This window comes from Ochotona curzoniae, unplaced genomic scaffold (genome assembly GCF_017591425.1).
Source record: "Ochotona curzoniae isolate NIBS_2020 unplaced genomic scaffold, NIBS_Ocur_1.0 contig_2699, whole genome shotgun sequence".
Classification (NCBI taxonomy): Eukaryota; Metazoa; Chordata; class Mammalia; order Lagomorpha; family Ochotonidae; genus Ochotona; species Ochotona curzoniae.
In genome coordinates this window covers 6,310,150-6,574,109 of record NW_024465561.1, presented here as the reverse complement: position 1 = coordinate 6,574,109, position 263,960 = coordinate 6,310,150, and the positions used below count along the sequence as shown (strand labels likewise).

The window sequence follows — 263,960 nt, the reverse complement described above, 5'->3', positions numbered from 1 at the left end:
CCAGCTTAAGTCCCGAGGAAGAATCGGATTGGCCTGCTTGGGTCCATCAGCATGGCTGAAGGAATGAAGTCTCATTGGCCAGGTCTGAGTCAAGCCCTACCTCCTTGAAGCTAGGAGAGGAGTCAGCTGCTGCCACTCAAAGACACTGTGTCTGCAAGGATTGGCAAGCAGAGGTCAGAAGACAAAGGTAAGCATCTGTGCAGAAACCCTGGGTGCCACACTTCCTGCGAGGGAGTGCAAGGTGCAAGATACCACTCCCTCCCCAGTCCTGGTTGTACCCCCTCTACCTTTATCCACTTCAGTTGGATAAATGGTGCACCCATCCCGAGCCAGAGGGTAACAGGTGGTTCTTGCCATTCTTTCCTCCACGGCAAAACCCAGCCACCCTGAAATCCAGTTGCAGCTCCACACAGGTCTCAGTCCATTGTGTGCCATTGGCAAAGAATAGAAATTTAGTGACCTGTGGATCTGGTGGCTGGGAAGTGCAGGGTCAAGGAGCTGTACCCGGCTCGGTTGTGCTCCACTGAGCTAGCTCTCTGATCCTTCTTAGCTGCCCAAGTCAGAGCTTACAAGGTACCTCTCGGTCCACACCGCTGGGCCTCAGTCCAACCTCTTGGCTACTCTTCTGCCTTTGTAAGTCTAGGGAAATTCTCGCTGCACAGCGAAAAGCCACATGGATGGGGCAGCTCCTAGACTCACAGTGATTCAGCGGGGGCGGTATTTGGCACAGTGCTTACAGCACCCTAGTGACAGCATATTCCATATCCAAGTGGCTGTTCTCCAATTCCAGCTCTGCTCTCAGTTCCAGCTTCCAGCTCATGTCCATCCTGGGAGATAGTAGGAACACAAGTCCCTGGATCCTGGCCACCTACCAGGGAGTCCAGATTGGGTTCCAGACTTCTGTCCCAAGTGCCAACCTCCCCCACCCCTCCCCATCTCTGAAGTTGTCTTTTGCCTATACTGGCTGCTGGCACTGGGGACACTCTGCCTGTCCATCCTTGCTCCCAGCTCCCTGAGGGCCATGGGTGTGTCCCCAAAGCCATGCTGGACATGCAGTAGGAGCCCAGCACCTACTGGGGGACAGAGCCTGCAGAGGTCAAACTCAATGGCAGGATCATGAGCGTTAGTCTCGGGCATGACTTACAAGCAGCCAGGCCAGCCAGTCAACCCCTGGGCTGGCCGCAGCAGGGCAAGGTTGTGTAAATGACCTCCTCGTTCCCCACCAGGCTCCGGCCAGGTGACCCTGAGGCACGAGCACCTGGAGGGGAGTCAGGGAGTCGGATGCACTCGATTATCACCCCAAGCCCCACCATCACTCATACTCTGCCAGAGACACAGCATAGGCAGGTAATTATGATGTCAGGCCAGGTGGCAAAACGTCGTTTTAAAATAGCCATCAGAGTACTTCCTGGTTAATTCAAATCCATCCTCACACCCTCCGGGGAAAGAAGTGCTTCAGCTTAGGACTGACCAGGCAGAAAGGAGAACGATTGGTCAGCATGGAATGGGAATTTCTGGGCTTAATGTGTCCCTCCGTCAAGTTGTAGAGTAGCGCACCTGTCAGAATCCCTAAATCCATCGGTCCCCATCTGGAGTAAATCATGTAGCCAGTGACGTCCCACTGCACCAGCCTCTATGCTCAGTCCACGTCTCAGAACTCAGAACCCTCCACTGCCTCCTTCCCAGCCCCCACTCAGCTTCGCACAGTGGTATGCCCTACCTCACCCAGAGACCACCACGGTCCAGCTCAAGGCACCTTTCTCTGAGCCTCCTGCACCCCTGGCCTACCCTTGGACCTGTGCTACTTCCTGTCCCTCCCTCCAGAAGCCCAGATGGCGGGGAGTTGTCCTGGCACCAGTCAGAGTCCCCTAACCCTGGAGCTGCCTGCATGCATACATCTGCTACCCAAGGCAGCCCTTTTAGATACACTTAAGCCAGAAGAGGTAGGTTTACCAGAAGGCTGCTGGCCACAGGGCCACCTCTGGGGCCACAGAGAACAGAACAGTCAGCCCACTCTGGGCTGAGCAGACACCAGCAGAGCAGCAGGCTACATTCAGCCACAGCCACTGGGCTCCACCTGACTCTACTGGGCTCTGTAGTGTGGTCAGGTGGTTGCCTACACCTGGACAGGTGCACATCTGTTAGGATATGGCAGGTACTACTTCCCAGTTGCTCAGGCTGAAGTCCTGAGATTAGCTGTAACAGGAATTGCACATCCCGGGGCCAGTTGCTGTAACCCCAGGAGAGCAGAGCTCTGCCTGGCTCAGGTCCTGCATCTGCTGCCGCTCCTACGTAGGGTGCAGCTCTACCTGCAGCATGTGAGCTGAGAAGGTGGGGAGTAGTGACCTCCACGGGGGAAGGCAGGACCCCTGGCAGCGGAAGTTGATGCTGGACCACTCCAAACACACATGTATTTTGCAGGGTAGCTCCTGAATCGCAGAGAGATGAATAGAATCAGGGAGGCCTGAGAGCCCAGGGGCTGGGGTTCCAAGGTCTTCCATGCTCTGAGGCTGGCTGTGAACAGGACTACTGGCTCAACTTGGCCAGGTTGCAGCACAGGCACGACTGCTAGGGAGCTCCGAGAGAGACAGACAGACAGACAGAGAAGAGCGGGCAGAGTACAGGTGTGCAGGTGTGTCTTGCAACTCAGGCACCTGAACTTTGTCCCTTCCAAACATCCAACATTGCACAATGTGCTTTCAGCATTGCGAGTGCATGATGCAACTCTCTGAATTGAACCCTGTCCTTGCAGACTGTCTTTCTCCAACCTGGAGACTGGGCAGAGATAAAGGGCAGATGGGCTGATTCTCCTTTCCTCTTGGTGGAGAGGAATGAACCCATCTGACATTGGGTTGATTGCTAAGTGGGTGAATTAAGATGCCCTGCCTGCAGGCGTAGTGGCTAACTCCCCCAGAACTGTCCTCCATTCCAGTTCTCTTTTCTCTACCCCAGGAACAGCCTTGAACTTCCCCACATCCACCCCTAGGCCCCTCATCTTTCAGATAAAGCTCTTGTCCCAAGCCTCCTTGCTCAACTCCTCACCAACCTCCATCCCTGTGGCCTCTTTTCCCCAGCCCCAAATCCTGTCTGGCTGGGCCTCAGCCCTGGGAGCTGCTCCGTCGCACCTCTGGCTTCTTGCTTGCCTGGCCTGCTCTTGCATCTAGTGCCCTAGCCATCCCACTCTACCCCCTGAGAAGTCCTTCTCCCACCTAGAGCCAAAGTCCACCCCTCCCCCATCCCAATCCCAGGGGTACCCGCATGATGAGCAAACTCTTCTTCCTCATGGTCATCAGGTCTCCGCTGCATCCGCAGTTGCTGCCCTGGGTGGAAAGATAATGGGTGGTTCAGTCAACATGTGCCGAAGGAAGGGTCGCATGACACCCCTTGGAGGGGGGACCCAGGCAACGGATTTCTGCCTGCGGCTCAGAGTCCTTCAAGATGGGCACTCAGAGGATCTGAGAACAGGAGTATCTCCTGCATGAGCTCTGGAGACAAGGGGGCTGCAGGCCTGGGGAGAGCCTCTGTAGCAGGAGTCTTGGCCAGTTCTTGGGGTCCAACTCTGTGACCTGAGAAGCTGTAGGTCACTCCTGTATCCCACAAGGGGCTGAGGGCACCACAGGGAGACGAGACAGAAATACAGTCTAAGGTCAGAAAGTCGGGGACAGTATTATTGTTCTTGGCAGATAAGGTGTTCCTATTTTCCTAGAAAATCTAAGAGAATTTATCTCAAAACAAGCAGCACCACTCAGAACCCCTGCAAAGGTGGCCCGGCAGATGACAAAGAAAGATCCATTGTGGATCTGCTGGTGGGAAAGCTGAGCCGAAAGTGACATTTGAAAAGGCCTCCTTCAAAGCGTACATGCTAGCAACTTAACACAAAACAGGAGGATTCTGGTTGTAGTTTTTTTTTTTTTTTTGCAATTCTAATTTATGTTTTCTAAATTCCCAAAGCATTTTCATTGGAGTTGGACAGAAAAGTACTGGCATTCATCAGAGAGCAAGTGTGCTGGGCTGAGGAGTACACCCGTGGTCACCCACTGTGGTGTGCCTGCTACAACCTGCAGCTGTGGAGAAGCCCGTGCTCTTTGCAGGGTCCAAGATCATCACCATGGGCACAGGAACCATGAGGTGCCCGGTGCTGTGCCAGCAATGGGACACACGGGGCGTGGCGCTATGCTCCTGGTGAGTAGCCTAGGGTGCAGTCCACAGCCATGTACGCCCACATTGGCCATTGGGGGAAGAGTGACTCCACCCATGGCACCAGGTAGCCATGGACCAGGGTTGGGACCTGTTCATGTGTTGCGGCAACTAACAAAATCCTATAAACTGGGTGGTTCACCAACAACAGAAATGTATTGCTGACACTTTTGGAAGCTGGGTTTCAGGAGAAAAGGAGAGGAGAGGGCAGGGTGGGAGGACTGGCAGTGGCTGACCTGTTGGACACTAAGTAGCTGCTGTCCCCCCATCCTGACACTCTCCCATGGTCCCCCAATACCCTCTGGTGTGACCTAAATTATGCTTCCCCCTAATGCCTCAGTTGCTCCTTTTGCAACCAGGGATTTGGACTGGATTCAGGGCTCTCCAACTGGAGCTGCTTTTCTTGGCAGTTGGAAAACACTGCCTTATTCAGGGAAACCTGGATGTCCAGCTGGCTGCAAGGACTGGATTGGCCAGACCTTAAAGGCTCCAAGTCCAGGAGAGCCTCAGAGAGAGAGAGAGAGACAGAATCTAGTGTAGAGTAGGACTCCATCCAAGCCCTGGGGTGTCAACTCCCCAACCACCACCGCGACAGAGGGACAGAGAAACAAACAGGTGATGTGGCATGGGGCTCTGGACTCTCATACATCCCACCTGTAGGCCTGGAAACCTCCCCACTCCCGACAGGCCTGGGCCCAGCTGCTATAACCCAGGCTTTGCAGCAGCAGCTCAGGGAGCTCCCGTTCTCACTCCTCCCAGCCGCCACCTCTGCAAGCTGCTTTGGGGACCGTTGTGCAGCAGGATTCACGGCTAGGCCTGGAGGGAGCTGCAGGCTTTTCCGCCTCAGAGCTGAGGTTACTCTCAGATTCATGGGAGCCATCAACCCGTGCCCTATTTCTGCTCTAATTGAGGCTATTTGTATTGTGACTAAAATAATCAGAGACAATTTTATTGGTATAGTTCCAAAAATAATTACATCCCATATATTTAACTTAGGCAACTGCAGAGGCAATTTCACTGGGCTCCCTGGGGCTCCAGCTCAAAAGGCCTGTGCCCAGGGATCCCCTGTCCTGACCTCTAGCAACCTGTATCTCCCAAAAATCTCAAGTGGAAGTCCTGTTGACTGATGTAGCCTTCCCCAAGATCTGGGACCCACACAGGAGTCTAAGTGATGCACTGGAGATGTAGGGGAGGGGGACAACCAGGCAAATCCAGGGATGTCAGAACACTGTAAGGAAGTGCAGGAAGGGCTCTGGGGGGGCCTGGAGCTGGCCCAAACCCTGGGTCTGCTTTGGCCTTGGAAACACATATCTGTGCTTTGCTACCAACAAGGACTCATCCACTTTCCTATCATCGCATTCTTCTTCTGGCTTGGGATGGTCCACTCCAAGCAGCACATTCCCCAGCCATGATGTTTGGTTTAAGGTTAAGCATGGGACCAGTGAAATAACTCCTGCCCTTCCCACTGGATTGATTCCTGGGCCAACAAGGGCCTGAAGCCACTGGTTGCCATGTTGCCTGCACACAGAGCTGGAGAATGGTGCCAACATGGAGAAGGGCTTAGCTGAGCCCCAGGGAAGAAAGAAGGTTCTAGTGGTTATTCTTGGAGCTCAGAACACCCCTGGAATTTTTTTGACGTGTGAGCCAATGTGTGAGCCTAAGTCTGGACTTGGCATACCATAACCAAGAGTCCTGTCAAGACGATGCCTGCCAGCCTCTGTTTCCTTGCCTGTGGAGGGTTGGGGAGGAGACGCCATGGGCTGGTCTGCTCAAGGCACAGAGAGCACTTGTACAGTATAGAGAAGCCACTCAAGCAGCAGGGCCGTTACTATGGTTAGGGGTATCGGGGAGCACTGGTTGCTTGTCAGGAGTCCTGGGTGTGGGAGGAAGAGACGGAGAGGCACTACGGGGAGATCTTGCAGCCCAGGAGGACACACTGCCCCACATGATCCTAGGGTTTGGCAGTACCCCTTTGCCTGCTCAACAGGGCCCCTCTTGTGTGGGCCTAACTCAATTGATCGTGCTCCACCAGGGCCCCTGATGCACCCACATCAATGCTATATTGATCCTACAGCGCACAGGAGTGGGGGAGCTGGGAGAAGGTGGGCCATGCACCTGCCAAGAGGGGAACAAGGAGACCAGCAGCCATACTTCTGCCACATTTGGATCCTTGTATCCCCACCCCTGCCAGAGTCACTGGTCCCAGGTGGGAGGTGCCCAGCATGGTTCCTGTGCCTTCTTCCTCTTTAGCCATTCTCTCCAGCTCTCTGTGAATTTCAAATGGAATACCTGCTCGTTTTGTTAACATATTTCAAAGAGCACAGAATGATACAAGGCGGAAGCTGGAAGAATCCTCCACCTCCCGGCAAGCCTGCCTCCTCTGGGAACCATGTGCATATGAACAACCCCCTCTGGAGTCCTTCTCCTGCCTATGTCACATGTGCCCTTCTCTCTGCAAAATCCAGGAGGGGGATCTGGGATGCATGAGCAGGGGACAGCAGGGAGATCCCATAGCTATACCAGTCCCTGCCCGCACTAGCCCCCTCCAGTGAGCCTCCCGTCCATGCCAGCCCCCTACTCCTGAGCCATGGATAGAGACTCATTATTCCATCTAGGCTGCCTGGGATGCTGCAGAGTGACAGCTGTTCCTTGTTTAATTACTGATGGGCCGAGGCTATGCCAACCCATGAATAAAATTACAGTTGTTCTGCAATGCAAATACTGTAGGTCTACGGCGGAGGGTTGGTAAGGGGTGCAATTTGATTGGCTGGCTCCTTTAATGAGAAAAGTTGTATTACATTTCCAAGAACATTAGTAATGATGAAATTTGCACACCTTAAGATTTATAGAGCACCGCAAGTAAGTAGCAGGGAGAAAGGGCATTATTTATATGTTCCAATATACTCCCGCAGTCTGACGGTCTGATTTGGGGAAGTAGAGCATTGTTCACTGATAATTGCTTTAATGATAAACCTGGGAAGTAAGAACCGAGATATTAGAAGTGTCTTGGAAAGGCAAAAGCTGAGATGGGAATGAGTGGACCTTGGTGGGGTTTGAGAAGTTTGGTCTTAATAAGGCATGGCGCATAAGCACTAATGACGGACATGGGATGCAATTTCCCACCTGCAGTGGTCGCTGGGCACAGGTTCAGCTTGTGGAAATAAATAGGAGATGCAACATCCTTCTATCAGATTCGCTGCTGTGGGAATGTTCCCCTCCCATTGTCACCAGGCCTTCCACTCCAGTGTGACGTTCCCAAGCTCTGTGTGGCTCGGCATCTCATCTCAGCCACAGCTGGATGATAACACAGAGTTTCCAAGCAATGATCTGAAACCCACATAGATTTGAATGCAGGACATCTGATGTGATGTTCCCCTTACACTCCTCGAGTGATACTTCCCTAGGAGGGTGGGTATTTCCTGATTAATGGAGCGAGAAGCTGGCATTTCCAGGTCTGAGCTTCCTCTGCAGAATGTTTCCTCCAGGGACACAGCTAAAGCCAAGAGCAGCAGAGCCAAGAGACAGCTTTGTCCAGCAGGCCCTGCTGCCCCAGCTCCAGGCAGCACAAAGCTGACTTCAGCTTGTCCCTTTGTCCCCACCAATGGACACTCACTGAGGAGGGCTCAGTATAAACCAAGCTCCCGATACATCCAGGTGAAGGGAATGTGGTCTGTACCCTTCAGGAGGGATCGGACTGGCAAAGCAAGAGGCAACAGAGCCTGTGTCTGATAGTGTGACGAGGACAGGCACAGAGGCTTGGCTGCCTAGCTCAGGGGCAGCAGGGGGGAGACCCCAGCTAGTTCCTGGAGTGGGGAGATCAGAGAAGGGACCATGCTAGCCAGCCTTGAGGGAAGCATGGGAGTTGGAGGAGGCATGCACTTGCTGAGGCAGAGGAGTAACTGTCAAAAGCACCCACTCCCTCCCCCACCCCAGGGCTGTGGGAGGGAGAGGAACTTGAGGTGCCCAGAACATAGAATGGTGTCTGTTGGGGAGAGGGGTTGGAACCGATCACCTGGTGGACAATGGGGGCAGAGAGGGGAGTCTGAAGGCAGATCAGTGCCTGCTGTCCCATTCTTGGTCAGCCTGGCCCTCAGCACAGTACCCATCCCAGAACAAGGCTGCAGATGACGAGCCACTTCGGTTCATGTGTGTGTGTGTCCCTGTGCATGTATATATGATGGATGTGCTGTCATGCACACACGCTTGTGCACATGCATGCATGAGATTGTGCATGTGAAAATGCGTGTGTTCATATCTGTGTGAACAAGGACACCCATGTCCACATTGGGCGCATCGCTCAGTGTGAGTGTGAGTGCGTGTAGGAATGTATACTCACGTGAGGATCAAGCATGTAAGAGGGGCTGCCATTGTGGTGCAGTGGGTAAAGTGCACAGCGAATGCAAATTATATTCATATATATATATACATATTTACACAAACTGCACGCATTTCAGCAGTTTTGCACAAGAAAAAACATCCGTTCATTCCTTTTCCTGCACACTTTTTTGAAGTCCCATTGTGCTCTGTGTCTACATGTGATGTGCATTTCCTGATGTGAGCATGGCTGTTCTTAACCCAGAAGATGACACTGGGGACAGAGAGCCGAGCAGACATGCATTCCTGTCCTTCCGCGTGCTGGGCTCAGAGCAGGCGGCACCAGTGCCTGTGGAGAGCAGCCCGTGCTAACGGCTGTGGAGAGTGCCTGGTGGGCCCAGGATGTCCATCAGGACATGCTGTGCAGCCTTGCTGGGACAGGGATTCATGATGGGCCCCAGAGGCCTGTCGCTTTCTTAATGGCTCAACATGGGATTTCCCTGATGGCAGGGCCTGCAGGGACAGGGCCATTATTGGGCTTCCAGAGTCTGCTGACTCGGCTGAACTGGGCTTCCTATTTCTTTGTGATGTGTGGCAGGGGTAGAGGAGGGGAGGCTGAGGGGTTTAGTGATTGAGTGGGTGGAGCCTGCCAGCTGTAGTGTGAATAGCTAGCTATCGAGGTGTGACTGCAAGGACCCAGGGGTGACCAGGAATGCAGACCTGAGAGCTGACCGTCCAGCCCATGGCATAGCTGGGCCAGAGAGGCAATCAGGCAGGTGGCCTTGCGGGTGAGGAGGCAGTCAACAGAGCTGATCTGTCTGCAGGGCACCTTTCTTCTCTCCAGAAATCTCTTTCATTCTGAAATCATGTTGTGAACCCATTTCTCAGGCCAAGAAACCAAAACACAGAGGCTGTGTGGTCACCCGTGTGATGAGAGCTGCAGGCTGCATTGACGTTGCTGTGGGAAGCTAAGGGTCACAGTGGCCCCTGCTCCCTAAAGTCTTCATCGCCTCTCCCTCAGCTCTGGAGCAGGGTCACCACACCACTTAGTAGGGTCAGACCTTGGTCCATGCCCACGTTGGGCAGAGGCCCACACTGCTCTTTGCACAGAGACCTATTTGCAGAGCTGGCATGGTTTGCTCACAGCTCTTGGGGAGGGGGACCCTTAAACTGACTTTTAGCAAAAGTGGAGCTCTGGGCTGTAAGGTGCATCCCCCAGTTCAGAGGTTCCAGACGGAAAAGTGGGTCCCACAGATGAATCTTGAATTTCATTGAGCATGTTTGGGCTGCCGACTTAGGTACGTCAGCCCCCCTGCACCTTGTGTGTGTGTGGCACTGTCTCGGGACATTTATCATCATGTGCTCTTTGGGGTCAGGAAACTGTAAGAACTGTATCGTTAAGAAACTTTTGTCACCTCTGTGGACACCGAGAGCACCTGGGGGGGTAGGGTGCATGGGTCAGGCACTCCATTCACTCAAAGCAAACCTGGAACTGAGGCTGCTATTCCCTAGATCTGGGAGCAGGTGCATACTCTCAAGTCATAGTAAACATCAAGTAAAGAAGTTAGCCAGCAAATAGTTGCATACGATCTGGGGTCACGTACTATGTTTGGACGTGGTTGTCTGGGCTGTCCTCGTACACACTGCAGCCCAGAGGATGTGTTCACCCAGGCCAGCACGATAAGCACCAGTGTGCTGATAATGTCCCCAGGGGACAGGGACTTCTCAGTTCCCTTATACATTCTTTTAAAAAAACAGTATTTATTTGAAAAAGCAGCACAAAGTAGGAGACAAGAAAGACAGACATATGGAGAGACAGAGGAGAATCTTTCTTCTGCTGCTTCACCCTCAGCTGGCCACAAAAGCGAGGTCTGTACTCAGCTGAAGACAATAGCCAGGAACTCCAGCCTGCTCTCCCACATGAGTGCAGGGGTTCAAGCATGTGGGCCAGCTTCCACTGCTTCCCAGGCATATTAGCAGGGTGCAGGATCAGAAGTGGAGCAGCCAGGTCTCAAGCCAGCGTTCTGACATGGGATGCTGGTGTTGAAGGCAACATCTTAACCTGCAATGCATAAATACTACTTCTACACCGCCACCCCCACTGCCAGTTGCCTGACAATTTTATGGGACGGCCATTGTGTAAGTGCAGTCCATGACTGACAGCAAGGTCCTGCTGTGACACATGACTCCATATACATCACCCACACAGGCATCTGTATTTTCTGTAATAGTCCTACAAGCATTTGAGAGCAAGACTAGCTTTACAGGATAAACCCAAATAGCTCAGCGGTCTGTTTCACCTCCAAAGAGCGTATCCTCCCATGTTCTTGGGTAACAGTTCCCAGGGCCTTGGATGGGAAGAGGCTAATACCAACCTTAGGCCATCTGTGTATTGGACACTTGCTGTGTCTATCCCTGTAAATATAACAGAGGGTGACTTAGCCATAGCACAGCAACTTACCTTGAAGGAAAGGAAATTAGCAGCTTGAAGTTGAATAGAACCGCACTGTGCTGAGGCCTTCACAGGAACTGGTTGTCTCAACGGATTCAAGCCACTGAACCTGGGGTGAATGTGACTGTCTTGCTACCTCCAGGGAGGAGGCTGAACTGCTTCTCCATCTCCAAATTCCCTGGAGATGTGTCATCCACCTGATCTCATGCACAAATTATATTTGTCCCTTATTCAGGTTTCATGTGAAAAACAATCCATCTGGGCCTCGCAGTAGTCTAGTGCCTAAAGTCCTCACCTTGCATGCACCAGGATTCCATATGGGCACCAGTGCATATTTGGGCTGCTCTATTTCCCTTCCACCTCTCTCCATGTGGCCTGGAAAACCAGTAGAGGATGCCCCAAGGTCTTGGGACTTTGCACCTGTGTGGAAGACCTGGAAGAAGCTCCTGGCTTCGAATTGGCTCAGCTCCAGCCATTGTGGCTACTTGGGGAGTGAACCAGGGGATGGAAGATCTTTCCTCTCTGTCTCTCCTTCTCTCTGTAAATCTCTTTCCAATAAAAAGTAAAAAATAAATAAATAAAAGAAAAACAATCCATTCAATTCTTTGGCAATAGCTGTGTGTATAAAAGGTATTCAAGGCAGGGCCAATGTTGTGGTGCAGTGCGTTAAGCTGCTGTCTGTGATGGCAGAGCCCAGACGAGAGTTGGTTTGAGTCCCAGATGCCCCACATCCAATATAGCTCCCTGCAAATTCTCCTGGGAAAAGCAGCAGAGAATGGACCATGCACTTGGGAGACCCAGATGGAGTTCCTGGTCCTGGCTTTGATATGGCCCAGCCCTAGTAATTGCAACCATCTGGTGGGTGAATCAGTTGATGGAAAAGTCCCTTTTTATCTCTGTCATTCTGCCTTTCAAAGGGTACTCAGGATCATCATTGACAATGGTGTGTAATAATAGGCACAAGATGTGTAAATGAAAAGTGCGGTGAAAAACCAAGGCCTTATGTTGACAAGTCCTACTGCTGTGATCTGAATATGATCTGACTCCTAAATGTATGCTAGGGTGTGGATCCCAAACTCATGAGTTGAATGAGATGAAATTCCAGCCTATCATAGTGTTGAGGAGACGGGTCCAGGAGGCAGTTCCGAGGTGGAGGGATGGAGGTGGTTGCAGAAGGCTGTTCTTGCCACAGAGTTGTTGCCAAAGCTTGAGCTGGACACACTCTCTTTTTCCTGGATCTCCAAGTGACTCTTCCCCCACCCCCACTCTGCTGCCCTCCCCAGGTTAGCGGTTAGCTAAGTAAGCCTCTTGTCTTCACGGAGTTAGTTGCCTCAGGTGTCCTGCTGCAGTGGTAAAAAGCCGAGTAGCACAGTAACTAGACCCCAAGGGAGGTGCCAACTGCCCTTTACAACCACGCAGAGCTGAGCAGGGAAAGTGGTTGTTCTGTGCTGAGCTGCAACCCTCATTCCTGGGGACACGGTGTGTTATAGGGGCAAAGGCTGGAAGAACAGCACATCTGTGGTCTTCTCTCCATGCCAGGCATATTGGGGGTACAATGAAGGAGCAGACTACTTCCCTCCTTGCCTAAAGCCTCCAGAGGCCCCAACCCCAAGCTCAGGAGCACAGTCTTGTCTGCTCTGAGAAACAGTCCTGGGTGCCTCGTGTTGTGGAAGACGTCCTTCTCGTGTCTCACTGCAGAACAGGGATTGACATCGGTGCTGGCCATGCACCGGCTGTTGGCTTGGGAGCACCCAGAGTTCACCATACACACAATTCTGCAGCCAGGGCTCTTTAACTTCAGCACCGTGTGCTCAGTCTGCCCTTAGGGACACCTGGCCTGCATAGGAGCTGCACCTGCCTCCCACGATGGGATGAAGCAGGTCCTCAGCTAGATGGATAGAAACCTGCAAACAGCTCTGCTGTGCAGAGCCTGAAGACATGATGGTGGGGGCACAAAACCACATTGTGGTGCACTGAGCTCTCCTTGGCTGCAGGTTCAGCACCCAAGGAGTTGGCTGATGAACTATCGAAAAGTTACATTTGTACTGAATGTGCACAGATAATTTTCTCATAATTATCCCCTGAACAACGCAACCTAATAGCTATCTAGGTTGTAGTAGGTATTAGAAGTAAGAAGAGATGATTTAAAGCTTACAGGAGGCCGTGTGCAGGTTCTATGCCAATACTATGCTGCTTCATATAAGGGGATGCTGGAGCTGGTCTCCTGTGGATACCAGGAGACAACTGTATTATGAAAGAAAAGGAAAAACAGAATTCTAAAAATATTGACTCTGAGAAACAGCCGTAGGGCTTGTTCAAAAGAAAAAATATTGACTCAGAGTGGGTGTTTGATCAAGTGGTTAAGATGCCAGTTAAGATGTCCTTGTCCCACATTCAAGTTCCTGGGTTCAATTTCTAGCTCCAGTGCCTGGCTTCAGCTTCCCGCTAATGTACCCCCTGAGAAGGCAGCGGTGATGGCTTACGTAACTGGATTCCTGCTGCCCAAGTGAGAGACCTAGATTACCCTCTCAGCTTCAGTCCTGCCCAAAGTGAACTGTTGTGATTTCAGGGAAATGAGCCAGGAGATGGGAGCTACAACTGTTTGTCTCTGTTGCTTTCTCTGTCTCTGCCTCTGAGAAAACTAAGTTTTTCAAAAATGACTCTGCAAACCAGAAGATGAAGAGAACATGGCAACGAAGCCTGACACAACAAAACCAGAAGTTGAGCAAATCATCTAAGAACACAAAGGCCTCGTGGCAGACTTTCCAAAGGCATGCATGATGGCAAGAATCAGGAAACCTTGGGATCACTGACCCAGAGGTACCGGGAATGAGTCAGAGAGGCTTTTCTAGAATGCAGCCAAAAAGCAACATGAGAAGCTGGAAGTAGAAGTTATTGGAAAGCCAAAAAATGCAAGGATTGTTACATTAAAAACCACTTTTGCTAAACAAAAGACAGATCCCAGTCTACAGGTGGAAGGAATCCCCATCTACTTGGAAGAACCAATATGACTGCGTGGTTTGCACGCATTCTCCAAAAGTTAATATATTGCCAACCCAATCCCCAAACTCGTGTTAATTGCACTCACAAACGGATCTTTTGGGAGGAGCTGGGGCTAGATGAGATCATGAGGTTATGAGAATGAGACTCCCAGGGTGGCATGAGTGACCTTATAAGAACAGGAAGTGAGACTTGCACTCACACACACTCATTCTGACATGCCATGGGATGTCCTTGCCACAGGGTCATGCATTAGGAAGGACTTGCCCAGAGAAGGCATGTGGCATGGAGGACTTAAGCTGCCGCTTGTGATATGTCATGTTGAAGTCCAAGTTCTGATCCAGCTCCCTGGGTTCTGATCCAGCTCCCTGGGTTCTGACCCAGCTCCCTGTTAATGCATGCTGGGAGACAGCAGGTCATGGCTTAAGCACTCAAGCACTCAATTCATGTAAGAGATCTGAATGGAATTCCTGGTCCCTAGCTTCACCCTGGCCAAGCCTGACATTTGGAGAGTGGACCAGCAGATAGAAGATATCCCCCTTTCTCTCTCCATCCCTCAAGGAGATGAAAATAAAACATTAAAAAGATATCAACATTCTATCTTAAAAAATGATACAGCGCATTTACCCAATCCCAGCCCCTGCATTCTTGAGCTTCCCAGCCTCCAGAAACTTCTAGCCTTTATAAATTCTCAGGCCTCAGGTATTCTGCTGTAATACTCAAATAAATAAATACACACCAAGACACACATCAAAAAACAGATGTTGAAATGATCTCCCAGATCTCTCAGGACGAATGAGTGCAAAGAAACAAATACCAGGCTGCCCTTGGCGTCTCTCTCTGCAACCCCTTCCGTCTTCTCTGGATTAGAGGCTCACCCTACCCTCGAAGCATCTCTTTCTTTGCCCTCTGGACCACTCCTCTGTCTGGTTGCTGAGCCCATCATCAGGTGACCCAGGTGACATGTGCTTTTCCATCTAGTGCTCCTACACCAGGCTATTCGGCCACCCCTGTAGGAAGTGTCTGGTCCTCAGGCACCAGAGGCTGGCAACGCCCACAGGCTGAGCCTCATCTTTAGAGCATTTCCAAGAAGGGTGCCCCTGCCTGCAGGTGGGAGTTGGATAGACTGGGGAGTAGGGTCAGTCCTCCAACAAATCCAGCTACACAACTGCTAAGCCACGTTTAAGACCACCCAAATGAAGCGCTCTCCTCTGAGCCACTGCGTCTCCTGGGAGCTCCCCTAGGCTAAAGCAGGTGCCACCCGGTTTGCTCATCCCTAGCCACCTGTCCCCTGAATGACCCAGGGAGGGAAGTGGCCGGCAGACAGTCTTGCCCGCAGCAACTGTGGTCTGAAAACACAGGAAACGTAATTAAAATCTCAGGCACCTTTTCCCAAGGGTCATTGCAGTTGGAGCGACTAAATATCATGAGGGGATGAATGCGCTGCATTTATTATTTTCACCATGGAGACACCCAAGAAAACTGACCTTTTCAGCTTCAATAAAAATGGATTTTCCTGTAGGTCCTCTGACAGCAGCTGTGATCATGAGCTGGGCTGAAACCCAATATTAACCACTGAAGAACAAAAAAAAGAGATGCCTTCCCTTGGCCTGGTGGAGTTATCAAAGGGCTCGTGCACTCCTTCTGCACCCAGAGGGAGCAGGCACCCTCCTAGCTCGTCAAAAGCACCTGTGATTCAGATATTCAGTCCGAGGTGAATGAGACACAAAACAAAGCTGCCATAGCATGCTGTTCCACCATGGTACAGAGCCCCAGGCAGCCTACCCTGACCCGTCTGCCCCTACACACAACCCTGAGCTGAACTTCATGCCCTCCCATGGCCACAATGGTTGGTCAACACCTTGCAAACTTCTGCTCCACTGCCTTCTTCTCTACTAAGCATGTAAGCCAATGCAGAGAGGAGCACAATGACAGCCCATTGTAACAGGGCTGCCTTGCACTGAAATGAGGCAGGGGAAAGGAGCCAAGCCTGAAGTTTCTGTTAAAACCTGGGGGTGTGGGAAACAGGCATTTAGTCCAGTGATGAGGTACCCATGAGTCACATCTGAGGGCCCAGGGTTCTGTTCCCACCTCCAGCTCCTACCTCCAGCGTTCTGATATTGAAGATTGCCACGAGCAGCAGGGCATGTCCCAGTAATCGGATCCCTACTGCTGCGGTGGGAGATCTGAATTGTGATCCCGGCTCCCAGCCCTGGCCATTGTGGGGGCATCTGAGGATATGAGTGTGTGGTCAACAAATAAAAACAAAGACTCCATCTCAAGCACTTTTTTCCCCCTTCCCATTCCAAATCTTGCCATTGTAAAAGGGAAACAATGCTTCAAAATGGTAGAAGCCAGTTAAGGACAAAGATCAACAAAGAGGTTAACAGGTGGCAAGAGCCTTCGGGGAGTTTTGGAAAGCAGACAGAAGTGGGAGGAGTCCACTGGACCGGGGAAAACGGAGAGACACCTGAGAGGCTTTGGAGGGGTCTAAAGTGTTAGCCCACCCTACGCTGTAACAGAAGGGCTGGCTTCTACAAGCTGGGGCTGGGACTGGGGCTTAGGAATACTAAGACATGGTGATTGGGAGACATCACAGAAGATGGCAACATTGGAAGCCACGGGCGCTTGTCCTGCCTAGATGGCTAGTGAGCTTCTGGAGCTGTCCTGAATCAGCTGTGTCAGAACTCTACAACCTCACCGAACACTTGCAGCGTCCAGGGGAAAGGCTGAGGTTTGCCTCGTGGCAGCCGCTGCCTACCCACCAGCTTCTCGGCAGACAGCTTGAAGGGACCTGTGTTTATCTTGCTGGTGCCAAGGTGGAATGAAGACCTTGACCTCCCAAATCAGTGCTGTGTGTTTTGATTGCACATCACTGCTTTTGATCACTGAGAAGCTGGCCTGGAGGCTGGCTGCTGGTTTAGGTCCCAGGGGGTAAAGCAAATTTTCCTCCGTGAAGGGCTTTAAAGAGACAGCGCTTCCCCCCCCTCTGTTCCTTCAACTCTCCCTTCCCCCAACTTTCAGGAGACAAATATTTAAGGGAATCTCAAAAATAAATGATCACATGCAACAAGGCATCCATACCTTGCAGAATGATCTGAAAAATTCATAAAAACTTCCCAAATCAGAAGAAGGCATGAAATAAACATCCAAGAAGTCCAACAAATCCCAAGCGGAATAAACTCGGAGACCCACACTGAGACACGTGAAAAGTCTTCAAAAAGCCCCTGGAAGCCACACTGTGAAAAACTAGGAGTGGATTTGAGAATATCTTTGCACCAAAGCAAGCTTATTCTTGAATTCCATTTTCCATGAACTTGCATAATATGTAATTTTTAAAAACCCGAAAGTTGAAGGATTTTGAAATAAGCATGAAAGGAGTGAAACAATGTACATAAAATATCCCCAGTAAAATTAACACCTAATTTCTCGTCAAAACTGCGAAGCTCAAAAAGTATTGGGCTAGCATATCAAAGCCTCAAAAGAGAGAGAGACAGAGAGAGAGACAAAGTTCAACTAGAAATTTTGCATCTAGGAAAACTATCTTTCAATAATGAAGGAGAATTTAAGACATTTTTGAGATAAACAGAAGTTAATGAGATTGCTACTACAAGGCCTTCCCTCGACATGCTACAAGGAATTCTTTAGATTGAAATAAAAGTACACTGGGCAGTAAGCTAAAGTCACAGTAGGAAGCAAATCTGGTAAAGATAACCACATAGGTAGGCAGCAGGTAAATATAAAAGTGAGTATTATATTGCCTTGGTTATAACTTCTTTCGATTTAATCTGTACCCTCTCCTTTGTTCCTATATGTTAATGGACACCTACGTGCAAATGTGAAATCCACAATAATAATGTAGAGAGACAGAGCTACAAAAGCAGAATGTTTGTATTTGATTGAAATATAATTTGATTACTGTTATTCATATTTTGTTGCTATAAATTTTAAATGTTAATTAAAAATCCAAAAGGTTACTGCTAAGAATGAAAAAGACATACAAAAAAAGGAAAGGTAAGCAAAATGATACACTACAGAGACAATTGGTAGGTTGATAAAGGATAAGTACATAGATATTGGCCTTTAGAAGTTTTACTGATTGCTTAAAAGGTTCAGTGTAGCGAGATGTTTAACAGTTATGAACACATAGGCACCTAACAACAGAAATCCAAGATATTTGAAGCAAAAGTTGACAGAATCAAAGGGAAAAATAATTCTATACCACAAATTTAAGGCGTCAGTAACCCGCTTCAATGATGAAAGAATAACAAATCAGAGGATGACGAGGGAAACGAGATCTTGAGCAATACTCCAAAGCAATCAGGCTTACCAGCCATTTACAGAGCACTTCACTCAATGCCGGCATAACACACATCCTTCTCAAGCACACAGAGCTCATTCCCCAGCACAGACCACACAAAGGGCGCAAAGTAAGACAATCAATTGCAAAAGATGGCAATCATACCAAGTGCCTTTCTGATCCCTGTAATTTGAAACTAGAAAGCATCAACAGAAAAGCCCCAAATACGTGAAAATGGAACCATATAATATCATGCAACTAATGGATCAAAGGATAAATCATAAGAGAAACTAGGAAATACCTTGAGACTAATGAAAATGAAAATCCAACACACAAACGCTTACGGGATGCAGTGGAAGCAGTACAACAGGGAAATCTGCAGAAGCAAACACGTACATTAAAAAGGAAAAAATATCCCAAGCCAACAGCTAAACTGCAAACAACAAGAAACCTTGAAAACAAAGAAGAGTAAACTAAACCCAACACAAATAGGAGGAAAGTAGGTTTTTAAAGAATTATTTATTTTGATTGGAAAAGCAGATTTACAGTGAGAAGAGATCTTTCACTTACTAGTTCACTCCCCAAAAGGCTGCAATAGCCAGAGCTTAGCCCACCCAAAGCCAGGAGTCAGGAGCTTCTTCCAGGCCTTGCACAAGGTTACAGGGGCCTAAGAACTTGGGCTATTCTCTGCTGCTTTCTTAGTTCATAAGTAGGCAGATGGATTGGATAGCAGAATAGTTGGGACTTGAACTGGTGCTCACATTGGATGCTGACACTGCAAGCGGGACGATTAGCCTGTTGAGCCACTGCACCAGCCCCAAAGGCGTAAAATAATAAAGACTAGAGGGAACCAGAACAGCAACCAGTAGAGAAAGAGTTAATGAGATCAGAAGTTGGTTCTTTACAAAGATTAGCGAAGCTAACTAAATAGACTAAGAAAGAGAGAAGAATCGAAGTACTGAAATGAGAAACAAAAGTGGGCATGTCACTGTAGCTTTGACAGAAGTAAAAATATTGGTAAGAGAATACCGTGTTTGACCATTACGGACTGACTGATTTCCTCTAAAACTCACGCATTGAGAGCCTGAGCCCCATGTGAGCTATCTGAAGAGGGGCCGTTAGGAAGTTTTGAGGCTACGGGGAAGAGGGTCTGCTGAGTGGGATTAGGAAAGAGAGTGTCCTCCTGTCGGTCCCCCCACCATGTGGGGGCAGAGAGTCCTTGCTGGAACTAGGAAGTGAGCCCTGACCAGATGCCAAATCGGCTACAGTCTTGATGTTGGACTTTCCAGAATGCAGAATCGTAAGTATTTGTGTTTAATCCACCTGGTCTACAGCATTTTAGTTACAACAGCCTGAAGGAAGACCATAGCTGTGTGCCAGTTAGAAAGCCTGAAAAACATAAGCAAATTCCTGGGAGCATACAATCTAACCAAGTGGACTCAAAAAGAAAAGAGAAATCTCAATAGACTCATAAGAAGACAGAATCTCTCCAGGACCAAGCATTTTGCCCCATATTGCCATACACAAATTCAATCCCTGACACTACTGGCTCCTGACTGCAGCTTCCCTCTTACGCAGACACTGTCTCCCTTGGGAGACAGTGGTCATGGCTCAGATAATTGGGTTCCCGCCACCCACATGGAAATGACACTACAAGAAAACTGCAGACCAATGTCCCTTACAAATATAGAGCTTGAGGCAGGCATTATGGTATAGCAGGTAAAACCATCCCCTGCCACTCTTGCATCCCATGTGGGCACTGATTCACGCCTCACCTTCTTTACTTCCAATCCAGCTCCCTGTTAATGGCCTGGGAAAGGCAGCAGAAGATGGCCCAAGTGTTAGAGCTCTTATCCATGTGGGAGACTCAGATGATGCTCCCAACTCGTGGCTTGGACCTAGTCTTTCTCTGGCCATTGTGGCCATCTAGAAAATGAAGATCTCTCTCTCGGTCTTTTGCTGTGTATCTATGAATTTTAGGATTAATTTTAAAAAAATTTTTGTTGGAAAGGCAGATTTATAGAGATGAGAGACAGAAAAAGATCTTATGTCCACTGGTTCACTCCCCAAATGGTCACAACAACTGGAGCTGAGCTGATTTGAAGCCAGGAACCAGAAGCTTCTTCCAGGTCTCCCACATGGGTGTGGGGTCCCAAGGCTTTGGGCCGTCCTCTACTGCTTTCCCAGGCCACAAGCAGGGATATGGATGGGAAGTAGAGCTATTGGGACACGAACTGGCGCCTGTATGGAATCCAGGCACATGCAAGGTGAGGATTTGGCTACTGAGCCATCATGCTGGGCCTGTAACTAGGACTGCTAAATAAAATATAAATAAATCAAAATTTTTAAAGAATCTCAAAAGACCTAAGCACCAAAAAAAAAAAAAAAATTAGCAAACAGGAAACAGAGTTAGAAGGTTCACACCTCTTGATAACATAATTAACATCTTGCTTGGATAAAACAGTATATACACCAATAGAATGGAATACAGAGATCAGAAACAAGCTTTCAGAACACCCTCAGTCAATTTTCAACAGTAGTAGCATTATAACTCAGTGGGGAAGGGAAGTCTTTTCAACATGTGGTTCTGGGAAAATTGGATATCCACATGCAAGGAAATGATTCAGGACTCATTCAGGACTTACTTTGCACTATAAAGTTAAAATGGATCAAATAACTAAATTTAGGATTTGAATTAACATTTCTTCTAAGATGTTATACAAGTGGCCAGTAAGCCGTGAAAAGATAACTCAACTTCATTAGTCACCAAGGAAATGCCGATCAGGACTACAGTGAGCTATCATCTCACCCCTATTAGAATGGCTGTTATTTCTGTTTGAGAGGTAGAGAGGCAAAGAAAGACAGAAAGATGGAATTCTTATCTGCTGATCCACTCCTTAAATGCCTGCAACAGTCCAGGTTGGGCCAGGCCAAAGCTGGGGGAGAGGAACTTGCTCCAAGTCTCCCATGTGTATAGCAGAGTCCCATCTCCTTGGACCATCATGGCTGCTCTCAGGGTCAGTGTTGGCAAGAACCTGGAATACAAAGTGGACCTGAGAATCAGGCCAAGGAACTGTGTGATACGGAATATGGGAACATCAACTGTTGCCTTAACAGCTAAGCTGGTTGTCTGCCCCGTAACTATTTTTAAATGAGAAATAACCAACATCGATGGAAACGTGTGTATGGTTGATGGGAATGTAGACTGGTAAAGGCCACATGGATACCAGTTCAGCCATTCCTCCAAAAGTTGAACCTAGAATTACTGCGTGATCTGGCCAACACACACCTGGGTGTATACCTCCAAATCTCTGAACACAGGGACCAGATACATGCTCACCAATATTCACGGTCTCATTTTTCACAATTGCCAAAGAGCTGAAAATGACCCAAGCGTCCATCAAGAGATGCATGGAAAACAATAGGTGGCACATCTATTCAGTGAATGCCTCTGAGCCATAAAATGGACTAAAATCTTGATACATGGACAAACCTTGAAAACCTTATGCAAGTAAAATGGGTAAATAATGCCTGATCCATTTCTATGAGATATTTAGAACAGGCTTAGGCATAGAAAGAATTATTGGATTAAATCTTCTCTGAGACTGGGGGCAGTAAACTGCTCTGAGATGTTGATGCTTATTGGGTACAGGGTTTTAATTTGGAGTGAATAATTTCTGAACAAATAGTGGTGATGGTCTCCCAACATCAGGAATGCTCATCGTGTTTGACACTTTAAATGTTAGACTGACACATTTGATGTTATACGATTTTCGCTTTTTTTCTAATAAAATGAAGAATTGCTTTAAAAAAAAAAAGCTGTAAATAGGGCCCAGTGCAATCGCTTAACAGGCTAATACTCTTCCTTCAAGAGCTGAGGTCCTGGGCCTGGTGTGGTGGCCTAGTGGCTAAAGTCCTCGCCTTGAATGCACCGGGATTCTATATGGTCTCCAGTTCTAATCCCGGCTGCCCCACTTCCCATTCAGCTTCCTGCCTGTGGCCTGGGAAAGCAGTAGAGAAAAGCCCAAACCCTTGGGACCCTGCACCTGTGTGGAAGATCCAGAAGAAGCTCCTAGCTCCTGGCTTTGGATGGGCTCAGTTCCAGCCATTGTGGTCACGTGGGGAGTGAACCAACAGATGGAAGATCTTTCTCTGTCTTCTCTGTGTAGATCTGCCTTTTCAATAAAAATAAATAGATCTCTTTTTTTTAAGATGTATTTTGATTTTTATTGGAAAGGTGGATATACAGAGAGGAGAGACAGAGAGGAAGCGCTTCCGTCCGATGATTCACTCCCCAAGTGAGCGCAACGACCGATGCTATGCCAGTCCGAAGCCAAGAGCCTCTTCTGGGTCTCCCACGCGGGTGCAGGGTCCCAAAGCTTTGGGCTGTCCTCGACTGCTTTCCCGGGCCACAAGCAGGGAGCTGGATGGGAAGTGGGGCTGCCGGGATTAGAACCGGCGCCCATATGGGATCCCGGGCGTGCAAGGCGAGGACCTTAACCACTGTGCCACCGCTCCGGGTCCTAAATAGATCTTTTAAAAAGTGAAAAACTGTAGGGGTCAGAGCAGTAGCCTAGTGGCTAAAACTCTCACCTTTTATGTGCTGAGATCCCATATGGGGACCAGTTCTTGTCCTGGCTGCTCTGCTTCCCATCCAGCTCCCTGTTTGCAGCCTGGGAAAACAGTGAAGGATGGCCCTGCGTGTGCATGGGAGACACAGAAGAAGCTTCTGGCTTCGGTTTGGCTCAGCTTTGGCCATTGCAGTCACAAGGGGAGTGAGCCAGCAGATGGAAGATTTTTCTCTGTCTCTCCTCTCTGTAAATCTGCCTTTTCAATAAAATAAATATTTTTTAAATAATAAAAGAATCTATAAATAGATCTTTCCGATTCTTTGCCGCTGTCACTCCAGCATTAGCCTCTAGCTCACAGAACTCTAACCGCACGAGAAAGGGAGCAGGAAAGGAGGTGTCAGAATATTTGGGTTCTTCACAAGTCGCGTTGGCCCCCAGTTAAGCATCCAGGATGTAACTGGCCACTAAGGCTGCCCACAAGAGCATGCCCTCTGCTGGATGGGTAACAAAATCTCATCCTTCACCATCCTTCTTGTGGCACTTGCTAAAATTACCCATCACTGGAAGTCCTAGCCCCCTCGCAGCATCTGATGAGGGAAACGGCTTGGGACTTCAAAGCAGATCCGTGATTCTAGAGCACAGCTTTCTGAGCTTGCTGTCTGCTCTGTGGCCTCTTTGAAGCCACCAACCTATGTGTGATCCATGCCAAACGATATCCTGCTGGCAGCAGGCTGCGTGGGAGACGTGCTTAAAAACACTGCAGAAGCCAGGGTTTACAGAATCTTGTAAAATTTCCCTGCGGAAAAAAGAAAGGGTCCAATATGATTAGAAATGTTGTTTACCTTTGGGCCCGGCAGCGTGGCCTAGCAGCTAAAGTCCTCGCCCTGAATGCGCCGGGATCCCATATGGGCACCAGTTCTAATCCCGGCAGCTCCACTTCCCATCCAGCTCTCTGCTTGTGGCCTGGGAAAGCAGTAGAGGACGGCCCAAAGCCTTGGGACCCTGCACCCATGTGGGAGACCAGGAAGAAGTTCCTGGATCCTGGCTTCGGATTGGCACAGCACTGGCCATTGCGCTCACTTGGGGAGTGAATCATCGGACGGAAGATCTTCCTCTCTGTCTCTTCTCCTCTCTGTATATCTGACTTTCCAATGAAAATAAATAAATCTTAAAAATAGAAATGTTGGGCCCGGCGCGGTGGCGCAGTGGTTAAGGTCCTCGCCTTGCACGCCCGGGATCCCATATGGATGGCGGTTCTAATCCCAGCAGCCCCGCTTCCCATCCAGCTCCCTGCCTGTGGCCCGGGAAGGCAGTCGAGGACGGCCCAAAGCTTTGGGACCCTGCACCCGCGTGGGAGACCCAGGAGAGCTCTTGGCTTCGGACTGGCATAGCATCGGCTGTTGCGCTCACTTGGTGAGTGAATCATCGGACGGAAGATCTTCCTCTCTGTCTCTCCTCTCTGTATATGTGCCTTTCCAATAAAAAGTAATAAAATTAAATCTTTTTTAAAAAATAGAAATGTTTACCTTTTAAATATTTATTTATTTTGATTAGAAAGGCAGAGTAAGAGAGAAGTAGAGATATATAGAGAAAGATCTTCCATCCACTGGTTCATTCCTCAAATGGCCACAACAGCCCATCCAAAGCCAGGAACCTGGAGCTCTTCCGGATCTCCCACGTGGGTGCAGGGTCCCAAGGCTTTGGGCCGTCCTCGACTGCTTTCCCAGGCCACAAGCAGGGAGCTGGATGGAAAGTGAAGTTCATATGGGATCTTGCTGCTTGCATGCAGAGGATTAACCTGTTGAGCCATTGCATCAGTCCAAAATGTTTACCCCCACTCTTTTTTTTTTTTCTCCTTTAAAGCCTATTCTTTCTGTTATTGGTAGTCTTGAGTATTAGGTATTTTTTCCCCATGGGTCAAAGGGTGCATGGTGTATGCTTTGGAGCAGACCAGGAGGGGATGGAAATGGATATTGGCAGCTTTTCCATTTTCATTTGTGTGTTAATTTTTCATATAAATGCAGGTAGGTAACCCAATCATGCAAACCAAAATGTTTCAGTGAGCAAGTCTCAGCCACTCAACTTGGTGACAGTTATAAATAAACCTGCTCAGTCTTTTCTTGTCAATGTCATCATCTGAATTATTTTTTTTTAAAGACAATTTCTTATTGACAGCAATCAGTGGTGCACACGATAGGTGCCGTTCTTTCCCACACTTTTCTGAAATGTCCCACAGGCGGTCATGGCTTTTAGTGATGGTTCTCTTCTATGCTTCCTTTTTTAAGTCTGTGACTATAATACATGAAGCTATGCAAAACAAGGAGAGCTAAGCATGGAGATGTTTGGGGCTCAGGGCCCCTCCCCTGGCTGCACGGCCAGGAGGTGAGAGGCTGGGGGTCATCTTGCTGGGAAACCAAGCCAAGGAGTTGATGGTTAGGGCTGCAGACAGCGCAGAGCCTGGGGGAGCAGCTTCTCCTTGCTTTGCTGGGGATGGAATGTCCCCCACTACACCCTGGTCCCCAAGGTGTACAGGCACACACACCACACGCACAAAATACATATGCACTTGTCACAATATACCACGCTCCCATCCTTCCTGGGGATGACGGGGCTGTCCCTGAAAGACAAGCCTTGGGCATTGCAGAAAGGGGTGCCCAGGGGAAAGGAGCTCAGCTGGCCTGGCCCACATGAGTCCAAATAGGCATTGTCTCTGGGAGTGAGCCTGAGCTGCTGATCCACGTCTTTGGGTGATATCTGATTTGGGGAACCACGTCCAGCCCTGGCTTTGATATCAGCATTTAAACACAGCCTATCGAAGCCCCACATCTTGACAGCTCACCAGACATTTCACAGCACTAAGCCTAACAGTGGTCAATGGGCTCCGCCTTGGTGATGCATATGGCTCAGTCGCAGCTGCTGTGTGACGCTTCTTCTCTGCACTGCGTCTGGCCTCCGTGGTTTGCTTGCCATAGGCACTTTCCAGGCCTCTTCAGGGTAACCAAGGAGCCAGCCTCTGCAGGGGCTGCTCTGTGGGCACCCCTGTCCTCTGCAGCAGGCCTAGGTGCCCAGCTGCCATCCAGGTCCTCTCTTTGCTGCCTGATCCAGACACACACACCCTTGGCAATGCCCACTTTCACTCCCACAGGTGACTCCAGGTTCTGATGAAATAACCATGATGGTTATCTCACATGTCCTCACACTGTTGCACACATAAACACATACACCACACAACTCTTACACATACTCATTCATACATGCACTTATATGCATGTACATATGAACACACTAACATACACACAGACAGGCAAACATGGCAGGTTCAGGAGGGACAGAGAGGACAGCAGATTCCTGGCAAGAACAGCAAAGCACCTCAAGGTGCCTTTCATCCCTCCCTCTGTTCTGTTCACCCAGAAAATAGTGGAGATTTTTGTTTTAAGAGATTTATTTGAAGCAGTGGGCGGGTTCTGGAGCCCCCAACCTTGTGGCTGTGTCTGGGAGAACCCATTCCAGGCCAGGCTTCCTGCTGGGGGTCCTGGCTACCCATCCACCATTGCTGGAAGAGGGGAAGGTCCTGGGCTTGTCTAAGCACTAGGTCCAAGAATTTTCTCCATCCACAGCTGGGAACGGATCTCAGATGGCACTGGGCATGCTCAGGACCATGGCTCTGCCCATCGCCGCCATGTTGATGGGCAGAGTCCAGGTAAGTCTGAGCAGTGACGCGGAGGTCTGGATCCCTCAGCCACATAGGACTGGGACTTGAACCAATACTCATATGGCAGTGTAGACAGTGGCTTAGCTTGACCTGTTACACAATAACACTGGCTCCAGAGTGGTGGCTTCAGGAGTCCTTTTCCCTCGTGACCCATTCCCTCTGAGCACAGGAATGATGGTAGCCTGTCCCCATGACTGCCACCCAGCAGTCCAAGGACGTGGCCACAGCAAAGCTCTTTGCAGCTGACCAGTCACCTGCGTCTGTGTACTGAGCTACGCCATGTTGCAGCCACTGTGCGCCTTAGGAGAACCGAGTGAGAGGTGTTAAAATCACTGGTCCCAGTCTGGGGATGTTGCTGAGCCAAGCCAGTGGGCCAGGACTTGAGGTATAAACTGTGTTTCTCTCAGGACAGCTGAGCCAGGTAGAGCTTTGGGTCCCTTGGCAACCACTGCTTAGGGTCCGCTGCTCCAGCTGGCCAAGGTTTGCCGAAACTTGTCCTGTACCTGTTCTAAACTCAGAGGGGGCAGCACTTTTGTGGTCTTGGTTTAGTTCTGGCACGACACTTCCTGAGGCCTGTGAGATGACATTGTCTACACAGGTGTTCCTGGGAGGGCACCCCCTTCATCCTTGGACTGCTTGGGTATGCAGATGTGGCCTTGGGTCATGCCTTTTGTATGGGTGGAGCTGGTGGGGCTGCCATCAGGTACTCCCAGCCAGCCTGTCACCCTTGGGCTGCACATGGAAGCACCTCATGTGACCCTCTCGATTCTGTCTTGGGGGCTGCACAGAGAAAGTTGGGTGGCAGGAGGTGCTAGGAAGTGCCCACAACCTCCACCATCAGAACACACCTTGAGGGTTGGCCATGCCAAGGCCATTCTGGGCCCGGCCCTGCCGGATGCTATTCCTGATGACGACTAATGACCACTGCTTTCAACACTCTTACCCCAGCGTGGGCATAAGTCCCTTCTCTCAGGACTCCAATGCACACAACTGGCCCAATAAAAGTGAAGAGGACAGAACACCCTGGACCGCAGAGGGTGCTTTTCCTGGGTCGGGGCTAGAGGACCTGCCCTCCAGCTTCTGCCCCACCCCCTCCATGGGCTTCATCAGGTCGGGGCCTCCTTTTACTGGGGATTCTAGTCCTTCTGCCCAGACAATGGCATCCCTCTGCACCTGTTTCAGGTCTTGTGTGAGGCCCTGAAGGGGACTGCAAACACGGGAAGACTTCTCCCATGTCCCCCACCAAACAGCACTCTATCACATTTCATCAAGACCCTCTGCTAAGGGGCCTGGCATGATAGCATAGTGGTTAAAGTCCTTGTCTTGAACGCTCCGGGATCCCATACAGGTGCCGGTTCTAATCCTGGTGGCCCTGCTTCCCAAGCAACTCCCTGTTTGTGGCCTGGGAAAACAGTCGAGGACAGCCAAAGCCTTGGGCCCTGCACCTGCATGGGAAACCCAGAAGAGCTCCTGTTCCTGGCTTCGGATTGGCCCAGCTCCAACCATTGCGGCCACTTGGGGTGTGAACCATCGGATGGAAGATCTTCCTCTCTGTCTCTCCTCCTTTCTGTATATCTGCCTTTCCAATAAAAATAAGTAAATCTTTAAAATAAAAAAGACCCTCTGCTAAAAGACACTGTTGCCACAGGTTGTGTGGAGCTACGCTGGGCATGGTTGGGATGGGACGCCAGAATTTCCTACTCCTGATTGGGCCTGCCGTTCTGTGTCCTGGCATAGGCCAGGGTTGCAGTCATGGGCAGAGACCAGGGGCTCACGGCTAGTGCCCACCTGCCTGGTAGCAGGATCATACCCTATGTCCCCAGGACAACTCACTCATGCTCTTCTGAGCTGCCTAAACAGGTCGTTCTCTCCCACACCTAGGAAAACCCTTCCAGCAACTCCCAAGTCCTTCAGTTCTTGAACTCCAATTGCATTGAGGGGGAGGGGTTCTGTGCGCTTTGGGGTGCCAGTGGTGTGTGCTAATCAGGAGACTGCCACCTGCCCTGAGCCCCTGTGGTTCTTACAGCCTCTGAGCCCCTACAAGGCCAGAATCGATACTGTGTAAACAGAACTCCATGCACAGTTGTTGGCTGTCCCTCCCGCTCTGGGGAGTAATCCATAATGTGGGCTTTTGGTACCTGGCTTTCCAGCTGCTCCAAGGAGGACTGGGGAAAGGGGTGTCTAGTCAGGATGGGGACACAGCATCCTGAGGGGGCAGTGTAGATGAACGGTGGGGTTCTGCCGATCCAGGGCATGCACAGCACCCCCCAGCTCCCTCGCAGCGCCAGGTGCCTGGACCCTCCCCAGCTCTCCCGCAGTTGAGCTGCCCACACGTCCCTGTCTGTCGAGCCTGCCGAGGACAATTTGTTAAGAACCGTCTGCTCAGCCCATAATGAGACTTGGCCCTTCCGCTCCGGCTCTAGTCGGGGGTGTTTCAGAGAAACGGGTTTTCCAAGGATGCTTCAGCATGGCCGTGCCGTATCCTGGCAACCAGACCCAAAGCAAGTCCTCCCAAGTTCCTCACTCTGACCCAGCCCTGGCCAGAGACGGCAGTGGCCGTGGCTCAGGGCTGTCCTGAGTGCTACCTACTTCAGCTACATCTGTCCTACTGCATCTGGGCCGTAGAAGAGGTTACGCCCCTCCCTGAGCAGCCACACCCTGTCCTGCAATGGTGTGCAGGGCATGCAAGGGTGCTATTTTTCTCCACTGCCTCTTTGGGTTCCCAGGACATCTTTGGTCTCAGTCAACTCATCTGCAGAATGGGACCAGTGGTGGAGGAGTACTGTGTCTCCAGTTGCCTCCCAGGGACCCAGGAGTCCCTAGTGGTTCACTCATCTCTCTGGGTGATTTGGTCCAAAGCAGCAGCAGCACCAGAAGTGACATGGACAGGGCTGTGGGGCCCTGCAGGCCTCTAGGGACCACGTTCCCTGCTTTTGGACACTTCCTCCTTTTGCAGTCCACCTAGGCTGGCCCAGTCATCTCTGGCCAGGAACTGGCAGAAGACTCAGGCATCCTGGCTCCTGCTGTGGTGCAATGAATTAAGGTGCAACGTGTATCTCCAGCATTCCATGTCAGAGCAGTAGTCTGAGTCCCAGCTGCTCCGCTTCGAACCCAGCTCCCTGTTAATAATGCATCTGAGGAAGTAGCAGAGGATGATCCAAGTCCTTAGGCCTCTGCCACCCACATGGGAAAGCCAGATGGAGCTCTGGGCTTCTGCCGGGCCCCAGCCCAGTCATTGGAGCCATTGCAGTCATCTGGGGAATGAATCAGTAGGTGAAAGAGATCTTTCTGTGTGTCACTCTGCCTTTCAAATAAATTAAAACTAAATCTTAAAAAAAAAAAAAAAGACACAGACATGCTCCCAGCCACCCTCTTCATTTAGAAGGGAAAGCTGGCCATGGCGTGCTCAGCCCAGAGGGCAGGCCATCCACTGAAGCCCACCATCTCAGCTGTGGGGGGAGCTGAGCCTGGGTTGGAGAGCCCTCTGACCTTTGACCTTTAGTGCCGCCCTGCCAGATTTGGGGGCAATCTCTTTCTTTTGCTGTCTCTCCCACAGGCAGCTCTGCCAGGGACAGACCCCAGAGGGTGCCCCCATTCCACCATGGGCATTTTCCTAATGTCTGAGCCTATTCTGTGGCCTCAGAGCTAAAGTTTCTGGTGCTGACTCCCAGCCCCTCTCTTTGGACAAGATGCTGCAGCTAGGGCCCCGCCCCCCAGGCAAGGAGACGCTCCAGTCCCCTCTTGTGGGGAGCCCCATGGTGCTCCACTCTGGGAGTGCATTGGCATTCAGGGAAGCACCACTCCCAGAGATGTGCCCTGGTGGCTGGTGGATGTCGGGTGCAAAGCCCCAACCCTGGCCTCCACGTGGAGGCAATTCTGAAGGGTGTCCCTGCTGCAGAAACCCTCAGCTGTAGCTGAGCTGCGGGTCGGCCTCCCTCTGCTCACTCCTGCCTCCTTCCCTACAGGAGTCTCTAGGCAGTGCCAGCATCCACCTTCTGCCCCTGTTGCCTGTACTGCAGCCAGCCTGCTTCCTGGGGAGTTCTAGATGCTCTGAGGCCCTACAGACTATTGGCTGGGCCCTGCAGCCTGGGGGCTGACCTTGTAACCTGGGACTGGGCCATGCAGCCACGGGGGCTGGACCCTGCAGCCTGGTAGCTGGAACCCTACAGCTTGGTGGCTCCTGGGCCCTGCATCCTGGGACTGAGCTCTGTAACCTGGGGGCTGGACCCTGTAACCTGGGGGTGGGACCCTATAACCTGGGGGTGGGACCCTGTAACCTGGGGGCTGGGCTCTGTAACCTGGGGGTGGGACCCTGTAACCTGGGGGCTGGACCCTGTAACCTGGGGGCTGGGCTCTATAACCTGGGGGCTGGGCTCTATAACCTAGGGGTGGGACCCTGTAACCTGGGGGCTGGGCTCTATAACCTGGGGGCTGGGCTCTGTAACCTGAGGTGGAACCCTGCAAACCAGGCTTGCATCCTCTGGGAACATTTATTTCTAACTTCTCTCCACCTTGGTCTTCTTGAGGTCTGACCTCCTGAGGTCTTCCCTAGCTCAACACCTCTGTGGCTTTTACTCCCCCTATCATGGACATCATGGCTCCTGCCCCCATAGCCTGTGCTTTATGAGCTGCACCTGCAGCTCCTTAGAGACCCACCTGAGTTAGGGAGTTATTCCACAGACACAGAGGGGCGAGTGCTACACATCCGTGTCCCCCTGGGCAGTCCTACATCAGTAACCCACAGGAGCCCAGCTCCCCAGTCCCTGAGGAGAGGACAGCTGGAACTCATCCTGAGATCCAAGCTGGTGGATTTTTTTCTTCCCTGTCCTGGTAACCCAACGCCTTGTTGCTCATTTCCTTTGTAAATCTCTGGCCTGTGGATGCTCCTCCTAGGCTCTGCTTTGGGGAACCCCACCTATAACACTTCTCTCTTTTTAAAGATCTATTTGTGTGTCTGGCGCCGTAGCCTAGTGGCTAAAGTCCTCACCTTGAATGTGCCGGGATCCCATATGGGTGCTGGTTCTAAACCTGGCAGCTCCACATCCCATCCAGCTCCGTGCTTGTAGCCTGGGAAAGCAATCGAGGATGACCCAAAACCTTGGGACCCTGCACCCGCATGGGAGACCCAGAGAAAGCCCCTGGCTTCTGGCTTAGGATTGGCTTAGCTCCAGTTATTGCGGTCATTTGGGGAGTGAATCATCAGACAGGAGATCTTCCTCTCTGTCTCTCCTCCTCTCATCAAAGCAGGGAGCTGGATGGAAAGTGGAGCAGCTGGAACACAAACCCACGTGGGATCCTGGCACTTGCATGGGGAGTGTTTAGCCAACTGAGCCACTGTGCCAGTTCCATGACATTTCTCTTAACAGAAGAAAAAGACAGGAAACAGGGGGTACCAAGTAGCTTCCACATGTATGCCAGCTCCCCTCACTCATTCACTTTGTCTTCGATAATTTGAGAGCTTTATTTGTTATGAAAAAAAAAATCAGTCCATTACTTGGGATTTATAAGGGTGCGTAGTATAGGGAAGGGAACCAATGTCATGTTTTTCCTACAGTTAACTAATGATCACAACACCCTTTATTTATGGTTGTGGCTCTCAAATTAAAAATGAATTAGTACATAAAACCATCTCCAAGATATTAGTAAGTCAAAAGCAAAAAGCACAGAACAGTGTGCATAATAAGCTCCTATTTGTTACAAACATGTACAAGGCCTCCACACGTGGCTGCCTTCGGGCAGGCTCTTACGGCAGCGGCTCCCGGCAGGGCCTGTGGGCTGAGGGACCAGGCCTGGGAGCGAGATCTACTTTTCCTTGAGGAGCTTCTGCCTTATTTGAATTTTCTATCATTTTCGGTTCTTATTACTGAATTATTATTACTTTAATTATTAATTAAAAATTCAAGACTCTGTAATTTGCAACTGAAGCAAGTGTAAGCATAAAGGCACACACACTTCAAAACATTTTAATGAACTAGTTGATCTCTTTGGAAGGCAGAGTGGTAGACGGGCAGAGAGAAAGAAATCTTCCATCCATCTTTGCACTCCCTGACATGGCTGTAAAAGTGAGGACTAACTCGGCATATAGCCAGGTCTCCCAAGCAGAGGGCAGGGTCCCAAGCTCCTGGGCCTTCCTCTGCTGCCTTCCCACATGCGTTGACAGGACCAGAAGTAGAGCTGCCAGGACTTTAAGCTGGTGTGCTGATGTGAGATGTCAGCTGTACAAGTGAGGGCTTAACCCACTGCACCACAACACCAGCCCCAAAACAATACTTGGAGGGATGCAGTGGTCACTGCCGGAGCTTAAGACCAGATGGGAGGCTGGTGATGAGCTGCTTGCAAGTAGAGATACGATGCACAGCTAACAAGACACATCTTCTTGCCTGTCTGATTGGCCCCATCCCATATTACAGCCTACCTTCCCTAATGGTAAATGTCTAAAAACTGCCTGCTCTTGACCTCGCCCACCAGAAAAGAAGGAGGCTCCTCCTCTCGGGACACGCCCTCTTGCCTATCCCTGCCCACCCCCACCAGGCAATGGGAAGGCTCCTCCAGAGAGGAGCAGGTTTTTCCCCTGTTTCAGAGGGAGCAGACCACTCTTCCAATGGCACCAGGTCCCCTGGTGCCAACTGTGGGCTGAATGGCAACAAACACACTCAGTGACAGTAGTGAAATTTCCTTTGGCTGGGGGGATTTATTAAGAACCTTCCAGGGTGCAGTGTGGTTGCCTAGCAGCTGAAGTCCTCATCTTGCAAGCACTGAGATCCCATACGGATGCCAGTTCTAATCCCGGTGGCCCCGCTTCCCATCCAGCTCCCTGCTAGTGGCCTGGGAAAGCAGTCGAGGATGGCCCAAAGCCTTGGGACCCTGCACCCGCGTGGGAGACCTGGAGCTCTGGCTGATGCGGTCACATGGGGAGTGAATCAACAGAGGGTCTTTCTCTGTGTCTCTCCTCCTCTCTGTATATCTGACTTTCCAATAAAAATGAATCTTTTTTTTTTTTTTAAAAAAAGAACCTTCTAGAACAGAAGAAAATAGGCAATAAGAGACAGGACCCATGGGTTACTTCGTCCACAGTTGTTTGGTGGCCTTCTTTGGTCAGCAGCCCTATCAGGCTCCGCTGGACATGGAGTGTCCTGTGGGACAGCCCAGACAGAGCACTGTGTCGTGCTGCCGCAGTGCCCTCCTCCCAGCCAGAGCCAAATCTCATAACTAGAGATTTTCTGAGTGACCGGGAACCACGAGCTCCTAGGGTGAGACTTTGTTGCCTGCCTCTGTGGAGACCCGAGCCATCTGACTGAGGGGCATTCTAGAGCCAGAAGCCAGCAGGCATCACCAAGGCACAATCATCCCCACTCAGCCAGTTTACCATCCTTCTATCTGTAATCCTACTTCTGGGGCCAGAGTTGCTACAGGTTCACGTGCTTCTGATCCTATCATCCAACTGGACCATGCATAAGCAAAAGTCAAGCTTCTTAAGGCTCATCGAGTCTAAAGACAAGAAACTAGCTGGGCCTCAGCAAGTCCGTTCCCCAGAACCCCGGGCTCTCATGGTCACACAGTCATCCATGACCCCTCTCCGGATGGTTCAGGCTCTTGCTGGAGTCACGGAGGGAAGAGTGACGTGCTCAACCTGGCTTCCACTTCCTGGCCAGGGAGTCTTAGTTCATCTTTGTCTTGAGTATCCATTCCTGGTTCCAACTGGCTCAGGCCAGCGTGGAGGAGGGCCTGGGGTTCAGGGAGGGAGCCGGTAGGATCACACGTCACAGGATGCCAGCCGGAAGCCCAACACTGTGGTCAAAACAAAGGTTAGTGCTGGAGGTTAAGTTGAAGCGACGAGATTTCGTTCATCCTAAAAGTAAACAAAAACCTAACCCTGTGTGAGAGTTGCTTTCTCCTCCAAGAGAAACACATGCAAGTATCAGAAAAGAGTCCTGATTCCTGTTCAATTAGCTCAGTTAGCTAACACCTTGCTTAACTCTCCTGTCCCCCGCCCTACACTGGCATTGAGTGTGCCGTTCATGTTGTTTACCCCTGTATTAATTTTTTCAAAAGATTTATTTATTTTACTCGAAAGTCTGTATTACAGGAAGAAGGGAGGGAGGGATTGAGGTGGAGAGAGAGAGAGATTGATTCTAACTGCTTGTTCACTCCCCAACTGGTCACAACAGCCAGAACTGGGCCAGTCCAAAGCCAGGTGCCAGGGGGGTCTTCTTTCAGGTGTCTCACTTGTGTGCAGGGGCCCAAGGACTTGGAGCTTCCTCTGCTGCCTTCCCAGACCATTAGCAAGGAGCTGAATTGGAAGTAGACCAGCCGGGGCATGAACCAGCACCCCTATAAGATGGTGGTGTCACAGGTGGGGGATTAGCCTGATGCGCCTCTGCACTGGCTTCACCCCCATATATATAATAAACATTACACATATGAGAGTACTTCAGAAAAATTCATTGAAAACAATGAAATAAAAATACCACGTGTTTTCCACATTTGTTCTGAAGATGCCCTGCACATGACAGCAGGATGCGACTTCTGTCTGTATCGTGAGAAACTCCATCGCCTTCGGTCTTTCCTCCCCTTTCAGTTGTGTTAGAGAGACAGAATGCAAATGCCCACCCCCTCCTCCAGGCAGGTTTGCACGTAAGGGGTCCTCCCTGCCCTTGAGGCGGGAGAGGGTAGCTAGGTTTTGGGGTGTTAATGATAGGTTGGATGGCTCATCCAATCAGGCCTATTGTAGAAGAGCAAGAGAAAATGAGGGGTTTGCTGGCACGCAAGGTGTGCGACAAACAATACCTTATTCTCTCTGCTGAGTGTCAAGCCATTTGAAAAATAAAATACCGTGATCAGGCTGGTGGAGATAGAATCGTGGAGCCCTCCGAGTCCCGGCTGCCCTGTGAGTCCCCCCTCACCTGCAGGGACTGTGCCCGGCACACATCCACACAGAGGGATCCCAGCACATTCATTTTGCTCTGACACCTTCATCCTTGACCAGTACCGTTCACGTTATCAATCTCCATTCACTGGCAACTTAATGATATTGACAAGGAGTGATAATAATGAATGCATGATTAACCTGCTGATTTCTAGATTTTTAAACCTGCTTGATAATTTCCCTCTCCCAGGAACCAGCTAGTGGATGGCACCCCCAGGTTGCCTCATCGGCCCGCAGCATTGGCCAGACAGAATACCAACGTGCCCGTTTGCCCACCTGCTCTTGTACACTCTTTGCAACTAGCACAGACCAGAAATATATGGATTTAACATACATTTCTGATCACCCCTGACACATTTCATGCCACTGCATTTCCTTGGGATGGGTCATATTTGTCTTTTCATCTTTTCCTTATTGATTATTACACACTCTTCACATCTTGGAAAATGTGATACCGATATGAATGCTGCGACTGGTTCCTGACATGTGTGTTTCTGGTCAAATTTTGATTTTTGGTTTGTTGATGGTATAGGGGAGTCACTTTGAAAAACTTCAGTGTGTGCGTGCTGGTTGCATTCATAAAGTGTTTGCCAGGCACTGCCCCAATTGCTTCATGAACGTTAATATATGTAAGCCCATAGAGTGAGCGGGAGTTTGACATCATGGTTAAGACACCTGCATCCCCAAGTCTCATTCCTGGCTCTAGCTCCTGGTGCCAGCTGCCTCCTCATGCAGCCCCGAAGAGGCAGCAATGATGGCTCAACCCACACAGCATATCCAGATGGAATTCCCAGCTCCTGGTTTGGCTTGGTCCAGCCCTGACCATCACAGGTATCTGCAGGGGGACTGATGAGAACTCTCTCTCAGCCTTTCAAATAAATAAATGTTCAAAAATTTAAAAATACGTATCTAGAGATTGACACTGTGGCATAGTATTCTAATCCACTGCCTGCCATCCTGGACTGGTTCTGGTCCCAATTGCTTCACTTCCAAAGCAGCTCTCTGATAATGCACCTGGGAAAGCAGTAGAACATGACCCAAGTCCTTGGGCCCCCGCATCCATGTGAGAGACCTAAAGGCTTCAGGCTCCTGGCTTCATTCCTTTGCTTTCATTCATTGCAGTCATTTGGGGAATGAATTAACAGATGGAAGATCCTTCTATTTCTGTCTTTCCTTGTCTCTGTAAAATCTGCCTTTCCAATAAAAATAAATATATTTTTAAAATGCATCTAATCCTTACAATAACAGCTGTATGAGGTAAATACTATTACGGTACCAGTTTTCATAGATGCAGGCCCGGGCAAGGAGAGATTAAGTAACCTGACCAAAGTGTGTGGCCAGTGCATGGAGCAAGAGTCCATTGCCTGGCAACAGAGTCCTTGCCTCAATCACTAGCTAATGCCACGTTCACCTGTTCCTAACACTAGGGAGTCTGAACTGCCTCCATGGGGTAGCAGGTGCCTACCGGAGAAGCCCCCCAGGCAGTGCTGGCATACTCCACAGAGGAGTACCAAGCAAGTAATAGTTTATTTGAACCTCACAGATCCCATATGGGATCCAGTTTGTGTCCTGGCTGCCCCACTTCCCATCCAGCTCCCTGCTTGTGGCCTGCTAAAGCAATGGAGGATGGCTTAAAGCCTTGGAACCCTGCACCTGCATGGGCAACCTGGAAGAAGCTCCTGGCTTAGGATCAGCTCGGCTCCAGCAACTGGCTCAGTTACAGCCACTCAGGGAGTGAACCAGAGGACAGAAGACGTTTCTCTCAGTCTCTTCTCTCTCTGTAAATCTGACTTTCCAATAAAAATAAATTAACTTAAAAAAATTTTTTTATGTAGTCCTATTTGTCCCATTTCTGTAATTTTTCTCCCTTCAGCCTTCCTCTGCCCCAGTGAATCAGTTATGTATTGCTATGTGACAACCTGCTCTTGAAAGCGTAACGGCTTAACACGGCACCATAAGCTTGCTTTTTCTCAAACGTTCCAGAGGGCATTTGGATGGCGCTCCACCTGCTGGCTATTTGGCTGGTCTCACTAGGATCTATCGCTCATACAGAGCTCAACCTGGCAGCTGGCTGTGACTTTTGGTTGGGGCCTCTCAGCTCTCCACCCTTCAGCCTTCCATCTTCCCAGAGCCTAGTCCAGGGCACCCCTGTGGGGGTCCTAGATTTCCTGAAAGCAAAGCTCAAGTCACAGTGTCCTTGAAGACAGATGCTCCCTAACCGTAACAGCATTGGCCTGAGCCAGCCAGGCAGCCAGACCAGACTCTCCCAGCTTCAACAGCAAAATCACATTGCCAAAGGATACAGGTCTAGAGGAGGAGAAAGTCATTGGTTGCCTTTATTGTCACACTCTTCCCAAGATGTTGAGATCTTTTCAACAGAGTCCTCGCATGTTGTTAAGAGGAACACTAACCACTCCAATGCGTACATTGTGTGGTATCCAGTCCCATTAGTAACATCGCTCTGGTTCCAAGACATTTTCATTACAGCACAAGAGAAACCCACAGCCGCAGAGGAATCACTCTCCATTCTTCCCTGCTCTCTCAGCCCTTGGCAACCACCAGTCTCTTGTGTTTTCTTTACCTAGATTGACTTATTCTAGAGGTTTTCTACAAGTGCACCTAGGCAATATGTGTTCTTTGCAGTCTGGCTTCTTAGGTTCAGCATCAGGGTTTCAACATTCATCTATGCTGCAGTAAGTATCAGGGCTCCATTCTTTTTCATGGGCATGCTGCGTTTGGTTAGCTATTCATTCAACCATGGCTGGTTCTTTGGGCTGCTTCCATCTTTTGCTAACTGTGATTAGTGCTGCTACGACTCTCTAGTTCTGTCTTGATTCTTCATGCCTTGAGCTCTTCCCCACACCTGAAATTCAGTTTTGTAACTGTCTGAGGTGGAAAAGCTGACTTCATTTCTTCCATTGATCCCAATGATACATAATTTGTACAGGGTTCTTCTTACACTGAGTTTATCCTTGGGCAAGTTATCTAACTGCTTTGTGCCTTGATTTTCCCATATGTAAACCCTTACAGGGTGGTCATCAGGATTAAGTGACTTTATACACACAGCGTTTGGAACTTGGCCTGGCAAAGCCCTTAGTAAATATCCATCATTAGGCCCAGTGCAATGGTTCAGTGGTTAAATCCTCCGGCCTCCCCCGCACCACAAACTCTGGGATCCCATAGGGGTACCAGTTTGTGCTCCACTTCCCATCCAGCTCCCTACTTGTCACCTGGGAAAGCAGTCAAGGACAGGCCAAAGCCTTGGGATCCTGTACCCACATGGGAGACCAGAATGGCTCTGGCTTTAGATCAGCTCAACTTTGGCCATTGCAATCATTTGGAGAGTGAACCAGCAGATGGAAGATCCTTCTTTCTGTTTCTCCTTCTCTCCATAGATCTGAACTACTTTTCCAATAAAAATGAATCTTTTTTAAAACTTAGTATCCATCCTTACTGTAAATGAAACGACTTTTCTACACATACAAGGGTCTGTTTAAAGGTCCTTTTCTGTCCTGTTGTCTTTGTGGTTTATTTCTGCCTTGAATGTGTGTCCCTTTATATTCTGTTTTAAAATCCAGTTAAGCAAATCTACCTTCATTCTCTTTCATAAAACCATTTCTCAGTTCATCCTGATTGTTTGGAATTCTTCCAATTGAATTTTATCAGGTTCTTCTCCTTAAATCCTGCTGGGATTTTTATTGGAGCTACATTTATAGATTAATTTAGGGGAGATTAAAATATCTTTATTGCCAAGTCTTCCTATGCCATACTATGTCTCTTCGTTTATTAAGCTCTTATTTTATATACCAAAAGACAATTTTATAGATTTTTTTTTCACACAGATATTACAAATTGTCTTTGGTTTAACTCTGGATATTTTATATTTTTGTTTATACAGTGAATTGGATCTTTATTTCTACAGTGTATCTGACAAGTTACTATTTGCATATGGATAATTTATTATTAATATTTTAATGGTTTTTTCATTTGCTTTTATTTATTTTCATTTATCAAAAGGAAGAGAGAGAGGGAATTAGCTATCTTCCATCTGCTGGTTCATTCCCCAAATGCCCACCACATCCAGGAGCCCAGAACTCTATCCAGATTGCCCATGCGTGTCAAGGACCCAATTATTATTGCCTCTCAATTGTTGTACATTAGCTGGATCAGAAGCAGAGGCAGGACTCGAACCCAGGCACTTGGATATGGGTTATGTTCCTTCCAACTAGCAGCTTAACTTGCTGTACCACAACACTTGTCTCTGTTTGTGTTGTTGTTATTTTAATATAGTATCATCTTCAAATAATTATCCTCTTTTCTTCCATATATTTTTCTCTTGACTTATTGCACAGGCTAAGATATTCAGAACAATATTGGTAGCCTGCAATGACAGGGTTGGTGGATTGGTGGTCTGTGGGGACCTGTAAGAAGGGGAGATTGTGAGACAGGAAGCAACATCTGAATCCACTATGAGGAGAGGGCGTTAGGAAGGCTGTTGGTGACTGCTGAGCTATGGCCTGGTGAACTCAGGCTGTTTTTCAGAAGCACAGCTCAGGTCGCACTGAAAGACAGACCACGGGAAAGGGTGATGAAGACAGAACCTGTGTGTGGGGTGCCAAAGGGGACCCCAGGGTTTCTGCTGAGCTCAGCCTCTGATCCTGCTGCAGCCTCGATATCAGGTTAGATGTCAAATGTCCCATGAAGATCCATGGTCCTCAATGTGGAGCTTCTAGAAAGTGGTGGAACCTTCAGGAGTTCCTGAAGCCTGGGGGTGAGCCCTGGGTTCGTGTCTGACTTCTGGCCACTTAAACATTAAGTGGTTCTCAGAAAGGCGCAGCTGGACTCTCTGCAGTTTGATCCATCATGCGCACCCACCACCAGCACCAGCTCCAAACCCATGGGGCTGCCCCATCCTGGACTTGAACCTGCCACCTTGGAAGGCACACAGAATTTCCTCTTCATAAGAAGACCGTTGCCTCAGAGCTGGAATGTGTATGAGGCTGATGCAAGTTTGCTCCACACCCAAGACGATCACAGCCTAATGGCGATCGGGAGAAGAAAGCAACATAGGGAATCTATCAGAGGAGGCAATATCGGGAGTTTATAAAGTCGGTGCATTTTCTTGTGGCTTCACAGGGATGGCTTTTAAACTGGCTGTCATCAAGGAATGACTTACATCCTCCACCTGGGAGGACAGGGTGGGGACAAGGGGAAGCCAGCAAGAAAAAGCCCCATGAACGGGGCCTTGAGTGCACCTCAGCCCATCATTCTTCCTTACGCTGCCAACGGGAGCGGCTGCCACAGCCAAAGAGAGATGTGACCCTTGCGATGTGCATAGAACAAAAAATTAAAAAATAAATGTAAAAGCCCTGGGGGCAGGGGAGGAAAGAGCAGAGCGGAGAAATAAACAACAAAGCAGGATGCTATTTACATACAGAGGCGGGCCTGGGAGCCTGCGCTTGGGGACCTAAGATGCCAGTAATAACTTGGAGATGAAATAGACTCAGCAGCAGCCCGAGCTGCCCAAGATGCTATCAGCCCGGGCTGCCTTTGTCTCCAGGTTTGGTGGGGAGGCAGGCTTGGCCAATGGAGCCGGGAGGTGGGGCTGCGGCTGGTGGTCCCCAGGAAGACTCAATTATGTCGGCTGCGAAGAGATTAATTAGAATCGAACCTTCTGTTGATGTCAAGCCTCCTTTTGCACCTGCCTCTGGCTGGCATCCTGGTTAGCAATTTTCCATTATGGAGGATTATATGGCGCCATGAACTAAAGTTTATGTTTCCTGGGGGACACTCAGTACATGGGTTTACTGTACTTAAACCAGTGCAGAAAAGGGATCCCTGTCACATGTTATTGAATCTTCCCCCTTTCTTCTTCTTGAACAGCAGCCCTCTCTGCCCTTACAGGCCTTGCACCTGCTGGCCTGTCTGTAAGCTCCAGGAGGGTCTCTCCTCTGCACCTGATATGATGGATTTGAGTGAACCACAGACCCCTGCAACTGGTACATCTCAGGGCTCAGTTTCAGGGAACAAATCCCAAAGATCTGAGCATGGAGACAGTGTCCTAGCGATTTCTGGGCCTTTGGGAAGGAAGACGATGTGTGTGAAGAGGTGTGGGCATTATCTGTGGCCCTGGCAGGGGACTGGGCAGCCAACTCCAGGTGAGAGAAAGCTGCCTCCTCTCCCTTGCTCCACTGGCTCCTGTCCCATAAGATCCACCTGCTCCTTCTGGCCAGAGTCAAGCTGGAGAGGTCAGGACACACCACCTCTGTTCAGAAAGAGCTCAGTAAGCTTTAAGTGAGAAATAGAAGCTGTTGCCCCCTCCCAAAGGGATAATGATGGACAAGTTTGGTCTCTGCTGTCCCAAGCTGTTAAATGGGTATGAATCAGGATAAGAGAGGTATGGGGAGCCATTCATTACCTCTTCAATAATTTTAGTGATCTATGTGAAAAAGGCATATATATATATGTATATATATATATATATGCATCTATATACATCGAGAGAGAGAGAAAGAAAGAGAGAGAGAGAGAGAGAGAGAGAGAGAGAATCATCTGCCCACTAGTTCACTCCCCAAATACTAACAAATTCAGCATCAGGCCAAGCCAAAGTCTGGAGCATAGAACTCCATCTGAGTCTCTCACATGGGGTCCCAAGTGTTTGGGGCATCTTCCACTGCTTTCCCAGGTGTGTTAGCAGGGAGGTGGATCTCAAACCAATACCCACACGGAATACTAACTTCACAAGTAGCAGTTTAACTTGTTGTGCCACTCTGCAAGTCCTAGAAATTAATTTTCAGCAATTTGGTCCAGTCCAGCTGACCTTAGAGAATACTGTGTTCCAAGCATGACCGTCAATCTAAATAGAAGCCAATAACAATGAGCAGTCAGAAGGGGAGAGACTCTCTAAAGAATATTGATATTTAGTAGGGAACTCCTGCGTGTGAGAACAGGACCATGGATGCCATGGCAAACTCTGGACCAGTTTAAGGAGATTAAGGTAAGGAAACATTTTCAAAATACATGAATAAAGATTATACTGGATTTTTTTTTAAAAAATAATTGTTGGCCACCATGGTGTATGGCCAGGTGAGGACTGACATTGTGGTAAAGCCATGGCCTGCAATGCCAGCATCCCATATGGGCATTGATTCAGATCCCAGTGGCTCCACTTCCAATCCAGCTCCCTGCTAATGCGCCTGGGAAAGCAGCAGAAGATGGCCCTGGTGCTTGGGTTCCTGCACCCACGTGGAAGACCAGGATGAAATTCCTGGTTTCTGCTTGGCCCTGCCGTGGCCATTGTGGAAGATTTCTTGCTTGCTTGCTTGCTTGCTTGCTTGCTTGCTCACTGACGTTTCAAATACACGAAGAAATGTTCAAAAGAAAGCTGATCAGATGATGTTAGCCCAAAGGCACACACACAGGTGCTGGGGCAAGCGTTGTTGGGGAGTTCTTGCTGTGTAAGATGCAGTGGCCTCTGTGTGGTTCTGTCAGTCTTTTCTGATTGTTGCTTCTGAGCAATTCCGCCTGAGAACCCTTGCTACACAATCTCCCAGATCTACTTGTTTATTGATGTTGCAATTGACAAACTGATTCCTTTTTTTCTTCTTTTTAAAAAAATTTACTTATTTATTTTACAGATACAGTGACCAAGACAGAGAGAAAGTGATCTTCCACATGTTGGTTTACTCCCTAAACACCTGTGAAGGCAAGCTGGGCCGGGCAGGAGCCAGGAGCCCAGAGCCCCCATCCATCAAGTATGAGTGATAGAGTCTCAAGCATTTGGGCCATGTGCTATTTTTTCAGGAATATCAACAGGGAGCCATAATGAAAACAGAGCACTTGGGACTCAAACCTGTGCTGAAACAGGATAGCATCTCCCTTGTTATCAGTATTCTTTTTTAGAGATTTTTTTTTTATGAAAGACTAAGCAGGATTAAAGAGAGAGGGAAAGATTGTTCTTCCATCTTATGTTCACTCCTTAAATAGCCACAATAGCCAGGTGTGGGTCAGGCCGAAGCCGGAAGCTAGGCACTTCACTTTGATTTTCCCTGTGAGTGGCAAGGGTCCAAGCACTTGGGCTGCATGGGAAATGCAGCAAGCAAGAGTCAAGCAGTCTCTGACATGGGACACCAGAATCACCAGCTGCAGCTTCTCCTGCGGTGCCTGCATGCACAGGGGAGCTGCACCAGACGCACTCATCCTTTAGGCTCCCAACTCCAGTTCCCTTCAAGGTTCCTTCAGGAACCTTCAAGACCACAGATACGAGGCACAGCCTTTGCCCTTGGAGATCCAAGTTAGGTGCATGAAAGGAGTCAAAATGGGATTATCCCACTTTCTGGATTCCACTAAGGGGTACTTCTGGTGTAGCTCCCCTGGGAGCCTAAAGGGAAAGCAGAAGTGGGAGAGAGCCCTACACACCATCCTTCCCCATTTTCCCCCCAGGGGGAACCTACTGTAAGCACCAGGGTTACTACCATGGAAATGGGGCTGAGCATCACCTAGCTTCTCTGAAGTCACCTTTGAGTTATGGATCACTATGAGAGTGAAGGATGACCCATCCCCTGCACTCCTGCCTGGCCAGTCCCTCTCAGGTCTTCCTTTAGAAGCAAGAAGCTCTCCTTGGCAGATGGACGGCTAGACCATCTAGCTCCTCTATCCAGATTGTGGGAGAGACTGATGGGTTGGGAAATGACCATGGATATGCAAAGATGCCTGTCTCAGCATTAGGGAGATGCGGGCCACGGTGGTGGGGTTGGAGTTTCTTTCATTGGCAGATGCTATGCATTCCTTCCAATACTGTGGATCCAGGACCAATTCCTCTCGCATGCTGTGTTCAACAAGCACCTGTCAGGTGCAGCTGCACATATGAAGGTCCTTCCAAATGTCTATGGAAAAATGAAATCAAAAGGTAAATTTGGGGTAGATGTTGAGGTGGCATGGGCAAAGCTGCCTCCTGTGGTTCCGACATCTCATTTGGGCACCGAGTCATGTCCCAGCTGCTCCACTTTCCATCTAATACCCTGCTAATGTACCTGGGGAAACAGTGGAAGACGACCTAAGTGCTTGGGCTCCTCCTACCCGTGAGGGAGACTTGGATGAAGTTCCAGGCACCTTGCTTCAGCCTGGCCCAGCCTCTATGGGGAGTGAGCCAGTGGACAGAAGAACTCTCTTCTCTCTCTCTCCCCACCACCTTGTGTGTGTGTGTGTGTGTGTGTGTGTGTGTGTGTGCGTGCGTTTCCCTGTCTGTCATTCTGCTCTGGCTGCTCCGCTTCCCATCTAGTTCCCTACTTACGACCTGGGGAAAAGCAGTCAAGGACGGCCCAAGCCTTGGGACCCTGCACTCCCTGGGGAGACCTGGAAGAAGCTCCTGGCTCCTCATTTCAGTTTGGCTCAGCTCCGGCCGTTGCAGCCATTTGGGGAATGAACCAGTGGACAGAAGATTTTTCTCTTCGTCTCTCCTTTTCTCCTGGTCTTCCTCCTGACTGGTCTTTCCAATACAAAATATATAATTCTTTAAAAACTTTGAGAAAAGGAATTTTTTTTATTATAAAACTGAAGAAATGGACAGAAAGAAGCTGACAAAATGCGTAGGTTCAGGAATTCTTATGACCACCACCACTCAGATCCAGGAATTGAATTTCTGCAGCATCTCCTGTCTGCCGGCTAGGCAGTGGTACAGGATGTGTAGCAGAGGCAAGGCCAGTGTTTGTCTCTTTCCCCTTGTTTACCAGATGTTGAACGTATGCACAGGTTCCTCAGCCTCTGAGGGTGACTTTGTTTTAAATAGCTTAGAAATCAAAGGTTGAAGGTTTGGTGCGAAGGCTCAATGGCTAATCCTTCTCCCTGCAAGTGCCGGGATCACATATAGGTGCCTGTTCGTGTCCTGGCTGTTCCATTCCTCCTGTCCCTGCTTATGGACTGGTTAAGCAGTGGAGGATGGCCTTGAGACCCTGCACCCATGTGGGAGACTCAGAGGGAGATTCTGGCTCCTGGCTTTGGATTGTCTCAGTTCCAGCTGTCAAAACCATTTGAAGAATGAACCAACAGATGAAACATCTTTCTCTCGGTAAATCTGCATTTCCAATAAAAATACATTTTTTTTAAAAAAAAGAAAGGTTGAAACAGTTGGGTGGGTTATAATCTATCACAGTCTCATCTTTACTGATGCCCCAATAGGTTTGTATTTGGCCTATGGGATCTCTTTATCCATCTACCCACATATCTATCCTTCTAGCTAACTACCTACTGACCTGTCTTCAAAAAAAAAAAGAAAGATCAAAGACTGTGAAAACACATTATGAATACATATCTGACCAAGAACTGCTTTCCAAAATACATGAAGAAATAAAAACACAGGAGCAATGAGGCCATGAAAAGACATGGAAGAATCTTAAATGCACATTGTTAACTGAAGGAAGCCAATCCTAAAAGGTACAGACTGCAAGATTCCAACTCTAGGCCATTTTGGGAAAAGCAGTGAAATGGGGCCCGGCGGCATGGCCTAGCAGCTAAAGTCCTCGCCTTGAATGCGCTGGGATCCCATATGGGCCCCGGTTCTAATCCCGGCAGCCCCGCTTGGGAAAGCAGTAGAGGATGGCCCAAGGCTTGGGGACCCTGCACCTGTGTGGGAGACCAGGAAGAAGTTCCTGGATCCTGGCATCGGATCGGCATAGCATCGGCCGTTGCGCTCACTTGGGAAGTGAATCATCAGATGGAAGATCTTCCTCTCTGTCTCTCCTCCTCTCTGTATATCTGACTTTCCAATAAATAAATAAATCTTAAAAGAAAAAAAGAAAGAAAAGCAGTGAAATAATCAGTGTTTGGCAAGGGCTTATGGGGAAGGGGGGATGAGCAGATGGCCATAGAGAATTTTGAGGCCAGGAAAGCTCTTCGGTAGGCGGCTGTCATGGTGGAAATCCACACTGCTGTTTGCCCCAATCTATAGAATATGCAGTACCAACCATGAGCCATCATGGACACCTTGGCTGCAGGTGGACTCTGGCACAGCAATGGAACAATTGCACCACACTGAAGTGGGAGGGTGAAGAGAACAGGTGAGGCTGTGTGTGCGTGCAGGACGGGCACGGGTAGGAACTCGCTGAAGAGTCCAAAACTTCTCTAAAAGATAAACTCTATGGATATTTTAAAAACATAAAATGAGTCTATATTTATTGGATTCATCTGTATTGCTTTCTCCAACTTTGATTCACATTTATTGGATGTTTATTTCAATTCCTTTTGCTCATCCGAGAGTCTTAGCCCTCAAGGACACAGAAGAGGATAGAATCAGAATATCCAACAACTACCCCCTTTATCCCGCATTGCACACATGATAGGCACAGCGTAAGCACTAACACTGCCTCAGTGCACATCATTATTGAAAACAGCTGTATTTTCTCATATTCATTCCTTATACTCTTATCCATCAATTTATAGCTATATTCACACTGTTTGAGCTTTATTCTTTCCTTTTTAAACCTATTTTTAAACAGATTTATTTATCTATTTATTTGAAAGGGAAAGTGAGTGTGTGTGTGTGTGAGAGAGAGAGAGAGAGATAGAGAGAGAGAGAGAGAGAGATGTGTTGCAGAGGGACCTTCCATCTGCTGATTAACTCCCCTACATAACTAGGGGTCAGGGCCAGTCCAGGTTGAAGCTAGGAGCCTGCAGCTCCATCTGGGTCTTCTATATGGATGATAGGGTTTGGATCTTCTACGTAGACAATAGGGTCCAAGCACTTGGGTCATCCTTCACTGCCTTGTAGGTGCATTAGCAGGGACCAGCATGGGAAGAGGAGCAGCTGGGACTCAAGCTAGCACACTGAAACGGGAAGCTGATGTTGTATCATAACTCGTGTGCCACATCACCTCCAATCTTTATTTATTTTTAACCTTATAGCCATACGTTTAATAGTCACTGTGTGATACTGATATCTCTCTCTGAGGTTCACTCTCCAGTAAATTTTTTTGGGAAGGACACAGGGGAGCAGGATTTTCTAGATTCTTCCTTGTCAGAAATATTCTTCCTTACCCTTATGGTTCAAAGTGAAGTCTCCCAGGATAGAAGATCCATGACTCATGTTTTATTTTCTAGAATTTCTTGACTATGTTACTCGATTTTCTTCTGGCACAAATGTTGCATTCAGAAAGTTGATAACAATCCAATTTTCAATCCTTTGCAAATCATCGCTGTTTCTGCTTAGATGCTCAAAAGATCTTTTCTTTTTCTTGATGGTGCCTTCATTTTTACTAAAATTACACCTTCATGCTGGTCATTTGGGGTCAGTAGGCTCAGGAACTTGATATGGTCATTCAATATGTAGCTTCAGAACTTTTGTTTCTGCAAGATTTTCTTGCACTCGGGATTTATTGCTTGTTCTGTCCCTTCATTGGTCTATTTTCTGGGAGTCTCTATGACCTCAGTGCTAGATTCTCTTCATCTGTTTTCAAGATTGGTCACTTCCTCTTGAATCTTTTTATCTATTTATTTTCTAATTTGAAAGGCAGAATGAAAGAGAGAGAGAGAGATTTTCCATTCGTTGGTTCAATCCCAAAATGGCTAAAACAGCTGAGGCTGGGCCAGGCTAAAGCTAGGGGTCAAGAATTTCTTTCAGGTCTCACACTTGGATAAAGGGGCCCAACCGCTTGGACCATCTTCTGCTACTTTCTCAGGAGCATTAATAGAAAGCTGGTTCAGAAGTGGAGCAGCTGGGACTAGAACCAGCTGCCATAGAGGATGCCAGTGATGCAAGCAGTGGCTTAACCTGCGACATCACAGTGTGAAATTTTTATCAGAGGTATCTCTTTGAGTTTTAAAAATTTCCATTTTTTATCTGCTATTTCCTATAAGACAATTCTTATATTTGTTCCCTCATAAATTCTAATTTCATCTTCATTTCTGTTAAATCTATGCTTTCCTGAGTTTGCCACTTTATGTCTGAATTTTTTCTGTCTATGTGGCGTGTTATACCTAACATCATTTTCTTAGTTTTGTTAGCTTGTTTTGAAACAGTAGTTTGGGTTAAGCTACCACCTGCCATAACAGCATCGCGTAAGAGCATCGGTTTGAGTCCCGACTTCCTCACTTTCAATCCAGCTTGCTGTTTTCCTTGGGAAATAAGAAGTTCGACTTTGGTGGCTCAGGTGACAGCAGCCCTCCACAGTGGTGACGACCCGCTTGCAGAGAGTACCCGGGCCAGGTTGGACCCAATCCTCAGGACTCAACCATGAGCACCCTCGCCACGCAGTGACCAAGTTCTGGCTGCTGGCTGCCAGGCTGCCCGGCGGTGAGCTCTAGGGTTAGGGTATAAAATTGCTGCTTAGGGACACCCATGAATAAGGCTAGTGAGAATGTAGGTGAGGGATGAAAATTCTTTTTTTTTTTTTTTAGGTTCCCGGGTTTTTAGTTTGTTTGTTTGTTTGTTTTTTTATTGATTACCTTGCATTATGTGACACAGTTTTATAGGCACTGGGATTCCCCCCTCCCCTCCCCAGTACCCATCCCCCCATGGTGGATTCTTCCATCTTGTTGCATTACCACAGTTCAAATTCAGTTGAGATTCTTTTGTTGCAAGCATCTACAAAGCATAGAGTCCAGCATCTTATTGTCCAGATAAGTTCAATGGTTTCTTGGGGAGACCATCTCTGGTCTGAAGGTAGAGCCGGCAGAGTATCATCCCAATCAATTAAAAGCCCCGACATTACATCAGTAACAATTTACAACATAATGGAATTAGTTGATATGGTATTGTGTAACCAGCATGTTAAAAGAGAGAGAGACAGAGAAAAAGAGTGCAAATTCTGAACCACATCCTATGACTTCTACATTGACATTACAATTATTAGTTTATATACAACTGGGTTCTATACACCTTAAAATGGCTATATATTACTATTCAGCTGTCTCATGTCTATTTTAATTTTAGTATTTAGCAATTTATAGCATTGATGCATGGTTTTGCAGAACCTGGCTGTTTTCTGGGTAGTCTAACTCTATAACTCTAACAAGACATATGTCAACAGTTTAGGTGAACAGTTTTAGGAGGGATGTGCAGAGAAATCTTCAATACCCTAGAGAGGAGTAACTAATCTTTGTGTCCCCACCCCCCAGTGAGTTATAAGTGCAGAGGGATGAATTCTGTGTGATTCCTAGCAATCACAGAACTTGCTTGCAAGCCCAGGGACTGAGATCTGAGGGTTTGGAGGGGAAATTCCTTAAGTTCTATTTGGCCCAGACTGATTCACCAACCCACATGGGAATCCTGAGATGGGCTATTAGTGTAGAGCATCACTGACTGCCACACATCAGTCCACACAAGAGCTATGGCTGGGGGCCTATCTGGCAGGGCTAGGTACCAGTACCTGACCGAGTGGCAGAACAGGGGATCGGTCACACTTGGCAAAACACTAGCCTACATGTGACAGAACCAGATCCGGGGGTAAATTCTCAGGGGGAAGTGTGGGCCCAACCCTGTGGAAATGCAAGTCCCGCTGGTTTGCTCATGAGTTGGGGTGGTGACGAGTTAAGCTAGGTGTGACCATGGAATCTGCCATCACTTACAGGTAAAGGAACCGACAACAGTCTGGGCAGGCCAAGGCAGCAGCATCTGAATGTGCATCCTAAAACAGGATGTGGGGTGTGCCGGACTACGACTGGAAGGGGGTGGATCAGGCAGAGCTGAGCAAACCTTAACTCACAAGGAAGAACAGAAATCAAGATGGAGCACAGGCTATGCCAAGCTAGGCTCTTACACCTACTGATCTGCCATGAGTCAGGGATACTAGGAACGAAGGCAAAGGCCAAAACAGGTGAGGGGCTATGCCAAGCTAGGTCAGAGCAACCACTGGCATGTGCGCGATCTATGGTTGGGAACAGGCCCGACTGGGGAGCTAAGAAGACACCCTAACTGGGTTGGGTTACCCACTGGTGAGTGCAGGTGCTGGAGTGGGGGCTGTGTTCTGGACTGGACATGGTTGCAGTCTCCCTTGACATAAGTGTGGACTGGGACTGAATGCACTGGGCCAAGCTAGACTTCGGCACCATCTGGTGCTCTGGAGGACCAGAGTAGATGTAAGATGGACTAGGCTAGGTCTCTGCCCCTACTGAGCCATGTGTGAGCCATGTCTGGGTATGGACGAGTCTTGGCTGGGCTGAAACATCCAACAGTAGAAACCAGAATGGGTTGAAGGCCAGTCAGGAAAGGCCACTCTTCTTTCTAGGACAAGATGTGGACTAAGTAGGGCTGTCCCATGAACCCACCGGTATGTGTAAGATCTGGCAATAGGGGCCCGGCGCGGTGGCGCAGTGGTTAAGGTCCTCGCCTTGCACGCCCGGGATCCCATATGGGCGCCGGTTCTATCCCGGCAGCCCTGCTTCCCTTCCAGCTCCCTGCCTGTGGCCCAGGAAAGCAGTCGAGGACGGCCCAAAGCTTTGGGACCCTGCACCCGCGTGGGAGATCCACAAGAGGCTCCTGGCTTCAGATCGGCATAGCATTGGCCGTTGCGCTCACTTGGGGAGTGAATCATCGGATGGAAGATCTTCCTCTCTCTCTCTCCTCTCTGTATATCTGCCTTTCCAATAAAAAAATAATAAAAAATAAATCTTAAAAAAAAAAAAAAAACAGTTTCTCATTAAAAAAAAAAAAAAGATCTGGCAATGGGAGAGGTTCTGATGGAGGAGCCTGGGCAACTCCATTGGCAGGACACAGCCCCTGTAGGTGAGTACAAGAACCACAATAGGGAGCAGCCCAGAACAGGCCAGAGGGAGATACCCACCATCATACATATGGCATAGGTGGGGGCAGACCTGGCTGAACCAGTTCACATCACCCGCTGGTGAATCTGAGCATCAGAACAGAGTGTGGATAGGGCCAGGTTTGGTTGCAACACATACCAGTGTACATTACAGGTGGGATTAGATGCCTGCTGGGCTGGACTAGACTATAACCCTCACCAGCATCAGCTGGAATTGGGGGTGGGCCGGGACCAGCCAGGCTACAACACCCATTGGCAAATGCCAAGGTGAGGTAGGCCATACCAGACTGGGTCACAGTGCCCAACCAGCCCATGTGAGAACCAGGGAGGGAGGGGGCAAAGCTGGCAGGGGGAACGTAGAGGGCTTCCCTGCTAGACAGCTACTCCCACTGGAGAGTGTGAGCTAGGATTGGGGCAGACAAGACCAGGCAAGGCTACAACATCTGAGGGCCTCATGTGAGCTGGATCAGGGAAAAGCCAGGCTGGGCTGATTGTTCCTACTGGAGTAAGCATAAATTAGAGTGGGTGAGGGTTGGTTGGACTTAGCCACAGCATCAGCTGGCAGAGGCTGGCACTGGGGGCTAATTTTGTCAAGTTAAACTCCAGAACCATCTAGAGAGTGCATAATCAGGGAGTAGGAGTGGGCTAGGAGGGAAATCGTGGGCACCTCCCTCTTGGGTTACCACTTCCACTGGAGAGCACGAAAACCAGGACAGGGGCAAGGGGTGGTTAGACAGAAAGGCACCTGCCAGTATATATATGGGCTGGATAGTAGAGTTGGTTGGGTTGCACTAGGCCTCAATGCCCATTGACATGTACGAGAGCTAAATGGGATGTGGGACAGACTGAACAGGTTTGCTGTACCTACTAGCATGTATGGGAACCAGGGTAGCGGGTAGGCCTGGTGGGGGCTATGGGAAGTCGCCCCAACTAGGCTGCAACTCCCACTGGTTTGCGTGAGGGCTGAGTATGAAGTGGGCAGGATCAGGCTGGACTGCAACATACATTGGTTCGCATGGAAGACAGGGCTGGAAATAGAACTGACCCAGCAATTGCAACCACCAGCATGTGCATAAGCTGATTGGGGTGACAGACTGTGCCAGACCTTGTACTGGCAAGCACATACAAGAATCAGGTCTGGGATCACCTCAAATGAAGTTTCTCTGGGGATCCCTCCAACTGAACTGCTGATCCCAGAACCCCAACCATGAAGAGACTATGTCAGCCAGTGGATTCTGAATAGATTTCATCGTGCTTGGAATGGCGAGATTGGTAGCAATTCAGAACTGTTGAACTATCAAAACTGCATGAGCAGGACCCTGGGATCATACCCCACATCGGGGACCTGAATGGGTGGGAGGCTGGGTGGGGCTTTCCCCTTTATCTCTTCCCTTACCCCAGATACAGGGGAAAAAAAATAATATTAATGTGGAAACAATGGTCTTATCCACTTTCCTGTAGTCCTTGACCCTTTGTGCCCTAAAGATTACCAAAATAAAATAATTTTTAAAAAATGGAAGATGGTCCTGTGCATGGGTCCCTACCACCCATGCGAGAAACCCAAATGGTGTTCCAGTGTCCTGGCTTCAGCTTAGTCCAGCCAAGACCATTACGCCAATGTGGGGATGGAAGATTTCTGTTTCTGCTTCTGTCAGCTAACTCTGCCTTTCAAATAAATAAATAAATATTTTTTTTTTTTTAAAGAAAAGAAGCGGTAGGCTATCACTCTTTGTGTTGTAGGTATATCTTTCTGGTGTGTTCCCATTGTGTAAAGAGATGTCGTTTGGTTCTTTATTCTCCTTTTTCTTAAAATAACTTTCTGTGGCTGTGACCTTGAGCCCTCCCTTCCTGTTGCTCACTTTTGCAAAGGGGAAACGAATTTTCCTGGGCTTTGAGAGGCAAACTGATTCCAAGATAGCTTTTCTAACTTCCTGAAGCTCCCTTTCTCTTGGTTTTATGCAATATTAAACACGTGATGGTTTGTTGCCTGAGATTCCTGACTCCTTTACAACTTTCCTCCCTTCTCTTTGGACCTTCTGCTCCCCTCGCCAGGAAGGCTCCACTTCCTATAGCTGCTCCTCCAATTGGGGCCATGCCCTGGAAGGAACACCTGGCAGGTCAGTTTCAGGGGTTCCCATAGGTCACACCTCTTCTTTGGATCCTTCCGCTCAAGACTCTTTCATTTTCCTGGAGTGGACACGGCCTTGTTGTGTCACCTCCTGCTGTCCTTCCAAGGGAGTACCCACTCTCACCCTGGTCCCAGGAAACAGCTGCTGCCTATTTGGGGCTGCTTTGTTCTCAGATGTGATGAACACGCTGACCCTTCTCTCTGCTTCCTTTAGCACGGATGCTGAGTCCACGCAGGCTTGGAATTCAGGATGGCGTGCTACTACCTGCTAGTAATTTGGTATTTGATGGAATGCTTTGTCCACCCCCTCTTTTCCATTTTAAAGATGTAATTATTTGAAAGACAGTTACAGAGTGGCACAGAGAAAGAGAGAGAGATCATCCATCCATTGGTTCACTCCCCAAATAGCCACAACAACCAGGAGATGAACCAGGTCAAAGCCAGGAGCCTGGAACCTGGAACTTCAGCTGAGTCACCCACACTCTTGCAGGGGCCCAAATCCTGGGATCATCTTCTGCTTTCCTAGGCACTCTAGAAGGAGCTGAATGGGAAGAGGAGTAGCTGAGACTTGAACCAGGGTCCATGTAGCTGGTGACACAGCCTTTGCACCACGATACTGGTCCCTGCCCTCTAGCATTACAGTGAGTGTTGGCCAGTTGTCTGCTGTATCTGTTCTTATTAGTGGCGCATTTGTTTCACTCCCACAACACCCTCTTCTCTAAGGAAGCAGAGGGAGGAATGTGGACAGCTAGCAAGCTTCACCAGCAAGGATGATTTCCAACAACCGCACTAGAGGAGGGAAGGCAGGATCCAGAGCAGTTTGTGCAGGGGGTCTTGTGCTGACCTGAGAGTCATGGCAGCAGACCTGACTGAGGTCCCCACCCCACCCAAGGTTAAGCCCAGGAGACACTTTCAACCTTAAGTTCCTGCATCTCTTCTCTTCCCAGGGTTTTCCTGCTGCCACGAAAGCTGGCTGGCCTGTGTGCTCAGGTGGGTAGCTTGACCCCCCCCCCCCAGGGCACATGTCAGCTTCTCTTGGGTGGAACAGGACTCAAGACAAGCGCCAAGCTGGGTTCCACAAGTCTGGCTTGTTGCAGGCAGCCTCACGTAGTGTGAATTGCTTGTGATTTTCACAGGCAGGATAATGTTCCCTTAATATTCCTAATGGCCTTGACGGAGAAATCTGTTGAGTCTGCACCGATGAACTCCTTACCTCTCTTTGTCTATGCTCCCTTGCTTCTCTCTCAAGGCCCTGGGAAATGAGTGGCCTCCCCCAGCTACTATCTCTTCCTGATGCTAAGCTTGTTCTGCAGAACCCAGCCAACCTACCTGCTAATTGTAGCTCCTGGTTTTTCTCTGAGCCTGAACGTGCAGGTCTGTTCTCTGCCGGTGCCAGGGCATCCTTTGTACTTGGCAAAATGTATCTTGATTATTATCTCCTTGATTCTTTGTGACTGTGCCACCTGTGACAAGTGGGGCCAGGTCAGGTGAAATGCCATCTTCAGGGCCTTCACTCCCGGAGCAGACCATGAGGCTGGCACTATCATGGCTCTGTCTTCATCTGCTTGGGACTCTGTCTGCTTAACCCTTTGTGTCCTGACATCAGCAAGGGCATGGCAGTCTTTGCCTCAGGGCAGACAGTCCAGACACCTGTACGAGGGGCGGGGCTTTAAAAAAAATTCTGCCTGGGTCTCATCTCAGGATACCTGCAACTAGGCCAAAGCTAAGCCCACGCTCTGAATCTTGGGATAAAAGATCAAGGCCGAAGCTGGGCTCACCTGAGTCCCAAGCATTACTGCTAATAGGAGCGGACAGAGAGGAAGCTCTGAGGACAGGCATGGGACTGGAGTGTGACAAGCTCCATACTGGGTGCTTTGTGCCTGCCTTTGTGCCACTGAGTCCAGCAGGTGATGTTGAGAGACAAGATTTGAGTTGTCTTGTTTCTTTAAAGCTAACTTTAAACACGGCTGACAGCAAGATGTCTCCCACAGGAAGGTGGCTGTCTCTCCGTTTCCATAGCGACAGACAAGACGCCACTGGGCAGTGCTCTCAACTCCAGGGCATCCCAGGTTCTGCCTGCAGGATGTGGTTTCTTGGGCCCTGGGAGAACTCGGCCAAGCAAGGTTCTGTGATGGCCCCAACAGCCTGCCGTGTCCCGTGGCAGGGTCTGATCTCCCTGTCTCTCCCTAAGTAACCCCCTTCCTAGGTATCTGGGGCTGTGGGGAAAGTGGAGCTGCCCCATGAGGTGCTCCCAAAGCCTGCTGGCTTTTCTCCAAGTATGTGGGGAGGGACTTTCTCCTGGCTCTCAGCCTCTTGCTCCACATGGGGCACAGGAGAGGCTGATGGTGAGACATATGCAGGGGAAGTGTTTGGATGTGCCTCCTCCAAAGCTAAAGCAAGCCTTTCTTGTGGAGAAATCCTGTCCCCAGGAGAACTGTGGGGCAGGGGTCCCAGTTGGGTGCTGACCATGAGAGAGCCTTCCTGGGCTGCCTGGCTGCTGCTCCAGCCCTTCCCTTTGCTGATCTCCTTGGAGGCATCATTGCCAAGGTTTGCTCTCAGTCCCGGTGGAGGGATTCGCAGTGGCAGGCGCTGTGTGGGCTCCCAGTGCGTTACCACCGCCTGGGGAAGGAGAGCAGTACCTGCCAGCGCCGCTCCATCTTCACGGTGGCCGCCCACGAGGTTCCTGGCATCGCTTGCCTGTGCTAAAAGGGTCTGAGCAAACCAGGAGACTCAGCGGCTGTGCGTGTGGGAGACTTTGTGAGCAGTGCTCACTGCTGAGCTGAGTGACAACTTTGCTGTCCTGTTCGGAGCCAAATGGTGGTCCTGTCGACCCAGCTCTGTCATGGCCATGCTGTCCTCTAACTCAGTGTCACATTTTTAAGTCCATCTGGTCATGAAAATCCCCAGACAATGGAGTCTTCCCTTACCCCATTGCATATCCTGGTGGCATCTGATAGAAGTTTCCAGAAGGTTCTTGCAGAAATGTTTTTGTTCAAAGCAATTCTTTCTTTCTTTCTCAGATCTTCAGATCGAATTCTTAATACCAAGCATTAAATATAGACTAGCAGTCAAGTTTACATGTCAAAAACAAATGCTTTTAGCTGTCTCAGGCATTTGGAAGATGCTTAAGTCCCATTCTTCTACGGTAATGGGTAATGGAAAGGCCCTAAGGAGAACGGGGGAGCTTTGAAAACACATTGTAGGTTGATGATTTTCGGAGGCGGGGATCCCACCCTAGAGGCCCCACAATTCCCCTCTCAGATCACAGAGCTGGAAGAAGCTGAGCTGTGGTCATTGTGGCTTGGGACACCACCAGCAGGTACATTAAGGGGGCTGAGTCCAACCACTGTAGACTAAGTCAGAGGGATTCTTAGAGAACAAGTGAGTTTTCCCAAATGGGGAGCACTTAAAACTAAGTGCATTTATTTTATTCATTTGAAAGGCAGGGTAGGGTGGGGGAGAGAAAAAGAGAGGCAGAAAGAGACCTTCCATCTGCTAGTTTATTCCTCCAGTTGTCCGTAACAGCCAAGGTTGGAGCTAACCGGATTGAGAGCCAGAATGCATTTTGAGTTTTCCCCAGCAGTGGCAAGCACCCAAGTACTTAAACTATCAATTGCAGCTACCCAGCGCAGGCACTGGCAGAAAAGCTGGACCTCACAGCAGAAGGGGGACCCGCACACAGGTACTGCACAATGGAAAGTCAGCATGCCAAGTGGTGTCTTCGCCACTGCACTCAACAGCAGCTCACCCCAAAGAGTCATTTATGTACACCACTTGCTTCAGTAGTCACCCCAGTTAATGACTAACCTATAGGCAAAGAAGAGCGACAGCCACACCAGCTTGATTGAGTGGAGAGAACTATTTATAATGAGCTCATTCATATCTGGATGCAGATGGATGCTCAGAAATACTCCAGTGTTCAGAGACGTCAAAATCCATTTACTACACAAGGTAGGGGAGATATTCCCCCAGAAAGCCTGTTCTCACTGCCTTTGACTGACAGTGAAGAAGTAAACTCCATCCTAACACTACTACGTGATAGGAATGCCGGATGCATCTGGCCCGTGTTAAATAGCATTAACAAAATTGTGACATCTAAATATTGAAGAATTCTAAACTGTGCACCTCAAGGCTAGAAGGAAAATCTTGAGCACTTTCATTCAGGTCATGAAACCCCTCATGCAGTTAGCCGGCCCCTCAGACAGCACCTTCTCCCACCACCACCACCACCTTAGCACCGCCAGCAGTCCTTAACAAGGCTCCCTGCCAGGCCACCAGAGCATCCAGGCTTCAGGAGAATGGGGGAATGATTGGACACAGACAGTCCACTGGTGGTTTTCTCCTTCTTTCTTTTTAATTAAGAAGCATCACAATGTACTGAAGCTTGGCAAGATCTCAGCAGAGAAGCCTCAGGCTGGCTCTAAGCCCAGCTTTCACGATAGACTTGGCCTTGGCCATGACCCTGTCCTGGCCCTGAAATCAGTGAAGCCCCTCTGCTCACCTCAGGCCGGGAGGAGGGGCGGAGGAGTTGCCAAGGCCACCATGGCTGTAGTCCGACAGCTACAAGGGGGCTTCTCCTCCTGCAGGCCCAGAGGCTGCCCTCCGCCCCAGTTCCTGGTTTCCTCCCTGTGCCCGCTGGGAGAATCTGCAGATTCTGCCTTGGTCTTTCAAGAACTCCCTTCCTTGCTGCCCAGGTTAATCACAGCCAATTCTATTACAGACTACCCCTTCCATGGCCACCACCTACAAGCCCCTACTTGTTCTGCAAGTCTTATCTGCAGGACTGTCCCTGCGGCCACCTTAGCCTGCTATTCAAGAGGCACTTATTCCTATGCCCAGAGAAACTACAGCAGGTGTTGAGGGGGTGGGGTGTCCAGAACCCCCAGTAGAGTTATTAACACGTGGGGCTTTCACGTGGGCACCCTGCCAATCAGAAAATTCCTGGTGACCCCACAGAGCAAGAAGCAAAGTGACTCCAGCTCCTGGGAATCCCAGGAAAGGTGAAAGATGACAGGGAGTGGAGAAGGACTGGGATGGAGACTCCATCCCATAAGGTAGCTGAGGAATGCGCTCCTGGTGAGAAACCTCTGCAGTGAGGGGTCCACCTGGAAGAGGGGTCTCAGGTTCCTGGGCCCCAATCTCCACGCTGCTACCGAGGTGGGGGAAGACCAGGCTCATGAAGCTCAATTTATGACCATGAGCCCACCCCCGGGCCCCCACAGAGGCAGCTGGGGAAAGCAGCCATATTTTCAGGGGAGAACGCAGATAGGGGCAGGGGGTGGTATGTGCTGGGGATGAGGACAGAGACAAGGAGACACACTGAACACACCTTCACTGGCTCCTGAGAGACTTCCCCTGGACCATTCCTTTTTCTCCCACTGGAACCAAAGTGCCTGAGCTGTCCTGGATGGCCCCTGCCCCGCTCCAAGGAGAGAGCTTTGAGTCTTCTCATGGGAGGAGGAGACACACGGGCGAGTCTGTTTCCAACACGCCCAGACCTCCCCACTGTCTTCCACCTGCAGCCCAAAGGTGGGTAGGAATGGCAGTGGGAAGCGGGGAGGGGACTTCAGAGCTGGTGGAGGGAGGGGTTGGCCTCCACCCAGAGCTGAGCTCAACTTCTCATCTTTTGCACCCCCACAGCTACAAACACCCCCCAATCTCTGTAGTGCCTCGATTGCCCTGGGACTCTCGAGGAGGCTGTTGAGGAAAACATCTTTTTTTTTTTTTTTTACCTTATTTGGGATGCAAAGGGACAAATTCGTGGCTAATCTTTGGGTGTAGACACACAGATCAAGGACCGCGCAGGCTTCCTGCCGGGATTTGCAGCGTTCCCTCCTCCTCCCTCACTGCAGAGGCTGAGCCTGACTTTCAAAAAAGGGCACAGCAGCCCTTGGCAAATCTCGGGAGGGAAACTCGCTGCCCAGGCAGGTGCCAGGGGCCTCGGGCCCCCCTCCAGGGGCTTCCTGGAGGCTCTCTCAAGACCAGAAGGAAGTGCGAATGAGAAATAGAAAACACGAAGCCTGTCAAAGGAATGCAGCCTTGTTGATTCCTCACGGTGTCGGCCTGGATATTAGATGCAAATAAGTGCTAATAAGTACAGTTGGAAAAGCTAATGGAAAAACCATCCTTCCCAAGAGGATCCCCACACACAGCGTGTGGGTGGGGCGGGGGCATTGACTGGGCATTGACTGGACATGGAAACTGAGTCTGTGTAGACTCGTTGCATGGAAGAGACTCGCTACCCGGGGTCACTCAGCTTTGAGGCTGGCCCCTGTGGATGGGAGCTCCTATTTCCCTGGAAGGCCCTCTGTGTGTGTGCATGCATGTGCTACTGTGCACATTTGCCCTCCAGACCATGCCTGTGTCAGAGATCTCTTGACTGCAGGGCCTCTGCAGCCAAAGCTGTTGCTCCAGGCCCAACCACACACAAGGACCTCCTCACGGCTGCCCTGCCCGGCTATGGCCATGTGCCCAGCTAGGGAGAATGGGCTGAAGGTGCGACGACAGCAAAGGGGCCACAGGTTCAAGGACAAGCTCAGGACACTCTGGGTGGGCTGTGCACACAGCCTTCCGCTCATTGTACCCTCCGCTTCTGTTTCTATCTCCTTTCCTCCCACTTGGCTCCTGTTCTTCCCGATGCTTCTGTCCTGCTCCCTGGCAGTCAGCTCGTCCAGTCTGCACCCAATTGAGCTGGAGCAGGGAGAGTGCAGCCACACACACACACACACACACACACACACACGCGCTTCTCCACATGCACACCTCTGTCTGTGAAATGGGAACCTAACTCCTCTGTTGGTGTTGTTAGAACGAAAGGAAGATTTGGGGAGTGTTAGTGTGTTTCGGCTCAGCTTCTCAGCTCAGATGGAACTTCTCAGATTCCCCAAAAATGTCCCCAGGAGTGGCTCTGTTTCCTGCCAGCCGAGGTAGGCCCCCACTCTTCTCTGGCTACTCAAGGGCTCCAAGACCTCCCCAAGCCCCATGCTATCTCAATCTGGAGGTAAGTGACCCAACCAGCAGACATAGCCAGAGCAGGAAGGCGAATATCTGTCCAACGACTTTACCGCAGGCTGTTCTGCAGACCTTGAAGGTCCAGGATACGCCCGCACCCCAGAACCTGACAGGTGACTACACCATCTGCTACAGTGCTTGCCTACAGGCCTCTTCCTCCCACGCCAGCTTACCCCCTGCAGGTCGGGGCTGACTCAGAGATCAAGGCTAGCCCACTCCTCCCTAGGAGCGACTGGGAGGTCAAGGGGGTGCCCCAGGGTCATGGGGGCGCAGGCCCAGAGTCCCTGGAATATGGAGATGGTGCAGGCACCCGGGACTGAGGCTGCCCAAGGACTTGATTTAATTCCATGTGAGCCTCTAGCTCAGGGACGGCCGGGATCTTCCTGGGATCAATCCCCCGCCTTCCTCCAGCCCCATGGGCCTGTAGTGTAGACCCCCTTGGCGGGCACCCCTGCGCAACTCGAGGTCCCGGCCCGTGAACGCGCCACTTTGTCATTTGCAGGGTGAGCACGGGGCGCGAACCTGGCCACGGTCTGGCGCCAAGCGGCCGGCAGGAGTCCAGTTCTCCCGAACAGGGAAGCTTGGCGCAGCCCGCAGCACGACCACCCCCACAGCCATCCAACCGCGCCCCGCAGAGGCTCTTTCCGAGCGCGCGGCCAGTGGGGCCGCACAAACCGCAGAGTGCGCGTGGGCGCGGTGGTCTGTGGGCTCCCAGGAGGGACGAGCGATCCCCAGGAGTGATCCCCTCCTGGCACGGCCACGGCCGTCCTCGCCACCACCGCGGGGCGGGGCCCGGACCGGAGGCGGGGCGCCGGGCGGGCGCGGCGCTATTTCCAGCCTCGCCGGAGGCTTCGCTCTCACTTCGCTGGGAGCTTTCCCGGCTCGCAAGCCGGATCAGGCCGTGCTGCGGGGAGGAGACGAGGACTCGGCAGTGGCAGCGGAGGCAGGGACCGACCCGACCCTGGGGCAGAGGAAAAAGGCGCCGCCGCTCCCTCTTCGTCTCCCTCTCCTGTGCGCGCCAACCCCGGCCGCTCGCCCACCCAGGGCACCGGGTTGGGTTCCGCGCGCCAGGGCGGCACCGGGCCCGAGCTGGGGAGGAGGTGCTGCCAGCCGCCCGGCGCCCCGAGCCGAGGCTTCGCTGTGGAGAACCGCGCCCGGACTAAAGGCGCTCGCGGCCTCGAGAGCATCGGCAGCGCCAGGTAAGTGGCGGTGCCGCCGCCCCACCCCTGTGTTCCGTCCTAGGAACGCTCCCCGCCCCGAGGGACTCCCCCCAAGGTTCCCGGGCTGGTCCGGGACCGCAGCGCGCGCCCATCCCGCGGCTCCACGCCGATATGAATCCGAAGCCTCGGGCGGAGGTAGGGCTCACGGGGCTCCAGTCTGGCGGTACTTTGGGGACCGATTTCAATAGCGGGAACTTTAATTGGACTTTTCGTTCGTCGGATTTTACTTGCTGCCGCCTGGCTTTGAGCTGTCACCCCAAGGGTTCGCCGGGTTCCGGCAGACTCCAGCTCCTCTTCCCGGCTCTTGGGTGCCGAGTGCGCCGGGCAGGAGCGCCACGGGCACCTGGGCTTTCCCGCGCGCTGGGAATTGAGATCGGGAGCAGGAAGCGGCAGGCAGGGGCGAGGGGCCAAGTTAGAGGCGGCTCAGCGCCGCACCCCGAGACCGGAGTTACCCCGCGCCGCCCCGTGCGCTTTCCCATCCCTCGACTCACCAGGGCACCGGCCTGTTGTGTGCACCCGGCGAGCGTGTGTGCGTCAGGGATCTTGCGAAGGTGTCTGTGTGTCTGTGTCCCGGAGTGCGGCTCTGATGGGCTGAAAAGGGCACATCGCTTTGTAGCGGGACCGAGCCGAGCTCTGGCGGCAGTGGTGGCGGCGGCGGCTGCTTCTGGGTGTCGGCCCGGCCTCCCTGGAGGCCCTGAGGGGCTTTTTGGCTGTGCAAGCCTTGCCTGTGGGGTCTGTAGGTGACCTTTGAACCTTCTCTGGAGCGGGACTAATCTCCGCCCCTAACTTTGACCGGGTATCCTGTCTCCAGGCTCCGCGACGCCCCCCCCCCCCGGGACCTGGCGCAGCTGCGGCACAGCGCCCTGGACTGTGGGCACTAGCACCCGCTGCCGGATCTCACGGAGAAATCAGACCCCAAGCTGAGCCTCTCGGTCCCGCAGACATCTCGGCCGTCAGTGGATCCCGCGTCCCTGAGCCGTGATCCGCCCTGCACTGGGGAACGGGCATCTCGGGCCCCCTCTCCCTGTCAGGGCATGATCTGACTGGGCATGACCACACGTAGGGGAGGCGGATGACTGCGGAGAGATGCGGCAAGAGTCCAGAGAAGAAGGGTAAGGGGGCCCATTGCTTCTTCTCCATGCTGTAGAGCAATCACAAGATGCACTACCAATCCACTTTCTGGATAACCTCACTTCCGCATGGGTGATGAAGACTTTCTCAAGTCCTTCCTTAGGCTGGAGCAAAGTCTGGAGCCGAAGTAGCAGAACTCTCTTTAAAACTTCTCAAGTTGTCACACCTGTCTTCTGCCAGCCAGGCAGCAGGAAGGAGTGACACTGGTCCTGGTGGGAGATACTCTTCCCCCCATCTATGGTGGGACAGGGCCTGGGGGTCCCTGGAGAGCCATGGAAGTGACCCAGGGAGGAATAAAATCAGACCCCGAAGAGACTCCATAGGGCCGTCAATAATCCGATAAACATTTGAGCCCAGAGAAACCTCCTGTCTGACCCCATGCTGGCCCGGTTGCTCCAGGATGCAGGATTGGGCTGACTTGTTTATTTATTTTCTGCCATCAGACTCTGCAAGAGTGAATTATGTTCCCCGGGTATTGATTTTTTTTTTTTTAAAAAAAGACCCCAAATTAAAAAGTCAGGGCTTTCTCAAAGCAAGGTCAAGGATTAATTATTTATAGACATCCATCAGCCAGTGGGCAGGGGAGGTGCTCATTTGTAAATTGCTTGAGACTGCAAAACAACCTCTCCTGGCGCCCCCTCCGGCTCTGGCTGGCGGGAAGGGCGACCTGAACTCACCCTCCCGGCTAGGTGAAGGATGCAGGACTGGGGTCGGAGGAAGTTGCCTGGGAACGCAGCCTGCTGCTCCCCGAGATGCCTTGCCCCTCTTGTCACCAGCACATCACTTGGGAAATTTCATGTGCATTTGCTGTGTTTCCATACTGAACCTTTACTGATTAGAGAGTATCAGGGGGATTTCATTTTTAAGGCCTTTATTCAAATCTCTGTTTATGTAAGCTAATAAGTCTCGGAAAGTTCGGCTGCTACTTTTCTTTTTTGTGCTGTGTGGTGGTGGAGGAAAATGTGCCTGGAGGGCTCATCTCTGATTTTGCCTTCAACGCGTTTAGAAGGAGGAAAGTCAGATTCTCCTCATTGCAGACGTCACGCAGGCTGCTTCCTTGCGTTTCGCTGGGAGTTGGTGCCAGCGGCTGCTGATCGGCTTTTTGTGGTTTCAGGGATGGAAGAGAGGAAGGTGGTTGCTTGGGGTTTTTATCCTTCTTGACAGGTGCGGCTGATGGGAGAAACCTGCAGTAGGCGCTGTGGTGCTGGTGGACAGGGATGGGGAGATGCGGGCCCTGGCTGACCCCCTGATGTGTGGCCTGGAGTCTGAAATCCTTGTCTTAGCGGCATCCATTGCTTTTGGCTTGGAAAAATCTTATTTCCCTGCCTGACCTGTGCGTGGCAACCACGTAGCAGAAACATGACTGAAGGAGGACCTGCTGGCAGGAAAGTAAAGGGAGATTTATGGCGCCCCAGTTAGAGTCAGAAAACTCCGCGTGGCACCAGTGACCAGCCTCTGCACTCATGGAAGGTAGCGAGTTATGTAAAAGGAGATGGAGATGGTGTCGGCCTGAGGACAGCCAGGTGACCCTGCCATGGCCCAGCCACAAATAGAGCAAATCAAAAGCTGACGGTGACGTTCGGCTGGGTGAGAGATTTTGGTTCATGTTAAACGCATGTCATGACAGAGCTGTGCGTTTGCTTGCTCCCGTGTCAGTTCGTCTCTCCGCTTTCTCCATGTGTTTTTGGAAGCTCTCTCTCCATCGAGTCCTCAGTGTTCCAGAGCCTCGCTCAGGACGCTTGCTGCCCGCGGGCAGTCTGTGTGGTGACAGGAGGCCGCTCTGGTGCTGTTTTTGGAGTCACTGCCAGGACTCATCTGACTTCAGAGCAGCTGTGTTCCCTCCCTCCTGGGAAGAGGTTGCCCAAAAGACACGGCAAACTGCCCGGGCTCAGGCCACCAGGCGACTGCGGCTTCATTCCTCACCGGCGGAGGGATGTTGTCATGACCCTTCCATCATAAGTCACTGTGGGAGAAGAGGAGACTTACAAAATTGGCCGTGAAAAAAGAAAAAAAAAAAAGGTGACTTTTTACCCTGGGCAGAATAACCTGTCATTTGTGATCCGGTGCTTTTGCTCTGCACCTGCTAGACTTGTTCAAAATGTGGAAATGCTACTCTAGGCCACCGACAGACAGGGTGAGGCTGTGTCCCAATGGACTGAGACTAGGAAATAGCCCCAAGTCCTCCTCGGCTCCAGGGTCAAATTTGGGGAGGTCAGAGGGAAAGCAGAGGCTAGGGGCTGAGGACAGCAAACACAGCTGCCTACCTAGGCTGGTGGTCTGGGTCTCAGATTCCCACTGCCCACCTGGAAGGCCATGGATGGCTGGGGAATGCATACTTCTTGGCGCTGGTGACCGAGGGCAAGATGTCCTTTCTTTGCCAAGCCACAGCCAGAGCTGGCTCCAATGAGTGACATTTATTTGAATGAAAGTGGAATCTTCAGCATCGAAACTTGGAGCCAAATGAGTCTCCGTGCTACACTCCCGATGCCAGCCCCGCTGTTGCTGTCTTTTCTATCAACATTGAGTGTTTACGGGCCATATCTGGGAGTCTGTCACTGTATCAGGCCTGGCGCATGGGGGTCTCTGTCCTGGTGGGTTTTGTTATCCCAGGATGGAGATTTCTCCATCATTCATTCCTCACTCACTGACTGATTCTCCACTTGACAAAGAGAGTGAGCCTAGGGGTCACCCGTGAAGGGAATGCATGAGGCGTGGGGAACATCGCCTGGGAGCCGTGGAATGCCATTGGAAGGGATGCGCTGTGGCCAGACGGGAAGGTGGAGCCCTGGCCGCCTGGTTCCTTCAAGGACTTTATTCTACAAACTGTGGATTGGGAGTAGCAGGTGACCTTGGTCTTTAAGAGGAGTAGAAGGCAACAGGTGCATCCCACAGGGACTGGTGCAGGAGCAGGTGCGGGAGGAGACGCTGGGAGTGGCAAGTACCCTGATGGCAGAGCACTGGTGAGAACTCTGGAGATCTAAGATCCTGCCCATTGAGGCAGGCTGCTGTCCCCTGAGGTCTCTGTGGGGCTCTGCCTCTGCACCTGTTCGCTTTGTACCCCTTCTGGCTCTGGGCTGGGCTCCCACCCTTTCTTTGTGTGGAGTCACTACTCGTCCAATTCCAGCATTGTAGTGGGCGCTCCGAAAGCAATGTTGTATGCTTTGGTGGCAAGGAACTCTGGACGCTCAGAGCCATGGCCCTGTCTCTGCTTTGGTGTCTCCCTCCCAGTTGGGCCAGACCCTTTGGGGACCGGCCAAAGCCGCTGTCCCCTGCTTCTGACATCCCAGACCCTGCCGCTCCTGTGGGCTGAACACTGGCTGTGACTCTAGCGCCTGCTTCCCCGTCAGCCCCAGATCTCCTGACCCAGCCTGTTTTAACCCTTTAGCTTCCTGGTCCCCTCATATTGGAAGGTAGAGGTAAAAGATCCGTTTAAAGTAGAACAAAAACAATTTGTTAAAGATTTACCTATTTTTATGTATTGCAAAATCAGATATACAGAGAGGAAGATCTTCCATCCACTGATTCATGCCCCAAGTGGCTGCAACAGTTGGAGTGGAGCCAAACTTGAGCCAGAAGCCAAGAGCCTCCTCTGGGTCTCCCACATGGGTGCAGGGTCCTAAGGCTTTGGGCCGTCCTCGACTGCTTTCCCAGGCCACAAGCAGGGAGCTGGATGGGAAGCGGTGCTGTCAGGACACAAATCGGTGCCCATATGGATTCCTGGTGCATGCATGGCAAAAACTTTAGCAACTAGGCTACTGCATAGGGCCCAAAAATATATCTTTTAAATTCATGCATTTAAGGGTCTTCCAAAAATTCACGAAAAACACTGTGCACCTGCTTTCCATCCGCTTGATCTAACTGGATGGGCGAGTGGTAGCTAGTTTGCAAAGACTCCTATTTCGTACCTTCTCTCATTTTCAACCCTCCCGGGTTTTGTTCCTCTGGATGGGAGTGAGTCTGTACCTGTTCCCTATACCCCCTGAAGTCGGGAAGTTTCCTGTGCTGTCCTGGCCTCCCTGCAGCCAACAGCCATGCTCCTCTCCTCACTCCTGACCTCGACCCCAGCAGGCTTTCTTCCAGAGCTGGGCAGAGGGTGTAGTCCTGTGTATCACCCCATTTCCTTCTGTGCCCAGGCTGCTGGCAGCAGGCCCTGAGCCCAGCGGCTGCCGAGCTGCAGGCAACAGCCCAGGTCGCTGTCACCTTGTCCTCCCTCTGTCTGCGCCTGAGCCAGCTCTTCCCTTGCTGGGCCAGACTCTGGGATGGGAGATTTGAGGCAGGGAGTGGATGCTGCAAGGTTCAGATCTACTTCCCTGTGAGTTGATTTCTGCCAGCTCCTGGCCTGGAGCGGGGGAGCCTGGAGACAGATGGACTTACACTTGGCAGACAAGTCATCCCCGTCTTTGAGGCTATCTCTGCTGCAGGCTGCCTCAGGCCTCTGCCCAAGCCTCAGGGGCCCAGCCTAGTGAACCCCGAGACCCTCTCCTGGTCTGGCGACACAGGGGCTATTCCTCAAGAGAGCAAGACCTGAAGGGAAAATTGGGCCATCCAGCTAAAACTACTGCCCGTGTCCTTTCTCAGGCAGAATCTTGGACCTGACCCCGGGGGGGGGGGCGGGGGCGTGTGCTGCCTGGTGCAGGAGCGTCCCTCTCTGGCTGTGCTGGCCTTGAGGAGTTTGGCGTGGGGAAGCTTCTCTGACTGCTGGTTGGCAGGCAGTAAGCTAAGCTACTCAGTGTGCCTACACTGGCACAGAGCATGGTGCGGGCAGTCTGTCTATACTGGCTGAACCAGTAGATGATGCAGCCAGCCTCTGGCTTGCTGAAACCAGTCTCCTAGCTTGCATCTAGGACCTTTACTTTTTGAGTCTGGTTCTGTCATATTTTTAAAGTAAAATATTTAAGTATTTGAAAGAGTTATATGGAAAGGCAGAGAGAGAGAGAGAGAGATTTTTCATCTTCTGATTCATTTCCTAGATGGACACAGTGGTTAGAGTCGTACCAGGCTGAATCGAGGGGCCAGGAGATTTTTTTTCCTTTCTTTTTTTTTTTTTTAGTTTATTTATTTTTGTTGGAAATGTAGATTTACAAAGAGAAGCATGCGTGTACAAACACACACACACACACACACAGATCTTTCATTCATTGGTTCACTCCCCAAATGGCCACAATGGTTAGAGCTGAACTGATCCAAAGCCAGAAGTTAGCAGCTTCTCTTGGGTGTCTCAAGAAGTCCCAAGGCTTTAAGCCATTCTTCACTCTTTTCCCAGGTCATCAGCAGGGAGCTGGATGGGGGAACAGCCAGGACTAGAACAAATGTCTACATGGGATGCCGGTTCTGCAAGGCAGAGGATTAACCTGTTGAGCCACAGTCCTGTCCCTCTTTCCCCCATTTTTGTTTATTCTTTTTAAAGATATACTTAACAGGGCCTGATGCGATGGCCCAGTGTTTAATCCTTGCCTTGTGCATGCCAGGATCCCATATAGGTACCAATTTGTAGTCTCAGCTATTCCACTTCCCATCCAGCTCCCTGCTTGTGGCCTAGGAAAACAGTCAAGGACGGCCCGAAGCCGTGGGATTCTGCAACCACGTGGGAGACTGAAGCTCTGGGCTGCCGGCTTCAGATCAGCTCAGCTCTGGTCATTGCAGTCACTTGGGGAATGACTCATCGGACAGAGGATCTTCCTCTCTGTTTCTCCTCCTCTCTGCATATCTGACTTTCCAATAAAAACAAATAAATTTGGGCCCGGCGGCATGGCCTAGAGGCTAAAGTCCTCACCCTGAACGTGCTGGGATCCCATATGGGCGCCGGTTCTAATCCCGGCAGCTCCACTTCCCGTCCAGCTCCCTGCTTGTGCCTGGGAAAGCAGTCGAGGACGGCCCAAAGCCTTGCACTCATGTGGGAGACCTGGAGGAGCTTCCTTCCTAGCTCCTGGCTTCAGATCGGCACAGCACTGGCCATTGTGATCACTTGGGGAGTAAATCATCGGATGGAAGACCTTCCTCTCTGTCTCTACTCCTGCATGTATATCTGACTTTCCAATAAAAATAAATAAATCTTCAAGAAATAAATAAATTTTAAAAATAAAGTGGAGTAGCCAGGACTCACACCAGCACTCATATGCGATGCTAGCACAGCATCCCCACTGTACCACCATCCAGATCCTATTCCATCTTCTGGGATTATTCTTCCCCACCCTTCCCCTAGATGCCTGAATCTGCCTGGAGCTTCCCCAAGTCTATCTGAATTGCATCTGCAGGTGCTGCCGCTGAGCTGGGAGTGATGCATCCCTGTGCTTTACATGGATATCTGACCCCCGCATCATTGTAGGGGGCACAGAGGCCCCCTCTGCTGCTGGCCATCAGCATGGCCTTCTTGCCACCCCTCCTGACCACTCCGCTCACACATCCTCACCAAACTCTTTCAGCACGTGTGTCTCCTGGTTGAGTCCATCTTGTTCTTTCTTGCTGTGATTTGGGGCCTCATGAGGTTTGGGCTCATCTGCAAATTTAATTTCCGGACCATTCATCCCTATGAAAGTGCAATCTAGGCCTATTCTTGAACTCTCCTCAGATTCCCTCTGCCGTGAATGGAGGTGTTGATGGGCAGCCATGGCAACCCCCTCCATCCCTCCCCTGCCCCTCCGGGTCAGGACTGAGCTGCACCTGGAGTCAGACTGCCCTGGATGGAATCCCAGCTTGATCACGCGGCTGCTATGGGGGCTGTGGGCTCCGTTCCGTGGGCACAAAATAGGGATACCCACAGAACTCACCGTGAGGGCCAAGTGCCTCCATTAGCATTGCACCTGCCGTGTTAGTCGTTATCCTCTGTGCTTGGTGTCTCAGCCCAGGCTCCATCCGCTCCATTGTGGGTTCTGGACAGTTTGTCGGTTGAGGATCTAGCTAGGTGGGGTGACAAAGGCTTCTTGGGCATGTGGCTGCACTGACCAGTGTCCCCTCCTCCCCCCAAGTCCCGGTATTTCTAAGCAGCTTTCCCATCGTCATGCCATTTCCCTGACCTGCATTCACCCTGCTGTTGTTGAGTCATTTGCTTTTGTTCATCCTTGTTCAGCTGTAGAATTTCATTGTGTGAATGTGCCCTGTTTTTTCATCCTGTTGATGGACGTTGGTGTGTTTTGAGTGTTTTAGCCGCTCTGAGGACACTTTCTTGTCTCTCAGGCATACGTGCCCATTTCAGACACTTAGATCACTGGGTTGCAGGGCGTGCATCATTTTTTTTAAAACAAGATTTATTTGTATAAAAGAGTTACAGAGAGAGAGGGACACAGAGAGATCTTCTATCCCGCTTGATCACCCCCAAAGGCCATGGTGGCCAGGGCTGATAGGAGCTTCTTCCAGGTCTCACATGCAGGTGTCGGGCCCAGGTACATAGGCCATCATCCTCCGCTGCTTTTCCAGGCACTTAAGCAGGGGGCTGGATCAGAAGTGGAGCACCCAGGACTCAAACCAGTGCTCCTCTGGAATACTGGCATCTTTACCCACTATGCTATAATGCTGGCCTCTCTCCCTCTCTTTCTCTTTTACTTATTTATTTGAAAAGGGAGATAGAGAGAGATCTCATTTGCTAAATTGTTGCCTCAATGGCTGAAATGGCTGAAGCTGCTCCAGGCTGAAGCCAGGAGCCAAAAACGTCTCCCAGATCTCCCACATGGATGGGACAGGGACCAGGTACTTGGGTCATCCTGTGCTGCCTTCCCAGACTCCCTAGCAGGAAGCCCTGTTTCCCACTCTGGCTCTAGGCACTGCCACTTAAGAGCATCCCTTAGGCACCCCCATCCCTGCGGGGTGAACCTTCAGTTGGGTCCTTCACCCACCCTAGAAACATCCCTTTCATCCCTAGGTGCCCTGAGCCTCGCTAGCTTTCCCGGGGGATGGCAGGCTCTCCAGGGGCCCTGGCTGTGGCCGCCAGCATCTGATGAGGACCGGTGTCATGTCCCCACTGCGACGTGTGTTTCTGGAAAGTGACTCAGGGGAGAGGGTAGCAAGTTCTGGGTCAGGCCCTGCGGGTTGGTGTGTTTCTGAGGCCCCCACTACTGCCCCGGGAAGAGAGACAGCATCACCCCCCAACTCTGATGGAACGTCTGGGGAGGAGCTGGGTGATTGACATCTCAGAGGTCAAGGAGGGAGGCAGGGATTGTGGACCAGACACGGCTGGGAGCAGGGGATGGGGACGGGGAAACCCGTATGGAGGAGGGAGGGCTGGGCTGGCCCTCAAAGATGGGGGGCAGCACTTTGTGGACCACTTGGTGTGAACTCCACCTTGAGGGTCAGTTTGTGAAGTGCACAGGATAGGACATTCACTGAGCCCTCCCCTCCGCCCCCCAAGAATTGGTGGTCTGGTTGACCCTGACACACACAGGCACAACATAACGGTCAGGGTTCCTTGGAGAGCTTGGGAAGACTTCCTGGAGGAGGCACGCTGGGGACCATGTGTCTGCAAGGCCAGGGTTGAGCACTTCATCCTGATGCCATCTCCAAGCTCGGGGTTCACAGGGCACGGACAAACACCATCTCTGGAAAATAGGGCAACAAATGAATCTGTGACACACACATTGTTTATGTGATGTGTGGGCGGCTATGTGAGGATGGGAGAGCTAAAAGAAGCAGTTGGGAAAAATAACACCTTTTCTTGTGGGAAGACGGGTTAGGTTTATACTCTTCTGTGATAACTAATATGAGAGGTTTATCAAAGTAAAAACACACACATACGCACACACCCTTGACATGTTTTGCAAAATTGACTGGAGGACTTGGCAGATTTGAGGGATCATTCAGTAACGGTTTCCGGGTCGATGCTAATTTGATGCAGCAGACCCGAGCCTCGCGCCAATTTACTGCCAAGCTGACGCATGGCTCGGACCTTACGAGCCATCTTTATGGGCTGACGGCTTGTAAAGATGCAAGCGCGACAAGTACTCCGCCTTGCCCTGGGTGTGCGTGGCAAAGTGTTTATCAAAAAGCACCTACATCGCCCTGGCCATTAACTTGGAGACAATCTGGGGCTCTCGGGCCCAGATTCCAGGCAGCATTTCATGCCATGAGGCTCTTGGCTGGTGGTTGGTGTGGAGGGCGGGGAGGTCATCTCTGGGAGCCACAGCCAAAGAGCCCTTCCAGTCTCCCGTGTGGCTGAATGATGGTAAGCCCCAGCTCTGGGAACAATGGCCTCTCTATTCTCCTCCAGGAGGGCTCCTAGGGCCTCATCTCTTCTGCAACTTAATTTCCAAGGGAGAGAGAGAGAGAACCAAGTAGAACCAAGTCTGTGCTTGAACAAGGTCCCCAGCCCCACGAATGTCCGAGAATGTCCGTTTCTCGCTTTCATTTTTGCTTCTCGGGCTCTGCATGACATCAGATCGACTTATCAGATCCCAGCTGTAGTTCCCGCTCCGCCCAAACACACTGCCAGCCTCGTCAGTGTAAGGATGGTGCCTGACGTATGCTTTGCCAGTCAGGAACGGCTGAACAGTAAAAATCGTCACAATCCCTGTCTTCCCCCGTTAATGTGTTCCACAGAGGAGACGTGGACTTGGGCAGTGTCATTCCACTCTCTGTCACTGTGGTCCCCGACCACCTCCTCTCCTGGGCATCCATGAGGCCAGAGGGCAGGGGGAGTTGGGGGCTGATGGGGTGTGCGCAGCTCAGTTGCCAGCGGCAGTCCAAAGCCTCGTGGGTTTTCACCAAGGGAAATTTGATCTTGGGCAAATGTCAAGGCGTTTTTGAAATCTGTGTTATGATAGCAGCTCATTGCCGGCACAGGGCTTCATCTGGATTTCATAAATATTGTATGGGGTTCCCTCATTGGTGGCCACCTCGGCCTACTGGAGACATTACCACCCCCACCTCCCCGGGGGGTGGGGCACATGCATACCCACAGGCTCACAGCCAGACACCCTGACTGTCCATCACAATTGCCATCTAGTGCTGAGACATTACCACCCCCACCTCCCCGGGGGGTGGGGCACATGCATACACACAGGCTCACAGCCAGACACCCTGACTGTCCATCACAATTGCCATCTAGTGCTGAGTTGTCATGAAAAGCCAAATGGTGATATTTCCATCACGGGGTTCTTGTAACGAATTCCATTCAAATTCCATTGGAAAGGAGCTAGGCTTCCTCTTGCCGCTGGGAGAATGAGATGCTAAATGGAGCTTCCTGGGGCCCTGGCAGCTGTCCAAGACTTTGTAATGGATCGTTCTCCTTTCTGATTCTCCCAGTGACCTTGGAACCCCCCACGCTGGTGGATGTCTTCAGATCGCACTTGCTCTTTCTTTCCCCAGATGGGCGCTGCTTAGAGACCAGACACCCGGGAGCACCTGGCAGGTGATGGGAAGATCGCTTGTTGCTTCTGACCTTTTTCCAAATTGATGTCCGCCCCGACACAGTCAAATATTGTGTTTAAAGGTGGCTGGCAGGAGACAGGAGCCTCTCTGTGTAGCCCCAGTGCACAGCAGGTGATCCTGCAGAGGGACCAGGGATCTGTGTTGGGGGGTGGGAGGGGGGAGGCAATTTCATTCATCAGCTCTTTTTGGTCTAGGAATAAACCAAATGGTCCGAACTGCTGCTGTTACAGATTCTAACAGGGGAGTGGCGTGTAAGGAAAGATTAATGTACAATTAAAGCCCGTGTACGAGTAAATTACAGGGTGACAGCTATCTAATGCAAACACCGCCGACGTGTAATTAACAGGAGTTACTGGCTTTCCAGGATGGAAATGCTGCAGGAGGGGGCTGGGAGCGGTGCGGTGGCGCCCAGGGCCGGGCAGTGGTTACAGACGCAGTCTACTCTTGTAGGTGGGTTGGTGGCCTGGGCGGTCCCAGGAGCCGTGCTCCCCAAGGTGGCTTGGGCTGCCAGGAACAGGTGCCTCTTTCTCTCCATTCTTGTTCCAGCTCCTTCTGGAGCCACCCTGATCCCTGTCACCCCCAAATCCCTTCCCTTCCCCCAAAGTCCCCTTTCTGGCTTTGTGGTAGTTGTTAGTTATTTAAAAGAATGTAAGAGTTCTAGTGCTAGGTTATACGATATTAAGATACTTTACGCCGCAGCTAATTCTCGCAACCTGGTTCTTTACCGTGAGCTGAAAACACCAGACGCAACGACATTATCCTAGGAAGTTTATTCCAGCGGGGCAGGAAAAGGGGAAGGGGAAGGAGGGGGAAGGGAGGTAAGAAGGAGGAGAGGGAGAGCAGGGGAGAGGAACCAAGGAGAGAGCAAGAGCAAGAGCAAGAGCAAGAGAGAGAGCAAGAGAGAGCAAGAGAGAGAGAGAGAACCAAGTGGGGCAGGAACAGGGGAAGGGGAGGGAAGGGAGGAAGAGCAGGGGAGAGGAACCAAGGGGAGGAAGAGAGAGAGCAAAAAAGGGGCGAACTGCACCTGGGGGCCTTTTTTGTCTGCCAGGTGTGGGAGGGCGGGGATTGGGAGGGATTGAGGGCAAGGCCTCAGGGGATTGGTGCCTGCAGGTGAATGCCTGGGGATGATTGGCAAGTGGGCGGGTTTGGGGAAGGGGCTGGGAGATTGGGGGTGGGATTCTCAGGTGGAATGCCAGGTTACATCCGATTGGTGGATGGCTGCACTGGCGCGAATCCCGTGAACAGTGAGGAAGAAGAAATGGCGCAGGGTCCAGGGTGGGATATTGGAATAAATCCTTATATTCCTCCCTTTTGTTATATATAAAGGAAGAGGGGCATTGTTCTCTATGGCTTCTAGGAGCTGTTTTCTCTTGGCAGTGGTTGCAGCCTGGTGGAATAGGAGATGGAGGGATGCTTCTAGTCCTGCAAAAGAAACTTGTTAATGGTTTGATTAGAATAGAATTTTACATTTCAGTGGATGGGAATGGAGGGAAGGGTTATTAAGAGTCCCTTGGAAAAGCTGGCTTGAGTTCATTTTCTGTTAGCCAGGCCTTGTTATACTGGATTCTTCATTACTCCTGAACGGTCAATGCAGACAAAGTAGCTTCACCAGGAACCAGAGACCCTGACTGCCTATCATACTATCTAACTCCTCACATTGCCAAACAGGAGTGAACAGGGATAACGGGACGACGACCGCTCTAGCTTCTTCGAGCTGAAAGGGGGCGTTGAGCAACTGTAGCAGTAGGGGGGTTCTAGAGGTTCCTGGTAGAAGGTAGAAGTCATCCGATGTCTGAAGTACTACTGCCTGGCACTTGAAGGCTTCTCTTTCTTGGTCTAGATAACAAAACATATTAGAATTATAATCTTTCCCAACTTAGCAGGTCATGAGTTCAGTTAGAAACCCAGTTGGAATACTTGGGCTTTCAAGCTTAGATATAAAATAATTGTCCGGTTTCAACCTTTGTCAGAGGAAACATTGCATTAGATTAAAACAATGGACTAGATCTATATTAGGTTTAACTTAACTATTTCACATCCCAAATTTTGAAACATACCCAATGAATGCAATGGAACACATGAAACCTTTTCGGTTATATAAAATTGTTATCTGAAACAATGAAAGGATTAGTATGTGCATCAGAACATAACATCACAGGACAGGTAAATGCAAGCCAACTTCTGTTTGGAAATGCTATAGTAGTTTTGCATCTAGTTAGGGAATGGGCAAGTGTTTGATTTTTCTAAACAATTATACTTTACCAATCGTTGTAAGCCCTAAGAGTTTCAAGAAGACATCTAGCCTAGAACATAAAGCACAGCACTTAAAACATTCCGGTACAAGATCTACTGGTCACATTGTAGATGGCACAAGATGTTAACTATTTAGTATTCCAACAAGATTTTACAGAACTTTACACACTTTAAGGCAGAGGCAAGCAATCTACTAACTTACAGGCTAACAAGCATGTACTAGCAATTTAGGAACATAAGAATCTTAAGTAGATGAGCTGAGAAATCCGAAATGACTCGGCAAATAAGGAGGACATGAAGTCTACCTTATGACAGTTCAGGGGTTCTACCTCAGTGAAGTCTAGTAAAACTGAAGGGCGAGATGGCAAACATGTCTATCAGCAGCCTGGTCATTGATGCAGGCTGAGCAGTTACAGGTGAACTAACCTTTCCCTAGAAATGGCTTCTTTTCTGAGCTTCTAGATTACTCTGTCACCTAAGCTAATTTGGGGCTCCTGAGAGACCCTGATGGTCACTGTAAGAGAGGGAAGAAGCCAAAGCTAGCTAGGACAGAGAAGGCAGTGTCCATATGGAAACTTACAGTTTTCCCTTCCACTGTGAGAACCACCCGGGGCTCTTGGGTGCTGTTCCGTGGTGTCACCGATGTCCGTGGATGGCCTTGAGCCTGTGCAGGTTCCAGGGCTGCTTCCGTCCCATGTGGGAGATCCAATGGGAAGTGACTGACCTGAAGTACTTGGCCTTCAGGGGCAGTCACATCTCCAGTGATCTCCTTGGTAGCTGGGACATAGCCCTGGGTGTCCTTTCTGATGATTCTTCACGAAGTGTCCATTGCTTCTGCAACGAAGAGCACTTGGGAGGCCTCCGGGGGTCTCACTGGAACCAGGAGCACACACCTCTCTCATCCTGCTCTGCCATGGGATCCCCTCCTGGTCTTTAAGGTAAAAGACCATTGTGACCCCTTTAAGAGGATATCAGGGTACATTCAGGTCCCATTTGTAAGTTTCTAAAGTTCTGTCCTAACGTCCAGGGTAGTTAAGAATCTAGCATCTATACAGCACCTATTCTTTTCTGTATAGGATCTAATGGAATGTACTCAGTCATTCCTCAAGCATTCTAAGAAGTTGGAGGATTTCTCTGTGGCCCTAATCTCAAGGAATTATTTACAAAATGAAGAGATTTAACTTAGCAATTTTCATCTATGAACACTTTCATCTATGTTAATTAAATAGACTACATAGCTTGCCACATAAACATGTACATGCATATCAGTTAACACAGATTATAAAACAAAACAGCTTTCGTAACAGCCTTTGAAAAACAAGTTTAAAGTTTCAAAATGCTTTAAAGTTACCAGCTTAAAGTTACCAGTTATTTAGAATTATATCTTGCTCTCAGAAACCCAAATTAAAGATGCTTTCAGTTGGAACCTGTAGCTTACTGTATAACTCTAGCTCTATCTGCAATGGATGCAATAGTATCTATTGGAACCTAGAAACAAATGTAAGCATGTATTAAAGTTTCAAAATGCTTTAAAGTTATCAGTTTAAAGTTACCAGTTATTTAGAATTATATCTTGCTTTTAGTAACCCAAATTAAAGATGCTTTCAGTTGGAACCTGTAGCTTACTGTTTAACTTTAGCTCTATCTGCAATGGATGCAATAGTATCTATTGGAACCTAGAAACAAATGTAAGCATGTATTAAAGTTTCAAAATGCTTTAAAGTTATCAGTTTAAAGTTACCAGTTATTTAGAATTATATCTTGCTTTTAGTAACCCAAATTAAAGATGCTTTCAGTTGGAACCTGTAGCTTACTGTTTAACTCTAGCTCTATCTGCAATGGATGCAATAGTATCTATTGGAACCTAGAAACAAATGTAAGCATCTATTTACTTCACATTACATTAAGTTACAGAACAAGTTGCATTTTTTCTTTTCCCTTTTTTTTTTTTTTTTTAAAGAAAGGCTAAATCACTTATCTCTTACTCCACCCCTCTCAGCTAAGGGGTGGGAGGGAAAGCTACAGAAATGTAGGCCCTTAGGGTGTTTCGATGTGGTCAAGACAAAAGAAACTGGGAGAGCAAGTTAGGCTAAGGGCTAAAACAGAAAAGTTCTAAACAGGAAATCTTTGCTTCCCAGTGGGGAGCAAATGGAGACCTTCAAACAGTGGGGGATGGCAGGGAGAGAAAAGGCAAGATGGCGGACAGAGAGGGGGGGGTCGACTGCACATGGAGGATAAGATGGCGGTTGCACGTGGCACCAGGGCCCTGGAAGAGGGCACTGGGGTTTCCTACTTCATAGCTAGAAAACTACGGAAAAGACAGACAGAAAGCCGAGAGTGAAGAGGGAATGAGACTTCCCCTGATTTTTCCGAATGCATGCAGCAATGAGCTAGGTTCCGAAAGATGTCCGGATCCGAAATGCCATTAACTGGCCACTTGAAGGAGTTAGCTAGGGAATAGTGGGGCCAATCCACAACACAGAGGCGTATTAAAGTATTAGGTAACAAGCCAATTCAAGGGTGTCTAAATTTGCTAGAAGGCAGCCCAAAGGGGAGTTGGGAGGAACTGGCAATGAAAAAATAGCTCCCATTATTACAACTCAGGACTGATTACCATGGTGGACCCAGTGGTCCGTAAAAGCGACCCAGTGGTCAGGAAAAGACGGCTCTCGTAGAAGGTCGTCACCCCCTACGTAAGGGACGAGCCAGGTCCCCAAACACCGCCTGTATCCGAAGTCGTAAACAGCCCAGTGGCCCGACTCGGAGGTACAGGGGGGCCCCCAGAGTGACCCAGTGGTCGGGGGACTTCCGCCCAGTGGCTAAGAGACACGGCACCCGGCTGGGGTTTACCAAGGTGGACCCAGTGGTCCGTAAAAACGACCCAGTGGTCAGGAAAAGACGGCTCTCGTAGAAGGTCGTCACCCCCTACGTAAGGGACGAGCCAGGTCCCAAAACACCGCCTGTATCCGAAGTCGTTAACAGCCCAGTGGCCCGACTCGGAGGGACAGGGGGGCCCCCACAGTGACCCAGTGGTCGGGGGACTTTCGCCCAGTGGCTAAGAGACACGGCACCCGGCCGGGGTTTACAGAACCGGTCTCCCCAAAACTCCCAGAAGTGGAAAATCAGACCTATTCAGAGGAGCGCAAATATGCCAAGCCAAACCCAAAACTCCAAGGGCTGGGGGAGGGAACCCTACCTACAACAGTGTATGCATGCAACAACGTGGCATTCGGAAAGATGGGGAATACCTCGTGTGCTCCGCGTGGAGATGGAGTACCGGGGAGCACGCGTCTGGGCAATGGCGCTGCTGGATGGATGCAGATGCCAGCACGGTCAGTTAGATGCTCAGGAACGGCCACGTGGAGGTAGAGAATTCTGGAACCGGCAGGCGAAATCAGGAAGAGGCCGAAGAAGGCAAAATCAGGAACAGGCCGTTGGAGACGAATTCACGAACCAGCGGGCGGATGGAGACGGATTCTGATGGCTGCTGACGAGTCTCAGTGGCGCAGATGAAGACAGTTAACACAGATCACAGTTCTCACGGTTCGGGTCCCGGTAGTGGCCAAAGGCCCGAAGGCCACGTGGCCAAGTGCCGGGGGAAACCGACCGGTCACGGCACCAAATGTTAGTTATTTAAAAGAATGAAGAGTTCTAGTGCTAGGTTATACGATATTAAGATACTTTACGCCGCAGCTAATTCTCGCAACCTGGTTCTTTACCGTGAGCTGAAAACACCAGACGCAACGACATTATCCTAGGAAGTTTATTCCAGCGGGGCAGGAAAAGGGGAAGGGGAAGGAGGGGGAAGGGAGGTAAGAAGGAGGAGAGGGAGAGCAGGGGAGAGGAACCAAGGAGAGAGCAAGAGCAAGAGCAAGAGCAAGAGAGAGAGCAAGAGAGAGCAAGAGAGAGAGAGAGAACCAAGTGGGGCAGGAACAGGGGAAGGGGAGGGAAGGGAGGAAGAGCAGGGGAGAGGAACCAAGGAGAGGAAGACAGAGAGCAAAAAGGGGCGAACCGCACCTGGGGGCCTTTTTTGTCTGCCAGGTGTGGGAGGGCGGGGATTGGGAGGGATTGAGGGCAAGGCCTCAGGGGATTGGTGCCTGCAGGTGAATGCCTGGGGATGATTGGCAAGTGGGCGGGTTTGGGGAAGGGGCTGGGAGATTGGGGGTGGGATTCTCAGGTGGAATGCCAGGTTACATCCGATTGGTGGATGGCTGCACTGGCGCGAATCCCGTGAACAGTGAGGAAGAAGAAATGGCGCAGGGTCCAGGGTGGGATATTGGAATAAATCCTTATAGTAGTGAGAGCCCTCGGCTATCTCTCTTCTTTTGTAATGTTTTTAATTTCTCCTGCTTTGTCAGCTTTTTAAGGAATATGTTACATTATGTGGAAATTGGATGCTAACAAGATTTGTATGAATAAATTAGACTCTTAACTTTTTATGTTATTACAGAATTGAAATGGACTCTAATGACAATCAGAATTAATGTGGTGTTGCAAAGAAATGCTGGGAAGGTGGCAGGGTGCTCAGCACACTGCCCGCCTGCATCCCTGGCCGGTCCATGGGGGCACCCTTCTCCTCCCAGGGCTGGCCCCTGTGGCACGGGGCCTGGCACTGTTCTCCCCACCCCCCAGCTCCCGGGAGGTTCCCTGATGACTCTGAGGTGTTGGATACTGGGCAACTATGCCCAAGACCCTCTTTAGGCCAAAGGCCCCATGGGGGGCTGCTGATGTCCCCAAGACCACCCATTCCCCACCCCCCAAACACCATCATTCCAAGCCCCCAATGAGAATTGCCCTTAGCTTCAGGGAGCTCCTTGCCCAGGGCTACATACCAACCCACAACCTTGGGACTGGCTGATGTGGGGAGTCGAAGACCTGACTCTATGCTTGAACTTGTCTGTAGAGGTTCAGAAGTTGACTTTTCTCCAGGCCTTTTTTCCCCCATGAGGCACTGTCCGAGGAGCCTCTCTCACACCCATCTACCTGTCGTCACCTTCATCTTGCTTTCCAGGGTTCCCGGATCTCAGGGACTTCTCTTCCCCTAGACAGGTCTGTCCTGTTCAGCCAAGATCAGGGCTTTCCCCCCTCCCTCCTCCCTTACTTCCTCCTTACTTTCCTCTTAATGAAGTAAGGAAAGGAGCATTAGGCTGGAAGGGACCAGGGAAGCCTGGGGTGGAAAAGGTGGGTCCAGGCTGCAGAGAAAGTTTTGTGATCTGGGGTGCCAGAGGATGCCTGTCCTATGGGAGGAGGGGCAGTGAGTCTGGGGGAGGTTGGCCCAGGATGGCCAGTGGTTCTAGTATCAGCAGTAAGTAGTCTCAGAGTCATGGTCCTGCGCCAACCCAGCCATATGATCATGGACTGAGTTTGGCTTGGGGGCTTGAGGAACTCAGAGGCCAGAGTTTTCCTGGCAAGGTGGCCCCTTCTCCAGGGAAGCTGGGCCCCCCATGCTCTGTGTATCGCTAGTGTCCGTGGGGAAGGATGGGCCATGGCTGCAGAGCTACTGGGCTCCATGTCGACTGACCATGGCATCGACCTTGGGATATCCGCATCTGCCTGGAAGAGACTGGAAGTTCTCACGATGGGGGCTGCGGGCCCACAGGCTGCTGATTGGGCCCCGAGTGCCTCTGATACTGCCCCGACCCACTCTTCCAGCGGGACCACCTCCACCCTGAGGCTTTGTGGTTGAGTAGGGAGTAAAGAGGCCTGCAAAGACCCCTGCTCCACCTCTGAGGGACCCCTCAGCTCAACATTCCTGCCTCCACCTTCATACTCTTAGAAATTATCAGGAGACCAGCATTGTGGAACAGAAGGCTAAATCTCTGCCTGCAGTGCCAGGCTCCCATGTGGGTGCTGGTTCATGTCCCGGCTGCTCCACTTCCTATCCAGCTCCGTGCTAATGTGCCTGGAAAAGCAGTGGAAGATGATGGAAGTCCTTGGGTCCCTGAACCTACATGGGAAACTTGGATGAGGCTCCTGGCTCCTGGATTCAGATTGGCTTAGCTCTGGCTATTGCTGCCATATGGGGAGTGAACCAGTGGATAGAAGATCTCTGTGTGTGTGTGTTCTTCTCTCTGTAACTCTGCCCTTTCAACTAAAACCAAATAAATAATAAACAAATTTCCAGGAAAAGCACCCACCAAGAACACAAGAAGAAAGGAAAGCCTAGTGCCTGGCATGGTAGCCTAGTGGCTAAATGCTCACCTTGTGTGTGCTGAGAGCTCTTATGGGCTCCAGTTCTAATCCTGGTAGCCCCACTTCCCATCCAGCTTCCTGCTCGTGGCCTGGGAAAGCAGTGCAGGAAGGCCCAAAGCACTGGGACACTGCACCCACTTGGGAGACCCAGAAGAAGCTCCTGGCTTTGGATTGGCTCAGCACCGGCTATTGCAGGTGCTTGGGAAGTGAATCAATGGAAAGAGGATCTTCCTCTCTGTCTCTCCTCCTCTCTGTATATCTGACTTTCCAATAAAAATAAATAAATCTTACCAAAAAAAAAAAAAAAAAGAAAAGAAAGAAAGAAAGAAAGCCTTCTTCCCTGGACATCCTTCTGGAGGGATCTGGGTTTCTGTCCCTTGTCCCAGAGAGGTGGGGGTCTCTTATGTTGATGTCACTTCCTATACAGAAGCCGTAAGTCATATTCAAGGCATAAAAACGCAATCATCTCCACGCCCAGTGCACATAATGTGTTTAATCACTTTGTACGTGAGCAACGCCCCTCCGCAGCTATGGATCTGTTTCCACGCTGCTTTTGACATCTGTGTGGCGTTCCTCTGCTGGAATCTATCATTACTTCCCGTCCTGGGTCCCTGTTGGACATTTTGCTAGTTTTCATTTTTGTTTTTCAATTTGAATGTGCTGGTGCCTCTTGATGCTGTATGCCTTTGCGTCGTCTCAGGATGAATTCCTGGACGGGCTGCCCCCAAGGTTTAAAGACTTTTAATGCTTCCTGACAAATAACCTTCCAGGAGGACTCAGTGGTGCGTGGGCCTCCCTTTTTTCCCTTCCTAATCACAGCAGCAAAGGGAATCTCCGTTTTGTAAAACTTTGTCAATGTGATGGGCTAAAGAGGGCCATGAGTATGGCTTGCTCGCTGGTTTTTTTAACACAACGCTTTTATACACGTGGCTCAGAAAGCCATGGATCATAGCAGAGGGCAAGCCCAGCAGGCCTCTGACCCCATCCCCACCCCCAACCATCTGCCCCGGAGGCAGCTGCCATGGTTTCTGAACTGCTCCCTGGGTCTGTACTTATGTTTCCAGGTCTCTAAATATCATATACACTGCAGCTGTGACACGGCCAGCCACTTGTTCTGTCATCATTCCTTGAACATTCACTCTAAGCTTACTGATTGCTGAAAGCTGTGGGATTTATTTAATTCATTTTAAAAAAAGATTTATTTATTTTTATTGCAAAGTCATATATAGAGAGAGGAGGAGAGACAGAGAGGAAGATCTTCCGTCCGACAGTTCACTCCCCAAGTGACCACAACGGCCAGAGCTGTGCTGATCCAAAGCCAGGAGCCAGGAGCTCTTCTGGGTCTCCCATGTGGATGCAGGGTCCCAAAGCTTTGGGCTGTCCTCGACTGCTTTCCCAGGCCACAAGCAGGGAGCTGGATGGGAAGTGGAGCTGCTGGAATTAGAACTGGCACCCATATGGGATCCCGGGCGCGTGCAAGATGAGGACTTTAGCTGCAAGGCCACGGCACTGGGCTCTGGAATTTGTTTAATTCTTAAATTTAACTCAGACTGCTTCTGGATGGTTCTATTCTAGATCTGCTATTTTTTTTCCCAATATTTTATTTTGTTTATTTGAAAGGGAGAGCTGGAGAGAGAGAGAAAGAGAAAGAGAGAGAGAGAATCTTCCAACTGCTGGTTTACTTCCCCAACGACTGCAATGACTGGGGCTGGGCCGGGGTAAAGCCAGGAGCCGAGAACCAGGAGCTTGTTCTGGGTCTGCCAGGCACATCAGCGGGGAGTTTGATGGAAAGTGGAGCAGCCGAGACTTGAACTGGTGTCCATATGGGTGGGATGCCAGCATTGCAGACGGCAGCATAACCAGCTGTACCATACTGCCCCTGCACTATTTTAATTATTGCAGTCTATGAAAATGATTTTACTCTCGGAGGGTTTCTGCTCACATTAATGACTCTGGCATGACTTTCACATTTTTGTTATTTTTGGTGTTTGGGTATACAAGCCAATAAGAGCTTTGTTTGGGGGCTGCTTGATTTGCAGCTAAATATAGGGTAGATTCACAAATGAATGGGATTCTGTGCTCTGTGTGGTGTGCTGTACCATTGTGAATCTTCCGGTCTGATCCTTGATCTCAACAAGGATTCCTTGTCCCATGCTAGCAGGGCAAGCATACACGTGACCAGCGCATTGTGCAGTGCTAGGGCATGCTTTAATAAACCGGGTAGGGCAAGGGGGCTGAGAAGTGTGGCATGGGGAGGAGGGTATGGGTTGTGTGGGGTGCTGTGGTCAGCATGTGGTGTGGCATGGACCTGCCGAAAGCTTGGTCCTCAGTGTGGCCATGATGGCAGTAGTGAGACTGCCAGGATGGGAGCTCCATGGAAGGTGGTCAGGTCTCTGGGGTGCTACCCTCAGAATGCAGTGCTCTGATGGGTCTGTACAAGATGAGGTTGTGATAAAAGGTGTGAGCCTTGTCCCTGAGTCACTCTGGCTTCCTGCCCTGTCTCGTGGCTGTTGAATCCCCTCCCAGGTGCACCTGTATGACGTTGTCCATCATGCAGTGGTATAGCTTGGAGCGCCCTCGCCAAAGGCTCAAGAGGCTGCTTGATCTTGGACTTTCAACCTTAAACCTGTGAGCAAAATCATCTCTCCTCCAACCTCTGGTCCCCAGCAGCAGGTGTGCGGTTATAGAACAGAAAGCAAACCAGTGCAGGTGGTCTGGGTGGACCCCGCTGAGAGGTGGGACTTGGGATGTGCAAGGTACCAGATGATCTAGGCCAGTGGCTCTCACTTGGGGTGGCTGCTTTTCCATGACCTTCTACCTCCCCTCTGCCCAGGGGAATTTGGCAACATCTGGAGACTCTTTTTTTTTTTTTGAAGATTTATTTTATTTTTTCATTGGAAAGGCAGATATACAGAGCGAAGGAGAAACAGAAAAGATCTTCTATATGTTGTTTCACTCCCCAAGTGGCCGCAATAGCCAGAGCTGAACTGACCCGAAACCAGGAGCCAGGAACTTCTTCTGGGTCTCCCACATGGATGCAGGATCCTAAGGCTTTGGCCCATCCTCGACTGCTTTCCCGGGCCACAGGCAGGGAGCTGGATGGGAAGCAGGGCTGCTTCGACACAAACTGGCACCCATATGGGACCCTGGGCAGATGTAAGGCGAAGATTTAGTCACTGGGCTATTGTGCCTTGCCCTGGAGACAGTTTTGATCATTATGATTGGAGGGGCATTTGATGTGTAAAGACTAGAGGTGCTGTTAAGCCTAGCTCATGCCCAGGGCAGCCTTTTACATCCTGGGACTGTGCAGCCTGCAGTGCTGAGAGTGCTGTGAGGATGTGAAAGGCAGGCAGGTGCAAGCAAAGATGCCTCCTGGTGGAGGGTCGAGTCCTCAGGTGGGACTGAGGAACGGCATGTACACGGAGTGCAAAGGTGAGCGAGCTGGAGCAAGGGCGCCCTGGGGGAGGAGGAGAGGCCACAGATATGGACCTCGAAGGGCACGTCAGGCATCTGGCCCCGAGTGGGGTGAGGAGGAACCATAAGATGCCTTGAACAGGATATGCCAGGATGTGAGACTTTGCTAGGAACCTGGCTTGAGCTGCCCAGAAAGATTCAGTGATTCTGGACCAACCTGGTGACCTGGAAGGTGAGAAAATGGGCTGGGCTGAATTCCAGGCCTATTGGAAGGCAGAGCCAAGCAGACTTCCTGATAGACCATGTGGGCGCAAGTAAGGAAAGTGTAGGACTCGAGTAATAAGCAAAGAAAGTCAGCAGGGAGCATCTATCGCGCAGGCTCAGGCCAGGAGTTCAGGTAAGGACACAGCCGAGTGCAGGTGTAGAAGATGAGCTTGGAGTTAGAAGGGATGGAGCTCAGAGGGGGCTTTAATAGGTCATGAAAGAAGAGAGTGTGGGTAGAGAAGAAAAGAAGACCCAAGAGTGAGATCTAGAAGGTTTCAACATGAAGAACTCACGGAATAAGGAAGAGCCAAAAAATGACCTGCAAGATGGGAAGAAACCAGGAAAGTGTGTTCTGGAAGCCAAGGTGTGGTCACCAGGACCAGGGACTACCAGGTGCCAATGGCAGGTCAGATAAGGTGAAGACCAAGGTTTGAGCAATGGACCCAGCCACGTGTTATAAGGGTAACCAAGTTCTGATTTAAGGGAATCTGGAAGTTAGAGCTTGTGAATATGGGCACCTCAAGGTGTTTTGCTGTAAAGGAGAACAAAGACATGGGGAGGGAATGATGAATTAAAAGGGTTTGCTTCTTCGCAGGGTGGTGGAAATCACAGCATATTTGTTTGTTTTGAAACTGATGGAGAAACGGAGGCAGAGGTCTAGCGTTGTGGTAAAATGTGTTAGAAAACCACTGTTAACTTCAGGCAGTAGTGCTGGTTCAAGTCCCAGCAACTCCACTTGTCATCCAGCTCCCTGCTAATGGTACCCTGGAAGGCAGAAGATGATGGTCAAAATATGGGTGGACCCTGGCCATCCATTGGGGAGGCCCGACTGTAGTCCCAGGCTCCCTGTGTCTCCCTTTGCTGCACTGCATTTCAAATGGAGGAAGGGAATGGGACAGGAAAGGGAAGAGTTGCCACAGCAGGTTAGAAGGCATTGGAGCCATTAGACATGGATTGTTGGTGCTGTAAATTGGTTTGTCCCGTGCATTCCCTATAAATTCAGTGTGTGATCTCTCTCTTAAACTTAGCGTAGTGATTTCAAGACTTATTCCTGTTGTAATATTTTAATTTTATTTATGGTTGTATGGATCCACCGCATTTATTATTTTGACCATTCATCTGTTGATAGCTATTTGTTGGGTTGTTTATGCCTTCTGGCTGTTATTAATACATATGCATGTCCACAGTTTAGGGGGAACGTAGATTCTCATTTCCCTCGGAGGGTATCTGAATCCTTCGAGGCGTGATCGATGCATCACAGATTAACCGCACCTTTTTTTTTTCCTGGGGCAGCCAGGTGGTTTCCAAAGCGGCCGTGCTGTTTTGGCACGCTCATCAGCAGCGTGTGTGGGTTTGGAGTCCTTTACTTCCTTGCTAGTACTTGCTGTGGTCTGTCCTTTACATGGTAGGCATCTTAGTGGATGTGAGCTTGATTTGCATTTTCCTAATGCCTATTCATGTTGAGCATCTTTGCATGTATTTATTGGCCAAGGGAATATCATTGGAGAATCTCTAGTCATATCCTTTGCTGTAAATTAACTGGGTTGTTTCATTTGTTTATTATCAAGTTGTAAGTTTGCTTTCTGCTTTCTGGATGCAAGTTCCTTGTGAGATATATGGTTTGCAAAATTTCCCCCCCAGTAGGGAATTCCTTATCATTTCCTTGATGGTATCACTTATAGCATAAACATTTTTAATTTTCATGAGGTCCAGTTGATCTGATTTTTTGTTTGTTTGCTTGTGTTTTTTTGTATAAGGCCTTGCCTAGGCAGAGATCTTGAAGGTTTACTCTTTGCTGCTTTTTATTTATTTATGCTTCTAATTTAATTTTCATTTCTAAATTGAATTGGTAAATGTTCCCAGGGTAATATTAAAGGATAGTGGGGTTTCTTTGTTTTATTCCTGACTTTAATATTTTACCATTAATCATGATGCTATCTATGGGTTAAGATATTTTTTTTGAATTAAAAAAAAATCCTCTGTTACCAGCATTTATAAATAATTGAGGACTTCTGCCCATACTAAATGTATTTAATTTGTCTATGGAAATTAAATGTAGTTTTTTCTCTTTTGATCTATTGATGCAATAAATTATATTAATAGATATTCCAGTATCAAACCTTTCTGCAATGCATTTCTGACTTACATCTTCATTTGTTGGGATACGTAATTCTTTTATTGTATCAATTGTTCAACAAGCATACATGGTTGTTTTTCTTTAAACACATGTATTTGAAGGCCAGGGAGACAGGGAGGAAGTGAGAGGGAGATCTGCTGTCTTGTTTGTTCATTTCCCTAACGCCCTTGACAGCCAGCACTAGGCCAGACCAAACCGGGAACCGGGAACGCGGTGTGGGTCTCTCCTGTGGGTAGCAGGGTCTACAGCATTGGGACCATCCTCCACTGTTCGCCGGGCGCATCCGTAAGAAGCTGGGTCTGAGTGAGTAGTTGGGACTGTAACAATGTGGGGTGTGGGCATCCCAGGTGGGCGTCCAAACTGCTGTGCTACCACAACAGCCCGGAAACCTGATTCTCTGACCTGCGAATTATTGAAGCTCAAATGTTCCTAGGGAATTTTTTTCTGCTTTTGAAAGCATTAATTTCCAGTTTTATTGCATTGTGGTAGATTTGGTAGGTTGCCGGCTGTTGTTTATTTTAGTTGAGGATGGCTTTGTGTCCTGATGAGTATATGGCTGTGTTTTGTTCCACCATGTTTGAGATAATACCTATCTCCTAATAGGCATATGGATATATCTGTGTCTACATTGGCTCAGTCTTATTGATTATAATGTTTATTTCTTCAGTGTTCTTTATTTGTTTTTCTGTGGCTTAATTAGTCAACATCAGAATGAGCTATATTAAGATCTCCCAATGTGGCTATGAATTTTTCCATGTTTTCTTTTAAATCAATTTTGTTTTAAAATTTTTATAAAATAGGTGCATGCAAATTCAAGCATGTTATATGTTGGTGATTTTTTTCCTTTGTGTAATGACTTTTGCAACTCTTGCCATTGCATTTTTTCTTAACTTCTGTTTTGCTTTATAGTAAAAGCAGCTTTGTCTCAGTTATCTAGCTAGCGTCTATTTTTAGCATGGCTTCACTTTCAACATTTCTACATTATGATGTTTCAGAAAATCTATCCTAGCAAGTATAATGTTTCATTTTTGGATGATTCTTGGTGTATTTTGCCTTCTTTACTTTTAAAAAATATATATATTTATTTATTTTTATTGGAAAGGCAGATTTACAGAGAGAAGGAGAGACAAAGATCTTGCATCTGCTGGTTCATTCCCCAAGTGGCCATGACAGCTAGAGCTGAGCTGATCTGAAACCAGGAGCCAGGAGCTTCTTCCAGGTCTCTCACATGGGTGCAGGGTCCCAAGGCCTTGGACCGTCCTTGAATGCTTTCCCAGGCCACAAGCAGGGAGATGGAAGGGAAATGGAGCATCCGGGACATGAACCGGCAGCCATCTGGGATGCTGGTGCTTGCAAGGCAAGGATTTAGCTGTTAGGCCACCGCACTGGGCCACGCCTTCTTTACTTTGAATGGTTTGTTTCTGTTTTCCACTGCCTTTGTTTTCTCCTCATTCCTTTTTAAGAAATCAATCCTGTTTTTCTGAATTTCCCGTTTTCTGTTTTAATTATTGATTTGGAAGTTATGCACTGCATTTTTTTGTTCTTCCAGCTGTTTACTTTTATCCTATTCGTATACACCTTTGATTTAAGCAAAACGCCTTCTCCCGAAACAACACAGCCATCTTGGTATGTTTAATTTTGATCATACTCAATCTCATGTTTTTTTTGTTGTCTGATGTTTAGCACCAGACTATTCACAAACTCCTTTTTTATTCTTTTTATTTTTGTTATTTTTATTATTATTGATTACGTTGGTTTACAGGTTCCTTGCTTATTTCATCCTACTCTTTCTGGGCCCTGTTCCTAACCGTCTCCCTTAACTTCGATAGCCTCTGTGAGCTCTCATTGAAATCATTTCTTTAAATATTTGCACTTGATAGTTGAGCTGGGTGCAGAATCCTGGGGTGAAAGCTACTTTCCTTTAGCCTTTTAAAGCCCTTTTCTGTTGTTTTCAGTCCTCACTGCTCCTTAGAGAAGATGGGAGTCTGTGTCAGTCCTTTTTGAAAATGCCTTTCTCTCCAATTGTTTCGGTGATTTTTCTCTTGGTAGGTAACTTTTCTTCCCCTCTCATTCAGAAGTTGCCACGCTCATTCACTCATTTCTCTTTTCTATGAATGCCTTCTGGGCGATAGTGTCAGATCCATCTGGGTCACAGAAGTTTACTCTGAATCTTTTTTGAAGCCCTAGTGCTGGGTTTCACATTTTCATCCAACTTGTCTTTCTCGTTGCCCCTTCTTTCGTTATGTCTTTTTCCTTTAAAGCATAAATGGTGACATAATAAATAAATAAATCAAATAATTGAGTGATTTGGCTTTATTTGCTGTTTAAGTTAGCCCTGTGCTTCCTGCATGCTTCAGAACATTTCAAAGTTTATGTCTGTCCCAGTCGGGGCCAGTTTTCCCCCATTCTTTCTTTACAAGGGAACTTTCAAACATTCATGGAAAATGGTATTGTGAAAAAAACTACATTTGGGTTTCAACTTCTTTTTCTTTTCTTTTTTTTTTTTTGCACCAAAATAAACATACCTGTTCATTTAATCTCTCTGTGCACTTTTAGAAGTTCCCTGGTTCCTGGGAACTCCAGCATGACACACCTGTGGTGGGCGCAGATTGAGGCTAGCTCAAGCTCCTTTCTGTCTGGGACGCGTCTGCCACTCACCAGGCACTGTCTCCATTCACACATCCATGGGCTGATTCTAGATTCTGTGACACTGAGACACAGGGCATGATTTCTGTGGCTTCTCATTGCTGGACAAGACCTGATCTGGGTGGCCTGGGGGCGGGAGGTTGGGAGTGGGGGGAAGTTGGGAGTGGGGGGAGGTTGGGAGTGGTGGTGTAGGAACCGTGTACACAAAACCATCTTCTGAGGATCCGAGTCTTGGCCACTCCCAACGGTGCCAGGAAACAACCACCTTAAAGACATGTCGTGACAAACCGGTATAGTTTCTTTCTTTCTTTCTTTTTCTAAGAGTAGAATCGTTGGGGTTCCTCAGATGAAGGCGGAGGTTGCTGGGCTTCTAGGTCATTGAGGGGTGAGCCCCTCATTTTGGGATGCCAGAGCTCAGCTCCCATGCCTCACCTTTCCAGGACTCAGGCTGCATTGCAGGCCCTATAGACACCCAGGCCCTAGACTGTGGCCCCTGGGGTCTGCACCTGCCCCGCAGGACACCCAGTGTGCAGACGGCTGATTGCTCCAGTTCTCGTATGCCTTCATTGCTTGTTTTTGCACCTTAGGCTTTCCCTGTACCTCCTTCCAGATCAGCGGTGTGTTTAGTTAACCGTGTGTTCTATTTTATCCAACAACTGGAGCTGGGGCTGGCGAGGCGAGGGCTGTGCATGTTTGTCGTGGTTTTTTATTTCAGATTTTTTTTTTTTTTGCATCTGTAGTGACAAACCAGATTAGTTTGTGATTTTATTTTTGTTTCATCCTTGGCAGGTTTTTGTTCCAGGGTTATGTGTTATTCATACAATTAATTAGGAAGTTTTTCTCCTTTCTTTAGCCTCTGGAACATTTTAAATAGCGTAGAGCATTTCTATTCCTTGAAGACTTGGAACTGTCTGGGACCAGTGCCTCTCACAGTGAGGTGCTTGTTTTGCTCAGGTGTTTTCTGTTCAGCTTTTCTGATGCTCAAGTCGCTTTGTGCCATTTTTGCTTCCCTAGATTATCCTACACTTAAACTAGATTTTTAAATTTTACTAGCGTAGGCCTCAATGTGGTATTCTTTGCCTTGGACCACTTCTTGCATTTCTGTTGATATCTTTCTTGTGGATGTCATTTTCCTCTTTCATTTCTTCTTTAGGCTTTGGCGGAGACTTGTCTGTTTTATTTATTGGCCTTTGCTAAGAAGCAGCTGTTGAATTTATTCATTCATCCCGATGTGGAATTGATAAAACCAGGACTTCCTCTTGTTATTTCAATCCATTGTTAAGACTTGCTCTCTGTCTACATTTTGAGTTGGATGTCTGTCATTTTTCCCTTTAAAAATAAAGCAGTTACCTGATAAAGTTTTCTTTGTATACAGTTCTGGTTACATTACATAAGCCGTGGTATGTGTAAATTGTCATAGTTATGTGGCCTAAAGTTACTCTTCTTATTTCCTCTTTGATGCAAATGAGTAAAGCTTCCTAGCTAGCAATGTTTTCTGTACGTATTTAAAAAGATTTTTTAATGTGCCTGGCACGATGGCTCAGTTGGCTAAATCCTCAGCTTGCATGCGCCAGGATCCCATATGGGCGCCAGTTTGTATCCTGGATGCTTCACTTCCCATCCAGCTCCTTGATTGTGATCTGGGAAAACAGTAGATGATGTCCCAAAGCTTTGGGCTCTTGCACCTGTGTGGGAGACCCAGAAGAAGCTCCCAACTCCTGGCTTTGGATCGGCTCAGCACCAGCTGTTGTGACCACTTGGGTGAACCAGTGGGTGGAAGATGGATGTTTCTCTCTGTATCTCTCCTGTAAATATGTCTTTCAGATAAAAATACATCGATATCTAAACAAAAGAGCCTAGAACTCCATCTGAGTTCCACATGAGTGACAGGGGCCCAGGTACTTGGCCATCCTCTGCTGCTTTCCCAGGCACATTAGCAGGGAGTTGGATGGGAAGTGGAACAGACAAGACTTGAGCTTAGCACTCACAGGATGCTGGTGTCAGAGGCAACAGCTTAACTCACTTTTCCATAATGCTGGCCTCTGTGTCCTTCCATTAAAAAAAAGAAGAAGAAGAAAGAAAACACTGCTCCCTTTTTATAAACTCTGAAATGTTGCTGATTGTAATGCATACCACTTTATATGAACCACAAAGATAAATACATTTCTGTTTAAACTCTAAATCCCATCAATTCTAACAGGCTTACGGGTTTCAGAAATGATATAACAAAATAGAATTCATCTTTGAATGTATGAAATATGGAGTTTGTTCATCCATAAATGTAAGTGTCTTGTGGCCAAAGACTGATGTGCTAGTTTTTTTGGTAATATATTATAACACAGTATGTGATATGTGGTTAGTTTGTAATAAATGTTTTTCATGTGCTGGAACATAATGCATCTTCTCTACTTTTTTGGTTGTAGAACTATATTTTTGTATACTCCGTATGTATATAATTCATATGTGGGCAAACAGAAAATCAACCATTGAAATGATGCTTTTCACATCTTTGGTAGCCTTGCTAATTTTTTGTTGTTGTTGCTTGATTGTTTGCTTTTTGAGTGTGGGACCTATTAAAATCTCCATTCCGCAGGTGGGTTTATGCATGTCCTGTGACATCATGGTACACAGATACAAAGAGATTTTTGTCTACAGTTGCTGGCGCACAGCTTCCTCTCCTCAAATCAGGGCACAGAAATTAGAATTTTTCTTCCTCAAGACAGGCGAGATACCCCACTCCCCTTTCTGTCTTGGAGCTGGCCATCAACAAAGCCTTCGCCCTGCCTTGCCTGCTGCTTCGGAGGGGTCCTGCCCCATCAGCACAAGGAAGGAATGCTGCACGGGGAGGCCAAGAGAATCCCTGCCGGCACAGCCTGCTGGGTGTCCTCTCGCTGCATTAGTGCCCCCTGTGCCTTTTGTGGGGGTCCATTCACCTTCCAACATGGCTGTCCTTGCTTCCATCACACCTGTGAAGTTGGTCAAAGCCTGGATGGAAGGACAGCTGATGTTCCCAGACGTCCCCAGAGAGGAAGGACATGGGCGCTCTGCACCCAGTCCCCGCTGCCTTGCTGGCCCTGTGCAGCCCAGCCTTGGGGCCTTTGTGACAGCCAGGAGGGAGTTGAGGGACTCTGTCAGCTACTCAGTCAGCACAACAGGGGCTTGCAGTTGGCATCCTGAGTGTGCGTGTGAGACGGTGGGAAGGGTGGTTGGACTTACGGGAGCCAACGCTGTGTCTGGGTGGGTCGTGTCAGATGCGAATTGAGTTGGAGGTCAGGTAGCTGTTTTCCCTCCTACAGAACCAATTTCTTGCTCACTGGTCGGGGGCAATGCCACACCTTGTGTAGTTGTGGAAGGATTGGGTGTTGTGGGAACCTGAGTCTGAGTTTGGCTTGCTCCTCTGTGTTCTCCTGTTGCCACCTTTTGCTTTATGTACTTTCAGGCTCCTGCAAGTTCCTGATTGTTGCACTTTTTGTTTGTTTGTTTGAAGATTGTTGTGCCACTTCTTACCCCTGCTATGCTTCTTGCCTTGAATTTCGTTTTATCTGATGGCAGTAGCACAATGTCAGCTTGCCTTTAGTTCTTCCTAGCATTTCAGTTTCCATCTGCGTTGTTCTCTTACGGCTCTTCCTCTCAGATGTGTGGCCTTTGTCTCTTGGTGAAGAGCAGAAGGCTCCCGGACGATTTCTGAAGGTGGCAGAGAGCCCGGGGAAGGCCAGGGACTAAGGGTCCAGGGAGTGGGGTCTGCATCCTGGCTGTGCTCCCTGCCAGCGGCATGCCTTAACCTCCTGGAGCCTCAGTTATCCCAGCTGTAAGATGTGATGATCCTGCGTTGAGTAAGCCAAAACTTGTAAAATGCTTTACAGCGCATCAGCATAGAATGAGCCATCAGTCACTGCTTAGATGAGCTTCATCCTTTAATGCTGCCATCATCACCCTCTTTGTAACTTCTGCTTATCACTCTCTTTAATTGCTGCTAAACCTTCACATAGTCATGATCATCCTCAAGATGTATTTGTTTTGAAGGCAGAGTCACAGAAACGGGGAGATCTTCCATCTGCTGGTTTGCTCCCCAGATGGCTGCAATAGCCAAGGGTGGACCAGATTGAAACCAGGATCCAGGAACTTCCCCCGGTGTCCTCCATGGGAGGCAGGGGCTGAAGCACTGGGGCCATCTTCCACTGCCCTCCCAGGGCATCGGGGGACGGAGGGCGCCAGATCGAAGCAGAGCCCTCGGGCTTGGTCCTGCATGCAGCACTGCTCGCCGAGGGTCTCACTGCAACACCAGCCCCACCCTCTCCTTTCTTGTACTCAGTCCAGTTGACACCATTTTTTTTCTCCTTTTCTCTGCTGATTTGAAACCATGTTTCTTCTACCCTCATATTTATATCTTTAAAATATTTACATATTTAACTATTTTTTAAAGCAAATGTGAAGTTGTTCTCTGCACCATCCTCTAAGACAAGCGAACGCCTCGGCACACAGCACGCTGCACTTTCTCCTTTCTTGGGATTCCTGGGAATTTTCCACCTTCCCTAGGAATTACAGCCAGCAGTCAATGGGCTTCACTAATAGATTATACCCTTGTTTTTTTTTTTTCTTTTAAATGAGTCACATTCTTCCCTGAGTTCATTTTTCCTCTTGCCGAAGTGAATTCTTCAGTGATTTTTTCCATTTGAGTGATAAGTCCTCTTCGTTTTGAAAATGCCTCTTTTTTTTCTCATTGCTAAATAATTGAATAGCATGACCTTTACTTTCTTGTAGCCCTTTAAAATATATATGACACTATTGTTCTGTCTCCTGGGCATCTTTTGGTGCTAAAATAGCTTCTAGCTGTCTGTTGGTAGGCAGCTCTTTCTTTTCGAGACACTAAAATTCCACCGCCCCCTTTTGTTGTTGTTGTTTGGTATTGTGGACTTTTGTCAAGATGAGTGAATTTATTTAGCACTTGTGTATACTTTCAGAGTAAGAAATTTCACATTTCTTCAGTTCTGGAACATTCCAGCCATTATCTTCTTCTCAGTGGCTTGCCTTCTTTTTTTTTTTTTAAGGTTTATTTAATTTTTATTGAAAAGTCAGATATACAGAGAGGAGGAAAGACAGAGAGGAAGATCTTCCATCTGTTGGTTCACTCCCCAAACAGCTGCATCAGCCAGAGCTGAGCTGATCTGAAGCCAGGAGCCCAGAGCCTCTAATGGGTTTCCCATACGGGTACAGAGTCCCAAGGCTTTGGGCCATGCTTGACTGCTTTCCCAGGCCACATGCAGGGAGCCGGATGGGAAGTGAGGCTGCTGGGATTAGAACTGGAGCCCATATGGAATCCCAACATGTTCAAGGCAAGGACTCTAGCTGCTAGGCTACTGTACTGGGCCTCTCAGTGGATTGTTTTTTAAACAGAGTTCCATTCTGTTCTTCCTGAACTATGATTTAGATGAATGGGGTGATTCTTATCTAACAGTTGCATCAGATTCCAGAGTTTGGGTTTATTCATAGGCACATTTATTCAGTAATTTATTTAAACATTCTTCTACTAATTGGTATTTTTCTGCTCTTTTTTTTTTTTTTTTACTGGTAAGAATAATGCAGCCAATATTAAAAAAAAAACACCCTTTCTCATTAGAGTTGTTAGATTGGATTTTCACTGCATCATAATTAGGGAATGACATTTTTTTTCCCCTTAAAAATTTACTTTTGTTCCTTTGAAAGGCAAAGCCAGAGGGAAAGGCAGCAAGAAAGAACTCTTCCATCCGCCGGTTTACTCCTCAAATGACTCTAACAGCCAGGGCTAGGGCAGGCCTGCACCAGGAGCCTAGAACTCCATCTGGGTCTCTGATGTGGGTGCAAGGACCCAAGCACCCGGGCCATCCTCTGTTGCTTTCCCAGGCACTTTAATAGGGAGCTGGGTTGGGGTGGAGCAGCTGGGACTGGCACTGGGGCTCATACGGGCTGCTGGGGACCACAGGTGGAAGCTTAGTCTGCCATGCCTCAGTGCTGGTCCCAGGTGGTAACTACTATCGAGCATTGTTTATTTTATAGTCTAGTATAAGCTCATTTTTCCTAAGTATGAGTGATTGAGAAAATTGTCTTCCATTTTCTGAACCCAAGATGTGACACGGGGCGCCACATTTGATTTGTCCAATCCTGGGTCCTCTCCCTAAATGTGTCCTTGGTTCTCTTAGAAAGCATGAAAGCAGAAACAAAAACAAAAACAAAAAAAGCATGAACGCCCGTCTCTATCGGGGCACTGCCAGGTCTCTTTCCACGACTCCAGCTGTTGGCTTGGTGGCCCGGAAGCCCTGCTTCAGTGTGTACTGTACCTGTCCCGGGCAGGGCACTCACCCCACGGAGCCTTGGCATCCTGCTGGTACCTCCTCCACTGTCAAGTTAGACCACTCGGCTCTGTGCTCCCCCTCCTAACCCTGCATCCCCTACCCCTGGTTCCATCTGGTCCGAGCTGTGCAGGGGCTCCTCCTGCCTGTGTCTATTTGCAGCTCTGCCCACACCAACCAGCTGTCTGTCATCATTGCAGCCCCAGCCTGCACCCCCAGTTTATGTTTATTTGATCCGTTCCGTGGGAATTCGCTTTTTCTGTCATGAAAGTTTTTTGCCCACTGACCAAGCTCTACTGTTGTAGCCTCTACCCGCCTACTTCCTTTCGATCCTGGGGCACAGAGCTGTTTGCTGCTGGCAGGCTGGCCTCTGTGTGTTTTGTTAGCCTGGGGACTCCTGACATAGTGCCCAAACCCTATTTGTACTGCAAAGGGTCTTCAAAAAAATTTGTGAAGGCATAGGAAAAAACATGAGTTTCTTTTGAAACAAAGTTACTTATTTAAAAAGAATATATTTATTTTTATCGCAAAGTCAGATATTCAGAGAGGAGGAGAGACAGAGAGAAAGCTCTTCTGTCCACTGACTCACTCCCCAAGTGACCCCAACAGCCGGAGCTGCGCCAATCCAAAGCCAGGATCCAGGAACTTCCTCTAGGTCTCCCACACGTGTGCAGGGTCCCAAGGCTTTGGGTCATCCTCGACTGCTTTCGCAGGCCACAAGCAGGGAGCTGGATGGGAAGTGGAGCTGCCAGGATTAGAACTGGCGCCCATATGGGATCCCAGCGCATTCTAGGCAAGGATTTTAGCTGTAAGGCCATCGTGCCAGGCCCCAAAGTTGCTTCTTACAATACCTATAAAATATGTATATGAAAAGCTGTACAGGCATTCAAACAAATTTTGCACTGAAAGAAACTCACCCTTTATATATAGGCAGAGTGACAAAGAGAGAAAGATCTGCTGTTTCACTCTGCAAATGGCTGTAATGGGTGGGGTGAGGCCAGGCTGAAGCCAGGAAGCTGGAACTGGGTTCCTACATGGGTGCAGGGGCCCAAGGACTTGAGCCATCTGCCGCTGCTTCCTAAGCACATGAGCAGGGAGCTGTATCGAGAGCAGAGCTGCTGGGATTGATCCTGCCGTCTGGAAAGAGATGCTTGTGACACGGTGGTGCTCAGGCACTGCACCACAGAGCTGGCCCCACACGGTCGTTTTGGAAGGAAAATATCACTCGTCGCTATGCTGTTTATATCCTGCCGCTCGCTCTTGGCCTGGGAGCGCTGGCTCCTCTCTCCCCCACTCATCTTGTCTCTCTAGTCTCATCTTGCATGTCCTAGCACTGGGGTCTTCCACCACGCAGGCCAAGGCAGTGTGCTGTGGCACTTGCTCAGGGGCTGTTGCAGAAAGCTCTGCCAGGGCAGGTCTGGGCTCCCAGCACGTAGGAGGTGTGTGGCGCCAAGGGCAGAGGTGCTGTGGAGGCGCAGGAGCGAGGGAGGGGACAGGCAGGAGAGGAAGAGGAGGCGAAGCAAGGGGGTGGGGGAGCTGCGTGAGAGCCCAGTTCCGCTCCGCCTGTTCCGAACGCCCGCTTTTGCTGCAGTGTTCCCAGCGGGTGCCAACTTTGAATGCCTGTTTAAGTCACTCCACGAAGCTCAGCTCCTCAATCTGGTTTTTTTTTTTTTTTCATTTGCAAGGGCCAGATCCATCTTCCCTTTTAAAAAATCAGGCTTCTGTCATTTATATTTGTAGCAATTCTTTCCAATAGATTCTTTGAATGGGATATTTGATGATGTGGAGAGACTGAGGGTCACACAGCAACTCCTTGACCTTGCCCATGGTGTGGATGATGACCCCGCGTCTTCCACGCCTGCAGCTGGGGGTGGGGGGCGGGCAAGGGGAGCAGGGCAGATGCCTTCCAGCAGACCGGCTGGGTGGCAGGGGCTAGCATGGCATTCACAGCAAGGTCGACTTCCTGGAGACCTGTGGGCAGCGGATACCTTTTCTGGGAGGAAGAAGGGCCGATCTGCCAGACTCGGGAGTCACAGCAAATGTTTGTGTGTATCAGAGTAGAGTTTGCAACACCCACAGCTCAGAATATTCTAGACAGCTAAAAAAGCAGGCAGTCGTAGCCTGGGCAAGATTCCTAAAGGTGTGAAATGGAGAAAGCCAATTGGAGGACAACCTTTGAGGACAAACTCAGGGAAAGCCCCGGTGTGGTCCTCTGCTCTAGAGCTTGCATTGTACTTGTGGTGGCAGCGGGCTGCAGGGGAGCGGTGTCCGCGGGAACCGTCACTCTAATTGCGTTATTTGAAGTTGGCTTCTGTGAGAAGGGAGTCCTGTGTGCCGGTGTCATCTAAAGAGATGTATGGATCGAGAATTGGAAATCCATACCGTGCCTCGCAAGCTTCTGGGATTTCCATGATCTCTTGGAACGATTGTGTCCGGAGCTTATTGGGCAGCCCTAAAGGTTATTTGGCGGATGGTTTAGAAGTAAATTGTATTTGTAGCTTAGGCCAGAGGTCAGCAGACTTTTTCTTAAAGGATTAGGTAGTGTGTCTTCTGCTGAAATGACTCCACTGCCGTTGTCACATGAAAGCAGCTGTAGGCCAAAAATATGCCAATAAAACTTTATAGACGGAAGCAGGTGGCCGACAGGTTTGGCCTGTGGGCTGTGATTTGCTAGTCCCTGGTTTTGTTGATTGTGAGACAGGTGGGCAAGACGATAGAAGAAAGGGGCAAACAGAGCACATTCAGACCTTGGATCGGAAGTACTGTGTGGGCAGGACAGTTTGAGGTGCTATGATGTGAAACCAAGAAGTGCTTTCCTGGCACCGTGTCCTGCTCCTCTCAGAGTGACACCAGGCTGAGGCCCACGAGGCAACAGGCTCTCTGGGAGGTACCCTTGTGGGTCCCTGGTTCCACTGTGAGTCGTAGGGACTTGAGCTGGCTTCCAATTAGTCCTCAGTGGGCATTCAGCAAAGTGAGCCGAATTTCAGGCAGCCTGGGTAGACACTTGATGTCCCCAGTCCAGGGCAGGGACCACTGGGTACTCTGGCCTTCTGGATGGGGAGTCAGGCACCGCCGTGCCTCTCCCTGTTCTCACAATGACTCACCTTTGAGCAGGTGGAACAGACAGGGCTGTAAGACAGAAAGTGGCTATATAGGCTGTGTTCATCAACCACATGGCCAGACCTGAGGCCCTCATGACTGGGATTTAGCAATTTATGCCCACATGACAGGGGGAGTCAAGGGGTGCCACCGGGAAGCTGCATTACCACCCCCACTCCAGCGCAGCAACTCCTTCCCTGCTGTGCGGGGACGCCAGTGTGTGCCCCTGCTGGTGGCCATGACAGGGAGAATGCTAACAGGGCAGGCTCCCGAGTCAGCTCCGTCCAGCCTCACGGGGACAGCTCTGTCCACCTGCCACTTCCGGAATGCACGTGATGATGAGGCAGAAGGCAAGTCCCGCTGGTCAGGGGGCACAGGGCTCCCTAGAGAAGAGCAGCAGAGAAAGAGGGACCTGGGGGAGGCAGAGGAGAGAGGAGAGGTGCATGGAGGCCAAGGTGTCTGCCGAGGTGGCAAGTGTGACCTGGGGTGTCTCTTCTGTCTGAACTTAGATTTGAACATGCTGTATTTAGAGGTTGATTGCTATGTGGTGTTTTCCTGGAAGAGACCTTGGACATGCCAAAGTCAGTGTGGTGGGCTGGGAGTTGCTGGTCAGAGATTACAGGTATATGATCAGAGAGGTGTGTGATCCCAGGAGCTGATCGCAAGCGTGTAGTCACAGGTGTGTCCGCCCACTGAGGCAGGCAGGGTGGGTGCAGCCAGCATCCCGCTCACCTGGAGTTAGCTGGCTTGCAGACCGCACCCCATTTGCCTGGGGCGTGGCCCACCGCCATCCAGCACAGGTGGACCTCCCCCAGGGACCCTTCTCCCCATCCTCCTCACCCCCCGCACCCCCACTTGCACTTCCGGGCCTGGTTTGGCAGGCAAAACTGCAGAGGAGAAAGGCTTGGCACAGCCCCCAGACGGAACTTCCTGCCCTGCCTCAAGTCAGCTCCAATTCACACCCTGGCGGGCTCTGTTTGATAACATCCCAGCCAACGGCCACCTTGTCTATTTTAGTTCTTGCCAGTGCTGCCGCTTTCTGCACCTTGCAGGAAGTGTTCTTCCCTTCTGGAAGGCGAGGGTGCCAAGCTCCCCCAGCTCCTTCCATTTTGGTAAATTAGGGAACAAATAGTGCCAAATTGTGCTTGTCTCTTTCGCAAGATGATTCGTAACCGGCTTATTTTCTTATTTTCTTCCTCTCCATTGAATGAACGTGTTAACACTAAAATTAAATCATTACGCACAGCACAGATGACAATCCCCTTCATAATTACATCCTCCTAATTGGCATCGGAGGGCCCCGCTCGCTTTAATGCTCCCTGGAAGATGTCTCCAGCACATTGATTCATTTTTTTCCCTCTAGGTTTAAAGGTCAACTAGAATATCTTACCTTAATTTGACAAGTGTGCAGGAAATAATGTGAGACTCGTTTATGCTCAGGTAATGCACAAAGAAATCTATAAATCAAGCTGGGGGAATATTAGATGATGCCGTATCAGAAACCATCTGCCTTCGTTCTCTAAAAAATCAATACTGCAAAGAAAGCACCGAAGATGTAGTGATTAATGTCTTGGTACCGAGGGAGCAATGCTTCCGGCCGTTCTGAGTCGCTTCGGATCATCCTAACACAACGGAGCCTGCAGGCAGGAGTGGGAGAGGGTACCACTTTGCACATGGCAGAGGGCAGATCTCACGCCTGGTTTTCCACGGCCTTTGTGTGATGGGACATGACCCCGGGGTCCTTCATTCCCTGGACTCTGCGTCTTGCGCTCTCACAGGCGGTAGTGGGCGGAGCGTGCGGGCGTGTTGAGGTGGCGCAGAGGAGAAACCTGAATTGTATCCCAGTGACTGTTGCCAGGAGGTGGAGGCTTAACGCTCAGGGGACCCTGGGTTTTGCAAGCTGTGCTTGCTGTTTACAACACTCTGCTTGCCTTCTGAGAGCATTGGGTGGGCTGGGAGAAATCGCACCCTCCACCATGGTGGGTGTGGGGTGGTGTTGTTGGCCTGTGGTTATCTGGAAAGAGATGTCGCGGTCCGGTGACAAGGAAAGGGTGACCTCAGGTAGTTAGCACAGACCACCAGGAGCGTCCCAGCACCTCCCCCAAAGGCCATGGGGAGGCGATTCGGAGGGAATTAGGGAAGGAGGAGGCGCGGGTCACATGACCCTTGGGCAGGTGCCTCAGACTCTCTGGGGAGGAAGAGGAGAAACTATAAGGTTGAGGATGGAACATTTACTCATTGAAAAGTTTTTTCTGTTCAGGGTTAAAAATATAAAATTTTATTTTTAGCATCAAGTATGGAAAGCAAGGCTTCCCTCGGGGGCTGTAGGGCCCGCGCAGCAGAACTGCAAGTCAGAGATTCGGGAATCTTGATATTTGGCTTTATGAGGCGCCTGTTGGAGCCATCACTGCGCGCCGACGTGTGTGGTTTATGCCGTGCTTCCCACTAGGGGTCGTAAACACAAGCGTTTTTCTGTTTGAAGATGAGAAAGTGCTATGGGGAGAGAGTTTTCCATGGCAGAGTAGCACGGAGTTTGGCACAGTAGCTGAGACTCTGCCTTCGACACCCGTGTGTCCTAGCAGAGGCCCTCGGTTTGAGTCTTGGCTCAGGAGCTCAGGATTGCAACTTCCCGCTGTTGCAGACCCCAGGAGGTAGTGGAGTCCCTGCCTGCACGTGGGAGACTTGGATTGGGTCCCACGCTCCTGGCCCTGACTCGGCCCAGCCACTGGCCCCTTGGTGTGAACCAGCAGGTGGGAGATCTATGTCTTCCATCTCTTTTAAACAGCTCAATAAAAAAGCATCCTCAACATCAACCTTTTTTTCTTTTTTTAGATTTTGTTTATTTTTATTGGAAAGTCAGATTTACAGAGAGAAGGCGAGACAGAGAGGCAAGATCTTGCATCTGCTGAGTTACTCATCAAGTAGCCACAACAGTTGATGCTGAGCCGATCTGAAACCAGGAGCCCAGAGCTGCTTTTGGGTCTCCCACACAGGTGCAGGGTCCCAAGGCTTTGGGCTGTACTCAACTGCTTTCCCAGGCCACAAGCAGGGAGTTGGATGGGAAATGGGGCAACTGGAATGTGAACTGGAACCCATATGGGATCCTGGCACATGCAAGGCGAGGACTTTAGCCACTAGGCTACTGCACCGTGCTCCAACATCAATCTTTCTGAGAAATGAGGCTGGACTAGCCCTACAAGCTAGAAAGCAAGAAACTTGCACAATAGCATCCTTACTCCCAGCCAGAGGCACCAACCTTTGGTCTCACAAGCTAAACGAAATTGCGAGCACACAGACCCCCCCTCCCTTCTTGCTGCTTGAGGTCCAGGTGTGGACAGGTGCCTGGCCAGTGGGTGCTGCCCACTGTGCCACCTGCAAACCACACTGGAGCCTCGATACTCCTGGTTTTGCTTCGTTTCTGTTGGGATCCTTGAGCATGGTGCCTGGGACCCTTCCAGGCACATGGGAGGGACCCTGAGGACGTTCAGGTTCCTTGCTTTTGCAGCCTTTGGGGGAATGAATCAATGGATAGCAGATTCTCTTTCTTTGTGTCTCCCTCTTTCCCTCTGTGACTCTTGCTTTCAAATAAACAAATGTATTTTTTTTTCCCCTCAAAGATGCTGTCATTGAGAAAATGCTGTGTTTGTAAGCCTCCAAGGCTGCCAGTGGGATTAAGGTTTCCAAACCAGAGTCAAATTTCTGCGAAGTAAATGAGCTAAATTGGAAAATAATATTGTACTTCCATTATTGTACTTCGACTCTGAATTTGAGACAAGATTTGTGTGTGTGTGTGTGTGTGTGTGTGTGTGTGTGTGTGTGTGTGTGAATACAGAGGAGAACTGTGCAAATATTTTCAGAATACACTCCATCATTTCATGCCAAGCCTCAGATTCTAGCATTTTGCCAATTTTTTTTAGGAGACTTCAACCTTGCTAGCAAAATAATTATGTAAAAAGAAAAGAAAAAAAAAAAACATAGAACGCCAGGCTGTTTTCCTGATTCAGTGAAACAAGGGCACTTCAAAATAGAATTAAAAGATAAGTTTATTTTGATGCAAAAAAAAAAATAATAAAATAAAAATCCAAGGCCTATGGGGAGTCCTCAGAAAGATTCTGGAAGCTGCAAATTGTACAAAAAAAATAATTTCTTGTAGTTCAAAAAGGTGTTTTTGCACAGAACTAAGCATCTTTTAAAAGGTATTTTTATTTATGCAAAAGGGACAGAGAGAGAGAGAGGGAGAGAGAGAGAGAGAGAGAGAGAGAGAGAGAGAGATCTTCCATCTCCTGGTTTACTCTCCAAATAACCACAGTAACCAGGGTGGGGCTGGGCCACGGCTGGAGCCCTCCATTCTGCTCTCCCACGTGCATGGCAGGGACCCAGACACGTGAACTTTCCCTGATGTGTTAGCAGGGGGCTGGATCAGAAACGGTGCAGCCAGGACGTGACACCCATACGGGATGCTGGCATCGCCCACTGCACCATCACGCTGCCTTCTACTTGTTAATTTCATTGTCCACAAACTTTCTGAAGCACCCTCGGAATCCTTTGGATCTGAAGTTGACCAAAGGTGCTTGGTAAAGGTTATAAGGTTTTTGTCTTTTGGTTTGGTTTGGTTTGGTTTGGTTTCAGTCCCCACAGAAATGACCACCGGCGGCACACTCTCCAAATGGTATTTCACAACATCAGCAGACTCAGTGGAGATAGTTTTGCAATCACAGAACTTAAAAATTAATACCAACCCCGTTGCCTGTAGAGGTAGTCCAAGGCCAGCAGGTGCTTCCCTGTCTCAGTGCGATGCTCGGGGGCCACCTTCCTGGAAGCCCTGTCCAGCAGTGGCGTGTTTGTGGCACTGCCTGCAGCCTGAGCTCGTGAGGTGCTTCCTGAAGACCTCCGCTGGCAGCTCATGCAGCTCTCACTCCTTATAGGCACTCAGGCCTTGCCAACTCCAGGTTGATGGAGCTGCCCATGAGAGAAACACTTGGGAGAGTGCCATTCATCTTCCCCAAGCAGTCGCCAACGTGACTGCACACTCTACTCCAGGTGCAGCTCCAAGAGCCTCATCCTTATTGATCACCTGAGTCCTTATTTAAAAAACCTGGCGAAGGCGGGGGGTTGAAGGGGAGGGTGGCGCTGTGGTATAGAGAGTTAAGCCACTGATTACAGTGCTGGCATCTGATATGGGCACCAGTTTGAGTCCCAGATACTCTACTTCCACTCTAACTCCCTGCTAATGTGCCTGAGAAATCAGTGGAGGATGACCCAAGTACTTGGGCCCCTGGACCCACATGGAAACCCAGCTGAAGCTCCTGACTCCTGATTTCAAACTGGCTCAGCCCTGGCCTTGCTGCTCTAGGAAGTTAACCAGCAGATTGGAGATCGTTTTCTTTCTCTCCCTCTCTTTGTCTCTCCTTGATCTCTGTGTTTCTGCTTTTCAAAAAATAAAATAAGTCTTACAAAAATCAAGGGCCAGTGTGTGGCCCAGCAGATGAAGCACCCCCAGTAACACTAGCATCTCATATAGGCACCTATTCATGTCCTGGCTGCTCCACTTCTAACCCAGCTCCCTGCTAATGTGTTTGAAAAGACACAGAGGATGGTACAAGTATCCGGGCTCCTGCCTCCCTTATTTAAACACCAGGGTGGTGTTCCTGGACCCTGCCTATGGCCATCTGGGGAGTGAAATGGTGAATGGAAGACCTCTCTCTTTCATGTTGACTTTAAAAATAAATAAATGTATCTTTAAAAAGCAAATTGGGACCGGTGCAATGGCTCAATGACTATTCCTCATTTTAAAGTGTGGGGATCCCATATGGCTGCTGGTTCGTATCCCGGCTACTCCATTTCTCTTCCAGCTTGTGGCCTGGGAAAGCAGTCAAGGGACCCTTGGGACCCTGCACCCACGTGGAAGACCTGGAAGAAGCTCCTGGCCTCTGGCTTTGGATAGATCCAGCTCCAGCCATTGTGGCTATTAGGGAGTGAACCAGCAGATGAAAAATCTTTCTGTTTCTCTCCTTCCCATAAATCTGATCTGCCTTTACATTAAAATAAATCTTTAGAGCCCAGCACAGTAGCCTAGTGGCTGAAGTCCTCACTTGGCATGCGCTGGGATACCATATGGGCATTGGTTCTAATCCCGGAGGTGCTGCTACCTGTCCATTTCCCTGCCTGTGGCCTGGAGAAGCAGTTGAGGACAGCCCAAAGCCTTGGGACCCTGAACCCACATGGGAGACCCAGAAGCAGCTCTGGGCTCCTGGATCTGGATCGGCTCATCTCCAGCTGTTGTGGCCACTTAGGGAGTGAATCAACGGATGAAGGATCTTCCTCCTGGTCTCTCCTCCTCTCTTTATCTCTGATTTTCTGACAAAAGTAAATCTTTACAAAATAAAATTAAAACAATTCAATGAGGGAGGAAGTTTGGTGCAACAGCTTGCTGCTGGGATGCCAATGCCTGTGGCAGAATGCCTGAGGCCCTGCTCCACTCTCCTGTCTGGGTTCCTGTTCATGTGCAACCTGGGAGGCAGTGGGTGATGGCTCCGGTACTTGGGTCTTGACCACCCACGTGGAAGACCTGGTTTGGGTTCCTGGCTTTGGCCTGGCCCAAACCTGGACATTGGTGGGCATTTAGGGAGGTAACTGCTGGAGGGGAAGTGTTTCTCCTGCACTCTGATTTCAAATAAATACAAACAAGTAAAAATCTTGAAAAAAAATCTTGTAAGAACACCTCGTGTCACATCTGTGTGACTGTCAGTGCTGGATAGTACAAGTTTGGGTCACAGGCAGCAATAGAAGGCAGGGCTGGGGCTCTGAGGGCTGGCGGGGGGCGTGGCTTTCATAAGTGGACAGCAAAGGACTATCAAAAGTGGAGAAAAAGGAGAAAGGAAACAGATAGCAGCAGGATCCACCTGCTGCTTCCAGGGTGCGGGGGCACAGAAGGGCCTGGGTCTGCATTCCCTCTGTGTAGCAGTGGAGACGGAGAATGAGCTGCCAGGAAGGGGAGACCTGAACTGGAGAGGGCTGGGTTCAGGGACGCTGGCAGAATCAAGACAGAAGAGAAGACCCTCACCCCACGTCCAGGGGAGCCACTGTCAGGGGCACAGGATAGGTGGGCATCTCACTGTGGGAGTGCGAGGACCCGACCCTGGCGATCCGTGCCCCTGGGAGCACTGTGCCTTCCAAGGTCAGACAAGGGACCATGATCAGACAAGTGAATATTCATTTGGAAATGTCAATGAGCGGTGTGGCTCATGTCTGTGCTGGCTCATCTAACGGGATCGATGCTGGGGACGTGATGTGAGTTGGACGGACATCTGTGGGGGCACTGAGGGTGCCTAGGGTAGGGCAGGAAGAGGGGGACCTCAGTGAAGTCACATGTGTTCCCTGCTTTCCTCCCACCCTCCTCCAAGTTCTGGGGCTGTCACTGAAGCTGTTGCTGAGAGCCTCTTTTTGGGGCACAGGGGTGATTAAGGAGGCTTCTGCCCAGGGCTTTTGTCTTGAGTGGGGTCATCCCATGCGGGGACCTGGGGAACATCTGCTTTCAGAGGGTCAGAGGGCCTCAGGAAAAAGAAGGAATTTCCCAAGCCTGCCCCCTCCCATCCTGGGTACACTGCTGGAGGGGGCTGTGGTGGCTGCCTCAGATCTCCCTCCCCACTTCTGCCAGAGCATCTCCACTGTGCCCAGTCCAGGGCTGCAAGTCTGGGGAAGCTGTGAGACTTGAGCCCAGGGCCCTGGACTGTATGTGCCCCCCCCACTTTATCCTGGGATGAGTTCACCCACATTGCTTAGGGAGTATGCTCCTTGGCTACGGGTGTCCCGGCTGGAGGTGAGAGGTCTCCACTGCTTGCCTGGGAGTCGATGAACCCTGCCAGCTTCTTGTCAGGTGCACTGGGACCTGGGTGTGGCCCTGCCGCTACCCGCAGCCCAATTAGCCATCTGTGGGAACTGCCACCAGCATGGGGGAGGGGCACAGTCCCGCTTCTCTGTGCAAAACTGCTCAGCTAATGAGGGGGTTTGTGAAATTTTTAATTATGGCTTCCATGCCTTGCTTAATTATTTGCATATGGCTTCTGCAAGGGAGAGGAGGACGTCTGCACGCAGCGCCGCGCCTCAGTCCCACGTTTGACTTTAATTAAAGGCAGAACCTGAGGTCTTCCCATCACTAATGATCGTGGAAAATTAGCTTCCAATTCCCCAGGGGTCGCCAGAGTGACGCACCCTGGGGTGGAGAGGCGATGGAGGGGGTGTGCAGCGGGTGCGCAGATGGCAGCTGGTCCTGCTGAGCCGCCACTGTGCAGCCCCCTTCCCGCTATCCCTGGCTCAGGACCCCTTCCCCCACCTCCCTTCAGCCTGAGTGCCTGCTCTTTCCTCTGTCATGAGGCAGGCTTGATCTTGGGCAGCCCCTAGGAGGAAGCACTGCTGAGCTAGAGCAACAGCTGCTCGGGACTGGACGGGGGGGTGTGGGGTGGGGGTGGGAATTCAACTGCTGGGTACCAGAGCAGGACATAGCCTGCCTGGGACCCCTGGTGGGGGAAAGGGATGTTCTGGAACATGTGTGTGTATACCCATGCATCCACTTGGCACCTGATCCCCACATACACAGAACACACAGAACAAAGCCAGAGATGTGTATGCGTGCGCACACACACATATGCAGTCATGGCCTGTCAGGTCTTCCTCCATCTCTCTATCCCTTAAGCTACCACTGAGGCCACTGTCCAGTTGAAAGCTGTGAGCCAGTGCCTCAGGAGTCTGTGGCTCAGTGGTGTTCTGGGATGTGGGCTGAATGTACAGTGTATGCTGAGGGCTCCATGGCAGTGGCTTTGACCACAGACAGACTCAAGATGGGACCACATTCTTAGCCGGTGACAAGCCTGGCTGGTTCTGAACTCGGCAGGGGGAGTGGCATGATATGCAGAATCAGACTTGAGTTTCAGTCCTGGCCCCACTGCCAAGGTCACTGAGCCCTTCTGAGCCTACATCCCTTTCTCGGGGCTGAGCGGGATAGTGGCTCCCTCAGCTGTTGAATAGAGCAAAGGGAAGGATGTGTCATGGGCTCAACGGCCAACTCCACAGCCTGTCTCCTCTGACCCCACCCCGGCTCCAGAGAGAACAGTTGCATGCCCCTGGATCTAGTCACCCAGGCTTGCCCCCGCCTCGGGGCATTCCCAGTCTCATAACAGCATCTTCCATCACCTCGGGGGCCGGGGATTTTGTTCCCAGATTGAGGACAGGGCTTCCTGCTTCCCGCTGAACATAACAAGGATCCCTATAGCCTGGACTCCGGCTGTGCCCACTGAGGATAAAATCTGCCCCCAGGAGACAGGAGCAGAGCCACAGGACGGACCTGGATCCCACTGCCAAGGGTTCTCTGCCACCCACCTGCAAATGCATCCTGGTTGGTGTGTGTGTGTTAAACGTTTAGCCTGACACTGCCATCTGCAAGCACAGCTCATGGCAACTGTGGTACTGGCTGAGAGCTGGTTTCCTGGCAACTTCGCATCCCACCGAGGAGGCTGCCCTGGAGGTCAAGGCCAAGCATTCCTGCTGTGGGGCCTGAATGAGTCAGCTTGGGCTGAAGCAACAAAATACCGCAGGCTGGGAGGCTTCAATAGCAGAAATTGATTGTCTCACAGCTGGGCGGGTTGGGAGTCTAAAAATCAAGGTGTCGGCAAGGTTGATTCCTTCTGAGAGATGTAAGGGAAGGATCGGCTGTTGCAAATTGTTGGCATTCATTCCTTGACTTGGAGATCTCTGCCTGGTGTGGCTGTATCCTGAGCTCCCCTTCTCCAAGGATGCATCATGTTACATTAGGGGTTCCTTCGCTGCTCTTAATGATCGCACAGTGGCCCTTTCCCCAAGCAAGTTCACAGTTTGCGGTACCGAATGTCAGAACTTTAGTGTAACAATCTTGGGGAGGCAGGCACACCCATTCAGCAGGTGCATGTGCATGACTGTGTGTGTGTGTGCTGAGAAGGGCGCTTCCCACCTCCTGGGCCTCACCCCACTGACCACCCTCCAGGCAGTGCCGTTGCCATGCATCACAGACTGCCTGGAGGGTGTTCTGTGGGGTGAGTGGTGGTCAATGGTGTCTCTGCTTTGGTGTCATTGTCAAGTTTGAGAGTTCTGAGGACTGGCTTCTGACCCACAAGGCTGCCCTGGCAGCTGGCTTACTGACTTGCTGCCACTCAGCTGAGTTAGCACAAAACTCCCGGAACCCGTAGATGCAGGAGTCCTGGATGCAGTCTGAACCATGTTTGCTACTGCAAGGATGGCACTGGGTGGGTTGCAGTTCAGGACTTGATTGGCTAAGGTAAGTATTTAAAATGTGCCCTGCTAGACATGAGGTTGGCACTGTGGTACAGCAGGTGAAAACACAGCCTGTGACGCTGGCGTCCCATATTGCAGTGACAGTTCAAGTTTTGACTTTTCTGTTTCTGATCCAGCTCCCTGTTGATGGACCTGGGAAAGTAGTGGAGGATGGCTTGAGTTTTGACTCCTTGCCTCCCACTTGGGAAAGCTGGATTGAGTTTCAGGCTCTTGGCTTCAGCCTGGCCCAGCTCTAGCCAGTGCAACTATTTGGAAAGTGAGCCAGCAGCTCTCTCTCTCTCTCTGCCTTCCAAGTAAATAAATGAATATTTTTAAAAGTTGTATTTATTTGAAAGGCAGAGTTTTACACACACACAGATATCTTCTATCACCTGGTTCACTTCAGTGGTCACAACTGGGCCCATCCAAAGCCAGGAGCCAGCACCTCCTCCAGTTCTCCCATGTGGGTGCAGGGGTCCAGGCACTTGAGCTATCCATCACTGCTTTCCTAGCTACAGTAGTAGGGAGCTGAATTGGAAATGGAGCAGCTGAGACTTGAACCAGCACCCTTATGGGATGCTGGTGCTGCAGGCTATGGCTTAACACTGTGCCACGGCACTAGCCCCAATGAATAAATATCTTAAAATATAAATATGTGTGTATTTGTCAGGAAATTTTAAGTTAGAGGTTCAGGTTTCCAAATTAGAAGCTCTGAATCTACTACTGAAAATCTTGGGGTAGGTCATTTTAAAAAAATAATAATTTCCATCATTGAAGTGTCAGCTTACTGTTACGATGGGGGAGAGGGGCTGCTTCAGAGTCAGGTGCTCCCTGAAGGCCAGTGATCAGCTGCTTTGGGCCCATCCTAAACGAGTGTTTCCGTCTGTGTCATCCTTCTATTCAGCAACCCTGAAAGACGCCAGGGCTCCAGGGACCCGTCATGTGGTCCGTCAACAGGTGGTCCCCAACACAGGCATGGAGCCCATGGGGATGCATTCTGCTTGAAGATACTCCCTGTTGGCTGGGGGTTGCTCGTCTGCAAGCCTGAGCCCCTTGCTGCAGCCTGGCAGACAGATGTTACAGGGCACCATGGCTGACAGAGCTTCTGTCTGTGTCCTTGAGACTGAAGGATAGGATCCAGCAAGACTCGGGAAAGTAGGAACAAAGGGACAAGTTCAGGAGGGAAGGATCCAGAGCTGCTGGATGAGATTCACCATAAGCATTTTGGAGGGAGGCATGCCTGGCTGCAGAGGGGCAGACACCCTGCAGAGAGTGAGTGGCCCGGGACCCTTAGCCCACAGGCTTGCATGGAGCTCAGCCTTAACAGACAGCCCTGCAGTGTCAGCACAGCAAACACCTGCTTACCACTCAGGAAGCCAAAGCTCAGACACCTAGCTAAGGATACCCAGGGTCCTCCACTGAGATGGAGTGCTGAGAAGCAGGCAGGCAGGCAAGCAGAGTGCCATACTTTCTTCCTTATACTGTATGTACGTGTGAGGGAGAGTCTTGGGGTCCTGGACCACAGCAGAGGGTGCCTCACCTAGCCTGGGCCTTTGGAAGGTTTTAAGCAGGGCGGTGCTTGCCAATGCCACCTAGGCCCCTTGCAGAAGACGGGAGCTGTCCAGGCCATTGGTGCTGAATCTGAACTGCACCACTGGTCTGGCATCTGCCAGGAGGCTGAGTCTGCAGTTGGATGGGGGTGGGGTGAGTAGACATAAAGATTGAGGGTGAGCCAAAATTCCTCAGCATCCTGTGAGGACAGTGAAGGTATTTCAGGGGGCCAATGGCATGGGGAGACTTAGGAACAAGGATATCAGCTGGAGGAGACATAGGGAGAGTTTCATAAAGGAAGCAGATTTTTGTCTCATTAGCACTCTAGGTCACTTCAAACACTGTTCCCAGACTGTGTCCAGAGAGAAATACATTTCTCCACAGAGCATCCAAGATAGGTCCAGGAGAGTTGATGTTTCTGCCCTGTGCTTGGTGGTGGAGCCTTGAAGAGACCTGTGTGTTCAGAGAAGTGTTCTAGGAAAACTGAAAAAAAGTGGGATGATCTCCTCTGGAGGCAGGCATGGCCATGTCCATCTTCTGTATAGTCCCATGGAGGCACCTGCTGGACTTTACAGCATTGCAACAAAAACACCTTCCTGGCCCCGAGGTGCCAGTCTGCCCCCTGCCCTTTGCTGCCTTCTTACTAGTTCTGTCTTTGCTCACCACTGTTCATCTGAGCACAGAGCCAGGGCACTGTTAACACACAAAGGCAAGTCCTCAGGGGCCTCCTTGTGCCAGCCACAGGGAGAGGGATTCCCTGGAAGGAAGCCAACCTGCCTTCGCCTTGTCTCCTCCTCGGGAGTCTCTGGATTGCTGATTGCAGCTTGGAGGCAGCCACCCCCTGCCAGGGGCCAGGGCATGCAGGGTTTACTCACACACTCCTTCTGTCCATATTATACCCCAACTTTCAATTTTGAGGAGTAAATATGCAATTTCTTCTTCCCTGTAATTTTCCCTGCTGTGGCTATGGATGTCAGAGCAGCTGGAAAATGTGAATAGCTCAGTGCTTTCTAAAAGTAAAAGCAGGCTGGCCCTGCAGCTTTCATGCCTCCCTGGCTGCTCTTAGCAGGGTCCAGAGGCTCTGCTGGGCGGAGCTGCTCTCCAGGCTGTACTTTCAGGGGAACCCTTAACCCAAATAATCCGTGTCGTCCGCCCCCCCCCCCCGCCTTCTATCGGCAATGAGATAATGGTCCAGGAGTGCGTGTGTGCCGGTGTGTGAGTGTATGCACGTGTACCTACGCATGCGTGCGTGTTGCAGGAACGGGCCAGGAGGAGCGGGAGCTCAGTGCATTTGCTTACACAGCCAAACTTGGCATGTTTCTCTGGAGACTTCCACACCTCCGCATCTCGGTAACTGAAGGTCAGGACGGTCTGATCTAAGCTTTTGTTTAGAAGAGCACTGATGGGGGCGGAGAGGCAGAGCTTGAGTTGCTGGGATCTGAGAGGGCTGTTGTTTGCTGCATCACCTTGGCTGTGTCTCATCTTCCCAGGTCTTCGACCATCTCTGCTGGGGCCTGGGCCTTCTCAGCAAGGGCATGAGGTCAGCAGCCAGCTCCAGCTCTCAGATCCTCTGCTGCACGCCACTGCCTCTTCTGAGATCATTCCCTTCCCTGGGCAGCCGACTTTCAGCCATGCAGTGCAGTAAGAAGGCGAGGCCCAGCCCCCTCTGCCTGCTGCGGGACCTGATTGGCCCCCTCCCACTCCTAGAACACCTCCACAAGTCCTGTGTCACTACTGGACTTCCCTCTCCTGCCCACTTTGGCTTCCTCCCTTTTCCCTCTTACAGGTGTGGGTGCTTCGTAAATGGCTTCCACTCCTACCCCAGACTCGGTCTCAGCCTCTTCTTCAGAGAACCAAACCCGTGACAAGTCAGAATAATAATTTTCACTTCAAGAGACTGTTGTGTGAAAGCTAAATGGGACGTTTCTATTGTATCTCATGTAGCCTTGAGCAGGAACAGAGCAGAAGAAATCTCTCTTCCTTCCTCGAGGAACTGTGACTCGAAATCCCATTTCAGGCCAGGAACGGGTGTTCCTAGCCGGCGTTCTGTCATAGGGATTTGGAAATAACCCAGCAAGGGAAAGCTGTCCTGGCAGTCCCTGCCACAGCGAACTCCGCTCCTGGCCAAGAACTCTAGAGGCAGCTCTGTCCCCAGGAAGTTCATGATCCATGGATCCCGTCAACCCCATTCAAGGTTCCTCACTGAAAAGAAATTGGGCGTGCAAATACTCTTCTATCATAATCACCACGTATCCACAGGGTAATTCATAAAAAAGCAGGGAAGATACTGCAACTCAATATTGTTTTAGTCCAAATCAATATTAATAATTGTTTGCATTTTTAAAGTGCAATTTGCAATTGAACAATGCACAGGGATCAACCATTAGTTGCTAGCATATCAAATTTCCTTTTTAAAGGCATAGTCCCTTAACTTTAAAACGTTTCTTAGATAACAGGGGATGGCATTAATCCATGAAAATGGTTATCTATTATTTACAGACACCACATTAAAATGTGCTTCTATTAGGTGAGAGTAGAAAAACCTGTACATTCTAAGTTCTTGATTTCTTTTTTAATGAAACTTTTTGTTTTGAGACCGTCCTGTGCATGCACAAAGGGTCATATGAAGCAAAGCAGAGAGATCTCATGTGTGTTTTAGGTTGTTCCACTAACAGTCATGGCAGACAAAGCTGTCACCCAGGCTCCCAGCTGGGACCCTGACATGGATGTGGACGAGAAAGAGGAGCATATGTTGCTTGCCATAGGATCCCCCTGGTTCCCTGCTCAGGGCAGACGGCCGTGGCTATAGTGGAGACAGTTGGGCCCAGTGTAGTTCACATACAGAGGAACTGGTCCCCTATGTGGGAAGCAGCCCCCAGTGGCATGCATTAGGGTCAGGTCTCATGCACCTGACTGTATGTGTCAGAAAGAACCTCAGAGCTGAACTGGACACATGCACCAGGGCCTTTGATCCCTCCAGGCCTGGACAGTCCTGGAAGGAATTAGATGCGAGGACCGTCTGGCCCAAGGGGAACGCGGAAACCCACAGGAACCCCTGGATACCCATTTCACTCTCAGCACTCTGGGGGCAGAATTCCAGGGCAGGAGCAGCCCCTGGCACATAGCATGACATGACCCAAATTCATGTGGAAGGACTCCTTTGTCATAGCACCACATGCCCTGCAGGTGATACCTTCTGTTTTCAGGCCATCTTTCTCAATACTGGAGCTGCAAGGGAGCTGGGAACTCAGCTACAGCGCATATACTGAATGAGAGTGGATGCTGAGATCTAGAAAACTGGGGACCGGACCGAGAATCAGGCCAGGGACCCAGCATGAATCCTGCAATGCTTTGTTCAGGCAGCCTTCATTGACTTGCTTTACTGTGGTTAAATAAAATCCACGTTAAAGTTGCCAGTTGAACCATGTTTAGGCATCCAGTCCAATGGCCAAGCCAAAGATGAGGAAATCCTTCAAAGGTCCGTTGGCTGACATTGTCCACCTCAGAGTTTCCATTCGCCTAAATATTTGCTGTCAATGCTTGACTAGGGTAGTTAAACAGTTTGTTCTGCTCCCCTTCTTCTGCTATGGTACCAGATGTCCCCTTCAAGTTCCAGTTGACTGCCATATCCTCCACTTGTATCTGGGCATGCCGTCCACTGCTCCATCTAAACCACTGAGGGGGCCCAGTTCTGATACATGCACTCCATGGTCAGACCACAGATCCTGCGATTCTCCCCATTGTTGGAGTTCTGAATCTAGGGATTCAGTTGGGGGATCCCCAAAGAAACCTCCTCTGAGATGATCACAGACCTAACTCTTGTGTGTGCTTGCCAGTGCACGGTCTGGCTCAGTCTGTCACCCACATCAGCCCACACACATACACTAGTAGTTGCAAATGCTGGATCAGTTCTCTTTTCAGCCCATCTCGTATGTGAACCAATGGATGCTGGACTGCCCACCACACACTCTGCCCTCATGTACACCAGCAGGAACTACAGCCCAGTCAGAGAAACCCCCAGTTTTCCTCACAGAGCCCACTCCCAGCCCTGGTCCCTGTGCTTGCCAATATGTGCAGCAAACTGGTCCAGTCAGTTCCACATCCCATTAAGTTCGCATATACATCAATGGACATTGAAGCTTATCTCGATCCAACTGACTTCACTATCTAGCCCACACTCATCCCAGCAAGTGCCATCACCTGTCCCCAGCCCAGGTTTTCATGCTCACCAGTGGGAGTCGTAGTCCATCTGAAAGGTGGCCGCAGTTTTTCTGCTGGCACAGTGAATGCTGGAATCTAGCTCAGCCTGGCACACCCAGACCCAGGCCACATCCATGCCATGGGACACTGCAGTCATGTCCATCCCAGATTGCTGCCCCCATTCTGGCACTCGCACTCACCAATGGGAACCACAATCCAGCTGTGGCATCTCCTTAACTCCCCCAAGCAGGCCTATTTCCAGCCACAGATCTTGCGCATGCCAGTGGTTGCTGTGATCCAGCTTGGCATAGCCCATTCCCCAACCTGGCATTTGCCATCAAGTGCTGCAGCCTGTCCTGTCCTGGCCCACCCCCAGTCCCAATTCTCACCGGTAGGTGCCGCAGCCTGGCCCTACCCAGGCTGCTCCCATCCCTGGTTCATGCAAACCAGTATGTGTGATAGTGTGACCCAGCATGCCTTGCACTCCAGCCTGGCTCCTGCACATGCCAGTGAGTTAAGGTTTGACGCAACCCTGCCCAGTCCACCCTTATCCAGAACCAACCCAGATACTTGCTGAGGGATGGAACTATCTTGCCTGTTCTGACCAACATCCAGGTCTGAATCACATGCTCACCGGCAGGAGCAATAGCCCACCAGGGCAGTTTCCCAAGTTCCCCCACCAGGTCCATTCCCAGATCCAGATCTCATATGTGCCAGTGGGTGCTAGCCCCTTACCCAGCATAGTCTTCCCCCTATCTTGGCCTTTGTGTGAGCTAGTGGATGTTGTGTCCTGGCCCACGCATACCCTCTTCTTGGGTGCACCTGTGGGTGCTACAACCTGGACCATCCCTTCCTGTTCCCAGTTCCAGCACCTATGAGTGTCAGAGGGTTCCGTGGTCATGCCTAGCTCAGCCCTTCAGTACCCTCAGCTCTTGAGCAAACCAACAGAAATTGCAGTTCCACCAGGGTGGGCCCACATATCCCCCACAGAATCTGGCTCCAGACCCGGTTCTCTCACGTGATGGTTAATGTCATGACCCTACCTAACATTACCTGTCCTTTGTTCCAACTCTCACTGATGGGTACTATGATCTAGCCCTGCCAGGTAAGCCCCCAGCCCTAGCTTTAATGTGTGCTGGTGAGTGGTGGATGATGGTGAACCCTACTAACTAGCCCAGCTCAGGTCCCCAACGTGGGTTGGTGCATCTGTCTGACCCATAAAGGTCTTCCAGCTTCCTCCCTCCAAACTGCCTCATCTCAGCACCCACCCCCCCCCACACACACACACACTTACTTGCAAGTACAGTGGAAGTACTTTTTGATGAAAGTAGCTCAAAAGTCATTCCTCATCTGCGACATACTCCCTCAGCGGCCCTCCCTCTCACACATCCTCCTGCCCCTTTCCTTGATCCATCCACAGTTCCTTCTCCTGGAAACACATGGATTCCCCAGCCCAGCCTTCTGGATCTCAGACTTCTGGAGCACAGTCTTCCGGTGGAGTAGCTGGCCTGGAGCTCTGCCTGCCCACTAGGGTCCTGAGTTCCTGGCTAGTGTGCTGGCCTGGAGCTCTGCCTGCCCACTAGGGTCCCAAGTTCCTGGCTAGTGTGCTGGCCTGGGACCTTACCCTTCAACACACCCAAGATCCAGACTCATTCAGAGTTCTCCAAGCACACCATGCCAGCGTGCTAACCTAGGGCTTTTCCCACCCCTCTTCCCACCCCATCAGGGACCAAGCACATGGGGAAATCCCCAGGCTTGCTCCACCTGCCTGAACATAACCCCCAAGTCCCTGCAGGCTCCAATCTCTCAGCCCCCTGCAACCTCACCACACAGAGAAGCGACAGGCACAGAAAGACCTTTAAGGTTTTTTTTAAAGATTTATTTTTATTATTTTTTTATTGGAAAGGCGGATATACAGAGAGGAGAGACAGAGAGGAAGATCTTCCGTCCGGTGATTCACTCCCTAAGTAAGCGCAGTCCGAAGCCAGGAGACTCTTCCAGGTCTCCCGCGTGGGTGCAGGGTCCCAAGGCTTTGGGACGTCCTCGACTGCCTTCCCTGGCCACAGGCAGGGAGCTGAAAGGGAAGCGGGCTGCCGGGATTAGAACCAGCCCCCATATGGGATCCCAGGCGTGCAAGGCGAGGACCTTAACCACTTGCGCCACCGTGCCGGGCCCGACCTTTAAGTTTTGCATATGTCAATGGGCACCCAGAGTTAGAATGCACATTTGTCTTTTTAAGATTTATTTATTTATTTTAATTTGAAAGGCAGATTTACAGAGGGAAGGAGATACAGAGAAGATTCTCCATCCACTGATTCACTCCTCAAGCAGCCACAACAGCCAGAGCTGAGCCGATCCAGAGCCAGGAGCCAGGAGCTCCCTCTGGCTCTCCCACACGGGTGCAGGGTTCAAAGGCCTTGGACCATCTTTACCACTTTCCTAGGCCACAAACAGGGAGCTGGATGGGAAGTGAAGGAGCTGGGACATGAACCGGCGTCCATATGGGATCCCGGTGCATGCAAGGCGAGGGCTTTAGTCACTGAACCATTGTGCCAGGCCCTGCATATTTAACTTGAAGGGAGTGTTAGTCTTCCAGCCTGTGACTTGGGCTCTGTTGTGTCCTCATGGAGAGTGTGGTTTGGGTGTCTCCGTACCAGGTTTGATCAAGCCTCCAACTGGGGATGTCACTTCCGTACCTCTTCTGCTCTCAGGGGGTCGTGTTGCTCTGGGAGCCTGGTTCTCACCTCGATTTGATCAAAACAGACATGCGACTCCCTGAGACATCAATGACCTTTTTAAAATTCCGTGTCCATGGAGTGCCTCCTTCCAGACGGCTCCGTTCTCGTCCATCTATTAGCCCACACTCGGTCCACAGGCAGCAGTAGTTATCGACCCACCTCGATTGTGCCAGGCTTCGTGCTGAGGGCCGGGCATGCAGAGAGGCAGTGAGGCTCACACACTGCTCTGCTCAGGGCTCCGAGTCTGCACACTCTGGGGGAGACGCCCATCCGTGCTCAGGGACCCCGAGGGATGAGTTGGCCCTCCAGACTCCTCCACAGCAAGGGGAGGGAGAGAGAGAATGGCTTTTGCCCTTACTCTGCCGCGCTGGAGTAAAATGCCCTTGATACTAAGATGTTCTGGGAAGAGATGACAGTTCTAGTTCTAGCCGTAAAGGGCCCATGGCGCTTGGTCGAGGCTCTCGGGACCGTCTGCTCACCACCACGCACTAACAGGTACCCTTGGCCTCCTGCGATGGTGGAGGCTGGGCCGCCTGGAGGCCACAGGAGCCCAGTGTACACCTTGACTTCCACCTTCAACTCCTTTCTTCTTCCTGCAGTCAGCCAAGGAAGATGGGAGGGAGCCCCACCTTGTAACGAGGGAGTGAGTGGTGGGTGAGCTGTCTCCCACTCCTCCCACTCCAACCCTGGGAAGTGGGTGCAGTTGCAGTGGCCTGGAACTATTAGGAACCAGGTCAGCACCTGCACTCCCCCGACCCTGCCCTATCTTCCCTACCCCCAGTGCCAGACCCATCAGTTGGGGTGGGACAGGAGCAGATCTGAGCTGGCAGCCCCCTCCACCAAATCTGAGCCTTTGCAGCCATCCATCACCCTCACAGAACAGCACAACTTTATGCCTGTGCATAAAAGCTGGAGGGACTCGTCCTGGAGTTTGTCGCCGCTGCCGTAAGAGCAGTTTTAATTAGCTGCAGGATTTTAATGAGCTGAAATCAAGAAAAGCCCAACTCCGAAGTAAGTGGGAACAGCACACAGGCAAGAAGTAGTCTGACAAAACAGATGGAGGCGGTGCTCTCAGGGGACTGGGCCATGCGCTCCGCCCAGCAAGGAGCAGATGACAGGGGCAGCTGAGGGGGTCAGCCACCAATGCCCGGCGCCTGCAGCAATGGGGACAGAGCCGACCGCCAGGTCCCCTCTGCACCACAGCAGAAGGTGCGATCTCGGGTTCAAGGTGATGGCAGTGCCTGGCTCCATTCTCCTCAAGTTGCCATAGCAGCCTGTCTCCTGGCTGCTTCTGCTGGAGTCTCCACCAGCAGGGAGGTCATTGCTCACTCCTGCCCATGTGAAGAGGAGACAGACACACAGAGAACTTTCTCAGGCCCTGGGCCCCTGACCACATGGGTGCTCCCAGGTCACTGCCTGGAGTGGAATGCAGACAGGGTTCCCCTGGGTGCCTGGGAGATGTCCAGGCCTTGGAGCAGCCGCAGCCCAGCGTGTCCTTGGAACCATCCGGGTGTCTGCTTGCCCGCCAGCCAGTCCGTCGACACAGGAGGTGCGTGTTTTGGCTGAATTCCCAAGTCCTTGCTTGTGCCTTGAAATCAATTTCCCCAAAGAGACACAATTTTAAGTCAAATAAATAAGGAAATGGGAGGAATCGTTGGCCTTGCCCTGAGCCCCTGAAAGTGTTTACAAGATTAATTTGTGGATCTGTTGGTGGTTTTTTTCTTTCTTTTCTCTCTCTTAAAGTAAAAACTGGTGATGCCATTGAGACCTTGGTGAGAGAGCTCCCCACGGGGACTGTGAATGACCGGGAGGCCAAGAGCTCCTGGGAGCGGAAACAGGCTGCTTATTTTTCTTGCATGAGCCCCACTCCCAGCTGTGTGAATTTCTTGGAACAGAGGGAAGGAGGGAGCCATGGACACCATGCGTAATGAAGGCGGGCCTGTCCCTGTGGAAGCTCAAGCTTATGAATCTATTTACAGTCCCACCGCACACCCTCCCTCTGCCCCTACCCCAGCCAGGGACAGGTTACAGCATCCACTTCCAGGGAGCTATTCAGCTCCCCTGAACAATAGCACAGACTTTGAAGACAAAAACCCTCTTGGAACTAGGGGCGGGGAGGGGGGCAGCAGAAATGTGGGTGCTGTGGAACATTCTGTGAGCTGATGCTGACTTCCCACCAAGCCCTGTGTTGTGGGTGGGAGCTTCCCACAAATCCAGGGGACCCAGCCACACTGGCCAGGAGGACAGGCCGGCCCACCTCTGATACCCATTTATCTCTGGAGCAGAGTCAGCTGGTCAGATGGTCCCCAGAGAGACAGAGCCAGGGCTGGGGGGAGGCATGCAGAGCGCCAACACCAGCCTCGCTCGGCGGTGGGTGGGACTCAATTGCTCTCTTGGGAGCCGGCAAAGAGGACAGTTTTGGAAAAAGACAATTGCACACAGCAGATGCTCCTGCTGCTTTGCTGGGGCAAGGTCAGCCTGAGTTCTCTTCTCCGCCAGCCTGGGGCAGCCGGGGGCAGATTTCATTCCCCACCCCCAGGCAGATGGACAGCCAGAGCACCAGCTACTGAACAGAACTGGAGCGATGATCCCACGTGCTTGATGGGGAAGCCCTTCCTCAGCCAATTCAGCGGGTGCCTGAGTGCACCAACCATGAACTTCTCCTGTATTCTCTCCCTTGCTCCCTTACTGTTTTGACGTTGAAAGTCACCACTAGTCCTTGTTCAGGTTAGCCTCCTGGGGTCTGACTCAGGAGGCCGCAATGGCTGCAGGAAGTGAGCCTCCGCTGTGGCTGGCATGGTCATAGGGTGGTGACAGCCTCTTTGCAGCGGGTGGCCATCAGCTCCGTGTGTATGTGTGTGAGTTGATTGCCAGAGTGAATACAGACATGTGTGTCCATGCATGCACCAATGGAGGGGTGCTGCATGGGGATCCGCGCAGGTGTCAGATGGGGTGCCTGTGTGAGTGTGCCCAGCAGCAGCTGCCACTCCAGAGAGGCCTTGAACTACCTCCCTGCTCCCCCGCCAGGAGTTCGGTCCTCACTATACCTGCGCATCATGTCCTTTCCACTTTTCTAACTCCTGTCTGAGACAGCTGGGCATCCCGCGGGGTTCAGCCCGCTGCTGTGAGAGCTGGGAGAAGGTCAGGGAGACCAGATGGCTCTGCTCGTCCTTCCCTCGTCCTACGGCATGGCTGCTGGCAGCTGATGGAGCAGACCCTGCGTGCAAGGCCCGTGGTTGCTGGGGAGGGGCTCAGGATACTTGGACAGCAGGTCCGTCCTTTGGTGAGGCCTGGAGGCTGTACTGCCAGCCCCCCAGAACAGTCCCTTGAGGGAAGGGCCCTGAGGTTTTAAGGTCGCGTGGCTAGGCCTGCCAGCAGGGAGGACAGGGTTGTCCCTGGTTGGTGGTGGGAGACAGCTGCCTTTCTTGGTAGCAGGGGCCACCAGAAAGCTGGGAGCCAGCTCCAGAGGCACAAAGAAGCCAGCTGGATGCTGCCTCCTGTGCATAAAAGCCAGGGAGGTCGTGGGAACCACCTGTGCGTCGCAGTCCAGGGAGCTGAGCGCCCAGCGCGGAGAGGCCCGAGGCAGGTTAATTAAAGTTAACTGAGTGAAAAAATAATTACAGAGACTGCAGAGAGAAGAAACCCAAACCTGCAATTTATACTCAGCAGCTCTGGAGCTTTGCTGAGAAGCCAGAGCCAGAGCTGGGTGGGGGAGGGGTGGCCATCAGGCTGGACCAGCCACTGCTGTGGCCACCACGTCAAGGATGCCTGATCAGAAAATTATCCTGCAGCCGCACAGCACGGCTGGCCAGGCCTGCCACCACCCACCTGCCTGAGGTCTCAGAGCTGCTGCTGGCCTCACTGTGCCAGGGTAGGGAAGTTGCCTTCAGGCTCCTTGGGAGAAAGGATGGAGGGAGGCGTGTCCCGTAGCCTGGGCCACATGTTGGCGAGAGGAGGTGCCTGCACAGACTCCGTCCTCAACACCTGCCTCTTCCAGTCACACTCACTCCCAACTCCCTCCTACAGTTCATGACCTTGGAGTGCTTCTGGCTTGAGCCGCAGCCCTGCCCAGGATTATCAGGCATTCTTCCTCTGCCTTACAGGAGGAACTACAGTGAGGACAAGCCACATAGACACACCCTGAGTGTCCATCAACAGGGGTGGGAGCGAGGTCGGCGCCCAGCCCCTGAGCCGCCAAACCTGGTGTCAGCCTGTCCCATCTCTGCTCTCCCAGCCAACGATTTGGAAAGTGGGGACAGCCATGATCTAGCCAGAACTTCAGTGGTAGATTCCATGGGGCCTTAGTCCCTACCAGCCCATGTAGTCCGCCAGGGAGAACAGCTCTGCCTGGTGCTGGGCTGCCCAGGCTGGGCCTGGCAGCTTAATTTCATAGCCTCCCACTCCATGGAAACCACATCCCCAGCACATTGCAGAGAGGCGTTAGAACGGTGTTGAGCCAAGGGGGTCCTTGTCTTTCCAGCCAGTTGCTGGGGATGTGGAAACTGGATCCTGGCCTCGAGCTAAGGCCATGCCTGGGGAGCCACATGTTCGTCTGGAGGTTCAGGGAGGCTGGAGTTCAGATCCCACTGGGGGTCTCGGGCTCCCACCTGGACACCCTCAGCGGCCACGACCAGAGCCTGTGTTTGCATGTGGTTTCTGGTTCTGCCAGGGTGTAGGAGGACCTGAGGGAGAAGCTGGGTTCATGACCACAGGCTGCAGGGGATTTCCTTAGGCCTCCCTAAACAGATGCCTAGGTAAGCTCCAAAGGGACCCCACAATTGTTGGGGTTACCCGCTGGGATGCCCTAACTCTCACCCTCTGCCCTGCAGACCTCGGCCTGATGGATGCCTGGTGTGGATGATGAAGGAAGAAGGGGCCTCCCGAGCCCCAGAGGTGACCCCATCGTGTGCCCTGGAAGACCCAGCAAGCCAGCACCATGCGGCTGGCCTGCATGTTCTCATCCGTGCTGCTGTTTGGTGCCGCCGGCCTCCTGCTCTTCATCAGCCTGCAGGACCCCACGGAGTTTGCGCCCCAACAGGTGCCAGGTGAGGCCTCGCCCTGAGCAACGCCCCCCACCCCGACCCCTCCAAGGCACAGACCTCCACAGCTGCCTTGGCAAGCCGTGGATTGGGGCACCAGAGGAAGTACCCTGGCTTCTCCCTGCTGAGTTGATATGGAAAGGCTGTGTCTGGTGTCAGACCACCAGTGACAAGGCTCTGATCTCTGACCTCTGACCTGCAGCTCGCACATAGCAATGAGTATGCCTCTTAAGGGTGATGACCACACTGCCCATCTTTCTAGCCAGTGGTGGCCTTCAGTGAAACTCAGATTTAAGGAGAGTTCTGCCATCTGTAGAGACTTCTTTGTCATGGGACATGAGAGGGGGAGTAATTTTTTTCAAGTATATATCCATCAGGTTATGTTCAATCTTGCTACCCGGTTCTGGGGACCCTTATGGGTTGGGATATATCCTGCCCCCTATCAGTACCCACTACTTACCTGGAGAGGAAAGAAAATTAGGGTCTCCAGGTTCCTACAATATCAGCAATGGGTCCTGGCAGGGAGGTGCTATGAATCCTCTCGCAAGATCTGAACACACGGACCCATGCATTCACCCTCCCGGGCTTGCTCAGTGTTGTGAACTCAAGGCAGGATGGAGGGGCAGTGGCAGACAGAGGAGGAGTCAGGTGGTGTGGCTTCTTGTGCCACCCCTGCCTGCAGCTGCTAGCAAGGGAGCTGGGCACACAGCCTCAGGGTGCCAAGCAGAGGGAGGGGTTCCTCAGGCTGCACCCTCCTGCCCAGCCACACCGCAGCTCTCTCCGGCTCATACCCTTAGCAGAGCTGCACCTGCTCCCTGCAGATCCTCCCCTCATGTTTCCCTTCTGCAGAGGGGCCTAAGCCCACACGAAGGGCCTGGGCACCAGGGGTAAGGCAGAAAGAAGGAGCGCAAGGAGGCCAGAGCCCAGGCCAGGCGTGGCAGCCCCTGCTATCGGCCCTGCGTAGGACAGGCCAAAGGAGAAGTTGTTTCTTTCATCACACAATGTGAGAGAGAGACAGCCCGGGGCCCTCGGGAGGTGACAGACGCATCGTCAGTGCTGACGCACGCCTGGCCAGACCCCCACAGCCAGCGGCTGGCGGAAGCAGGTCTGGCTGTTCCTGTTCTGAAGCAGGCTGCTCTGCAGGGACCTTGCAGCCGCTTATGAGCCTAGAATAGCCGATGACAACGCAGCGGCAGAACAAGGATCCAGTAGCGTCATCATTGCTCCCCATGTTACCTGTGCGGAGGCCAGCTTGGGCCACAGGATGCCTAAACCCTGCCTGTTGGGACTAGTACTGCCCATCCTTAGTGCACACCATGTTGGGGGGTTTGGGATGGGCTCAGGGGCACACACCAGAGCAGGGAATATAGGTGCCCCGTGTCCACTTCTCTGTGGGATGAGCATGAGTGTGATCTGCCATTTGCTTGGCATGTTGGTCCTAAGTCATCAGCAGCATCCTCCAGGGCCAAGCAGTTGTGTTCCCGGGATTGCTAATGTGGGAGCAAAGAGCTCCTTTCTGCGGGTAGAAACGGGCACTGCCCTGCACAGCTGTCCAGGTGCACTGGGTGGGGGTCCCAGGTGGGGTGGGGGCCCACAGGATTTTAGGGGGATGGGGGAGCTGGGAGTTTCAGCCTGGCAGGGTGGATAGCATGATGTAAAGCTGAAGATAGAATCCCCCTTCATCTGGGAAATCAGGGGCATTGCCAGGGACTCACTCAAGCCCTGATCTTGCTTCGGTGCCAGCAGCAGGACCACCCTCGCCACATGCCAGGTGGTAGACACCCTTGCCGTTCTATACCTCCGTCATCAAATACAGTTATAAAACTTTAAGTAATGCTTTTGTTACTTTCCCTGAACAAAGTGCTCCTGACACAAGCTGTTTGTGTTGATTTGTTACTATTCATTTATTCTTTCCCAGTGCTTCTCACAGCCGCCTAATTGTGATTCGGTACCAAGAAAGCAATATCAAAGTAATTTTCCACAACATTAGTTACAATTTTCTTCTGATCTTTGGAGTGAAACAATCCCATCCTGTTGGCTTCTCTGAGCATATAAACCTTGATTACATTTATCTGTTGGAAACTGGTGCTTACAAAGTGTCTGTGTCCAGTTTCACGGCTGAGTGGTCCCAGGGGCACCCCCAACACGCTGCTGCCTCTCCCCACCCATGGAGTTCTGTCCACGAGAAATGTGGACATGGGATCTGACCAGGCCATGCTGGGGTCTCATAGACAAAAGAAACTCCACAGGATGGTGTAAACTTTTGGGGGACATAGAGTTCTTTGGGATCTGCTGTGAGGAGGCAGGCAGAGAAGGGGCAGGTGGAAAAGCAGGAACCAAGGTGCAGGAGCCCCTTTGAGCTGCTTGGGGACTCCCCAGGGGCTGGTGTCTTTCACATCTGTCGCTTGTAGCTACAAGATATCAACAGCACCTGAGCATCTCTCGGAGCCAGTAGCCAGCTTCGCCTGCCCGTACATCACGGGCAATTTGTGGGGTTGGCAGATTTTGTAAAATGATCCTATTTTTGAAAAGATTTATTTAAAGGAGAGAGAGATCCTCCATCTTCTGGTTCACTCCACAACTAGCCACAATGGTTGGAACTGAGCCAAACTGAAGCCCGGAGGGTACAGAGTGCCCAAGGACTTGAGTCATCCTCTTAGCTTTCTCAGACCATAAGCAGAGAACTGGATCAGAAGTAAAGCAGCCAGTACCTGAACCGCCACCCATATGGGATGTTGGTGCCACAGGCAGCTCAACCCATCATGCCATAATGCTGAGCCCAAATGATCATATTTGGTAAAAACTCTTGCAAAGTGGGTGTTTGGCACAATGATCTAGTTGCTGCTTGGGCCATCCAGGTCCCGTGTCTGAGTGCCTGGGTTGAGTCCTGGTTGCATCTTGCTGTATGCTTCCCATTTGGCTCCTGCCTCCTGCGTACCTTGGGAAACAGCTCAAGTGTTTGGGTCCCTGCCTTCCATGGAGTTCCCAGGCCCTTGAGTGGAGGAAATCAGCAGTTGGAAGATTCTCTCTGTCTCTCTGTCTCTCTCTCTTTTGTTCTGCCTCTCTGCCTTTCAAATAAAATAAAAATGAATAATCTTATCTCTTTTTAAAAATGTTTTTGCTATCTTTGAAGCCATACCTGTGCTAAGTTCAGATGCTCCTGTGTTACCAGAGAAATTGCTTACCCAGTCACAATCATTCTCCCATCTCCAGTAGCATCATAGTCTGAGCCAGGACACCTGCCCGCAAGAAACTCACTTCTTTTCCAAGCAGATGCATCTCTCTCTTCTCCTAGTGGACTCAGAGTCCCAACTAGAGCTGGAAAACACTGCCCAAACTTTGCCTCTAAACAACCAGGGTAGGTGAGAGCGACACAGCCACGCCCCCTGGCCCCCTGCCATGCATCCCACTACCCCCATCCCCACTCACAGCCTCATTTTTTTGCCTCGTTCTCTCTGATTCTGGAATCAGCCTTGCCTATCTAATTGCTTCAACCATTTCAATGCATTTCTCAGGTAAAACATTTCCACTAAGTCAATGTGTTGATATCAACTATCCAGTCAGGGTTCAAATTTCTTTCTTTTATTTTTAAGATTTATTTATTTGTTGGAAAGGCAGAGTAACAGAGGAAGAGAGAGAGAGAGAGAAATCTCCACTCCCCAGATGGCTGCAACAACCAGGACTAGACAAGGCTGCAGCAGGAGCTTCTCCTGAGTCTCCCACATGGGTGGCAGAGCCCCCAAACACTTGGGCCGTGTTCCGCTGCTTTCCCAGGTGCATTAGCAGGGAAATGATGCAGCCCAGGCTTGAGACGGTACTGTCAGGGTTAACAGTGGCGGCTCAACGTGCTGTGCCACAGTGCTGGCTCCAGTATTCACACTGCTAATCATCTCACCACTCTACTGTGTTCTCCGGTATCCAGGGAAAGCCCACACATGGCAGTAGGTTGGTGAGTCTTTTAAGTCTCTTTCCACCTGTGAGTCTCCCTTTCCTGTCTCAATTTTCTCTGGCTTGTTGAAGGAACCAGAGCTGTGGGTCCTTTAGGAAGGTCCACGGTGGGGATCTTGCTGGGTGTTCTCACTGGGGAAGGCTGTCGCGTCGCTCTGTGTTCTGTGTGCTCCTGGGCCATCAGGCCAGCCCTGCAGCTTGAGCAGATACAGATCTGAAGTTTCCCGTTTCCTTTGCTGGCAGGCATCCATGCCTGAGTCTGTGTCTCACCCCCCGGGGGACCTCGTGTCTGCCCAGATGTCTCGTGATGTCCTTTAACTGCCACCAATGCACATACCTGCATCCGCCTGTCCCTGCGGGGTTACACAATGGCCATGCCCTCATTTTCCCTTTCCATCTTCCTTCCTTGAAGTGCAATGGATTTGTTTTAATGGGACCAGGTGACTCGTGGGTGGTGACCCATGAAGCCCAAGCCAAGGTGGATTGATTGGTTCATTCAAGGATATATATATATGTGTGTGTAATAAAAATCATACAGTACAGATTCTATAGCTAGCACCCTACCAATTGTTGCCCTTTAAGGGAGCCAGAAATATTTATTTTTTTTCACAAGTGGATTTTCTTAAAGCACTCCGACTCACACGTTTCAGAGCTCTGTGCTCTATTCTAAAGATGGGGCAATTGCCATGTATACAGCTAAGATCCCTTTTTGGGACTCTTCATACAAAGGAACTGGCTGCCTCTGTGGGTTTCATGGTCTGTGGGCCACCCTGGGGTTCTCCTTGCAGGGCACAAGGCATCCAAAGATGATGATGATGATAATGATGATGGGAAAATAGTATTAATACTAATAACAAACACTATTCAGTCACTCTGTGCTAAGCCTGTACCAGCCTGGAACATGCTTTAAGGTGGGTCATTCCTCTTTTATTCCCCCTCCAAAGTGAGTTGTTTGGGCCCAGTGCAATGGATCAGTGGCTAAATCCTCTTTTCTACAAGCTCCAGAATCCCATATCGACACTGATTCATGTCCCAGCGGCTCCACCTTCCATCCATCTCCTTGCATATGGTCTGGGCAAGCATTAGAGGATGGTTTAAAGCCTTGGGACCCTGCAGCCACACGGGAGACCCAGAAGAAGCTCCTGGCTCCTGCTTCAGGTCAGCACTTGCAGCCACTTAGGGAGTAAACCAGCAGATGGAACATCTTTCTCTCTATCTCTCTGTAACTCTGCCTTAGCATTAAAAGTAAATTTTAAAAAATGAGTTATTTATTTGAAAGGTAGAGTGTGTGTGTGTGTGAGAGAGAGAGAGAGAGACAGAGAGAGAGAGAGAGAGAGAGAGAGAGAGAGAGAGAATGCATTGAGAATCCATCCATTGGTTCACTCCCAAATGGCCACAACAGCCAGGGTTGAGCCATGCTGAAGCCTGGAACTTCATCCAGGTCTTCCATGAGGGTGCAGGAACCCAAGCATTTGGGCCATTTTCTGCTGCTCTCCCAGGAGCATTTACATGGAGCTGGTTTGAAGGGGCGTAGCCAATGCTCCAGTGGCACAATCGGTTAGCGCGCGGTACTTATACAGCAGTATATGTGCAGGTGATGCCGAGGCCGTGAAGGGGCGTAGCCAGGACGTGTTGGCACTCTGATGAGTGATGTAGCTGCCACAAGTAGCGGCATAACTTGCTGTGCTGTGACACTGGCCCTTGTATCATTCTTAGGCACAGAAACACCAATAGCAGCATTCCAGCAAACCCTCAGCACCAAGCACTGTCACGAGCACCTGCCGTCCTCAAACCTTCAAACCCCACAAGTTCACTGTCATTGTGCCATTTCACAGATGTGACCACTGAGGTCCGAATGGCTAACCCATACCCAAAGCCTCAGCTCCTGGGCTCCTGAGCTGTGATGTGCCCTGTGGCAGCTTCCCGGGACTGTGCCATCCTGTGTACCTGGCATTCATGGCCTGTAGCAGATCCTGGTTTGGGAGGACACACGTGAATCAAGGTTGGGAGGCAGGTGCAACATGTGGAGAACTGGATTGCGACCCACAGATCTGAACTCCTAGCCAAGGACACAGACAGGCCAAGTCTCAGCGGTCTCTGGAACCTGGCCGAGGAGCCACCCTGTGCCTGCGGTGGCAAGCATGAAGCAGAAAACTGTCTGGTGGCCACATGCCATGCAGCTGTGCCCAGGAAGTGGGTGGGGAGACACACACAGGGGGACAAGTGCAAAAGACATGCCCAGAACTAGGGCAGATGGGAGACAGGTGGACTCGGGCCACCAAAGAGACGAATGCTGAGTTGGTGACCTCGTGGTGGGGGGAGAGTGAGGACGGTGACAAGGACAGAGCTTATGGCTTGGCGGTGGTGGGTGGGGGGCAGGTAAATGTTCCAGGCTCTTCTAGGTAGGGAGGGGTCTAAGCAGGGGCAGGAGGCCGGGCCGCCCATGCTGCGCTGCTGGTGCCTAAGAAGGATGTGTAGGGCTGCCCTGGAGCCCCTCCTCTACCTGCAGACCTGGGGACCAGACCAGAGAAGCAGCTACCCACCCCACTTCTCTGCACCTGTTTCTGTTCCTTGGCACTCCTGTACCTGGGACAGAAAGCTGTAACTGTGATGGGGTGGGGAGGGCCATTGGAGAACCCTGTCCTGTCCTGCGGGGACTGGTGTCTCTGTGGGCCCACATCTGCTTATGCTACCAGGGCAGGCCACCAGAGCCCATGCTACAAGCTAGCTGTACATATGCTGGGGTTGAGAAGCTTCTATCTAGAGTGGCTGCACTTGTCCTGCGTGAAGCCGCCATGCCTGGGCAGCAAGGCTTGTGCACAAAGGGAAATGAGACCTGTGTGTGGGGAGACCCTGGGGAGACCGCCAGGCTGTCCTGGGTGGGGAGGCAGCAGGGCATGTGGAAGGGGAGCAGGGACAGGGGGCTGGGCTCAGTCTGTGAGGGACAGGAAGGAGGTTGCTTGGACCCTTTCTGTCACAGCTCTTGTCTGGGTCAGTGAGAGGGGAGGGAGGAGACTCTATCCTGCTTCTGAAGAGTCTAGGGAGAAAGTTTCCTCCTGGGAACACTCAGGGCCAGGCAAGATGTGAGCTGTGCAGCCTGAGAAGTGAGAGCTGGAGGAGTCGGGAGGGCTTCCCAGAGGAGGCGTTTCTGCTTTGTCTGCTGGAGGCTGAGCTGGGTGGGTGCTCCTTACCAGAAACATACAACCTGGTGTGTTCCAGTGCCAAGGGCTTCCCTGCTGTGTCGGGGGATTTGTGCGCTTCCTATGGCAATTGCCTGTGTCCCCAGAAGCCCTGTGGAGCAGGGGTCTGCTCTCAGGGAGCCAGAGTAAACACAGGTGCGGTGGCTGCTGTGGTGGGCCGTCCCCAGGTGCCAGGCCCTCCCCAGGTGCTGGGTCCTCCCCAAGGTGCTGGGCCCTCCACAGGTGCTGGGCCCTCCCCAGGTGCTGGGCCCTCCCAGGGTGTTGGGCCCTCCCCAGGTGCTGGACCCTCCCCAAGGTGCCGGGGCCCTCCCCAAGGTGCTGGGGCCAGCCTAGTCCTGGAGGGGAGGGGGCCGGGAACCTTCTCGGAAGTGAGCCCACCCTCCTGGAGCCTTGGTGTCCCAGCCCACACTCCTTCCCTGGGTTGGGAGGGGAAGCCGCCCTGTCGGTTGCCATGGAGTCAGCTGCTCTGCACAGGCAGGTGGGTTTTATAGGAATCCTCTAGCGTTGGCTTGCTGAAAGCAGTTCCTACCAGCGTCGTGAACATCGTACATATTTCCAGCCAACCTTGCAGGGCTGACACATCCTTGTTGTGACTGTGACTATCAGAAGTGACATGTAATTGCAGTGATCCATCCTGTTAAGTAGCTGGCAATATATCATCGCAGAATCAGCGGGGCTGCGACTCCCAGAACCCAGTGTTTCTAAACAATGCACCTGCTGCGTCTTCAAACTTCCCTGTGGCTCAAGTCCCGTCGTTTCTGGGGCTGCCTCCACCCTGCCTTTTCTGGGTTGCTGCTCTGGGGACAGCTGCCCCCTGAGGTTCCCCACTCTCCTCCTCTCCTCCGGGAGTGCCCCCTCCTCAGCATGGCACAGCCCACAATTGGCTCCCTCCAAGTCTGGGCCCGTGCTCCCTGTCTTTTTCTTGCAAACTCCAGAGCAGTTTTGTGCAGGTTCTTTTGGGGCCAGCAGAGGGAAAGCAGTGTGTGTGTGTGTGTGTGTGTGTGTGTGTGTGTGTTGGGGGGTGTGGGGGTTGCTTAGCATGCATGGTTAGAAGGTTGCAAGCAACCAAGGGATCAGGAGGTGGCAGGAGCCTGGCGCACAGATGGTCCTTGGCTCACGGCAGGGGTGCTGCACTCACACTGGGCTCCCTGCTCATTCTGGGTTATTGCTAACTTAGACTTGAGCTTGTCCTCTGGGAAAGCAGATGTGGAGTTCCCACGTGACAGCAGCCGACGAGAGCCGGAAGGAGGCAGGAAATCTGGGCATCCCAAACTTGGCGGGGGGGTGGTCCTAGTGGCCCTAGCTCAGGTTGGGATGTACAGGGAGGAGTTGAAGGATGCCATCTTGCTGCTGGGGTCACTGACCTCAGAGCTGGGCCTTGGGTCTGCAGTGGGCATCCATATGAATGCCCCCGACCTTCCTCCTCTGTCTCCTGGTCCAGCAGCTCGGACCATGGCTCCCTCTGTGTGTGTGGCCCCTGTTTTCTGGGGTTTTCCCGCTACTAGCAGGTGGATGGAACATTTGTTTCCTCCTGGCAGAAAGACACCTTGGGGGTCTCCAGCCAGAGCCTCGTTTTCCTTTGGTGCATTAAAATCTGCAAAATGAAAAATAATGAGCATGTAGGAACTAATAACAGGAATCACCTAATTAAATTAGGAAACAGACATCATATTGCTGTAATCTGAAAATTGATATTAATAGAAAACGCTCCCAGAATTGTTTCTGCTAAAGGTTCCTAGGGGTGGGGAGATTAGAGAGGAGAGCAGAAGAGAAAATTGGGACAATCACATCCAACAAGAGTGAGATTTATGTGTTCATGGAACTCCAGCAAGATGCTAAAAATAGAAGCAGGATGGTCGCGTGGGTCTGGGAGGTAACAATCAACAGGGCAGCCCAGAGCTGCACGCACGCACGTCTGATGGGAGTTTGTAAAATGAGACAGGGTAAATGGGTTTTGGTGAATATGCAATGCGAGCATTATTTACTGTACTCCGTCTGCCTCTGCCTCCTGAGGTCATTACCCTCCGCTTGGCCCCAAGCCCTGAAGCTGGGGTGGCTGAGCAGCCTGAACTTGAACCCGCTTCTGCAGAAAGCTGCTCCCGAGCTTGGCCCTCTCTGCCTTGTCCCCTCTTGTCTTGACTGCTGGTCAACCTTCCTGTATTTTTCTGATGCGATTCTGCCTGTTCACTTAGCACTTGTTGGCCATGGTCCACTTCCCCACAGCTGGGCCCCAAGGCTTCTTCTCTGCTCCGGGTAGTAAACTGCTCAACAAAGACACTTTCTGAAATTACAGTGCAGCCAGGGAAATTGGGTCTCCCATTGTGTAGGAGCAGGGGCGGGGCTTGAGAGGGTCTGGCCGGTTCCGCTGTGGGCTGTGTCCCCAGGCAGCCCCTGGGTTTCAGGTTGTTGCTGTGTCTCCAGCAGCCATTGTTCCCACTGCACCCTCCTCCATGGCGGGGGGGAGGGGGGGGGGCGGGTGAATCAGGCTCTGTCCACCTGTGCCCTGAGTCACGGCTGGTTGCGCCCAGAGCGGGTCTTGGGTGGGGGTTGACCTCTTTCCCATTCTGTCTGGCATGGAATGAATTGAGGAACTGGGAAGGGCAAGGAGGTGAGGGGTATGAGATTTCCCAGAAGGATTTCTGGTCTGGAGTGTGCCAGGGCTACACCTGGGCAGGGCCTAGAGCCCGCTGGGACCAGTGTTAGGACTGAGTGGGGTTGGACTTCTGTCCCTGCACCTGCGCCTCCATGCCCTGCCCTGCCACCGCCTCTGTCCCCTTTCACTGATGAACATGTTCTTGAGGGTCACCTGGCCTCAGAGCTGAGCCTCCTGCTCAACCCAGGAGACCTGGCTGGCATGCTGACAGGGCAAGGCTTCAGTGCCCAAGTGGCCCCTTCTGCCTTCCCAGGTCTCAAGGCCAGGGGAACGGTCTTGGGACACAGGAAGAGTTGCCAGCCTGCTGCCAGCCCGGGGCCAGGATGCCATGGGTTCTGATCCTACTGACCTTCCTGATCCTTGTCCTCTGGTTCCTGCTTTTTGAAAAACCCTGTAAAAACCACGGCCACTGCAGTCATTCTGTTAACAGACGCCCAGGATGGGGCTGATGCTAGTAGCCGATGTATTTCCACGTGGGGCAGGTAGGTGGCCACAGCCCTTCGGCCGTGTCACCCTGGCCTTCCTGACCCACCTCCCTCCTGTTTGTGCGCCTGTGGGGTCAGCCCATATCATCTTCTTTGCCAGCATTTTCGGGAAATTGAGTCACCAGGCAGATCCCATTTATGCTTGAGCCCTCACCATTTGTGCACCTGCTGATGTTTTCATTACAAAGCTTATTTTCTGGGATTTGTGGCTCTACTGTTCTAACTCGAATCATAGTGGAACTCAGCGGAAGATTCTCTCTTTTGAAAATTTTATTTAGATGGGGAGCAGAGCTGGATTTCCATTGATTTGGCTGCTGGGAATCCCCCCTGGAGGACAGATGGCTCCTGGCTGAGGGGGGTGCATCTGGGGGCGGGGACAGGAGGGCTTGGGGTGCAATGGGGGTATGGGAGGCTGCCTCTGCTCTGACCTCATGCCTTATGGAGGGATTTCTCGGGACACTCCAGAGGGTCCAAAGACCACTGACAGCATGGGCTGGTTCCTGTCTGGGTCCTATACCTAGGTCTGCCTGGTTGTCCCCACTCAACGCCCTGAGGAGCTCTCACCCTCCTTGCTGTATTGAGTCCTGTGAAGTCATGATGACCCATCCCCACTAGCACCACCACTCCAGGGCAGAAGGAGAGTGTTTGACCCTGCCTCTGGATCTGACATCTGTGAGTACTGTGTGGGGTCCCCAAAGCCCATCAGAGGGTGTGTCGAGGCAGAAGAGCAAAGAGAACCCTTGGGATGTGGAGAGGATGAGAACAGGGAAGCAAACAAATGTCCAGGCATCCCCAGCTCCCCTTGTTTCTGCATGAAAAACAGCTCCAGAGTGGCCCGGCCTCCATTTGTTGCCCACATCTGTTCACCATCCAGATCGGGCCCAGGAAGTGACTGATTAGTAGAGACATGGGGGAAGCAGGGGCCACCAGGGCTGGGGGCTTGGTGAGGTGCCATCATTACAACCTCTTTCACAAAACACAGTAGCTCAAATGCAAGCTGCTCCCATCTACTGGTAACCATACTGAACTATGCAAAAGGGAGGATTGAAAAGGCAGATTTACAGAGGGAAGAAAAGACAGAAAGAGAAGAATTTTCCCTCTGCTGGTTTACTCCCCAGGTGGCCACAATGGCTTGAGCTGAGCTGATCCGAAGCAGGAGCCAGGTCTCCCACATGGGTACAGGATCCCACAAACTGAAGCCATCCTTTACTGCTTTCCTGGGCCATAAGCAGAGAGCCGGATCAGAAGTGTGGCAGCCGGGACACAAACCAGTGCCCAAATGTGATGCTGGCACTTGTAGGTGTAGGATTAGCCTATTGATCCATGGCTCTAGCCCAGAGAATCTTTTTAATAATTTGAAAGCCAGACAGCAGGGGTGGAGGGATGGCCTTCCACCTGCTGGTTTACTAAAAGGCTGGGCCAGGTTAAAGCCAGGGGCGTGGATCGCAATCTGGGTCTCCCACAAGAGTGACAGGAACCCCAGTATTTGGGCTGTCATCTGCTGTCGGTCAGGAAGCTTATGGGTGTGACAAGATTGTCAGCACGAGTGGGTCTCCAGGATAGGGAGTGGGGTGGCAGGTGCCCTGTGGGCTGGGCTTGTTGTTCAATGCAAGAGGATTTCTAACTCGGCTGCCTGCTTCCTACCACGGAGGCAACGCAGGACACCCATCCCAGCCACTCACGCTCAGCAAGGATCCCACTGCAGAGGGATTAAGCGCAGCTAAGCAGGAACATTTTGTAGATTTCGCCTGTTGTCACAGTGTTGAAGCAAGGTCACCAGAGCAGGAAGCGGCCCTGGGGTGATGAGAGGGTTAGGAGTGAGAGTCCTGGCAGCCTGCATGGGTGCAGCTCCTGGGAATGTGAGCAGTGACAAGGAGGGAGCAGTTCCACCTGCTGTGTCCCAGGCGCGGCCCTGAATGTGCTCCAGGGCCTCTGGTTCAGCAATGGGGAAAATGAAGCAGAGTGGTGAGTTCACCCGTGCAAGATCCCGCAGCCAGGAAGTGGCAGGGCTTGAACAAGAACTTCTTGGTCTTATTATTGGGGACTCTGATAGCCACTCCAGGGCTGGACACACAGATCCTGCAGCGGCTGATGTCCGGGAACTGGCCTGGAGAGGGGCTCCTTCCCATCACCATCCTGCTGATATTTGGGATACACTTTATTCCTACACTTTGCAGGTGTGTTCTGGTCCTGTAAACATGTGTGTGTGCTGGGGAAGGGTCAGTTCTCCTGTTACTCTGTGCTTATGTGCGCACGCACTTTCTGGATATGCATTGTGTCATGCATCTGTGTGCACGTTTGTACGTGTGTATGCTCACAACCGCAAGGTATGAGTGCCTCAGGTCTGCGGCTCACGTGGGAAGCACCTCCCACTTAGGTCTGGGGCTGGGTACCCTGAGCGGACCCTGGCGTCTTCATCTGCCGTGTGCCAGGCTGAGAATACAAAGTCACAGTGCACGCAGGGCCAGGTGACTCGGACACTCCAGGGTGACTTGCGTACGGGTGGTCGACCTGGGGGAATTAGTGAAGAATCGCCATTCCAGGAGGAACTCAGCAAAACCAGTACCTGCCCACACCCTAGATGGCCCAAATAGAGAAGTTTCATTCATGCTATTTCAGGTCGAGTGATCATTGCATGAATTAGCTGCTGCCCAGGAGTGGCGGTAATTGAGACTTCGCTGGGCTTGACTTAAGTCTGCCCACAGAGTGTGTGAAGTATACAGGACTTGCTGTGTGTGGGCGGGTGGGGGTGGGGCACCCCGTCTCTGGGGAGTGCAGAAAAGGCCACAGGCAAAGCAAGGGTGGGCTCTGCCTGCTGGCGAAGTCTCTCCTGTGTTTCTGAGACTGGGACCTGGAAGTCCCTGTTCTAACAGCGGTCACAGTGAGCAAGGTGACAGGCAGTTCCTGGTGTTCAGTGGCTCCTCTCGAGCGGGCATTCAGCAGTGGCCCGGGTGGGCTGTTGTCTGGCACTGTCCTTCCTTCTACTTGGGGATCTGGGGCAGAGCCTGTGTTAGGATTTTCTATGGAGCAGAGAAGAAAGGAGGGGGCCATGTGTGCATGGCTCCTGCCTCTGTCTGTCTTGTGTTGCTGACACAACGTACCAGCAGCAGATAATTCCCAAAGAAGAGAAGGTTCTCTGGCTCGTGGTTGTGCAGCTGGGAAAGTACAAGAACAGGACACTGACAACTGATTGTACCTGGCGAAGGCCTTGCTGCATCATGAGCTGGGGCAGGCAGGTGCGTCCACTCTGATCTCATCCTCTCCTTATGAAGCCAGCCGTCCCATACTGGAGGCCCCACCCTCCCAACCTGTCACCTGCTGGAGACCCATCAGCAGATGAATTTGGAATGTTTCTAACGCGTCATTTGATGGGTGTATCCAAACCACAGCAGCCCCCATCTGCCCAGTACTGCCTGCTGGAAAGAAACCAAGGGCACCAGTTTCTGCATATCACAGGGGTGCAGCTGGAGCTTCACGCCCAGGCCAGACCCAGGGAGCTCCCCTAGGCTTCAGCAGAAAACGCCAGGATCTCATGGAAGGTGGTAGTGGCAACATGGCCAGTGGCAGCACTGTAGCAGACCAGGTGAAAAGGTGTTCCTCTAGGTAACAGAGAATCTGAGGCTTGTTTAAAACTCAAGGAGAGGAACATCTTGGGGGCCAGAAATCAAACGACAAGCAATGAGCTCATGGGGCCTGGGTTGGGGTATGAATTTGGCACAGTAGCCCTTAGGAGGCCGGTTGGGAAGACTACGTCCCACAATAGAGGGCTTGGCTTTGTTGCATCCACTCAACCACAAAAACAAAATGTTACACTCACCACAAATTTTATTACAATGAGAGGTAAGGTAACCGACTGGAACCAACACCCCTTAATGGAGCGCGGCCCCAAACTGCACATTCACAGGGTTTTTATAGGGGTAGTTTACAAAAGCTTTTTGTGGTTGGACAGCCTGTGCCTCGCTCTTCTCCAGTCTAGTAGTCAAGATAACTAGACTTGGGCCTTGAAGCCACCTGTGAGAAAACCAGACTCAGACCTTGATTCCTGGCACCTAAGAACTATCCGTGTTGAAGGTCGTGTAGATGGCTCGGCCTGTGAGCTCACACAGTCACACATAGTTTCATAGCCAAGCACGCAAAGCAGAAGCCACAAAAGCAGAGAGTGGTGCAGTTGGCAATGAGCCGTGTTTACTCCATCTTGTTTTTAACTCTACAGATTTCACTGCCCACACCTGGCACGTGAGTCCTGCTTCCTCCCAGAGCCGACCCTGGGAGGCAACGAGTGATGGCTAGCAGGGCGCTCCCTCTTCTGGCTCTGGCTTGGCTCAGCCCCAACTAGTTATGAACATTTGGGGAGTGAACCAATGGATGGGAGTATTCTCTCTTTTTCTTTCCCTCCCTCCCTGCTCCCTGTGTGGGAGATCTGGATGGAGTTCCCGCTCCTGGCTTCAGCCTGGCCCAGCTGTAGCCATTACAACCATTTGGGGAGTTGAACCAGTAGATGGATGACCTCTTTGTCTGTCTGTCCCTCTCTTTGTGCCACTCTTTTCAAATAAATGATATTAAAAATATCAATGTCATACAAATGTTATCACCAATAATTGTTCTATGGTATTGTTAAGGGAATAATAAAAAAGTCCATATTCTATACAGAATTTTTTGTACACATTTTTTTCTCCCAATCATTTGAATTCATAGCTGACTGTACAATTTACGTATCACAAGTCCACTCAAATGTACATTTGGATAAAGTGTAGTAAATTTGTCTGAATCTGTAGATGCAGAACCCCTGGATAGGAGGACTGACTGTATGTTCTACACAGCATAAAGCTCACCTGTGTGACGTGTACCCTTCAGGTGGTTCTTAGTAAACTCACAGAGCTATTCAGTCCTCCCACCATGACCCAGTGCTAGGATGTTTCCATTGTTCCCCTCTCCCTTCCCCAAAGCTCTTTTGTTCTTCTTCAGTCACTTGTCGATGCCACTCCCAGCCTGGGTAACCCTGATTCTATATCCTATCTCAGTAGACTTGCCTTTTCCGGTGTTAGCAGGTGTCGTGTGCTCTTTGGCATTTGACATCTCCCGTTTTAGCATCGTGTTCTTGAGATTCATCACTGTGCAGCTCCACTCCCTGGGGTGCTTTCATTGGCAAGCAGCGCATATTCCATGACCAGGGATTTTGGTTTTGCCATGCACCACTTGATGGCTATTTGGCTTGTGTATTCTTTGTGGGCAGGATGAATCATTGCCACCCTAAATGTTCACATGCAAGTCGTTGTGTGAGCATATGGTTTTCTTGCTCTTGGGTAAATAGGAGCAGAACTGTGAGGTTGTATAGCACACTTGCGTTAGACTTTAAAGAAACTGCCAAACTGCTGGCTAAAATAGCTGCGTCATTTTGCAGTCCCACTAGCAATGTGTGAGAGTTCCCATTTCTCCTCATTCTCATCAACACTTGTTATTGTCTGCCTTTTTAATTATACCCATTCTAGTGGGTGTGAAGTGATGTCTCATTTCAGCTTTAATTTGCATTTCTCTAATGACTAATGATACTGAGCACATTTTCTCCTGCTTATTAGCCCTCATCCTCTTTAGTAAACTATCTATTCAGTCTCTTGCCCATTTCAAAAATTGGGCTCTTTGTCTTTTTATTGGGTTGTAATTCTTTATTTGCCGCATACAAGTATTATCAGACTTGCACATGATTGCTGCTGCTATCTGTCCTTTCATTTTCTGAATGACATCTTTAGACGTTTTCGTATTTGAAGAAATAAAATTTGTTCATGTTTTTCTTTTACGGACCATGTTAAAAAATATTTACATAGCCCAAGACTTTGTCTTAGGTTTTCTTCTGCAAGTTTTATGCCTTCTCTCTGACATCTGTGCTGGTGAGCTACAGTGAGTCCATCTTGGTGCGTCCTGTGAAAGGATGATCTAACGTCATCTCTCTGTGTGTAAATGTGTGCTTGTCCCACTTGTTAAGACTCATTTCCCTCATCGAATTGCCTTGGTAACTTGGTTGAAGGCAAATTGATCCTAGATGTATAAGTTTGTTTCTAGAATTTAAGTCTATTCGGTTGATCTGTATTCTATCGAGATGCTAATAATACAATCGTACCATAGTGTAATATCTGTAGATTCATACTAAGTGGTGAAATGAGGAGACAGTGTTGTGGTTACTGTTGCCACCAGCAGGTCAGGCCACCTTGTCACATGGACATCACACCTAGGTTTCTTTGTGCCTCAGATCAAGTTTTTTGCCAATGCTTTCCCAGGGAAAGCAGTAGGGATTGGCCCAAGTGTTGAGCACAAATGTTGAGAAGAGGAGGACGGAGTTCCTGGCTCCAGCCTTCCACCTGGCTCAGCCCAGGCTTTTTCAACCATTTGTTGGGGGCGAACCAGGGGATGATTAACCCTCTGAGTCACTCTGCTGTTCAAATAAATAAATCTTAAGGAAAAATACATTTTGAAATTAGGAAATATGAGTCCTGTGACTTAATTTTTTTTTTCATGATTGTTTTGGCTGAGTCATTGGCCTTTTTATGTAAATCTTAGGAACAACTTATCAATTTTTGCCAACAAAAATCCTGCTAGGCATTGAAATGAACCTGTAATAATAAACTTGGGGACTCTCAGCTCCCCTAGCAATACTGAGTCATCCAAATCAGGATGACGGAATGTCTCCTTCATTGCTGTTAGCAGTATACTGTAGCTTTCCGTTTGTAATCATCGCCCTTCTTATTTTAAATTTATCCCTAAGTATTTTTTATTTTTGATGCTATAGTGAGTGGAATCGTTTTTCTTAGTTTCATTCACGAATCTCCACTGCTAGTAAATATGCAGTTGATTTTTAGGTATCGAATCTTAACATTTTGCACCAGATCAATTAATACAAGTGATTCTTTTGATGGATTCTCTGGGGTTTTCTGCACACAGAATCCTGTTGTCCGCCAGGAGAGCTTTACTTCTTCCCTTTCTGTTATGTTTCATTTCTTTTTCTTGCTTGATGGAACTGACTGCCGTCTTTATCAAAGCGTGAATTGGAAGTTGTGAGAATCGACTTCCGTGTCTTTTTCCCTGGAAGGGAAGGCCTTCACTCTTTCACTGTTAGATCTGATGGGAGCTGCAGGGGTTTGTGGATGTCCTGTATGAGACTGACAGAGATCCTTCGTATTCTTCATTTGTTGGGAATTTAATCACAAATGGGCATTGGATTTTGCCGAATGCTTGCTTGACATCAATTTTTTAAAATTTTTAAAAAATATTTGATTATTTATTTGAAATGCAGAGTTACAAAACTGGGTTGGGTGAGGATGAAGGACAGAGCAAATCAATCAACAGCCCCAGTCACGTGTTGGCAGTGAAAATCTGGGCAGAGATTCTAACGTGGACTATGTCACCCAGTGGATTCTGCAGCGATTTATTTTATTTTTATTGGAAAGTCAGATATACAGAGAGGAGGAGAGTCCACAGAGAGGAAGATCTTCTGTCTGTTGATTCACTCCCCCAAGGGGCTGCAATGGCCAAAGCTGAGCTGATCCAAAGCCAGGAATACAGGCTCTCAAGGTTTTCAATGCCACTGGTTCAGAATGGGGTTTCTCAGACTGACACAGCTGTGAAGGCCTTGGAGGCTGTTCTGATGCAGACCAGATCAAGCAACAGAGGCTGGGCAGGGAGGACAGTCAGAGAAAGAGATCTCATATCTGCTGATTCACTCACCAAAGGGCTACAGTGGCCAGAGCTGGGCCAGGCCAAAGCTAGGAGCCTGGGGGCTGGCACTGGGGGATGGCAAGTGAAGCTGCCACCTGCAACACCTACACCCCATGCAAGTACCAATTTGAGTCCTAGCTGCTCCACTTTCACTCCAACTCCCTGCTAATGTGCATAGAAGCAGAAGATGGTCCAAGTGCTTGGGCCCCTGCCACCCATATGGCTGCTGACTCTTAACTTCACCCTGGCCCAACCCTGGCTATCGCGGTCATTTATGGAGTGAACCAACAAATAGAAGTTGTGTGTGTATATGTGTGTGTGTGTGTGTGTGTGTGTGTGTGTGTGTGTGTGTGTGTGTGTATGTTCTCTCTGTAACTTTTTCAGATAGGCAGATTTACAGAAGGAAGGAGAGACCGAAAGAAAAAGACTGAAATGGCTGGAACTGAGTTCATCTGAAGCCAGGAACTTCCTCTGGGTCTCCCATGCAGGTTCAGGGTTCCAGGGACTTGAACCATTCTCCACTGCATTTCCAGACTATCATGAGGATCAGAAGTGGAGCAGCCGGGACAGGAATCAGTGCCCATATAAAATGCTGATGCTTGCATTTATGGGATTCACCTATTGAGCCACTACACTTGCCCCAGTAAATAACTCTTTAAATTAAATTAGAAACAAACAAACAAACAAACAAGGTAGGAACCTGGAACCCCACCCACTCTCCCATGGGTAGCAGGAGTCCAAGCAGTTGGCCCACCCTTCCTTACTTTCCCAGGCTGTTAGCAGGGAGCTGGATCAGAAGTGGAGCAGCTGGGCTGCAAACCAGTATGCCCATAGGGGATGTCAGCGGCTTAACCCACTGTGCCACGACACCAGCCCCAGGGAGGATCCTGGATATTTCTAACAGGAAAGTGTGTTCAGTATCAACTATATAGGCAGAGAAAATCGGCAGCACTTGAGGCCTCTTTAAAAACACACTCAGGGGCCTGACCCTAGACCTGGAGTCTACATTGTAGCAAGAAATTCCCAGTGGTCTGGATGCACTTTGAAGTTTGAGGAGCACTGGTTGCAGGTGGACTTGGGTGCCCCAGCCAACCGGGGAGACAGTGGGCGCTTTGGGGCCCAACGGGGCTGCAGGTGAATGAACGTCTCCTCCTTAGCTGATGATAAAGTCAAGGCTGGGTCCTTGCAGCTCCTTCCTCCTCTTGCTCTGCTCTGGGAAGAGACCCTGTACCTCTCTCAAACTCTGTGCTGGAGCCCCCTCTTCGTATTCCCCATCTGTATTTGTATTCCCCTTTTCACATTCCCCAGCTGTCCTCTGACTTTGGTGCTGGATTCACACAGAACAGCCTGGTCCCTGAGGGAAGATGCACCTGCTGGTCCCCAAGCACAGCATCCTCACTCCTGTCCACGCTGACAGAGCCAGCCCCTGTGCCAAGGCCACTTCACGTCCCCTCCACGTGGCTCACCCAGGATGCTCGCCTTGCCCACCCCTTCTGAGCTGAACGTCCTCCCCAGCCACCAAGGAACTCTGGCTCTGCCTTGGCACAGGTCCCTTCTTCCCCTGTGCTCTGGGCCTGTCTGTCTCCATTCATCTGGTGCTGGTGTTTGGGCAAGGCCAGGAAGGTGTGGGGGTGACCTGCAGCTCCCCAGCCACCCTCTGGCTGTGGCGTCATCTGCCCAGTCCTGCTTCCTCCGTTGTGATCTCTGTCCCACATCTGCCCAGGCTGTGGCACTTTCCCCTGGCAGCTGGGGCCAGGAAGGGAAAGCGCTGATATGCAGGGTTCATTTCTGAGTGCTGGGATCTGAGCCTGAGGAAGAACGGATGGACTATGATGTAGGGGGTGGGAGAGGGCCACACTTCTTGGGACTGTCAGTCTACTTCCCAGCATGCTGCCGGTTACCTTGGCAACTCAACAGGTTAAGATTCTTTTCTGGGCATCCGTGTCTGTTCAGGTGGAAGGTGATTGGACCCCTGGAGGTGTACAGATCTTTAGCAGTCAAACAGCTCGGCACCCAAGATGACCTTCTGGCTGTGGCGTGGTTATGTGATCACGTCCAACCAGCCATCCATCATCCATTCATCCAGTGAGTAATTCTTGACCGTGTGCTGTGAGCGTGGCCTCATGCTAGCTTCTTCAGGCAAGCATTGAGCTCTAATGGAAACACGAGTGATTTTATCGGTCCAGAGGCTCCTGTGCAAGCTTGGAGGTGAGGAAGTCCACACAGATTTTGTATGGGCCCAATTAGAACACATTCTTAGCAAATTCACATTGTGAGCCTGCCAGCCACCTTTTGCCAGACCCTTGTTCTACACATGGCATTTACAGATGCTGTTGTCTGTTCTCTTTCGTTTAAGGGTACAGGATGCATCTCGTTCCATGTACAGGTGGATTTTTGTGGCTGTTTCAGCAGCTTTATGGCTTACGTACTAAAGATGTCCCACTGTTGTGTTTAGCTAGTTCTTTGGTTTCTAGGGTTTTGGCTATTCCATAAATTATTTCTGTTTTCTCAGAGGTCATTTTTGTTTATTTGCTTGTTTTGATTGCTCTTATGTTGAGAGCTATACATTGGCTGATAGATTTTAGTTACTCATTTGGAGTTAAGAGTGGGACACTAAACACCTGAACATTTTGGATTTTTTGGTTTTTTGTTGTTGTTGTTTCTTTTTCTTCTTCTTCTTCTTTTTTTTTTTTTTTTGGAAAGACAGATAGACAGAGAGGAGGAGAGACAGAGAGGAAGATCTCCCATCTGATGATTCACTCCGCAAGTGGCTGCAATGGCCTGAGCCAATCCAAAGCCAGGAACCAGGAGCTTCTTCCGGGTCTCCCACGTGGGTGCAGGATCCCAAGGCTTTGGACCGTCCTTGACTGCTTTCCCAGGCCACAAGCAGGGAGCTGGATGGGAAGTGGTACCTCTGGGATTAGAATCAATGCCCATATGGGATCCCTATGTGTGCCAGGCAAGGACTTCAGCCGCTAGGCTACCATGCCAGGCCCTTGAATGTTTGATGTAAAGGAGCAAAGCATTGGGCTAGAAGTCAGCCATCTTGCTGGATGCTTCCAGGAGAGAATACTCTTGTCTTTTGGGGACCACACACTGGTGGCTTCAATGCTTGTTTTTTAGAGTCCTGGAGGCTACTATCCCAAGGTGAAGGTGTCAGCAGGGTTGGTTGCACTGAGGTTTCTCGCGGTCTTGTAAATAGCTCTCTTCTCCCTGTGCCTTCCCACAGTCTGCTACTCATCTCTTCTTTTTGGGACAAAAACTCATTCCATGCAGATGACCTCATTTGAACTTAGTCACCTCTTTAAAGACACCCCACCCCCATCTCCAAATACATCACATCCCAAGGTGCTCGAAATGACAGGGGCTTCGCAGGTGAGCTTGAAGGGAAGGAGGGATTGGGCTCTCCAGCCTGTGGGCGACCCCTGTTGTGTGCACCCTGGGCTCTGACCACTCCATCCCTAATTTCAGTGTGTCCCTGCTCCTCCTCCATACCCGATGTCTCCAGGCTCCCCAAGGTTGCAACAGAGAGTGACTCTCCTGTCACCTGCCAGGGTGGGATAGGTAGAGTCCTCCAGGCTGTGGGCGCCCAAGTCCACATTACCCCCCATGCTTGCCTTGGCACTTGCAGCCATGCTCCCTGTATAGTCTGCAGGAGCTCAGCAGTAGGTGCAAAAGAATCCCCTACACCTGCCAACCGCCATCTGCCTTCCTGAGGTGTGCTGGAGTCTGTGCCTCACCCTTGTCCCCTCCAGTTTGCCTTGTGACTAAGGGCGTCTGTCTTGATCCCTTGCTGTTCTTGTCCTGGGCTCTTAGGGATAGCTGTGAGTGTTTGGTTAGAAGTTTATGGCCAAGAAGAGTCAGAAGCTGTAGCCTGCAGAGTTAGGGCACTGCAGCAGTCCAGGCCAGGCTGGCCACAAGCTCTGCGTCCCACAGGGCCTCTGGGCAGGTACACACCTGCGCAGGGAGCAGGGTGGGGGGACCAGGTTCTTACTCTGCGTTTTACAGCCTCTGACTTTGGACAAATGTCTATTTGTCTACTCCATTGCTTCTGCCCCAGCCTTGGGTTCCCCCAGGGTCTGGGACCCACCCATCCTCCTCTGCAGCATCTTCTGCCAATGACGTCACAGGTGTGAGACCACAGCCAGAGAGCAGGCAGGCTTCTGCCGCCTCCAAAAGAAAGAGTGTTTTCCAAACTGTTGCCAAAGCTGCTAAAATGTTTTCTAAAAAGCACTTACACTTCTCTTGATAAGAAGCAAATGCCTTCTGTCGGCTGGGGGGTGGGTCGGTGCTGGGGGGAAAGGAGGTGGGCACGGGGCAGAGTTGGAGGAGCCCTGAGGCTGGAGAAGCCACATTCCCATTCCTTAGTTCTTCCCCAGACAAAAGCAGGGCGGGGCGGGGGAGTGGCGATTCGGCTCTGGCTGGACCTGAGTCTTGCCCCGCTCAGGCTTCATGTCGTCAAGGGGCTGGGGGTGGGGGGAGCTACAAGCAGATGAGATGTGCTTAGTTTCCGCTGAACTTCTCCCGAGACCTTTCCATGACCTTGTTTGTGAAGGTGGGATCTGCGTCTTAGGATATTCCCCACCCTGCTCCTTTCAAGCTTCTATTCTCAAAAGCCTAACTTCACCAAGGAATTGCTTAGGCACAAGGGAAAGAGGGAACTGTCTGATGAGCCTGATAGATGCCAAGTCCAAGCCGAGAGGACAGGAGTGTGCCCAAGGCATGGACAGCACAAGTGTCCTTTGGGTAGTGAGTGGCAGGCCCAGCAGGTGGCCTGAGGGACAGGGAAGCTGGGAACTCCCAGGGAGATCAGACCATGGCCCTGGGGCTGGACTTTGTCTCTACAGTGGCCAGAGAGAGGTTGGACCTCCCGCCTTGGGGAGTCTCACAGGGTCTTGGAAGGGAGGGGACCTCTTGCCCCACCTGGCTAAGGCCCTGGAATGATTAAGCTACAGGAAGCACAGAGACATGTGGCATGGGAGCCAGATCCTTCCCAGCGAGGCTAGGTGACATTACCTGCAAGTGGCTCTCCTGTGGGACACCCGTCTCGCCGACTTGTCACATGCTCGTCGAAGGCCACGTGCTGGTGGCAAGGCCTTGGCCAAACACCCCATGCCTGGGCTGCAGTTGCCCCGCTTGGGGGCTTCAGTTACTTGTTGTAAAAGTGATAATGTGGTCCTGCTGCCCCAGGCTGGAAGCAAGGGCCGGGTCTTGACCCCTCTGAGCCCTAAAACTCCATGGCCCTAACTTCTTGGCTAGAGGACCTGCCCACCCTGAGGAAGAATGACACAGATGAGTCCTGATACCCAGGGGAGGGACAGGAGGGACAGTCCCATAGATACATTCACACACCCCCTGCACATATTCTGCTCTCACACAACACATGTGCTCCAGCCCTTGGCTGCCATTCACCAGCCAAAGCACTGCCAAGCCAGTGGTATCTGCCAAAGCTGGCACTTGTTTGTTCTAGTGGGGTAACCTGCTCGCCTCCCCAAGACCTCTCACAGTACCCTCAGCAAAGAACCCCAGTGAGAGCTGAGGAACTTCTCCACCCTACAGCCAAGAGGATGCCTGAAGCAGGAGGCTGGGCAGGCAGAGGTGTGTAGGGTCAGGCTCCTGCTTTCCTAGTATAAATGCCACATGTCTGCTCCCTTCTGCCTGGGGTATTCACCCTAGTGTGGGAGCTGGTTCCGGGTGTAGAGAGGCCTCCTGTTTCTGCTGAGAGCATGGAGCCTGCCTGGACACAGAGAACGATGGTGCTCACACCTGGCCGGAGCCCAGGAGCTGCAGCAAGGTCTGGTCAGAGATGTTCTTGGCTTACCCATGACCATTCCCAGGTTGAATGAAGGCCTTCATTCCAGCTCTTACTGGTCTATGGAAACAAGAAGCCCAGAGTACACAAATACACAAAGGAAACCTCAATGGAAGATGACAGGGTCCAACAGGGAGCCTGGCAGTCTCTTGGGACTCTTGGTGTCTGGAGATCAGGCCTGGAAGCCCTGTTTATTACAAGGTCCCTGGAGCCCCCGTTGGCTCCAAAGTGTGTGTTTATATGGATACCAGCAGAGGGCGCCCTGAGCCAACTCACGAGGTTCACCCCTCAGCCCTCCATTCTCAGTGCTCCAAGGTTAGGCTTTCCCCAGGATAAAGCCTGGAGCTCTTCCTGTCTATGTTCACCCTCAGCTGCCTGTCCTCCTCCCATTACGTGTCAGTTTCATGGATGCAAGGATAGTGGGTGGGTGAATGTCTGAGTGGGTAAATAAGTGGATGCTGAATTGATGAATGGGAGTGTATGGATGGAAGGATATATGAATAAATGGGTAGGTGGGTGAATGAATGGATATATGAGTGGGTAGATGACTGGGTGAAATTTTGAGTAGATGAATGATTAGATGGGGAATGGATGGATGGGTGAGTGGGTATACGGGTAGATGGATGGATGGATATATATGGATGAATGGGTAGATGAGTGAATGAATGAGTGAGTTGATGGAGGAACAGATGAATGGATTAATAGATGGATGGAAGGATGGGTGGATGGACAAGTGAATAGTTGGGTGAACAAGTAGGTAAATAAATACAAGACAAAAAGTAAGTGAGGGGAGGGAGGCTCAGTGAAGGTGCCGTGACCTTGGCTGTGAACTCATTCTGCCAGGACACAGGGGGAAAGCTTGACATTTCCAGCAAGCTGCACGTGCCCACATCTCTCACCCCAGTGCTCCGGCGATCTTGGCATCAGGTATCCCCCTATCCCTGGCTTCTTCCTGCTGGCTCCTGGCCCTTCCCGCCTCTCCTCCCTGGGGCTGGGTGTTTGCCATGGGTGACCCAAGCCCAGAGGGGCCGCGACTGCAGCAAAACAGCAAGACTACCTCCCCCCAGTGTCACTCCATGGAGCCTCGACCCCAGCAGAACTCTGCCCTCCCCGGCATCCGTGTTCCTCAGCCAGCCCCGGCTCAGCCTCTGCTGCAGATAGGACTACGCTAAGTGGATCGATAACGTGTCAGCCCTTTGCCAAGAGCAAGCGGGGGAGGGGGCCTGCATCTATCAAGCGCTGAGTGACAGATAATCGTTTCTCACCTGGCGTTCACCCTGTCGAAGAGAAGCGGGGCTCTGCTCCCCACCTGCCGGAAACAAGCAGGCACCCGTGGCGGAAACTCTGCCCCACTCCCTTGCCGAGCCCAGGGCTGGCCATGCTCAGGCTTCCACTGCCTGCGCGTGATCATGCGTGGAGGGACAGCTGCAGGCCCTGGGCTCGTGATCACACACAAGCCTTTGAATGAGAGTGGACCTGTGTGTGCGTGAACGCCTGGAGGCTGGAATGCGTGGCTTCCAGGGCACGCCTGGGCAGGGGCATACAGATTCGAGGCTTTGCTGGAGGTGTGTGTGTTTGTGTGTGTGTGTGTGTACACATGCATACCCCAACATGTCTCATGTCTCCATGTGAGGGTGTGTGCCCAAGCAGACAGGAACACATGCGTGGTACCAGGCCCAGGTTTACCGATGGTGAGTCTTCTCATGAAGTGGATGCCCTACAGACAACCCTGCCCCAACCATCTCACCATCCTTGCCCTCACCAGCTGCTGCCTGAATGGAAAGATGAATGGGGGGAACAGTGTGCTTGCCTGCTGTCCCCCTAATTGCCGAGGCAAGCCGGTGTCTGTGGGCGGAGGACAGTCTGATGGGGGCCTTGTCCTTGCGGGTGATGGCATCAGGCGTCTCTGGTCCCCACCTCAGTGGTTCCTGTTATGGACTCTGGTTTCAGGAAACGTTTGCCCAAGGGGAGTGGTCCTGGCATCTCCCGCCTCTGTTGTCACCCCTGTTGTTACCTGACCACTCTTGACACCCTAATAAGCTGGCTGGTTTGGCTGGAATGTGGCCCCACCCCCACCCCACCAAGGCGCATGTGAGATCAACTCATCCAAGTCCCAGCGGCTGCGGTGGGATGGTGAACACAAGTGCAGAGTGGACAGGAGTGGGCAGGCCCCACAGGAGCATAGGCTGAGATCCCACAGCCCAGGCACCATTGGGCTCCTCCTGCAGGCCCCCTGCACAGCTGTCCTGGCCTCTGGCCTTGGATGACTCTGGCCTCCAGCCTACAGCCTCCTGCTCAGACCTGCTGCTTCCCAGGCCTGGTGCAACGTGTCCACTGATGCCCATCCCCCTTCCAGACAGTCCCCACCCCCCGCCCCAGGCAGAGGCCATGCCTTTGGGTGTCAGACTCTCAGCAAGGGAAGGCAGTGTTGGGAGAGGGGTCGTGCGGCTGCCTGCAGATTAGTTTCAACACGGCAGTTGACTAGGCAGTAGAGCGGGGTGCAGGGCTGCTCCAGGCAGGCAGGCAGCTCTTCCAAGGCGCCATGAATAATTGAAGACTCCTGAAGATGTGCGTCTGCAGCCTAGCGATGGCCCCTCCCTGGCTGTGTGTGGCAGCAGCCGGAATCATCAACCGGAGGGTGGCCCTGGAGAAGCCTTACTCTGCCCCCACTTCCCCTGTTCTCCCCACCCCAAAGCCCCCGGTGCAGGGAAAGGGCCACATCGCCCAGCAGCCCCTCCTCTCAGAGTTGTTCCCCAAACACTGGCAGGGATGGGGACCTGCTTCTGCTAGGGGCTAGGCTACAGGTAGGGAAAGCAGATCCCTGGAGGAGGAGGTTGAGGATGATGGACAGCTGGGAGGCAGAGCCTGAGTCCAGCTCCAGGGGGCCACCTGCTAGTGGTGGCTGCGCAACCTGCAGGAGACCAGCGCAGGGGTGTGTGTGTGCAGGCGTTCTGTAATGCTGGATGCCCATGGGTGAGGGTGCTGGACTAGGCTCTGTGTGTCTCCGAGAGCCTCAGCCTGGACTAAGGGGTTGCAGACCGGCAGGGGCATCTCCCCTGGGTTCAAGGCTGAGTTCCCTTAATCCGCACCCCGGGGCCCTCCTGAGCATGGTGAGTTCTTCCACCTGCTGTTGTGGGGGTAAGCTCCGCTCAGCCTTCCTGGCTGAAAGTGGAGCCCAGAGGCTTAATTTGCCAAGCCTGGAAATCCTGGTAATGGAATTTGTGAAAAGTGAAAATGAAAAACCAAGCACTACTCTTTTTGGGTCACTGTGGTGGCCCTGAACCCCGCTGGTCCCTGCGTGGGGTACAGAGGCAGCAGTGCCACGCACTTCTCTCTCTCCTTCCCCTGGTGCTCTCCAGTCTGAGCCTTGTGGGCTCTCAGCCTGGTGAGCGTGGGTTGTAAGAACAAGCAAGGCTGGGGCCCCTTGCCTCTGACCCTGCATTTGCTTCCCCAGGGTCCTCTTGTCTGGTCATGTTGTCAGTGTACAGCGGGTGGGGAGGTGTACAGTTTACATATGGGCGGGGCAGGTGCTCGGCTCCAATACATGCAAGAATTTGCAGACTGGAGGTAGGTAAAGATGGGTAGAGGGCCAACTGGAATGAGGGTGCGTTTCAGTGTGAGCTACAATCCATGAGGAAGGTTCTGGGTTGTTCTCTTTGTGAGATCTGGAGGCATAGGGAGTAGTGCCTGGGGTTATTTGAATATTTATAGGAGGTGGGGTTTGGGTACCATCCACTTTATTGGCCTTGTTTGGAAGTCTCCAAAGCATCATGATGTCAGGTGCATGATGGGAGTGGATGTGTCAGCCTCGGTCATTTCGCCATGTCCCTGGGTCGTGATTAGGGACGCAGTTGACCACCATGTTGGATCCTTTGGACCAGGTGTGGCTCTGGGATGCAGCTTTGCTACAAAGATGGCTTTGAGTTGCTGTCAGACAGGGGAGGAGTTGCAGAAGCTTCCTTAGCAGGGAGGGGTGCTGCCAGCTTTCTACCCTCTTGCTCTGTAAGCCCTGCCCCCTCACCTTCCTCACTGGCACAGACGGGGGCAGCGCTCAGGTCCCAGTAGCCTGAGCCATGGACTGGGTGGCTGACATCTAGGACGGATCTGGACTTGCTGACCAGAGAGACAGAGAATGGAGCTGCTCAGGGTGTGGCCCTGTCCCCTCCAGCCCAAACAGAAGCAGCATCCTCAAGGATCACACAAGTATCTGCTCGTGCAGTAGGCGGTGTCTTGCAGTTTCTCTCTCCTTCCTGGGGAGCGAGAAGCCACTAAGATCTGCATTGGTCCGCATTTGCTCTGAACACCCTGACCTGCCACCTGAACAGAGAGCCTCAGGCCACTACCTATAACATAACTGTGCTTGGTGGCCATGACAGAAGAAGGTGTGGCCATGGCAGGGGGCAGAGCCACTCACAAGGGCCTGACTGCCTTAGAATGCAGCAGGATCCCTTTCCCAGGACAGAGAACGGCAACCAACCAAGGCTACCACCCTTGACAGTGGCGCTGCCCCCAGCTGTAGCAAGGACTGGGTGTGGCTGTCCATCTCCACTGCCACGAACAAGGTCATTCCTTGGGGCCAGGGAGAAGCTAACAAATATTGGAGCACAGTAGGGCGAAGGCGGAAAGTGGGCACTGTTGAGCAGTTCCCGTCCCTACCCAATATGCTGCACCTGCCCTCCACGCTTGTCCAGGCACATCCCTTCATTGCCCCTGTGTGTTTTCTCCTTACTGTCTTTGCCCAAAATTCATTCCATCTGGGGTCACATCAAAGCCCTGCCCTGGGCTGACCTTGCATTCTGGCCCAGAGAACCTTGGGGAGCTTGAGCACTTCCTTCCTGAAGTCCATCTTGCACAGGGCGTTGGACAGATAGCCAGGGACAGATACCACTTGTGCCAGCCCAGAGGATCCAAGAAGTCACTGCCCAGGCAGGCTGGAAGCTGCAGGTGTGTGTATGTCAGACCCCTGCAAGGCTGTGGGCATGCCCGTCCATGCCCACAAGTGACAATCCCAGCAGGAGCCCTGGGGGAGCTGGGCCCGGCTCACTGGGAAGGCCCACCTCTGGATTCAGCGGCATCTTTGTCACCCTGTTCTGTGACCAGACATGGAGCTCGCATTGTGAATCCTGCTCTTGCTCCCTCTGGGCCCCCCGGGGAGGAAGAGCACATGTTAAATGTTTGCAGTTTTGCTGCGTTAGGTTTTAAAGTTCAGCGGTAATTACCGTGACCAGGTGCCAAATGGATGCGTTCCCCGGGGAGGCCTCCTGCGGGAGAGCGAGCGCTGGGAGCTGTCTTCCAGCCTCCGTGTGCTGGTTGCAGAAACCTAGGAGCCTCCTTCCTCATGGCCCTCCTTCCTGTACCCCACTGCCTGGACGGGGCTGTCCCCTCCATGGATGGGCACAGTGTGTCACCATTGCATGGTCCTCTGGCCCAGCCAGCAGGCCCCGCGCGCAGGCTGCCAGCAGTCAGCAGGCAGCAGCCAGCCTGAGCAGCACCTGGGGCGATTGTGAGTCTAGCTGGGAGGCCACAGTTAGCACCTAGGCATCCTGGGCACCTGTGCCAGCCCACACAGCGCCTGGCATGGCAGGCAGAATGTTCTTGACTTCCAAAATAGATTTTCATTTTTCAGCCTTGTCCCCACCCTAGCTGTGTCATGTCAGCATTTTTGGAAAATTTGTTTCTTATTTGAAAGGCAGATTTTACAGAGAGGAAAAAAAGACACAGAGAGTCGTTCTTCCATCTGCTGGTTCATTCTTCAAATGGCTATAACAGCCAGAGCTGAGCTGAGCTGAAGCTGGGAGTCAGGAGCTTCTTCTGAATCTCCCATGTAGGTGCAGGGGCCCAAAACCTTGGGCCATACTCTGCTGCTTTCCCAGGCCACAAGCAGGAAGCTGGTTTAGGAGTAGAGCAACCGGGACATGAACCTGCACTCATATGAAATCTCGGCACTGCAAAGCGAAGGGTTAGCCCATTGAGCCACTGTGCTGGTCCTGGCAGAACTTTTAAGCTAGTCATTGGAGTACAGTCAGTGCGACCTGAGATTTTGTGGACAAATTCGAGCAGCCTCTTCTAGTTCAAGTCTGCAAGTTCTTTCCACCCTGGCCATGTGTGGGGGTGACTCCGCTGGCCGGGCTGGGACCCTTTGGCCTCTTGAATGGAAGCTACCTCCCAAAACGTCTGCCCCAGCATGGCCCAGGTCCACGGGCACTGTGGTTTAAATGTTTGGAAGCTTAATCCCTCGTGGGGGAGGTGATGAGGAGTGTGGCCTCGTGGGGGAGGTGCTTACACCACTAAGGGCCTTCATTGGTTCAGGGAGTGAATGGTTACAAGGGTCAGCTTGGCGCCGCCCACTCTCTGGTTTCCCATCGGCCTATGCTGCCTCCCAGGTGCCATGGCATAGGGAGGTTGGCACCACCACTGCCTGGCAGTGGGGACTGCTGGAGGTGTGATGGAGACGCTGTCACAGGGGAACGACCATGGCAGAGAGGGGCCACTGGCCGCTCCCTGGGGAACGCCACCGGGTGGGGACAAGGGGGAAGTGGGGAGACCATGTAGAAGACATCGAACTTCACCCAGAGTTTGCCTGTCTGTCAAGTGGCTGGAAGCCAGACCCTCCTCGCTGAGGGCAGAGCCCTGCACCAGAATGAGGGTGCTGGAGATATCGCCTGCCAGCGCGGCCTCTCACCCAGCTTGTGCTGCTCCCACACGAGCCACAGGATCAGGGGTTGTCACAAGCCTCTCTCTGCAGCATTGGTCGCGAAGACTCGCATGATTTCACAAAGGGCTGTCCTCACCATCCCTTTAGATTTCTGAGACAGGACCCGGCACGATAGCCTAGCGGTTAAGATCCTTGCCTTGAATGTGCCGGGATCCCATATGGGCACCGGTTCTAATCTCGGTGGCCCAGCTTCCCATCCAGCTCCCTGCTTGTGGCCTGGGAAAGCAACGGAGGACGGCCCAAAGCCTTGGGACCCTGCACCCACGTGGGAGACCTGGAAGAAGCTCCTGGCTCCTGGCTTCGGATTGGCTCAGCTCCAACTGTTGCAGTCGCTTGGGGAGTGAACCATTGGACAGAAGATCTTCCTCTCTATCTCTCCTCCTCTCTGTATATTTGCAATAAAAATAAATAAATCTAAAAAAAAAAAAAAGATTTCTGAGAGAGAGTGCTCTCCTCTGCCAGTTCATTCTCCAGATGCACACAGTGACCAGGCTGGCAGACAGCAGAAGCTGGGAGCCGAGAGCTCATTCCAGGTCTCCCACATGGGTAGCAGAAACCCAATCACCTGAGCCATTGCCACTGCCAGCCAGGGTCTGCTTTAGCATGGCCTGAGTGTTCATCACCCTCCTGGCCTAGTAGCTGCTGCCCTGGGCCTGGGAAAAGACAAAACCAGGAAATCAGAAACGATCCAAGTCTCCCACATGATGCAGGACCCTCAGTCCCTGGCCCATCCTCTACTGCTTTCCCAGGCACATCAACAGGAAGCTGGATCGGAAGTGGAGCAGGCAGGATTGAAATTGGTACTTCGATATGGAATGCCAGCATCAGAAGTGTCGGCTTACCCACCGTACCACAGCACCAGTCTCTCTTTTTGAATGCCTGAACCTTCTCAGTGTCCATCACTGCTGGTTCCCAGGTCTAACCAAGCAGCTGCAGCATCTTCCATGGGTCACACCTGAGGCTGGAAACCTGGCCGGTTCTCAGCGCCTACAACCAATCACAGATGGAGCCCCTGCACTTTGCCCACTGCTCTTCTGCATGCTGCAAGGCAAGGCTGTGGATGGAGGTAGGCACTGCCCGGAGTGCCACTCCTTGGACAGGAGACATGAATGGAATGGGTGGTCATTAGCCAGGCCAGGAACAGCCTCTCAGATCCCAAAACACCTGCCTCTTGCTACACCACGTGACTCTTGAGGGCAAACGAGGACTCTATCAGGGTGGGGCCTTCCAGGTCTTGCATGGCCTAGATGAGGCTGGAGGCGGTAGCGGACACCAGGTTGGGAAGCCCCTAGCCCCCGGAGCGAAGGAGGCATCCTTGGGAAGCTATGTGTGCCTTGGCAGGCAGCAGTGCCAGGCCTGGCTTGGGATCAGAAAATCTCAGTTATTGGCAGAGAGCAAGGCAGTCCCTGAAAACGGCTTGCCTTGGGAGAGATGGAAGCAAGAGGGGCATGGGGTGCTGCAGGCCCCTCCTCCCCTGCCTCTCCACACACCATCCCCATCCCCCAGGCCCGGCCTCGCCCCTTAGCAAGTAGTGGATACCTACAGGCGCAGAAAGAGACCAAGTTCTGGGAGAGGACACACACAGATGGACATGGCAGTGAAGGCATCATGTCCAGTGTGGGGACGTGTGTGACAGCGGGAAGCTGTTTGCCTCCAGCCAGACTGCCTCTGCCTGTCTCCTCCTGGCTGCCCAATGGGTCTCAGGCTCAGCCTCTCTCTCTCTGTCTGTCTGTCTGTCTCTCTCTCTCTCTCTCTCTCTCTCTCTCACACACACACACACACACACTCACTTCCATCTGTACAGCAGCCACAGGCTGCCATGCACCCCACTCTCCCACAGAAGTCTCCCTCATCCCTGTGGATGGGGCTGGGCACGCTTCCCTGGGTCTCCAGTCAGGGGCCTGTGTTTTCCAAGGCATCCCACCATCTCACCTGGCAGTGTCCTGATCAAGAAGGTAGTCCCCACCAAGGGACCACAGATGCCTGACAAAGCTGGGACAACACTGCTGTGACAGACACCAGGGACTGGGCTGGAAGGGCCTCCTGTCATGGACCGTCTGCCTAGGGACAGTCCTTACCAGAACCCCTCTGTCCACAGAAACCCTCTTGAGTGTCAGCAGCCTCTGGAATTTCTGCTTGGGTCCATGGTGCCCTGAGGTTGGGTGGGGAGTGGGGACTGTTCCCAGCAGCTCTGCAAACTCTACTCTGAGTTTGGAGTGTTGCAAGCTAAGGAGGTGGGAGGTGTGGCTACAGGATCCAGCCACGTGTGGGCATCAGTAGTGGCAAATGGCTGTCAAGATACACAGAGGAACTGCCAGGGCAGAAAGGACTTGCTTTGAGATCTTAGGTATTGCCAGACAAAGACAAGTGCTCAGACAGCTCAGAAGTGGGGTCTGTGGGCTTGTAGGAAGCAGCCCGCAGTCGTGTCCTCAACAGACACGAAAGAATGGGTGGTGTCCTAGTTGCTCTGCAGCCAGCACGGGGCGCCCTGGGACACTCATTCTGAACAGTGGCATGTGGTACAATTTGGCTGACCTGGGTATTCGCATTGACACTGAGAGGGGAAGAAACAAATGAAGATGACACCCAAGGGGAGCAGCTAGCTGCGGGGTTGGGGGTGGGGGAGGGCTGCCAGGACTTTCCGTCCTCCTCCTAGCAGGTGTCCCAGTCCATCACCATGCCCTTGCACTCCCTCCCTCCCCCTGCATCTTCTCCAACTTGCCTAGTGCCTGCTTATGAGTCCCTACCCAAACCCGGGGGTTTCTCTCTCCTGATCTTCTGATCTCTTTAGCCCTGGCGTCTGCATGGGACAGTCACTCACCTGTCCCTGAGGATGTGAGAGTATCAGCTGTAGCCACAAGTGGTTGCAGTTTTCATTATCCTAAACACACACACACACACACACACACACACACACACAGATGTAGCTGCGAGAAGAGATCTGTGCCTTCCACCCCACCCTGGGAACATCTTGACATTTAAATCCAATTACCCTTTCCCGTTCTTGATGAGGATATGACATGCAGCTAGAACATTCTGCCAGATAAATACATCATATCCCCTGACTGCTCAAAAATTTGCCAGGGCTGCTCTGGGGATGCTGGGACCCTCAGTCAATGTCAGCTTCTGTGAGAGGACGGGGTCAGGGACAGGCCAAGTTCAAAGGCTCTGAAAATGTTTGCCTGGGAAATTTCAGCAGTGTTTGATCTCTGCCCTTCGCTGAGCGGTTAATTGGGAGAAACAGAACAGGCGCAGGAGCAGGAGGATTCTCTTGCCCTTTGTGAATATCTGCTGTCCTTTGCTGTCCCCTCCCCCATGCTACAAACCAGGTGGCCCTAAGGTAGAGCAAGATTAATTAGACACATTTCTGCCCCTTTCTCCCCATTATTTCAAAGCGCAGTCCTGCAGAAGCCAAGAGTAATTGACTGTAAATGAAGCAGGAAGCCAGGAAGGGCCCCAGTGCTATTATGCGGATGTAAATGTTAGTTCTCTTCTGACATCTGGGGAGATGAGGCGCACGTTCTTAGCAAGCGCACACACTCTTCCCTGGCTAAAGAGGGACGTGGCAAGAAGAAAAGAGGTGGCCAGGATTCCTGAAAGTGGTGAGGACCCTCCCCAGCCTCCCGGAAGCGCTCCGGGACAAGGGCTGTGTCCATGGCGACTGGGCTGAACGGTTGCACCTTCAGAAACCCGTTTATCACATAATAAAGCTGCAGGAGTTGTCTTGCCTCTCCTCAATCCTTTTCCACCTGGAGAGGGAGAGTGATGCAAATTCTCAGAGTCTCATTGTGACTATTAATTTCAACCACCTCAACTCTTCCTGTCCTACTCCCAGCCAGGGTTCCTAAACAGCCTGAGTTAATCTTCTTCCTACTCCAGCCCAGACAGGATGCTAACGGCAGGGAGGGTGCCGGTGATACAACCACAGGTTAAGCCACTGCTTGCAACACCCACATCCCGATCAGAAGACAAGCAGTTTGAAACCCAACCACTCCACTGCTTACGCTCTTGCCATCCACATGGGAGATCTGGATAGAGTACCTGGCCCGTAACTTCAGCCTGACCCCGCCCCGACTGTTGCAAGAATTTGAGACGTGAACCAATAGGTGAAAGTTTCTTTCTCGCCCTAACTCCCTCTCTTTATCACTCTGTGTGTATAACCATGCCTTTCAAATAAATAAAAAACACATTTTTTTTTTAAAAAGCAAGGAAATGTTAACTCCAGCCCTCCACCCCCAACTTCACCCAGAAGTTCTAGAAACAGGAGCCCCTCATTCTGTCCCCCATCACCTGTCAAGGGTGACCACTCATCTTCCTGAGGAGCTGTTCTAGGGATGCTCCGGTGTTTGCTGCTGCCCATCCCAAATGCCACTGCTGTTTACCCTGTGCGTTCAGAGCTGCTTAGTAAGGAGACGTGCAGGCCTTCATTGACTGCATTTCAAGTCACAGCTCATGGCTGACAAAGCAAGATCCGTCAGAGAACATGACAACAGAGCCACGCGGGAGTCTGCTAGTCTGCGGGTTAGTAGAAGTGATGGGGACCCTGGCGCTTTCCACGCTCCTTTCCAGTGTGTATTTTAAAACGTTTCCTAAACTAATTTGTCTCAACTGCCTGCAGCTGGTCCTGAGGTGTGACTCAGTGCTGGCCATGTCCAACACACTGTGGGAGCCCCAAGGAGAGAAATTCAGTCTTGAATTCATGCCTTTCCCTCTGAGAGCACTCATGGCTTGTGGGGGTTCCAGGGTGGAAGTTCCCGATCCTTGAGAGGGTGAGGACTGTTCTCCAGTGACCCCTTACACCCCAGGGACCCTTCTCAGCCCTGTGGGTGGATACTGCTTATGGCTCTGTCTGCAAACCATGAGCCTACTGAGTTTGATGTGTACACCTGCACAGCTGAGGACACCTGTAGGATTTCCTGTGACCACTCACCATGGTCAGATGGGTCCAGGACCAAGACTCCCTGCTTGGCCAGGTCACTCCAGGGAAGGTGTAGTAACAGCTTCCCCAGGGAGAGAAGAATCTTTCCAAGACAGAAGCAGACTGGCAGAGGAGTGGATTTTCATAGTTTCTCTCTCATATGCTTACCCTCTTGGCTCATGCTTCAGGTCCTTGTAGGTTCACCTGCCTGTCTTTCCTGCCAGAAAGAGGGCTTCCCTAGAGATAAGTCAGCCCCTCAGCTGGCCTCCGCTGGGATACTGCCGACAGTGCACCTGCAACTCTCCAGGAACTGTCCATTCTACCAAGACCCCGTTGAGGTCATTGCCATCAGTCACGCCAATGGCCAGGACCTCAAGTGGATTACCCGTGACATTGACAGACTTCACATCTTACATTCCCAAGGGCTCATAGCCCAGAGGGCACACTTAGGACCAAACTCTGGTTGAGTTGGGAATGAACATGAAGTGCTGTTTGCGGTCCTGAAAATGGTCTTCCTTCACTTAATGTCCAATGAACCTGCTTCCCAGTCCAGCTGAAACTCCAACCAGATTGGATTTTTGTTGTCCATGAGGCGCCAGTTCCCTCTATAATCCTGCCCGAATCCCCTGGACCAGCACTGGCCCTCTGGCTGCAAACCCGCATTCCACGGCAGCCCCTCAGGACATGCTGCATTTCCCAGAAGAGCAGAGCCAGAGGCAGGGATGTGTGTGTAGAAACGTCATTGAGAGACGAGGCTGAAGTAGGTTGAGAGCAACATACGAATGTCCACTGTCCACTCCAAGTCAAGGTGAACCATTTCTGATGTTACACTCTGACAGTGATGGAAAAGAAGCTGTCTGTCAGGTCCACAGCCACACATCGCCACCTATGGCTACCTACATCTTCTCGAGCAAAGATCCCACCCAACACTGTGTTGCGATCAGAGCTGAAATGTGGTGGACTCAGGTGTCTGTTGCTGGGACCAGACTGGTGAATTACACAGATGTGATGATGCTGACTCTCCCCATGTCCCTTAGGTCTCTGAAAGTAGCAGTTCCCACTCACCCCAAGAAATAATCATGCCTTTGAGTGCCTCTGCCCTTGGGGAAAAGGGATGCTTCAAAAGCTTCCAATGGTATCCCCTATGATTACTTGAGCCCACAAGTCATGACAGGGGTTCTGAGGACTAGCATTGATGCAGCAGGTTAAGCCGCCAGCTGTGTTGCCAGCATTCCATATCAGAGCATATCAGGTTCAAGTCCTAGCTTTTTTATCAAGCTCCCTACTAATGTGCCTGGGAAAGCAGAGGGTGATGCCCCTGCCACACATGTGGTAGACCAGATGGAGTTCTTGACTTTCAAATGGGTTCAACTGGGCCTATTTCTAGTTCCTTTTGCCAACTGAGGTGTGAACCAGCAGCTGGAAGATTCATATTCTCTCTCTCTCTCTCTCTCTCTCTCTCTCTCTTGCTTTTCACACACACACACACACACACACACACACACACACACAAAGCAGGATTCTGCTAGCTATATATACATTTATTCTGAGTCCACAACCAGGAATTAGAGAGAGACATGGTCATCAGGCAGGAATCTGTGACCCCTGCTTGGTCCAGGCTTGGGCCATGTATTACCCTGTCTCCCATATGTGCTTGCTCTACCAGCAGTCCTGTATCAGGTTGCCAGACATAGATGCCAACTTGAACAAAAGTCTAGAAATGTTTGAATGTTTCTTTTCCTCAAGTGTCTACCCAAATGAGTGGCTATCAGTTGCTTTGGGGAAGGGTGGGGAGATGCCGCTGTGTGCACCTGCTGCGATGTGAGGGGTGTTGTCTTAGGAGTTCTCTGTCATTGAGTTCTGGATCTGACACCTGGGCTGGGAGCCGTGCCTGTGCATTGGGTCAGCACCCTGCCTGCTGGCCCAGCTGCCTCATCTCAGAGGTGCCCGCTTCTGCTGACCATCTCCATAGCTCTTTGCACGTCAGCCCATCAAGGAGGTGTGAGCACATAGCTTATGATTGCTGAGCACTAGCGCGTGCTTTCATTGTTTTCATATAGTTTTCAGTTTTGATTGACCCAAGATGACGGTACTGATTTGTGGGGAACCACATAGCATCTGAGTCCATGCACCAAATACAGCAAAGTTCCCATTGTCTCAGGACCGTGTCATCCCTCACACACGTCAGGGAGCCCAGCTCCAGCACTCAGCTCTGACCAGTGGAGGAGGCTGCTGGGCTTCTCACGCACATTGGAGCACCCTCACAATGCATTCGAATTACTTGAGAAGAAGCAGTGCTCCCCGAGCCCTTTCCAGCCACTGGTAGTGTATCCGCTCTATCATGTCCATTCTGAGTCTCTTCATTGCTCCTTGCCCTCCGCCGTCCACCTCAGTGACCCTCTAGTGTCCACTTCCTGCATTGCTCCTCCAGTCATTCTAGCCAGTGTATCCCATCATCCTCATTTTCCTACACCCAGTCCCTGGAGAGCGTGTGCTTGTCAGCCAAGTTCACCTCCTCATTCCATTTCATCTCTGGCTCTCCCATCATTGCTGCTGAGCACCCTCTGAGTCAAGGTCATTTTTATAAATTCACTTGAAAGGCAGAACGACAGACACAGAAGGAGCTACCATCCTCTGGTTCATTCCCCAAATGGCCACAACATCCTCTTACCACCCCCCGCCACCTCCGCCGCCACCAACCAAACACAGGAACCAGCAACTCCATCTGGGTCCTCCACATAGGTGGTAGGGACCCCAACACTTGAGCCATTGTCATCACAGATGGAATAGACAGGAACTGGGTCAGAGGCAGAGCATCTTGGACTCTGGGATACAGCAGCTTAACTGGCTGCACCACCGCTGTGCCAACCCCCAGAATGCAATTCCATGTGTAGTCTTCTGGGTCCTGCCTCTCTCTCAGGGCATCTCCCCTCTCCTCCCTTGGCAAGCCCAGCACTTGCTCATCTGGGTTAGGTTATGATTTCACAGTGGTTGGTGAGCTAGTAGGGGAGAGGTGGGGCCTGGTCCCAGCAGGCAGCATGTCCTGTAGATGTCTGCAGGGCCTTGAATGAGAGGACTGTCTGCCTGTGTCGCAGCGGGCCTGATGCTTCTGCAGCCCAGGTGGCCGGGTAGGCGTGGGAATCTGAGGCTCCCACCTGCACCCATCCCAATGATCCCATCTCATTCCCCAGATCTCCGTCCCTTCTTGGTCAAGTACCTGACATTGCCAAGAGTTCATCTTCTGAAGCACTGCTGCTTCTGTCATTAAATCTCAGGACCCATGTCTTGCTGTAGAGATAAGACTCTCTCTATTGCCAGTAATTCCACCATCCTTGTATTTCTCACCCTTCAGATACATGTTTGTATCCTGCAGAGCCTTCCCTTGCCCTGGATGCCAGCCAAGTTCACCATCAGTAAGCATTCTGAATGATTGCATTCTTGTCGCTTGCCAAGGGCCGTCTGTGATCCAGTTCTGGGGTCCTCCTTGCTGGCTGCTCAGCAGGTAGACAACTGACAGTGGGCTCGGAGCAAGGACAGGAAGAGGGGGACTTGCTCTTGAGTGGACACCTGCTGGAGAAGGAAGGAGGCAGGAACAATATCTGGGAAAGTCAGGTTGTGACTTGGCCAACCACTCCCACCCAGAGAACTGCAGCTGGAATGGCTCTGCCTGGTTGTCTTGTGAATTGCTGCAAGAGGACTTGACCCCCACACTCCTCTGTCACAGGATGAATGCACTCACCAGGAGGGACAGAGGACCCTGGCTGTGCTGGCTTCCTGCAGCTGAGAACAAGCAGCTGTGCTTGTCCAGTCTTCCCTGGTCCCAGCCCTCATTTCCGGCTCTCAACTCTCCCCATGGTCCCCTGCCTACCCCGCACCCCACATGGGGCAGGAAGCTTTCTGTTTGGGGGTGAGAGGAAGGAACAGATTCTCCAGATTTTTTTTGTGTGTGTGCATCTTCCAGGGTTGTTGAGAAGTAACTGTAGTTGATGTTACTGAATTCACTTCCTTTTACAGTTTCATAAATGCCTTTTGCTTCCAAGAGTTGACATTTCTGAGATACAAGCAAAGATCCCTGCAAGAACTAAAACAGCATTTTTTTAACATAGCACTTTAGAGTTCTAAAATATGTTCACACTATCTCCTATCAGTTTAATTGAGGTATAACTTATAAATAAGAAAACACATTCCCTTGTCACTGCGTTCTGACAAATGTATACACAGCACTTGCTTCCCTCGTTCCAGAATATTCCCTCATGCCCCTTCCCGTGCAAACCCCTCACCACCAACACCCCAAGCCGTCCCTGGTCTGATTCCATCACTAGCTGTTAGTGTCACCGCTTCTAGAATTGTATAGACATGAAATCCTGCCGTCTGCTCTCTTATGGCTTGTTTCACTCAGTGAAATGAATCGGTCTTGTCATATGTATCAGTAACTTGCTTGGGCAGGGAGTATTCCACCATATGGAGAGGCCGTCATTCCTGTGGCCATTCACCTGGTGGATGTGTTCATTGAGCCGAACGTCACAGTGTACCTGGACACGAGCAATGCCATGTTTTAGTGTAGGCAGGAGGCATGACCCGTGCATAGCCGAGGCAGCCAAGAATTCTGTGAACCAGGAATGCCAGCTTCACACCAGCATCGCTTAGCAAAAGCTCCTAGCAAACAGTGACCCGGCCAAACAGCTAATGCATCTTGTTATTCCTTCCAAGGTGTTTATTTTCCCATAAGATGCTCTAAGCATTTTCTTTGGCGGCTACTTGAGTGAGCATCCTGCCAAGCAGTGTTAATTCATGGTAACAGTAATTGAAGGGCAGGCCCTTGGAGCAGTCCGTTTTGGCACATGCATGTCAGACGGACTATATATCATGACATCAGACATTTGGAGAAAATTGCTTTTCCTCCCTGAATGCCAAGTCATAAATAATTTCAGGTTGGGCAGAGCTCCGGGAAACATGTGTTTGGCTCCGGAGAATGGTCTGTAAATACTGTGAACCGCAGTATCACAAACGTGTGGGTACATTTTTTGAGGGGGTTGGGGTCTGGTTCTGTTGTAAGTCTGTAGAAGCTTTAGGTGCCCACCTCCATCCAGGATCCACTGAGGCAGGTGGATGCACCCACTCTTCCTCCCCTCAACCCCCAGGGAGTTGTACAGGACTAACAGCTCACAGCTTGCCTTCCATCAGGGCTCTGACCTCAGCTGACAGCAGCCTTCTCTCCCGGGTGGCGATGTCATCATTGCTCCGGGGGTGGCTTGTAGCCAATTGCTTGCTGAGAAACCTGTTCTCCCGGGGAGATAAAAACAAAAATCCTTGATTGAGAGCATTTGCCAATTCCCATGGTGTAAATACTGCAACTGCAGCTAATTCCATGCTACCCTCCAGAAAATAAACAGAGGAGTACCCTGGGGTAGAAGAAAAAAGCAAGAGCAGGTGCTTGGCCTAGCAGTTCAGGGGTCCATGACCCACATTGCAGTACAGGGTACCTGCGTTAGATACCAGGCTCTGGACTCCAAAGTCCTGCCAGCTTCAGACCCTGCCACCCACGTGGGAGACCTGCCTGGTGCTTGTAAGTGTTCAGGGAGTGAACTAGCACATGGGAGCTTTCTCTCTCCTCTCCCTCTCCTCCCCCCCCACCCCCTTTTTGTTAAATATGAGAAGGGCAGGGAATGCTAACCACAGGTTCCTGGGACTGGTGCCCTGGCAGGGCAGAGAACAGGTGTCTGCGGGGAGCGGATTATAGAGGCAGCCGCACAGATGCAGGTAGCATTCTGTGTCTTACACCCGGTGTTGGGAATGGGGGAGGTGACTACTGTTTATTATGCAGCATTGGGGTTTATAGAATGAAATGTTTCATGATAAAAGCAATTCTAGGGAAGCCTTTTAAGCTCAGAGATGGTTTTCCTGCCACATACAGGTCATGGCATTCTGCAGAGGCCCTAGCGGTAGATGCAAGGCAGGGCTTTTGCTCACGTTGTTTGCCTGGAGTTCCTACCCTAACGATTTCCAGCAAAGCAGGAAGTGGCTGGGGGATGGAGCCTTCTATCCCCCTCACACATGGTGGTGTCCAGAAAGGGGGGTGTTTCAACCCTGCTGCCCCTCACCCCACCACCAGGCTAGTTCTCCTGACCTACAAGGTCAGACCATTGCCACTGTCATCACCTCAACAGGCTGGGCCCTCAGATTTCTTCCCTGTGGAGACCCCTGCCGTGCCTGTCCCTAGCTCCATCTTCCACACGAGCAGGTCCAGAGTCTGAGGGCTCAGCACCGGCCCAAGGCCCCACAGCTGGTAGGAAGTGGAGCCACAGCTTCTATGCCAGGACGGCTCGGCCTGCAGCCCACCACGCAGCACTGCCTCTTGCACATAATTGACAGAAGGACCCAGACACTCAGAGAAGACCAGGGTGTTTAGGCCTCCCAGAACCTGCAGGGAAGGAAGAGGGTCTCTGCCTTCGAGGAGAAAAGGCAAGGAAGAGTGGCACCTGAGAGAGAAGAGTGACTTGAGTGGGTAACAGCAGGGAGCCCAGGGGTCACTGAGGCCGATGGTGGCCGACATGGATCAGGGAGATGTCCTTGGGCAGGCCCTGTCGCTTGTTCAGGCAGGTTCCTGGCCAAGCTTAGTGTCTCGAGATGTTCAACCCTGGATGTCCTTGGTCAGGGTTCTGCTCATCCCCGAGGCAAGGTCATCACAGGTTCCTGGCATTGTCGAGGTGGCCCTTAGGATCCCAGGGCTGTCCACGAGGGAGAGGAAGCCTCCAGAGTGAGCGCCCCCTCCTCCATGTCCTGGGCAACCTCCCACCCATCCCCCCCCCCAGCTTTCCCAAAGGAGGACAAGTAGGCAAAGCGAAAAAGGAAGCACCCCTTTCAGTTTTTCACAAGTGTGAGGACCAGAGCCTCGTGCATCTCCCATGAGATTCCTCTCCACCCCTTCCCAGCATCGGTGACCTATCCCCAAGGGAGGGGAGCAGTAGAGGGGTTGGGATACTGGCTGCAGCCCCTTAACTGAGAAGGCCAACACCTCTCGGAGTGAGCCTGTCCTGCGGGCAGTACCTGTGTCCCTTGGCAGCAGGCAGGTGCGCCTCTGCCCATCTGCAGGCACCTGTGTCTCAGAGTTGTACCCAGTGTAAGCAATGATGGGAATTCTAAACTCTGCTTCTACTAAGGAGCCCATCTCATACGGCTGGGTTTCCTGCCATAGCTTCTGTGGAACAAAATGGACAAGGTAAAAAAGCAAATGATGGCTTTGGGCCCAAAGCTTGGAGTTGTGGGCAGGGCCCTGCTCATGGCCCTCCCAGCCTGGCAGCAGCTACTGCTGCTAGCAGACCCCAGATTCCTGCCTGCCTGCCTGCCTGCCTGCCTGCCTGCCTGCCTCACGGCCCAGCCCTGTAATAGAACAGCAGGGCCACCCCCCTGCTGTTCAGTAACTGTTGACCATTTTTCTCCAATTAATCTGAAATTGAAGGATCCTTCGTCTTAGGCTTCCAAGTAAAATAATTAGTACTTAAAATGTTAATTGCACTCTGATGTGCATTTGCCAGTGAAGGCAGCAGGGCAGCCTGGATGTGTGAAGGTGATTTTCTTCCAGCACCCCACAGGCTGGCCTCTACAGGGGCACCAGAATGGGTCACCCCAGGCCAGGACCCTGGGTCCACTTTCAAGCATCCTGGTGTACAAGGAGGGGGAGGCCTGCTGTGAACCCCCCTCCACCTAGCCAGCCCTCTGTTGTGCCCACCCCTTCACCCACTGATAACAGTGCTAACTTATGCCAAGAGTAAGGGCATGGAGTCGGTCCTGATCTAGACCCCAGCTCCACCCAGCACCTGGCCAGCTGGGTGAAGTAAGATGAGGTCTTAGCCCCTGATGGGTCTCAGTACCCAGGCAGGGATCCAAAACCATAGCCTGCCTGTTCGAAGCCCACAGGGGTAGAATTCTTGCTTGGATAAAAGCTGGTCCCATATGAAGCTCTTCCAAGCCAGTGTCACAGGCGTGGGGTCCTCTGTTCGTGGGCAGTGAGAGGTGCCTGCCTGGCCATTCTGTGTCTTTCTGCTCTGTCTCCTGCTGGCTCATGGCATGGTGTGAGGTTTTCGTTTTATTTTTCTTTATTTAAAAAAAAATAGATGTGTTGATTTGAAAGGCAGAGTTACACAGAGAGAATGAGAGATAGAGATCTCCTAACTGCAGGTTCATTCGCCACGTGGCCACAATGGCCAGGACTAGAGCAGCCCAAAGCCAGAAGTCAGGGGTTTCACCTAGGTCTCCCACGAGGGTATAGGGATCCAAGGATTTGGTCCATCTTCTGCTGCTTTCCCAGGCACATTAGCAGGGAGCTGCATGGAAAATGGAGCAACCAGGACTCCAACCGGCACGCATATGGGATGCCAGTGCTGCAGGCAGCAGCTTTACCTGCTACGCCCAGCAGTGAGCTTTGCTGCAGTGTCCATCTGAGCCTTGAGAGGAAAAGCTGTGGAGACTCCTTGTGCCAGCCCCACCTTACCCCTTTGCAAGGAGGAATTCACTTCCCTGTCCCAACCCCAGGCTCCGCTCTCAGCTGGCGTGGGGGCCCAAGCTTCGTTCTCTACAGAGCTGACACGTCTAAGAGGCTTAGTGCTGTTTATGCTGTGTGTCCCGAGGAAATCCACTTAGCTGTTCCGTGTTCCCTGATCCACCACATCCTAAGATTCCTTTATCTCTTGTTGTCCTGAGAAGTGTATATTAGCTGATGAATATTAATGTGCTGGCTGATGAATAGTAATATCTGAGCAGATTTCCTCCTCTCGCGGAGTGGAGGCAGAGGAGAGCTGCTCCCGGCAGCTGTCTGGTGTCGGTGGCTACAGAGCAGAAGGAGCTGCGAGTCTGACCCTTCCCGCCGCCCCTTGTCACTGACACCCTGTCATTAGCAGCATCTTGTCAGGGCTGCTGTGCGAGTGTGTTTGGACTCTGATTGTGGCAATTAAAATCCCTGCCATCTAAGACGATACATTGTATCATTCAAATAGCATTTTACATTCTGCTGTATTTTTTTTTTCCAGTAACATTGTTAAATTAGGTGATAAAAGGTTATTTTTGCTCCTGAATGCTTCACTGTTATCTCTTATCTGCCTGGAATTACAAACATTGCAGAATTATGTGTTCTAAAGGTCTCATTGTCAAAATTTGCCAGGCTGTAGGGAAACAAACAATGGGGTCTCTTGCCCTCGTGTTTAATCAGAGACGGACACAAGCTTTGTCTTTGGGTGTCAGTGACTGCTTGGTGAGCCAAGGTGCTCCTGGGAACTTGGGGGACTTTTGCTTTCCTTTGGTTTGGAGCCACCAAGGTCGCTGTCATGTGTGCTGTCTCCATGAGCGTGACAGCAGCCAAACACAGGGAGACAGCTGAGTTTCCTCTTGTGCCGGCCCTCTGGAGCCTGCCTGCAGCCACACAGTGACCCCGTCTCTGCCGGCTGATCCCCTCCATCAGTTCTCACCTGTCCAGCTCCAAGCCTTGTTGAATTCTGTCCAATAGTTGCTCAGGACTTTATCCACCAATGGCACATACCATGCTACACAACATCCACACACCATTCACTTCCCATCCCCCATACCCTCCACATAGCATCCATACACCAGCCGCACACATCCTCCTGTTATCCACCTGCCAGCCACATGCTGTGCACCCTCTCCACGTGCCATCTGCTGCCAACATACCCCAGCTTACACTCACCCCTCATCCATGCCCATGATACCTGAAACTGCTTCACCAGTGCAGCACAAGAGCCCTCCTACCCAGAGCCCATCCCCCAAACACTTCCCTGACAAATGTGCCAGAATCAGGCTCCAGACCACATGTCTGACACATACCGCTCCCTCGTCCTGCAGTATCCAGCATCCCAAGCCAGCCTGGGCTATGAACTTTTTTTTTAGAATTATTTATTTTTATTGGGAAGTCAGATTTGCAGAGAGAAGGGACAGAGAGAAAGATCTACCAACCACTGGTTCACTCCCCAAGCAGCCAGAGTTGAACCTACCCGAAGCCAGGAGCCAGGAGCTTCTTCTGGGTCCCAAGGCTTCAGGCCATACTCTACTGCTTTCCCAGGCCACAAGCAGGGAGCTGGATGGGAAGTGGAGCAGCCGCAGTGCGAACTGGCACCCACTTGGGATCTCGGTGCATGCAAGGCAAGGACTTTAGCCGCTGGGCCCTGGGCTGTGACCTCTCATGGGTAAACTACCTCAGCCAGGGCCTCTGCTAGGAACACAGCCATCTCTCACATCCAACAGATGTATGTAAGGCAGGAGGCCCCTCCCCACGTCCTCCCTACACACACCTGGGTGAGGAGACCTTGCCGCTTTGTGACCTTTCTCCTTGTTTGGTGCCAGGGTTGGGGTTCATTCCAGCAGAGAGGAGGCTCTGATTCACAGGCCTGGGACCACTGACCTGGCTGGTGGGAACAGTTGTGCCTCATGGCATCCCCTGGAGCAGCAGCACCTGCCCTTCATGCCATCTTGGGCCTCTGCCTTGTCTCTCGGAGTCAGCTGTTCCCAGGCTCACAGCATCGGGGCGATGGGGTTTGTAACCGAATACACAGCTGGAAAAGCAGGGCCTCTGGTTTCTACCTAAGGCCCAGGCTGGGGTCTGTCCAGATCCACTGTGAGCCCTGAGGTTGAGTCTAGCTCCTCTGAGCCCTGGTTCTGCAGGGCACGATCTAGGTGGGAAGGGATGCCAGCCCAAGCACACCTGTGTGCAGGCTGGTCCTGTCTTCATGCTTGCCATGCCCTCGGCCCTGCACAACTGCCCTGACCTGACCTTCCTTGCCTCCCTCCAGTCTTTGCATCTCTGGCTCAGGGGGACAACAGAACAGAGTGGCTGAGAGCTGGGGAGAACATTCGGAGGGCACCACCACCCCAGTGTCCAGGAAGGTGTCCTGTGGATTTTCTCCTCCTCTGAGATTCTAGATGCCATGTGAATCACTGGCCATAGAACTGTGCCCACGCCTCAGCCACCCACAAGTGCCATTACCCAGCAGCCCCCCACCCCCTCCCCACCCAAGTCAACATCCAGACAGGCAGACAACACGCCCGTGGCTGCGGCAAGCGTCTCGGGTGTGATGTATCGCTGTCGTCGCAATATTTTGCTTGCAACTGTAAACCTCGGGGCATAAATCAAATCATTAGAAGGAGTGACGTTTAATCCTGCGGAAGATGCCACGGTGGGCTGAGCAGTTTGCATGCAGCGAGCGAATCATTAATTCCAGAGAAGATGCCCCTCCCTGCTGCCCCCATCATCCCCCCTCAGTATGGCTGCTCAGCGCTGCCACACACAGATGCGGAAGGCCAAAGACACACACCAAGTGGCTTTCATTTCCTGGAATAGCACATCCCGTGACCACAGAGAGATGCCCCGAACACACGCTGCAGAGCCAGGCTGGACCCGTTGGAGCTGCGGGCAGCTGGGAGGAGGGGCCGCCTCTGTGCCGGTGCCAGCCATGCTGGTGGGACTTCAAAGGAAATAGAGAAACCATTCAGCACATCTTCCTTAGCTCTCCTGGCCCGGCGACCCCAGCCAGCCTGCACAGCATTGCACGAGCCGCAGCTTCCATTTACAAAACCTACCACGCCTGATGCTCTTGCAGAAATGAGGGGGGGAAAAAACCTGCCAAGCGATGGAAGGAGAAGCCGGCAACCTCAGACAGTGTCTTCTGGGCACCCAGCTGCGCTGTCCCCCACCCGGGGGTGTGTAACTTGGAGCTGATGGACCCCCACATGCTGTGCCATGTCCTGCTGTGAGCGCACCTGCCTACAGACCTTACTCAAGTCTCTGTCCCCATGGGCAGCACGGCTGGGGTCAGACTTCTCTCCTCACCTGTCCACCTGTCCACCCTCAGCCCCCGTCACCGTGGAGGGTCCTGACAGGGTGTTAGCAGAGGAGGAGTGGTATATAAATCCCTCCCCTCCCCCACATACCCCTGACTCACCACCCACCAGCTGTTCTGCCTCCTCTCCTGTCCTGCTCCCCACCTAATTGCAAGCCTGCCACCTGCCAATGCCTTAGCCACATCACCAGGTCCCAGTTCTAACACTTTCTGTGGACTCAGCATTCCCAGGTGGTGTCTCCAAAAAGATATCCTGAACAGGCAACCCTTGGGGCTCCTGCACCCTGTGCACCCTGTGCACCCAGTGCCCCAGGACTAGGCACCTCTTGTGGGCCGGGTACTGCAGGTGTAGGAGGAGAGTGTGTGTGTGTGTGTGTGTGTGTGTGTGTGTGTGTGTGCGGGCAATGAGGGTGTGGGCCCAGCCCTGGCATGGCCACAGTGGGTGGAGGGGACGATGGGGCCCATGGGGTCTGCTGCTGGCCTGGCCAGAGGCACCCTGCTGCCCCACCATGCACCCCTGGACTCGGGCTGAGCAAGGACTGACCATTCAGAAGGCAATGCAATGGGGCCAAGGGAAGATAATATCTGTACAGTCGGCCTCTGCCAAGTCCCAGATGGGCATCCACACCCAGGAGTTCTGCCCACCCCTGGAGGGGAAGAGCCATCTCCCTCACTCCAGCGCCTGAGGCTGGGTGTGTCCTCAAGAAAAAAGGTTTATTTCAACTGCTTTCAAGGCTGGAAATGTTCAGACAGTGGCATGCAGGCTGCATCGCATCATTGTGGACAGAAGGAAGGCTCCCAGAGGAATACAGGTCCCTCTCACTAGCAGGATCTTGGGGTCCCAAGAGACAATGCTTCCCGCAGCCTGACAAACTCCCAAGACCCCTGCCTCCCTCAACATCGCCACTCTGAGGACCAAGCATCCAACACTGGGGCTCTTGTGACACACTGGGACTCTATGCAAATTCTCATGCAAATCCTGGGGCCAGAGGCTCCCTGAGGTCCCAAGCTCCAGGCCTTGGCTGGATCAAGCTGCAAGTTCAAGGCCCTGGGGAATGCCATCTCCTTCCCTGTACAGCCTGCAGGTAGCCATCCTGACCCTTGGCAGACAACGGTGGGCCTGCCTGCTGGGGTCTCCCTACCTGGGGCTCCAGGTGCCCTTCTGGCCCGACCCTTGCAATCATTGAGCTGTTCCCCAACAATAAACAAATAAACAAATAAATAAATAAATAAACCAGCTGCCCATGCGCATACACCAAGATATTGGTGAGCAAGAAGGGCCTGGAGTTGCAGCTGCCTTCCTCGTGCTTGGGTCAGAGCTGGGGAAGCAGGGGCTTCCACCAAGTGCCCGGATGTCTGTAGATCCTGCCATGGTCAGGGCAGCCACCCCTGTTCAGCTGTGCCTGCAGGGGCCCCTGTCTTCCCCAGGGGGTCTGAAGTGCCTTCCCAGGACAGAGCGGTGTGCGGCAGGGACCACTTCAAAGAAGCATCGGCTAAGACGGATTTGCTTCTGTGGCTCTTCAGGGTATCACAGGCGGCAGTTGTGACAGCTCTGACAACCACAGGCCAGCTCAGTAATTGACGCTGCATCCGAAACCACACATCCCGAGGCCGGCTGCAGCTGGGCTGATCATTATCTTGCATTCCGGGCCACCTCGGTAATGAGGCTGTCTCACTGGCTGCCTCACTGGCCTGACTCCAATCCCCTGGAAAAGGGGTCCCCCCAGCCTGTGGCTGGCTCCACAGTGCCTAGGCCAGGCCTGGGTCCCTGGGTGTTGCTGCTGCTGCAGCCCCACCCTCATGTTTATTTCCCAATGACCCCAGAGCAAGGAAATGCACCATTTTTAAGGTCCAACTGGACCCTTGCTTGCAAGCCTGGCTGGAATGTGACCCCCAGGGGACACTGTCCCCTACATGGTCATCTCGGACCCAGTAGACATGAGCGTGCCCTGAGGTTGTGGCTGAACACAGCGGAAGAGGTGACTCCTTCGGAGCCCCCACTAGAAAAACAGCATCCTGCCTTCCCCAGCCTGCAGTTCCTCGGAGAAGCATGGGTACTGTGGGCCTTCCCAAGCCTGTGTTTTGAGTGGACATCTCTCTCTCTCTCTCTCCTCATGCACACACACACACACGCATGTGCACACAGCTTCCCATCCCGTCCTCCAGCTACCCTTTGCTCAACCACACATGGAGACCCGGAGGCATCCCACAGTTCACGGCATGGCTCTGCACCCACCTTGCTGGAAATAGCATCAGTGTCCACGGCCAGCCAGTCCCCGTGTCCCGCTAAGGCCATGGAGAGATGGTTTCTAGCCCCTCCCCACCTCCCTAACAAGGGTCCCACTCCATGTTCACAGCGGTAGCTTCAAATCTGCCCCCTCACTTGTTAGTGGACTGTGAGCGAGGCCTCCAACTGCCTCGTCCACCGCGAGGTCCCTGTCCCTCGTGCCTCGGGCATGACTTGCAGCTGCTGCCTCTCTTTCCAGACTCAGGCATGTGGCTGCACACACTCTGAGACCACACAGGGACATGAAAGTGCCACTCCCCATCCAGCCCACTTCCCACACATGGCAGGAAGAGATGCATGTGCTGTACTGCGGCTGTTGCATGCGGCTTATGACATGCACAGTCTGATCAGACGCCTGGGTGGGGTGCAGGGTATGGGAGGTGTAGGAGTCACCTACAGGCTGTGACCCAAGCCAGCGTGGGACCCCTCCTGTGAGGATAAGTGGAATGCTGAGGTTGGGGGGTAGGGCAGGGAGGGTGCACAGCAGGGCTCCCCATCTCCCCCTCCACCACCACATAGTGGGCTGGGTAGCTGCGGGACCAGGGAACCGGCCGGCTGGCTGGCTGGTTGATGGACAGGCAGCTCCGGAGCTGGGCTGCTTGACAGCTCTGAGGGAATTGGCAGCCCAGGCTGTGCTGACAGCTCGTCGTCACGGAGGCGAAACGCTGAAATCACAAAGCAAAACGAGGAGCTGTCAGAGCCGTCGGTGCCCGGCCCCAGCTACTCCCCTCCCCTGAAGGTGAGCCCCAGAGACGGCTTGGCCGCCATGGTGAGGACCCGGGTCCAGGCATCTGGCAGGATCACGTCACCCACCTGTTGCAAGGTGCACATTTGAATCCCATTTTACAGATGAGGAAACCGGCTCAGTGAGGCCAAGGATCTTGTCTCAGGATGCACGGTCAGGCCCTGATTCATCTCCTTTCTCCTGTCTTGACCTCTCAATTAAAAGCAATGGATTTGGGCCCAGTGAGATAGTGTAGTGGTTAAAGTCCTCGCCTTGCATGAGCCGGGATCCCATATGGGCACAGGTTCTAATCCCGGCAGCCCCACATCTCATCCAGCTCCCTGCTTGTGGCCTGGGAGGGCAGTCAAGGATGGTCCAAAGCCTTGGGACCCTGCACCCACGTGGGAGACCCGGAAGAAGCTCCTAGCTCCTAGCTGATACCTGCTACCCAACCCATGGCGCTTGCCAGGCTGTTGGGGCTGGGCTGGAGAAGTCCGCCTGGGAGTCAGTGGGTGCCTGCCAGACTGGTCTGAGACCAGCTTTCAGGCTGGGCAGCATCGGCCTTGCCTCGAGCATTTATTGAGCTCCTGCTGTGTGCAGGATTTCTGTCAAAATGACACAGATGGACAAGGCCAAGTGTCTCCCCACCCCAAGGACAGCCAGAGCTAACAAGCTCCTTCATTGCCCATCAGGGCGGATAAACTGTCTCGTCCCCTCCTCCAGATTGTTCCTTCCTGATTTAAGAACTCTCCAGCAGCAACTCACACCCCCTTCCCGGCCTGCCCAAAATCATATCACCCCTGTTCTGGGTTAGTTCTGCTCCCTTGCAAAATGATGCTCAAATCCTGACTCCGGGTACCATGACTCACAGGGAAGAGGCAGCCATGAGGATGGACTTCCGTTCCCATATGACTGCTGTCCTTTTGAAACGTATTTATTGCAAATACATTTCAAAATACAGACAAGAGAGAGGAGACACAGATCTTCTATCCGCTGGCTCACTCCTCCAACTAACCAGGGAAAGCTGAGCCAAGCTGAAGCCAGGAGCGTGGGACCCACTCTTGCGAGTCTCGCACCTGGGTAGCAGGGACCTGAGCCATGAGCGATGCCCTGCTGCTCCAACTGTGTCTCTGCTGGAAGAGGAGGGAGGACAGAGCTGGTGACAGGAACCGGACTGGGTGCCACAGGCTCAGCTGTTGTCACAGGGGCCATCAGCTTCAGGACCTGAGCCAATCACGCCCCCAGCACATGGTGGGTGTCGCCCAGCCCCAGAGGAGGCCTTGGAGTGGAGACTGAGTACTCTCAGCAGGAATGAGCGCTGCCTCCAGGCTGCCTTGAGACCTGAGCCCCCACTTGCTCCCAGCCCTGGCCCCCAGCTGGCTGGCTCGCCCTGCACAGCTCAGATGGCCCACGACCATAGAAGCTGATCCCTTAAGTTTCTGCTTTGCCTCCCCACTCCTTTCTCTCCCTCCACCCTTCTTGCACAAGGTCATGGGCGCAGAGTCTGGGTCTGCTGCGGCTGGGCCAGCCTGAGCTGTGGAGAGCAGGCGGGACCCTGGAGGTCTCCTGGCCTGGTGAGCTGCATCAGTGGCCACATGCATGGATGAAGAGGGGTGGGCAGCCTGACCCCAAGACTGAGCTACCAGACAGCTGTCTCGGGGCGCAGGGATATTACCAAGGAAAGAGCCCCTTCAGGCTAGAAGATCCTGGAAACATGGGGAAATTGCTGCAGAGACAGGGACTTGGGGCTGTGCCCTTGCCCAAAGAAGTGGACATTGCCGCCCGTCCCGGCTGGGGGCTGGGACTAGGGTCACGTGACTCACCTTGGTGCTGGGGTCATCTGGGCATTGGGTTTTGTTTCTCCACCTGTGTTTGTGTTGTCTGCCAACATGGCCTGATGGACAGGCTGACCTCCACAGCCACCCCCAGTGGGTCCTGGGCACCTCGTGTAATCTCTCCTGCAGGTCTTCCACCAACAGCCCACATGATGGTGAAACCCCTTCCCCAGCTCTGCCCCAGACCCAGACCACCCTACCTGATTACTAAGAACCGGGCCTTATTCTTGCTCATCAGCCACCACCACTCCTCAGCAGACAACCAGGAAGCTTCTCAACTAAGCTCTGGGACATGGAAGTTCGATCAAGGCCAAGTTCACGGCATGGCAGGTGTTCAGTAGCCCCATTGGTCGTGGGGACTCACTCTGACCGCACGGCGTGTGTTTCAGACAGTCCACAGATGTCATCTGTTAGAAAGTGGGCATTTATGTTTTCCTATGCAAGGCGGGGAAACTCCTCTACAGGCTTTTGGTGTTCTGGGGAAACTGGAAGAGGGCAGACAGAGACATGGCTTGTGTCACTCCACAAGCCCAGTTTGTCCCTAGGTTGTGCACTTGTAAAGGGCTTGGAGGTCAAGGTCACACACCTGGTGCTGGTCTTCCGGGTTGCAACAGAGGCAGGGCCCTGAACCCGGCCTCCCTGGATGGACTGTGGAGCTGTCCCGGGTCCTGAAATGCATCCAGCAGACCAGTGTCCTGACCAGAGACCTCCCTAGAAGTGGGAATCAGTGGGGTGCAAAGCCTTTAGCATCTTCTTCATTTTTTGCCTTTATCCACAAGCAACCTTGTGGGGGCACTACTCAGCTCTGACTCACAAACCACCAAGGGTTAGGACTAGGCAGTGTCCACGTACAATCTGTCACTGGCTCTCTCGAGACCCACAAGACCATATTTCCTTCCAAAAACAGCTACTGCTGTTAGGTTGGTTGTGTGGGGAAATGCGGCCAAGAAGAGGTTAAGAAATTCACCCCATCCTGGGGATTGGCCAAGCAGGAGTTTGGCTTCCAGCCTGCACCCAAGGCTCTAGAGCAGCTGACCTTGGAGAGGGCCAGGCTTGGAACCTCCTTTAGGCTCAGAGTCTGGAGAGCAAGGAGCTAGCTCCCCTCTTCTCTCCAGTGTGAATGGTGGGTGAGCTGGGACAGGACCCAGAGCCCATCTCTGGGTGCTGGTAAGAAGTCAGGGACTTGAGGATGGTGGCATGGATCAGAACATCCTTGCCAACCTGGCCAGCTGGCAGGGTGCCTTCTGCAAGTGTCTCCCTGGACCCTCTTGGCTGGATCTGGCATGACTCACTGGCTCCATGGACAGAATATGAATAAGCGTCGACACACCTTGACAAGCTGACAGCGGTGACAAGCAGAGTAAATTCCCGTGTCGGAGACTCCGAAGAGGAGAGGTGATTTAGCAGAGCCAGCTGCCATCACCAGAAGAAAATAATTAAGGCACCCCAGCAGTGCCGAGGAGAGCTGAGCGGGTGCCACTGCCGCAGGGGTCCTCTCGGGGTGGTGGAGAGGAGGGACCTGTCATCCTTGCTGAAACCAGGGAACCAACCCCCCTGCCACACACACACACATACACATACACACACAGAGGAGACACAAACTCAGGAAGCCAGCATGCGGCAGTGAGGGACACAGGTGAGGAGCTTCATTCCAGATGACTCCTCATCTGTTGGACTGGGCCCCTTCTGCTGGCCCTCACCCCAGCAGGTCAGCCAGTCCTACACGGGGCTCCCTTCACCTCTGTGGACGGGTGGGGGAGGACATGTCTCCAGGCTCCTCACATGCGCAGAGGCACACAGGTGCAACCTGGAGCTGTCCAGCAGGACACACCTCCTATTTCCAGTCTAAAGGGATCAGCAGAAGAGGCAACGATTTCAGTTGTCGCTTTCTTAAGACGTGGGGGCTGTTCCAACCTTCAGGTGAGCTGTGTGTCCCTCCTGACTTGCTGCCAAGTGCAAAGCATACGGGACACTGCCCCCAGGGACACTGGCTGAATCAGGAACGTTAGACCCAGCAGGGAGGATCTAGGATCTTTAGGACCAAGACGACCCAGCTGTCCACTGGCCAGCTGAGTTCACCAAAACATCAGGGCACGTGCTGAGCCCCCAGAGCATCCCCCAGCTTCAGGCAGCTGCTAGACCAGGGGAACAGGTATGGTCAAGCACAGAGCCCCCTCCATGCCAGCCGGCTCTGTGCTCTAAGAGGTGGCCAGTTGGCGATCAAAACTTTTGGTCATCCATGCCGCCATCCCCAGGTCCCTGACTTCCTACCAGCAGCCCAGGAAGCTGCTTCATTGGAGCCAAATGAAGCTGATGGCCACACCACTGAGTAACTTTCTCCAAAGGCCATCTCCTGTCTTTCTGGAACCTTCCCCAATGCAGACCAAGCAGGGCACAAGGGAGAAGCACCTCTCCCATCCCAAGTTCCCACCACCAGAGTTCATTAACAGGAGTGACCAGGTGAGAGGCCTCCCTGGTGGGCAAAGGGCACGTTCTGGAGTGTGACGTCCGTGTCTGTCCATATTCCCCAGCCCTCACTCCCTTTGCCTGGGCTCTGCTCAGCCCTCAAAGTAGACCGGGATGAGCCAGACGGCTTGTCCAGAGTCCCAGGGCCAGCTGAGGCAGTGCCCAGGAGAGCGGCTTCCTAGGGCAAGCAGGGAAGGCATGTGCTCTGCTTCCTGCTTGGCATGTGCAAAGCTGGGTGAGAGCATTGTGTTCCCAGTATGAACTCACTTGCACCAGAACCAGGGCCTGGCTGGCTCCTGCACAGCTTCCAGAAGGGTCCTTTCCTTGAGGTGGGCTGAGGCGGGGTTGACTGGAAGAGCCCTGGCTGACTGCAAGCCAGCAGTGTGGGTGCAGTGGGATCAAATGTGTGCACCTGGGCAAGGTGTGTGTGTGTGTGTGTGTGTGTGCGCGCGCACCTCGGCAGGGTATGTGTGTGTGTGTGTGTGTGTGCGCGCGCGTGCACCTAGGCAGGGGGCGTGCATACCTGGGCAGGGCACCTTTCCAAGTCTCTCTCGCTGTGGGAGGTGACTCGCAGAGAAGGGAGCCTCAGCTGGGAGAGCCAGTGAGACCTGTATGAGTCGGGATGGAGGGAGCCCAGTCCTCTCCTCTGCTCCCAGACACGCCCCCATCCAGGACCCTCCAGGCTGCGTCGGGGGTCAAGAACTCACACGTGCTACTTCGGCTACTGATCCCCTCTCCCCTTTGCTTCTCAGGAGTCCAGTTCAGCATGAGGCCCCAACGGCCCCACAAGGTAAATCCGGAGTCAGGTGGGTCCCAGGGCGGGGAGCAGGGCAGGGCTGGGATGACAGTTGGGAGCTCTCATTGAGCCCATTCTTGGGAAGACAGAAGTGGCCAGTCCTTCCCAGGGGCCCTGGCAGCCAAGCCCAGGAAGGATCTGGATCCCTTGAATTCCCCTTCTGCGTTGTAGGGCGCCCGCGCGCCCCTCGGCCAACCCGAGATTCGTGGGAGCAGCGCGCCATCTCGTGGCCAAATTGGCCCCTGCGTCCAGCGTCCCCTTGATAGCAAGATCCGTGCGCGCGTCTGGCAAGGGGGAACCTTTGGGTACTTAGCTGGACCTTGATATCTGCCGGACGAGCCCGTCTCCTGCTCCTTCACCCCAGGAAAACCTGGGACACCTCTCGGGGCGGGCCTGGTACCCCTTCCTGTGCACCCAGGGTGACCTTTCCTCTCTCCGCTCCAGGACCTCCCACGACTGGGTGGCGGTTTCCCGAATGGCAACTCGAGGATCCCCACCGAGAAGGTTCCCCTAGATTTGTCCAGCCGTGCCCCCAAAGGTCTCCACGTGCCAGTGCCTGATCAGTCTCCACCGCACCTGAAGCCGGGTGCCCGGCCGCGTCTCCCGCAGCGCCGCCGGCGGCTGCTCATCAAAAAGATGCCCGCGGCCACCAACACCAACAGCTCGGCGGGAACCGCCGCTGGGGTCCGGCCTGAACCAGGCGCCCCGGACGGCCGCTGGGCGGACCTGCAGCGTGCGCAGCAGGAGCGCAAGCGGCTGATGCGAGAAGCCTGCGCCAAGTACCGCGCGAGCAGCAGCCGTAGCAGGGCCATCACGCCGCGCCACGTGTCGCGCATCTTCGTGGAGGACCGGCACCGCGTGCTCTACTGCGAGGTGCCCAAGGCCGGCTGTTCCAACTGGAAGCGCGTGCTCATGGTGCTGGCGGGGCTGGCCTCGTCCGCCGCCGGCATCCAGCACGACACGGTGCACTACGGAGGCGCGCTCAGGCGGCTGGATACCTTCGACCGCCAGGGCATCCTGCATCGGCTCAGCACCTACACCAAGATGCTCTTCGTGCGCGAGCCCTTCGAGAGGCTGGTGTCCGCCTTCCGTGACAAGTTTGAGCACCCAAACAGCTACTACCACCCTGTCTTCGGCAAGGCCATCCTGGCGCGCTACCGGGCCAACGCCTCGCGCGAAGCGCTGCGGACCGGCTCGGGCGTGCGCTTCCCTGAATTCGTGCAGTACCTGCTGGACGTCCACCGGCCAGTGGGCATGGACATCCATTGGGACCACGTCGGCCGACTCTGCAGCCCCTGCCTCATCGATTACGATTTCGTGGGCAAGTTCGAGAGCATGGAGGACGATGCCAACTTCTTCCTGAGCCTCGTGCGCGCGCCGCGCAATCTCACCTTCCCACGCTTCAAGGATCGCCACTCGCAGGAGGCGCGCACCACGGCCAGGATCGCGCGCCAGTACTTTGCACAACTCTCGGCCCCGCAGCGGCAGCGCGCCTACGACTTCTATTACATGGACTATCTGATGTTCAACTACTCCAAGCCCTTCGCCGACCTGTACTGACGGCCGCGCAGTGTAGGGTAGGGGTGGGGGTGGCGGCAGAGATGGCTGTGTGCAGGTGCGTGCACCATTCTCCGAGCACCATGCTCCGAGCATCCTCACCCGGGGAACTGGGATGATCCCAGAGCGACAGGGTCCCTGAGAACACGCGAGGGCTGGGGGCAGGGATGCAGCAGGCTCCATGTCCTGGGTGGGGCTCCTAACCCTAGTCCCCTACCTGCTTTTTCTCACTCCTGGGCCAAAGGAGCTCTGGGAGGCTACCGAGGGGTGTGCTAGTTCAGCGAGGAGTTGCCATGGCTGAGGAAGTATGAAGTCCAGAGGACAGGGTCCCCCAGGCTCCAAGGAATTCTCCCACAGGCCCTTCGCCAATGCCTTGACCCAAACCACGTGCGGTTTGCAGCTTTTCTACAAAAAGGGAAGGGGCGGGGTGCAGATTCCAAATAAAGCACATGGTTGATTTTCAGAGCAGCAGTGTCTACACTGCGTGGTGTCGTGGAGACTAGCGGGCCCCTCTGTATATCGCATGGAGACTAGCAGGCTCCTGTCTACACCGTCTACACTGTCTACACTACACCTACAGAACCCTGACCCCGTGCTCCCCAGCCCCACGCACCTGCCGGGACTGCACGCCCCACAGGTGAGCCAGCCCTGGGGCGGGGGAGGGAGGGGTGCCTGTGAAGTCGTGGACCAGGGACCTCCAGACAGGCCCTAAGGGGGACGCTTAATGGCAGGGGTGCCAAGGGAGTGCCGGCCCCCTGTGTACCTGCCTGAGGCCCCCACCTGTCCTGAGTCTTTCTGAGCCCCCCACACCATGCTGTGCCCCAGGACACTGCTGGGAGCAATGGGGGAAGGGCTGCCACATCCCCCTTGGCCAACACTGCTGCCATCCAACCCAGCTCAGACAGGAGGGTCACTTGCTCCTTTCCCCCACCATTCAGGGCTTGGAACTTTGTGCATAGTAGAGTGGGGGGTGCTAGTGGAGAGCAGTGAGGACCCCCAGTTCCTCCTCCATGTGCCTAGGTCAGAGAAGATGCTGCAGGCCAGGCCTGCAGGAGGCAGGAAGCCTGCAAAGCTGACCTGCCCCAGACCAGGCCCCGGGAGAGTGTGAGAGCCAGTGGGCTGGCTCATGGGGCCCAGGACTCACAACCTAAGAAGCGCCCCCAGTCAGGGCTCCATCTGCGGCAGCCCCAGATGGCATCACGTGTGCCCTGCTCAGCTGCAAAGCCCAGCTGGGGCAGCCTGTGGGCAACTTTGCTACTGCAGCATGGATGGTGGGGAGTGCCAGGGACAAGCCCCATGTGGACATATGGGCGACTCTGTGTGGGATAAGCATGTGAGTGTGTGATTGCCTATGTACTCATGTGTGGTACTTGAGCATGAATGTGAACCCGTGTGTATGTGGACATGTGTGTGAGCACGTGTGCGCTTTAATCTACGTGTGTCAGGATGTGGGTGACGTGTGTGCATGTTGAGCCTTGCGTCAGCACCCATGATGCGCACCCGTGTGAGATGGGGTCAGCATGCAGGATCAGCACCCGCTCTGTGTGCGGGCACGCGTGTGTCTCTGCACATGTACGCACAAGCATGAGCCTGACTGTGCATATGGCAGTGTGTCTCTGTGAATCTCCGTGTACATGAGCGTGCTGGAGACAGGAAAGACATCGTCCCTCGTGTCTTAGAGACACCAGGTCGAGCTGGAGAGACGACACACCCAGTGCCACTGTGGAAGAGGGTTTATCTCTCCGGACGTCCATGACCAAACTCATCCCAACACCTCCAACATGGCCTCCAAGGAGAGTAACAAACCCGGCCTGGGATCCCATCCTGAGCTCACAGGGGCTGGCTGCCAGCTCCAGCCCTGGCCCAGCACACGGGGCTTGGGGAAGGTGGCCCCAACCCCAGTGTAGGAAAGTGGGTGAGTGTGAACACAAGGGTCTGGGTGTGCATGTGTGGTCAGGAGGGTGTGTGTGTGAGAGCAGAAGGGAATGTTGTGTGTCTGTTTGCATGTGCACATGTGTGTGGGAGGATCCAGCTCAAGCCTGACATTCAACAGGGCATACCTCCTGACCACACTGCACACCCTCCTGACCACACTGCACACCCTCCTGCTTACACTGCACACCCTCCTGCTTACACTGCACACCCTCCTGCTCACACACACACCCTCCTGCTTACACTGCACACCCTCCTGCTTACACTGCACACCCTCCTGCTTACACACACACCCTCCTGCTTACACACACACCCTCCTGCTCACACACACACACCCTCCTCTTGGTCTGCCCCACTCAGCCCTGAGTCGTCCAGAGGAGCGATGGGATCAGGGAGCCAAGCAGGGGCCACAGGCAACTCCAGGATGCAGTGTCCTTCCTGGCTGTGTCCCACCCCTAGGTGGGGTCTCTCCAGGAGAGCCAGGACAGCCCCCAGAAACCCCACTGAGAGGTGGCACGTCCCCCCCCCCAACCCAGGACCTAGAGCCTCCTGGAGAGATGGGATGAGGACTGGAAAGGCAGGTGTGAGGAGACCGAGGCAATGTGACCGCTGTAGGCCCCTCATCCCTTCCATGTGGTCACCTGTGGATGGGGCTTCTCTCAGGAGCCCAGGATGGAGTCAGGCCTGGGTGGTGGGCACCCTCCACCATCAGACAGGGCCTCTTTGCTGATGTGATCCTTGGAGTGAGCCATCCACAGAGGACAGGAGCCTGGGGTGACCTCCTTGACACCTCGCAGCTGTCCTGGCCCTTGCAGGGCATAGCGGTTCAAAGGAACCTACCCTGGCCATCTGTCCCTCTCAGCCACAGGTGCAGCCAGTCCCACAGGGTGCAAGGATGGTCCAGGAAGAACTCCAACACTGAGCCAGCCATTCCCCACACCCCTCCCAGGCTGTGGGAGTGAGGCTCCAGCTCTCACATTGCCCACAGGATGCTCGGCCCAGGAACTAAAGCCTGCTGCCCCGGATTCTCCTTGGCTGCTGGGTCCTATGCCAAAGAGCAGAGATTTGGCCACAGGGCTATTCATCCTCACTGGGTCCCCGCCCTGGGAATGTGGGATCCAGTGGGAAGGGGCAGAAAACCACAAGCGCATAGACCATTCCTGACCACCGGGTGGCGCTAGGCCCCCGCGCCTTCGCAGCGGCTCTCGTGTCACCTCCTGGACCACCAGGTGGCAGCATCGCTCCAACCTGCGCCTCCGCAGCCGGGCAGCAGGCCACGGTCGGCCACCTGACAAGGGGTTAGGGGCTGGTTCCTCTAGCGGCCCCTGACCCATCGCTGAGGCCCGTCGGAGCCGGGGGCACCCCCGTCCTCCTTCCAAGGTCCCATACACCCAGCACCCTTCACCCTAGGCGTGAACCAACCACAAGGGACTCAAAGCTGGCCATAAATATCCCTTGGGCATGAGATTGTCCGGCCACACAGGTGCGCGCACACACACACACACACACACACACACACACACACACTCATGTACATACGTGCAGATATGGAGGTTGTCACCTAGGCACTGGAGTGGCCTCGCAACAGGGTGACCCTGTCAGCCCTGATGCCTGCTCCCCTCTGCTCCTGTCTGAAGTCCCCGCAGGGTCACCACTCTGCCTTGGTCCCAGCCCTGTGTACCTCTCCTGACCCCTGCTCCTCGCATCCACTCCCTCTGCCAGCCCCTGATGGCTACACCCCGGGAACGGGGCCAGCACCAACCCTGAAGGTCTCCAGCCCTCACCCCCTCCTGGCCTTGGCTGCCACTCCCCCTGGCACCACCATGGTGACCTTCCTGGCCCAGCAGCCACACACAGGGTCATGAGGCAACTTCAGGGACACTCCCTGCAGCTGACCTTTCAGATCCCTAGCCTGGCCCCCTTACTCTCACCTCCAGGGCCTTATGCCCAGCCATCCAGCCCATACCCAGCTCAGGCCAGCCCGTGCCTCTGGAGGCTGAGCCAGGAGTGCCTTGGCCATACCTGCCCCACCTAGCCTGCCGGCACCTCTGCCTCCCGAGGGCTGCCTGTACCCTCCCTCCAGGGCCGTCCCCTAGCGGCCTGCCTTCCAGCCCTGGGGTGTGTGCTGGCCTGCTGTGTGCCTTCGTGCATGCCTGCAAGCGATGCCGTTATTAATCTTGCTTTGGGACAGAGACTCAGAGAGGCCAAGAAAATTCACCCAAGGCCACACAGCTGCCACAGGCCCCTTCCCAGGATTCCGAGCCTAGACATTTGACCTGCTCCTTCGTCACCCATGCTGTCGGCCCAATGGGCAGCAGCTGCTAGGGCTGTCATTGGGCTCCTGCCTGGGGGAGCCTGCAGGAGAAATCGGTGGGTGAATGAGGGCAGCATTGACTGGAGATGGGCCCAGGGCTGCAGGTGCCTGGGGCACACCCTCCACCATGCCCAGGACGGGAGACCCCTGTGGGGCGGGACAGGCTGGTGGGTGGGGGGTGAGGACAGACCTGGGGGGAGGGAAGGACGCGAATTTCTCCCCCCCCCCCCAGGTACTGAATCCTACCTCTTCTTGTATTTATTTCTTCTTCTTAAATCCTGCTTCTCTGCCCGAGGCATCTAATCTATTATTTAACATTGGATTGTGCGACTGAAACTCCCAGGCAAATTGAAAATTATTTGTGTTGGAGGTTTCGGGCATGAAGCCGAGGTTGTGATTGTGGGGCCATCCTGGGAACCTGAGACAAGAGCAGAGAACCCCTAACTCTGAAGGGGCCCAGTGGGAGCTGGGCGTGGAAGGGGGAACCGAGGGGGGTCCACAAGCCAGGCTGCGTTGGGGGATGGGGGTACCCAGCTGCACACACCGCTCGGGGGTCATCAATCTCCATGCGGCATTTCACCAGGGAAAGGCTGTCGACACCTCCCACTGGCCAAAGTCCCCAAGAGCGCAAGCAGGTGCAATCCGTCACCTTGGCCCGTGCCCCCTGGGGGAAAGGCCACGGTCTCTCCCGAGAATTAATGACCCAGGCGCCAGGGCCCAGCCTCATTTTTTAGGAGTTAGGCATTCCCGGCTTGCACTGCGGTGCCGGGTGGTGATGGAGGTGCAGGGTCTGGGCCCTGGACCCTCAGGACCCCAATTGGCTCCCCAAGGCTGACAGGGCACATGAGCTCACAGCACTGGCTCCCAGGACATGATGCAGGGCCACCCTGTGGTGCAGCTGGGGGATTTGTGCTCAAACGCCGTCAGGGCACTGAGGTGTTTGGCCCTGGCGTTTAGACACCTGCACCCCATGGCAGGGTGCTGGGTTTCCTCGCTCGCCCCTAGCTCCATCTGGGTTTCCTCGCCTGCCCCTAGCTCCTAACTGCAGCTTCTCGCCAATGTGGGTCTTGGAAGGAAGCAGGTTCTTACCACTCACGGGAGAGACTCAGATGAAGTTCTTTGGTCCTGAGCTATCATCCTCGCAGGGCCAAAGCATGGAGGGCGAATGCCAGGCTCAACATGCCCTTGAGGTCCAGATTTTCTGTTGAAAACGGCCAGCAGCCCCTGGGTGGCCAACACCACCTAGTTTCTGTATCCAGGAGGAGCAAAGCGAGCTGTGCCCACCCCCTTGGGCACGCTAACCAAACAGCACAGGCCAGGCAACCTGAACAGCACAATGTGGCTCCCTACAGCTCCAGCAGCCAAGGCTGCCCCAGGCACTGCCAGACTCGGTGCCAGCCAGCAGAGGCCTTGTGCTCGCAGGCCACGGAGGGCCAGATAGCACAGAGACGCATCCTGGCAGGACCCTCGTGACCCTGCTGAGGGCTCGACCCTCATGACTCATTTGCCTGTCCAGCTAGGGCTGAGGGTCTCCACACCTGACACTGTATCTATCCCACACCATGACCACGGAGCTTGCCTGTGTGCGAGCACCAAAACCCATGACCATGGCATCCACGTGTTCCAGGCCCAGAGCCAGGGCTCAGCACCCAGGACCACAGTGAGGCAGGGGCTTCCCCACATAACCCTCTACCACCCAACAGTGCACCCTAGAATGCCTTTGGGCCCTGGCAGCTGCACGTACCCCCTTCCCCCCCGTGCTGTTCCCTGTCCCCGTGCCCCAGGTCTCCTGCACCTAGGGCTAGGCTGTGGCTCTTCCTGCCGTGCCCACCGACCTCCTGGCCCCAGGACTGAGCCCACGGGGACGCTGTGTCCTTCACCCTATGCAGTGTGCACAAAGCTATCACCCCCACACTGACTATTGCCACTGCAAACCGAGTCACACCCAGCAAAGGTGCCCAACAACGTCCCCCAAGACCAGGAACGTCCTCCAGGTCTCCCACGCGGGTGCAGGGTCCCAAGGCTCTGGGCCGTCCTCGACTGCTTTCCCAGGCCACAAGCAGGGAGCTGGATGGGAAGTGAAACTGCCGGGATTAGAACTGGCGCCTATACGGGATCCTGGCGTGTTCAAGGCAAGGACTTTAGCTGCTAGGCCACCGCGCCAGGTGCAGTACCCTCACCTTTTGGCTGGCCCAGCTGGGTCCACAGGACTTGGACTCCTGAGCCCCACACTCCCAGAGAAAGTACTGCATCCTCTGGGAGACGAGCTGCCCACACTCGCAGCGCCAGCATCCCAGGAAAACTTTGTCCATCCCTATGGCTTCCAACTGACTACCACTTCCCGTGCTCTCTCGGATCAGCCCCCTTCAGAGTTGGGTCCACAGAGGCTGCAGCTCCTACATAATTAAACCCCACACTTCCCTGGCCCAGACTGGTGACATCACGGCCAGATAGGCTGTGGGGACAGGGTCTGTGCTGGGAAGCTACAAACCCAGCTATGTAGTTTTTAAAAAGCACAGCTGCTGGGCCCCAGGAAATGTGCTTGCCCACCTCGGCCACTGATCTATTATTACCCCTCCCTGGCAGAGGGCAGTCTACACTCAGTCATCACGGATATAAGCATGTCCTTCCATGCTTGGTCCCAAATACCTCAGCTCTCCAGTGCTGTGTCAGTTCCACTCCAGAAAGCCCTGGGCTGGCCGGACATCCTGCCGAGCCCCAAGCTGATCGGCCACATGTCCGTCTGTCCGTGCACATGCTCATGAGATGTGAGCCCAAAGCGGTTGGGCAAATCCCGGGCTTTGGGAAGATCCAGATCCACGCACTGCAGGGGAGTGGGGCTGTCAGAGTCAGCAGCTCCAGGGTGCAGGAGACACCAGGATGTCCCAAGAACGGGCCACAATACTGCGGCATCCCACACCTCCTGGGCCGTGCCACTGCAGTGTCCCTCACCTCCTGGGCCATGCCACTGCAGTGTCCCTCACCTCCTGGGCCACGTCATGCTGGTGTCCCTCACCTCCTGGGCCATGCCACTGCAGTGTTCCTCACCTCCTGGGCCATGCCACTGCAGTGTCCCTCACCTCCTGCCTCACAAGATAAAGTCCAGTTTGCGCAGGTCTCTTTAGGTTCTGAAGGCATTGCCCACACTGGGATTCCAGACCCCAGATCAAGACAGAATTGTAGCTCACGTGGGTCAGCCACATTACTTCTCTTTGGAGGGTAACAGGTGATAGCCATTGGACCGATGCTATGGTATAGACGGTAAAGGTGTACCCCATATGGGCTGGTTCATAGCCTGGCTGCTCCACTTTTGATCTAGCTCCCTGCTAATGTATTTGAAATGCAGCAGAGGTTGGTCACAGTGCTTGGGGCCCCTGAGCCCATGTGGGAGCCATTGGCTCCTGGCTTCAGATTGGCCTAGCTGCTGGAAGATCTCTCTCCCTCTCTCTCTTTCTCTCCCTCTAAACTGCATCTTTCAAATAAGTTGTTTTTTTTTTTAATCTGAAAAAAAAAAAGCGGAAAAAGAAAGATGGTTGTGGAGGAAAGTTATTCCACTGGCTACCAGTTGTGGAAAGGCAGTGGTCTACACCAGCTTACGCATGCTCTTGTGGGCAGCAGCTCATGGCGTGGCTAGGTGGCCAGGGCCCTGAAACAGAAAGACGAGAAGATAGGAGCTGAGGGGAAGTCACGTGAAAGGGGCTTGGCATGCAGGGTGACGATGTCTCTCTGGTTAGCATCTGCTCACCTCAGGAGAGAGGTGCGTGCCAGCCAAGTGGTAACATCTGCCAGCTGCTGTGTTCAGCCTCCTCATCACTGTTGGTGCAGAGAGCACAGGGCAGGGGCACGTGCTGGCAGGGTGAAGCTGAGAATGGAGCTGATGGCAGGGTACTGTGCTGTAGTGGCATGTGCTGGCAGGGGCAGGGCTGAGAATGGAGCTGATGGCAGGACACTGTGCTGTAGGGGCACTGTGCTGGCAGGGGCAGGGCTGAGAATGGAGGTGACGGCCTGGGTTTTCCTCTCCTGGGCTATTCCAGCTATTGCTGCTGAATATCACAGAGGTCAAGGCTAGGACCCACACGCTTTGCTGTTCCATGGGGAACCAAATGGTCACTTCAGGTGAGTTGGCCTCCTGCTGTAACAAATGGCCTAAACAGCCTAAACAGGGTAACTTATAAAGACAGTTCCAATGGCCAGTGGGTCCAATGACATGGTGCCAGGCTCCGACGAGGGCCTTTCACTGCATCACCCCATGGCAGGGGGCAGGTGGAGGAATAGGGGTAAACTCAAGTCTGCTCCCGGGGCAGCCAGCCCACTTCTGCGGATGGCAGCGTTAGTCTATTCCCCGAGAGGACCTGACTGCCTCTTAAAGTGCCCACCGCTCCATGCAGTGGCCCTGGCAGGGGGTGGAGTGGTCCTGGGACTTGAGACAGGAAGGCCGGGAGGGGGTAGAAGACAGGAAAGGGGCTAGAAGGAGATTTCAGAAAAGGTGGAAGATTCCTTTTAAGCAGCAGAGAATTTGAATGTGTGTGAGGCCAAGGTCAGGGCTGGCATTGTGGCTCTGCAGGTTAAGCTGCCACTTGTCACAATGGCATCCCATGTGAGTCCCAGTTCATGGGACTGCTGCACTTCCGATCTAATAGGAGAAGATGGTTTAAATGTCTGGGCCCCTGCCACCCGGGGTGGGGGGGTGGGGGAGGCAGATGAAGCTCCTGACTCTGGCAGCCTGGCCCAGCAGCGACCATTGTGCTCATCTAGGGAGGGAACCAGTGGGTGGAAAATGTCTGTATCTCCTCTCTTTGTAAAATCTGTCTTCCAAATAAAAAATTAATAAATCTTATAAGAGAGAGAGGAAGGAAGGCAGGAGGAAGGAGGGAAGGAAGGAAGGAAGGAAAAGGAAAGAAGGAGGAAGGAGGAAGGAAGGAAGGAAGGAGGAAGGAAGGAAGGAAGGAAGGAAGGAAGGAAGGAAGGAAGGAAGGAAGGAAGGAAGGAAGGAAGAAAGGAAGGAAGGAAGGAAAGGGGGAAAAAAGCAAGACCAGCTGTGCAGGAACAGAAAGATAGTTGAAGGGCAAGAAGACAGAGGCCCTGTAAAACTGCTGGGCCTGGGATGGCCTCAGGCTACCAGGCCTGCTGGGTCCTCTCCTTTATGACTATATCGACCAGAGCACTCACAGTGGCCGGCACTGGCTGTCTGGACAGAGCTGGCATGCACACACACACACACACACACCTGAGAAGGCAGTGCCAGGTGTGGAGTCAGGGGCGGGGTCAGCCAGGGCCAGCTCTTCCCAAAGTGCCACATGCGAGGACCCTTCCCAGGGACTCAAGATTCTGAACTCCACGCATATTCCACATTTTATGTGAACTTTTCCAAAACTCCTGATAAAGAGGGGGAAGAGATGGTGTGATTTAGCAAGCAGCTGTCTGCTGGTGGATACCTTTTAAATGTTTCCATTGGTGGTGTGTGGGCTTCTGTGTGCCTCCTGGGTCTGGCCCTGAGAGAGATCTCACACACACGTAATTCTAAGTCATAGGATAAAATGCGTACTGTCCCAATCAAATGTATGCACGTGCGCGCGCGCACACACACACACACACACACACACACACACACACACACACACAGAACCAGCTACTTACTGCCGTGAGACAAACAGCCACATTGTCAGGGGCTTACAATAAGCATTTCTTTCTCCTGTGCCCGAGGCAGGCTCTTATCTCCTTCTGGACCCAGCCTAGGCGTCCCCAGGCGCAGCCTGGGGCAATTGCTTCTTCGGGGGCAGAATGCCAAGAGCTGTACTCAGCCAGAGAAGCTACTAGAAGCTTGTGCTCCACCAAGCTCTGATCACTTCCCTTCGGTGAGACCCCTGGCAGGCTGCGGGGTGCTTTCCGCCAACGCAGAGCTGCATCGCCGGTATCCCTGTGTCCAGGTACAGTGGGGCAGAGGTGGGGAGGAGTGGGTCAATGATTTTTAACTTGTCGCAGGTACCAAACTGCAGTTCCTGAAGGAAATGGGATGGCCGGACTGTGGGCACGTTCATTTGTAACTCCTTATAATTATGAAAAGAATCAATATTCCTAGGAGCTGCTATTGAAATGTAGCAAGATGCCTTTTCCTTTTGTGCTTCCTTGGGCCAGCTTCCAGCTTTTCAGACAGCCCTGCCTGTCTAGAGGTGAAAGGAGACCGGGAAAGAAAAGGTTGGAGGGGAAGGGAGACAGAGATGGGTGGAGGGGAGAGAAAGGACCAGGAGAGAATGCTAAGGGATGGGACTTGGGCCTCCTTTCCCACTGAAGAGGAGACAGGGAGGGACTCGGGATGCCTGGCGATGTGAGCAAAGCCAGAGGGGATGCAGGCAGGTGCACACTCCCTCACCACGCGTGTCCGAGAGGAGTCCCCATGCAGCTGCTTCTGGGTCTCCAGGTGTCCTGGGCAGTAAGTCCGGCTGGGGACGAAGGGACGGTCTCTAAGGGACCGTGGCCTCTGGTTTCCCTTAAACGAGGGAGTTGAAGGAAATGGCTAAAATGGCCGTGATCTGATCTGTCTGGATTTCTCTTGTTTTGAGATACAGCAATGAGGTGGAAAGATAAACTGAATGAGGGAAGAGTTTGAGTCGGTACTTTAAAATCCATGAGCACCTGTGTGTGAGCTCAGCCCTGTGTCTTGGTGCCGCTCCCCGCCCCACCCCCCTTACATCCTGGTGCATCTGTGCGTGTAACATGCAGGCGTGAGTCTCCTTTTGTGTAACTTAGGTGGGTGTGCAGCCGTATAAGGCCATCTTAGAAAAGTCCATGGGGAAAATGTGCACTAAAAAAAAAAAAAAAGAAAACACTTGCCAGGATTTCTATTTTTTTGCACCAAAAATATCTTAATTTTGATTTTCCGTGAACTTTCTGCAGTAGGGGGAGAGGGCTGTTTCTCTCAGTGTGTGAACCTTAGATCATACCACTGCGTCTGCGTTTGTTTCTATGTGTGTGTCAGTGCCTTGTGTGTCTGTGTGAATAAGTAAGAATGGATAGGCAATCACAAACCCACACAAATCCCACTGCTGTCTCCCCACCCCTTTAGCAACTCAGAAAAGGAAAAGTCTTCCCAGCAACACCTGTGCCCTCAGGGGTTGCTCCCTGAAGCTGCTGGACCCCCAGGACGCCTCCTGGCTCCACCCCAAGGGCCCAGCCGAAAGCAAACAGGACCTTTCCCTGAAGTCTTGAATTTTATCTTTTAAATGGGAGGCAAAATGCGCATTCTCCCCCTTCAGGCATATAGGCTTATCTTAATGATACAATTGGCCAGGTCTTAAGCCCCAGTTCTAGGACTCCAGGGGTCTCTATCCTTTCACCTTCCCCAGGGCCTCTTGCAGGTGGCAGCTTGAGCTCAACATTTTCAGTGTACCCACCCTAGGCACTTCCCCACTGGGGGTCAGGCTAAGTTCTTCCTCTGGTTCACTCCCCCCCACTCCAAGTGGCTAGAGCTGAACTGATCTGAAACCAAAGGAGCCAGGACCTTGCCCTGGGTCTTCCACACGGGTGCTGGGTTCCAAGGCTTTGGGCCTTCCTTTATTGTTTTCCCAGGCTACAGGCAGGGAGCTGGATGGGAAGTGGAACAGCCAGGATGCAAACTGGTACCCTTACGAGATCCTAGTGCATGCAAGGCAAGGACTTTAGCCACTAGCCTACTGCGCCTGGCCTCAGGCTAAGTTGTTGGTACTTTTCTATTTATTCTCCCCGCAGCTCCCCCAACTGGTCCCTGCAGGCGTGCCCACCTTATGCGGGAGGGCCCTGAGCCCAGCAATGGGGATGCCCTCCCTAGTCAACGTCTTGCACAGACTCTCATTGGGGCAGGTCCACAGAGAAGAAATCGCCTGTGAGGGCAATCTGAACTCCTTTCATGGGCACTCTGAGTGTAACCTTGTGGGTGTCCTGGAGTGGCAAGGGCTCGGAGTCCTTGGACTTACCCCTGCTGCAAATCCACCGCCCATACCCTGCTGAAGCTCCCCATCCTTCATTGCCCTAAGGGCACAGCAGAGCAGCTTGCAGAGTGGAATGCGCCCCCAGGGAATTCAGAGGGGACACCCTGGGGCAGGAACCTGGCTGGGTTGCCTAGAAATGGCTAAAGATCTGCCAGACTCCACCTAGAGCCTCCAGTCTCCTGGGTCAAAGATCAGCGAGGCCAACTGGGCCCTAAACTTCCCTGCAGATGCCCCAGGGTTCTGGTAATGACTCTCAGGTTTTGGGGTCCCCAGCCCTTTCCCCAGGTGTAGCCTGACTTTAGCCATTATCCCCTCTTCCTAACACCCACACACAAGATTCCAGGGAATACTCCCCCACCCCCCAGCTCCAGGCCAGAGGAGAAATCTGATTGGCCAAGGGCAATCTCCTTCCCAGATGGATTTGCAAGTTGACCTATGACCCAGGTCCAGCCAATAGGGTGAGACAAGAAAGGCTGTCCCCAGGGGTGTCCAGGTGGGCTTGAAGCTTTGAGCTCTACGGAGGCGGAGACCTCAGGTCTGTCCACGAGCTGAGTATGGCAGAGGAGAATGGAGGGGCCTGAGTCCCTGCACCACCAAATCCACAACAGGCTGTATGTGCCCCCCAGAATCCCATTCAGTGGACAATCAACCTTCCCCACCAGGATGCCATCCTGATTTTGGGAGCCTTTGCCCTTGTTGCCAGATTCACAAAGATTTAGACTTTTTTGAAAACACCTGACAGTCTCCTGGGAAAGTGGCTCAGGGCACAAACGTATTCCTGGGGCCACCACTTTGAGATTCCCACTCAGAAGGAGGCCTTGGGCCAACCCCCAGCGTTAGTTCTAGGGAGAAGCAGCCAACCCCCACCACATCTACGCCCACACCCACACCCCATGCCTGGCAGAGGGTGGGACAGAAGGGAACCTATAGCTCCTGGAGACAGTCCCATCTTCCTGCCGCCCACCGAAAGCCATGGTGACAACACAGCATGCTGGCTGGGTGTGGAGCTCAGTAGATGTTGGTTGGGTGAGCTGGTACAGGATGGGAGGCCCTAACAGTCGTACATTTCAAGGGTCCCTAGAGTCTCTATGTTCTCTGAGGTTCCTCACCAGGAGAGGACAGTTTGGGGTGGAGAGAATTCTTGAGGCAAAGCTGAGGCAGAGGAGCTAACATTGTGGAGCTGTGGGTTAAGCCACCACTTGGGAGGCTGGCCTCCCATATGCCAGCGCTAGTTGCTCTCCTTCTGATCCAGTCCCCTGCTAGTGCACCTGACAAAGCAGCAGATGCTGGCCCAAGTTCTTGGGGACCCTGCCACCCTTGTGGGAGACTAAGATGCAGTTCCCGGTTTCTGCCTTCACCCTGGCCCACCCCCGGCCATTGTGGCTATTTGGGGAGTGTACCAGAAGATGGATGATTCTCTGTGTGTGTGTTGCTCTGGAGTTTCCCATATAGGTGTCAAGGACCCAGCCACTAGAGCCATCTCCTGCTGCCTCCCACTGGGTACACAGCAGAAGTCTGGGGTCAGGAACTCAAACCCAGACCCTGAATATAGCATGCAGGTGCCCCAAGTGCAGTCTTCACTGCGCCCAGTCCTCATTCTTTGTCCTTAGTTTTGCATCCCGCAAATGACCTGTCTAGTGCCTTATGGCACGACACGAGCTATCTCGAAGCAAACATTGGCTGGACTCTGCTGCTTAAACTGTGGACTGCGCTGGTTTAAGCGCTAGTCAAATCATAACGATGAGGCTCGCATTTCATTGCATCTCTTGGTCGGCCGTAAGGACGCAAAGTGGATTCCACGAGATGCTGCAATCTGCTTTCCATCCTAACGACACGTCTCCAATTAAAAGCGCATTGCCATTGCATTGTCTGCCTCACACGTCAGGAAATGCCTGTCACTGACCAAAGCGACAGCTCTCAACGTGAGAAATGGCTGACATTTAGCCAGGAACTTTTAAAATGCTCCTGAATAAATTATGACCCTAACTCAGTCTTCTTAACAGCGCATATGAAGTTCAGTTCTTTCATAAAAAAGGACTTGGGAAGATAAAAACAAAGTCCCCAGCACAGTATCCAGGAAATAAAGGTCGTGTAAAATGGTCAGTTCTTGTATGAATTAGATGGTGCATTTTTAATATATTGGTATAAAGTGAAACTCAGTGAAAAAAAAAAAGGTAGGAATTTAAAGTGGAGTGGAACACCCCTTCCGCAGGGTCACCAGTAACACAGTGAGAGTTGTCTCTTAGACAATGACACCGAGTAACTCTGTAGCTCCCCGAATACTTTTGAAGTGTCATATTAAAACCAATCTCCTGGCCTTGAGGCAAAGAGAAGCAATTAGTCTTAGAGTTGTGAATAAATAAAAATCCATTTATACACCCGTCCTTGACATGTACCTTGCAAATCTTAGAAACTTCATCTAGTGGGAAAAGAAACGTTAAAACATGAATACCAATACCAACCACACTGCCAAGTGGGTTCCGGAAAGGGCTCGTGTGGGTATCGATCTTTTAAGTGTTCATTGATATGTATGTATGCATTTGTATAGGACGCAAAACAAAGGCGCTGTAACAGGCACCCAGGGAAGAGGCGAGACACCAGGAGAATTCACTGGGTGCCTGCGCCTGCCACCCTCCCTCCCAGGCCTTGGAGAGAAGGAAGGTTCTGTCGGTCTCTGGTCACATCCAGGCCACTCTATATCCCTGACTCCAGCCGGCGTGTGCGTCAGCTCACAGTATCTGGCTGCCTGATGCGGTGATGTAGGCTCTGTTCCTCGGAGGCCAGGTGGGGGGGACCTCGGCGTTCCTCCCACCAGCCTTAAAAGAGGTGTGCCCAGCCATCTCGGAGCTGAGCAAACTGCCCTGCCAGGCCTGGGCTGGCCAGGGGAGGGAATGGGGTCCCCAGCGAAGCGCGGTTCTGCCTGGTGCGAGCTGTGGGCCAGAAGCCCTGGGCGCCAAGGCGTGGAGAGCAGAGTGGACAGCCAGTGGGAGCCACGCCGCAGCCACTGCATTACAGATCCCTGACCTACTTCCTGGGTTCCTTTCTGTTCTAGGAACAGCTATAAAAACCCATAAATTAAGGAAATTAACTGATGGGGCCTGCGGCATCTTTGTAAGCTATTTAAATCTATAAATTTACAACATCTTCTGCATACATCAAGTAATTGAACTAACTGCAGGGAGGTAACTTTAATGAGAAAATTTCCCCCTTCTCCCGTAGTTCCGAGCTCCAAATAAATAAATAAATAAACAGCCTTCCCTTAGGAGGAAAGTTTCTGTGGACTCCCGCGTGCACAAGTTAAGCTTTTTCCGCGCGCCAGGGTCCTCAGTCGCTGGGAGGCGGCGACCGCCTCGCCCCGCCCCAGTGGCTGTTCGCTCCCCGCGCTCCCCCTGGTAGGGAGGCCGCTAGAGGGAGCCCAGGCCCGGCCCGAGTCCAGCCCCGGGCCCCGGTGCAGCTCGCGGCCCGTGCGCGCTCGCCCTCCAGCCGGAGCCTGGCTCTGGCCCGCGCGTCCCAGGAGCCAGGCGAGGGCGCAGTGCAGGCCGGGCGCGCTGGAGGCTCCGCGCTCCGTTTCCTAGCAGCCGGGAAATGGACGAGAAGGAGGAGGAGGAGCAGGCGGGCGGGGCGCGAGGGAAAGAGAAGGAAGAGGAAGGGAAGGCAGGCGAAGAGGGAGAGGAGAGAGGAGCGGTGGGTGCGGAGACCCAGGGGGCCGTTCCCGGGGCGCAGGCCTCCGAGGGGGCGCAGAGGGAGCCCTGGGCCTCCATCGCTCCGCGCGCGGCAAGGAAATGGCGCGTCTGGCCCGGGGCCACTGGCCCGGCGCCCCCCGCGCGCCCCTCCCCCGCGGTGGCGACCGCGTGTCCGCAAACGTCACGGACAGGGCAGGGACCCGGGCGGCGAGCCGGCGAGGGGCAGCGGCGTGGGGGGCTGGGGAAGGGGCGGCCCCGAGCCCCCGGCTCCGCTCCAGCCTCGGCCGCCTCGCAGCCCAGTTTCTTCCCAAGTCCCGCCCCCCCAGCCCCGGGGCGCCGCGGCGGCAAGCAGCTCTCTCCTCTTTGTAACCGAGGAGTCAAGAAATGTGAGAAACGTGCCCTGTGTTACTTATTTGGGAGCCGAAAATTTATGCCCAGCTGAAAGCGCCCGGGGAAATATTACATCAGATGAAATGACAATGATTAAAATCAGCTTCTCCCCCTGCCCCCCTCCCCGAGCCCCGAGGAGGCCCGGGCGCCCGCGTGGCCGGCCGGCGGGGGGCTGGGTCTCCGGAGCGCGCCGAGCCAGGGCGCACCGCTGCCGGCGGGGATCTGCCGGCGGGGAGGCGCGGGCTCCGGCACGGGCGGGTTGGGGGGGGGGATCGCCGGGTGCGAGGAAGGGGACGCGGCGCATTTCTGTCGCCGAGCGCGGCAGGCGCGGGCGCGCTGAGCTAATTGCGACTCTAATCCTCTGCCCCGCGGCGCCGCCGAGCCCCGAGCCAGGAGTCGCCGCGCGCGCCCGCTCGCGCTCGCCGCGTTGGGTCATTTGGAACCGGATCGCTGCCCTTTTTGCGTCCGGCCCGGGCCGCGGCGAGACGCGGGGCTACGGGCTGGGGGGTTCGCGGGGGAGGGTGGCTGTCTCTCTTCGCCAGCAATCGGGGGGAGGCCGCTGGAGAGAGAGAGGAGGGAGGAGAGGAGGCGGGAGCGGCAGGAGGGCAGCCGGAGAGCCGCGCGAAGAGGAGGAGGAGGAGGAGGCAGCGGCGGCGGCGGCCGCGAGGAGGGGAGGAGGCGAGGGGAGGGCGGAGAGGGGAGGCCCCGGCGCGCCGAGCCGCGAGGGGCCGCGCGAAGCAGGGGCCGGGGCGGGAGGGGTGGGTGGGGGGAGGGTTGGGGGCGAGAGAGAAAGTAACTCCAGGACGAGACCGGAGCGACCCGCGCGGCGAGCACAGGCTGAGCCCGGCGCCCGAGACCGGCGGCTGCGGGGGGCGGGGGCTGCGCCCTAGCCCGATCCGCCGCTCCGGCTGCGAGGTAAGCCCGGCGCGGGTGATCAGCGCTGCCGCGGCCGCGCCTCTCCCTCCCCCCGTCCCCAAAGTGTCCGTGAGAGCGAGAAAGTGGCCCGGCTTGGGGTCCCGACCTGGGCGGGGGCGGCTGCTTTGTCCCTCTGCTGGGCGGCGGGGGCGCCCGGCACAAAGGCCTTGGCGCGAGGCGGGGGTGGGATGGGGGGGAATTGCCCACGTGGGCTAGTCCTGGACGCGGGAGGTGGACCTTCCCCACGCAGGCTGGCCGCAAGCTTCCTGTCGCGCGGGGTGTGCGTGTGCGCGGGTCCTCGCACTCTGGCCCGGGTACAGGGCCCGAGCGCCCTGCGGAGCCTGCGGAGTTTCCGGGGTCAGAAACCGGCTGGCACAGCCGGGGCTTCGAGGCGCACCCCCCACTCCCCAACCCTCGACGCTTGGCGCCCAAATCTGAGAAAGGTAAAAGTCTCTAACGGGACGCATGTGAGTCCTCCGAAGCCCACCCCGGGAGTCCGAAACCGGACGCGAGGGGCTCTAACGCTGGTGGTGGTCCCTGGCGCGAGGCTTGGGTGCAGGGAGCCGGTAGCCCGGAGACCCAAGTGCTGCCTCCAGTGCCGTGCACCCCGGAACTGGACGCGCGCAGTGGGCACACACTTATGGGCACCCTCACGCCCCGTGGGCGTTGCGCCTCTGTGTCCTGCCTGAGACCCCAACTGCGGAAGGAGAAACGCTTTCAAGTTTTCCCTGCGCGTCTTCAACGTGCATGAAGGAATTTAACTGCACAAGTGAATAACAGCATTAGTTTCAATTAATTTTTTTTTAAATCCCGGCAACAATAAACTTTGAGAACAAAAGCGCTTTTACGTCCTTAATTAGGCGAGCTTCCCATCTGTGGTCTCCGAGTGTCTGCCTCCTGATTTAACTTCGTCCCCGCCCCCGTCGCACGCCCCTCCTGGTCCAGCCGGGCGTCTGGTGGGCGCACGCACCCCCCACCCCCAGCAACCCTGGCCTGGCCCGAAGTTCCCAGAGGCGGGTGGCGGGGGCGCCAGAGTGGGAGGAGGGGTGTGGGGCAGCACGCACCAGGTGGCCCGCCTGCCGGCTTCCCCCGCCACCCCCGGCTTTGCCTGGAGACGAATCTGCAGGCCCCTGGCACTCTGGCCCGGGGCCCTAGCCCGGAGAAGGGAGCTCGCTCAGCGCCTGCTGTTTACCTTTTATGGTGAAAATAACAGCTTAGCCAAGAAGCGACTTGGTGAAGAAGCGATTTACTGAAAATCGTCTCAAGCTGCCGCAGCTCAGCCAGTTTAATCACCCCCAGAGAGCTGAACAACTGCGAGCACAATGGGACACAAAATCATTTTGTGTGTAAATGAGCGTGGCATTCTGCTGGCTTCCCTCTGCTCGGGCGGGCGGGTGGCGGCGGCGTGCGGGTGCGGGACCTTGGGCTCCCACCGCAGATCCCGGAACCTGGGCCATACCAGGTCACTTTGGAGATCCTTGGGTCCTGCTGCAACAGGCGGCTGGGCTGGGCGGTGTGGCTTGGTGCCGGTGTTGCTGGAGCGAACCTGTGGCTCTTACTGTGCCCATTTTTCTTCTCACCCCAGCAGTGGTGCGGAGGACAGGGTCGTGGGCCAGTCCCGATGCCTTTGGCTGAGGAAGTGTTGCAGATTCGGGGCAAGGCGCACTGCCTGGGGCTTCCGATGGTGAGTGTCTGGGTGACTGTACACATCATCCAGTTGTGCTGGTGACCGGTACTTGGGGCGGGCCGGGGATGTCACATCGGATGGGTGTCCCGGTGGCCCCAGGTCGTGCAGTGCCCCCGATAGAATGCTGGGGGACTTCCTTCCAACTGGCCTTCCCCTGGGTGTCTTCCCTTTCACTTCCATCCTCAGCAGCCTTCTAGGGCTGGGCAGTCCTTTCCTGAGGTCTGTTTTGGTTTCTTGAAACTTCCTGGAGATAAGTGACCTGGCTCCCCGCCCCCTATATTTTTTGAACGCTTTCTGGAACTCAGGAATGTCCACAGCACAGGTCCCAGTGAGGGTATAAATTAAACTCCATCGTCAGCTAATAGCACTCCTCGGGGTCCCAAACAGTGTCAGGTCAAGGGGGTGGCCCAGGCACACACAGCCCTCAGAACCTTCCTTCAGTTTATCGGCTGCCTTTTTCCTGGGGTCTGGGGTTGTTGTCTACAAAGTGCCCTGTGGAATTTCAAGGCACACGGCCAGAGGCCATCCCTCGGGGTCCCCAGGATTTCACTGCATTGCTGTTACTGGGGTGAAACCTGTAGGAGAGGAGTCGAGGTTAGGTTTGTGGGGTGTGTGTGTGTGTGTGTGTGTGTGTGTGTGTGTGCACGCGCACGCGTGCCCAAGCCTAGCGGTCTGCACTGTGCACAGCTCCCTTCCTGCCCCCCTTTAGACAGCCCCTAGCAATGGCAAAGGCTGCAGAAAGCCTCCTCCTCCAGACTCAGGGACACTCTTATTTCAGGTGGCTGTGGCACTGAGGCAAGTCTCCAAGGGTGGCTCTGGGGAGGAGGAAGAGAAAGGGGCCATTTGCTGCTCCGTCTGGCCAGCTTTCCAGTGCCTCAGGGCCATGTGACCCCTGAGGGGGTCTGGAATACATTAGGCCCAGACTACAGCATTCTGGGGGAGAATCTGGGAGGAGGTGCAAACTGCACAAAGGCAGGTTTTCTGTTCTGCTGCTGGGAGCCCCACACAGGGGAGAGAGGTGGCTTCCCCAAGGGGTAGTCTCTCCTCCCTGTGCCCTGACCGCTGCTAGAAGAGGCTTCTCCCTGGGTGTGGCCAGTGGCAAGCTGCATGCCAAGGACAGCCCTGGGCTCTTGCCCAGCCTACCGAGGGTGGTGGTAGTGGGGGTGGGGGGAATCCCTCCCAAGCCAGCAAAGGTCTTCTGCACAGCTCTATACTGTTACAAGAGGAGACACGCTTGGTAGTGTGGCTCTGGACCAAAATACCAGGGAAATCAGATTTGTTCTGAAATATTTCGGGCCAATAATGGTGAGCATATGTTTCAGTGCCTTCAGGAGGCAAGTTAGCAGACCTAGAGGTACCCAGCAAATACGTATATGTGTGTGCATGCGTGTGGCTGTGTGACCCGGAGGACTGCTCTGAGGGCTGGAGACAGAACAGCAGGAGGATGTGAGATGCTTGTGGGGTCCCCGGGAGCCGTCGGAAAGCGGTTTGCCTGCTTGGGAGGTGGGGTGGTAGGCCTGCTGAGGAGTCAGCCGGGCTCGGTTCTCGGTGCTCCCTGCAGATACTCTGGGCCCCATGGAAGCCTAGATGCAAGGAGCGGCCCAGCGGGTCCTCTCTTCACAGGCTGTGCAGCACCAGCCCGGCGGTGAGCCTGCAGGGGTGCGGCCGCTGTCCCCTCTTCCCGGGGTGTCCCTTGCTCCCCGAGGGATGGCTGTTGACTGGCTGTATGATTATGGATCTCTAGAAACAAAGATGCTCTTAATTTGACGTGAAATTTACTACATGCATAAAACTCACTGCCTTAGGTGCCGAGGAAGTCACTAATTTAGAGGTGTCTCGTTACTGAGACAAACTTGCAAAAAACCCCTGAATCCCAATTCACAAATTGGTGATTCGTTTGTCAGGGGATATTTCACATCTAACACATAAGCCCGCGACCTTTAATTAGAATTTTGCAGTTTGTTTTATGCCCCTGGAGGCTGACACCTTGAAACAATTTTTTTCCCCTTGATTTCTTATTGCTAATAAGCATCTTTTCTCCTCCCACCTTCTCCTCCCCCACCTCTGGGACTTTGAAGAAAACGATGCAAATATACTTAATTACAGTGGTGGCCGTAATTTGTCAGCTGAATATGTGATCAGGCAGCGGCCAAAGTGATCTGATGAGATCTGTGATCGCGCTTGCCGTCAAGGGAGTGCCCAGCCCCAGCGAGGAAAGAAAACCAATGTCTTCCACCTTGTTTCTAGGAGGCAGGAAACATGTCCAGGCTGTCTCTCACCCGGTCGCCCGTGTCTCCCCTGGCTGCCCAGGGCATCCCTCTGCCTGCCCAGCTCACCAAATCCAACGCGCCTGTACATATCGACGTAGGTGGCCACATGTACACCAGCAGCCTGGCCACGCTCACCAAGTACCCCGACTCCAGGTAAGAGGCCCCACCCATGCCCGGAGCCCACTGCCCTCTAATACAGACCCTGGAGCTAGAGTCCCCCAAAAGGGGCTGGTAGCACTGGTCCCGGGGAGAAAGTGGAGCCCTTGACCCGCTGGCCAAAGGCTTCCCAACCTGGCCGCCTGGCTGGCAGGTGCACCTGCCAGTTGCTCTGTGGTGCAAGGTCTCTGCAGGGGGTTATTTGTTCCTGAGCCCTGGGAAATGAGTCTTTGGGTTGTGGGTGTGGCTGCATAATCTCCTGTGTTAACCCTTGGGAAAATGCAAAAGGAGCAGGGGGAGGAGCTGCGATTTGCCCTCTGTTTGGCTGGCTACCCAACCCTAGGCTGGGGACCAGCAGCAAGCTTCCCTGGGACAGTCTGTGTTACTCTGACTTGCTGGGAATTTCTGGGTTGGGTGGGGTGGGACTGGAGGGAGCTGAAGCAATAATGCCTCCTACTCCCATCACCCCCATCCGTGGCTGAAGCATCTCTAGTTGCAGGCTCCTCCCAGGAGGGAGCCGCCCCACTCACCCTTCACCTTTGACTCTACTGGATGCCCAGGCTGTGCCCTGCCAGGTGCTGGCCTAGGTGTCTGTGAGCATCTGCTGAAGGTGACAAGCAATGCTGGGCACCGGGCCCCTCGAGGTGGCAGTCCCTGCTCTCTGCGACTGCCCCAGGGCTAAGCAATAGCTTGAGCTGTGGAGCGTCACCCTTCTTTGACACATTTCTAGCAAGAAGGGTGGACTGTGGGTGGGGGCACATGTGCTAGGCTCTTCCTGTCTGACGTGACTGCTCGGGGCACGGAAGGTTCTAGGAGGGGGAATAGCTGTGCTCCGAGCTGGGTGAGGCTCCTCACAGCAGAGCTGCTTGGAGAAGATGCAGTGGTAGATGCAACCTAGCGGGAGCCTCAGAAATGTGAGAGAGTGTGGGGCCCAGCAGGTGTTTGGGTCTTCGCCCCCTTTGGCCCTGCGGAGATGAGGGTGGAATGGGACCTGTGTAAACTTGGGGTTTTGGGAGCTGGGAGAGTGTGTCAGCAGCAGCGCCTTGCGAGCTCGCTGGCGGAACCCTGTCTGAGCCGGGAGATGGATTCTGCTTATTTAATTTCAATTTTGCCTTCTGCGGCATTCCGGAGTTGTTCGAGATAGATCATTGCTTAATCGGGTGACGACTGTGAGTGCGATCCATAGAGTCTTTGGGCACAGCCTGCCCCAGACTGGTTCCCTAAACCTACTGCTTACCACCCCCTCTCTATAATCACAGCCCCAGCCTGGGGGCAGAGACCGGGAACCTCCTGGTTCTCAGATCCAGGCTCGGGGGGAGGGACGTCATGGTCCCTGGCCCCTGCTTCGGGGTGGGATGTGAGCTCTCACTGCAGCTCTGTGCCTGCCTGGGATGTGAGCCTCTCAGGGTGTACCCAGGGAGACTGCGGTCTGGGGCTTGGGAGGAGGAGGCTCATATTGTGCCCTGCTGGTTACTTCTAGAGTTGCCCTGCCCTGCCCCCCGCCCCAGGCTGGTTGTGGAGGCCAGAGGGTGGTATGGGTGAGAGGACAGTTGGGGCACAGCAGGCCTAGGAGTGCAGGGCAATGGGTTGGGCGTCGGTGCCGACAAAGAGCTTTCCAGGTCTCTCGGAGAATGAATTATTACAATTTGAAAACATTTTTTTCCCCAGTTATGGGGAGAAAGGACCCATTGTCACCCAGTGGCACAATGGAGCTGCTCACTGCAGGTGGATAAGGAGGCGTGCCGCGCTTGATGTCTGCAGTGTCCTCTGGGCAGTGTCTTCGGGCCCGGGCTCTGGGTTCTCAACTGTTTGGCGTGACCTGGGACCAGTCGCCTTCTGCAGTCTACTTGGCGGCAGCAGCCACTGGGCCTCACACAGCTGCCCAGGGCTGGAAGTGAAGCCTTGGTTGTACACCTGCCTCATGTCCCATGGATGTCACTTGACAGCTGCTGTCACAGCTCCGACTCTGGCATCCACCCTGGTGGCAGGAGATCACTAAGGAAGATGGCTAGAAACCCTTGCACGGAAACATCCAGAACTGGAATGCCAAAAGCTGCACAGTGCCTCCTGTGCTAGCACATTGTCGGAATGCGTCCTGCAGAGCTGGCCTGGGGTCAGGTGTCTCCTGCAGACACAGAGCCAGGGACAGGAGCCAGAGGGGTTCCTGCATAGATTGTCTGAACTTTTCCTGGACCTGCTCACATCCTTGGAGCTGCTGCCCTGCTATGCCTGTTGGTCCTGGAACAGAACTAGACTGTGGCAAGATCAAGAACCAGCCTACCCTACAAGAAGGCGGGTAGAAAATTAGCTCACGTTGGAACCACCTAGACCCCAGCCAGCACTGGCGTGTCGGGGGCTGGGAGGCCCCAGCCAGAGCCTCAGCCTGCCTCAGTGCCCCTGTACGCAGTGGGGTCAGTCCCAGTGAGACAGAGCCATCTGGATTTGCTGACTCAACTTGTGGATGCCACCCTGCTGCTACCGCCTGAGAGGACCCTCAGCCACTGGCCTGGAAGCCTTGCACAGTCAGTTATCTCCGTCTCAAAGGATGCTCAGACGCCCCAGACCTGGGGACTGGCAAGGCTTGGTGGCCTTTGGAGGCCAGAGGTGCACTTCTCACCTGTGGGCTCCGACCCACGAGGCAGCCTTGCCCTTCATGCTGGAGTGAGGCCTGGGCCCCCACCCTACAGGGAGGACAGTTATTGTGTGGCTGCCACAGGCCAACAGAGCAGAGGGTCAGGGGACTCTCGGCTTCTGCACAAGCACACAAAGGCACACATGAGGGCAGCACGTTGGGGGTGGCGTGTCTAGATGGGAGCTGAGGGGAAGAGCTGGCCCAGGCAGAGAGTGAAGGGGCCCAGGCCTGCCTCACACAGTCAGGACTGCCCTTCCCCCTGGCTGTGCAGGGTCTGGGCCTGAGCAGATGCCAACTCTCCTCTACCCCTGCCCATCTGCAGGGCAGTCAGGGCAATGAATCGGATGGAGCCTGATGCCCTGGGTGCTGTGGCAACACCAGCCCTGGCCTAGGGAAGCCGTAGTGATGTGCTGGAGACCCTATTAGCACCACTGCCCTCAGCAGCATTAGCACCTGACAGTTCTCCCAGTCACCACCCCACCCCCCGGCTCCATGTGCACCCACATTGCCCTGGGATGTGTGTGTGTGTGTGTGTGTGTGTGTGTGTGTGTACACCTACACTGGCACATGTCTGCATGTGTGCAGTGGCCAGGACACATGGTTCATGTGCCATGACTGCCTGCCATTTGCCCCTCCTTCCCTAGGACTCTGTGTGGGGCTGTTAGGTGATTTGTGGCTCCAAGAAGTTGTTGTGTGTGTTTTACCAGGCTATGTCTGAGTCTGAGTAGGCCTGAGAATTGTGCCTCTCTGGGAGGCAGGGGACCATGTGGCCCCATGCCTCTGTCATGTCGGACGCTCGCCCATCCTCAGGGGCTGGGTGAAGAGGATGCATGTTCTCATCAACGCTGTCGCATGGCTTACAGATGTCCGCCGGGTTTGTTGCATTTTGGCCCAGGGTATCCGCTGTCGGTGTGCTTTTTCTGGATGGTTCTATCTGGCCAAAGGGTGTGCTCAGGACTGTGGCTGTGCCAGTGGGCACAGCTGGATCTGGCACTGTGAGGGTGGGTAGGGGGATCTGTACTCATTGCCCCCATCAGACTGTGGCCTGCCCACCCTGGATGCATGCTCGTGCCCATCGCAGCCCCTCAGCCAGCAGGAGTTGGAGCAGGGCAGTTGAACCAGGCCCTCCCTCTGACCTCGCCTGTCCCCTCCAGGATAAGCCGCCTCTTCAACGGCACCGAGCCCATCGTGCTGGACAGCCTGAAGCAGCATTATTTCATCGACCGGGATGGGGAGATATTCCGTTACATCCTGAGCTTCCTACGCACCTCAAAGCTGCTACTCCCCGAGGACTTCAAGGTAAGGCCACAGCCACCACCCACGTGATGGCATGACTCTGGGGACATTGGGACTTAATAAATGGACGCACGGTTGTCATGGCAACCATAAAAAAGTTAAATGATGAAGCCAAGGGCTACCCTCAGCTTTTCGTAAACTAATTTTGCATTCCCACGTTTTTAGGTTATTTATCAGGGGTGTAACACTGATGCTCCCCTCAGTATCACGCCCCCCCAGTGTTTCGGGGCTGGTTGCAGGAGGCAGGAATGCACAGATGCAATCCTTGTTGACGGGCTGCAGCAGGGAGAACTGTGGTTGTTCCAGACTGACCCCAGCTCTCGGGGTGGCTCATCTGGGTCCCTGGGTCCTACCTCACAGCTGCGCCTGGCCAGCACACAGACGATCCCAGGAGGAAGGAAGGTTGGGCTGGGGCTGCCCTGGCTCTTGTGAGCCAACATCTGTCCTTCTTGCCTTCCTTTCCTTCCTGTCTGCCACTGTCCGGAGAACAAGTAGCCTGGGGCTCTTTTGTGTTCCATCCAACTCGGTTGCTGCATGCCAGCAGCTGAGCTTGGGCTGAAAACACAGTGACGCGCAAGCAGCTGCCGGCCTCGTCCCGTGACGCCTACGATCTAATGGGAAGGCAGATGCTGACCTTGAACTCCGCCAGGGCAGCTGCTTAAGAGAAGTAGCGTGCCCTAAGCAAAAACCATGGGGCAGCTGGCCCTGATGGGTTTGGAAGAAGCTGTGTTTATCTGGGTGATGAAGGCAGAATAGGTACAGGGAGAGGCTTGGGGGTACCAGGTGCTGGAGTCTGGGCATTCAGCAGACCTTGGTAGCCAACTCTACATTTGGTCTTGCGTAGTGGAGGGGACAATCAGATTTGCAAACAGGGACATCCTCGCCGGCTGCTGTGTTAGAGGGGTGGGGGTGAGTGCAGGAGGCCTCTTGGGCAGGCCAAAGGAGAGAAAGCTGCTGGCTGGAGGCCTTGGGGAAGGGTGGGGGAGATAGAAGTGAACGAGGTGATAGAAAAGACCTTAGGAGGAGGCCACAGATGGGGTGGGTATGGTTTAAAGTTCCTGAGGATATAGCATGAGTGGAAGAGTGGCTACCTGGGCATGGGCATTGCTCTCACATGGAGATTCTCTGGGCTAGGAGCAAACGTGGTGGAGGTTGGCACACAGCTCTTCTGTGAGCAGATGTCCAGGCTGAGGCCTGTGGCTCTCCTGCCAGGCATTAGCTACAGAAGCCCAGTCCAGCAAGTGGAACCTGGGAGCCCCAATAGGAAGAACCCTGCTTTGGGGGTTCGACTTCCTGAGAAGGACCAGCCAGACTTGCCCACTGAGCCCCAAGCAACATGCATCAGGGCCAGGGCTAGGGCAGTGTGAACCAGGGTGTATTTGACCACGGTGCTTGGTGTCACTATCAGGGCCCTCCCAGCCACAGAGTGGCTGTGTGGTGGGGTTTGCCAGGTACCTCATCATCCCTGGGCCACCATGGCCAAGGCCAGGGCCTGGAACCTGGAAGATCTCATGTCCTCAAAGACCTCGTGTGTGTGTTGGCTTTTTGGCTTAGGATGCAGGTCCAGGGGCTTGGAGATGACAGAGGATAAAGGTGAAAGCCCATTCCAGGCAGGTGTGACTGGGGTGAACTCAAATAGGCTCGTCCTTTGGTGGGTTCTGAGGAGACAGCAGGTCTCCTTGCAGCTTCCTCTTTCCTGGCAGTCTTGTCTCTACTCCGATGCTGAAGGCCGAGTGGAGCGCTGCTGGGGCACATCACCCTGTGTCAAGGTGTCTTAGGCTCACACACACTCACCTGAGCCTCCTGCCGTCCTCCTGTCTGTGGGTGTCCCCGTGGATGAGCATCCCAGTACAGACTGTGCTTGGGCTCGGTTCCTGCAGAGCCACAAGTGGACGGGATGGGTGTGGCCTCCTTGCTACCCCACACCTATGTGTGCGGCTTGCCTACAGGACTTCAACCTGCTGTACGAGGAGGCACGGTACTACCAGCTACAGCCCATGGTACGCGAGCTGGAGCGCTGGCAGCAGGAGCAGGAGCAGCGGCGCCGCAGCCGACCCTGTGACTGCCTGGTTGTGCGTGTCACGCCAGACCTGGGCGAGCGCATTGCACTCAGCGGCGAAAAAGCCCTCATCGAGGAAGTCTTCCCCGAGACGGGCGACGTCATGTGCAACTCGGTCAACGCGGGCTGGAACCAGGACCCCACGCACGTCATTCGCTTCCCGCTCAACGGCTACTGTCGGCTCAACTCCGTGCAGGTGAGGGGATGGAGTGGGGAGGGGCCCATCCTCTGCCAGCAGCGGGGGCCCTCACGCCATCCTACAGAAGCAGCAACAATGTGTCGATGCATAATTTATGTCCCGCTCATAATTAAATGATGGCGCCTGGGGGACGGACTTAAAAAAAATTGATCGGTACTTTTTTTTTTATCCAAAAGGATGTTCTATAAAAATGGCCCAGAGTATGTTTCGTTCTCCTAGAATCTGCTTTTGGATTCACATTAAGCCTTAGCACCAGGAGAGGCAGCGCAGAGACTGAGAGCAGAGGTGGAGCCTCTCTGGCCCCTCAGCCCCCACTGCTGATCTAGGGGTGCAAGTGCCCAAACCCCATCGGGAACCCCACTTCCGAGCTACTTTTGCCAGAAGCAAGAGCAGGCTTATGTTTTAAAGTTAGGGTGCACTGTGGGCTTCAGGTGCCCCCTCCCTAGCCTGTCAGTCCTAAAGTGCTGGTGCAAGACAGTGTCCAGACCCTGTCCACACGGAGGCACAAACTCACTTGGAGATCAAGGACCCCACCCCTTCCCATACACCCAGTGCTCCCTCGAGACCTAAAAACATCTGAGCCCCAAGCTCAGAGCAGCAGGGGACTGCATTGCTGGGGTAGTTGGGCTGCACCTGTTCCTCTTGCAGCAGCAGCAACAGCACTAGCTGGTGGTACAGTGCATCTGTCCCTGTGCTAGGCAGGGCAGGACCCAAGGGGACAGGCTGTGACTGGTGCCCACCTGCCATATAAATAAGCCACTCCAGGGCGAGACACTTGGAGCCAGGCACTGCTGACCCGTTTCCTCCCCGGCAGGTCCTGGAGAGGCTGTTCCAGAGGGGATTCAGCGTGGCCGCCTCCTGCGGGGGCGGCGTGGACTCATCCCAGTTCAGCGAGTATGTGCTATGCCGAGAGGAGCGGCGGCCGCAACCCACCCCCACAGCAGTCCGGATAAAACAGGAACCCCTGGACTAGGCCTCAGCTCCGTGCCCACCTGAGGCTCCTTTGCCCCGGCCTACACCCAAGCGATCTGGACACATTGCTGGAGAGTTCTGCCTGCTAATGCCAGGCCGTGGCTGTGAGACTGAAGGTGGGACCACCCGCTGACCCAGGGAGCAGCAGGTTCCCAGGTATCCTGGCCACAGCATTTGGAGTGCTGCTTGCAGGCATGCCCATGCAAGGACCCAAAGAAGCCACAGTGGGCAGCCTGCTGCCAGCTGTCCCAGCCAACTGAGACTTGACATAGGTGTCCCCGGCTGCCGCGTGTGTGTGGCAGGCCCTGCTGGGTCTCCTTGCGTCCGGTGGGGTGGGAGGTGGGTGCTGACTTTTCTACAGTATTGAAAGTGGAAGTGAGCAACTCCACCAACAATCGGTGTTGTTTTTATCTGGTGCTCAGTTCTCAGTGGGACCTGCGCCCAGGTGCCCGCAGGCACAGCTGGGGCTCTGGGGACACAGGCAGGGAGCACAGGTGCTATAGGGGATGGAGCAGGGTCCCCTGGGGTTGGGGGTTGTGCAGGGCAGCTGGGAGGAGGGCAGTGGGGACCAGGTAGTTCTGGGACCGAGCCCCTCGCCTCTGTAAGTCTCCTGCCCTGCTAAGGCCCTGGGGACTCTGCCTGCATGGAGTCTCACATGAGCACCCGGGGGGGGGGGGGCGGATCTGCCTCTTCCCCTGGTGGGCCAACCCCCGGGGCCACCCCTTACCTCAGGAATGGGCCTTGCCACTAAGGGGCCCATCAGTCAGCAGCAGCATCCTGGGTCCTCAGCTCAGGGAGCCACCCCCAACTCCGGATTCTTCTCTCCGATCTGGGCCTGGCATGATGGCTCAGTGGCTAAAGAATCCACTTCAATCTGCACACTGAGTTTAATTCACTAGCCTGCCCCCCGAGACCCCAACATGGGCTCTCTACCAAGGATGCTGGCAAGGACTGCTTCCCTCCTCCCCGAGCTCTTCCCCGCACCCACAGAGATCCTCCCAGACAATAGACCCAGAAGGCGGACAGGCCCAGCTTGTCATGCTGCCTCCCCGTGCTGGCTTGTCCCAGGTCTAAAAACTGCAGAGGACTGGAGGGTGGGGAAGGGGGTGGTGCCGGTCAGCACCGCCCTGTGTATAGTGCTGTAGACGTTCTGTGACTCCTTTCCTGTTGTGAAGATGCCCATGTACCCTCGTCGTGTGTTGGTGTAAACACATTCCCTTCCTAGTTCATGCCGTAAGTAATGACGATACAGTGAGAGCCCGAGGTCCCGCCGGGGCTGTGACGCATGGAGGTTTGGGGGAGTGAGTATTCCCCTAACCCTTTTCTGTAGCTGCAGCACAAATGCAGATGGAGCTGGCAGCAGCTGGGGGTGGGCCACTAGCTGCGTACCCTGCAGGGAGTTATTTATTGCATTTGGGTGTCCCTTGCCTGTGGCTGCCTGGCCCCTGTGGCAGCACAGACGCCAACTTCCCCTAACCAGGTGCAAACCAGGGGAAAGGCAGGCAGCAGGCAACCACCGGTGGCACCTTGAGCCCAATCTTAAATTGTTGGGGGATTTTTTTTTTTTGTCTTGATTTGAGTCACAGCGTTGAGAGAGGGTGGTGGGCTGGGGCTGACGCCATCTGGTGTGGGGTGGGGAGGGAGAGCCAGCTGGAGGGCTGCAGGTCACTTAGGGCAACACAGGGAAACATGAACTTGCAAAGGCTGCAGTGGTCGAGGGGCTTTTGGTGTTTGCCCTGCAAGCTCCTGTTCCATCCCCTGAGGACCCCTTTCCCGTGGCCTCGGGGTGCTATCACAGCTCACCCTGAGCTCCCCGGGCCAGGAGCATGGGGCAGCTGTCTCCTGTCTGAGGCGCTGGGGCAGACACCACCCTGACAAGGCTTCTCCACTTAGCAACACACCCGCAGTTGGCACTGCTGCGTCTTGAAATCTGTGGCTCCCATCAGAGAGAAGGAAAAAGTGCCATGCCCCCGTGGAAGGAAGTCTTGGGAAAATGCTCTATGTATGTGTGTGTGTGTGTGCGTGAGCGCGGGATAGGATTGCGTGGCCCTCACAGGCTAAGGTTCTAAGGTTCTCCAGCACTCCAGCATTCCCAGGCAAGCTTTTTTTTTTTTTTTTTTTTGGCAAAATTGTTGTACTAAGAAAATAAGAGGAGGGACTTTTCCTTAAATACTGCTCTCTAATTTATTTATTTCTTGCCTCATTAAGTAAATTCCGGAAGTATGCTTTCACCCCGGCTGGAGGCTGAGTTGGTAGAGTACTGTGCTGTCACAGTTAGCGCCGATATTCCGTAGTCTCCGTCAACCAACAGTCGGTTCCTGCAAAGCAGCCCCTGTGCTTTGTTTTTTATTTTTATGTTATCTTATTTTTTAATACTTCCTGGAGTGAACAATGACGTCATCTCTTGATCAGACACGGCAGTTTTGACATTATTCCTGCTCTCCGTTTATCGTCTTCCTGATGGCCAGGCCACTGCCCAGAGAGCCAGGTCACCACCAACCCCGATGCCCACCACACCTCCGCCAGCGCAGGGAAGGCATGTGAAGGCGGCTCCTGCCACCATCCCACTCAACTAGGCCTGAAGCCAGGCCACGACACTAATAATACCTTTTAAAAAGTGTGGGTTTTTTTTTTTTTAAGCTACTACCTGACTGTGTTCCTTAGAATAAATAAAGGATATTTTATAAATTACAGTTCAAGTGCTTTGATTCTTATCCACTGTGGAAGCCACAGGACTGGGATGGGACTTAAGTGTTCACTTGGGACACGACCATCCGAGTGTCCCCGAAGCCCACTGAGCTAAGCATCACACTCTCCACCCTTTGCCATGTGACCATGTGATTCCTGGGCACCCACCTGGTACACCCCCTGCTGTCCCACATGGGACTGTGGCCATGGCCTTCTCCGTGACCTGCAGTCTCCACTCAGCATTCTGCCAGCAGCCTTTTGTATATTATGGAATTTGCAGCTGGATGTGTGTGGGCCAAACACATGCAGATCTACTTGAAACGAGAGTGCACAGATGTGGCAGTGGGAGACAGTCTCCATTCTGCCCTTGCCCCCAGAGCAGAGCTGGCTGAGCGTGGTGGGCTGACAGCTGCCACAGACCCGGCCTGACGAGCTCAACCACCCTGGCTGACTCCAGCTGCATTACCAAGGCCTGGCGGATCCTCCGAGATGCACAAGGCTGGAGGGAGACAAGGCGGGACAGAAATGGAAGCTGCCAGGCAGGGCATTTTCATCTGCAGGCAGGATGCTTGGCTCGAGACAGCAGGAAGGAGGGGTGTGCACGGAGCTGCAGTGGTTTGAGCTGCCACTGGAGGCTCCTGCATCCCATAGCCAAACACCAGTTCGAGTCCCAGCTGTTCCACTTTGCATCCAGCTTATCCAGGGCTCATGGCCTGGGAAAGCAGCAAAGGACAGCTCAAGTCCTTGGGCACCTGTACTGCTGTAGGAGACCCAGATGCAGTTGTTGGCTTCTGGCCTAGCCCTGGTCATTGTTGTCATTTGGAGAATAAACTGGTAGGTGAAAAATCTGTCCCTGTTTCTTTTTGCTGTTTCAAATGAAGTAAACAGATTTTTTTTTTTTTTAGAAATGCTTAAAATGTTTAGATTTATTTAAAAGGCAGTTAGAGACAGGTCTTCTATCTATTGGTTCACTAAATGGCAGGAGTTGGGCTGGTCTAAAGATAGGAACCAGGGGGCCCGGCACAATAGTGTAGTGGTTAAAGTCCTCTCCTTGCATGCGCCCGGATCCCATACGTGCTCTGGTTCTAATCCCGGCAGCCCCGCTTCCCATCTGGCTCCCTGCTTGTGGCCTGGGAAAGCAGGAAAGGATGACCCAAAGCCTTGGGACCCTGCACCTGTGTGGGAAACCCAGAAGAGCTCCTGGCTCCTGACTTCAGATTGGCTTGGCTCCAGCCATTGTGGCTGCTTGGGGAATGAACCATCGGATGGAAGATCTTCCTCTCTGTCTCTCCTCCTGTGTATATCCGCCTTTCAGTAAAAATAAATCTTAAAAAAAAAAAAAAAAAGATGGGAGCCAGGGGTTTCATCCAGGCCTCCCATCTGGGTGCAGGACCCCAAGTGCTTGGGGGTCTTCCTCTATGGCCTTCCGAGACACATTAGCTGGGAGCTAGATTGGAAGTGAAGTAAAAGCTGTTTAGTGCCTTATGGAATGCAGGTGGCAGCTTTACTTACTATGCCACATGCCAGCCCCAAATCTTTTTTTTTTTTCAAAGGACAATAGGGATCTCTGGATATCTGGTGGCCAGAGAAGTCCCCTGCTGGCTTTGAGTCTGACATCTGGACTGACATGGGCTGTTACAGGAAGTGTGACAGCAGTGAACAGCTGATGGGAAGGTGAGTGGTTCAAAGTGTCCACCGCAGAGCTCAGGATGGCCACATCACTCTGGCCTTGTGTGTGTGACGAGGATAGGCCAGCCCTCCTGACTTCCTCAGCCCTGTCTGAAGCAGGTGGCTGCCTGGAGATGGCACCCCTGGCAGCCGCCTCATCTTTGGTAGGGGCTGTGATTCAAGGGTGCCTACCCCATAGAGACTGGCTCGCTTGCTCCTTTAGTGTCCAAGTCCACAGTGGTAATTGCCACAAGTTTTCAAATGCTTTACAAACAGGGGTCTTAACGGAGGATCTTCCTCTCAGTCTTTCCTCCTCTCTGTATATCTGACTTTCCAATAAAAACAAAATACATCTTTTTCAAAAGGAACTGCAAAAACAGAAGAATGATTTTTAGTGCCTATTCTTCAGAAGCAGCTCCGGCCTTCATTGAGGGATTGCTCATTAGCTCAAGCAAGGTTTGTTGTCAGTATCCATGACAACTGGCAACAGGGTTACAAAAAGAAGGTTCTAACATCAGACATGAAGTCACAGACAGCTTGCTTGCTTAATTTCATCATCCTGTCCCCTCTGAGGAAGATGCCCACAGCACCTGCTGGGAGTAACAGAATTAAGAGAAACTGGCTGCAGTCGCCAGTTGGGGTGGATAGGTGGAGAGAAACGTCCCCTCCACCAATGACCTTGTCCCTGGTGTCCCTGGTGATGCATTCTAGACAAGAGGAAGTAACCGAAGCTGGTGATAGCCAAGGGCACTTTGGACCCCAGTGGAACGCAGGCCCAGTGAGGGGCGAGGGGTAGGAAATGGGGAGGCTGACCAGCAGAGGTGCCTCTAATCTGACCTTTACTGCCGCTGCAAGTCCGGGACATTTTGCATTATGAGCCTTCCATGGCAGGAGGACCCCCAGCCTTCCCATCCAAGGTTTATCTCAGGAACTGGTCAGAGAGCCCCAAAATTGGGCACACAGATGACCCTACCTGATCCACAATTTTGAGCTCTCAAAACTAAGGAGGTACCACTGCTCACGGAGGGATATTGGTCCCCCCGACATAGAGCTGGCTCATGCTCAGGGCTGCTGAAGCATCGGCCAGAGTTTAGGTTACAACTACCCCTTGGAGAGTGCACTGGCATCACTGCTGGGACTTTGGGCACCTGGTGTCAAAAGGGTGCCTGTTTCTCTGCACAAACCCTTTCTATCCCCCTGCGCCTGAACAGCACCAAGGACAGGAAGCCAGCCAGCCCCTGTCAGGTGCTGCCCAGGTGCAGATGGCCAGATGGCCGATGGAGCAAAGAGAACTTGACCGCTGATCTACCGGAAGTGCTTGCACAGGAAGTGCAAAGCTCCAGTCTGATGGGACACCCATCGCAGATCATCCCACAATGAGAGCCAACAATCCTCCCAGGCCTCATGGTGCAACTTCTCTGAAATTCTGAGGAGATCCTCATAGAGGGAGTGGGAGGCAGGGACAGGTGGTCCACTGCACCGGGAGCTCTACACACGACAGCTGGTCTTGACAGTCACGCTTAGTTCCCAGGCCACGAGGACAAAGCTCTGCTGTGATCCAGAACCAGGGTCCAGAAATGACAGCTGAGTCATCATTCCCCCCCCCAAGACACCCCCTACACTGACATTGCCAGCCAGGACCACATCTTAAGGAGCAGAGGCTGGCCGGGGAGGGCAAGGATGCCCAAGCCACACTATGGCTTTGGTTGTGGAGGCAAAGGTCCTTGGCTGGACAGATGGAAAGTGTACCACCAGCTTGGAAGGCGTGGACTGATAATGTTACCTCCTCCAAGTCCTGGACCCGGTCCATAGCTCCTGATGAAGCTGCTGTGGTTTGGGGCAAGCAGACAGCCCGGGCGGGGCTGGAAGGCTGCTCCCCCGCCTTGGACGCGGGCCCACGCCCTCTTGGACGCGAACACACCCCCATTTCCCGAGGCCCACAGGGACACGCCTGGCCCTGCAGCCAAACACCAGGAAGGCAGATTTGTACGAGTATGCGCAAGGGCCTGGAATTCTCACCCAGTTGCTACACAGGGTACAGAACGTAATTGGGGGAGGTTGTGCAACGCCTCAAGAAACAGGGGCGTGCCGTGAGGGCTCCCCAAGTTCCCATCACAGGCATCCAGGGAAGCTTGCTGACAAAGCCGGCCCCTGCTGTGGGGTGGCCTTGATCTTGCCAGGGAAGCAGGGTGCCCCTGTCCAGAGCTGGGAGCCCAAGGCTCTACTGGGCCAGTGGGAGTGCCCTGCAGCCACAGTGCCGGGGTGGTGGCCCAGCACTGCCTGGGCATTGAGCTGTCCCCAAGATCCCTTGGGCTGGATGCATGCCAGGTCCTGGGGCTGGGTGGGGCTATCCTTCCCTCCTGGAGGCTGTGGGCGCCTGCCTGGGCACTGGGCTGCAGCAAGCCCCAGTCCTCCAGAGCCCCTCTGGGTGGGTCTAGCCCGCAGGCCTGGTGAGTCACTTCCCCAGCCCCTGGGTGCCTCCTCTCCAGCAAAGCATCCTTTGTTCTCCTGCTGGCTCCACTTCACAACCAACTCCCTCGGAGGTAGGGGGGTGCAGTTAGGGGCACCCGCAGGGGCAGGGTGGTAGGGGGAGAGGCGGGAGCTTGCAGGTGAGCAAAGGCGTAGCTCCTGGAGGGTGTGGCCTGGCACTATGGAAGCCCAGGCTTTCTGACTCACTGGACCCTGCCCACTTAGGGCCCAGGGCTTCCCCCCTACACACTTATCTTCCTCAGTCACCTGGGGAAGCCCCTCTCCTCTCCCCTGCCACTTCCCACCACAACGGTTGTAGGTATACAGCCCTGCATGGGAGTGTGGTTTGAATGCATTCTCCCGGGCCAGGCACCAGCTACTCAACCGGCCTCAGCAGCTACCTTTTGCCAGGGAGACACTCTGGCAGCCCGTGCTCACAAACCTGGCTCACCTTTCTGTGGACTCCCCCAGATCCCATGCCCGTGGTGCTGGAAGCCACCGGAAGTCCCGGCCCAGGATGGGAATCTATTAAAACACCTTTACGAAGAAACTCTGGTTTGTTGCATCTCCACACCCCCTCCCAGACCCCACCTGGCTGGCCACATATCGGGGACTCCAGAGCAGGGCAGGGCCCAGGTGCTGGGCAGGGACAGCTGTGCCGAGCATGTCTGGTAAGTACTGCGGCTCCTAGGCTTGAATTTTTCAGATTCAAATTATTTCTTCAAGAGGCACAGAGAGAAAGCAAGAGAACAGAGTGCTCCAAATGGGGGGTAGTTTGTACCCCCAATGTCTAGGACAGGGGCAGAACTGAAGCTGGGGAGCCCAAGAGGGGGCGGGGACTCAACTGCTGCCCTTCACAGCTGGAACTGGCGATCAAATCCAGGCAACTCAGATGAGATGTGGGCATCTCAACCAGCATCTGAACTGCTAGGCTGAACACTCCCAAAGGACTCTTGTTTTGAGGAAGTTGAAAGCTAATTTCAGGGGCTGGCACCATGGCATGGTAAGCTAATCCTTTGCCTGTATTGCTGGCATCCCATATGGGCACCGGTTCGTGTCCCTGCTGCTCCACTTCCAGCTCCCTGCTTGTAGCCTGGTAACACAACAGAGGATGGCCCAAAGCCTTAGGACCCTAAAACCATGTGGGAGACCCAGAAGAAGCTCCTGGCTTCAAATCAGTTCAGCTCTAGATGTTGTGGTTACTGTTGGCGGGAGTGAACCAGCAGCTGAGAGATCTCTCCCACTCTTTCTGTCTCTCCTTTCTGTAACTCAATAAATAAAAAAAAAAAGTCAAGTAAAGATATTATTGTTGTTGTTTTAAATCTGACTTCACACAAACAACCTGTATACCCCACGAGATTCTCAAATTTTATTGAAAATAGCCACCCACACTCACTCCCCTCCCCAGTTGGACAGAAGTTCAGTTGTGCAGTTTCAGGAAAGATTCCACCCACTCAGGGATGTGATGAGATGACATGTTTGTGTTCTGCCACGTGTATTTGCTGTGGGCCCACAATCTCCCAGGCACCTGTCACGCTGCAGAGCTACTGAGGCCAGGCCTGAGATGTGCCCGCTGCACACCACCATCGGCTCAAGGAATCCTCACAGTGCCTATCCAATCTCATGAGAATTGACAGACGTGCCCTCTGTGGGCAAGAGCAGAGACGGAGCCCCGGCTCCTGCCACTAGAAGCAAAGGCTGCAGTCCACGTGTGCCCACTGCCATGCGTGTAGAAGCTTAAAACACTACTACCTATGACATCCCCTGGGTTAGAAGTCTGCAGTGACTCTCAAGGTGCCAACAGATCTGCATTTCCTTCAAGAGGATCTGGGCCAAGCAGCTGCTTCCATGATTGGCCCCACAGTCCCTGGAACAGGTGGCCTACATCCCTCCGTCTGTGGCCCCTCGTCCGTCTTCACAGCCTACCAGGCAGCACCCACGAGCCTCTGGCTCTTCTGTTATGACAACACGGGGTCCACCTTGACCATCTAAGGTAATCGCTCTGCTGTAAGTCAACTGGTTGGTCTTTATCTTAGTTGCAAACCTTTATTCTCTTTTTGCCATTCAGCCCGACAGAGTCACCGAGTCTTGGGGAGAGGTGGAGAGGGAGGGGAGGTTGGGAACCTTTGTTCTGCCAGCTGCAGTTAGGAGACTGCTGGATCTACTCAAATCCACCGTGTTTCAGGCACTAGTCTAAATGCTGCTAGGAATGTAGTGGTGAATGAAGACAAAAATGCTGACCTTGGGGCAGGGGAAGGTCAAACTCTCCCTTGCCATGCCAGCAATCCATATTTTGTGCCTGTGTTCAAGTCCTGGATCTGCCCCTGATTTCAGCTTCATGCTAGTAACATACTCCGAGAGGCAAACAGGGTGAGTCTCTGCCACCTAGGTGGGAGAACTGAGTCCCAGGTTCCCAGCTTTAGCCTGGCCCAGCCCTGGCTGTTGTAGGCATTTGGGGAGCCAATCAGTGGATTGGATGAGAATTCTCTCTCCTCCTCCATTTCTCTAATTTGCAAATAAATCTAAATAAAATTTTAAAAACCTCTGACCCTGTGAATTTTATACACTAGTGGAGAGAGAATGACAATGGTCAAAGAAAAAAAAAAAAAAAGAAAGAAAGAAAGAAAAAGAAGTGAGGCCAAGTGCCTTGGCTCAACTGGCTAATTTTCCACCTCCAAGCGCTGGGATCCCATATGAGTCCTGGCTGCTCCACTTCCCATACAGACCCCTACTGTGGTCTGGGAAAGCAGTGGAGGATGGCTCAAGTCCTTGGGAGCCCACATGGGAAACCCAGAAGAAGCCACTGGCTCCTGGCTTCAGATCAGCTTAGCTCCACCCATGGTGGCCATTAGGGAGTAAACTAGCAGGTGGAAGATCTTTCTCTGTTTCTCCTCTCTGTAAATCTGCCTTTCTAATAAAAATAAATAAATCTTTAAAAATTAATTGAAAAGAAAGAGGCAAAAAGTTTCATAGGGTTAAATGGTACCAAGTGCTAAAGGGAAAAATAAAGTAGGACAAGGCAGGAGGAGAACTCTGTGTTATCATTTCGGACAGTGTTCTGCTCATCTACGGCTTTCTGTGGTTCCCTGTGCTGTGCCTGGAAGGTGACACAATGAGCAGAATGAAGGGTCCCTTATGCTCTGGGCATGGCCGGTGGGAAGCCCCTGAGGGAAGATGAGGTCAGCATCCTTCATCCCTCCCCTAAAGCTCCCCCACCCGGCAGGCCTAGGGAGGTGGCTATGGCTGCTCTAACAGTCCTCAGGGTAGCTCATTGTCTCTCCTGGTTTTCTTGCATCCTGGCCACATCTTTGCTTTTTTACTTTTTCATGTTATTGTTTATTTATGTATTTATTTGAAAGGCAGGTTTACAGAGATAAGAAGAAACAGAGAGAGATCCTCCATCCTCTTGGTTCACTCCCCAAATGGCTGCAACGGCCGTAACCGAGATGATCAGGAACCAGGAATTTCTTCCAGATCTCCCAAGGTCTTCACCAGTCCTCCAACATTCTCCCAGGCCATAAGCAAGGAACTGGATCAGAAGTGAAGCAACCAGGACATGAACCAGTACCCATCCGGGATGCCAGTGCTTGGAGGTGGAGGCCTGTTAGCTGCTGTGCCAGCCCCCCGTCCACATGTTTGTCAAGAATACTTTAATTTTTTTAGATTTATTTATTTTTATTGGAAAATCAGATTTACAGAGAGAAGAGATAAGGAGAAAGATCTTCTGTCTTCTGATTCTGGCTGCAATGGCTGGAGCTGAGTTGATCCAAGGCTAGGAGCCTGGAGCTTCTTCCGGGTCTCCCATGCAGGTGCAGGGTCCCAAGGCTTTGGGCTGTCCTTGACTGCTTTCCCAGGCCACAGGCAGGGAGCTGGATGGGAAGCGGAGCAGCCTGGACACAAACCAGCGCCCATGTGGGATTCCAGCGCATTCAAGGCGAGGACTTTAGCCACTAGGCTACTGTGCCAAGTCCTGTAAAGAACACTTTATTCAACTCCCTTCAAGAAGTCCCCTCTGGAAGGCGCCTTGTACTTCACCAAGCTGGTCACACTTGGATTCTGAAAGAAGGCAAGGCAGGAGGGAAGAGCGATTTAGGCAGAGCTGACTGCATGTGTAAGGGCCCTGGGGTAAGAGTATGCATTTGAAAAACAGCAGAAGGAGGTATGCATAGCCGCTGTGAGTGGCAGGAAGGCCCAGGGAGAAGAGGAGGTGGGGTCACATAGAGACTTTGAACAAGGTATTGTGGTGTCCTATTCTGTTCCCTCAGCCCTCTCCCGCAGGTGCACAAGACCCTGGCGAGTTCTCCTGCTTCCCTACAACTCTGCCAGAGGGTGAACAGAGGAGGGGTACAGGCTGAAGGGAGAAAGAGGAGAAGCAGAGGGACCAGAGAGGCTCAATGTGACAGCTGCTGGTGGGGTGGGTGTGAAAGGAAGCTAGGAAGTGTCATGTTAATTTCATCTCAAGTGGAAAAAAAAAAAAAAAGACTCAGGTGATGCAGCTCTGGCCAGGGGTTTACCTGTTCTCAGTAGGCACGATCAGGTTGCACACCTTTGATCTGGCCCGTTGCTAACGATGTTTGCTTTGGTCTCTACCTCCGTGGTGGAGTCTGCCAGGCCTCTCCTTCATGACGCGACTCTCTGCTCTTTATAATTAATGAGGACTTGGTGGGTGGCTGCACTGAAACCATGCCACCATTCTGTTCCTCATCAAAACTGTCATCTATTCATTCACCCGTTTACATCAATGCATTCCTGTTCATTCATTTTGGTCCTATAATCTGGTATTTTCTTTTTGAAAAACAAAAAAGTAATTTAATTTTTATTATTGCTTATATAGTTGAGAGGGATGTATGCTCATGGGGGTCTCTGATCAGAGTGGGGAGAGTCGAGCTATGGAGGAAGGTGGGTAGCAAAAAAAATATTGTTTTCTCTTGTGACTGCAGGGGTAACGGGGGGAGGCACTCTGTCATCAAACTACATCAGCATTGGGGATGGGGGACGGTCTTTTGGTAATGCCAGTGTTCAGAGGGTGTTACTTAAGTGGTTTTGGTAGTTTTGAGACATTGCTGCTTTGGCCTTGAAATTAAGACACCTGCTCCTCACACAGAGTACCTGGGCTCCATGTTCACCTTCCACTCCTGCCTCCACCTTCCTGCTAATGTGCTGACGTGCAGGGGCAGTGCAGGTGATTGGGCTCTTGCCACTCGCATGGGGAGCATGAATTGAGTTCCCAGCTCCTGGTTTCAATCCAGCCCAGCAGCTGATGATGTGGGTGTTTGCAGGGTGGGGTGGGTGCGGGCGGTGGGGAGGAGCGAACAGAGCGTGGGAGCACTTTGTCTCTCTCTACTTCTCGGATCAATAAAGGTTAACTCCATATCTGCATGTATATCTATACCCATCCATTTCTGAATATACACACATGCATCTGTGTATATATTCAAAGGACACATCATTCTAGTGCAGTAAGTCCCCACAAGCTGCTCTTTGTCTGTATGGGTTTCTGCTGATGGGCCCAGAAGGTGCAGGCAGTTGTAATAGATCTGGTGTAGTTTTACATGAAGATAAACCTGGGTCCAGAGGCAAAATGCTCATGGATTTTTGTAAAATGAAGCTCAACCTCTGGTTCTAGAACAAAATGGCACACCTCCTGCCTCCTCCCAGATTATATATTCTTTACTTCCCAATCCTCTTTTAGTATCCCTTCAACTTGTCATAATTTATTTCCTTTTTCCTCATTCCCATACATCCCTCCACCCATATCATCCTAATACTTCTCCTCCCAACCCCAACCTCATCCCATTCTAATAAAATTAACTCACCCCCCCTCCCTCTCCAACCAACCCCCCCCCTCCCCACTCCAACTCCCAATTTCCCCTCTCTCCAAACTCCCCCCCATCCCCCCAACAAACCCTCCATCACAACCCCAACACCAACCTACCCACCCCACACCCCACACCCACCAACCCACCCCCACCCACCCCAACCCACCCCCCACCCAACACCCACCCCCACCCCCCCAAAACCCACCCCCCAACCCCCCCCCACCCCCCCCACCCACCACCCCCAACCCCCCCCCCACCCCCCACCCCCCCCACCCCCCCCCCCCACCCACCCCCCCACCCCCACCCCCCCCCCCCCACCACCCCCACCCCCCACCCCACCCCCCCCCCCCCCCCCCCACCCCCACCCCCCCCACCCCCCCCCCCCCCACCCCCCACCCCCCCCCCCCCCCCCCCCACCCCCCCCCCCCCACCCCCCCCCACCCCCCCCCCCCCCCCACCCCCCCCACCCACCCCCCCCCCCCCCCCCCCACCCCCCCCCCCCCCCCCCCCCCCCCCCCCACTCCCCCCGCTGGAAATGAAAAGGTAGATGAGCTTGGGACCTCAGAACTTGACAATGTGCATCCCTGGGCTTTCTTTTTCTTTGTTCTTCTCTTTTTTTGATCTCCTATATATCCTAAGTGAGGTGCTGAGAATTCCTACAACCCAGAACTGCCAGCAGGAATTCAAAGAAGAAAAAATGGGGTGAATATTTGGCCTAATGGATAAGACGCAGTCTGGATGCCTGCACCTCACACCTGGAGACCGGGATGGGAGTCCTGGCTCTGCTTCTGACTCCAGCTTGCTGCTGCCAGACCCTGGGGACAGCAGCAGTGGCCTCCAGGAACTGGGTTTCTGTCACCCACATAGGAAAACCAGCTTGAGTTCCTGGCATTGGAGCCCCAGCGCCCTCTCTGCTACAGAAGCGCTGTCTGATCCACCTGCAGGAGCTGTCAATCAGAGAAGGGCACAGAGGGCTGGCCACCGTGTTAGGCTGGCGTTCTCTGCCCTCCACTAGTGACATATAACCCCAGCAGCTGCTATGTCGCCCCTTCTCTTCCTCCTTCAATAGGAGGGGACCCACAAAAAGCAGTGGAGGGCAGGGGCTACAGGAAAGCCACACGGAGAATGTTCTAGCAGCCCCACTGTTCCCGGGATGGATATCTGTGGGGCTCTGACACAACCTACATCCTACACAACGTGTTACCCAGACAGGAGCACTGGTGGAAAGGACAATGGGTCTCTCATCTTAAGCCACAGAAGTTTAACTTGCTACATTATGACCTCAGAAACACATGTCTAAAAACAAAACAAAACAAAAAAACAAACAGCAATAAAACAGGGCCAGCACTGTGGAGTGGTGGATAAAGCTGCTGCCTGCAGCTCCGGCTTATGGACACCATTTGAGTCCTGGCTGTTCCACTGCCAATCCAGCTCCCTGCTGGTGCAGCTGGGAAATCAGCAAATAATGGCTCAAATGCTTGGGTCCCGGAACCCAGGTGGGAAACGTGTAAAAGGCTCCCGGCTCCTGAGCAAAGCTCCTTACTTTGGATCAGTCCAGCTTTAGCCACTATGGCCACTGGGAAGTGAACCAGCAGCCGAAGGCTCTCTGTCCCCCTATATAATTTTACATTTTGGATAAATAAACAAGTGTTTTTCATTAAGAGGGGAGACACACATCACAGAAAGCAGAATACCATCCCCAATCCTTTAGTCATTAAATGAATGCTACCAGAACACTACAAATAACTTTATGCTTATAAATTAAACAATTTAAAAGAAATAGACCATTTCTCAAGAGCTGCAAAACTTAGCCAAGATGAAGTAAACAACCAGAACAGTTCTATAACTACTGGAGACATTGAATTTGTAATTAAGAAGCTTCTGCAAAAGAGCTCTCTGGGCCCAGATGGCTTCATTAGGGAATTTTACCAAATATTCAAAAATGAATTTTTCAAAAAGATTCATAGGCATCAATTTTGCATAATCCCCCTCAGAAAACAGAAGAATGAATGCTCCCCAACTAATTTTCCGAAAGCCGACATGACCCTGGTGCCAAAACCTGATGAGATCAACACAGGACGGTTGCACATGAGGCTAGTTCACGAACTCACACACAGCCAGCCTCTGCAAAGCTGCAGTGAACGGGGTCCAACAATTCATGGATAATGCACAACAAGCAGTGGGGTTTACTCCAGGCGTGCAAGATTTCCTATTCAAAAATCAATCAGGGGCCCGGCGCGGTGGCGCAAGTGGTTAAGTCCTCGCCTTGCACGCCCAAGATCCCATATGGGCGCCGGTTCTAATCCCGGCTGCCCCGCTTCCCTTCCAGCTCCCTGCCTGTGGCCCGGGAAAGCAGTCGAGGACAGCCCAAAGCTTTGGGACCCTGCACCCGCGTGGGAGACCCGGAAGAGGCTCCTGGCTTCAGATCAGCATAGTATCGGCCCGTTGCGCTCACTTGGGGAGTGAATCATCGGACGGAAGATCTTCCTCTCTGTCTCTCCTCTCTGTATATCCACCTTTCCAATAAAAAAAAATAATAATAATAAAAAGAAAAAAAATTTTAAAAAAATCAATCAGTGATCTACTCAAGTAATAGGATAAAAAAGAAAGAAGCTACTCAAATGCCCTTGGTAGGCAAATGGCTAAGTGTGATATATCCATGCCAAGGAATACTACTCAGCAGTAAAAAGGGATGCCATACATGTGTGTGCACATGTGCAGGCTCACACACACACACACACACACGCACACGCTGGATGACTATGTAGGAAAGTGTGTTGAAAAAGAAAGGCAGTCTCCAAAAGATGCTGCTGTGGTTTCTTCTGTATTTATGAATTAACAGAGTTGCTAAGATAGCAAACAGGTTAGTGGTCACTAGGGCTTAGCGACGAGGGGACGGAGAGGAAGAGGTGGCGTGTCGGTAAGCATGGTGCAGGGCAGCTTGTCATGAGGCCGCTGTGTCATGTGATATCATTGCACAGGGCTACATGCACAGGTCTATATGTGTGCTAAGACCTAAAGGAACTCTGTGGTTGGCTCACTAAAGTCTGTTTCCTAGTGCTGATGGAGTAGTTATGTAAGATGTTACCACCACAGCAACCTGGGGGAGCTATGCATAGGTTGTTTCATATATTTGTTTGCAATTTTCTGTGGTTTATAATTATTTTACCACAGTTGTTGGCCCGGAGTCATGATATAGTAAGTTAAGCTACAACACCAGCATCCCAGAAAGGTGCCAGTTATAATCCCAGCTCTTCCACTTCCATTCCAGCTCCCTGTTACTGCTACTGGGAAATCAGCAGAAAATGGCTAAACTCCTCGGGTACCTGTCACCCATATGGGAGTCCTGGATGAAGCTTCTGGCTCCTGGCTTCGGCCTGGCCCAGCCCTGGCCATTGCATGCCATCTGGGTAGTGAACCAATAAATGGAAGATCTCTTTCTGTTTCTCTCTCTCCCTGTAACTCTAACTTTCATACACATTTGTTTTTTTTTTTTTTTAAAGCTTTCTTTTTTTTTATTTTATTTTTATTATTTTTTCATTGGAAAGGCGGATATACAGAGAGGAGAGACAGAGAGGAAGATCTTCCGTCCGATGATTCACTCCCCAAGTGAGCGCAACGGGCCGATACTATGCCGATCCGAAGCCAGGAGCCTCTTCCGGGTCTCCCACGCGGGTGCAGGTTCCCAAAGCCTTGGGCCGTCCTCGACTGCTTTCCCAGGCCACAGGCAGGGAGCTGGAAGGGAAGCGGGGCTGCCGGGATTAGAACCGGCGCCCATATGGGATCCCGGGCGTGCAAGGCGAGGACCTTTAACCAATTGCGCCACCGCGCCGGGCCCCACATTTATTTTTAAAACTCTTTTTAAAAAATTAGACTTAAGACTATGAGCCCCTGGGGTGCCTCTGTGTGTCTCTGTTACCCCTTGGGACAGGGTTCTCCATCTTACCTTATGCCCCTAGCCCAGGGTCTGACACCTGTAAGGGCTCAGCCGGCATCTGCCCAGGGAAACCCTGGGGCTTCTGGGGTGGAACGGGAGCCTAGAAGTCCAGCTTTCTGGCCTGGGATGTCTGTTGTATATCCAAAACCTTGGAGCAGGTCACTTCAGGCATGCTGCCTTGCATACTTGTCTACTCCACAGCTCACCTGCTGTAGAAAGGTGTTTTCCATCTTAAGCTAGTCTGCACTGGGTTTTCTCTCCTTCCAACACAGAGCCCAGCTGATAAAAGGATTATTATCGCAGCATCGTCATGTGCCCAACACACTGATGTGCAAGATCACAGCAGCACAGGACTGCCTCCTCATCACAGGGAGCCCAAGGAGAAGGTGCGAGGGAAGACAACGGGTTGGATCCTGGGAGAGCAGCAGCTTGTCTTTTTTTTTAAAGATTTATTTTTATTATTTTCTCATTGGAAAGGCGGATATACAGAGAGGAGAGACAGAGAGGAAGATCTTCCGTCCGATGATTCACTCCCCAAGTGAGTGCAACGGCCGATGCTATGCCGATCCGAAGCCAGGAGCCTCTTCCGGGTCTCCCACGCGGGTGCAGGGTCCCAAAGCTTTGGGGCTGTCCTCTGCTGCTTTCCCGGGCCACAGGCAGGGAGCTGGAAGGGAAGCGGGGCTGCCGGGATTAGAACCGGCGCCCATATGGGATCCCGGGCGTGCAAGGTGAGGACCTTAACCACTTGCGCCACCGCGCCGGGCCCAAGCAGCAGCTTGTCTTACAGCAGGCAAGGAGGGGGCAGCTGCCGGGATTCAACTCTGGGGCATGGCTCAGGCCCTGAGATCTTCCTTTCACACTTACAAAGCAAACCATGGGCCCCACCGAGACACGTGAGCAGCAGGAGCATGGAGATGAAGCTAATTCTGTATTTATAATTGTGACAGGTGATTGCATCTAAAAGAGCAAAAAAATGAGAGTGGAACAGTCTAGGAACAGACACAAAAATAAAACGATTTATTTTTACTGGACAATCAAAAATACAGAGAGGAGGAAAGACAGAGAGGAAGATCTTCCATCTGATGATTCACTCCCCAAGTGGCCACCCAGGCTAGAGCTGAACCAATCCGAGGAGCCTGGAGCTTCTTCCGGGTCTCTCATGCAGGTGCAGGGTCCCAAGGCTTTGGGCTGTCCTTGACTGCTTTCTCAGACCACAACCAAGGAGCTGGATGGGAAGCAGGGCCTCCAGGATATGAACCCCGGGTGCATATGGGATCCTGGCGCATTCAAGGTGAAAGCTAAGGCTACCATGCCAGGCCCAGACATATTCTTATTTAAAAATACTTTATTTGTTTGAGCCTGGTATGATGGTTCAGTTGGTTAATCCTCACCTTGCATATGCTAAGATCCCATATGGGTGCCTGTTTGTGTCTTGGCTGCTTCATTTTCCATCCAGCTCCCTGCTTGTGGCCTGGGAAAGCAGTGGAGGACGGCCCAAAACCTTAGAACCCTGCACCCACATGGGAGACCCAGAAGAAGCTCCTGGATCCTGGCTTCTGATCAACCATTTGGGGTGTAAACCCATAGATGGAAGATCTTTTGTTCTCTAGATAAATCTGTCCTATAAATAAAAAATAATAATACATCTAAACAAAGACAGAAGTCTTGCAGGTGTCCTGGAGGAGGGTTGAGGAATTTACATATCCAATCAATTATTCTCATGCACATTATATGCAACCAATTATCCTACAAAGAAGGAAGGAAATAATAAAAATGAGAATGGAAATCAAAGAAATAAGTAGACCAAAAGTCAATAAAATAAAGACCTGGGCATGGCACAGTAGCCTAGTGGCTAGAGTCCTCTCCTTGCACACACTGGGATCCCATATGGGCACCAGTTCTAATCCTGGCATTTTCACTTCCCATCCAGCTCCCTGCCTGTGGCCTAGGAAAGCAGTTGAGAATCGCCCAAAGCCTTGGGACCCTGCACCCACGTGGGAGACCCAGAAGAGGTTCCAGACTCCTGGCTTTGGATCGGCTCAGCTCCAGTCATTGTGGCCACTTGCAGAGTGAATCATTGGGTGGAAGATCTTCCTCTCTGTCTCTCCTCTTCCCTCTATATAAGCCTTTCCAACAAAAATAAATAAATATTTTTAGAAAAATATCTGATTCATCAAAAAGATCAATAAAATTGCAAATGTCAAGTTAAACTGATCATAAAAACAGAGCAATGACCTGGAATACCAAAACCAGGTGTGAAACAGGAGTCAAGACTAAAGAGCTTACAGAGACTGAAAGACGAATAAGGAAATATTATCAACACTTTCATGGTGATATATTTGATGATGTAGATAAACTGGCCAAGCTTTCAAGAAGTTTGATTCAAAATATTAGGGCCTCAATTGTGGCTTAGAGGTTAAGCCACCATTGCAGCGCCAGCATCCTCGATGGACTGTGTCCTGACTGTTCCAAGAGGGATGCAAGAACCCGTCCAGATTGGCCCCAACCTGGCTGGCATCAGCTTGTTCAGAATGCAGTATCCCAAGGTGCTTCCTCAGTCTTTGGAAATCCCTGGGGACCCCCTGCTTCTCCTGGCCCTGTGTGCCCATCCATTCTCAGCCCATACTTCTACTGACGGCAGAAATAACTTAGGTTCCCAATAGTCCTTCATCCTTCATGTGGAAGAAGTGAGATTGTCTTTCTTCAATCATGACATGATTTTGTACAAAGAAAGTTCCAAGGAATCTTCAAAAGTCTACCAGAAACAATAAAGGAACTTAGTAATATCTCAGATTACAAGCTCAATTGGCATATGTTCAATTTTTCTTGCAGCCTACCAATAATAAATGGAGAAATGAAATTTCAGAAATGTGTAACTTTACTTAAAAGCATGAAATTATATTGCAGTAAGCTCAACCAAAATGCAAGACCTTTACAGCTAAAGTTACAAAATATTATTACGATAAATCAGAAATCTGAATAAGGGAAGACATTTCATATTTATGAATTGAAGACTATTAATAAAATGTCAACTTTTTCCCACATGGATCTACTGGTTCAAGACAATTCAATCAAAATGCCGCCTGGATTTTTGGTTTGGGTCAAAATTGAGAACCCAGCTGTTATTTCCAGTTGCATGGAAATATAAAGTCCTAAACTGGTCAAAATGAGTTTTCAAAAATAAATCAAAAGGCTAGGAGAAGAGGCTCAACAGACTAATCCTCCATCTGTAAGCACTGGCATTCCATAGGGATGCCAGTTTGTATCCCAGTGGCCCCACTTCCCATCTAGTTCCCTGCTTGTGGCCTGGGAAAGCAGTCGAAGCTCCAGGCTCCTGGGTTTGGATCAGCTCAGTTCCGACTGTTGCAGCCACTTGGGGATTGTATCATCGGATGGAAGATCTTCCTCTCTGTCTCTCCTCCTTTCTGAATATCTGTCTTTCCAACAAAAAATGTTTAAAAAATAACAATATGAATGGCCCAATCTGATGGTAGCATGGACTGCTGGTATGGATGGGAGCCTTGTGTCCCCAGGAAGAACGGAACTTCATTGAAGTTGAAGAATTTGGTGAAAGCCAGACATCGACAGTACTGGTCCTTATCTCTGGACTGTCCTTCTTGCTGCTTTTCACCTTCAAGTCTTCACGGTTTACGTGCACCTGGAGTCACTACCGTGTGCTCCGTTCTGCATGGCTGCTTGGTCTCCAAGGGGGAAATTCTGCATTTCCATGAACTGAGCAGTGGATAAATTAAAGTATTGTCATTCGATAGAATACGATTCAGCATGAGCTAGAACCAGGGGCTGACCTTGCCAGGCCAGGCTGCAACACCTGCAGGCAAATGCTGAGGTGAGGCTAGCCATGCCAGATGGCTGCAGCATCCACCAGCACATGTAAGATCCGGGAGTGGAGTGTCTGGTAGGGGAGTTTCAGGGGGCTCCCCTGCTGGGCCACTGCTCCTATTGGCGAGTGTGAGAACTAGGATTGGGGGCAGACTAGGAGGAGAGCTAGGCTGCGTTAGCTGACTATCCGCTGGTGCATGTATGAGCCAGAGAAAGTGCAGGCTCGTCAGACTTTGCTGCAGCATCAACTGGCAAATGCTGGGAATGGGAGAGAGTCCTGTCACTGCAGAACCACCTGGAGAGTGTAAGATCCAGGACTGAGAATGGGCCAAATAGGAAAACTGTCGACACCTCTCTGATAGGCAGCAGCTCCCACTGGTGAGCATGAGAACCAGGACTTGGAGCAGCTTGGCTAGACAGGTGGTAGCATCCACCAGCATGAGTGTGGACTGGATAGTGGGGTTGGCTGTGTTGAGCTAAACTTCAACCACCAAAGATGAATATGAAAGCTGAATGGGATGTGGGACAGACTGGACCAGTCTCCTGCACATACTCGGCAAGCACAGGAATCAGGCCTAGTAGAGGTTATCTAGGGGTCACTCCAACTAGGCTGCATCTCCCGCTGGTGTGCATGAGGGCAGAGTGTGTGGTAGGCAGGTTTGGGCTAGGCTGCAGCACCCACTGGTTTACATAAGAGTCAGGGCTGGAGACAAAACTGACCCAGCAATTACAGCTACTAGTGTATGTGTAGGCTGATATAAGTGATGGACAGAGCCAAATCCCATACTGGCAAACACATACGGGAGTCAGGTCTGGGATCACTTCAGACAAGGTTTCTTTGGGATCCCCCCCAACTGAATCGCTTGACTCAGATCTCCAACCATGCGGAGAATCGCAGGATCTGTGGTCTAACCATGGAGTGCATGTTTCAGAACTGGGCCCCCTCAGTGGTTTAGATGGAGCATGGATGGCATACCAAGATACATATATGGCAGTCCATTGGAACTTGCAGAGGACATCTGGCACCATAGCAGAGGAAGGAGGACAGAACAAATTGAACAATTATTCCAGTCAAGTGTTGACATCAAATATCTGGGTGAATGGAGACTCTAAGGCAGACTATGTCAGCCAATGGATCTTGGAAGGGGTTCCTCATCCTTGGATTGGCGGGACGGACAGCACTTCAGAATTATGGAAACCACTTGAGCGGAACCCCCAGAGCGTGCTCCACATTGGGGACCCTGGGCTGATATCAGGTGGCTGATTCTCATCTCTGGGAACTGAGACCGTTGGGCGGCCAGATGCAGCTTTTCTCTTTATTTTCCCCTTTCCCTCAGATACAGGGAAAGAAAAAGAAAATTTGAAAACAATTATCTCACCCACTGTCCCCTAATTCTCAACCCTCCCCACCCTTATCAACTATGTAAACATCATAAAAAATACTATTCAGCAACTAAAACAAATACGTTAGATTTACGTAACAGTCCTGGGAAATAAAATACAAACAAATTTATTCTGACATTTAAAACCTAGAATTCTGTGCATACAAGGGATTTTCAAAGCTCATGGAAATTCAATCTGCCAGGAAACTGCATAGATTCCACTTTTTAAAAGATTTTCTTTTTATTGGAAAGTCAGATATACAGAGAGTAAGAGAGACAGAGAGGAAGATCTTCCATCCAAAGATTCGCTCCGCAAGTGGCCGTGATGACTGGAGCTGCGAAGATCTGAAGCCAGGAGCCTCTTCTGGATCTCCCATGTGGGTGCAGGGTCCCAAGGCTTTGGGCTGTCCTTGACTGCTTTACCAGGCCAGAAGCAGGGAACTGGATGGGAGGTGGAGCCTCCGGGATACAACCGGCACCCATATGGGATCCAGGTATGTGCAAGGCAAGGACTTCAGCTGCTAGGCTACTACACCTGGCCCCATAGATTTCATTTTCTTGCACCAAAATAAACTTACCTTTAAATTCCTTTCCCTGAACTTTCTGAAGCACCCGTGTGTGTGTGTTTATGTATATGGATGTGTAGTGTGTTTATGTTTGTATGTGGGTACGCGTGTGTAGCATATAAGCCCACATGTGTATGGGCGTGTATGTGTGTGTGTATACTTGTATGAGCATATGTATAGTATGTATATGTGAGAATGCGTGTGCAGGCATATGTGCATGCGTTTGTATAGTATGTGAATATAAATGCATTTGTGTGTGTGTGTGTGTGCACAACTAGCAGGCTTGATCCACAGGATCTACAAACCTGGGTTCAAACAACTACGAATCAAAAGTATTTGGAAACAACTGTCTTTGTACTGAACGGGAATAGGCTTTTTCTTGTCGTTATTTTCTAAACGGCACATTAAGCAATGGTTTACATGGCATTGACGTTGGCGTAGGTGTTAGCAGTAGCCCAGAGGTGCGTCACAGCCAGCAGGAGGCTGGGCACAAGTTCCGTGGGAGTGTCACGCAGTTTAGCATAAGGCGCTGGAGCACCTATGGATTTCAGTCCTCAGGAGAGAGCGGCAAAGCAAGCTTCCCCAGGGGGTGGGGGTGGGGAGGACTTAGCAGGTCCCAGGGAAGGGGGCAGCGTTGGGGGTTGACCTTAGACACTGCCTGCAGGCAAGGAGTTTCCCAGACCCTAGGCCGGAGACTCCCCTCCCCGGTTCCGCGTGGGCGAGGCAGCTCCTGTGAACGTGCGGGCTGCCGCTCCCGGGCCCCTCCGCCCTGGGCCAGGAGCTGTGAACCCGCGCTCGCCGGCGCCACGATCCCACCCCAGCTGAGCGCGCGGAATGCGAGATGAGGAGCCCACAGGCCTCCAGGGCTAGCCGCCTCCGCCTGCGTTTTCCTGCTCTGCGCTCGTCCCACTTACTTTGGCTCCACAAGCTTGCTTTGAGGTTTGGCACTTTCACACTCTTTAATACAAAGGCAGATCCTTAAGACGCCAAGTAAGGATTCCTCATCATAAAATACACCAACCTTAACTTCCTCATCTTCCACCTGCCCTTCTGTTTCCAAAAAGCAGCTTACAGATTGTAACGCTTTGCCTGAAAGAGAAAAGAGAAACCTGTTTACTTCTCCCTCACTCTAGTCTCTGCAATCCCAAGCCAGTGTTGGGACTGAGCCCACTGTATTTTGTCACTCATCATCGTTCCGGGATCTTTCCCTCTGACACTCCCCTTCCTCCGCCTGCTCCCGCTGAGTCTCCCTCCGCCATCTTCTCTGGGGGCTGGAAAGGGTATCCACATTTGACTTGGGGAATCAGCCCTTTCTGAATGCATCAGAGGAAACTGTGAGAACAGTTCCCGACCTGTCTGGAACAGCCCCTGGGCACCTGCCCTCTGGTAGGATGAGAGCCAGGGCCTTGGGGTGAACCCCGTCGCTGGGCAGCTTTGCTTTGGAATTTCCAGTTGGGTCCAAGCCCTGGAATTCTCCAGCCCAAGATCGGAATGAGAGGAAGGCAAGGGAGAGTGTTGAGTCCCTGTGGGGCCACGCTCATCCAAGGTCACTGCCCACAGTGGCTCATCCAAGGTCACTGCCCACAGCGGCTGCCACGTGACCTCTTATTTCACATTCACAACCAAATCCCCGAGTGAAAGGAAGCCTCCACGCCGTTTTCTGAGCCATCACTGATCACTGCCTCCCTTTCTGGGTACTTGAACTTGTACCTATTCTTGCAGCATCTGCTGTGCTCCAGGTGCTGGGAAGAAGAGGAGTCCCATCTTCCAGAAGAGAAAAGAGATATCCAGGCCAGGGGCCTTGAAGGCAGCACGCAGACCCACTCCCTGCCTGCTTATCTGACCACCTAAAAAAACGCAGCCTGGGGTGGCCCCCTCCAGCACATTCAAAGATTGAGAATGACTAGCCATTGGCCTCCTCCGTCTCCCAGGCTAACAGCCTCAGTAAGCAGGCCACCCTCTTGAAGACCCCAGGCTGCTGACAATGGCAGGTCATCCTGCAAGGACTTGGGGCAGGTGGGATTCCCAATGAGCATGGGGCCCTTGGTGGTCAAGGCCCAGGAAAGCACTCACCAGATACCACAATTTCCAAAAACCAGACTAACCCCCCGCAGGACTCTCAGATCACCCAGGGAGGGCTAGGAAGTGGGGCTTGAGTGAAGCATGGCAACTGCCATGTTTGTTCCCCAAGTGGCTGTGTGGGGTGTTGCATGCCAGGGACCAGGGATTGACACACACGGCCTGTTGGGGGAATGTGTGCTGGGCTAGCCCCTCCCTCATCATAGCAGCGGCAGCCACTGTTGTCACACTCTCCCCTTGCAAAGTTCACTGAAAATCCGCTTTGTCTTGGTTTGCTGAGCCCTCCCAGTTGAGATGGGTGTGTGTGTGTGTGGCACACGGGGAGGGAGGAGGATCTTTTTGAAGAGCAGAGGCCACAGAGCTGGGTGGAGTTTGGAGGGATAAGGCAGAATCATCATCACCATCATCATTATCGCCATGGGCAACAACTGTCAGCTGTGTCCTAGTCGCTGTGCCCAGGGCATCTGAATTTCCTCTTGTCTTCGCCGGATCCCCCTGTGGGGTGGCCTCTGTCCTTCCACTCCCAGGCGAGGTAGCTGAAGATGAGACGGGTAAGCGACCTGCCCACAGTGACTTTGGAATGGGGCTTGAGAAGACACTGGCCACTGGGTCTAACATGGGGAGTGGCTAGGATGGGGGGCTGGGGGAGGAGGAGGAGGAGGCCTAGGAGGCAGCAGTGGAGGCTAGCGAGAGGGTGAAGGGCCACAGGGGGAGGAAACGGGAGTGGGGAACACCCCAGGAGGCAACGCTCTGGCTGGAGAATTGGCAGAGAAGCAGCACACCCACAGCTCTAGCTCATTCACATGGACTTCTTTTTTTTTTCTCTCTTTCTTCCCTTCCCTTCCCTTCCCTTCCCTTCCCTTCCCTTCCCTTCCCTTCCCTTCCCTTCCCTTCCCTTCCCTTCCCTTCCCTTCCCTTCCCTTCCCTTCCCTTCCCTTCCCTTCCCTTCCCTTCCCTTCCCTTCTCTTCTCTGACTCATTTTTATTGGTAAGGCAGATCTACAGAGCGAACAAGAGACAAAGACCTTCCATCCATTGATCCGCTTCCCAAATGACAATGGCCAGAGCTGAGCCAATCTGAAGCCAGGAGCCAGGCGCTTCTTCTGGGTCTCTCATGCAGGTGCAGCGTCCCAAGGCCTTGGACCATCCTCTGCTGCTTTCCTAGGTCACAAGCAGGGAGCTGGATGGGAAGTCGGGCCTCCATGATACAAGCCAGAGGCCTTATGGGATGCCAGCACTCGCAGGTGAGGATTAGCCAGTTGAGCCTTCATGCTGGGTCCATGGGTTTGTTTGTGTTTGCCTCTCCAACATGATGCTGGCAGAGAAACACATTGCTCTAATTCCATCCACTTGGGCATCCCCAGGAGCATCCAAAGGGAAGGTCAGGCCAGGGTCCCCACCCAAAAGCTCAACCCTATGGCTGTGGCAAGGAAAGGTGCTGAATTCAGGGTGGCCCTGCTCCCCCATCCCTCCATTCCTGGCCCTCCCTAAGCAAGTGCTCACTTACCTCCCTGAACACCTCCCAGCTAGCAGGTGTCAGGAAAGGGGACTGGCAAGGTAACTATGACCTGCTCGTTGCACCTGTCCACAGCCCAGCCAGTGAACATGGGCTGGGTGATAACATCTGACGGCTAATAAGTTGCTTTTTCTCCCTTCCCCAGCACAAGGATCTCAAGTTAGAGGACCACGGTGGGGACAGGAAGGGGTTTTTGCCACCATGGGGGAGACACTGTTGCCAGGATGGGAGCCTGGGTTGGCTGACCTGGGCCAGTACTCTGAGACAGACACCAGACCGCGGAGTTGCTGGGCCTCACGCTGGCGGCAGGCAGGGTGAGGGTTAGGGAGCCCTTCTTGCAGCCACACTTTGATGACCAAAAGCCAGGGTGTTCCCCTCCAGAGTCCCTTCAATGGCTGCTCCCAGCTCTTAACACATCCTGAGCATTGTGATACGGCTTAGAGATATCAGGTGGCAAAAATGAGATGTGGCAAACTGACCAGCCTCCCCCAGATTTTTTTTCACAGCTGACACCAGGCTGGGGCAGGGCCTGGCAGCCCTTCCTAGTGCCCTTCAGGCTGGCTTTGGCATGAGTGGGTGGCATCCTCTAGGAGGATGGCTCTCTGTGACTCCTGGCACGGGCGTTGGTGAACCCCACTCGAAGTGGAGTGACTTAAAGATAGCCCAAGGCAGGGAGTCGCCTAGGACTGGGGCAGCTCCCGCTGCTGGAGGGAGAGGTTGGAGTCAAGAGGAGGTGAGAAAGCCCACAGAAAGTCTCAGGGCTGGTAGCCGACGCCAGCTGCTACCCCTACAGCATCCGGCAAGAATCTGACCTGTGTGGAAGTCCAGCTCCACCTTGGTCAGGCTGGATTTGGGTTGATCAGATTGGTAGCGAATGATAACAGAATTTTCTTTCAGCACATGCTGAGTTCCTGATGGCAACAACAAACAGGGAGCGGGGGTCCTGGCTCAGATACATCCTGGGCACCGAGGGCTGCCCAGGTGGCCCCGGTGGAAACTTTGGTATGGTTTGGTAAGAACGTGATATGATTGTGTAAGTGTGTGTGTTTCTGTGGACGGCTGAGTCCCCAAACACGACACTATACGGTAACCCTGAGTCTTGGGGCTTAATCAAAACATAATCCAACAACCTATTCTGCTATTGTGAATGATTGTTTATTTTAAAACAAAACAACTTACCATGGCTTTATATATAAAACAGCAGGGCATTTCTTGAAGCCAGATTTCTCCCTGCCCCAAAATACGTCTGTACCCCACTGCGAAGAATGTATATGTGTGACACCCTCAACTCAGGTCTTAATTAACTGCAGAGCTGTTGGAGAGGAAGGGAGAAAGGCCAGGGCATTTGACAAAGAGTTAACAGATGTCATTTCGGTGGCGGTGGGCCCACTGCTGATGGGTCATTTGTTGGATGGAAACTGATTTCGCTGCTGTCGTAAACAGAGTATAGTAATTATATGCAAGCTGCGTTAGGCAGAACAGATTGGAGGGATGACATTCTGGTACACACCACCTCTTATTCTGTGTTTCTCCTGCCCTCCTGGGTCCTGGCTTTGAACGTTGGCTTTGAGGGCCCTTCGGGACTTCCCATGAGGGCTCCGGGTTGGGCTTCTCCATGGCTGAATCTGCTCAGGTGTTGGGAATGTGGGAAGATGCCGGGCTCCAAGTCCGGGTACACTTGAGTGAGTCAGCCACACTGCACTGCACCGCAGCGCACCGCACCGCACAGCTGCCTTTTTCCATTTGAAAAATGAAAGAATTAAATTCAAAACAAACAACTTCAATTTAACACCAAACTACAGGATAACCAATCTTAAAAATGTCACCACGTAATGGATCTTAATACCCATAGAAAAACACAAAAACAGCACCATTGTTTCCCAGCAAGACAGAGAGCAACCTCGCAGAATTTCAGTGAAGGAGAAAGAAGGGAAAAACACCTTATTACTTCCAACCCCTGCGAGCCATTTTGGTCTCCAAAGGTTTTAGGCTGCCCGAGGCCGTGTGTCTGCAGTGTTTCGGGAAATGACTTGCCTTTGCACGAACGCAGCTCGGCTCGGCAGCCAGGCTGCCTGCCCTGGAGCGGTGCCGCTCCATTTCTGGTTAACTCTTCCTTCCCGGGCCTGCCGCTCGTTTGCTGGCTCGCAGGAGCAAGGGCGGCCAGGGCCCAAGGATGTCGCGGCAGACACAGCCTCCTGGGAGGACAGCCAGAACCTGCCCCCTTTGCAAAGCGGCTTCTCCAAGGAGGCCAGCTAACCGCCCTGTGGCTCCTGGGAGAATCCCTTCTCAAAGGGAGAGCCAAAGCAATTGTCATCAAAGCACACACAGCAGGCTGCTGACTAAGCCAGGGGACGGATGGGACCCTGGGGGCCAGGACTGGCCAACCCGGTCTCACTGGGCTCCTAAGGGACAGCTCTCCAGCTCTGTGCCACCCCGCCTCTGCCTGGGGCCCCCGGTTAGCAGGTGCAAAGCAGCACCCAGCTCTCCGCCGGGGTGTGGTTTTGACTTGAGGATGCTTCACTTTCGTGGTGGCAGTGACCCACAGAAGCTTACTTCACGGAAACACATTGCCCACTGCGCATCTGAACCGTGAGCCGCAGAAAAGCACTTAGCACGTAAGAGGTTAATACAATTCCTAAGTGTTCGGCAATCACTGCAATTTAGTGCCATTTCGATTATTACACAATAAACAGACCATGTTGTCTGGAAGCAAATTTTTATGAGTATAGCTGAAGGGCCTGCAACTTATTTAGCTGCCGAAAGTCGAAGAGAAAGAGCATTTCCGAATGCTCCCACCACAGATCCTGAGCCCAGGTAGCAGAGAAAGGTCATTCTCAGGTCACTGCTCGGGCAACTCAACACCGTGACCTTTAAAATGAGTGCGTTGTTAGAGGGAAATCAAGTTCACCAAAGTGTTCCCTACACAGAGCCATTTTAATAACAAGATTGTTGAGTCGCACAGGGAAAGAGCTGGGAATTCCCAAAACATGCTTTATTCAGGGAAAAAAAAAAGCCGCATTAACATGGGCTGGAAGATCTAAACCGTCCTGGCAACCTTGAACTTGCACTGAACACCTCCACACATACATACATGCACACACAGGCACCCATGCATATCAAAACATCAAACCAGAGAGCCTGGCTGCCTCTGTCTCTCACGGTTGCTTGGGTACGCGGATCGCCAACCAGCTCCAATTTCTAATATAGCAGAACAAGGAGGCAGAGAAATCGTTGCTTTTTATCCCCCCTTTACAGATGAGGTAACTGAGGCCCCGCTTATGAAACCACTGGGGGAAGCCTGGCATTGTGGTACGGTGGACAAATTTATTGCCTGCGGTACCAACATCCCATGTAGGTGCCAGTTCGAGCCTCAGTGGCTCCACTTCTGATCCAACACCTGCTAATGTGCCTAGGGAAACATTGTAAGATGGCCCAAGTGCGTGGGCCCCTGAACTCACATGGGAGACCTGGAAGAAGTTCTTGGCTTTGGCCTTGCCCAACCCTATCTGTTGTAGCCATTTGGGGATAAATCAATCTCTCTCTCTCTCTCTCTCTCTCTCTCTCTGTAGCTCTGTCTCTCAAATAAGCAAAGAAAAAAAAATTGGGGGGCGGGGTGCAGCACGATAGCGTAGTGGTTAAAGTCCTCCTGTTGAACGTGCCAGGATACCATATGGGTGCCAGTTTTAATCCCAGTGGCCCTGCTTCCCATCCAACTCCCTGCCTGTGGCCTGGAAAAACAGTCGAGGACAGCCCAAAGCCTTGGGACCCTGCACCCGTGTGGGAGACCTAGAAGAGCTCCTAGCTTTGGATGGGCTCAGTTCCAGCCATTGCGGCCGCTTGGGGAGTGAATCATTGGGTGGCAGATCTTCCTCTCTATCTTTCCTCCTCTCTATATATCTGCTTTTCCAATACAAATAAATAAATCTCTATAAGAGAGACAGGGCCCAGCACCGTAGCCTAGGGGCTAAAATCCTCATCTTGCAAGAGCCGGGATTCCATATGGGCGCTGGTTCTAATTCTGGTGGCTCCATTTTCCATCCAGCTCCCTGCTTAGTGGCCTGGGAAAGCAGTTGAGGATGACCCAAAGCCCTGGGACTCTGCACCCACGTGGGAGATCCAGAAGAGGCTGCGGGTCTCCTGGCTTCAGATTGGCGCAGCTCTGGCCGTTGTGGATGCTTGAGGAGTGAATCATTAGATGGAAGATGTTCCTCTCTGTCTCTCCTCTTCTCTGTATATCTAACTTTCCAAAAAAAAAAAAAAAAAGATTTTTTTTTTTTTTTTTAAGAAAGACAGACAGCTTTGGTAGCTTGTGCAAATATCTGGCATATTGCAGGAACTCCTCCAGGAGGGGAGGAGATCTGGAGAGAAGCGTTGTCAACACCCCCTTGGGGAGGAATTGGCAGTCTTCTAGCTAACTCTCATCCAGAAACTGTAGTCCCACAGAGGTCAGGGGTCATGTCCCCCAAGGGTCCTTAAGGCTCCTGGAGCTGGGCACCACGGGGGTCAAGGCAAAGCCACAAAGGAGCACCCTGCTCCTAGGGTACCCCAAGTGAGCCTACCGTTGCACCCCAAGTGAGCCTACCGATGCTGGAGACAGTGAAGGCCTCCGGACACAGGCTGGCATACCCGGTGACAGGAGGCATCAGAGGGGGCAGAGCAGGGTCCTGGGGCTGCTTTGGCAGGTGCACAGGGCATAAAGCAGGCCTCAGCTGCCACAACCAATATAGAGTGCTGGTCTCACTTCCTACCAACCAGCCTGCCTACCTCCTAAAAGCCTATCTTTGGACAAAGTAGTAATCTCCAACATGGAGATGTCAGGTGTCACCACCGGTGTCTACGGAAAAGGCCCATTTCTGCAACAGGAAGTCTAGCGTGAGTCAGGAGATGTGGATGAATACACCACTTGGGTGATTCTCCAAGAGCGAGCCTTGAGAAAACCCTGGCACATTTCTTTGTGCAAAACTTGCTTCTTATGTCTCTCGAAACTTCTCTTCTCCTTGAAAGTCAGTCTAGTGAGCTCCTGACATGAGTTTCTGAGCTTCTGCCAACATCTTCCAGTCCATCCATCTCTACATCCACCAGTCCACCCACTTAGCCACCCATTCTTTTATCCTTCCTTCAACACATCCAATTATCCATCCATCTTCCTATCTTCCCTTCCCTTTTCTCCGGCTTTTCTTCCTATCCTTCCTTCCTCCCTCATTCCTTCGTTTCTCCCTCTCCTTATCTTCCTTCTTTCCAATCCATATTTCTGCTCCACATATCCTTCCTGACCACCCATTCTTGCTGAGCGATGTCCCAGGTGCCTAACAGGAGAGGCCCCAGCCAGCCAGCCAGCCAGGGGAATGGGTGACTATAAAGGGAGCCGGTGACTTGGGGCTGCCACAGTGGGAGTTGTGGTGCGCCCACCACACTTGTGCACACCGCTGGCCCACAGAGCACAGTGTGAGTCCCAAGGGCCCTAAAGTGGTCAAGCGCTTTCTTCCTCAGAAAGCAAAATGCAGTTCATGATCATTGCATGATGGGAGAAAGGAGAGAAATGGGCAAGAAAGAACAGGCATAGGAGAGTAAGGGTGGCAGCCAGGGAGGCTGAGTGGGGAACTCTGCATCTGAGACACAGGAAAGGTTTCTAGGGAGACAAAAGCCACAGGACGGACAGTTTCCTGTCTCCAGATTCTACCCTTACTGTTTTCCCAACACTGCATTTGGTTGGCCATTCAGAGCAACCACAGTGCTCACAAAGTCATCACCCTTGTGGTCTGGTCTCAGAGCAATGCATCAGACCAAGAAACTCAATCCATCAGCCTACAAGTACAGTCCCAACACTTCTCAAATACAGGAGCAGGTGCACACAACAGTGGCCCTCCTGAAACCTCTTGCCTGGAAGACTGCAGGAGCCCTTTGCTTCACTCCACAGCTCTACTTCCAGGTACCCCCTTCTGTGTTTCTTGATTTATTGGGCCTGGTGTGATGGTTCAACAGGCTAATCCTCCCCTTTGCAAGTGCTGGAATCTCATATGGGCACCAGCGTGTGTCCCAGCTTCTCCACTTCCTATTCACCTCCCTGCTAATAGCTTGGAAAAGCAGTGGAAGATTGCCTAAAGTCTTGGTAACCTTTACCCTCATAGGAGATCTGGAAGAAGTTCCTGGCTTCAGATCAGCTCAGCTCCCTCTTTTATAGCCATCTGGGGAATGAACCAGCAGACAGAAGAGCTTTCTCTTTGTTTCTCCTTCTTTGTAAAACTGCCTTTCCAATAAAAATAAATGAATCTTTAAACATTGATTTATTTACTTGAAAGTGACAAAGAAAGTGAGAGAGACAAAAGGAGATCTTTCATCTGCTGGTTCTCGCCCCAGATGACCCCACAACAGCTAGGTTGCTCTGAGCCAAGCCAAAGCCAGGGGCTTCTTGTGGGTTTTTCAAGTGGGTAGCAGAGACCCAAGCACTTGCTCCATCTTCCCCAGCTTCCATTAGCAGGGAGCTGGATGGGCAGTAAAGCCACCAGAACACAAACTCGCACCCACATGGGATGCCGGCCTCACAGGTGGCAACTGTATGTGCTAGACCACAGCTGGACCCCAGGTCTCTCCTTGGTTCTGACCTTCTCTTGATCTTCCTCTCGAAATCCCCCAAGCTAGCCTGCTTGACCAAGGAGGGAAAACACTGGGAGATCCTCGGGTCCTTGAACTCAGGTAGACCTTATGCCCTGACCTGTGGTTTTTGTGGCAAGCTTCCAATGACGCAGCAGAAAGTACTTAATATAGAACCAGGGCATGGTGGGAAAACTAAGGAATAATTGCTCTCCTGGGAAAACCCAAGCACAGTCACTATAGGTTGTATTATTTCAGGAAAAAAAAATTGTTAGTTCACATGAAATGGTTCTATAGGTTATGATTTATCATTTTGGAGGATTCGCTTCATGATGTATGGCAAGGAGACCCAGAGTAAGTTAGCACTATGCACCACTTCCCCCCAGTCATTCCCACATTGATATTCTAATGAAAATGGGCTCCCCAAAGTGTGCATTTTTATCAGGTGTGTCTATGCTAGCATTTATGTTCTATTCCGAATGAACAAACATCAAACGCTAAAGAATTCCATATGCATAAAAATAGGGAAAAGGGTATGCATTTTTTTGGAAGTCTCAGTGGAACACACTTAAACCTTGAATCCCATCGGATACTCCCAGCATAAGCCACATGGCAATCTTGGAATGGGGAAATGACTATTCCATGAATGACTATAAAACAACAAGAAAGCTGTTTGGGTTTGTGCTAAACACACACACACATACACACACACACGTAAAAATCTCTAAAACCAGGCTGTGTTCCTGTTAACAACTGCTTGTCAGTGAATATCGTTCCCAATAAAGACCCTCGTGGCTCACTCCTCTTCCCTGTTCCCACAGTGCACCCAAGTCATCTTTTGCAACAGGAAGTTAACGCACATGCAAAACAAAATAAAAAAGGAAGGATGTCAAAAGAACAAACTTTTAAAACTCAGGACTTTCTATTATTAGATGCTATTTCTAACTTGTTAAAATTGATCAAATAGAAAGCTGTGAAAAGAGAAAAAATTAAGCCAACTAGAAAAGTGTGACTTGGATTTAATATTTTATAATTGCCAAGGGACATACTGAGATCAATGAATTTTTGCCTGAGATGAACGTCAGAAAGAGATGTACTTCAGTCTTTTAGGGAACATTGGTCTATTTAATTCTTGTGTCTGATGCATGTGAAATAGGCCTGCCTCGGCCTTCTCTCTTTGCCAGGAGCATCGCCGGCAGCGGACATTACCACTTTTAATAGGCTGCTGTCTGAGGAGTGGCAAGGGATCCGATAACCCATCGACTCTAATGGATCTGCCTGTTTATTCACTTACACCTTTTTTTCCCAGCTAATTTTAGTTTTGCATGCTGAGTTGTTTCGCTTTGAATTAAATGAACAGAAACAAAGGAGAAAGCCTGTGCGGCTAATAAGCCATGATGATACTCAGGACTCGTCTCCACCGGCTGCCCCGTGCACCTGCTATACCGTCGGCAAATGCGTCCGCCCCAGCCTCTTCTCCATTTATTGACGAAATTAATGTCTTCTCTGTGCTCAAATTTACAGAAAAAAAATTAGATGACTCCAATCATTGTATGTGGACTGTGCTGGGTTCATAGTAGACTCCATTGCCCAGCTACAGGCCATAGTCGTCACAGATCCTGGTCAGTGACTTCCCACCTGGGGGCGAGGGGAGGGGACCACCCAGAGTTCTCCCCAGTGTCACACCAACAGAGCAATGACCCAATGCTTCACTTTGCTTATTGAGACCAAAAAAAAAAAAAAAAAGACACACACACACACACATACAAGGAGACTAAGTCTAGAAGCTTTTCAACATAAATAGCAGGAGTTAGTGGTTGGAAAACACCCCTCTCCCCAACTCACCTCTTCTCCTCCAGAGAGCTTAAAGAAGGTTCTAGAAATAGGAGAGGGGCAAGGATGTCCAATGTCAGAGAGATTGGAGGGGAGGGGAGGAGGAAGGGGGCTGCTCCCTCCCTCCCGCTGGCAAAACCTCTCCAGAGGAGAGATGTTATTATGGTCTGCACTCCAGAAAAGGGGTTCATGCTGCTTGGGGGAAGGAAGGCTGGGGAAGGTTCACCTGGAACCAGCTCCATTGCCATAGTGTCTGTCCCAAGAAATGCTGCCGTCACCCAGCCAAAGTGCGTCACCCCCCAGTGGAACCTTGACTCACACTGTGGCCCAGTCAGAAGCTAAGATCATTGACAGTCTTCTAGATAATACTGACAGCACCTGAGTCCACCATGATCCATCAGGGATGGAACCAATGAAGATGGATCTCTAAGTATCCCGTTGGAACACCAACTCTCAGAACACAGTCCCTTGCAGCCAAAACAGCAGCCCCACAGCTGACTTTTGCCCCCACACCATTACAAAAGGGTGCTTCTGAGAGCAGTTCTCTCTGCCCTAACCCTGCCCCAAAGACAAAGCCCCGTGGCATGGCGGCAGCTCCCAGTGTCTGCAGTGGTCCTCTCCTGCAGCTCCCCAGACTCCAGCCAGCCCTAGGTCAATGTGCTCACACCTCCTCAGGCCAGTTCCACCCAGTCCTGCCTTCATTCGGCTGCCTCTCTGCAGCAATGACCCACCGATGCACATCAAGTGCAAAGCACCTGGTTACAAGTTCAGGTACTTGGAGCTAAGCCATGGAGGAACTGAGTAGGGGAGGCTCCAATTTGATCTCCCATCTCCCAACAGAGGCAGACTCTGTAAAACATCCTAATCAACACTCAGGTTGCAGTGAGAATCATTTCTGGGCACGCTGCACCTGCCTGCAGACCTGTGGGACGCACTTACCTCGTCGACACACAGGACGCTCTGCGGTCATGGAGTGGCCATCTTTCTCCCGCCCTGTATTCTGAGTACGTGGATTCGGGTGTTCCCTCCTCAGCCCGTGTGCCACGCAGGAGAGAGGAACAACACACTCAAGTTGGAAGTGATTTACTTCATTAGCTGGGATTACAAGTTTAACTTACAAACCAGAGGTCAAAATTTCTCATTAACAAGGGGGCCGTGAATGGCTGCAGGCTCTGGTTCAAGAGGAGACCACTCTTATTACCAACTACACATTTCAATCTGTCTTTGATGTTCTCCTTCCCTCCTCCCTTTTATTTTTTGGCAGAGGAGCTGATTTTAATTGTGGCGTTACAACAAGGCTCCCTCCATGGCAGGGAGCAGCTCCCCGTCTGCCTCCTCCGCCGCCGAGCAAGCGAGGCTGTAAGATTGGGTGCAGTCCATTGCTCTGGGCACATTTTAATAGCTCCCCTTTCCTACAAGGCTTGGATTGTTTTCCACGTGATTCTGGTTAATTTAGCTGCGGGAAAGGGCATCGGTTTTCCTTGTGAGCTTCTGATCCGCCTGCCTCAGCGAGGTGAAATATATTCATGCTTGAGAAGGAGGCCTCGTTCTAACTTCCCGGACACCACTGCCGGCCCCAGGACAGGGTCCATCCAGCCCCCACCGGAGTGGAGACAAGGAATTGTTGCTGACAGAGACCATTACACAGCTGAAAAGGGGCTCTTTGGAGAAATTCGTTCGGATTGTTTACAAAACACTCAGACTGTCTTCTTCCCTTCCCTTCAAAACTATTGCCAAGGGTGAGAAAGAGAAGTGGCTCAAATGAGATCAAGCCCTAGTGATGTGTGCAATCTCACAGGCCAAAGCAAGGAGTCCTTCTCCCACCGAGAACACCAGGAAGTGATGGAGGCAGCAGCTGCTAGTGTGCGCTTGATGATTTCAAGTCTTGGCACCCATGGGGGCCCAGTGATCTTTATTGATGGAAACAGGTCTTCACATGGAGGCACCTTAGAAAAGGATTGCCATGTGGAATTATTTAGAAGCATGTCTGTTATCAAGCATGGCTGTTATCAAAGACAACTACAGTGTTACTCCGGTTTGGGCACAAGGTCATATTCCAACCACAGAAGTCGCAAAGCCTCCTGGGTCATTATTAGTGTGTCATTTGTGTATGTTCTGAGAAATATCGTCTTTGGCTGCCAAGGGCACAGACTGTGGGTGGGTGGGTGCTCAGCGCCCAACAACGAGGCCAATCGGCAGCCCCCCCCCCCCGTAAGGACCCCTCCCTGGCTTATAGGCCACTCCACACGTGTCAGTTCACAGTGGAAGCCCAGGTGTGGTGCAGACAAAAATTCCAAAACAGGCTCCCCTGCCTGTGTGTGCTCCCTACCCCTGGGGCTTCTCACCCTCAGAGAAAGAAAAGCCTTCTTCGCTCACATTTCGTAGCTGTCCCTTTCTGCCTCCCGTTCCCTTGAGCAAAAATACTGATTAGAACCCCTGGAATCTGTGGGACCCAACGAGCAGGATGGGTTCTCAGCGGGAGGAAGACCAACAGCCCAGTCCTGAGAAGTGACTGGGTTCCTCCAGCCAGCCATCTGGGCTCGGCCACATCCTGCCTCCTGGCAGGACCTCCCTCCACCCACACCCACCCCCGCCCCCCACCCCAGCCAGGCCAGGTGGTCACCTTGCCCAGGCGGCTGGGGCATCTCCCCTATACCCTGCCTTTCAGTTCCAACAGGGGAGCTATCTTAACAAGGAGACATCTTAGAAAGGTCATTACGGCCGGTCTCATTCAAACAGGCCCCACAATGAAGGGCTGTCTTTGTGTGGGATTAATTTTAAAACCTCAGGATTTGATGTCAGTGGGAAAGCGGCAGCGTGGGACTCCGACTGCTGCCTTTCCCTGCTGCTGGCCAGTGCCGGGGGCTTGTTTCTTAGGAGATGAGAGCTCTGACAAGCCCTTCAGTCAAGCTGAAAAGCAGGCAGCGGTCCAGTAACACCCACAGGCCTCCGGGGCATCCTGTGACCCCTCGGAAAAGTCACATTCACTTTGCTCTTGAGAAAGGAAAAATAATGCTGGAGGCATTTTTATTTTAAACCATGTGAAATAAGGAAATGTGAAGAAGCGAAAATGAAGTGAAAAAAAAGTTAGAATTCATTTCCGTTCTTGCGATGGCTTAGAAGCCAAACTGGCTCATTTTGAAAGCGTGTAAAAATCTGAACCATTCACCAGTCGGCAGAGACTACAAAATGCTTAAGGTAAAATATGTAAATATGTAAAATTATCTGTTGAAAACCATCTCCTTTTGTGCTTGAAAGGGTTTTTTTTTTTTTTTTTAAAGCATCTTTATTTCTATTCTGCATTAATAGGCTGTTGAGCCCAAAAGTTACTTCTTTGGCAAAACAACAAAAACCAAGCTGTTGCAAATTTAGCGATTCTGAAGCTAAGTGCACACATGAAGGGAAGGACAAAACGGATTTCTAAGTTACCATTTGCTTGGGTGACATTTTTTTAGTAATAATGTAAAGAATATCATTAATATAATAAATTATGGAATCCATTTGTCAAAGGCACAGTTCACCACCAAAGCTGGAAACACACTCGCCCTCCAAGCTCTGCCGCTGTCTCCCTCCCAGGCAGGGCCTGGGTCTGCCCCGTGTCCTCCAGCTCACGCAGTCCCCTCTGTTCCCAGTAGCGTGGTTAGATTCATGTCGAAACTCTTGGCTACGGACGGCGCCTCTTATTCCCCAACCTCCTCGGATTCATCCTCTGCATGCCTGTGTTTATGTTAGCGTCATTCATGTCACTGGATGGAAATGTATTCCAAGGCAGCCTGTTTCAGACACACGGACCCTCCGTTTTCAAGAACAGGTTTTGGTTTAGTTTGTCTTCCCCGCAGTCCCTCTTCTAGGAAAGACTTGAGTCCTTCTGCTGGGAGCCAACAAATGGGTTTATCTCATCGAGCCAACCTCTCCCAGCCCGTCCTATGAATTTCCTGGAAACTGTGTGTGATTTCAGAGTACCAAGTTCAAATCCCAGCTCTGGCTCTTGACGCTAGCACCATGCTGAGTTAGACCCTGGGAGGCAGCAGCGGAGGCTGAAATAGCTGGGTGCTTGCCACACACATGAGAGACTTTGATTCTCCAGCTCCTGGCTTGGCCCTGCCCAGACCCCTCCATTGCTGACATCTGGAGAAGGAAGCCCAGGACGAAATTTCTCTCTCTCCTCTGTAAATAGTCACCCAAAGCAAGGGCTTCACTGGCCTGGCCTTGATCCTGCCCTTGCTCTGGGGCATGACAATACATCCTACCTGGCTCAGCCAACATGTCCCCATCAGAGCAGAGGATAAAAGGTCTCCTCTGGCACTTCTCAGGCCAAGTTCGCTGGCGTCTCCCTCCCTCCCTCAGCCTCTTCCCTTCACCTAGTTTTCTAAAGCTGGTGACAATAAAATCCCAGCCTTGGAAACTCAGGGTGAGAGTTTCTGAATGTAATGAACACTCTGTTGTCCATCCCTCAGCGGTAATTTCTAAGCTCACGTGACGCAGTGGTCTTGGAAAAGCAGGGAGCTGTGTGTGTGTGTGTGTCTTACTGAGTGTCTGGCATGGAGTTCTGGGATGCACAATGTCTTGCTTTCTTCCCAGTGGTAAGTCTGGGGTAGCTCAGAATTACAACCCAGCCACTGGGCCAAAGGCAGGTGCACTCTAAGGCCCACATCTCCCGGAGCCTTCCGTCTGGTTTTACGCTTCATAACCTTGCATAGCTTCCTGCAGTGAGGCTGAGCCCGGGAGGTCGAGCTTTGCCCAGGTAACTGCAGGGCCCCTACACAAGGCCATGTTAGAGGCAAATTCCCCACCCTGGGCAAGGCTAGGGCAGGCCTCCCGCCCTGCTTGGCTGTCAGAGCCATAGTCTACTTCCTCCAGTGATGCCTTTGGAGAAGTCTGCAGCAGAAACCCTGGTTTTTGCTCCTAGGTCAAGATTTCCTGCCTGGGGCAGCAGGATAAATGGATCTCCAGCAATAAAGGGATGGTGCCAGTGATTGTGGGTGGGGCCTCTGTCATCCTGGCTGGAATGCATCTCTGGGTTGCAGGAGGAGCTCCCAACCTACTGTTAAAAAATCTCCCAGGGCCAGCAGAAAGCACCCAGCCCAAGCCACCTACTTTCACTCCCCGGCAGCCACTCCGTGTACCCAGGCAGGCTCTGTCTTGCCCCCTCCCCTTCTGCTCTCCTCCAGCCCCAGCGGCCATTCCCTCAGAGCGCCTCTCACTTGCGTGGCTTCTTAGCCATTCTCTCAGCTTTTCACTTTGCATTACACCAAGAGCTCCCAGACACACTGTCTCTTTCCTGCAGCCAAACCTCTCTTTCAAATCACCCTCTGTTGCAAGTGGGGTATATTAACCCCTGAGCCTCCCACAAAACCCAAGCCCTTATAAGGAAGGCTGAAATCCCCTTGGATGCCTAGGATTTACAGCTCTGAGTTCACACAGATTCTTTCTAACATTTGTAACATTGTAACATTGAACTGTGTTAGAATTATACAGTATTATTTATTATTGATGAGCTCTGGTTTTTTTTTTTTTTCATCGATGACACCTACACTCTTTGGTAATTTTTAAAAGAAGAGTCTTATAAATCTGTTTGCATACATATAGGTCCCACTTGGAGTTTTCAAAAATAAAAGGCAAATCAAGAGAAACATCTTTCATCTGCTAGTTCATTTCCTAAAAGCTACAACAGCCATAGCTGGACCAGGTTGAAGCCAGGAATTAGGAACTCCATCTGTGTCTCCCAAGTCAACGGCAAGGACCCAACAAATGGAGCCATCACCTGCTGCCTTCTTGGCACATCAGCAACTGGGGCTTGAACCGGCACTTCCATATGGGATGTGGGCGTCCCAAGCAGTGACTTAACCCGCTATGCCACAGGGCTGGCCCCGACTCAGGTTTTAAAAGATGCTGTATGCCATGCCATGCTGTGGAGTCGCTTCAGCCTCAGAAAGCATCTTGGCACTGATGGGCGTTTAGGCTTCTACTGTCGCCAGTGTGACTGCAGTGATGTTCTCTGTGCACAAACATGAAACAAGGGTGTGATGGCTCAATTGGCTAATCCTTCCCCTAGCATCCCATACAGGCGCTGCTTCATCCTGGCTGCTCCACTTCCCACCCAGCTCCCTGCTCGTGGCCTGGGAAAGTAGCAGAGGAGGGCCCAAAGCCTTGGGACCCTGTACCTACGTGAGAGACCTGAAAGAAGCTCCAGGCTCCTAGCTTCAGGTCAGCTCAGCTCTGGACACTGGGGAGTAAAGCAGCAGATGGAAGATCTTTCTCTCAGTCTCTCCTTCTCTTTGTAAATCTGATTTTTCCAATAAAAATAAATTCTTTTTTTTAAAAAAAGAAACAAAAATGTTTTTTGTATTTAGACTTGTGTCCCAGTCCCAAGGCTCACCCTAGTCTGCGTTGTCATCCTTGTTGGGTGTATTCAGTAAGAACGCTTAACGTAAGACCTTTGCTCCTAGCACCGTGTTTTCCACATTCTCTGGTGTGGTCATGGAGCTCAGGACCCCTTTCCTGTCTGGTTAATATTCCATCGTGCATGTCTTGAGGCATTTTTCCTCACTCATGTACCCACCAGTGGACCTTTCACCATTTCCATTTCTTGGTTTTTGTGAAACAATGCTGCAAGGCCATAGGAGGACACGTCTTTTGGACATCAGCATTCAAATGGGCTAGATATTCAGAAGTGAAATTGTTGTGGCATTCAATAGTTCAGCTTTTAATTCTCCCAGGGCCCCTCCCACTCCTCTCCCTGATGATTGCTCCATTTTCCGTGTTTGCTAATGCTGTCCCAACTGCAGCCCCTCCTCTGGGAGTACACCCTGAACAACTTGAGTCACGGTCTCAGAGATGCCCACACTTCCGTGTAAGCTGCAGCACGGTTCCTGAAAGCAAGGTGTGGACATGGGCTAAATGTCCACAGACAGATGAATGGATCAAGCAAACGTGAACTACGCACAAGGGGATTCTAGGCAACCTTGAAAAAAGAGGGCAGGCCTGTTCCTGCGACAACATGGGCGAACTTGAGGGTCAGATGCTCAGCATGAAAACCAGACAGAGCCACACAAATGCTGTCTGCTCCCCTTTTCCCGTGCATCTAACTCGCAGGAGCAGAGCAGGAGCTGGGTGGCCAGGGGCTGCTCTCCGGTAGCCTTGCCAGCCCTCGTTACCTTTTGTTATCTTAATAACAGCCATCCTAACAGGTGTGGAGTGCTATCATGCGTTGTGGTTTAGATTTGCATTTCCCTGACGATTAGTGGTGTCGAACACCTTTTCACGTACCTGGTGGCTGTTTGTGCATCTAGGGTGTGTTTTTTAAACTATCCTGGCTCTCCCTGCTGGAGCCCATACAGGCTTATAGCATGTGCATCTCCATCTAGTCACTGCTTCCAGTAGGGGGCTACAGCTATTCCTTGTGGCTCTCACAAGTTCTTTCCAAAACGGATCCTATCATCACCTCTTCCATGCAGCCTTCCTAGGATTCTCATGCCATTTGAGGATCACTGACCCTGCAGCTGGCCACGACATGAGCCGGCAAGTGACCAGGAGCCCCGTGGAGGCGGGGAACCCTGGCACATAGCCCCCTGCCAAGATTCCAGCCTAACGTTGCTTGCTCCTAGAACCCCATGTAGCCACACATGGTCAGTTTCAGTTTTGGTTATTCCTTGGGATGTGAATGTGAAGTTTCACCCAGCATACAGATGCCGACACCCAGTTCTGTGACTTGCCACAAACCTTCCAGCAAGGTCTCAGGAAGGCTGGGACTTGAACTCAGGTCGGGAGTCTGATCGAGCTTCTGAGCTGAGCTGCTGTTGAAACCAAGAAGTGGGTAGGCGAGCAAGCTCAGGCCCCGCCACAGTGGCCTGCCTGCCCACCTAGCACCCACACGCTCACCAGGGCCTGTCTGCCCTCTGCCCTGCCACCTGAGGCAGAGCCTGAGTACCTAGACTCTGGGAAGGGGAATCTGCCTGTTCCCTGCTCCCCGTGGCTCCTGCCCCATGAGTACGCTGGGTAACAGGTACACACAACCCTTAGCAAGGCAAGGTGAGAAAGGGTCCCAACAGCCATCAGAGAGGTGGAGAAAAGGTTATTGAAGTGAATGAATGCATTCTGGGGAACTTTCAATAAATCTACCATTTGATGTGAACATTTAAAGCTGAACCAGCCCAGTGATGACCTGACTGCCTCTTTCGAATCCCAGCCCTCTTGAAACGAGGAGCTGGGGGTCCCTGAATTCATTACTGCCTGATTAACTATGCTGCCTTTGTACCAGGGGATGGGGACTTGAATCAGCTGCGGCTGCCATCCCCTGGTCATTGCCTCAACAGACTGGCCGCTGTCAGACAGCCTGGCTTCTCGCCCAACAGGGGGGTCGCTAAGAAACCAGGTGTGGCCCGGGGCTCTGCCATGGCTGTGGATGACTCTACCAGGCTGCCAGTGGTCACAGGAACTGGGGATTGAAGCTCCCTGTGCAGAAAAAGGCATTTGGGCAATGGGGGAGTGGGGCAAGGCCAAGGAGTCTTCTGCTCTGAGCTAGGAGGGTCCTGGCCTTGAACTGTCTGCCCTTGGAAGGGGAGCGGGAGGCACAAGATCTTAGAAGCACCTGTGTGGTGAGGCTGAAGGCTTATCAGCGGCCTGATCTGTGCCTGCTTCCACCCAACGTGGTGGGCAATGAGGGGCACAGTGGCAGGTGCTCAGATAGGGTGAATGTTGCCACTCTTCTTCTGCTCTTCCAGTTCTCCAGCCCACCAGGTAACCCCAGCCCTTGGTCTATGCCTTGTGTATGTCAGGGTCTGTTAAGTCCCCAGACATAGTCACACTGGCATGAATGCCAAGCAATGTGTGTGTGTGTGTGTGTTTTCTTTAGATGAAAATGCCAGTTGTTGGCCTTCCTTCACCCTGTACCGGTTCAGCCGGCTGTTAGTAGCACACCCACAGCCCGGGTCCCGGCAGGTCTGGTTTTGAATCCCATCCTGCCTTGGATGTGTTGTGTGCCCATGTTTCCAATGGAGTGTTAGGTCTTGGTGCCAGCCTGTATGTTAATAGCTGTCTCTCCAGCTGCAGAAAGCTTTAGGGGCTGGGAGAAGGGCATTCTCATGCTTTTTTTTTTTTTTTCAAGCAGTTGTGAAAAGTCTTGTTTTCACAGCAGAGTAAGCCACACTGCTCCCTCTGCAAGGTGCCCCACCCAGTTGCCCTGCCCAGAACCTACACCCAGCCTCCTCACATGTTACCTGACAGGTGTGACTGCCACCACATGGCCCTGCGGGCAGGGAGGGGCACGCGGGGCCCAAAGAGGCCTGGGCCAGGGGCTCCCATCCTGGGGTGGGAAAGGCCAGTGGCTGTGTGAGCACCAGCAGTCAGGGGCCAGGGCTGTCAATTCACATCCGGGAGCAATCGCCTACCCCCTTCCCACTTGTAGGAGCTGCAGAAATTCCCAGCCCGTGGGAAGAGCTGCTGCATGTGGACACGCCCCCCATTCTGGCTCATCCAGCAGGCACGGTGCCACGGGTAGGGTGAGACTGGGGCTTGGGGGTGTGGGTGTGCTGTGCAGGGCGCCTGAACCAACTCCATTGGCAGAGAAAACGGGGAGATGGGTCTCTGTACGTTCTCTGTGGTGGTCGAGCCCCCAGGGTTTAAATGTCACAGCTCATTTAGAAAAACATCCTAGATGTCCAGGCCATTTCATCCACAGGGGCATTACCAGAAGTGGTCACCTGCCACTGGTGCTGAGACGAGTTCAGAGGAGCTATCTCCCTCTGCCCCACGGAAGTCACTGAAGGAAACAGTGGGTCACCTGTTGGGGGCCATTTTGTTTGTCCTCCAGGGGATGAGGAGGGTTCTATGAAGAGATACCAAGTAAGGCAAAGGCTAAGGCAGCCGCCTTCCAGCAGGGAGAAGAACCTCAGCAGCCTCCTGCCGTGCTGGGTCCCCCAGTGGGGCTTCCCAGGCCCTGAGCTGAGCAAGAAGCGTTTCTGCCATTGAGGGCACCTGGCCTGACATTCGCTGTGGTGACCAAAGCAGAAGAAGGCAGCCGGGAACGGTCTTCTCTTGTTTCCGTGTAATTCTGAAGCAGTCAGTAAGACAGACCAAGAGGGCACGTGGCACTGCCCAGGGAAGCTGTTTAAGTGGGTACCCGTCCTTGTTGGAGGTGAGCCTTCCAGAAACTGCCAAGGAACTGCCAGGGGCACATGCCCAAGGACCATGGCCTTCTCCTAGCCTACCTACCCTGTCCTGCTAGATTTTACCACCTGCCAACAGATGCCAGCTGGTGCCGAGTCCCCCAGGCTGGAAGCGTGGGAGGCGGGGGGTGGGGGACAGAGTGAGCACCACCAGGAGGCATCGTGGTAGACAGACTGCCTGAAAGGCCTTCCTTTGGACTCCACGTGGTGCTGCAACGCCCACTGCCACCCCAAGCCCCGGTGGCTCCAGGAGACCCACTCTTAGCTGCTTAGAAGATACTGGCCAGAGAATTAAACCATGGAATCTCCAAACCAGCTCCTCTGTGTGAAAGCTGGGGTCTCAGGGCAAGTTCCGGAAGCTCTCTGAGTTCCAGGCTATGTGTATCAACACCTCCCACTCTGGGTTATATTACAGGGGACTCCGTGAGCTTGGGAACAATGACGGGCTCTGTGCAAGTGGATTTCCTCTCAATTTTTTTTTTTCTTTCTCCTACTTTGGGCCTCTGCATCTGCTCATCTGTTCTTAATTTTATAGGTATTTCACCAACTTCACTTATGAAGGGAAAAATTATTCCTAATCACTTGTCTTTTTTTTTTTTTTTAGATTAAATAGTATTTTGGAAAGAATAGGAGTCTTAGATGGGGGAAGATAGATAGACAAGCTTGGGTAGTGATTCAAGCTACAATGTTAAGTTCTCAGGCGAGTTGTGTCTGCTCTTAAAAGCTCAATTTCTTCTTCCCAAAAGCAGAGAAATGAATCCTACTTTGTGATGTTACTTCGAAGGCCAGAATCTTCAGGTGTTGGACAGGCCTGGTAGAGAACAGTAGCGGGAACTGCTGTTTGCTATATCAGCTACAGGCTGGGGGTATTAATGAGAACTCCTGATGGTGTTATAAAGACACCAGATTCTGAGGCTGATACGTGGCTCAACAGGCAAATCCTCCGCCTGCAAGTGTTAGCATCCATATGGGCATCAGTTCACGTCCCATCCAGCTCCTTACGTATGGCCTGAGAAACCAGCAGAGTTTGGCCCAAGGCCTTGGGTCCCTGCACCCACATGGGAGATCTAGAAGAAGCTCCTGGCTCCCGGCTTTGGATCGGCTCAGCTCCAGGCATTGCAGCCACTGGGAGAGTGTCGCAACAGATGAAAGATCTTTCTCCGTTTCTCTTTGTAAATCTGCCTTTCAGGTAAAATCAAATACATCTTTAAAAAAAAAAAAAGAAGAAGAAGATAGACACCAGGTCTTGTTGGGGGTATTGTGGCACAGAGCGTCCCACTGTTGCTTCGGACATTGTTGCATTCCATAGCGGAGGTTGCCTGGGATCGAATCCTGACTCTGCTTCTGATCCATCTCTGTGCGAATGCCCCTGGGAGGCGGCAGAGGGTAGCTCAAGTGCTTGGGTGTCTGCTGCCCATGGCAGGTGGCAGGGGCCTGGATCAATATGATCACTTGAGAGGTGTAAGTCAGTGTGTCTCCCCTATGGTGCACAGCCAGATTCTGCGCTCTGCTCTGGGCATGTCTGTTTTTCTCTGCAGTTGCGAGTGCCACAGGTTTCTATGATCATGAGCAGCTGAGAGGGCAAGAAATTGGGACTTTGCCTATCATTTATGGGAAGAAAGCCCCATAGGTACACAGGACCAACTGAGAGAATTCAGTGAAAGTCTGAAAAACTTATTTCCTCCAACTGCCATTGATAGAAGCAAATTAGTGTGGCTACATTACAAATATCCATTGTTCAGCCTGCTACCTTTTGGGTCATTATTGGTGTGGTATATCTTTGTTCATCTTTGTATTTTCTCTAAAGATTAATTTATTTCCATTGGAAAGGCAGATCAGATTTATAGAGAGGACAGAGAGAAAAATACATTGCTGCAATGGCCAGAGCTGAGCTGATCCAAAGCCAACAGCTTCTTCTGGGTCTCCCATGTGGCTGCAGGGTCCCAGGGCTTTGGAGTATCCTTCATTGCTTTCCTAGGCCACAAGCAGGGAGGCAAATGAGAAGTGGAGCAGTGGGACATGAAACAGCACCCGTATGGGATCCTGGCACTTGGAGGTAGAAAATTAGCCAGTTGAGCTAGAGTGCTGGACCCCTACTTTTGTACTTTCCTATTCTTGTGTTTAAGGTGTGTTTCATCAGGGTTATTTGTGTGGCATGGTCTTTTTTTTGAAAACACTATTTAATCCATTTACATTTAGTGAAGTCACTTCAATCTATTTGACTTTAAGCCTTCAGTGTTAACATTTACTTTTCTACTTCTCTTGACCTTAAAAAAAAGTTCCTTCCTTTTTCCTTCTTCTTTTGGAGGTCAAAGAAAACATTTTTCATATCACTTCCTCCTCTATTAGCTTCCAAGTTAATATATTTTTACCATCCCTTTGACAATTATACCCTAGAAATTCTGATGTGGACTGAATTATGCGCCTTAAAATCCATATGTTGAAACCCTCATCCCCAGTGATGTGAGCATATTTGGAGATGGGGCCATTGTGGAAATGATTGAGGTTAAATAACATCCACAGGGTAAAGCCTTACTCAGTAGAATCAGCGTCATTGTAACAGCAGAATGTTCCCTTCATTCCCGTTGTCATGGGAGCACACAACACACAGCAAGAAGGTGCAGTGGGACTTTCAAGGGGAACCCCTCCTCTCTTCTCTAGAAAAGCAAAAAATAAAAACAGAAAAGAACCAGAAATGCAGAATGTTTGTAAGCCACCGTTTTACCGGTGAAGAGGTGGGAGAAAGGGGCTTTCAAAGAAATACCAAAATGTAGCTGGGGGAGGATGGGTGCCATGCACTGTTACGAAATATCACAAATACACCTGGTCCATTACTTGGAATCTGATCCTGTGTGGAGGTGACAAATTGTGGGCATGGGAGTAACTGTGTGTGTTGTGAAACTGAAAGTTGTTTGTGCTAAAGTCTTTAAGATAATCGCATGCCTTGCCCAGGTCCCAGAATTTGGAGAAGGAATTCCCCTCTGGCTTCGCCGGGAGAAAAAAATAAAGCTGTTTTTCATGTAGAGAGCTTTGGTGTCTCCTGCCTCTCCACCCAAGTTTCCAGCAACAAAGGCAGGTGTCGACAAGCCAGGAAGGGCGCCCTCACCAGGAACTGGCCACACTTACATCCTGATCCTGGGTTCACTAGCCTCCAGAACTGGCAGAAATACATTTCTGTTTTAGCCATCCCATGTAAGTGGTTTGTTATGGCAGAGACAAAGTACAACCTGCATCCCGAACATACCAAAAAATAAAATAAATGAGTATTTTTCTCTAATTCTTAACAAGAATTTAGTTTCCTCTTATTTGTGTCCTATTGCTATGATTTAATGCTTAAATTTATTTAGTCAAAAATAAGCCCTACAAGATATTACTTTTCGTTGATCTTTGTTTAGATTTGACCACTTATTTACTCTCAGTTTGTGCATTCACTCCTTCCTGCATCTTTGAAATCTTTGAAGTGTCATCTGTTATCGTTTTTTTCTTCGTAAAATAAATATCTGTGGTATACCCATTAGTGCACATTTGCTAATGACAGATCATGCCATTTGGAACCTGCTTCAAAATATTGCAACTTAACCTTCTTCAATAAGTAGATCTGTTGGTTACATAATTCTAGATTGGGTTTTAAACACTTCTAGGGTGTTATCTCACCGTCTGCTGATTCCAGTAGTTCCTGATGAAAAGGAGCTGTCACTCTTATGGAAGCTCCATCAAGGGTGGTCTGTCATTTCATTTGACTGCCTTTCAGATTCTTTTTTTCTTAAAGATATATTTGTTTTCAGATAATTTCTTACGCATGTCATCAGTAGCATTGCTATGATGCAATAGACATAATTACTATTAGTAATACACACAGTTCTGTAGTTTCTGTGGATTTCTTTCTTTCGTCAATTTGCTGCAAATTCCTGGCTATTATCCATTCAGATATTGCTTCTGTCTCATTATATCTCTTTCTGTGTCCTCTTCTGGATTTCAATACATATATGCTAACATTATCTTCAATATGCAACATTCTTGTATATTTTCCATCCTGTTGTCTCAAATTGCTCCTTCTACTATATCTTCCATTACATTAATCTTCATCATTATCTAATCTGCCTTACATTCATCTAACATGTCCTTAATTTGTTATTTTTAAAAATTACAGATATTTCATAAGCTTTTTAAAAATGTATTTCCACTCTCTGTTGAAACTCTCCATCTTGTCTTTTATCTCCTTGAATAGATCAGTCAAAGGGAGTTTTAAAGCTGTTATTTCATGATTGATAGCTGGATTTCCTGTGGACCAGTTTCATGGTCTACTTTTCTTGTTTTATAGTCATTTGGTCTTGTCTCGTGCTATGCCATGTTGATCAAATGTCACATGCTTTGAGATGAAAAACCAAAACAAATGTGATATTGTAGATGGTGCTATCTTTCTCCAAAGATTTTCTTTTGCTCTTGCCAGTTATCACAGAGGTAGATCAATTTAATCTGACATAATCAAAATCAAAGCTATGTCTTCCTTTGGTTGGTTCTTTTTAAATTTGACTTTACTATGAGGACAAATTTTATAAGAACCTAACCACGGCTTACCAGGGCCTTGTTTTCCAAAACTTGGATCGGGCTTCTTGTCCTTTAAGTCACCTCACCAAGGAGCAAATGTCTTTAGAATTGTGTTAAATACCAGGTTCATCTTTCTACATATGTACCTCTCCTAGGAGTCTGTTCCTCAAGTCCCCGTTTCTGGGTAGTTCTCTGATGTTTTGGTTCAGATTTTCCAAATTACTTAGCTTTTCCGATTGTTCCAAGTGGGAGGTTTTGTTTGATCTAGGCTGGTGTTCCAGGAGCAGAACCAGGAATCCAAACTCTCCTCACCTATAATGATGGTTTAACACCAAAATGAAGGTTTAAGAGAATTGGGTTTATAGTAATAAATTCCATCTGGAGAGGTTAAAAAGTATAAGTTGGAGAAACTGGTTGGAATGAGTAGAAAATGATAGTTTTCTGTTAAGGTAAATTATTCTAATTAAATTAGTATAAGAAGCTTTTGAGTGGTGGCTTGCAAATAAATGATAATATATCACAGCTAACTTTTCAGTATCCTGTTTTACAGCAGTAAGAGTTAGTCAGGCCTGGCATGTCCAGCCTTTTAGCATTCTCTGAATCACCTTTTACAGATGCTTTTCAGGTTCTTAGGAAGATAACATTTTTGAGCTTCCATCATGGCTCAGGAAAACCCATTCAACAAACATATAACAACCAGGTTTAAAGATTCTTATCCTACTTACTCAAATGTTTCTGAAATAGCTCCTTTTAAATACAAACATCCATTCAGAAGATGAAAAGGAGAAACAACACATAAAAAAAAAAATAATGTTCCAGAACAGAGTGGAGAGGTGAAATGGCCAGCTCCTTGTGCAACAGCTATTGCTGTGGCAGGCTTCTCTCTAGCATGCGGTTCCCACCTCGTAAGGAAGAGCGTCCTCGGAGCACAGGGGTAGATCTGCTAGGGCAGAGTGTTACTTGCAGGCCTGGCTGCATGCCGGGCACTGACCTGCATGCCCCGTGGAGAGGGAAGCAAGACTGCCACAGATGGGAAGGCTGAGGGCATCTTCCACAGGCACGGGTTGAACCAGTTAGCTTTATTGCCAAGGCTAGACATTACCAAAGGCCAACAGGTAGCTGGCGCTACTTCCGGAGATGCCTTAGGAACCAGAGCGTGGGGCTACAGCAGTGAGACCATCCATTAAGATTATTAACAGCTAACTTGATCATGTTTTGACCTTCAAACACAACTGGAGGATTCAAGACCAACCGTTCAGGTTGAAGTATTGGAGCTGACAAAACAAATGGCAAGAACAGGAAGTCCAGGGTTGGGCGACAGAGGGGAGAATGTCTCTCCATTCCTGGAGAGGGGTACGCAGACACGGAAGAAGATGAACGCGGTGTCAGGCAGGTGGTTATCACATTAGGCCCTCCTTGGAGATCTAGTCTAACCATCTCATCTTACGGCCGAGGACTTGACACCTTGCAAGCCCATCAGGGCGTTGATCACACATCAGTTCTGCAGAGTTTTCCAGGCTGCCAAGGTTAGCTTCCTCGCTTGTAAATTCAAGCTCAAGGAAGTGTGGGCTCCATGAATGGGAATGGGAGTCACAGTTGCCCTGAGCCTCATGCTAGGCAGTTCAGTCGGCCTCCACCATTGATTCACAAGCTTGAGAAAACTTCAAAAAAAATAAAGTCAAAGATGATGAGAAATAAAACAACAACACGAACCTCCTTGTACTCATTGCTAACAGCAGGCCCTGCTTCCATCTATGCCTTACAGAGTGCATCTGTAAATATTTTAGCATGTACTTTCAAAAGATGACTTGAAAATATAACCCTAATAATACCATTCTCTCAAAATGTAAGAATATTTCCAAAATATTAAATATCTCAATGTATTCAAATTTACAGGTATCCCATGAATGTCACCTTTTCTTCTTATTGTATGTTGGATTTGAGATAAAAGAGATTAATACTCTCACAACCCACTACTTTTATTTCTCAGATTGATTTATTTGAAAGGCCAGCACAACAGAGACACAGAAGAGACACAGCCATCGGCTGGCTCACTCTCCAAACGACCATAGTGGCCCCCAGCTGGGGCAGGCTGGAGTCGGGGGTTTGGACCTCAGTCCTGGTCTTTGCCTCAGCTGGCAGGAACCCTAGCACCTGTGTCATCATTTGCTACTTCCCAGGCTCATTAACAGGGAGCTAGGTCAGAAGCAGAGTAGCCAGAACTCAAACTAGTACCTGGCAATGGGATGTCAGTATCACAGGTGGCAGCTTAACCTGCCACTCCACAACTCCAGCCCCTTATGAAGAACTGGGTTCTTCATTCCTGTTCCATTCTGATTGCATTCTCCTATGCTTTTTTTGTTGTTGTTGCCGCAGAGGAGGTTGAGGGAAGAGTCAGGCTTGGTGTGTGGACACTGGGAGAGGCAAGAGGGAACATCTAGACGACTTCATATGTACGGCTGAGTCTTTCCATGCAAAATCACATCAGGTTGGGTTCTGAAATTTTTTGGTGATGTTAGCTGCCAGAGTGAATTCCCTGTTTCATTAAAGAAGCAATGGGGGGTGGGCAGAATGTCTGCCATTCCTTCCCTCGTTATCAGCTGGAAATACTTACAGTAGGAGAAAGGTCATCTTGTGGATCCTTTGGCCAGCGGAGCTTGATGTGGAGACAATTTAACCAAGCTCAAGCTTTCTCTCAAGTCAGAAATTTCCGTGGGAGGATGAGCAACTTTCAGCAGATCTTTCATTTAGTCTTTCTTTTCTAGCCAAGAATGTTCTGGAAGAAGAAGGGACCGGACAGCTGCAGGGAAGGCCTCTGCCTGGTTCTTCCCCTGCAAGCCGGCTGGGGAGGGCTGGCCTGCCATGAGATTTTTCTTACGGAATCATTACCCAGGGCCTCCCTCAAAAGGTCTAGCTTTTCTCTTTGAAAATATTTTCTCCTGTAATTAAGGGATTTTCTAATTTGAGCAATAGATAAAAATTCATCAAAACCATATCTTTTTTTAAAAAATGTCCTAAACCTGAAGCTGCTAAGATTTGGCTCTGGGGAACTCTCACGGTGTGCAGGGAGGACGGATGACAATCTGGACCAAATTGAAGACAATAGCTGACCATCCTTCGTTTCTAGGAAAGCTGGATATCCCAAAGAGATGTCAAGTCACAAAGGAAAATCCGCCCTGGGTTTCACGCTTTGAGAAACCGACTAGGTCTCTTGATCCTGGGGTGCCCATCGCAGGGTTGGTGCGGGGGGTGGCCATCTGGCTTCACCCACCCCATGGAACTGTCAGGCTTGCTATGGGCAAGGCCTCCCTCTTGTTCTGTCTGGTCCACACCGGAGTCTTCCCAAGACCCGACGCTGGCAAAAATCCAGCCTGTGCCAGGGCAGCTGCTGCCAGGTTGTTGCTCTTCGCTGACTCACGGTGCAGCCCTGGGAACACTGCTGTGCCTCAGTTTCCCCATCTGCCAAGTCATAAAGTTAGACTGCAGCCGTCTCACACTCGCGCCCTCGAGCAGGGGGCCGGGGACCCTTGGGACCCACCGGATCGGAGCTGGCGGGGACTGGTGGGGCGAGGATCCGAAAGGCCCCGAGGCTCTCGCAGCCGGTTCTGGAAGCAGGCTCCCGGCCTGGCCCGCCTCTCCAGTGACTCCACCCTCAGCTGCCTCGGCCCGGGCGAGGTGGGGCGCGTCTCCAGGACGGTTCCGGGAGCCTGGGCGGGGTGGGGCGGACCGGGCTGGGCAGCCCCACCGGAAAGACTCGTTTGAGCCAGAGCAGGCGGAGGCCGGGCGGAAACAGACTTGTCGCCTCCCCTGCGGGCGCTGCCTCGTTCCCGAGTCCCGCGCAGCCCCGCAGCTGGAGCAGCCCCAGGTCGCCGCTGCTGCGCCTGCCTCGCCCCAGGACGCGCCCCCTATCCCTCCTTTACCCCCCCAATCCCCCAGATCCCCTAGACCACATCTGAGCTCGGCCTAGAGGTCCCCGTGCTTTGACTCCGGGGAGCCTCGGTAAAGGAGGAGGGAAGAGAGAGAGGGAGAAGCAAGAGAATAGGGGAGCGGGGGAGGACCCGAGCCGCGGACGGTTGCCAAGAAACCCGATCCCTGCCTTGGGCTCCGAGCGCGGCGCAGCTGCCTCCTCTTGCCCCCGGGTCGGCCAGCAAAGCCTGGTTCTGCTGGCGTGCTCAGGCGACCCCAGGCGGAGGCGAGAGCCTGGCGCGGCGGAGTTGCAGACGGAGCTCGCGGCGAAGCCAGACTGCGACCCTCTCCGGCTGCGTCTGCCCGCCTGCCTGGGCCGCGGGGCTTGGGCGGCCCTGGCCCGCGTCCTCCACCTGGAGGGCCGCTGTTTCGGCCTCCAGATGGGGCGCTTGTGCCCAGATCTTGGCGCCAACTCGGATACCGCGGGTCTTAAGGGCCGTAAGGCCTGCACTTCAGGGACTCCGGCTCTGCCTCGATGAGGGGCCAGGATGCCGGGGAAGCTGACCGAGCCCTGCCCACGTTGCAGCCCAGTGTGGATGGATGCCGGGGCCTCAGGCCGCAGGAGGAGCCTCTCCACTGGGCACCCACTGGGCACTCCCTAGAACCATCGGGAGGGCATTGAGGCATCTCACACACTGGCACGTGACTGTAAAACATCCCCGTCCTTGCAGTGCAACACCCCGCGAGGATGAGAAGTGCCTGGAAGGCTAATATGGAAATATAAAGACCTGGCGTTCGCCTGCCGGCTCCACCAGCGTCTACAGGCCCTGTGGAAAACAGCCTGGGTATCAATTCCAAGAAACCCCAGCCCGAAACACTGGACTTGGCACCGTGAGACTTTAGAGGGACGATGTGCATGCCCCCTTATTCCCAAGTGATCTTTCGTGATTTAGGTTTGATACCGGCAGTGTTGCCATACAGCAAAAAAGTGGTTAAGCTGTGGCCTGCTTCTCCGTCCCACGTGAAGGCCCGTGGGAGTCCTGGAGGCTTGGCTGCAGATCCAGCTCCCTGCTGATGATCTGGGCAGGCAAGGGAGGATGGTCAAGTGCCTGGACCCTTGCAAGCCACGTGGGAGACTTGCACAGAGTCCTGGGCACCTGACTTCCTCCTGAACCAGCGCTTGCAATTGTGGCCATTTGGGGAGTGAGCCACCAGATGGAAGATATCTCTCTCTCTCACTCTCTCACTTTGCCTTTTATTTTTGTTAAAAGTCAGGTATACAGAGAGGAGGAGAGACAGGGAGGAAGATCTTCCATCTGTTGATTCACTTCCCAAGTGACTGCCATAGCCAGAGCTTAGCCGACCCAAAGCCAGGAACCAGGAGCTTCCTTCAGCTCTACCATGTGGGTGCAGGGTCCCAAGGATTTGGGCCATCCTTGCCTGCTTTCCCAGGCCACAAACAGGGAGCTGCATGGGAAGCAGGGCTACTGGGACATGAACTGGCACCCAAGTGGGATCCCGGCGCAGGCAAAGTGAGGACATTAGCCACTAGGCTACTGCTTCAGGCCCTAAATAAATAAATCTTAACAGAAACCAATGTCTTATCCATGAATTGTATCTAGAAGGCAGTGAGACAATGAACATCACAACTTTGGCCATTTGGGGAAGCTGTGGCGAGAGGGAGATTCTTTTAGCACCTGGAAAAGAACACGCAACTGCCAAGAATGTGGGAAACAGAGGTTTCCCAACCCCAAAGGAAGAGGATTGCTTGTTAACTGAGCTGTCTTCCATCTGCCAACCCCTCCCTGAACACCCCAACAGCATAGGCTGGGCCAGGCAGGAGCTGTGAGCCTCAGCCCAGAACTCCAACCTTGTCTCCGGCACGTGCAGAGGGAACCCAACCGCTTGAATCATCACTGGGTGACACGCACAGTGAGTGCTGGCCCCAGACCGCAGCAGCTAACAGCAAGTGCAGCCGAGCCTGGAACCCGGGGACTCCGCCAGGAGACTGGAAGAGAACAGATGTCATGTCTTTCACAGATACAACTCCAAGTAGATAACCATCCATCTTTCCTCCCTCCTCCCTCCTCCCTCCTCCAATACTCCCTCCCGTTTTCCTTCGGCTTTTGAGGTGTCACACTTTCAACTGACTTCATGATTGTAGGCTTAGCGCACCCAAGTGGAGTCTTCATGGCTGTACCAAATGCCAACCCCGGCAGAGAACTGAAGGAACTTCAGTTTTCCTCCTGCAGAAATAAAACCGGTGCAGAAGTACAAAGGTGAAGGCAACCTTATAAAGCCATTAGT

The 263,960-nt window shown here is 52.1% G+C and overlaps 2 protein-coding genes across 2 annotated transcripts; both read left to right on the top strand.

The window, feature by feature from the left end:
- Window positions 1-61,449: 61,449 nt before the first annotated feature.
- CHST8 (carbohydrate sulfotransferase 8) lies at window positions 61,450-180,638 on the top strand. The gene is made up of 4 exons (XM_040976669.1): window positions 61,450-61,562; window positions 123,022-123,237; window positions 178,577-178,614; window positions 179,065-180,638. Exons 2-4 carry the CDS (start codon window positions 123,129-123,131, stop codon window positions 180,178-180,180), a joined length of 1,263 nt encoding a protein of 420 aa, XP_040832603.1. The 5' UTR covers window positions 61,450-61,562; window positions 123,022-123,128; the 3' UTR covers window positions 180,181-180,638.
- A 20,671-nt stretch (window positions 180,639-201,309) lies between these two features.
- Window positions 201,310-208,647, top strand: KCTD15 (potassium channel tetramerization domain containing 15). The gene is made up of 4 exons (XM_040976668.1): window positions 201,310-201,485; window positions 205,275-205,419; window positions 207,366-207,671; window positions 208,489-208,647. The coding sequence occupies exons 1-4, from the start codon at window positions 201,322-201,324 to the stop codon at window positions 208,645-208,647; spliced, it is 774 nt and encodes a 257-aa protein (XP_040832602.1). The 5' UTR covers window positions 201,310-201,321.
- The last annotated feature ends 55,313 nt before the right edge of the window (window positions 208,648-263,960 follow it).

Excerpts from the sequence above, each read along its gene's own strand:
- CHST8 (XM_040976669.1), top strand. The coding sequence starts at position 123,129 with ATGCGGCTGGCCTGCATGTTCTCATCCGTGCTGCTGTTTGGTGCCGCC. Across the intron at positions 123,238-178,576 it reads TGCGCCCCAACAGGTGCCAG|GAGTCCAGTTCAGCATGAGG; the intron begins GTGAGGCCTCGC and ends TTTGCTTCTCAG. Across the intron at positions 178,615-179,064 it reads GGCCCCAACGGCCCCACAAG|GACCTCCCACGACTGGGTGG; the intron begins GTAAATCCGGAG and ends TCTCCGCTCCAG.
- KCTD15 (XM_040976668.1), top strand. The coding sequence starts at position 201,322 with ATGTCCAGGCTGTCTCTCACCCGGTCGCCCGTGTCTCCCCTGGCTGCC. Across the intron at positions 205,420-207,365 it reads TACTCCCCGAGGACTTCAAG|GACTTCAACCTGCTGTACGA; the intron begins GTAAGGCCACAG and ends GCTTGCCTACAG. Across the intron at positions 207,672-208,488 it reads GTCGGCTCAACTCCGTGCAG|GTCCTGGAGAGGCTGTTCCA; the intron begins GTGAGGGGATGG and ends CCTCCCCGGCAG.